General features: G+C 38.7%; 9 protein-coding genes across 17 annotated transcripts; 6 read left to right on the top strand and 3 right to left on the bottom strand.

The window, feature by feature from the left end:
- Positions 1 to 10,408: 10,408 nt before the first annotated feature.
- Positions 10,409 to 74,309, top strand: igf1rb (insulin-like growth factor 1b receptor). 5 transcript variants are annotated; one of them, XM_039613053.1, is made up of 22 exons: positions 10,409 to 10,693; positions 11,483 to 11,617; positions 21,193 to 21,759; positions 55,017 to 55,323; positions 55,673 to 55,809; positions 56,854 to 56,998; positions 58,002 to 58,210; positions 58,474 to 58,600; positions 59,145 to 59,380; positions 60,832 to 60,999; positions 61,100 to 61,304; positions 62,567 to 62,871; positions 62,977 to 63,110; positions 64,092 to 64,251; positions 64,392 to 64,491; positions 65,387 to 65,457; positions 66,095 to 66,324; positions 66,463 to 66,570; positions 66,777 to 66,939; positions 68,851 to 68,980; positions 69,115 to 69,249; positions 70,492 to 71,017. In XM_039613053.1, exons 2-22 carry the CDS (start codon positions 11,527 to 11,529, stop codon positions 71,015 to 71,017), a joined length of 4,254 nt encoding a protein of 1,417 aa, XP_039468987.1. In that variant the 5' UTR covers positions 10,409 to 10,693; positions 11,483 to 11,526. The 5 variants fall into 5 exon arrangements, with proteins under 5 accessions (XP_039468987.1, XP_039468991.1, XP_039468981.1 ...); XM_039613057.1 differs by having other exon boundaries at positions 10,409 to 10,709; XM_039613047.1 differs by having other exon boundaries at positions 10,409 to 11,262.
- A 2,235-nt stretch (positions 74,310 to 76,544) lies between these two features.
- Positions 76,545 to 82,304, top strand: lrrc28 (leucine rich repeat containing 28). 2 transcript variants are annotated; one of them, XM_031746548.2, is made up of 10 exons: positions 76,545 to 76,655; positions 77,078 to 77,318; positions 77,415 to 77,455; positions 77,682 to 77,719; positions 77,802 to 77,939; positions 79,640 to 79,846; positions 79,939 to 80,041; positions 80,437 to 80,621; positions 80,725 to 80,884; positions 80,970 to 82,304. In XM_031746548.2, the coding sequence occupies exons 2-10, from the start codon at positions 77,151 to 77,153 to the stop codon at positions 81,037 to 81,039; spliced, it is 1,110 nt and encodes a 369-aa protein (XP_031602408.1). In that variant the 5' UTR covers positions 76,545 to 76,655; positions 77,078 to 77,150; the 3' UTR covers positions 81,040 to 82,304. The 2 variants fall into 2 exon arrangements, with proteins under 2 accessions (XP_031602408.1, XP_031602407.1); XM_031746547.2 differs by having other exon boundaries at positions 76,602 to 76,788.
- A 4,802-nt stretch (positions 82,305 to 87,106) lies between these two features.
- On the top strand, positions 87,107 to 125,323 carry LOC116325501 (synaptosomal-associated protein 25-A-like). 2 transcript variants are annotated; one of them, XM_039613028.1, is made up of 8 exons: positions 87,107 to 87,233; positions 103,817 to 103,923; positions 106,016 to 106,057; positions 112,424 to 112,472; positions 118,535 to 118,652; positions 121,927 to 122,046; positions 123,198 to 123,342; positions 123,956 to 125,323. In XM_039613028.1, the coding sequence occupies exons 2-8, from the start codon at positions 103,852 to 103,854 to the stop codon at positions 124,022 to 124,024; spliced, it is 615 nt and encodes a 204-aa protein (XP_039468962.1). In that variant the 5' UTR covers positions 87,107 to 87,233; positions 103,817 to 103,851; the 3' UTR covers positions 124,025 to 125,323. The 2 variants fall into 2 exon arrangements, with proteins under 2 accessions (XP_039468962.1, XP_031602271.1); XM_031746411.2 differs by lacking the exon at positions 118,535 to 118,652 and adding an exon at positions 118,893 to 119,010 and having other exon boundaries at positions 87,111 to 87,233.
- A 1,866-nt stretch (positions 125,324 to 127,189) lies between these two features.
- LOC116325569 (cytochrome c oxidase subunit 5A, mitochondrial-like) lies at positions 127,190 to 129,839 on the top strand. Its single transcript, XM_031746504.2, has 5 exons — positions 127,190 to 127,347; positions 128,893 to 129,009; positions 129,108 to 129,229; positions 129,377 to 129,499; positions 129,710 to 129,839. Exons 1-4 carry the CDS (start codon positions 127,275 to 127,277, stop codon positions 129,488 to 129,490), a joined length of 426 nt encoding a protein of 141 aa, XP_031602364.1. The 5' UTR covers positions 127,190 to 127,274; the 3' UTR covers positions 129,491 to 129,499; positions 129,710 to 129,839.
- A 1,175-nt stretch (positions 129,840 to 131,014) lies between these two features.
- Positions 131,015 to 139,399, top strand: fam219b (family with sequence similarity 219 member B). The gene is made up of 7 exons (XM_031746514.2): positions 131,015 to 131,227; positions 133,144 to 133,252; positions 134,054 to 134,147; positions 134,265 to 134,342; positions 135,455 to 135,506; positions 136,928 to 137,078; positions 137,169 to 139,399. The coding sequence occupies exons 1-6, from the start codon at positions 131,153 to 131,155 to the stop codon at positions 137,075 to 137,077; spliced, it is 558 nt and encodes a 185-aa protein (XP_031602374.1). The 5' UTR covers positions 131,015 to 131,152; the 3' UTR covers position 137,078; positions 137,169 to 139,399.
- A 4,058-nt stretch (positions 139,400 to 143,457) lies between these two features.
- LOC116325637 (AT-rich interactive domain-containing protein 3B) lies at positions 143,458 to 201,310 on the top strand. Of its 2 annotated transcripts, none has more exons than XM_031746593.2 (9): positions 143,458 to 143,820; positions 144,845 to 145,477; positions 172,395 to 172,469; positions 173,136 to 173,208; positions 190,313 to 190,496; positions 192,483 to 192,742; positions 196,117 to 196,389; positions 197,155 to 197,244; positions 197,350 to 201,310. In XM_031746593.2, exons 1-9 carry the CDS (start codon positions 143,785 to 143,787, stop codon positions 197,550 to 197,552), a joined length of 1,827 nt encoding a protein of 608 aa, XP_031602453.1. In that variant the 5' UTR covers positions 143,458 to 143,784; the 3' UTR covers positions 197,553 to 201,310. The 2 variants fall into 2 exon arrangements, with proteins under 2 accessions (XP_031602453.1, XP_039468940.1); XM_039613006.1 differs by having other exon boundaries at positions 197,152 to 197,244.
- A 2,961-nt stretch (positions 201,311 to 204,271) lies between these two features.
- On the bottom strand, positions 204,272 to 219,352 carry LOC116325524 (semaphorin-7A-like). The gene is made up of 14 exons (XM_031746448.2): positions 219,024 to 219,352; positions 216,655 to 216,785; positions 216,505 to 216,540; positions 216,303 to 216,401; positions 215,923 to 216,016; positions 215,549 to 215,656; positions 215,307 to 215,449; positions 215,024 to 215,202; positions 214,388 to 214,493; positions 213,843 to 214,038; positions 212,995 to 213,110; positions 212,630 to 212,775; positions 209,077 to 209,132; positions 204,272 to 206,728 (listed from the first exon to the last, which is right to left on the bottom strand). Exons 1-14 carry the CDS (start codon positions 219,118 to 219,120, stop codon positions 206,361 to 206,363), a joined length of 1,875 nt encoding a protein of 624 aa, XP_031602308.2. The 5' UTR covers positions 219,121 to 219,352; the 3' UTR covers positions 204,272 to 206,360.
- Positions 219,353 to 223,533: 4,181 nt separating this feature from the next.
- Positions 223,534 to 233,527, bottom strand: LOC116325553 (semaphorin-7A-like). The gene is made up of 14 exons (XM_039612997.1): positions 233,279 to 233,527; positions 231,210 to 231,340; positions 231,050 to 231,100; positions 230,863 to 230,961; positions 230,493 to 230,601; positions 230,139 to 230,246; positions 229,897 to 230,039; positions 229,615 to 229,793; positions 229,220 to 229,325; positions 228,668 to 228,863; positions 228,250 to 228,362; positions 227,885 to 228,030; positions 227,071 to 227,132; positions 223,534 to 224,535 (listed from the first exon to the last, which is right to left on the bottom strand). Exons 1-14 carry the CDS (start codon positions 233,376 to 233,378, stop codon positions 224,213 to 224,215), a joined length of 1,866 nt encoding a protein of 621 aa, XP_039468931.1. The 5' UTR covers positions 233,379 to 233,527; the 3' UTR covers positions 223,534 to 224,212.
- Positions 233,528 to 238,248: 4,721 nt separating this feature from the next.
- On the bottom strand, positions 238,249 to 247,569 carry LOC116325525 (semaphorin-7A-like). Of its 2 annotated transcripts, XM_039612988.1 has the most exons (15): positions 247,197 to 247,569; positions 246,820 to 246,872; positions 244,940 to 245,070; positions 244,790 to 244,825; positions 244,587 to 244,685; positions 244,264 to 244,357; positions 243,897 to 244,004; positions 243,655 to 243,797; positions 243,319 to 243,497; positions 242,994 to 243,099; positions 242,250 to 242,445; positions 241,934 to 242,049; positions 241,553 to 241,698; positions 240,591 to 240,652; positions 238,249 to 240,130 (listed from the first exon to the last, which is right to left on the bottom strand). In XM_039612988.1, exons 2-15 carry the CDS (start codon positions 246,836 to 246,838, stop codon positions 239,778 to 239,780), a joined length of 1,788 nt encoding a protein of 595 aa, XP_039468922.1. In that variant the 5' UTR covers positions 246,839 to 246,872; positions 247,197 to 247,569; the 3' UTR covers positions 238,249 to 239,777. The 2 variants fall into 2 exon arrangements, with proteins under 2 accessions (XP_039468922.1, XP_031602310.1); XM_031746450.2 differs by having other exon boundaries at positions 246,820 to 247,567.
- Between the last annotated feature and the right edge of the window lie 4,173 nt (positions 247,570 to 251,742).

Raw genomic sequence — 251,742 nt, 5'->3', positions numbered from 1 at the left:
AAAACAGTAGAAGACCACACTGGGTGCCACTGACGCTATAACTGTCAGTGGCATACCATAACTGGAAAACAGAAGATTGGAAATATGTTCCCTGTTGTAATGAGTCTCAGTTTCTGTTGTGACATTTAGATAATAGGGTCAGAATTTGGTGACATGAAAGCATGACTCCATACTGGCTTGTATTAACAGTTCAGGTTAACAGTTCAGGGTGCTGGTGATGTAATGGTGTGGGAGATATTTTCCTGGCACACCTTGGTAACAAATTAACAAATGTCAAAGCCTACCTGAGTATTGTTGCTGACCTTGCCCGTTCCCTTGTGCCCACAGTTTACTCATCACCTGATAGTTACTTCCTGCAGAATAATGTGCCATATCACAAATCCTTAAATCCTTTTAAACTGGTTTCTTGAACATGATGAGATCTTATTTCAATAGAATACATTTGGGATGTGTTGGAACAAGAGATTCACATTATGTATGTGCAGCTGATAAATCTGGCATCATGTCATCATGGACCAAAATATCAGAGGAATGTTTACAGCACATTGTTGAACCTATGCCATAAAGAATTAAGGCAGTTGTAAAGGCAAATGTATGTGCACCTAATGAAGTGGCCACTGAGTGTATTTTCACTTGAATAACATTAGTAAGCCTTAGCCAAAAGTGCTTAAAAACATAAATAAAAACCTCTAAAACCCACAGAAAATCACATTTTACTTTTTTTTATTGCTTAAATATGTCTGCAGTTTTTGGCTTCAGACAGCCAAAAGTTTCTTGAGATTCAAATTTTATTGCAGTAAGCATGCCGAGTCCTCAGTCTTCACAGTGGTGGTCTATACTGTTCACTTTATGAGGCTATCCACCTGACACATTATGTAATTCTGGGGTCTTCGTGACTAATCCACCATCAGCTGAGGCACCATGTTAATTATTGGAACTTTGGGTCAGCTGCTTCACACCGCCTTGGAAACACTTTTTCCTTTGATCTACAGTGAATGGTCAGAAAACTGGATCAAGACCCAAATTATGTAATATTGTAGCAAAAGATCTCAACATTAACACATGTGTGCCAAACAGGAAAATGTAATTACCCAAATGGTAAAAGGGTGAAAGATGGCATGTTAGCATGCTTTGAAGATGTTTTTTGTTTTGTTTTTTTCTGTCCAGACAAACTAAGAAGCTGCTGAGTTTTTCTTTAGGGTATTTAAATATTTCTAGTACACTTGGAGGTTTTAATCATCTACTATAAAATATGTTTCCATAAAGAAAAGCTGTCATTGTAAGATGACATTAAGATTATATCTCAAGTTGTATCTTCAAAAAAAGTGTTTCATTTTCCATAATTTAAATCCATTGTTTACTTTTTCATTTAGTTTGACAAGGATTATGTATGGAAATTAAATTAGTTTGGGCTAGATAATGAATTGTACTGCATGACTCCATGTAACAGATGCGAGTAGACCAGGCCTGAATTTTAAAGCCATCAGCCTGCAATCTATATATTGTCCACCAGAGGGGAAACTCTGATTTCCAAAAAGAAGTCCAGTTGTACAGAAACCTTTAAATCAGGGGTCTCAAACTTAAGTGAGCTGTGTGAGCTTTCATCTCATTGGAAGGCCACTTTAGTGTTCAAGTAGTACAAAAAATGGCGCGTGCTTTGTTTTTTGGGGGGGGGGAGTTTGCTCTCGCTAAATACTTGTACTAATCCTGTTTTCTCTGTCTTCGCACTAGTGTTTTCACCGTTTCACCCTTTGTAATAAATTATTGCCATGTACATTTCGCTTCTGTGTTGGATTTGTTGGATTTGTCCAATCTGTCACAATCGCCGTGACACAAACAACCAAGGAAACACCTACAAATATTTCTGAAAATGTAGTGTTTTGTTTTGGGGTTTGTTTTTTGTTTTTTTACATTTCAAATCTTGTAAAACAAGACAAAACTGTAAACGTGCATGCAATTTTTTTCCCCCCTCACTCACTTTCTAGCCAGACACATGGCATAATTTTGTTCTTATTAACAAAAAAAATGCAGACATATGTGTGCACATTAGTTTTTGACTACTAGTGAAAATTGTTTTCTTTACAACTAACTCTCTCACTGAACTAACACAGCCAATCCCTCAACATGTTTGTACTGTGCTCATATTAAGTATTTTTTTTGCTTTTTAAAGAACTTACTTTAGCATTGCACTCAGCAGCAAACAAATCCTCCTTAAAAAAAAAAAAGTAACTTGAAGGGCCAAATTGCTATATATTTCTTCACTTCAATATACGGGCTGCAAGTTTGAGACCCCTGCTTTAAGTCCATTGATATATGATCTCAGAAAAAACTTTCCTGATAAATTTATAGACTCTAGCTAGTTTAAAATCTTACTGGATACAGCATAATATTCATTTAGCAAACTATGGTTCCTATTAGAGTAAAAACGCACAATAAAGCAGGGTAGGTAGTGTTGCTACTACAAGTCCCTCAGGTGTGCGGTGTTCTTGATAAAAAGTGAAACACAGACTGTGTTCGTGACATCCAATTTTAAAGCACCAAGAGGTATTCAAAGGAGTTTGCAAAGAAAAAAAGAAAAAAGAAAAAAGCACTTTTTTCTTTGCAAACTCCTTTGACTACGATGACCTGGATGACTGAGAATCTTCACAGACACACCAAGAGGTATATTTTCACAGAAGGATTCACAGAAGGTTTTGGGTGGCATCAAGGTGTCTATGTCCAATATACAATTTAAATACATCCCGTGCTTAATGTTAAAAAACTCTTTACTTTAGGTTTCTAAGGGCCACACTTTCAATGTATCTAAGAATGACTAAACCAACATGCATTTTACGTGCTCATACAACCACTAGAAGCTGGTTAATTTTAAAACAAACAGGTGCATGTGTTTACACTTTTATATAAAGACTTTTTTCTTGTAATATGCAGATTCTCCTTCTAGAGATATATTTAATACATTTTTATGGTCTTTCCCTATATTAACAGTGGGTAAATCTATATTTTCCAGGAATACATGCATATAGAAAATACCCCAAAAGGGCTCAAAATATTAATAGCTGCCTTTTTTCTTCTTCTTTCAGCTCTTTCTATTAAGGGTTGCCGCAGCAGATCATCTGCCTCCATCTCACCCTATCCTTATGCATAATCCTCTAACATGGCAACTCATTGCACACCAGCTCTCACTCTATAATTTGACAATGGGGAAAACCTAAAAGTCCTGACTTACTTACCAGGAAAGCACCTTAACATCCACAATCATGGACTTTGGGATTGGGCAGAATACTTACAGGTATCCTTCGCTTTGTCACCTTTCCTCCAGAATGAAATGAGCTTAATATAAAATAAAATAATTCCTTTGTTATACTTGTTAAAAAATACAAGCAAAAAGACAAGAGATGAAGTGATCAGTTTGGGAGCAACCAAAAGGTATAAATAATGATTTCTTATTTTAGTTTCAGGAAGAGACCAAATGCAATCAGTTGCTTTGTCCTCAAAATGGGAGGTTTTACATTGCTGCAACACATAAGAAAAAACAGTCCCCATAAATGTTTCAATGAGAATCACAATAGATTTCCTTAATTCTAATATTACCAATGAGAGAGAAATCATAAACCAAGGTCAAAAACACAGATCAGAAAATCCCTTGAACTACAACCTGAAACTCCAAGGCTTGTCATTTTGTTTATGCATGAGGACACTGCTGATGATGAAATACCCCTGAGACATCCTTGCAGCTGCTTCCTGAGATACTGCTCCGTCACACAAAGGTGTCCAAGTGGCAATGCTGCTGCATAATGTTTCTACTCACCAGATGCTAAACCACTTTCAAACTATCCATCTGCTCCAGCACAGATTTAACAGGTGAGGATGACAGAGGAAAAAGGATATCACAAGATTTAACATCATAAGCAGGACACGAGTAAGCCAAGCTGTGAAAAAGGACACACATAAGGAAATTATTCAGGACAGAAAGAAGACCAGGAGTGGGCGGTCCAAAGTCCAAAAAGCAAATGACAAAACCTCTTCAAAACTCACCTGTCTGCACAGTTTTCTGTGAGTCAGCTTCAGTGGGTACCAGAACTTTAGGGGAGGCATAAGTGTTTCAAGTAAGTTCAGATTTTTTGTTGCAATGTCTTTGTATAATACTATATGCTTCTGGGACTGATGCCTGTGCACTTCTCATGCTCTGATCATCTCGAGTAGCATTCTTTAAACAAGTTGCATAAAAATCTAAATTCCTTCAAAAAACAAACAACAAAAGAGAACAAAAGAGATTTTTGTTGTTGTTGAAGTTTCAATGCAGAATGTATAAATGGCAAGTGAGGCATGTATCTCAAGGTAATCCCATTTCTTTGAGTACAGCTCAATAAACCTACATGTTGTTTAGGGCGAGCAGGTGTCCTGGTTCAGGTGGGACTGCAGAGTATTTGTCTTCCCATAACACAAACTGAGATAATATCCTACATTTTAATTAGCTCTAGTTTGCAAGCATTAACAGATAAATCTCACGATAAACATGTAGCTAATCTTTAGAAGTATCTCTACTGAAAACCAAAGATGATTACCAGAGAGACAGTCGGCTGAAATAGTAGTTTTATTACAACAGGTTGCTCTGTGTGTAGTTCTTATTTATTGATCGGGTGTTTGGGGAAAATGCATAAAAATAAAATAGAGTGTATTTGTCATTTACACAATTGACCCCAGACATGTAACCTCCATAGTTCTTGTATTTACTTTTCACGTAGATATCAGTCTGAATAATAAGTAAAATATATTGAGAGGAGTGATCCTTCTGGTAAAGACTTCAACAGCAACAAAAAATTTCCTTTTTGTAGTGAAGCAGCTCGGGGAGCAGTTGAGAGGTTCTGACCTGAGGAACACAGTTAGCTGCACAGTTCATAATGTCTGATTTAATATATAATGAAAGCTTAAAATCAGCTTGATATCTAATAGATAGCCAGTGTGGTATACTGAAGAAAATTCTGGGTACTGAAATTTGAATGAACTGGAGCGGGAATTATTAGAGTCCAAATTTGATGAGATGAAAGCATGGGTGGCTTCTTTTAAGGTCAAATGAAAAAAAAAAGATCTTTTGAAACATGTCTTAACTAAAGAAATGATGACAATGTGGTAATTTGTAAGTAATTACAAAAGAGTAGTTTGAGTAGTAAAATGAGGAAAATATCACACATTGTGCAAGACAATGTCCCCACCTGTACAGTATACAGTGAAAAAGTAGTTTCTGCCTTCCTGTTTTAAAATTAGACAAAGATGACTGAAGTAAATACAAAGTGCTGTTTTAAAATAACTATTTCAATAATTTAGCGGAAAAAAAGCAATCCATACCTTCCTGGCCCTGTGTGAAAAAGTCACTGCCTCCTCAACCCAATCACTGGTTGTGCCTCCCTGGGAAGCAAGAACTGCAGTCAGCATTTACGATAACTGACAATCAGTCTTTCACATCGCCGTGGAGGACTTCTGTCCCACTCTTCTTTTCAGAATTGTTTTAATTCAGCCATATTAGAGAGTTTTCCAGATCATATGCTCATATGAAAGCCTCTCAACTCCACACTTTTACTGGGCCACTCCAAAACCTTCATTTTGGGTTCTGTTAAGCCATCAGAGATGGACTTGCTGGTGTCTTTCTGATCATTATCCTGCTTCTTAACCCAACTGCGCTTGAGCTTCAGGGCATGAACTGATGGCCGGACATTCTCATTTAGGATTTTCTGGCAGAGAGCAGAATTCCTGATTCCATCAATTATGGTAAGTCATCCAGGTCATGAAACAGCAAAGCAACCCCAGACCATCACACTACCACTTATGACATCCTGTGTTAGTTTAGCCAGATATAATAGATCTTGTCAGTCTGAATATTGTCGGAATATTTTCCCAAAAGTCTTGGGGATCATCAAGATGGTTTTGTCCAGTGTGAGACGAATCTTTGTGTTGTTTTGGTCAGCTGTGGGGTTTGCCTTGGAACTTTCTCATAGATGCCATTTTTTTTTCATCCTCATTCTTACTGCAAAATCATGAACACTGACCTAAAGAACGAAATAAAGAAATCAGCAATGGGGCAAATATTTTTTCACAGAACTTTCTTCTTGATTCTTACTGTCCATCCTTTTGAGGCTATATGACGTATAGTATGCTGGCGCTGTGGTTCCCAGAGAGTGTGTGGGTGTTTGCCTGTGAGGGTTTACAATATCTACCCACAATAAAAATGCACTGGCTCATTAGTGTATTCCATTGTGCATGCAAGTATATAATTCTGCACAGTATATTACAACTTATTTGTCACACAAACAGTCAAAGGTGCCTGACCTGCAGCTACTACTTTCACATGGGGCCAGACGCCATTCTGTACCTCAGGCCCAGACTCATCAAAATGTCACACCGCATTTCCTGTTCTGATTTCATTTCCATTAATTCTCTGTTGTACGTTTTTCATCATTAGTGCTGCAAAGCCACCCAGGCTGTTGTCTGCATATCATCTATTATTTCCCCCCTAAATTCCCTTCCTCCTGCATGAGCACAGTGGAAAACAAACAGACGCTCATTAGCATGTGTGACCCGTTGGTGGTAAACAGGCTTATTTCCACATGAGTGAAGTGCGAGAATGGATTCCACCGGGACAGTCGAGGTAGGTGGGCCCGCCGGCTGCCTTCATGGGGACTTTAATAGGGACTTAACAAATGCAAGTGGACAGGCACAACATTCTCTGGCACAGGGGGTCATGTTGGTACAGTGAGCACTTGTTAGAGGGTGACTCACTGTATTTGGACTCTTGGGTGGCCACTGATATTCACTTCATTTTTAATGTGAATTTTTTTTCTCCTCAGTGCTAATTGTTGGATTGTGACGGATGCTGAGTACTGTCTGCCAGAGCTGAGGTAATGTGTGGCTTTCAAATAATGCTTCTGTGCTCTGCTCTCGAAGTGATGAAAGCGGCCTGTAATTACAGGGATAATCAAAACTGTCAGGGGCTCTTCTATGGATGGTTTTGTTTACTGTCTGCTTCTCTCACAGCGTCACAAGCTGCTGGCCCTCCACTTCCTCCGGCTGGGCCTCAGACCTCAAAAGATCACAGCAGTTGTACCTGTCTGAGAATCAAATGTAAGTAAAAGTCAGTTTCATTAATGGGTTGTTTTAGAAACCTGTTTGGCTTTCCTGTACTCAGCTCATAGGGCTACAGTATAACAAAGATGCAGAACAAATCAGGTTGCTCTTTTATCATTTGTCCCTCACAGGGATTAATCTGTTCATATCAGTACAAAGTCCTGATGGGAGTGGTCGCTTTCAGGGTACCAATGCCCCCATGCAGAGGACACCGGAGGTCCCTAAACTATATGAAATGGATCTGAAAAACAATTATATGCTACTTTACTAATACACTGTTTGCTAGTTTTCCTTCTACTTGTCACCTGTCTACATTTTCCCTCTTAGTTATGCTGCTTTTTCAAATAGAGATCAATTTGTTGTCCAAGGAAAGGATTATAAGGATGAGAAGGTTCTACGTACACTTCAGCTTCCATGTGGCATGTAAAAAAGGCACATGTTACCTATAACTTTAAGAGGAATATGTCGGGTTCTTTTTGTTTTTGTTTTTTTTAACAAAGTGGTATAAAATTTTCCATTCAGTCTTTTTGGCCCACACTCAGTTACGTCTGTTCCCCTCAAGGTGGCAGCATTTCAGTATCTTTTCATGTGAAGGTTCCTTTGTTGTTGCAGGAGATGCTACAACAGTTTCCACAAGCCATGACAGCATGATACCTTTTAGGCACACACATTAGGCATTTAAGTGAAAGTACAGATAGGTATCCATACTATTAAAAAAAAAACCTAAACAAAACATAATTGTGTTAAAAAAAATACTCTGATAAAAGCTGAAATACTGATTCTTTATTCAAGTAAGTGTGATAAAGCACAGGTCTAAAATTGGTTTTCATTTTTTTCCTCAAGCCAAGTCATATTAATATCAAAATAAAACAATAGTAATATAACAGAAACTTCAACTTTAATTCTAATTCTAATGAATTTACCAAGCTTGAATATCCGTTACATAGAACATAATGTTACAGAATGAAATTGATTATAGTCAGTACACACCTAGAACAGAGCTAGTATAAACCACGAGTGAATCTGATCAGCATCATTAGCTTGAATTTGTGTGCTCCCTTTGATGTGATATTACACTGACTTTGAACAACACAACTGCCCTGCACAAACTTCATTATGGTATTGCAAACTAACCAGTGAAGCCTGCACTAAACTGGCCAGCATTTTGATGCAACCTCTGAATAATAACATTAGTACACTTCAGTTTGTTTAGCAGGGTGTTTCACAATATGAAAAAAAGAAAAAATAACTTGAGATATAAAGTTGTATTTTAAACAAACACTCAAATTAACAAGAACATCACATGATATAACCCTTAAATTTCCAGTTCATCAAATGTCACTGAGGAGTCCTTATATTTTTAAAATAACCTCTCTTCTTCCACTCTTGTCTTGTCTTTCATACATCTTTCTCTACCTCTGAGTGATGTTACCTCTCATTCTTTTCTCTCCCTGGGAAATGTGACAGTTGTAGCACTAGCTAGCAGACATATTTTGTGACAAACTGCACAGAAACAGCTATGTGAATGCTGATATTTGTTGAGCTGGTAGAAATGTTGCATTTTAAATTACCTGCCACTTAAAAAAAAGATGTCACTCCCTTTATGCTCAGTCCTTTTCTGGTGTGCTATTTTGTTTGGTTGTTTTTTCTTTCTCCTATCTCTTTGCACGTAATGTTCATGTTCCCTCTATTTAGGTTTAAGTAAATTTGGTATTTCAAGGTGTGAGGTGAGAGGAAATAATGATTCCCCTGAAATGTCTTAAGTCTAAAGTAATAAGCCAGTTTTGAAAATATAAGAAGTAGAAAGTCAGGATATTTGTGTTAAAATGTAGTGAGAAAGAGTAAAAAAAAAAAAAACTGTCAGAAAAATAGATATCTGAAATTCTATTTATATACAGTAACAAAGTACTTTGTTATTTATCACTATTGGTTTTAGAGGTTAATTTTCCACAAATTTTTCCACAAATCTTCTTCCATCTCTTGTTTTTAGCATTTTATTGAATAATTGGTATTAGGTATGCTAAGTAAGATCAAGTCAAGTCGATTTTAATTGTTGTAAAAAACAAAACAAAACAAATAGACAATATTATGTCAAATTAAAAAACAAACGAACACCAAAACACTAAATACCTGAGCACCATATTGCTATCTAGTAACACCTATGTTTACATAGGTTATAATCCTATAGGAAAAGACAGATGGCATTCATAGATATGTGGAAAAATTGGTCTATACAGCTGAAGATACACAGGTGAATTTGTTTTCGGGTGACCAGGTTAGTATTTTTGTTCTGTGTATTTGAACCCTCGATTCCCCTTGTGTATGTACAAGTAACTGCTAACAGTATAACCAGTAATTAACATTTCTGAAACACGACACAGCCTTTTCAGAGTAAACAGCTTGAACTCTGTGGGTTTTTTGGAACGCAAATATTATTTCCTTTGGGTACTAGTGGCAGTAAGAACATGGCAGAAAAAAGGGTATGTTTTCTTCCCTTCTGATAATTTGATTCTTAATAAGGGTCAAGTGAAGACCACAGAAACAGCATGCCGTGTTCACTGTAGATGGAAATCCTCTTTCAGGTGCAAACTTATTAAAGTGCTAGATTTATAAATCTTTTAGCAGGCTAAGCACTTTATGAGCTTATCTTTTGTTGCATCCTAACATGGGAAACATGGGAAAACGGATGCTAAATTTATCAGCCAGTTAACAAGTATCATATTTGCAGTCCGAGTCCAGCCTCCGGTAAGATACCGTTTCTGTAAATTATTACATTTGTGTCATATTGCACTGTCTTGGTCACAAATAAACGTCTGTGAGTATATTAAGTAGCAAACATCTTAAACATTAATGATGTTTATCGTCTAAAAACTCAATTCTTTAGATAAGCTTAGGCTTTAAAATCTAGTTTTTTGTTGGCACGCCACTGTTAGATCCACTGTTGCGCACCCCCTTTACAACTACACCCCTGCAATCGTGCAGACAGACATGGTCATTGTATAGGTGGCTCTCCACTGTGTTTTTTGAGCGGAAAACAATCCTGATCCTGGATCAGCATCCCTGATTTCCTTCATACCTCATCATCGTGAAAGTAGTCGCTATGGCGGTGCCCCGAGAGGTGACAAGAGGTCTCACTCTGTTTACATTTTTCCATCCGCTTTTTAAATAGAAGCTCCAACGAATAATTGCATCCCCCTGTAAAGCCATTTTTCTTCAGAGAGCCGCTATTCCTTATAATCCCTGCTGCCGTGTTTGATGAGAATGATAGCGTAGCGAACACGCCTTCTGTGGGTATTATGCACTTAAAGTAATCCGATAGGGTGTTCAGTGTATGTAGTTTTACGCTTAATTTGACCAAAGATGCTGGAAACTGTTAAAAACTGAGGATTTCTCCCAATGAGGGCCACAGCAGTCACTATGGCAACTGCTCTCCATGGTGGCTGAACTGCAGTAAGAGCGACGCCCTCTTTCACCGAGGCGGAGTGATTCATCACACGATGCATATACGATCTGTGCGCATGGCGCCGTGTTTACGGCTAACACGGCAGACTGCAGACTGACCGAAGGAGACTGTGTATGTGTGTGTACCTGTGAGTTATTCCATGTAACTGCGCGAACCGCTCACTTATCTATCGACCGAGGGCATTAGAAAACCAAAGAATTTGACCTGAACCGCAGCAAAAAGGTCAAATATTAATTTTAGCCCGCTGGTATGAAGGTGAATTACCACAACAACGCGGTGCGTGTGTGCATGATGAGCGGCTGAGGAGGAGGAGGAGGAGGAGGAGAAGAAGGAGGCTGCGGTCTGAAGCCAGATTTTATCCTGGATATTTCGAAACAAACGCCGTGTCGTTTACTTAACGGGGCACTGTACAAGTGGAATATGGTACTGTATGCCCCAGTCCGTCTCGGTCCATCCCAATTTTAGGGGAGGTTTGACCCGTTTTCTGCCTCCTGAGGATCCTCCAGCAGCAGCAGCGGGACGGTGAACGGTTTTTCCTCCAGATATGGAGTGTGAAGATGCGGATTACAGAGGAATCCCCGCCGCTAGTTTAGATACAGTGGTCTTATACTCTCCAGTGCGGCGCTATCCAAGAGAAGAATAACTATGAATACATATTTTCTGACCACGGGACTAAATCGGTGATATATATATCTAACGCTCTCTCTATATGTTTTTTTTATTTTATTTTTTTTGAGCACGACTGGACTCCCGTTAGGAAACGTGAGAGTGCAATCCTGCTAGCCTGTTTGTAGTAGCTATTAGCTCCATTAGCCGGCTAACAGCTAAAAGGTGCTGGCTGGAGCTTAAAAGGCGTTTTGATAACTCTGACTGGGTTTTCCCCACGTTTCCTCCCCACAGCATATCTATTTACAGGATTTAAAGTGTGATTCACTCATTCGGGGATGAGGTCTCGAAAGGAAAGGAGCCGCTTGACCTTGTTTTGGGGTCTGATGCTGGGTCTTTCGTCCTGCCTCCGGCCCGCCACCGCAGAGAGTAAGTAATGCCTCTCTACACTACTACACACACGGGCAAACTCTGTGTTTTTCCATGCTTCGTTAATGTTCAAACACGAGGAAAAGGGTCATTTTTGTTAACCCGAAAAACACAGTGTTTTACTGTAAATATCGCACATGTAATAGTGCACTGTGTAAGCAGAGTGTTTTCTCCGCTATTTGCACATTATTTTTATGCATTTAAAGTGAAAAACAGGTGTGTTGTTACTGGGAAACGAAAAAAATATGGACTGTCACTTATGGTTTCACTATAGTTTTGCATTTTTAGGGTCTAATAGATCATTATTTACTTTTCTACATTAAATTTGCGGTATTATTGCTTGACGATTTTACTGAAATCGCTATATATATATATTTTACGTTGTTGTATTTATTTTCATTTAAAATGGGCTTTTAAGTCACTGAGAGATTTTTGGGGGCTTTCTACATATGTAGGCTAGTTTGTTATGTCGAATTTATTTTAGAGGGGATTTCCCAACTTTGGAATAACTAAACTTTATCTTGTTCTATCCGACACTTATCTTATTGCATGGAATTTGCGCTTTACACCTTGAAATATTTTATGAGACAAAAGGAAATATAATTTTACCTCTTGGTGAAAACTTTTTTTTTTTTTTTGGTGTGATTATAATAGATCGTTTTAATATTGTACTTGGCTTTTCTAACGACATCACAAACATGAGTCAGCGTTCCGACTATTCATTTAGTTTGTTTTTAAATACATCGCTGTGACTCATAGCATGATGAATCAGAACAAACAAAGTGGAGGTATGGCAACATAACCCATTCAAACAAGTGGAATTTTAGGAATTTAAAATGTATATTTTTGAGTTCAGTTTGACCCTAAAATTGAGAAATAATATTTTCACATTCAGGTAAGAAAAACAAACAAGATCTCACCTTTATATATCTTATCATATATCAAATTTAGAAGATAAAAAGAAGAAGCACACCCAAGCATTTATTTCCTGTAAACATATTATATTTCGTTAACGTTTAACTTAGTTAAACACGGCCCTTACGTTCAGTTAGGCAATGTTTTGTGTGCATGTTATTCACAATATAGGTTGTAATTTTTAGTAATGCTCCCTTGGGGCTGAGTGAAACTAATGCAGTTTGCGTTTTTTTTTTTGTTTTTTTCCCTCTCGCTGTACAGTCATTTATTCTCCTTTGTCAAACAAACCTGGGGATACCTTGACCTTGGAAATGCTTTCATGAATACCAGACTGCTGCAGCTGCGCTGATCAGACGCAAATCATTTGAGCGAGAAGAGGCCACAGATTAGAATATTAGAGTATTGTGGGTTTTTTTTTTTTTTTTATTATAATACATTTTTTAATGAAAAGTTGATAGCACTTTAAGGAGCGCCAATCAGACTGCATGGATTTTTCGCAATAAATAAAACTTGGTGGAGCACATAAACCTTACGACTTCTGTCAGCTTGTAAACCTTTTAATCTGATGCAGTTAAATCGTCTATAAATTTATATTCCTACATTTCTTTTTATGTGTTGCTATCTGAAACGTTTCCATGTTTCCAGCTAAACTGTAAACTGGGCTTCCCGATTCATCCCATTCATGGTGACGTGCTGGGGAGGGCTGGGTTAGGTGGGTTTTTAACCAGGGTCTGGGTTTTAAAATAGAACAAGCCAAAGTACATTCACAAGCAACACAGACCAAGTTCTGTTGATTGGAAAGAGTGAGGAGCTTGTGAACTGTGTGTTATGGGGTTTTGGTTACAGGACAAACCTGAGAGCTGCAGAGAGGTTCTCCCATCGAAGTCCTGCATTTATTCTTACTCTGGTGTGGAGCTGTGTAAAGGTTCCTTGTGTGGCTTAACTTTGAGCCTTTTTACTGATTTACAGTATCAGATGGCACTGAAGTTCATCTGGCATGAAGGGTGTACTATGAAGCAAATTCTACATAGCAGGGCTTTCTTTGTGTTAGCTAGTTTGACAGAATCTAAAAACCCAGTTGGAGATAACGGGTATGACTTTTTTGGTAACCTAAACCTCCTACTTCAAACTCTGTGCATGTTCACATAAATAAGGTGCGTTCAGTGCCTTGTTCAGTCATTTAAGCCAATCAGAAATTATGAGAAAAACGTAATAAAAAAACTAAGCAGTGGGATATTTAAATAAATAGGAGGCAGATACGACATTAAGAAGAGCACAATCATAAATCTTGTGAATTTATGCATAAATATATTTATTTTTACATTCAGAGGGCTCTGGGTTCTGGATTTCAATGTCTACTGAGAAAGCTGCAGATTAGCACTCAAACTTTAAAATTGATCCAGTTAAATGACAGAGCATTCAGGTCTGAAGTGGATTTCAGGTTACTGCCTTTGCTTAGGATTTGGGCTTTTGCAATATGAAGGATTTTGGATATGGTGTGCTTGCACGCAGTCGTGCATAAAACAAAAGCACACAGCCTGATGGTGATGACACTTTAAATAGGTAGACTGCTGATCGATTGAAAAGTGGGTTTGAACAGGAAAGAGGATGAAAGCAGAGTAGAAAGAAATGCAAATAAATTAAAAAAACAAACAAACAAAAAAACATACGAAGCACCGACAGTCTGACGATGTAACCAGAAGTCAGAACTTATGCTGTAACTTGCATTGTAACTTGCGATGTAACTGGAATACTCTGTTAACCCTACGCTGTAGCCAGTCGGAGTCATTGTGGGTATTTGTCAGGTGCGTGTCAGGTTCTGTGGAAGTTTATGCATTGGGTCAAGAGGGGTTTCTGCTTTGTCGGAAGTTATGGCATAGATTTCCCAGGCATAATTCAAGCATAATGGATACGTAGAAATCACTTTAGTTGCCAAATTATTTGTGATATCCAATAAATAGATCGATTCATTATTTTTCCTGTGTTCTGTTGGCTGCAATTCCAGGTGTGTAAAACAGACTTAAGAGCAGTAGATTAATATGACACATAACAACATTTATTTTCTGTATCATCAGCTTAATGCATGTAAATTCCTATTACTGCTCCACTTTGCACTGCTGTACCTTTTCTGCAGTGCTTCTTTATGTGATATTAATTAGATACGGCTCAAAAGGTTACACGCATATGATGTATTCTTTGAATGAACAGAATAGATGATCTGTATCACACTTAGAGCATGCTAAAGATTAAAAGTAAAGGTGAAAAGGTGGTGCTTTCAGCTGATGTTAAACCAGAACTCTGAACAAGGCTATGTGCTAGGCATTAGTTACTAACCAGGTAAAAAGAGAGCCATAAAAACTAAATAAAATAAAATGCATAAAACTCTGACTTTAAGCTTGACATACCTCCGCAACACCTTAATCTTAATTGGTAGCACACCCCTCTGATTAAGTCCTGCTGCAGACGGAGCTTTCACATGAACCCAAACAAGTTTTATCTGTCACCGATCGTCTCTTTCCGAAAGCTTCCCATCACGTTTCTTCTCACCTTGCCTCTCATGTGGAAAAGTATTTATGACTACGCTTGCCCCTCAGGCAGTCTGTCACTAACAGGACGGAAACGAGGAGTAAACAGACTTGCTGCAGTCTAGTGGCAGCGTTTGAAGCACGAGCTCAGAGGCCTGTATTGCTTCCTATTTCTTGTCTCATGGAGCTTCTAGTGGATTTCCTCTGATTGTCTGTGGACAGTCTGGATGCTGCAGGCGGCTCGGAAAAGGTTATCAAAAGTAAATATGTGATCTGGAAGCTCATCAGAGCTGCAGAGATAGGCTTGTGTACTCAGCTGTTTAAAATCTGTCAGTGTGGAAGGAGAGGGAGGGGGAGTTATTAAGCTGCTACACCTGCTATTGGTATTTTCACTTAGCTGATGCACACAACATACATTTTGATCACGAGCTTTTGTTTTTTACAAGCGGGATGGGAGCAGTTCCCATGAAAGATGGCTTTGCTGGTGCTGCAGTGAGGCCACAGAGGGTGAAGTGACGAGGCCGCCCGTGGTGATGTAACGTCACCAGGCAGTGTGTCTTTTTACAGTCCTGGGTGTTGGAAGTGTATTAGCAGGTATGCGGCTCACTGAAGCCTGCTGACAAGTAGATTACAGAGAAAGACATAACGATCATGCAGCACACTTCCTGCCCTAAATCACACCAAGGGCTCTCAAGCCCTGCCTAGAGAGGTCTTAAACTGTACACACTAAGGGAAGCACAGTGTTTCCACTAAAACTGGAAGATAAAGAAAACAGTTTCTAAACTTAAAGGAAAAAGAATATCTATCAGATTGTCATAGATGGTATATGTCCGTCAAATAAGTTAACAGGGCCTTTACTGTACATTGACCAGTCTTGTGTACATGTGCAGTAAACCACCGCAGCCTAATTTTTCCAGCATTAAAAAGGAGGTTTTGACCTCAGCTCATCAACATTTTTTAAGTGGGGTTTAATTTACATAAGCTTTAATAAATTTGTATTCATCAAATGGCTGAAAATATGAAATGCAGACTCCTTGCCTTATATGTGGACCAATCATCATGACTGTGATAGATAAGGAGCTTAAAATAGGGATTGTAAAAATTAACATTGAAACTGATGAAAACCTGAACTACAACTGAAACATTTTCAAACAATAAAAAGGAAGCCAGCTACTCAAACTAGCTGAAACAGAACTAAAAATCAAAATTAAAGAAAAAAATCAAATTCAGTTCAGGTATTTACTTTAGTTCACAGAAACCTCCAGCTCCATGTGTAGTTCATGCTTTGTATCCAGGAGATGTTGGTTTCACTTGTACCCTTGTATTGGCAAGTCTTTTGTAAACGTCACGTAGGATGATGTTGTCACTAATATATTTTCCAACATATTTTGGAAAGCTTAATTATCCAAAGTGAAAAGTACTCTTTTTTTTTTTTTTTTTTTTCCATTTTCTGTCTTTTTTTTTAAGATTAGCAGAAATATTACCCTTCTTTATCAACAAGTAGTTGGCTTACAGTTGGAGGAAAGTAACGCTCTTGCTCTGGTTTTATCACTTGCCTGCAGTTTGCATTGTGATAGTGTCATACAATGATTTTAATGACCTCTGAGCAGTTGTTCAGTTGAGGAATTAAAATCCACATCCAGATTTTCTTGTATTTGATTTCATTGCAAAGTTTTTCAATTTTGGGTGCTTTCAGCTTTAAATACATGTCCTCATTCAAAGGTAAATGATTAGTTATTGTCAGAGTAAAACCTGGAACACTGTGTTATTGCAGTATTGCCAATATTACATTATGCTATGCCACTAAACTGCATTGAGTGGTTTGGGAAGACATTCTGCCAGCAGAAAGGTTCATGGTGTTCTTTTGTAAATTAAACTTTGTTCCACCTCAATAGCAACGAAGAAATACCACATATGTTTTGTAGAGTTATATATTTTGGTATCGGCGGTACTGTCTGTAACTGATCCTGTGACATTTTGCAGAGAGCCATTTGCTGGGGTTATTTATTCAGTATCACTTTGTAGCGCACCGTCTGTCTACTCTTTATGATAATCGTACATAAAACATGATTTGTTAGAAAACTGAAGGGATGTTTAAAATGAAACAATGCATTTGTTATAGCTATACCTTTGTTTTTATGGTAGATTTAAAAAAAAAAAACAGAACAACACAAAACTCTCCTTTCTAGTCTTAAGTAGCACCAGACCTAATGTTTAACCACAAAATGTATTAACTCAGAAAACAATAGTTTTTTTCTGGGAATGTACGATCTCCCTCTCTCGGTGTTGCTTTTGTACAGTAAAACTTTATAGACCAGCAGTAAAGTAAGTAGCAGTGTGACAACCTGTTAGCTGGTTGGTGTGAGTTTTCCATGACTCAGTGCCCTCCAGCTTTTTGAAGTCTAAATCCTCCTCACAGTGATGTGTGATAATGGCCTCCCCGTTTCTGTGGGTGCTGCGGGGCTTGAGGCTAAGTATTGTGCACACCTAAAGTGAGAGCAAAAGTTGGAAAGGCAAAATCAGTCTACCTATCATCATAGTTTTGCCAAACTATGCCTCATGCTGGTTCGGTTGTATTCCACATAGATTCCAGCACAGTGCCTCTTTTAAATCCTTCACTTTGTAGTTTGTTTGGTTTAGAGGTTGTCTTTGTCTAAAAAGAATCAGCCCACTGACTGCCCCACTAAATAAAATACTTCTCAAGAGGTTAAAAAGAAAACAAATGTGAACAAATCTATTTTTACACTGAACATAAAAGTACATAAATGCATGTTTTTGCAATTTGTTCTCATCAGAGGGGCTGGCAGCTGTCCTTTGTTGTCTGTGCTTTGATCAAAAGCCCAAACATTTCACTTCTGCCCTTGGCAAATACTTCTAATAGTTATAATACTTATAATGTAGTTCACTACATCTTAGTGTGTGTAGTGAATACTACAGGGCGAGACATTGATCACGGCTTTTAGGGGGTTAGAGGCATTAAGGGTTCATCTTTGGTTTAGATAAAATGACACTTGTTGGGAAACTTTTGCCACAGGCTAACAAGCTAAGGGGAACGTGCACTATTCTCTTATGTACTACAGCTCTGTGTGTTCTACTTTATCCCTCTCCCCTCTCACATATACAAGGTGAAACTACTTGAGAAACTGGTAAGGACACATATGAGTCCAAAATGCATTTAATGCTCTGACACAGCACTGAAATTAAACAAGGACACACAAATTAGGTAAAAAAAAATGGGGTGACCCAGAAGACAGTGGTGAAGGAAACTGATCACTGGATGGATTGCAATTATTGTCAGTGTGCCCTCACACGATATAACCTGTCACTCTTATCCCCTAACTTTTTCTTCAGTGCTTTCTGTTTTAAGTGAAGTGCCGTCTTTACTGTTTATACTTTCAAGTTCAATGCTCACTCCCTGTTTTGTTCAGATGACAGAATGTTTGGGTCACCAAGATGCATCTAGAAGTTGTGAAAGGTTTCTATAGGTGCACCTGAGGAAGGGTAATTAGCAGTTCCCTAAGGTCGTTGCTTTCAGCTGCTCTTGAATGAGTTGATGGTTAGTTGTCATCTTCAGCTTGTGTGGAAAATGTGCAAGTCTCACAAGAAGTTTGAGAGAGACAGCTGTACATCCCACTGACATTAATTAGTCCTTCTTCCATTGCCTTTACATAAAATATAAAAAAAATCTAGATAAATAAACCTTATATGGAGAGATACCAATACATTAAAATAAAAAAGACTGTGTGACAGGTGTGTATAGTGGGAAAGGGGCACTGTATACCCAGATGATTGCCAAGAAAAAGAACAGGACAGAAGTACAAAGGATGCCCAGTTTGTCATTAGTCACACTAACTTCACCACCTTGGCTCACCTACTTCTAGCGCCCTACTTCAAGTACTCATGGGTAGGACCACATCATCCTTGAACTCAATCTTCAAGTTTCTAGATGTACCTTCCACAACATACTCAACACACACATGTTGACCAAAGGTTTCCACAGACTGTCTTAATCCTCAGTCACATCTCATCTCAGGAAGCATCAAAGGCGGCAATAAATGCCTATAAAAGTATTCAAAACTGCCTTTGTAGTAGTTTCTTGCTACTTTAGGCTTTATTTTATTTCATTTCACTTTTATTAAACCAGGAATTCTCTTGAGATTAAAATCTCTTGGTCAAGGTACAGCTGGCCAGGAAGGAACACCATTACAAAATTATGGATTATAAAATCCAGTATAACTTGAATGCACATAAGACAAGGTAAAGGCATAATACAAAATACAAAGTCCACCTTATGAAAAGCAATTAAACTCTTTAGTTACAGAAGACTTTACAAGAGCACTGAACTCTCCCAGGAAGACAACAGCATTCAGCTTTAGTGTACTCTAAAAGGTACATTCCACAACCAATGTGCAAAATAAGATGATGGTGTTTATTAAGTTCAGAAAATATGCTGGGTACCCTAAAAAAGAGCCAATGAAAGCCAACTGCAAATCATAGCAGTTTGAATTTGTTAGGAGTTTACACAAATAAGAAGGGAGTATGACTTTAAATATAAAAAATATACCAGTGCTGTTGTCTATTTAGGCTTAATTAAGACCAAGAAACCAAATTATAAAGTACCCAGTGATCTGGACTAGACTGGACAGGTCGAAAATGATGGCATGTTGTTGCAGCTGATTAAAAAATCTTGAAAGTCATAAACATTATAACTGCTTAATACAGGTTTTTGGCATTGTCATCATGATTCTGTTGGTCTGAAGCACAGCTTCACCTCACGTAGTTCCAGACTCTTGTTTCATGAAGAGTTATGTTACTACAGTACTTGTAAAACCTTGTCATCATTAATTATGTCCTTTGTTTGACAAGTTATTTTATCACATAATGTATTTGATCAACTGACACGGTGTACATGTTTTATGTACGATGTCTTTGATAGTCGAATAGTTTCTAACCCTTTGATGTTGATGCATTATGAAAGGTTGATAAAAACATACAGCGAAACTAAATACTGTGGTTGTAATAAATGGCTGCAAGTGTAACAACAGCCTCAAAGCAGAGCAATCAAAACTTTATTGCACTGTTAACCTAAGCTTGGATCGAACGTGACTCAAGTGTTTACTTTGTCACACCATGTTAAGTTGCCATTGAAATGAGAGCTGCAAGGCAAACACGTTCTGTCAGCAACAGCACGGCTCAAATGTACTGTCAATATTTAAAAAATGTACTGGATAAACCTTTAGGTATCGCTATTGCAGAGCTGGAAACCACTGATATTCTTAACAGCTATTTATTGCTAAGGGTGGGTCAATTTGTTATGAATTCTACATCATTTTTAAACATGGTTTTGTTGTCTAGCTTCTAAAGATCAGGCAGGACCGTTTTGATTTAGCCGAGAATGCAATTGTAAAGACGAAATTGTTCTGGTTCCTGACCAGAACTTTAAATTAAAGGACACAATGCAGCTTTAGTTGCAATTGTGGCTTTGGCTAAATATTCTTATAAAAAAGAAGAAGCTGGGATAAAAGTTGCCTTTTACTTTTTTTTTTTTTTTTTTTTTTTTTTTTTTTTTTTTGCGTTGATTCTGACACAAACCTCATTTTCTTGTGGTAGGCCTACTTGTTATAATCAGATGGACCTCTTTGCATCTCTCAGCAGTGCCTTTTTGTCCTTGAAAGCCCAGGGTCACTCACGATTTTGTTCAGTCTAGTCAACTATATCTATTTGAAGACGTAAAACTCTCAGTGTTAAGTAGGTTAAGTTATGGAAAGACTTAAAGGTTGTTGAAGTTCCGTTTTTCTCTAGATGGCTCAGCTGCTCTAATTACTAATTTTACTAATTTGCATGGTTGAAAATTTTCTTTGGACTGGGACGACCACCTCACTCATGTTTTTTATAATTATATTTATCGTTCAAAGAAATTCCCTGCAATAAGATTCATATTTTTCACTAGTTTGTTATTGGCATGTTGGCAAAATAATAAATAACGAAAAATACTGGGATCATGCCTTTTGCTGCAGTTGAGTTATCCCTATTATATAGTAGTGAAATACCTGAGGTGTTACATATTTACTTTTCGATGTAACTGATACTGACCCATGATTTGTTTTGTTTTGTTTTTTTTCTCCTCCCCTGCAGTCTGTGGACCCAACATTGATATTGGCAATGACATCACTGAATTCAGGCGTCTGGAGAACTGCACAGTGGTGGAGGGCTACTTGCAGATCCTCCTCATTGGTGACAAAAACAACAACATCAACAACCAGGAAGTCTTCCGCTCCCTCAGCTTCCCCAAGCTGACCATGATCACAGACTACCTGCTGCTATTCCGGGTATCCGGCCTGGACAGTCTGAGCACGCTCTTTCCCAACCTCACTGTCATTCATGGTCGTAACCTCTTCTACAACTACGCCCTGGTGATTTTCGAGATGACCAGCCTGAAGGACATCGGCCTGTACAACCTGAGGAACATCACCCGTGGAGCCATCCGTATTGAGAAAAATCCTGAGCTCTGTTACCTGGACTCCATTGACTGGTCCCTCATCATGGATGCAGAATTCAACAATTACATTGCTGGGAACAAGCAGTCGAAGGAGTGCAGTGATGTTTGCCCAGGTATCATGGAGAACAACCCCCAGTGCAGCAAGACCATGTTCAACAACAATTATAACTACCGTTGCTGGAACTCCAATCATTGCCAAAAAGGTAAGGAAAGTGTTACAGAGAAAAGCTTATCAGGGATTTAAAATGCAAATATCATCCAGGCAGCCTTTGGTCTGATTTGTGTAGATTTGAATTTACCTATTCTACCTGAATTTACCTGTCTGTTTAACTGCTTTATTGTATTTTAACGTAAGGAAGGAGGAAAGCTGGGAGGATGTTTTTATGCAAGATTAACTTGTCTGCAGATCTTTGCATTACAATTTCCCAGATGTTTATCTGCAGAGCTCAACAGTAGCATCATTTCAGACTGCACTTTTGGCTCAGCCCATGGTTTTGTTGTGTAAGGTTTAGGAACTACTAGTCTGTCTAATGCTAACATATACTTGCTTGTTTCCAAAAAGAAACAGTAGCTCACATATCGCAGTCAGGTGTTTTGTCTAGTCCAGTAGTTTTCACCTGCCTTAAAAAAATGAAAACACTAGGTGAAGGAGTAAATGTTCCAGAGCTTAATTAAACTGCTCCGGTTACAATGAGTGCGAAGGCGGCCTTTAATTTTGTGTTTACGACTGCAGCGTTTTAGATGACTTGTTTTGCTGGTGCTTTTCAGACGATGTGTTTTGGCTGACTGTGTGCGTGTGTGTCTGTCTGAATTGTTTCCCTGGTGACTGGCGCCTTGCTGCAGACTCAGCATGTTGATGTTTTCTGCCTTGTGACATAGAACTGTCGCTGGGCTCGCTTGGACTGTAAGCATGTCTGTATACATGTAATGATCATCAAACACATTCACAGCACATACAGAGGTATAGACACATAAACAGGTAAATTAGATATGCAGATATCTCTGACAAGCACATCTACGCATGGCCTGCTTCGTGAGTTGTTGGAGTGACAGCGTGTGGGCATGATGGGAAAGAAATCAGAAGGTGAACTGAGCTGGAGGAGGATGTGTCGGATGGATGAATGGATGGATGTGGATGGAGGAGGTGTTAGGTGGATGAGAATAATGCTTACCGTTTGTCATTCCTCTTGAGAAATGGACAGTCTTTGTCTAGAGACTTTTTCTCTGCTTGCATTAGACACAAGGAGAAAGTACAAGATAATTTTAACAGTCAGTGCTTTATGAATGATGACCTAGAAAATTTACCACAAGCAATCTGTCTAAAGTTGTGTCTTGCAGGAAGGCCACGTGCCGCCCACCTGCTGCTTCATGAAGTCAGCAACTTTTTTGTCTTAGTATACCAGTTGCACAGTCAGCGAGGAGATCAAGTGTCACGCTGTACAGAAACAATAAGGTTTCTTCCGATAAAAGGCCATCTTTCTGTCTTCACTCAAGAGATAGTAATATTGTTTTTCAAGGGGCAGAGGAAGATGAAGGACAGTACATTAGGTTCACTGATGAACATTGGCACTGGGTAATATTCTATACATCAAGTCCGCTTACATTCAACAATGCCATGTTTGTTTTATTGCATCAATGTATTAGTAAATGTATTAGGAATCCAGTTTCCTAAATTTGAATGTTTTGAATTTGTGCTTAATCAGAGATGTTGTGATTAGGGGCTTGAATCCTTATTTTAAAGATTAAGTTAAAATTTTGTCTTTGTCTTCTTGGCTTAAAAGCCAGAATATATAACAAATATAAATGTCCCAGAATGTCACAATGACTGCACAAATTACATTGTATTTGTGGAGACAGTGGGAAAACTGATAATGACAATTTATAGTAATGCAGTAATCAGCTGTCTCTCAACTCAACTAAGTCCAGTGCTTTAAACTGCAGCGGTAGTCTTTGTTCTGCTCAGGCACATGAACCAGTTCTCCAACCTCTCTAGTTGAAGGAGCTATCGTCACCAGCTGCAGTGCAAATTTCTCCAGCCACTAAAAGAGGGACACTCTGGTGCTGCCTGCAAGTCAGGGAAACACGAAATGGGAAGGGCCAGATGTAGCTGGTTAACAATGATTGAACTTAAATGAAATGGCACATGATGCTCACTGTCGCTGCCCAACGGCACATGTCTAAAGTGACATTTCAACTGCTGGCAGGCACTTTGTGGTCTCTTCGGCTTGTCTTACACCACTTAAGTTTTGTAACCTGGTACATGTGGTGTCTTTAGGTGATATATCAATGGAGGACAAAGAAATTGACAGATAACAAAGAGGGAGACCCTGCAAGAGCTGGAAAAGATCAGACAAATGGTAATAACAATAATAATAATAATGATAGTAATAATTCTTTATTTAAAAGGGAGAGTGCAGTTTAACATAGTGCAAGTATAAAACATGAAACTGATGTACTGCACATAAGTTTATAGCTATTGCTTATTTCCAACCATTGTCCCTTGTTGGGCTGCCTTTATGGAAAATGCTGATTGTCCAAATTTATTATCTGCAATATGATATTTTGCAGTTATATTATATTATATTCTAGTAATGCGATTACTATCTTGTCTTTGGATGGATCTATTAAGACACTCTGGGACCAGCCTATTTATACATTTGAAGACTAATTTAACAAAATACAAATGATTGAAACTCTTAAAACTAAGTAAATTATATTTCATTAAAATGTGACAATGATGCCACCAAACAGATTTTTTTTTTTTTTATCCATTATTTTCAAAGATATTATTATAAGCATATCACATGCTGAATTGTAGATGGTGCTGCTTGAGTCCAAACTGTCATACAATATGAAAAATGAGAGAATATCATGGAATGCATAAATAACCGAGCTGCTGAAGTGGGTTATGTAATGCCGAATTCACTTAGAACAATTCCGATAAGACTAAAACTAATAAAAACTGAGCAGAAACAAAGCCTTTCCAAACAACAAAACTTAAACTAAATTACTAAATAACTAAATAAATAAAACTAAACTAAAAAATAAAAAAAAAATAAAAAAAAATAAAAATAAGAATTAATTAGAAAATGCATAACTATAATGACTCTGCCTCAGACAGAGGTATAAATGATTGGAGTGATGCATTTTCCTTAGAGTGCGGCACAGTGATGGAGTGGTTGCCTCTCAGTACGAAGGTTCCTGGTTTGAACCCTGGCTGGGCCCTTTGTTTTTGCATCTTCTCCTTCTCACAGTCCAAAGATGTGTGTGTAAACTGGCTGTGGGCAGCAAATACATAAAGTAATTAAAGTAGGGCTGGGTATCATCACTGATTTCTAGAATCGATTTGATTCCGATTCAAAAGGTCTCGATTCGTTTCGATACATGATTCGATTCAACTTTGACTCAGACAGTCAGAAATATTATAATTCTTATCATTTATCAGTACTGACACTTGTGAGACTTCATCAGAGGTGTAAGCATCATCGCAGATGTCTTTGTGCCAAAGTAATTGAGGATAAAACGCATAAAAACATGAAGGAGATTTTCCTGGCCTGGCTTTTTATAGTAGATAACCTTAAAAATACTCTGCAGTAGAACAAAAACAGCAGAAAACAAAGAGTCAACACATGAACATTACCTGATGGTGTTGAAGTGAAGCAGAGCAAAGCTACAGAGGTTTTGTTAGAGACGCAGCTAAGCGTTTTTCAATTTGGCATAATTTTAAAAAGTTTAAATTTCTTTGGTATTGAACAGCAGAAATTAGACTTTCTTGATGGAAGTCATTTAAAAAAAAGAAAAAAAGAAAAGAAAACAGCAGCCGACAGCGCTGTGAACAACGGTGGGTAATGAGCAAGCAAATAATACAGAAAACAGATTTGAGATGGGAAACTGTTCTTGAAGTACATTGAGAGAGAGCTGTGCAGGAATTGTGATTTTTATCGCAGAGGAAGCAAAGCAGCAAAAGTAAGAGGGAATTCATGACGATGTGTATGTGAAGCGTAGTTTTGATTTTCTTTTGCTGCTGGTTCAGTCAGTTTTGGTTGGAGAGTGACAAAACCTGCAGCTTCAGAATCTGTGATTTGTTGGCTTTCAGCACCGACGGCATGCCTGTGTATGTGCCATCGGGTGAGAAAGCCGACAGCTCACAGATTCTGATGCGTCGGTTCGGGTTTGTGTTTACTTCTTTTTGCAGAATCCGTTTACCTGCTCTCATTTACTGTTTTTAGCTATTTGGTGGTTGTTGAAATACACTGCTCAAAAAAATAAAGGGAACACAAAAATAAGACATCCTAGATCTGAATGAATGAAATATTCTTATTAAATACTTTACATAGTTAAATGTGCTGACAACAAAACCACACAAAAATTATCATTGGAAATAAAATTTAGCAATTCATGGAGGTCGGGATTTGGAGTCATATTCAAAATTAAAGTGGAAAAACACTACAGGCTGATCCAACTTTGATGTAATGCTCTTAAAACGAGTCAAAATGAGGCTTCGTAGTGTGTGTGGCCTCCACATGCCTGTATAACCTCCCTACAAACACCTGGGCATGCCCTTGATGAGGTGGCGGATGGCCTCCTGAGGGAGGACTTAAGGATTAAGACGTGGACTTAAGGATCAACTCCTGGACAGTCTGTGGTGCAATGCGACATTGGTGGATGGAGCGAGACATGATGTCCCAGATGTGCTCAATTGGATTGAGGTCTGGGGAATGGGTGGGCCATTCCATAGCATCAATGCCTTCGTCTTGCAGGAACTGCTGACACACTCCAGCCACATGAGGTATAGCATTGTCTTGCATTAGGAGGAACCCAGGGCCAATTGCACCAGCATAAGTGTACCTAATGGCAGTCAGGCTACCTCTGGCGAGCACATGGAAGGCTGTGCAACCCCCCCCAAAGGAATGCCACCCCACACCATAATTGACCCACTGCCAAACCGGTCATGCTGGAGGATGTTGCAGGCAGCAGAACGTTCTCCACGGTGTCTCCAGACTCTGTCACGTCTGTCACATGTGCTCAGTTTGAACCTGCTTTCGTCTGTGAAGAGCACAGGGCACCAGTGGCGAAGTTGCCCATCTTGGTGTTCTCTGGCAAATGCCAAACGTCCAGCACGGTGTTGGGCTTTAAGCACAACCCCCACCTGTGAATGTAGGGCCTTCAGGCCACCCTCATGGAGTCTGTTTCTGACCGTTTGAGCAGACACATGCACATTTGTGGCCTGTTGGAGGTCATTTTGCAGGGCTCTGGCAGTGCTCCTCCTGTACCTCTTTGCACAAAGGCAGAGGTAGCGGTACTGCAGCTGGGTTGTTGCCCTCCTACAGTCTCCTCCACGTCTCCTGATGTACTGACCTGTCTCCTGGTAGCGCCTTCATGCTCTGGACACTCCGCTGACAGACACGGCAAACCTTCTTGCCACAACTCGCATTGATGTGCCATCCTGGATCAGTTGCACTACCTGAGCCACTTGTGTGGGTTGTAGACTCCATCTCATGCTACCACTAGAGTGAAATCACCACCAGCATTCAAAAGTGACCAAAACATCAGCCAGAAAGCATAGGTACTGAGAAGTGGTCTGTGGTCACCACCTGTAGAACCACTCCTTTATTGGGGATGTCTTGCTAATTGCCATAATTTCCACCTGTTGTCTGTTCCATTTGCACAACAGCATGTTAAACTGATTGTTAATCAGTGTTGCTTCCTAAGTGGACAGTTTGATTTCACAGAAGTGTGACTGACTTGGAGTTACATTGTGTTAAGTGTTCCCTTTATCTTTTTTTAAGCAGTTTGGTTTTGTGAGGTTTAACCTGAGAGTCTGGCATCTCAATTTTATATTTAAAAATCGATTCATGATTTTAAGGAATCGATGTTAACTGATTTTATTTGGAAAATCGATTATCGAAACACACCCCTAAATTAAAGTTTAAGTTTTAAGTAAAATGCTGCAAGAGTGTGAGGTTAACATCATAGGACTAGGGCTGTTCGATATAACGATATATATCGGATGACGATATAAAAACGTCTATCGTTTCATTTTACGCTATCGTTTGTTTCGTGGTGTCGCAAAATAAACTGTTTACGGCAATATTTTTCATTATTTTGATGGTCACTGTAGTGGCTATATTAATTTCCTAAAGTTCTCTCTTTCTCTTATATTTAATATAACCACATTACAGACGGACAAGCGCTTGTTTTTATGCGTTGTCATTAGCAACAGCGACGGTAAAACCACCTCGTGTCCGCTTGTTTATTTTCCACATAAACCTTTCACAATAAAGCTGAAGATCCTGTTGAGACTTTTCAAAATAAACTGAATCACGTGAAAGATGCAGAGTATTTACGGATGAGAAGCAAAAAAGAGCCGCCAGGTGCTAAAAATAAACCTTATACTCAAACGTTAGAACAGGCTTTTCCCGCAGCACGCTTGTAATAAATACTCACAAAGAAAACGGCGGCTGTTACAACCTATGTCTAAAAATGTATCGTTTCATGCATCAGTTAAAACACTCGACTCCAGGTACGTGACGCCCAGCTGGAAACACTTCACGCAAGTCGAGCTGCCCGACATTCACAGAATTTAGAGAAAATGTTACATTTTTGTGATTTATATCGTTATCGAATGATAGATGTCTTAATATCGGGATATGAGATTTTGGTCATATCGCACAGCCCTACATAGGACTTGTAGTTTAAAGTGCTTTGAATGGTCAGTGAGACTTAAAAAAGCACTTTGTAAATGAGAGTACATTACATTATAGTTTGCGCAACCGTTAACAATAACCGTGGCATAGGAGTGCTGTGATCATTCATGGGTGCACAATAAAAGTTAAAATGTGTTGCAAAATAAACTTGGCTATTAGTAGACCTCAGCTGTAAAATGTGTGTGTGTGTGTGTGTGTGTGTGTGTGTGTGTGTGTGTGTGTGTGTGCGCGCGCGCGCGCGCTGTATCTAAAGCAAATGTATCTGGATATTTTTTTAAATTAATAATTTAATCCTGAATGCCTCAGTACTTAATTTACCAGTGCCACTGTGAAAGTTGCTTCCACTGCTACTTCAGCTGCTAAACCATCTGCTGCTACAACTAGTACTATTACTTTTGCTACTCCCACAAAGACTACAAGTTCTGCTGCTAAAACCACTGTTAACACTACTGCAAGTACTAGTACTCAGGGCCACATTCCTCTTGTTTGCAGCTGTATGAGGTCAGAGCAGAACACACAGACACAGACAGACAGAGACCTCTGCTCTGCTATACTGTTGGCTAACTGGTGCCAGCACATTTAACGCGGTGTCTGGGTGAAAAGTCTGTTGTTTTCCAATTACCGGTAATTTCACCACTCTTGTTCCAAAGCATCTAAGTTGCTGTTTACCCCCAGCAACAATATTTCAGAACCTGACTAACTGGACACTTTTAGTCATGACTTGTGTATTTTTGTTCAGCTGGCATCTTTGTGCCTTTTTGTTAACTAGACTAAAGATAGGGTGGCGAATGACCCTGCAAAGATGCGTAAGTAGTCTACCAGAGGCTCCAGAGGGAGTGTGTCAGCCAGGGCAAATGGGCCATCAGTTGCTGCCGCCGCTGCCTTAAGACAGAATTGATCTCAGACAACATGAGCACTGCTGCTCTCACTGCAGAGACTGCGTGTTGTGCTATTTATTAGGCACTTTATTGGAAAAGTCTGCTGGTAGTAAAGCTAGGCTTCATTAAGTGAGGAAGGCCAATGGCTGGAGTAGTTGAGCAGGCTGACCAAGCATGTTGTCTGGCCGCTCCACTACCTGCAGCTCAGAGGCTTTACGTGCAATCCTGTGTGTTAATAGTATGTAGCAATAAATGGAGCAAAACTTGGTTCTGTTTATGCAATTGTAGCAGCAAACATTGCGGCCACACAGGATCATACTTCATCATCATGATTTGTCTCCTGTGATAACGCCCTGTATCAAGCTTCAGTAATCTTATCTGGAAGCTATTGTTTAAATATGTGCCTGGCTCACAAGTCTTCTGTTGTGCCGGCACTTTGTATTCAAAGGCATTTTATTTCCAGACACAGTCATTCATGGGATCAATATATGACGAGAGAGAAGAGTGCTAACCCTGTTTTCAGAGAGTTTATATAAAGGACGTGCCTTTAGACTGAACTCATTCATAAAACTGTTACAGCGAAAAGAAGGTTCAAAGCCTGCTTTCTTCTCTGGGAAAGTTTGGTGGTGGTGGTGGTGGGGTGGGGGGGGCTGCATTCTCCTGTGTTTACTTCCTCATTTGTTTTTTGGAATCTGGTTTGGGTGTTTTTGTCTCCTTCATAACTCATGGGCTGCTTCTAAAGAAGAGCCATGTCCGAGCATGCTGGGAAGCAAACACGTTGTTTCAGTCGCGCTCTCAAGCATACGAATCCACACACTCTCTCACACATTGAACAGCATGGGGGATGTTTTCCGGTGCTTTGTACGGTCTGAGGAGATGAAAGCACATCATTAAAGTACAAAGTAGGACTTCTGGGATTTACTGGAAGGAATTTTTGTCTTTTGTTAACCCCTGGCTGAGGGGATTACACATTAAACTAGAAGGATTGTCTTTAGCGGTTCTGCTCATTCAGTTGCTAACTTAGTTTACCATACCTGGCGTGTCAGTGTTGGAGCGTTTATATTTATAGTCCTTAAGCTAGCATGCCCTCCTGATGAGGCAGTGTGCATTGTGCATTAATATTATTAGTATATATACACAAAGGGAATGTGCTTATGTACACATCAAGATAAAAATCAAGGATGGAAGCAATTTTCCAAACCTGTTTGTAGAGTTTGAAAGTTTCTGTCTTTGGTGACCTGTAGCAGTAGATTCAAAAATGCAGCGGCATAGACTATTTGACACAATTTCACAGACATTTTGAGAAGACTTTTTTGACTTCTTAGCATGAATGGGGAAAATAAATGATTGTGGGCTAGTAAAACCTAGAATTTGTATCACTATATTTTTTTAAACATTCTGCTGTTTTTATATGGGATCATCAAAATCAATATTTGCGCAAGTGATTCTTTATATAATTTTGCAGGCCCATTACTCTGTCAGGAATAGATAATAATTAAGAGTAAGCAAATGGTTCATTGACACTAAATGAAAATAGAACACCAACTTCCTCGCACATCTAACAAAGCAGCGGCTGCCTGATGATTCCATTGAATTTTTTTCATAATGTAACCAACTATTCACAACTAAATGATTCCCCAGAGGTTGAGGATGTGGCACGGTCACAATCACTTTTGATTGCTAGGTGATTGCAGAGGCTGCCTGACAGGAAGCAAACTTTCTGCAAAGTGTCGCAGTCTGTCGAGGGCTGGCTGCAGTCACTCTCAGAGAAATTGCCGAAGGCTGGCAATTAATTGCCGTCTAATTTATAAATGCAGACAGACTGCCAACATGTTGCTAACAGTTGAGTCTTTTAATTGGCACAACTCGAGGGCACTGCCAGGTGATGGTATTTTGGTTATATTACTTTAGAGCAGGAAGGTTGCTTAGTGCATTAATAGTTAAATGTGAATTGTCTGCAGACAGTAGAGCTGGGCGATATAAGATTTTTTCATATCACGATATGTTTTTTTCATTTCAGGCGATAACGATATATATCACGATATAAGCCAAATAACTACATTTGTAAGATTTAAATGTGCCGTTCCTCACAAGTAAAATGTGAAATAATTAGCAGCTTGTTTTAATTTAAAATATTTATTTCCCATAATAAGTTCAACAGGGTAGATGTACTTAAGGAACATGAGACTTCAGTTTCAGATAAATAAAGGCAAATATTGCAAACTACACAAAACGCAGCTGCTAAAGCGTTTAAGTTTCAAAATAGAACAAACAAAACAGACCACTAAATTGTCAATTCCACTTAGAAACAAAATTTTAATTCTAAAAATAAATCTTAGTTTGTTTTACAGAAGAACAGACAAAATTGACTAACTTTTGTCAATATCAAATAAACTGAGAACTAAAAGGAAATTCTCAATCTCTCCTTGTTGTATAGCTTAGCTTTTCAAACAGTTTTAACAGTTACTTTAGTCTGACAAAAGCCGAATGACGAATTAGCGCTTTCAGTCAGAGATTGAGCATGCACCGCTTTATTGTATGTCCAGACTTGCTTTCGGCACAATTTACAGTGCGCACTACTTTGTTTTTTGTCAGACTTGAAATAGCCGAAATACCTTCACACTACGGAACTTCTATGGCCCTTCTGTTCGACAAGCTCTCCGGCATTGGAACCATCATCGGTTTTTTTCTTCGGTAACCTTCGCTCACGCTCTCGGTTGATTTTTCTCTAGTCGGCACACTCACTTCCTTCATTACCTGGGCAGCCCGGCTGGCTGCTTCCCAAACAAATACACATGTGCGCCTTGACGCTTGTGCTGCACGTAACAAGTCACGTGACGTGACGCTGTGGCTGTGATTGGTTCGGCTCTACGCTACTTAATTTGGATTGGCTGTTCTTTTTTTTTTTTTTTCTTTTTTTTTTTTAAGAGGACAAGAGAGATGAGGTCTATCGCAGTAGTTTAATTTTTCTATCGAGAAAAAGTTATTTCGCAATACATATCGTTATCGTTCTATCGCCCAGCTCTAGCAGACAGTAATAGATATGTGATTTTTGATAATGCATCACAGTTAATTGCTGTATTATCAGAAACAAATTGCATGTAACTGCCCATTTTACCCCATTCAATCGCAGACTAATATGAGACTGATAGCAGACTGACTCCTTTATTTGGCAACATTTATTGTTTTTAAGACGTATATAAGCTGAATAAAGGTTATAAATTGGAATGTATGTTGCAATAACCGGCATGTAACAAAATGTTCAAAAGTGAGATAATATTGTATCATAAGTGAAGAATTTTGATAATATTGTATGGTTGACTACACATATTCCGTTACTGTAATTGTGCTATATTTTTAGTATTAGTATTTCATTCTAGGGCTGTTTGATATAACGATATATATCGGATGACGATATGAAAACGTCTATCGTTTCATATTATGATATCGTTTGTTTCATCGTGTCACAAAATAAACTGTTTACGGCAATATTTTTTCATTGTTTTGATGGTCACTGTAGTGGCTATATTAAATTCTTAAAGTTCTCTTTTTTTTCTTATATTTAAAATAACCACACTACGGACGGACAAGCGGCTGTTTTTACACCTTGTCGTTAGCTACAATGACTGTAAACCCAGCGTGTGGCTCCGCGTCCGCTTGTTTATTTTCTAAACCTTTCACAATAAAGCTGAAGATCCTGTTGAGATTTTTCAAAATAAACTGAAATGATGACAAACAGAAAGACCAGTCAAAACAAATCAAGTACCTTATTTCTAAACGAGGTGCTACCTCTGTAGCATGGACATGGTTTGGTTATGAAAAGTCTGGCAGAAAACTGTACCATGCAAATTATGCAGGAAACCGGTCCCCACCTCACACTCAAATATGGCAAACTTCTTCTACCACCTACGCAAGAATCACATAAAAGAGTGTGGAGAGAGTTTATGGATGAGAAGCAAAAAAGCAGTCAGGTGCTCAAAATAAACCTTAGACTCAAACGTTAGAACAGGCTTTTCCCCGCAGCACGCCATGTAATAAATACTCACAAAGGAAATGGTTACAACTTTTAACTAAAAATGTATATTTTCATGCATCGGTCGAAACGCTTGACTCCAGGTACACAACGCCCAGCTGAAAACACTTCATGCAAGTTGAGTTGCCCGAGATTCACAGAATTTACAGAAAATGTAAAATTTTTGCGATATATATCATAGTCGGGACGATAAATGTCTTATATCGGGATATGAGATTTTGGTCATATCCCACAGCCCTATTTCATTTATCTCTAGGGGGGGAAGACATAAAACAAAGCTGCTAATAGTAATTAATGTAGGCAAAGGATAGAAAGAGTAGAGAGCTCTACAACTCTGGAGGAGATATGAACATTACATTATTTATTATTCCACAGAAGAGTAAGAACTTGATAGTAAAATGCAAGTTAACCCCAGAAAACAACCAGCTGCTACTGTTACAGTATATCAGCTCTTTCCAAGCATTTCTACAGAGACAACATGCCAATCTTGTTTATACACAATCTATAATGCTAACGCAAAGTTAGCAGCAATGACTTCAGCTAAAACTGAAGGTGCTAACAGCACTGGCATGTAAATTAAAGTTTATATTAACAATGTGACGGTCCATATCAGGCTATATTGTGTCGTAATGAAGAAGCAGTGTAAGGGAATTCTTTCTACATAGAGTAAATCAGTAACTTAAATCATTATTTTTTTGACTAGTGTTCCCAACACTGCCCATCATTATCAATAAATGAGTGAAAATGGGAAGGGTATTTATTTTTGCTGCAGTGTAACTGTGTTTGAGAAGAGGTAGTAAATCTGTTTCTCTGCAATGCTGTGGAGGAGAGACTGGTGAGCCATTTTCACATCATTAAGTTTTAAAAAATTATAAAATAAGCTAAGTACATGTGATGACTAGATACCATTTCAACTGTGGAGCACATACCTGTCCACCAGTAGTAACTAATTACAATAGGCAGGAGGGCTTTCCTGCTGGTGTAGCTTGTTCATTCAGTGCATCTATTTTCTATCTCACCGGTAGCAGTAGTTGTTTGAGCCATACAGTTTGCATTATGGTAGGATAACAGAGCTAACTTAACAGAGTGCATTCTTAGCCCCCTAATGCAGTTGTTTTCAGTTACTGGCAAATTTACAGGCATTGGTCTGTTGTACTGTTGAGATTTTTTTATTTATATATTTTTAAACTGCAGATTGCAAAATGCAGATTCTGAGCACATGTCTGTAGCATCAGCAAAACTGTGCATTAATAGCTGGCATGTAGGAAACACACTATCAGCTGTCTAGCAGGAAAACGCACTTCCACTGTGTGAAAGAGCTAAAGAGAGTCCAACAGTGTGTGAGTCACTGAATCGGTGGACTCACTCCCAGCCTCTCCTTCCCTCTCCTGTTTTCTGGTTGCTTTTGGATGTTGTAGATCCAGTGTTTATTTGCCCAGTGCTTCTCTAGTGCTAAATGTGAGGCCATTTTTAAACACAGATTTCCTTAATGTGAACTAGCCTTTTTCAGTTTTTACCTCAGACATTTTGGAGTGTTCCAGTAGTAAGTTGTCCCCGTTGAACTCTGCCAGTATGATTTGTATGAATTCTGTTAAAGTCTTGATTTTATTTATTTAATTATTTGAGAAATTTACCTCAATTAGTTTGTTGCAGTGTTTGCAGAAGTCCACATTTCTTTCATGGTATGATGATTTCATTGCTTCATGATACTTCTTTCTTCCTCCCTTTTCTGCCAGTTCTTTTCAGATGCAACAAAAACCTGGTTCAGGTATCAGCATGGCTACAGCAACTCAATCTTTGTCACTTTGAGAGCACATCTGCTTTAAATGTGCGCCTTTCACTCCAGAGACAAGAGAATGATCTATTTTGACTCTTAAATTGTAAGATCAAGTAGTTACGAAAGGGAATATATTTACCCTTTTCTTTTTTTTTCTTCCTTTTTTTAATTCACGGCTTACCTTAATTAGGTTAAATTGGTCTTGTTTTGTTCTGAACATTTTTGTCATTGACTTACTCTAAAAAGAATAAAGGAAAGCGTGTGAAAATTAATTTTAACTTATTTCAACACAAAAAATAATCAAGGGCTTATAATTGTATGGATTACTTAAAATATCTTGAAAGGATACAAATGTTAAAAGATACATCAATATTTTTAAAAGAAACACAATAAAACAAGTACCAGATATGAGCTGCTATCTAAATAGGCTAATGTAAAAAAACTAACCAAACTAACAAAAAAACAGGAGCTGAATATTTAGCAATCATTATTTAAATACACCAAAGGTTACTGGAAAACTTCATTTTTAGGATGTATTGCACTGAAACTAAATGCAGTTCCTCCAAGCTCAGCATGGGCTTGAGGGACTTGCACTCATAGTTAGTTATTGGACCGAGTTTGATATAGCCTTCAGCAGTGGTTGATGGATTTGCAGCGGTATGATGCTGAAGGTGAAGCTTTATTGTTTACATAGTCTTTCGGTGTGAGAATCTTCAGAGTAAAATGACTTCTGGGTGGAGGATGAGGTTGGGCGATATGTAAAATTTTTCCAACCGACATTCATCAGTCCAATAACCGACGATAGGCGATATATTCGTGCAGGTGACTTTTTGATGGGCAGAGCAATGTGATCATGCATGGCTGATTTGCATGTTTAGAATTTAAAAGTTTTGTTTGGAGGGAATATTTTACTTTCTTTTCTTGTTCATTTCAGTATTAATATAGCTACTTTTTGGATTATTTGTTTATTTATTTATTCATTTATTTATTTGAGATGCGCCAAATCGTACAAAAGACTTAACATTGTTTGTTTTTTTTTTAATGTTCACTCAAAGAAACATTTTGATTTTTAACTTTTTGTTTAATTTTGTATTTGTTGTTTGGTCGAGTGTGTATGACAGATAAAAATTGGAACGGCCTGTAAACACGGTTATAGTGGGAAAAAGAAGCAGTTTGTCTTTGTTTTCCTGTTTTTGTTTTTGTTTTGTTTTTTTTGTTTTTTGTTTTTTTGGTTTGTTTGTTTGTTTTCATTTAAATAAAACATTTTAGGTTGGGTTTTTTTTTACGTAGTCTACTGCCTTTCTTTCTTTCTTTCTGTTATGAGTTTGAGTAAATGAATGGCTGCATTTTGCACACTCTGACGAGGGTGCATTTGCTCACAGCTGGAAGAGGGTGCCGTTAGAACAGCGCTATTATTTTGACTGCGTTTGCTTGCTTCTCTTAGCGTCAACCAACATTATTAGCAAATTAACCACAGGCAAATAAATAACTAAATTGCTCTTGTAAAAACGATTGGTTGAAGGCTCAGCCTATCGTCGATGGTCGATATATTCATCAAATCACCCAGCCTCAGTGGAGGAGGTTTTAAACCAATTCCTGCACTGCAGAAATGATTATGTTTGGATTTATGTATCTATGAAAATGTAGACAATCCATGGCATGCTCATTGGCAAACGATTTGTCAGAAATTGCTAGCCAGTGAACACTAATCAGATCCACCCAAGATGCTGACTGCAAAAACTCTCACCTGGAGACTGCATAACAAGACTTTACTAACTGATCAATAACAACATCTATCTTTTAGACATTGTATGAATTTAGCAAGTCTGGCTTTCAGCATGCATGAGTAAACCTTATTTGTGTAATACACTAGCGAGTAACACTCTCATAAAATACTACAATTTTGAAGTTTTTGCTCTATATTCCAAAAGGCACCATCGGCACAACACTCTTCTCAGTTCAGTTAGCACATGTGTCAAAGTGGCCACCCCCTGACTTTAAGCATTAATAATATCCAAATTCACACAATGTTGGTTTTTGTACATGACTGTAAATACCTTTTCCTGCAATCAGGTCAGACCCTTTAACGCAGGACAAGTGGCTGCTCCAGGAGCTACAGTTTTTGGCACTTCCACCTGAGCCTAATTTTTCAGCACCAAAGGTTGCTGCTTGCTTCGAAACCACACACATATATGACAGCAAAGCCTCTAGTATACAGCAGTAACAAAATGCATGCTGACAAACAGAATAGTGACAACATATTGTAGTAAACACATTATGTAAGATAATGGATGTTACTGTGGTATTTTTGATCACTGTAAGTAAAAGTCAGAGATGCCTGGGTCGACAGAGAGGTCATCTTATCCAGTCTGACTTGTGTGACCCAGTGCTAGTGCTTAAGGCTTAAGGAAGCCCAGTGACTATAAGTTCCTGCTGAAGTCTGCCTAATCTCTGCTATGATTAGCTCCATGCCATCATGCACAAAGTACAGACATCCACTCTCTCACTTTATACTAAGCTGGAGATGGATGAAGAAACCCTGGGACCATGTGGTTGCTTGCTTGTGGTTAAATCCCTGGCTTTAAAGTGAATGAGAGATCTTCTTCTTACTTTTCACCATACTATGAGATGTACCAATGCTACAGGCTGAATTTCAATCAGCTCATGATTTTGGGAAATCACCTTGACTTTTTCGACAAAACACCTCCTACATTACCTTCTTTGGGTCATTTGTGGGTGTGTCCTCACCATTCATAAAAGAGCTTTTGATTGTCAGTGAACACCCACTCCCATTGAAGAGCTGAGCATTTCTGTCAGCATGCAAAGCTGGATACATTTAACACACAATAGACTCTAAAAGTGCTGCACACATCTTGGACTCTTGATTAGATCTTTTGGCTTAGACCTGTGATGGCATGCTGAGATGTGTTTCTTCCACCAGAAATTCTAATCCAAGTTTACCACAGTATTTTCTCACTCATCAAAAACCAGTGAAACAGAGTGATTTTGAGTCTTACTCTGTTTTGCAACTGCAAAAGCAAAAAACCCTTGTTGGACTTTGACTCAGTTACAGAGCTTTATAAGGCAGGTAAATGGGTAGTAACACCTGTTTTGGTGTCTATCTGCTGGTTTTTTTTTTTTTTTGTTTGTTTTTTTTAATAAATATAATTTAAAAGGTATATAGGAAAATGTGGTAGTCAGGGCTTGTGCAAGGGTTTCAGAACTTTAGGTGCTCTTTGGCTTCTGGGAGACAGTAAATTTTATTATTGTTTATTTTATTTTTTTTTATCTGTTTACTTTTATATTTTTACTTTGAATTTTCCCCAACATCATATTTCAGATTTAGTGATTTACAAGACCAAAAAAAGTAATAAACAAAAAAAGAAAAACCCTGCAAAAAGTATAAAAAATCCAAACAAAAAACAACCTTTTACTGAACGTTAACTCTATCATAGGGCATGTTACTGTCTTCGCATTCAGGAAGGTGCTTATGTGGGTAAACTGTGTGAGAAATAGATTCTTGTTGGGTTAAGTGAACAGCTCTCCATTGCTTCTTCTCCACCCTCATGGGTACTATTGGGGCTGCTAGTCTGGAGCCAGTTCTGCCTTGATTTGAAAACCAGCCCGCATTTCATCAGGCTTGAGAATTGATTATTATGTAGTGTTGTTAGCAGAGGTTTGGGTAATTTCTGTTGGGGGAAAAATAGTGTACAGAATCTGTGGGCTGCATCTGCCAATCATTGAATTTCCTGCGGTAGCATCACAGCCACACATATCAGCGGGCCAGGGGTGTTGACTGCCCATTCCTTTTACTTCTCTGGCACAAAAGGGAATAAGTAGATAATAAAAATTTATTTAAAAAAAAAAAAAGCCATCGACCAAACTATTGTTTTAGACACTGATATTTGTCCCAGTTCATCAACCATAAAGTGTCGGTGCTGGCCCATGGTTTAATATGTATATTTATATGTAGTAATCCAAAGCAGAAGTAAAGCTTGCCCTCCTCTACTGTTTCATCTTTCCAAGCTTGGTCCGGACAGCAATGGCTGGTTGCCAGTTATGGGGCAGCTTAGAGTAAAGTCACTAAGCCTAGAACTAGATATCTCCCTACCACAGTTGGGAGCCGCATATCTGGAAAGGTAACCCTGGGGCTTTGTCTAGACCCTTCTTGCTGAATTTGAGCATCTGTCATATACCAGTCACACAAACCTTGATCCTGATGCTGATTGTTGATTGGCAGGTCATTCCTGTGGCCAGCCTACTTTTCAATTTCGATCAGATCACCTGTTGTTTTCCATTTTGTCAGCACATAGCAATCTTATAGTTGTCTCACATTCATTGTGATATGCTCCCTATTTATATGTATTTATATTTACTACTTTCTATGTTGTAAACGCATACTGAAGACATCTAATATATGAAGCAAGATATATAGAATAGCAAGGGGAAAAATTGATAAATAGCTCTGAATATGTCTTATTTTTTTGTATTCCTCAAAGTAGCCACCCTTTGCTTTGTTGACAGCACTGCAAACCCTTGGCCTTCTCTCAATAAGTTTATGATGTAGTCACCTGAAATAGTTTTCACTTCACGGGTGTCCCTTGTCAGGGTTCATATGTGGAATTTCTTGCTTTCTTCATGGGCTCGGACCATCTGTTGTGCTGTGCAGAAGTCAGGTTGGTACACAGCTGACAGCCCTATTTGACAACTGTTAGAATTCAAATTATGGCAAGAACCAATAAGTTAAGTCAAGAGAAACGCCAGTCCATTATTACTTTAAGAACTGAAGGTCAATCAGCTGGAAAAATTGCTAAAACTTTGTGTCTCGAAGTGCAGTCGCAAAAACCATCAAGCACTACAATGAAACTGGCTCAGATGAGGACCACCCCAAGAAAGGAAGACCAAGAGTCCCCTCTCCTGCTGAAGATAAATTCATCCGAGTCACCAGCCTCAGAACTCAAAAGTTAACAGCATCTCAGATTAGACCCCAGATAAATGCCACACAGGTTTCCAGTAGCAGACACATCTCTACATCAACTGTTCAGAGGAGACTGTGCGAATCAGGCCTTGATGGCCTATAAAGCAACAAGCAACATCAGAACAGTGGAAATCTGCGCTTTGGTCTGATGAGTTCAAATTTGAGCTCTTCAGTTCCACCTGCTGTCTCTTTGTGCGACGCAGAAAAGGTGAACAGATGGTCTCTACATGCATGGTTCCCACCGTGAAGCATGGAGGAGGACGTGTGATGGTGTCAGGGTGCTTTGCTGGTGACACTGTTGGGGATTTATTCAAAATTGAAGGCACACTGAACCAGCATGGCTACCACAATATCCTGCAGCGACATGCCATCCCATCCGCTTATTTTTCAACAGGACAATGACCCCAAACACACCTCCAGGCTGTGTAAGGGTGATTTTACCAAGAAGGTAGCGTGACGAAGTGCTGCGCCAGATGGCCTGGCCTCCACAGTCACCTGACCTAAACCCAACTGAGATGTTTTGGGATGAGATGGACTGAAGAGTGAACGCACAAGGGCCAACAAGTGCTCAGCATCTCTGGGAACTCCTTCAAGACTGTTGGAAAACCATTTCAGGTGACTACCTCATGAAGCTCATCAAGAGAATGCCAAGAGTGTGCAAAGCTGTAATAAAAGCAAAGGGCGGCTATTTTGAAGAATATAAAATATAAAACATGTTTTGAGTTATGTAAATAATCATGAAAATAAAGAAAGACCATTAAATTAGAGAGCCAGTACTACTAACTTTATTGTGTCCAGCTATAGCAGTCAGCAGTTAGAGGAGGAAAAAAGCAGTAACTGATCACCAAAACAAAAATGATGCACGACTACTTATGCACCCCTTACCCTGACCCAGAACCCGGAGGCTGTCAGGGCTGGTAATTATAGGGGCTGCTTTGTAAACCAGGCACATCCATGACTGCTTTTAGTGAACGGACACACCCATCCCTGGAATTCCTGGAAGAGAACATTGCTGGTTTGGCTGTGTTTTAGTGCCTACTGTAATTATGTGGCCTTTAATTGTGCTCTGTTAACACTGTTAGCTTTGGATGAGCAGTGTGACCAGGGTCTCAGGTCTTGTTCGTGAATTCAAAGCTGGCAAAGAACACTCGTGGGAAAAAAAAAATATAAACAATCTGTATGGTGACACTTGTGATGTGACTTGAAGCTCCTTCCTAATGCATTTTTTTATGACAGGCAAGGGGCGGGTGACCAGGTCCTATCCAGTCTAGCAAGGTATCAGTTTAAAGTAAAAAGAGCAATCAATGAAGGAGTATTAATATCAAACTACATGCCATCGTTTCTCTGATCTCAGTAGGTGTGCTTATCGGAGAAAGCTTGGCAAAAAAGCATTCTGGTTGTGATGAAACTTTTCAGCCTGTTTTAAGACTGTCGGAGAATCACTGTAGGTCCTTAGCACAGCCAAACAGACCAGGATGCCACAAGGTGAATGGGAATCTTATACTCAGCCTCCTTCATCCTTTCCATCAAATTCCAGGGATATTTCTGTCTTCCCTCGCCAAACACACAAACCCATAAACACAAAGAATCAGGAATGTGGACAACTCCTTCTGATGCTCTGTGTGTGGGGAGGGCATGCGTGCCTGGTGGTTCTTGCCAGCAGAATTAGGAATTAAGAAACTTTTCAGATTTTGAATCTCTTCTGACATGTTTGTGCATCCACTCATTAAATGGAAGTTTTTGAACTCTGCAAATTTACTATTTAGGAGGTTCAAGAACTTTGAAAAAAAGACAGACTGCTTCGCTCTGTAGGTCGAGAAATAATAAAAACAAAACAAAACAAAAACAGCAAGCTTGATGAAATAGCAAAGACGAGTCGTCGTTTGTTTTCCCTATTTTGACATTTTCCCACAATAAGGCATATTGTTCAGAGGAGAAACACTGAAATATAATGTTGAAGGTTAAAAACATTCCTGGTTTGTATAATAGTAATGGCCATGTGGACACGATACATACCAGGATATCGGCATATTTACTTATACAAACTATAGATCTTGCTGCTTCTATTATGTATTTCTGTTTGCATGTAAATAGATAGATGGACGGCATTCATGTAGTGTTTTTCCAGTTTCACTGATTGAGCGGCACTCCTACATATGGTTACATTGTTTGTAAGTGGGATGGCACTAGACCTGGAGTTAAATTCCATTTGTTTGTACATTTACTTTGCTAGTAAAGACTACATTCAGTTTTAATACAATGTGCTGGGGAACTTTGCCAAAAAATTCAACCCCAAGTATTTTTTTTTTTTTTTTTTTTTTTATGCCTTTGTGTTGGTGACAGCTGTGGCGAGAGCCATTTTATGGTTGTCTATCCACCTCATTCTTGTAAACTTGCTCAAATTTCCCCTAATATCTTCTCAGTGCATTGAATTATGAGAAGCCAAACAATTCAAAAGCTTGACCAAAACAATACTGCACTCATCCAGCTGGACTCTGCATGCAATCCAGTAAGCATACCGCAGTTTCCAAACCGGAAATACCCAGGCTTTTACTTGATCTTTTCCCTCTTGATAGCAGTCCTTAATGACATGATTCATGTGTTAGAGAATTAAATTAAACTTGGTCAAGGAGGCAAGCTGAAGAAAAAGAATATCAGAAAACGAATGACATAAAATATGAAGAGCAAACTTTGTGTATTTTTACTGCCGTAGTTCTGCAAATAACATATAAACTTTAAATATTTAACTTTAAATATACTATGTTATGTTGATCTTTTGAACTCAAGGGCACGTAGAGTTTGAATGTGTACAGCAGTCTGGCACATATCAATATCGTTGCCAAGCTTGTGAGTAGAGTGAGATAAAGTTAATTCAGTTGCGCAACATTTGTTTCTTGTATAGCATTAGGTTATGGACACTCTTGCACTGTTTTTGTAATTTAATATTTTTTTAAGCTTGTTGCTTATCAACACTTGTCACCACCCTGGGTGACTCAACATGTGACTCCACCCTTATGCAAAGTAAACCGACTTGCTGTGCAGCTAACACCTGGACAGTATGCAGTATCGTTTGTTGTCGCAGCTTGACCGGATAAGTGGTGTCTTTTTTGTGCAAGCGTTCGAATTGTTTTTGAATGTCCTCACAGCAGCCTGCAATTCAACAATTCAAACATTAATAGTAAAATTTAAAATGGCACATGCAGATACTTTTTTTTTTCCCTGTCATTTTGTTTTAAAATTGTTCTGTCTGTCCTGTTTTAAAGGCTTTTAGCTTTTCATAACATGCTTTTGAGAATTTAGGCATGACCTGCATTGATGTGATATTTTATCAGGTTTTTAGTCAGTTCTGAAATATCAACCCTCCTCACCTCTTGACTAACTGACATAACTATTTATTTGCTGATTTCTTCACATATTTTATTACACTTTTCAGTGAGATCATTTCAGTTATTATTTTGTTATTCTATGTCCTTAGTGTATTATCTTCAGTATTTACAGTGAAATTTTGAGTTAATCTTTAGTTGTTTCACAATGGGTACAAACCCTTATTCTCTTCCCTTTTCACACAGTGAATAGTTTCTTGAAAGGTTGGCATGTAGACTATGTGCCAAGGCCAAATCGTCTGAGGCTAAGGTTTCAGCAGGCTTGTTTGACCTAGACATAACTCCCAGAAGTGGCAGACTTCTGTTGTGTCAGTTGTTACTTCTGTAAAACTATTTATTCCTCTGCATCTGTAATCTGCTATATCCATCCTAATCTGAATTTATCGTGAAACTCCAGGTATCAAGAAACAACTAAAGTGTTATTGTGTGCCCTTTGGGGGACCAAAGGGGTTTGGCTTTGTGCTTCTCAGATCAGTCAACAGAGGGATGCCAGGAATTCCTTTTGTCTGTACTTGTCTTGTACTTATTTAACTTTTTTCCAACAAGAGTCACAAGGTTAACAGTTGGCTCTGTTTAGACTACCTTTAACAGACTATTTTTCTGATGTTATTTAGTAATTGCAAGAAATGTTGTTATCATTTGTTCTGCCAGCAGCCATTGTTTACGGGTTATTCTGTTGCTATGTCTTGATAGAACTTGATAATCTTAAAATTAAAAAAATATATTAAAGACATTTAAATGCTGCTTATGTGCCAATCTGCAAATGAGAACGGTGTTACACCAAAAAGCAGTGTTTCCTATGGAAAAAATGGAAAAAACCAGTCAGTTCAGCAGGTTAGTCAGGTAATATTGATGCCTGCCCAACAGAATCCGTGATGGAAAATACAAGTGGGCAGTCCCCGTGTCTTATTTTATACGATCAGTCATTTCTAACATGCTAACTCTATCCCTTCCTGTGTCATGTTTTCCGTTCCAGTTGTCTCCCTGGTCAGGTTACTGTTGTGATGTTCATTGATGTCATTTAGTTCTTGTCTGATTGTTCAATGGGCTTACCCACTTCAGTGTTGTATTAAATCTAAGTCATAGCTAAGGTGTAGCCCTAAAACCTATATAGTTTGGTATGCACTTCCTATGAAATGTAACTACACATCATATTGACACAGACCTCAACAAGCTCGAGGGGTATGTAAACACAGTATGTTTATTTACACAAGGATAACACCTCTGTGAAAAAATGTAACAGGTTGTAATTGTATGTAGCCCGTTTACTATAATAATATAAAAAGCTAGTGTTCTGTCGATGTAGACAGATGTTGGTTTTCTCGGTTTCATAGCTCAAACAGTCCATGCGTAGACTCAGAGTTGACCCTGAAATATTTTTTCCTTCCCACAAAGTTAACTGTTGATCAATATTTAGCTCCATGTCCAACATACACATCTTAGTTTCACTCATGAAGGCAGATTGCTGAACACACCCCAGCACACAAGCGTAAATGCAAATGACATTGTCCACTACAACACTGAGTCTCCAGGGATTTAAAAAAATACTCAAAATTAACTGTCTTGGACTTCACCTGGTTTGGTAGTAGGGCCACAACTGGAACCTGCAGCAGGTGGAGAACTGCCAGCTGTAGTCTAAGAGGATGAAATAAAGTTTAAGATTTACTGGAGAAGCTTCTGGTTATATTGCCCAATTATTTATTTGTTAAAACTTGCTTTGCAAAAAAAAACATTTTACCGAGAAGAACCTAGAAGAGCTAGCTTTGATAATTCGTTTAACCGACCATTTGAACATCTGTGTAGATGTGCAGTTATGTACACATGCCTGATTTTACATGCATACATGTAATACAGCTTGTGCACAAGCCTTCTAGTCTGATTCTTTAAAAACGTTCTCTCTCTCTCTAGTGACCATCACAAACAGGTTTAAAAAGAAATGGTAGTGTTCACAGGATGTGTGCATTATGATTGATGGGAGAGCTGTGTTGCGTGTGCACATTGATAGGCTAGACCTGTGGAATGGTCATTAGACACTAGAAATGTCTAGTGTCTAAAAGTAACATTCAAAACTATGGAAAATATGGAGGTAGCTGTTTTTAAAAGAGATTGGGGGGGAAAAATAAATGCTGCTGTAATCACTTTCCAGAGGTCAGCAGTCCTGCCTTGAACGAAAATAAATAGTCATCCTTGTATCTAATAAGCCTTCAAAGTGGGCCTCCTGCTTGGTATTTCATCTTCTCACCAGTGCATCTTGCAGGTGTTTTTATCATAGCTACACAAAACAAATGTTTAGCTCTTTATTTTGACCCATTTCTCTAACCTGTACCACCACCCACACGGGCAAAGTAGACACTTAATGCAATGTATTCTTCTCAGTAGAGTCTTGACAGATGTGTGTGAATCCACTCTTGTTGAGAGTGTGAATTAGAAAGAGAATCCAGTTTAGCCTTTTATCGCTAACAGGAATAATGATCTCTTAGAGTTTTGCTTTCAAACACACTGTAATTATCAACAGGAAGCTTCAGACCACACATCTCCAGTGGGGGACTCCTCTCACTAGGAGGAGCGAGGGAGGAGGAAGAAATCCAGCATGTCGTCTGATATTCCTGTTCCTGGGCAAATTAAAGCTCCTGATCTGTGTGTACTTAGAGCGAATGGTGTCGTTAAAGGAACTTGGAAATGTTATTCTTCATTTTGAGTGAATACGTTTTTCACGAAAGAGCCAACAGAGCCAAATTCTATTTAGGTTTTAAATGAATCAAATATCTGCCATTTGATTTCATGATGTCATAATACTCCATCAATTTATACATTTTATTACCATTTTACATGGTATTCTGTCAAAGTTGGTTTAGTTTTTTAAGATTTTTTTTTAAGCTTTTTTATTTTGTAATACTGCATTTTATCAACATATTCTGCTTTGTTGAAGGTATGTTTAATAGACTTTGTGACAGTAGCCAAACATTTTCCCATTTTTTGGATAAACAAAGTTCATCAGATCTTATCTTCAGCTAAAGCAATATCTCCGTTTTTGTTTAGATTTGTACAAAATTTTAATATATTTTTCTGTTTATATTTTAAGCCTTGGGTTTTTCCAAAGTCTTCCTGGTGATGTTTTGGGTAAACTTGTGTAAAAAACAAACTGATTGTATACTGTACCTTCACTTCAGCTCTCGTCTTTGTGGCAGAAATGTTCTCAAGATTGCTCTACAGAGTTGCACAACTAAAACATTTCTAGGAACTCTAACTCCATTGATGGTTAATGGATGTCGGCAGCCCAAACACAAACACAGCTGTTAAGGTCAATAGCGTGCTCTGTCTTCATTGTTTTCTCTATGGCACTAAGCACTTTTTGAACAGCCTGTTTGTCGGACTGAACTCACAGGCAGGTTGTCACATGTGTTGGAGGTCTCTTGTACTTGACCACTGGGCGGCTAGTTGTGATGTCTGTTATCTACGTGGAGACTCAAAAGATGAGCACAATAGTGGCCAGCCATGTAGAGCTGTGAATGGGCTGAATGAATCAAGACCCTTGTTCTTGCTTTTGTAGACACCGCACACAGATTTTTGACTGGCTGGTTTTCTGAATGACTGATTCACTGACTGAACCTTTACACTGACAGTCTGTCTGGCCAGTACAGAATATGCTTTGTATGAGACTGGAAACACAGCGAGATTGTTGTGTTTTCTGTACATCATCAAGTTCTTCCCAAGAAGAGCTTCCCAATTCAGCCTGAGTGCTGGAACACACTGGGAGGCCATGGAGTGTGTGAACTTGAGAAAAAGGGCGGGAATGCTTCCACGCTCACTGGATTCACACAGCTTGCACGGACACCAAAGCTAAAAAATGGGGAAAACTGTGAGTGTGGAAATATCTGTTGCCTCAGTTTCTCAGTGGCCACTTTGAAGCTGTTGTGTGTGGCTTTCAGAGTTTTGCATTTGGTTATACTTGATGTATTGGTCAAGGTGGCTTGGTAATTGTTAAATATGTATAAAGAACAAGTAACACATTCACCTAAAGCAGGAAAAACATACAGGAAAAAAAATGGTGTGTCAGATGAGGGATTTGAATAAAAGCATTTTATTTCCAGTGTAATTGTTAAAAGATATTCATTATACCATTAAGGTCATTTGCCATTGATGACAACATAACAATTTAGTTTTCAGTATTCCTAATTTAGTATTTTTCCTAATAAAAATAAACAGGTACAAGTCTGTTTTCCCAAACGAAGATAGCATAATCTACAGAACAAACCTACAAATTTTATGTTTCATCTGCATCAAGCAACTATTTTCATCAATATGTCCAAGCTGTATGAAAGTGGTTGGAATTGTGAGCAGTTGGAAAGAGGCATTGTTTGGGTTTTTTTTTTTTAGCATTTCTGTTCTGGAATCTTGATTTGAAGAATATCTTACCGAGTGCCACTTTACTAAATGAAATAGTGGTGAGTTGAGCCATACTGTATGTGTGTGCATGTAAAGACAGTTGAAATGGTCTAACAATAGCTAAGATAGTGACCTAATTCAATCAGTATCCAAATGGTGTTTGAGTCTGGTTGGTGGTTGCCAGGTTACACTGACAGATGGATTGAAATTGTCTGTAGTGTGTGGATTGTGTGTGTAGACTCTGTTTCATAGACAATCTGGCAACTTGGGTACCATTATGAACATGAGAAGCTTACTGATGCATGCATCCTTAACATTCATAATAAAGTTTGAGGTCAGATGGTCTTAAAATATTGGGAAAATCCAGGAGTGTTAGCAGGCATGCACAACAAGATATGTAAAATGAAGTACTGTTTGATCCTCTGGTTTTTACTGGTCGTGAAGTAGAGGGGTAGAGGCAAAAATCCAGACATTTTCCCGCCATTAGGGTGGTGGTGTGAGTTTCCCAGCCTGCCTTCCCACTGGGCTGGTATTTCTGTTTCCCTGGAAGCGCTGTATTGGCTTTTTGACACACAACAAGTGATCTTTCTCCCACAGCCAGAATGCTCTATAATGACGGAGTGGAAAAGGTAAACTATTTCCCCGAATGGACATTAACAACTATACAACTGCCTACAACAACTTTTGACATCCCATCACTTAACTCTCAATTACCCCCAACAAACAAGCCAAAAAACAAACTAATCCTTACTGGTTAATGGGAATATGAAGCACAACCTGTTCCCATGCAAATGCTGTGATAACAACGAGAACCACCTTTGCCAGCAATCAGCATGTTTTGATCAAACTGTTAATTCATTGTTTTTGCAGTTATATTACTTTCAGCTGCACTTCCATGATAATTTACATGATTTTATTAACCAGCTTGTTTTCTGAGGTTAGGCAAAATGCTGAGATCACTTAAATACAGCCCAGTACAGCAAGCTACACACACACACACACACACACACACACACACACACACACACACACACACACACACACACACACACACACACACACACACACACTACACGCACACACTCTCTACACACACAGACACATGCACACACACACAAAATCTGCTGTGTCTGGTAACTTTCCACAGTAAGATATATGTAGCACACACTCAGAACAGCTGGCTAATGAGGATTCAACCAGATTACCACACAGCGAACATATACTTGACTTTTCTTTATTCCTTGGTCACCAAGAACTCAAGTGCTTGTTTTAATAGTCTGCTAAATGTTTAGAGTAGATCACCAACATTGCATTCAGGTAAAAAAACAACAACAAAAAAACTAAGTAAAATCACATTTAGATCTTCTCTGGCTCATTTGACTGAAGAGCTCAGGCGACAGCAAGATATCTGTCATCTAACAGTGCACAATTCGCAAGAAAGGCTACTTGGTGTGTGGTATTTTTCTTTTTTTTTTTTTTTTGACAGTCTTGTACACAATAATCATTGGATGAACCAAAATTGAATTTTGCTCAGAGTCAAGGTCATGTTTGTTGTTCTCAGTGGATTTTAACTCTCATTAATTTGTGCAACATAACTAACCAATGACAAGAAAACTTGTCACCTTTTTTCTGTACTTCCCACCTTACAATAATTGTTTTGGCTTGTTTTGGTTCTGCATTAACTACTACATCACTGATGTTTTGGGCTGGTGTTAATGTTGTATAGAAAAAAGATAAATAAGTAAAACAAATTTTAATGCTTAAAAATGGTAAGGGATTTTTAAAGATTAATTTAATTGCTCTGGTGATCTGAAACGCAAATTGCTTCACGCAAGATAGCGGGACATTTTATTTATTTATTCAGTTATTTATTTATTTTTCCTCTCTCTCGTTTTGATTTACTGACCAACAACTTCCCTTCTCCTGTTGTTTGGGTGAGTGGGTCCCAAGAAAGCTGCCCCTCTCAGCCTGTTGTTTCTGGACAGCCACATTTAGAAAAATTGTAATACAGGTGATCCTTTTAGTTTTCAAAATGGTTGCCTGCTTGTGATGTGTTTAGAGGACATCTATAAATTGTAGCTGAAAAACTTTCATTTCCTCATCTGTTAATTTGTGGTGTGTAGATTACGCACATAATGCTGCGTGTGTATGTGTCTGTGTGTGTGGAAAAGATGCAATATACATCTTCAATTCGATCTTAAATTCCTTCCTTCTCCACTTCACCCCTTCACTTCTTCACATACTCTGTACCTGCTCCCATCTCTTCCTCCTCCTGCAGTTTGTCTTTCTCTTTCCTTTACACTTTCTCTTTTTCATTCTCTTCCTGTTTCCATTTCCTTGCCTTGTGCTGCAGCGCTGCATCAACCTGTCTCTAAAAGTGTAGTAAGGGGGATAGAAAGTGGGAAGCTTTATGTTGCAGATGTCCAGCTGAATGCTGATCTGCACTACTGTATGCACCCACTGACCTCTCCACCTCCCTCCACCCTTCACTGGTCAGTCAGGGAGTTGTGTTCAGGGGTTTGCATGCAAAGAGCTCCAGCTTGAGTCAAACTTTAAGCAGAGACTCTCTCTCCTTTTCACCCAACCCTCAGTGGACCTCAGGCTGTACATTATCGCATTTCAAAATTACACCTTTCCAGCTCACATCACCCTATTGTAAGAGGTCAGAGGGCAAGATGGAGTTTTGGGGGACTGGCAGGGGCTGTGAGCAGAGAAAGAACATTTTGTGCCTGTGAAATGCAGCACTCGTTTCCTCCTGCTGAGCACAAACAGCCTGCTGAATGGTTGGTGGGACCACACAGTCTGAAGGTTCTGATTGGCTTTTGTGTCAGTTGGGAGATGGGCTAGAAGGTCATCTCATGGTCCTGCCCAATCGGGGAAAGACAGCAGATTTCAGGAACTTCCTGTGTCACCCAGGAGTGAATGACCAAAAAGAAAAATTAGCCAGTGATACTTACTACAAATGGATTCTGTAGTTGATGTTTGATTTGAAGTTAACATTAGAATTAGGAATTTACTAGGCAAGTGTACTGGAAGGTTTCTGTATTTAGATGGTGTCAGTATTGAATATTTGGTCATGCAGGCTTTGCAAAATGTACAAAGGGTAGTAGTTTTAAGGGTGAAACTCATAATCACGAAACTGAACAACAAATAGTTGGCAGCTTTTGCAAGTTGTAGGTCAGTGTGTTGATTTTTTTTTTTTTTTTTTTTTTTTCTGTCTCTCATTTCTTATTCTGTAAACAAAAATAAATGCGATGTTCATGTTTAAACGTGTTGAAAACCAAGCAGCAACATCTGGAACTGAAAAATGAAGCAAATGCAGAATTGCAGTTCCTCCAGTGACCACTTGATGCTGGCTCCAAAAGTGAGTCACAGTCATAGACTATTACGGTAAAATATCCGACTTTCTAATAAAAATAAGCAGGTTTTCACCCTGGAACAAAACTTATTTACAGCCTGGTGATCATCTGCAGGGCCGCAACACCATGGAATACTTGTATATGCTTGGTGTAGTGATTAATGCATTTGCTTTACAAGCAAAGCAGCTCTGGTTAGATTCTGGGAGGAGAAACGAGCCTCAGGAGGTTACAAGCTAGTGTATTCCTAGTGAACGTCCCAAGCTTGGATAAATGGAAGATTTATGTCAAGAAGAGCATCATGCGTAAAGTCTGTGTCAAATCAAATATGCCGGACCATCTGCTTTAACGACCCCTACCTTTACTGTAGAAACACCTAATACTCTTTATCTAATGCATCATATTAGTCTACTGTGCCTCTTAACTGCTTTTATACATACAAATAAACAGCTTGATCTAATACGGTTTTAAATTTTCATGTGATAACCGTCCAGTTGATTAAGGAAGACTGACTCTTTTATCGTTGCATTTAAACAAGGTAATCTAAGATTCAGTGCTCTTTGCCTGTGTATGTATAAGGTACTTCTTTTCTGAACGTGGTAAACAAATTCTCCAGTGTCTCCCTCCTCTCTCCTGCTGTGTGCAGAGCTGCCGGTCTTTCAGTGCCCCCACACTTTTGGATATTTTATTATTAATCCTCTATTTATCCGGGCAAAATCTCATTGAGATTCAAATCTCTGGCAACATGGCAGTGAAAGTTAAAACACAAACAACACATAACAACATAACAATTAAAAACAAATACAATAGTCCATACAAACAAGTGAGTACAAACATGTGAAAAATATACAATAGCTGATCATTAAGAGTGACATTTTTAGTCAGTGTGACTGTTTTTAGAGTTATTCTCTCGTTCCTTTAAGATGGATAAACTCCCACATGATAACCATTTGTGAATCACTGTAACTGTCACTATAACAGGTGGATAGCAATACATGAACATACAACAATGGTGTGTAAAGTGTTTCTATACACTTTACGAAGGCACCTTATTTACCAGTGTTGGCTCTTTGGCCTAAAATGCTAACAGTTGAGGCTTTAAAACAGGACTTCACAAACCAATAGGTGGTGCCAGAGTGGATGTAATGTCACAGTTGATATCTAGTTTTGGTGCCAAACATCAGAGCAATAAAAACAAAAACAAAAAAAAAGGTAAAGTGAATTGATTGGTTGATCATCTAAAAAACAGCTATTTTGTCAATTATTATGGCACTCTGGCTTTCCTGCTTTAATATGATTAAAAACAAACTGTACCGGTTGATTTTCTCTTTCCTGAATACCTTTGCTTTTCTTTCCGCTACTTACACTTAAAGCACCAGCTGAGAAAATCAAAAGCAGATTAACAATTAATAAATACAGCTGTTTGGGTATGCTTTTCTAAGTTCCTGCTTTTTAGTGTCTTAGGGTTGTTCAGAAATCGTATGAATGCAGCATTAACCCCTGAACCAAGCGCAAACTTCCTAATCTTTATTCTTTAACCTCAAACATAAACAGATTGAACAGATGGTTTTAACTTTTCTTTTGTGTTTTAGTCTGTGCTATCGTCCGCTAACATCGGTCTTGTAATGCTTTATACTGCGTGTCCAGGTCTTTCAATATAATATAACAAGCCTCTGTGGATAAATCATTGAAATATAAATAAAGGGAAGTAGCCATACGCATCTGCTCTGGCCTGTTGTCTTTGGTTTGTTTGACAGAGTTGGTGGAGGCAGCATGTTGAAACTTGTTCCAGTGTTTTATCGCTCAGCATTCTATAAACAACACATCATTTCTTATAACTTTGTGTTGTTTGGTGCTGGTTTAAACAGCCTCTGGCTAACCTATGTGGATGACACAATCAAAATTACAGTTTCTTTGGCTTCAGAAATCACTGTCCCTTTGTTTATGCCTCAAAGGACACACAACCAAATAATTTCAAGCAGGATTTACAGTGTTTCCATAGCAGTTAGTGTTTGTTTCTGTGGCAGACACGTTACTGTTTAGAGTCAGTTTGAGCCAATCAGCTTATGTCTCTGTACTGTCATGTTGAAGCAGTGAGCTGCTGACAGTAAAGGTGGGTTAAAGGCTGCTGCTGCTCAGCTGCATGATGGTGATGGTGAAAGGTATGTGTCAGCTAGTCAAATAAGCTGCCTTGGTGTTTTGTTGTCTATCACGCTTCATTTAAATCCCCCCGCAGCAGAGACAAAGGCCATGACGAGGTGTGGCTGCTCTCTATATGTATGTCAATATGGTGTTTTTCTTCTGGAACTCCTCAGTCACTTTTTCCTGTCATCAGTTACAATATCCTCTTATTTAGAGGAACACCACAGCAACTGGACGAGTTATTTGTAGCTCTGTTGGCTGGAAAATCCGGAGTGGATCAGGGATGAAAGCACAGCTGAAAGCACCTTTTTAGAATTCTATAATTATAATTATAATTATTCTGTAATTTAAAGAATACTACTACTACCACGACTACTTCCTTTGGCTGCTCCTTAAAGGTTTGCCACAGTGGATCGTCTGTCTCAATCTTACCCTATCCCTAGCGTCCTCCTCTGTCACCCCAACTTATCTGATATGGAAATCTTGTTCTTCGTAATCTGTGTGTTTGATTTGGCAAAGATTTTACAGTAGATGCTCTTCCTCACACAACAATCCCCATTTTTCCAAGATCGAGACATGCATTAAGAGTACACTGGCTTGTGGCTCCCCATGGCTGGGTTGCCTTTTATAATAGTAAGACTAAGAAAACAAAAATTCAAATGTGGTTGGTTGGATATGAAGCAGCTTGCATGAGTACTTCATGTGTGGCTCTTGGTGTATTTAAAAGCTTTAATCTGGGCGGGTGTGCATGCATGCATTGTCAGTCATTCACTGGTAAATGCAAATCATTTGTTCAGAAACGAAGCCAGTAGTGTCATAACAGAGGCATGTTCGCACTGATGGCTGTCTGGTTATATTTATGTGTTATGGTTTTAGGTTCACTGCAAGCTCTGTTTGGTTGTTAAATATGGATTTGCATCAGTGGGACTACATCAGTGTTGTTGTTTGCTCCAAATTTTAACTTGTTTGTAGTGGTATTAAGGGCGAAATATTACATTTTGAATGGTGTGATGGTAGAATATTAAATAAAAATATTTTGAAAAGTCCAAATTAAAACATAGAGGATATTGGTCTTTTGCGGTAGCTGCTCCTAAATGGTGGAACACACTCCCCCTTCATATCTGGAGTTATTTTAGAAGTCATTTAAAAAACAATTTTTAATTTTTTACTTTTCTTCTTCTGCTTCTTCTTCTGCTGCTGCTTCTGTTTCTTCTTCTTCCTCACAATTGTTTAAGAAGTTTATGTTTGCTTGTTTGCTTCATGTTGATTAAAAGATTTATGTTGTTCTTTAAGTGTGCCAGGTAAATAATAATGGCACATGGCACTCTACGATTGTGCTAAAACCTGGAAATTTAAAAAACTTTTTTGGTCTGCCTTCAGGGTGAGATTATCTTTCCTGCTGCAGCAAACCTACATGTGCATCATAATCTTCTGTGCAAAACAATCACATAGGAAACGTATAAGGGAGCAGTTAAATCTGCAGTCATCTTTACTAAATGACCACAATAGAACATGTTATCAACTAAACTCTGGGTTGGCTGTTGGAACCTCAGCCTCTCCATAGGCCGGAGTGTCATTGAGCAAGATGATGGGATAGCCCAGCAGCACTGCCATCATGTATTTGAGTTTGTGTAGATAGGTGTATGAGAAACACTGAAAAGTGCTTTGAATTCTTGTAAAGCAGAAAATCAATTTTAAGTACAAGCCATGTACCTAAAAATTGTCATGTTCTGATGTTTTGTTTTGTTTTTTATTGTTCATTATTTTTTGGGGGAAAATTGTCTGGCTAAAATACCCCCCCTTTCTTTCTGTCTCCCCAGTGGGGTGCCCAGAGAAGTGTGCACAGCGAGCGTGCACAGCAGACGGCGAGTGCTGCCACCCTCAGTGTCTGGGCAGCTGCACAGTCCCCGATAGTGACACAGCATGTACTGCATGTGTGCATTACTATTACCAAGGCCGCTGCATGGCTGACTGCCCCCCAGGCACCTACAAGTTCGAGGGCTGGAGCTGCATCAGTGCCGAGCTTTGCTCCAAAGCCCAATTTACCGACCTTGACAGATACGTTATCCATGGAGGAGAGTGCATGCCTGAATGTCCATCTGGGTACACACGCGCTGCACCAAACAGGTGAGCTGCCGTTCAACCTGAATGTACCGTGGTTTAACACCCTACTTATTGTTGCTTTGCTAATATTGAATTTAGTTCAATTCTTACTGTTAGCTTAGAGACAGCCAGCCATCATAGTCTCTGTATGGCCTTCAAAATAGTGAAGGCCGTTAAGCATGCCGAGGAATTTCACCTAGACATGCTTTGGCTGCTTCTGTGAAATGTTGACGTCAAATCTTTCAGGGACAGAAATTTAAAAAAAAAGAAAGGGAAAAAAACAACAACGCTAAACCAGTTTGGCAAATAGATGTCTGTCAGGAATGACGCTGTACCTTCACTGTCTCCTGCCTTTCTCTCTGTCTGTCTCCAGTATGTTTTGCACAGCTTGTGATGGTCTGTGTGATAAAGTATGTGATGGGAAGGTCATCGACTCCATGACTGCTGCTCAGTCTCTCAAAGGCTGCACTGTTATCAAAGGCAACCTGCAAATCAACATCCGCAGAGGCCGTAAGTACTGCGGTGTAACACAGCAATACGACTGTTAATACTCGCATTTCTTTGTGAGGGAGGCCTGAGGAGTTTCTCAGCTGGTGTAGAACATTATAAAGATCTGTTATATTCACACTGTTAAATCAGACACAAAATGAAGTTATCACAGATTTTGCTACTTGAGAAAGTCACATGAGAACTCAACAATTTGAATATATTTCATTGTCCATTCAGGAAAGCTATCCTCATGGATTGCAACAGTTTAAAAATGGTTCTATAATAACATTATTTTACAGTAACAAGGTAATTCCCAGTTCAAAATAATCCTTATTTGTCTCCTCTTGGGCCTTTGTGCAGCCTGTGATTTAATCTACTGACTGAAACAACCTGGTTCAGTTCCCCTGTCCCTACCTTTAAACTACCTTTCCTCTTATTGGCTTCCCTTCATAAATAGAAGGTTTGTAAATAGTAGGTGGGTGAAGCTTTTGTGCTCACAGCCAGAGCTCTCAGGGTTTAACCCATATGAAAAATGCTGGCACACTCCAAAGCAGTTTTAAACTTTAAACAAAGAAAAATAGCCATGTTTGTTTTTTGTAAGCGGGGCTTAATGTTTTCAAGCTTAATGCATTTATGATTATCATATGGCCAGAAATGACAGGAAAATGTTGATACCTCTGTTAATTAGGTTCTACAGACCTTCTGCATGAAACACACTTGTTTAGTTATATGTCTGAAGGTACATTTTGTTCCAGGAATAAGTCCTGGCCATGTGCCTAAGATAAACATATTACATATATCTGCTTACTTTCACACAGTATAGAGTCAACAGTCTGAAATGGAGCATTTAGCCCATTTTAGTCTGAGTTTTCACTCATGGTGATTGCTTGTACACATGCTGAAATTTTAGCCATGTTTAAAAATTAGCATCCATCATTGTAACAGGATATATATGACAGGAAATGTGTAAAATGATAATAAGTCCTGTTTAAGCCAGCAATGAAATACTAAAGGGTAAAATGCATCAATAGATAAATGAATGTGTTTGTGACGGTCCGTCTTTAGATAACATGGTGGCAGAGCTGGAAAGTTTCACAGGTCTGATCCAAAGGGTGACTGGTTACGTACGGATCATACACTCGCACACACTGAGCTCCCTTGCATTCCTTCGGAGCCTGAGATACATCGATGGAGAAAACCTCCATGAAGAGTAAGAACGCACACACTTCTCTACATGGGTAAACATACAGCCAAGGTTTTAATCTCAATGCCTTACAGTGGAGATGGATGTTTGTGCATTGTGACACTGAGCTCATTTCTTCTCATGTACTTTTCTCAAGGATTCACCTTAATATTAATTAGTTCTATTCATTTATTCAATTCTGTTTTATTAGTTTAGTGCCATTTCACAGTAAACATCGCCTCAAGGTGCTTTATAGTGTAAGGTAAAGGTAAAAGACCCCATAGAGAAAAAACAAAGCGGTTCTCTCTCTCATTTTACTTTTGAAAACTCTAGGAACCACAAAAAATTAGTGCTCAATAAACACAACTCTTGAGTAACTACATTTTTAGCTAATATATAAGAATGATATGATCCAACATCCTCAAGAATCTTTAGTGAAAAAACTTGAACAAGTGCAGTTGTTTGTTTGTGAATGAGGTATAACCTCCAAAAGTCCCAGGAAAGGTTCTCTCAGGGTCATTGAGAGGCCTTCGTTTCCCTCCTCCATCTGTTTGTGTTCACAGGAATCTTACTGTCCCAAGGCCCACATTACAGTCATTCCTTGATGTCTGGGTGTTACCCAGAGAATCATAAAAAAATCTCCTCTCCAGCACACAAAAAAATGTCAGCCCCTGGTTAATCGGATTTGCCAGGTGATTTTTATCCTGCTGTCAAGCAGTCCCTCTGCTGTCTAACTGGGTCATTAAACCTCCAGCTAGAAGAGAGATCTACCGAGAAGAGTAAAATAGCTACATTTTGTTCAATTAGCATAGCTTCCCTTAATAGACAAGTCACTAGTGGATATGTTGTGTAGTTTTCCATTACGTGCTGAAAATAAGGCCTTAACCTTGGTGGGAAAGTTGGCTGTCAGCCTAGCATGAATCACTATACACACAATACACTCATAGATAAACATACACGAATGAATGTAGAACGAAGCAGCATATTGATGACTGTAATCCATTCATCTCCTCCTCTTTCTGCCCTCTAGCATGTATGCCTTCTCTGCATTCGACAACCAACAGTTACAGTATCTTTGGGACTGGAAGCAGCACAATCTGACCATCAAAACAGGAAAGCTGTTCTTCAGAGCCAACCCGAAGCTATGCATGTCCGAGATCCGCAAAATGTGGAACAAAACAGGCATCCAGGCCCGCTTTGATGAGAGTGATTTCCGAAACAACGGCGACAGAGCCAGCTGTAAGGGTCAAAATGAGCTTCAGTTTGAAAACCACAAACATTTAAATTGCTATGTCCAGTTCATGTGCTGGAGTTACTCTAGTTTACTAGCAGTTTGCAAACACCTCTTTTGAGCGTGATGCTGTTCTGCTTCTTATGTCAGTATTTACTGCACCACTCTGTCAACACTGCTAATTGCTGCATATTAATGCACACATACTGAAGCGCTTTTTTTTTTTTTTTTTTTTTTTTTTTTTTTTTTTAACTCCTTGCTCCCTCCATAGGTGAAAGCACTATTCTGAAATTTAAGTCTAACAGCACCAGCAGCACAAGGATCAAGCTGACATGGCAGCGCTACCGGCCCCCTGACTACAGAGACCTCATCAGCTTCATTGTCTACTACAAGGAAGCGTATGTTTTTTGTTTATTTTATCTGCAGGCTGAGTGTTACTGAGCTGAATCTTAATCCCACCACTTTATCAGCCAACATGTTTTAAGTTAACTGTCAGAGGTTAGGTTCCAGAAACATTAACAGGACTTTAAATACAGGAAATTTTTCTTTAATCAAGTTTCTATATTAACTTGGTACGTAGTTTCACAAATGTCCAGAGAATCAGCAATAGGAAATCTCACTTAATGGTTTTCCAGCCACAACTATCGGGCGAATATTAGGAGCTGAGCTTAAGTGGACATTTAAGTGTTAAATCGTTGCAGAAGAATGAGGGGAAAAACTGATGCAAAGACATGATGTATTAAAAATGGTGAGCCAGGCAACAAACAAATACAGCAAAGTAAAAACCACGATGGAAATGTGGTCTTTCTGTCTGTGTTAACTATTATTTTGAGGAAGATGAGATTTTTGTGTTTTGCTGACATTCTTCAGTTGTGTAATAAAAAAACACATGAATTAAATAGATGTACACTAATAAATTAATAATTCACCCTTTTCTTCTAGGCCCTACCAGAACATCACAGAGTTTGAGGGACAGGATGGCTGTGGCTCCAACAGCTGGAATATGGTGGATGTGGAGCTGAGGCCTGACAAGGAGTCAGATCCTGGAGTTCTTCTGTCCAACCTGAAGCCGTGGACACAGTATGCTGTCTTTGTTAAAGCTATCACACTCACAGTGGAGGATAGACACATGCCAGGAGCCAAGAGCAAGGTGGTCTACATCCGCACCAGCCCCTCAGGTAAACACCACAACAGCACAGATCAAAAGTTACAGTCTCTTACAGTCTGTACTTTCTTCTCTCTGAAAGTGGAGAAAGTACTTGTTTTTGTTCGTCAGAATAACCAGGGAGTTAAAGAGCAAAATTGTTGTTTGACTAAGCCACCACTAAATATCCCCAAGTAATTTGAAGTCTCTGCCTTTGTTTTCATTCAACATAAGCAGCTGAAATGGGAAGGAAATTGAAATAAAATTACATTTATGTAGCACTTTTCTGGTGTTACTGACTTCTCAGTTCTAGACACTGCAAACCCCATTTTCACCCACACGTTCATATACTGCTTTATTCTTCAGTATGTTATCTATTTCAAAACCATCAGTCCAGGGCAGTGTACACCCTGGACAGGTCACCAGTCCATCCCAAGGCCAGCACAGAGTGACACACAACCATTCATAGCTACGATCAATTTAGAATCGCCAATTTAACACGCACGTCTCTGGACTGTGGGCCAGAATATGCAGGGAGAACCAGCATACGCACAGGGAACACAAGCAAACAGCACAATCTAACCAGGAAGCTTCTTGCCATGAGGCAAACGTGCAAACCACAACTGTGCCGTTTAACCCAACCCAAAAATAAAGTTTCATCATTTGGTTTTAGTGCCAAAGCTAATCGTAAACTAGTCAGTCAAAAAAACAAAACAAAACATATTTACCTTATCCATATCTTTAGTTGCAGCATTGCAGGTATCCTGCTGTGGCCATGTTTTCACCACCACTGCATTGTAGCTTTGTCTGTGTTGTTCGACTCCCCTCTATCGTTCGGTCTAAACAATCCCAGAGGGGCATTACTGTATCCCCACCAATGCATAGCATTGTTTTCAGCTGGCTTTCTGGCCTTACTGTTTGGCTGTTGCCAAACTGTCACTGACCTCTGGTGGTTTGAATTAGCAACTGCATTATTTCCCTTATTAGTTTAACAAAAGTAGCTATGATTTGATTTGATTTGATATACCTTTATTAGTCCCACAAGGGGAAATTTCATGTTTCATGTTACTGAAAATCATATCCTTGGAGTATATTTTTATACTAAATGGTTTGGTATACCTTAAAACCATCGTACAGCATATGCTTAGTTGCTACTTGTTTTGCAAATAGAAGTGGGTTATTTCTCTGTCAGAATTAAAGCATTTCTGGATTTTATCCAAACATACTGTAAGGAGATGGAGAGGAAGACTGTTTGAAATAAACACAGCTGCAAGTCAAAGAGATGGAGAAAATCTGATTTAAACAAACTGTAATATACTGCAATAATTAGATGAAATGGAAGGCTGCTTTAAATAAGTCCAGCTGCAGTGTAAAGACATAGCAGCACTGTGATGTCAGAGGATCACATCTGCACTGGCAGCCTGAAGGAGAAAAGAGTTTACTCAAAAATTGTTAGAAATCAGTTTATGTCTCCGTCCTTCTCAGCACCCTCCATGCCGCAGGATGTGCGAGTGTACTCCAACTCATCCACTCAACTGGTGGTACGCTGGTCACCCCCTGTCTCAGCGAACGGGAACCACACGTACTACTTGGTAAGATGGCAGCAGCAAGCGGAAGACCGAGAGCTGTATCAGCACAATTATTGCTCCAAAGGTACACACACACACACACACAGGCACAAACTTCCATTCCCACCACTGCTGCTAATAATTAAGTCACAAACGGACTACAAATCTTTCTCTTTCTCCTGCAGAGTTGAAGATTCCCATTAGGATCGCTGCCATAGGGGTGGGAGACCAGGAAGAGGAGACAAAGCCGACTAAACTAAATCCCGATGGGGCAGGTAAAGGCTGTTGTCCCTGCCCCAAATCAGTGGAAGACCTGGAGGCTGAAGCTGCTGACGCCTCTTACCGAAAAGTCTTTGAAAACTTCCTGCACAACTCCATTTTCACACCAAGGTGAATAACCCAAGATCGTTATTTCTCCATGTGGCACAGCCGTTGTGTAGCTACGGCAACATTTAACTTGATTTTTACCCCTATGTGAACTAACCAAATATCTATGCATGCACAATTTGAGTAATTTTTCAGGTTAGCAAAACAGAGATCAGTTTCTTCCTTCGGTCTTTAGTCATTATACAATATAATTATGCATAGCAGTTACGAGAACATAGCCTAATAAGGAGTGATAATTCAGTCTTTATTTTTTTAATCTTTCTTGCAATTTCCCTACAAATGCATTTACTTTTTCTTTATTTCCCTAAATAGTGGCTCAGCTTCTGTTTGATTTGGATAGAGATAGGAAGTCACCCTGCTGCATTGGACTCCGGACATCTGCATCACATTATTTCTTTATGTCTCAACACACATGTGCAAGTCCATTGGGAATAATTAGTTCTTGGTGTGTTTTGCCAGGCCAGAATAAAGGGATTTGTGTACTTCCATCTAAAGATAAACATCAAGTGTCATCATATATTCTGCATTTACTTTTGAGCTTACCTTTAACAGATGTGTGCAAACCAACATGAATGGGACAGTATCTGTAAACTCTGCTGATGTGATCATTACACACCTACCAGAGTCTTTTACGGATTGGCTGGAACTGTTTAACTATAATTAGCCAAAGAAAACATTTCTTTCTTGGTGTTAGAAGAAATATAATTGAGGATAAATTGTCAAAAGCCCTTTAAAAGTGGTCCACATTTCATTCTGGTTGAGACAAAACCATGGCAATAACATTGTCTGGTATTCCATCCAATGAAATATTATGAAATAAAGGCACATGGGGGAAACTACTTGGTAATCTCTTGTTGCTCGGCTGTGTTAGTGGGTCTGATATATCACATTTTGGCACATACTGTGTGCTTTGATGTAAAAGTTTAGTAACTAGAAAATTAACTGAGCTGTTCAGTAATTCTGTTTACAGTGTTCCTATCATGCCTCATCCGAACTGCTGAACCAAAAGCCAAATGGCAACAAAAACAAAGCAGATCACTTAAAACGTCAAGTTTGAGCAAAGTATTCCAGTAACTCTGGAATCAGCACAAAACTAAAGAGCTAAGAAGTGAACAACAAAGGAGATAGACAGGTTTCACCGCCTTGTGGTTTACCAGTGTTTCACATCCTGCTCCAAAGTATGAAAAATTGGCTTGTTGGGCTTAATGTCACTTAAAACACACCTGTTTCACACTTATAATTTCTCCTCTGACTCTACTTTTCAGGCCAGCAGATCGTCGCCGCAGAGATCTGTTTGGCATCGCCAACTCTACTCACTCCCGCCGCAACCAGCTGCACAGCAACAGTAGCACTGCCCCTCCTCTTCAAGCCGCTGGCAACAACAGCACCCCCGAACAGGATCCGGCAGACCAAGAATTTGAATTCATTGAGCAATCAGTGACAGAACGTGAGCTGCAGATCTCTGGCTTGCAGCCTTTTACGGTTTACCGCATCGATGTTCATGCGTGCAATCGACAGGTCGTACGTTGCAGCGCAGCGGAGTTCGTCTTTTCCAGAACCAAGCCTGCAGGTCAGCAATTTGTTTTGAAACATTACAGGCAGCTGGGATACACATGACCAAGCTGTGATTTCTTTGATACCCATTGTAATTCAACTCTGGCTGTGGTTTTTCCAGAAAAGGCCGATGACATCCCGGGTCCAGTGACCTGGGAAGGCCATGAGGACTGGGTGTTTCTGCGTTGGCCCGCGCCGCCTCGTCCCAACGGACTTATCCTCATGTATGAGATCAAGTTTAAACTGGGTGCTGAGGTAGGACAAACTGCCTTTGATTTCAGTAAATTCAATAGTTTATTCAAAATTCTTTTTGCTCGTAGATCATCTTCTCCTCTGTATGAAGTGATTAATCTGAAGTAATAGTTATAATACTGATAAATTTTAAGACTGGCAGGAAGTTCAGAAAGTATATTGAATCATAAAGGACAGATGCTAATAGCAAACAAAAAACAAAAGAAAAACAAAAAAGGGATGTGACATAAAAGCAAGTCTATAAAATGAGCTTTAAAGAAGAGATTTTTATGTTACCCAGTCTGACTGTCTGCCAGTCATTTAGCTAGAGCCATTTCACATTTGCAAGTATCAAAGTCAACGCCATAATCTCTCATTTTCCCTTTAATGAAAAACAAATGATCACTATTTCCTTAGTCTTCACTGCAGAACAAGTTTAACAAGTAGGTTAAACAAAATTTCACTTTAACCTAATGCTCTGAAAATGTTGGGAAGTCAGTTCTGACACACAGAATGTGATGCAGAAGTGTGCTCATGTTAAAATGTGCTCATTTTAAATGCAGAACAGATTGAACCAACAAACAGGAGTTAAGTTTTAGAAACGCCATAAAAACAGTGGCAGCACTGGGTCTCAGAAGTACATGTTAACCAATCAAATACGCCACTGACCAGACATGAGACTTATTATTTATTCATCTTGAGGCAGAATGGGTCTGGCACCCTAAACCCTGTCCTTACTATTTATTGCACAGTACAAATTAAAAACAGCAGGCCCTTGGATGTTTGATTTGGATTTAGTAAAACTTACTCCATAATAAGCTCTCTTTTCTGTGTGTGTGTGTGTGTGTGTGTGTGTGTGTGTGTGTGTGTGTGTGTGTGTGTGTGTGTGTGTGTGTGTGTGTGTGTGTGTGTGTGTGTGTGTGTGTGTGTGTGTGTGTGTGTGTGTGTGTGTGTGTGTGTGTGTGTGTGTGTGTGTGTGTGTGTGTGTGTGTGTGTGTGTGTCAGACTGAGAAGCATGAATGTGTATCTGGTCAAATGTATCGGGCCCAGCGTGGCGTTCGGCTGTCCAACCTCAGTCCAGGAAACTACTCAGTTAGAGTGAGAGCCACGTCTCTGGCTGGCAATGGCTCCTGGACACAAACTGTGGATCTGTATGTGGCTGAACGTAAGTAAGACGCATGCTGTCATGCATCATTAGAGTTGATTGCACCATTTTTAAAAAAAAATGTTGTGCCTTTTTGTTTTCTAACAACTGAATGACGTCAAAACTACTAATGATATTAATCAAACTGTTCGACCCAGCAGGATATGAAAATATCTTCTACGCAATGATCTTTGTTCCCATCTCCATCATCATCTTCATCTGCCTTTTGATTGGAGTGATGGTTGTCCTCAACAGGAAAAGGTTTGTGCACAAGAAGTGTTTCATCACCTATGAAAGATCTATCCTGAGAAAGAGAATGCCATACTTTTCCCGAAAGAAACGCGACCCTGTATCAGGAAAAAAAACAAAATGAAAGGCATATGGGCATGTACTTTTCTTCCTTTTTCTTCCCCAAAATAAACACTTAAACAACGTACTAATGGGTGGTGTGGTCACACTGTTATCCACAGTCACTCAACCAACACACTAACCAAAGCAAAAATGCTTTTGCCAATTGTAGTCCATAAAACTAAGTGGCAAATAAAGCTAGAATTCCATCTGTTACGTGATTGGCACCCTGTTGTATGTGGGGTTGTAATATTTAGTGTTTATGTTGAAATACCAAAATTACCCTGAAGAGAACTGAAGATCATAAATTTGCATGATTTGAACTCAAAACAACCTGAAGTAATATGAAGTAATGATTCTCCAGAAGAAATTAGCAACACCTGTCATACTATAATAGGCCCTGAAGTAAAATCAATCTTTTTTCTTTTTTTCTGAGCCAGCCACAGTAGGTTTTCAAGTTGAAATACTACAACATTTGTTTTCACACATGCACTGCAACAACCTCTCTAGTCCTTATCTGACAGAGTTTGTAAATCAGTCAGTCTTTAACCTGTCCATTCCTTAGTACAAAGATCAAGTGCTAGAGAGCTGTGCATTGCTGCCTCCTGCTCTGTCCAGGCACTGCTATGCTTAACAAATGTCGAGTATATCTGGGAGTGAAAATGCATCTGAAGCAAAAGTTCACTTGTGTCAACAGCCAATGTTGCATTTTGCTAGTATTCTTTGTAAAATAAAAATTTGATGTGCATGATTATACCTTATGCACGCTCCCTGTTCTGTGTCTGTAAACCATTTTTGTTTTTGTCAGGAACAGTGATCGGCTCGGAAATGGAGTTCTGTACGCTTCAGTGAACCCAGAGTACTTCAGTGCAGCAGAAAGTGAGTGATTTCTGAATGTGAAAAAAGGAAGTAGTAAAAATCATCCATGTTGGTGCAAAGGTCTATATTTAAGAAGTAAAGTGAGGCCCTTAGTTTACAGCCCTGTTCATTTTAGGTCAGAGATCACAACAACAGTTAAGCATTCCCATCCATTCAGTGGCCTTTAGTTGAAAAACAAAACATATGATAAGTACCTGTGATCAGCACTGCTGAGATGGAAATCTTGGTTATTAATAAGACTGCCTCAGCCATCATACACCTACAGGAATTTGGGTTTAAATCACATTTATAACCTATGCACATGGATAATAATAATGTTGAATCAGGGAGCAAAGTCAGACATTGCAGCCAGTTTCTTTCTAAATTTATCGCTAATTTAATGCCATGAAAATATATTACACTTGTACAACAATCACAATCGACCAGAAAACAACTGCAGTAATAACTAATAATTTGTCAGCTGGACTCTCTCCACTAGAGTGAGGCTAGCTAATGTGTTGTTGCAAAATTAAATCTTTACATCACTATCTCTCTGTCTGCTTTGTTAAATAGCTAACACTGGATGTGGATAGGCAGCACACATCAGAAAGTAATCACGCTTCATTTTGCTAATATAGAAATGCCTTTGTCTGTGCAGTGTATGTACCAGATGAGTGGGAAGTGGCACGGGAGAAGATCACCTTGAGCCGGGAGCTTGGCCAAGGGTCATTCGGGATGGTGTACGAAGGCATAGCCAAAGGTGTGGTCAAAGACGAACCAGAGACGCGTGTTGCCATTAAGACTGTTAATGAGTCGGCCAGCATGAGAGAGCGGATCGAGTTCCTCAATGAAGCCTCCGTCATGAAGGAGTTCAATTGTCATCATGTGGTATGTGCTCACATAAATTCAGATCTTACAGAGAAATCAGGGTAGTTCATATTTTCTGTCTAGTTAAGAAGAAATGGCCACATGGTTACATCAGTTCCCTTTGTTGCCAGGGTTTGAGTCATCCTATGTTTGTTGCAGGTTCGCCTCCTGGGAGTGGTCTCTCAGGGCCAGCCCACCCTGGTTATCATGGAACTGATGACCCGAGGAGATCTAAAAAGTTACTTGCGCTCCTTGCGACCCAAAGAGGTAGTAAATTGTCGTCATACTGATGCACAGAAAATGAGTACTGAATAAAAACAAAGCTAAATATTTCATCTGTAGGGTTTTTTTGCATGATAGTAACTTAATTGTATCTCTATCAGTGTAATGCAATGTTGTAATTAAGTGCAGTGAGAGAGTATCACCTGTGGGTCAGATTATTCATGTTTGCTTGTTCGCTTTCGTGTCTCCAGCAACAGTGGTCCAGCCTATCTCTCCCTCCTCTGAAGAAGATGCTTCAAATGGCAGGGCAGATTGCTGATGGCATGGCTTACCTCAACGCCAACAAGTTTGTCCACCGAGATCTGGCAGCCAGGAACTGCATGGTAGCCGAAGACTTTACTGTTAAGATCGGAGGTAAAGGACGAGTCTGGGTTCACTGTCATGTCATTGGGAGCATGCTCACTAAGTGTAAATTCAATTACAGTATAAAGTAGAAAACACACCACTAGCATCATTAGTGATCTTCTAGACCAGTGGTTCCCAAACTTTTTTTTGCCAGGCCCCCCTTTTTTTACAAGAAAAATGTCCCGTCCCCCCCGCACAAACACATCCTCCAAACACACACACCCATATTTTCTTTACAAACTCCATTGCGGTTTATTTCACACCTCAAACATTTAGTAAACAATTAAGCAAATACAAGTAAACGGCAATAAATTACGGGTAGTAATAAAATAAACTACTAACTCGTTTACGCTACGTCCGCACCTACATGGGTATTTTTGAAAACTCAGCTGTTTCTATGCGTTTGGGCTTTTCGTCAACACGTAAACGGCGTTGCGATTCACCAAAAACGGAGATTATTTAAAACTCCTTTTTTAAGTTTGTGTGGACGAGGATTACAGAGTTCGTCACGCAACGTCAAAGGTATGTGCCTCTTTTCACGTCACGCTGTGCGCCACCTTATTGTTTACATGAGATGAATTGCAGAATGGCAGATAGAGACAAAATACTGTTACTGTTAATCTGACTATCTTCAGGTTTTACACGCTTACATATACACACGCAGTTACTGTCCCTCCATTTAGAAAGGCAGAGGCCTCATGGTGTAATTATTTTACGTGTAGTTGTTTTTTTTCCTGTGTAATAATATTCAACATTGCTGTCAATACATTTTTCAAAAAAATGCCTCTCTGTGCAAAATGGGTTCAAACACATAAACAGCTGTGGGATACTGTTTGTCCGTGATTTGGAGAGCCCAGCGCGTGCTCCCGACGCAGGGAAACTAATTTTGCAGGGGAGACCTACCTTGGCACTTGTGCAGGTGAAGCCAAAGGGAAGATATGCTTCACCATATTTTCTAGTCTTTGGCTTGAAGGAAGTTGGTTTGGAAACATATTTGGCGATGCTTCATCTCCTGCTTTGCGTTTGTGTGGGAGCCCCGTCAAAAACCTGTCCATTAGCAGTGTCCAAGCATTCTTTTTTTTTTTTTCTTTTCATACCGCGCCCCCCCTGCAATGGCTCTGCGCCCCCCCTAGGGGGCGGGCCCCACACTTTGGGAACCTCTGTTCTAGACAGTTATAGCTACAATGATGTGCCTTTTTAAAATGTCTAAGGCTCATGGGATGTGCTGTCTAAGGGTGTTGTCACATCTCCTGTGTTTAGTCAGTTTAAATTGAATTCTGTTCGTTTGTGCAGATGTTAGCACAGCAATAGCACTCGGGTGCAAACCAAAACAACCGTGCTGAAACCCTTTAGAGGAGGTGGTCTCAGTGCGGTTCCAAATGAACTCCAGAGCAAATCCTTTGGATTCTGCATTGGGCAAGGCACTGTTAACGTCTGTACGGGCTAGCTGCTAGCCATGACATGAGCTTAAATTCTTCTTCTTCTCTGATAGTCCAGAACACAGCGCTTTCGTCCTGTATTTACTTTTGTTGCTTCCATCCACAGAAACATCTGGCCAATGAGCGGACTGCGTTGTAGTTATGCATTTTGCTTTGCTTGGAGTTCACTTGGATTTTTCTCTGTGTGAAAACAAACCAAACTGCAGGAAAAAGCTACAAGTTTACAAACTGATTAACTGATTCGGACCAGAGTAAACAAACCATAGGTGTGAAAACACCCTAAGTGATGGCAGTTAATGTAATGCTGTTTTAAGAGTTATAATACCAGTAAACAGCACCACCCTATGAAATACAAACCAACTCAAATTACACCAAGAAGTCAGGAAAAATTTGAAAGCATTTCTATCGAATGAAGTGACTGTTTTTTGCTTCACTTCCTTCCTTTTGGTCTGTGTGCGCTTGTGTTTGTGTGTGTGAGTAGATTTTGGCATGACCAGAGACATCTATGAGACAGATTACTACCGCAAAGGTGGTAAAGGTTTGCTCCCCGTACGTTGGATGTCACCCGAGTCCTTGAAAGACGGAGTCTTTACCACCAACTCGGATGTCTGGTAAGCAGACGCAAGAAAACACACATGGTGACTTCATTCTGTGTGTATACTGCTTCCAAAAATATGTCATCATTGTCATAAAGATAATGGAAAACACACTTTTTTTGCCCCCCTCCCCATTTCCCACTATGCAGGTCATTTGGGGTTGTGCTGTGGGAGATTGCCACTCTGGCAGAACAGCCCTACCAAGGTCTCTCTAATGAACAAGTTCTCCGTTTTGTCATGGAGGGGGGGCTTCTGGAGAAACCTCAGAACTGTCCCGATATGCTGTAAGACACACAAACTCTACACTGCACATTCACATACAATGCTCTCATGTCTGTTTTCCTCTTCTCTGCTGGTTGATTTTAATTATCCACTCAGTGAAGCGGCACTGCTGCCCTTCAGCCTGTGGTCTGTGGATTTGCTGAACTGCAGTACTGATTGCTTTCGCAGCCCATCTATATTTCAGTGTGTGAACTTGTATTCTTTAAGATGTTTCTTCTTAATGTGAAACAGCCGCAGTATAAATCCACATCAAAAGAGTCATGAGTGTCACAGACAAATTTGGCCACCAACAAGAAAACACTGAAGGATGCATCAGATGGTGAAGTCATGCGGAGAACAAATGTGAAGTCCCAGGGTTTGCTCTCTTCCCTAACAGCAACAATTTTATAAATAATATTATTCGTTAGCATATCTGGAAAATAGGTCTTACTAGTTCACTTCCTTGGTTGATAATATGATGTGGCCTAATTGTTGGGTTTGCAGCAGACGTTATACTCGTAGCTTAGCACACTTTGTCCAAACTCAGGATTGACAGTTCAAGCAAAAATACCATCTGATATTCACTGGGAACAATCCCCCCTCCTGCACTTCAGTTAACTGTGCATAGCTGGGGCAGATTTGTGATATGTCAGCTTTACCTAGCAAATTTGCACTGCACTTGTTGATTACTGTAGAAGCCTTCAGCTTTGCACATTCTTGTTGTTTATGCATTTGGTGATTTGGTGTTCAACAAACCACTTCTAGGTGCATTACTGCCCCCTTCTGGTTGTAGTAGCACATTAGATACTACCAGGTACCAGTAAACACAAGGTTCTAAGAAGATAAATAGTGGTGTAAATTATTATTATTATTTTTTTTTTTAATAACCATTTTAAAAATAGCAGAATCCACCTTACAGCAACTCTAAAACACAAGTTAACATACTGTATCCTGCTTCTTTAATCCACTCAAACTGCAGTGTAAGTTGTGACTGCTTGAGTCATAACTTGTTTGTCAGATTCAGGTTGGCTGTAGAGCTCTCTGTGCTGGATGCATGTGAAGGCAGCATCAGCTCAGCACTTCATAAACAAGAAGCGAGTGCACGAGGGTCATACAGCCATTTTAGCAACAGAAAGCAAACATTTGGCAAAAGTAAATATTGGTTTGTTGGTAGGAAAGTACAGTTCCTCTGGATAGGGTCATTACTACAGGAGGACATGTTGTTGCTGAATACTGACCTGACCTATTTGTGTGTGTGTTTGCAGGTTTGAGCTGATGCGAATGTGTTGGCAGTACAATCCTAAGATGCGTCCATCCTTTGTTGAGATCATCAGCAGCATAAAGGATGAGCTGGACCCGTGTTTCAGAGATGTCAGTTTCTTCTATAGCGCCGATAACAAGCCGGCCGATGCGCCGCAGCTCCACCTGGAAAAGCTAGACAACATGGAAGATGTTCCTCTGGACGTTCCTTCATCGACACAACTGCAGCAGACTCCAGCTCCCCAACAGACGCCCCCTTCCCCAAGCTCAGAAGCACCACCTGGCCCGTCGCTAGCTCCCAGCTCACCTTCCTCTCCCTGCACGTCGAGAGCTGCCATGGACAAGCACCCCTCCGGCCAGCAAGCAGCTAATGGGCTGTCGGGGGCGGGGCACGCAGCGGGGTCGGGGCTCGGGACAGGCTCGAGTGTCACAATGCGGCCGTCTCTGGACGATCTGCCACCATACGCGCACATGAATGGAGGACGCAAAAATGAGCGCGCCATGCCTCTCCCGCAGTCCTCTGCCTGCTGATTGGACAACCCATCAGACTGCAAACCTTCCATCTGCTGGACATCTCAGTGGATGGAATGATTTTTTGTTTTTGTTGTTGTTGTTTTGGGGAATTTTTTTGTTTGTTTTTTTTAAATCAAATACAGCAAACCGCGTGGTCCACCAGCTGGATGTGACCATTCAGTGAGAAGACTCACAGGAAGACGGAGCAAACATGTTCTTCTTTTTCTTTTTTTTCCTTTTCATAAAGTTTTGGTTTCTACCAGCTGGCTGTCCAACGTGACATTGCCCTCGAGTGGGAAGATCAAAAACAAACAAAAACACTACAAATAAGAAAAATATCAATAATTTGGGAGATCTTTCTCTCTCTTTATGGCTGAACTTATTTTATAATTCATTGTTTGTTACTTTTTTATATGTATTTACAAATGGGAGAAGAAAAATCTGTAGACCTTTATATAAACAAGCGGCGTTTTGTTTGCTTTTGAACGGGCATTATGGTGAAAACGTTAAGCATATCTAATGAAGAAGAAACTCTTAAGAGTGGCTGGCATGTCTCCGTCGGTCGTTCAGTAGTGTGGTTGCTCTGCAGGCTGGGTGTCAGCGTAATGCCGGGTCAACAGCCAACTCGCTGAAACAAACAACCAGAGGGAGAAAGGTCAACTCTGCCAAATTTATTGCCAAATTTATACTGTTTGTCAGATTCTCTCTTCTGCAGTTTTGCCCTGTAATTCTCCAACACACTCCATTGAAAATTAAAGCAAAACAAATCTGCTACCGCACTCTCTTGAAATAAAAGGGATATTACCTTCCCTCTACAGTGCTACACTACAGTAAATCTGACATTATAGACTTTGAAATTATCTGAAATTGAGCCACATCTTTTCACAAAGTGCTGTACCATTACGGTTAAACCGCCAAATACAGTCCATAAAGAAGCAAAAAAAATTTTTTTTTTTTTTTTTAAAAAAACGTAAAAAAACAAACAAACTCAAAGCGAGGACTGCGGATGGAAAAAGTGTAAATGGGAAAAACAAACATAAACACGAGTTGTACAACGTCTCTCAGTCGGAGTTCTCCGAGTTCAGAGGCGTCTTTGTTGTTGTATTCGAACAGGTATTTTTTTAGGCTAGTCATCGGTCTCCAACATTTACAACATCTCTCTGTGGGCAGAGCATTTATGTACACACCAGTTGTTTGTGTCACTTTTCTAACTTTTCTACAGTTGGAGACATTCATCGTGTACAGAAAGAAGCTGCTATTCCTTATTTCTCTTTGTGGTTGTAATATAGTCAATATCTATATATTAAAAAGAGAAAAAAAACTCCTTCAGGTTGGATCTACGAACGTTTCAACTACAGTCCATTTTTTTTAATGCTTGTAACTGTGTAAAGTGTATCTGAGCTGGTTTCGTTTCTGTGTTTGCGTATAAGGTACGACTATTTGCCTTGTGTTTTGAAACACTTCCCCTCCCATCTGATTAGGGGACAGCGATGGGGGGCGACAACCATCGGTGTTCTTGTGCTCTCTCGGGACCCTTTTGCATCAGTCCTCTATGGTTTGGACTAAACCGCTTCTACCCATCATTATCACTCTAAGAGGCCAGGTGTCCCAACTAAATCTCAGGTCAAAGAGGAAAGTTTAATCCTGTTCTACTTTCCCGTTTGTTTTCTTCTTCTTCTTTTTTTTTTTCCTTGTGCTGTCAAACCCAGAGACATCCAGCCTGGTGTGTGTTAAACCTCGGTCTCATTCTTATTCTCTCTGACTGCTTTTCTTTTTTTAACAATACTCAAAAGCAGTGTTTTTACAACCGAATGGTTGTCAGGCTGCGTTTGATTTGGCCTTTACACTTATGTATAGAAACCTAATACTGACAAAATGTAGAAGTGAGACATTTCAAAATGTAGCATTAAACACTGATAAACAATACTGTTAGTTAAATAATTCAGAAGGCATATTAAAGGAAAGAAATATGTAATTTATGATCATCTTCTATTATACCAGCTCATCACCTTAGTTTACCCCTTTTTTTTTTGGAGGGTTTGTGCACACTTGCTGTTTGTTTAGTGCCTTTTAGCCACCTAGCAGCAAGAATACACGAAAAGGGATATGCGAGCTAATCTTAGTTATCTACCTGAGCCACCTGGTTAACCCAAGATAACTTATTATAAAACAAACTCCAGAGCAAAAAATAAGTTACTCCCATTAATTACTCCTGTATTTTTTACAAACTATACAGGTGATAAGTACAGTTTACATTTTTACCTGAAGCATTTTACCCAACAAGAAAATATTAACACATTTTCTTGCTGGCTCATGCTAGTTATACCTTCTTTTTTTTTTTCTAGTTTATTATGAAAGAAAAGTGTTCATTAACTCATATGCTGCCATAATATGCTCTAATTCATGATAAAAACAAGAGCCGAATATGAAGATAATTGTGTTAAAAATGTGGTATTTGTACCAGAAATAGTCCTCATGCTAGTTTAGTTGGGGGGAAAAAAGCTGTAGGTAAGTGGCTAGCAGCTCTGTCAGATGATCCCCACACATGTATAAAAGTCCTGAAATAGTGATTAATAACCAGTTCAACCATTAAATGTGTGCCCAAACCCTCCTAAAATCTCGGGCAATAAAAGATAGATGTATAAAGTGTTCTGTTTAGTCTGCATTGTAATCATTTAGCTAACAGTATTATGTGAACTCACATTTCTTTTTTTCTGATACTGCATTTTGTCAGTTTCGGGCTCTGTGTTAGTGCCGTGTGCAAACCTTAAGAGTACAATGCAAAACATAATTTATGTATTTCAGGCGAGTACAGAAACCTGTCTGTGGGATACTTTCACCTTCTTCTAATCAACTTCTGTCTCTTCATCAGGGGTGGTTTTCTTTAGGCTGCTAGAGTAACCCATATTATTTATCTTTTTTCAACATATAAACGTGTGTTTGTAGAAGATTGGGCTGAGACATGGGTGAAAATTAATCTTATAGCATTGAGAGGTTTTGTTTTTTTTTCCTTTGGGAACATTAAGATGTCACAGGTGACACTAAAAGGATTTATAAAAGGAACAAGTATCGAGGCCCTTCTCTTTGAGAATAAATCTAATGGTATTCTTTATGAAGATTTACTGAAGAAAAACAATAATATATGATCAGAGTGGACCACATAGAAAGATTTTTAAGGCTTATTTGCCTCTGAAAGTGGCATTTGTGTATCCCTTGCCCAAATGTTTCTTGGTTATTTATGTCCTTTTTTGTGTGAAGTGTAAATCACTGTAAAAAAAAAAAATCCCCTATTAGATATTTTTGTTCCTTCTGATATGTTGTCATTTTGTTTTGCTTTTTTTCTCTATTTTGGGGGAAGGTCTTGTTATTAATCCTTCAACCATCCATCTACCTCACTTTTTTCTTCTTTTTTTTTCCAATCTATTTACATGTACAGAACAACAAAACATCTCACCTACAGTTGACTGGCTGTAATGACGATCTCACTGCATGCTGTCAATAACATGGTCAAATCCAAACCACAAACCAAACCATCCTGGAAACATGGTAACAGTTCCAAGGGGAAAAACATGACCATCAAACATCTTGCTATTGAAGTTTGGCCCACGATGGCTTTTATTTGGGCTTTCTAAAGTCTGGAGGAGCTGCTACGAACATACAAGAATGGAGGAAGGGCAGTTCTGTCCTTTGCACCTTCTCTGCACATAATCCAACACCACGTTTTAGGGTTACGAAGTAGCATGTAGAATCCCCCCTTTTTTTTTTCTTTCGTATTTTTCGGGTTATCCTATAATCAGGTGGATGAAGTTGTGACCTAAAGTAGCCACTATATGGCAAACCCATGTATTCACATGGTAAAACACACACAATGCAAACTTTCTTTATGGTACTAGAAATTACTAACGTGTAATACGAAAAAATATAATGAAGAGTACAACTTAAAAATGTTTTATGATTGTATTGGGGCCACATTAAGAAAATACTATATATTTTTTCATTATGTTGCCCTAATATTTGTACAGTTCTGGATGCCATTGTTGCTTGGAAAAACACTGTCAAGTGGGGTTTTCAAAGAAAGAAGTAGTAAATATAGCTGTAATTTAATAGTAGTGCATGAAACTGGGTCTACCTGAAGGCCAAATTCGCACCTTTTAAATCCCACACATGACCTGTGCCATGATGTTTCTGACCTAGAAAGCCCACTGAAGATGTTAGACAATCATTCACTTTTTTTCTGGTTTATAAAGACAATGCTGCTACTATATGCTGTTTGAAAACTTGTTTAAACACATAAGGATACATATATGCAGGACTGCAGGCTGACAACCACCAGTTTCACCATTTTCAGTGTGACAGTTTAAATCCGTGAAAGCCCTCACTGCCTTTTATTACACTTTGAAGCACCGCCGAGTCTAAAACGAGCTTTCTCTGGTGATTTCTTCTAGCTGTGGACAGTATACACTGGTTTCAACAGACACACATTTTATGACCTCTTTTTGTCAATACTTGCAGCAGATATTTGGTACGTACAAAATGTTGATAAGTGAAGGTTGTGTGACTTCTGGATTTCACTATAAGTATTACTTGCTTCACTTGAGGGTCTTTTTTTTTTTTTTTTTTTTTTTTTTTACTTTTTTACTGCCATAACAGGACTTTGGAGCTGTTGCTTTTGCCTCTAGACCTGTTTCCACATCAATCAAATGCTCTCCTTCGTTTTTCTTTTCTTTTCTTTTTTTAAACCCTTCTTCCTTCCTGTCAGGGTCATAACTTCAGACTGGAGGTCTCGGTAAGCCCAGCTGCAGCAAACGAATCCATGTTGGGTGGTCAGGATGGGTTTTTTGGGGTTTGTGGTCTGAATTTTGCCTCACTTTTACCACTGGAACACCTCACAGAGCCGACATAAAATCAAATTTCTTTTTTTTTTCTTTTTTTCTCTCCTTTTTTTGTTACATTGATGGTCATTTTGTTACCTGTACTTTTGATTTGTGTAAATTATTCATAGCCTTCCAACTTTTTGCGTTTTTATTGAAATGATCTGTTAGACTGAGGTTTCATTTTGGTTTCTCTTTTGTACATGCTGTTGTAAGAATTTTTCCTGTTATTGATATATTCTGAGTTCTGGGAAAAATTATTGGCTGAAGGAAAAGAGAATGTCTGTTTCTCTGATTCTTTTTTTTCTACAGGAGATTTAAGATGAATAAAAATGTATGCAAACTGTTTTGCTGCTTGTGTTTTGTCGGAACATCAATGTTGTTTGGGATGAATTTTGTATATTTCTAGTCAAGGTTTAAGGAAATATAGGTAGAACATCTCAGTAGAACTAATTCTTGTTCAATAACATGAGCGGAGGGAACAAATGAGACTGAATTTATATAATAGGTTAACATAAATGGCTGAATCATGTTGCTTATTTTTCAAAAACAGTCTTTGGTAACAATAATCTACAAAAATGTTTATCCTGAAAGATTTACATCTTTGGACTACAGTTCCATAGAGCCCATTCTTTTTGCGTCATCTCGCGAGAAAGCGGAAATAGAAATACACGAATGACCTGATGAGGGCAGTAACGTCCCTTTGCTGGGTCTAGTCCGCCGAAAACTTCCTCACAGGAAGAAGACTAAGAAGAAGAAGGAGGTAGCTGTGACGTCTGGCCATGGTTGGTTGTTGTTGTTTAGCAACCATTTGCTAGTTAACGGGTAGTTTACTTTTGACATCATATATGGCGCATTAAGCTGGTTACGAGTATATGTGAGATTTAAAGGGGATTAAAATGGCACTGCAAAGCTGAGGTAAACTACAGTTTTCATGTTATTGGACAGTAGCAGCCTGTTAGCTGTCATGCTAATAGTTTAAAACAACAGATATTACTACTTATTGTGTTTTCTTGTGTGTCATTTGGCGTCTAATTTTGTCTAATATTAAATGAACTAACAGGTTCCTACTTTATGCAACCGTGAGCCATTAACTGTACTTGCACATAACATGAAAACCCCCTGTTAATGTGGTCTGGGTCCACCTCATGTCGCCATTGCAGCTTGAATATCTGTCAGGACGTCTGCTTATGTGTTTGTCTGTCAGGATCTAGTGATGCCATAGAGGTAGGAGGCACTGCCAGGGCCCCTCCACCGGAGGACGAGAGGTCTCCTTAGCGATGGCAACCGAACTTCATGAGACCATATTCATGGCCAAGCAGGAGCGCCACAAAAACCTGTTTCTTAATTACAAAAACCTGAACATTTTCCCCGTGGAGCTGCTGAAAGATGAAGGCCTGCAGTTTTTGGAGAGACTTTACATGAAGAGAAACTCACTCACTACACTGGTATCCACACAGTGCATGTTCATTTTACCATATGAGACACTTATGAAACCCAAACAGAATTTCTAACTACTTCTGCTTTTGCTCTGTCTTTATCAGCCTGACAATCTTGCTCAAAAACTCCCAAATCTCATTGAACTGTAAGTATTTTGCTAAACTAAGGTTTGTTGTATAAATGATGACAACAGAGAGTTGACACATGCTGTAGGACATTGATGGTGTGTTTTGTGTTATTACTAAGTTTCTAGTGAAGTTAACCACCAGATGTTGCATCACTAAATGAGATGAACTGTCTCTCACATTTAGGTGTTTTCAACAGCAAACACCATAGCTGTAATTGTCTTACTGTCTTCTTGTACATTTCAGGTATTTGCACTCAAACAACTTGGTCATTATTCCTGAGGGTAAGCCCATTGTCCTGTACAATAATGTTAATAACAGTGTTTAATTGACTTGTTTGAATATTAACATTAGTTTCATTCTCAGCTATTGGAAACTTGGCCAGACTGCAGTCGTTAGACCTGAGCAATAATGCCCTGCAGGTTCTCTGTCCAGAGATCGGCAGACTGAGGTCTTTGCGGCACCTGAGACTGTCCAATAACCAGCTGAAATGCCTTCCTCCAGGTAAGACACAACAGTTGTCTGTCTTGTTTTTAGATTTCCTTTAAGAGGCTTAAATTATTTTACATTATTTTACATTCTTTGGTACGTTTTCAACTAGTAGCCTGAGTCCTTTATTCAGGGGCATTGGTTTATGTACGGATACCTAGACCAGATGTTCCTTCTGATTTTGTGCCAGCCAGACATTATTATTGCAGCAGCACAAACCACAATGAATGAAATTTAACATTGCTAACCCCTGTGTAACAAGGGTTAGCATTGTATAGTTTATAGTGATAAAGAGAGTCTCATTTAATTACAATGGTCACAGAGACATGAAAGCTGAATTTAAGCTTTGTTTGCAAAATCTGACACAAACCAGAATTTACCCCCCCACCCCCCCCAAAAAAGGTTATACTTACACTATACCTGGGTAACATTTTTATATCATTATAACTTAATTAAATGAGATCATTGAACAAAATGTGCTTATTCACATTACAGAAAGCAAAGAAAAATACAAAAAAAACCCTAAAAAATAACTGTGCTTACCTGTGTCTTTATGAGCACAGAGAAATGTCTGCTGGAAACTGTCATAAAATTCTACTCTGTACATTTGTCAGTGCAACAACACGATTGGCTAATCTATTCATGTTTAAACTATTGATTGGCACTTGTCTTACATAAAAGCGTCAAAACAAAACTTTACTGGAATAAAATTTACTCTTGAAGCTGCATATTACAAAAAAGAGCAAAACATGTACAACATGCATGTATTGGTAATGCTTTTACCTGCTTCAGTAATTTCTCCGTAAGAGTAAGACTTATATTTCATGTTTGGCATAAAATCCCTTTGAACAGTTGCCTTTTTCCCAGCGTGTTTGGTTTCCCTACTTGTAAATATTTTAATTGCCAGCAGAGAGCAGCAGAGCTCCACTCGAGAGAAAAGTTTGGTTTTTTTAAAAACAGATTTTGGAGGAGCTTATAAGTAGTGTAGCCGAAGCTGAAAGGAGGTTTTGCAATTTCATATACTTTAAAATAAATAAAAATAGTCACCCTCTGTGGATTTTGTAAATAACTTGAAACCTTTAGATTATTATTTGTTGTGTCCATAGTAGTCAAACTCTCAGTAACATATCTGTTTGCCTGTTTTCTTTTTGCCATGGTTCTTGATTTACCAGGAATGTTTACTGAACTTAGTGACAACACCAACAATTTCTTTTTGGAGTGTCCTGATTTCTGTTGACTGAATTTCATCCTAACTGTGAGACAGTGTCTGTAAAATAAAAATAGTAGTGATGTGAAACATAGTGCTTCCAGCCTGGGTATCAAAGTATACTTAACCAAAACCAGAGAGTATATTCAGTTACAGCTGTGGTTCCAAAATAATATATTCATTTGACTGTGCTGCTGTTCTTTTTGCAGTGATGCTCTCGTTTTGTTTTAGAAATCCCACAGGCTCCTGCCTCTTTCTAAAAGGAAGGTATGATGGGCTTACATCAGCTTTAGCCAAGATGATGAAAAAAGACCTGTCAACAAAGATGTTATGTCTAGTTCAGATGTTTGGAAACCCTTTGGTTTTAAGGCATCCAACGAGGAGCAACAAATACAAATCAAATTTTTGATAAAAGTTTGACAAAATGTGATTTTTCTTTTTTTCAAATGATGAAGTTTTGCAGCTTTATCTGAGATTTACATATCTCACATATTTGTGACACCTGCAGAGATTGGTGATCTGCAGGACTTGGAGACGCTCGACGTGTCGATGAATCAGCTGATGTCTCTACCGGACCGACTGCATCGCTGTCTCTCACTACAGAATCTGACAGTGGACCACAACCTGCTGAGCCACGTTCCCCGGCAGCTCTGCTGGCTCCACCGCCTTAACCAGCTCTCTATGGCAGCTAACCGGCTGACCTTCCTACCACTGGGTTGGTGAATCCTCTTCTCTGTCCCTCCATTACTTGCTGTAGTGGTGACGATAAAATAAGCGAGGTGGTGTTGAAATCTTTGTGTGTTTCAGATCTGGGCAGATCACGGGAGATGCAGTTTGTGTTTGTGGACAACAATGTGGACCTGAAAGGACTCCCGTCCTACTTGTACAACAAAGTTATCGGCTGCAGCGGGTAATACACCATCCCAACAACTCAACAGATACAGTTTAAGACAACTGATAAAGGTCATTGCTGATAAGCAGAGTGAAAAAGAAATGCAGTTCCATGATGTTGGATATAAGTTAGCCAATAAATTAAGTGGTGTTTAGCCCACAGACTGTTGGAAAAGTGTAAATACTAAATGTATAGAGAATGTGGCTGGTTGGGACAAGAGCGAGGTGGTAAGTATTATCCTCTGCACAGTGGTGAAGCTGTCTTAAGATATCATCTTAAGATCTGCACATGTGAGGGGAGGATATTGATATACGTCTTGTATAAAATGAAGGTGGTTTGTAGCATCTTTACTAAGTACAACTGCAGACTTAATGGGCTGCATACTTGTATTTGTGTGTGTTGTTCTCCTGCAGATGTGGCTTATCTGCTCAAGCGCTGGAGGGTGGACTTGGTGAAATGTTGGGTGAAGAATTGAGTGAAGCCTTGGTCGGCCTGCCAGCTGAAGTGAAGGTGGTGGGCTCAGAGACAGAAAATGTTGTTCCCCTGGAAGAGCTGGCTATGAGGACCCTGCACCGCATCTACCACCGCCGCCCAACAGGTGAGGAGACAGTGTTCACTCTTACGTTAGAAAACACCTGCTGGTTATTAATCAAATGACTTCAAACTTTAACGGCACCGTTTTTGTTTACTGCTGTTTTTAGAGCTCAGCTTGCTGCCTCCCATCACCCTCCCAAAGAGCCTGCGGGATCTACTGCAGTTCCCCCTCGGTCACTGTCACCGATGCAGCCAAGCCATGTTCACCATCATCTACCCCAAACTCTTCCCCCTCCGTGACACCGCCCTGGCAGGAGTGCACCGCAGGTCAGGCAAACACACCATCTTTTCCAGTTTGCCCCTAAAGAAGAATTTAACATGCATACTTACGTCCTTCTTCTTTCCTATTCAGGACCACTGTGAGTTTTGTAGCCTACTGCTGCTCCAGTCACTGCCTCCGAACCTTTGACCTCCAGGGGTGATCTCATTTCCTTCTCTCTCCCCTCCCCCACTCATGCACTGACATATAACGTCAGCTGTGGATCTTGAATGTCTGTGGTTTGCTACTTGATAAAGGACCTGGCAGAAGCAGCGTATGCAGATGTTTGGTAGGTCAGATGACGGACACAAAGCTCAACATTTCAGAGCTTTGCATTCCTGTGTGTGTGGGGGAGGTCAGCAGCAGTGCACAGTAGTGCTCATTAAATGGTAACTACCCACTCATAACAGGGCACTTTTAAGAACAAACACTTTAATCTTTGTGGAATAAGATGTTTTTTTTCCACTGAAGCTTTTTGCAGCAGACTCATTGATTGCAGAGTGATCTTTGAGGTGTTAACATTTGTAGCATGCTTTGTTTTTATGATAACCGAAGAATATTTGAAGGTTTGTAAGTTCACAGAATGTTTATCAGTTTGATGTGTGTTAATTTCAGCAGAAATTAAAGTGAATGTCTAAAATAGAAAATCTATATTTGAGACAACATACTGCATGAATTCATGTTCTTAGTCAGTTTTTGTGAACTCTAAGACCTACTAAAGACAATGAGCCAAGGATTCATGTTAGGGCTGTCACGATATCAGACTTAAACTTCATGATTATAATATTGTAATATGAGTGGTTGAAAAAGAAACTACTGTACTTATGCTTTCAATCAGATTCAATAACTGTGTTTATTGGCCAATTAATTAAACTCAAAATGCAATTCATAGACATGGCGAGAGATGCTATGATGCTTAACCCTACAAAAGCATACAAAACAAAGTTTTTTTCATATTGTGCATTGACACAATATTTACATTTCATTTTTAAATATCAGGATTTTCAATACATGTTATCGTGACACCTCTAACTCGCGTTTATTTGACAGGTTATGAGAAATCACAGTTTGTTATATTCTATATCAGCTTTTAAGATTTGACCATTTTATATCTTAACAGCAATGTCTTTTTGTCATAACAAGAATTATAATAACACACTCTGTGTTTAGAAGAAAAAAAAATTACGCAAACCAAAAAGTCAGATATTCACACTTTTTAGGGTTTAAAGGCCACAGACTCATCTGTCTGCCTGAAGAGAGATACACATTCGAAGAGAGATTTAAACACAAGCAGCGCTGTGTGTTTCTCTTGTTGAACTGATATGCGTGTGTGTGTGTGTGTGTGTAATGTTTATTACCATATTGTACAGTTCTAATTTATCATTTGTTTTGTTTGGCAGTAAATATTGACTGATGTTTGACTTTGAATTTGTGTTTGTCTTACAAAAGAGAGTTCATCATAACAGTCGTCCATAAAGAAGACTGCAGAGAGGACAGAAGCATCTATTATCAGATCCATTACATAAAATTCTGAAATGTCTGAGAAAACACAGCTTTTAATGTGACTCGGGTCTGAAGCCTGTGAGAGTCATGTCAGTCTTACAATATGTTGTTAAAGCCACAACAAAAAACATGCCGTAGTCACCTTTTCACTGTATCCATGTAAGCACCAACCTCTGCACCACCATGCCGTTCTCCTTTATAACAATAACTCAAAGGTCTGGAGATCCGGGAAAAATAAATAAAAAGAAGTAGCCTTGGGTCAGCCACACGATGGGCCAGAACCCAGAACTTCTCTCCCTAAACTAATTATGTAATTTGAACTAAACTAACAAATAAAAGTGAAAAACAGATACTAGGAGAAGATCTGAGAATGAGAATTGTTGTATGTAATAAAGCAGTTCACTTAGTTTGTTTCTTAGTTTGTAGTGGAAGAGTTCAGTCTATAAAACAATATAGGTTTAGATTTTATTTATTTTTTGTTCTCTTTCATGTGACTGATGCGTTACAGATGATTGAAATTGCTGCCCAGATCGCCCAAAAAACTTTCCACTTGAGTTTTCACTTTCTTTGCATTTCACAACTAAGAGTGCATGGTTTGTTTTTTTTTGTTAGACTTAAACATCAGCTGCTTGGCTATATCACCATCTTTATAATTCTGGCATTCAGTGATGTACAGTTGTTTGTGTCAGTAGGTCAGGAGAGTCTAGCTCTTTGGCTTCCCATAATGTGGGATATAAAAAACATCCTGCCAACAGGAAGGTCTTGTGCCAGTTAGCCTTGAGCCAAGCATGCCAGGGGAGCTTTGCTTAACTCCTGAGTCAGACTTCTTTTTCTTATTTATTCCTCTAATATACCAACTATCCCCTGCTGAACATGCTAGCAGCATACCCTGCCTTTCACATTTCTTATTTTCTTTATCGTTTTGTGCAATGAGTCCTCCAAAGACATCTGTAGCTGCTGCATAATAACAGAGGGTTGTTGAGAGGAAAGCGGAGCGGCTCCATTACCTGGATCGATGGCATGTTCAGACAGATGCGATACCATGATCCTCTCTGACTGGTGCTTCAGCTTTCTGCCCTCCCTCTGGGACTATTGCATCTCAGCTGCCTGCACATATGAAATATCACTCGTCCATACTTTATGCTCACATAAAGACACAGGCAAAGCAAAGCCTCATGAATTTGTACATAAACACAGCACTGTGAGAACACATGACCAGAAAGTAATCAGTGCAAATTGAACACGTGAGCTCAGATGAATCTGAAGGAAACAAATTTAAAAGGTGAGATTAGTGTTTTTTTTCCCCAAAAGATTGCAAATCCTTGTGCAGATGGACTGGTGTTGTGAGAAGTCAAGATTTCTCAGATGGTGTTTTTAGAGCCTGGTGTGGTACGTTCACTTTCTTAACCCATATTATATTATATGCTGGCATTTTTAATGTGTCTGTTTGTCATACTTAAACAATTTACTTTATCAGTGACAGATGCTGAGAATTTCAATCATTTATGTCCAAGGTGGTGGTTGGTGGGGTGTTAGGGTTAGCCTCAGTAGACGACCTGCTCTTCCTCCTGAACTACTGTTGTTCCCAACTTCCATTTGAAGCTGATTTAGGTGAAATGAAAACTGCACTTTCCTCCCAAAGATAACATCTGTTCTTCCGCACAGAGATCAGTACCAGGACTGTAGTATTTGATAAGTCAGTGACAAACATTGTCCAAATATCACTGAAAGCAGAATGTTTGTCCACAGCCGACTTGTATGCTGTGGTTGCTCAGCTGTCAAACAGCATGTGCCTGAGGATAACTTGGAATCTTGTTCTAGGTCTATTAGGCATAATTCATGGCTCACTGTTGCAACACATGTTTGTACTTCAAAGCGAAAAGGTAGAAAAGACAACAAAAAAACATAACAATAGCACATAAACAAAGGGATTCAGACCTGATCCAAAAGTTAATGACCTGTCCCTTTGCCTCTCCTCCACCTCCTCCACCTCTGAGTTTCATTAAATTCAGCCAGTCAGTTTCAGGTACAGGTGTAGATTACTATACACCCGGAAAATGAGTTGATATCTTTGTAGCTGCGTGGGTTTTATGATTAACAATAGTGCAGTGCAGTATTCAAATGTCCCAATACCACACGTGTAGTACTCTACACATTATGCAGCATGAATCCTGTCACTGTTTTGTAAATGATAGCTAAATACTTATCAAATTATATGTATTCAATTGACGCAGCCAGTTGCCAGTTCCCAACTGTCACACATCAGAGTAATCACTTGGAAATGTCTCTTTGCTGGATGTTCTGTGCTATGCATAAATTTGCACTCTGAGCCATTTTCAAACACTTGAGGAGGACTGTTTCAGTCAGTGGCAACACAGTGTCACAGTGTTATTGGGTTCTTGACTTTATTGCTATTGGATCATCAACTGGGAGGGAGGTCTTTAATGGCTTTTTTAAATGGGTTAGTAAGAACACATGAGAAAAGCCATTCCATCACCTGCATAGATCAATTCTGCTGCTAATCAGCTGCTTTCAGGTCTCGAGGGTCAACTGGATTTCTGGAGAATGTTTTAGTGTTTTAGTAGTAAATAATGAGGAAGAAGACAGTAGGGCGATAAGGACATTAATCCATTAAACTAGGAGAGATGACAAGGACTAGTGTAGGATCACCACATGCTGCTGATGGAGCAGAGTAAGCACTTGCTTGACAAAACAACAAATTTAAAGAACAAGAACTAAGGGCTGATTGGCTCAAAGGACACTGGCTGGCAGACAATTGGAAAAGTGTAGCGACATAATTTTTTTTCATGTGTTTTTTTTGACAGTGTGGGAAAGGAGAAAGATGATATGATCTGATGACTGCTAAGCCTTTACATTAAACTTCTTTCCCCAGCTCATTAGGACCTCTCTGATGTGATCGCTCCACAGTCTCAAAAATAATCAAGGCACCATGGCTCTCACCTTTTGACCTACTTAATGTTTGTCTTGCACGTATGCTGTTTGCTTCTGCAGATGTGAGTCATCTGAGGCCACATATCTGTTAAAGTACAATAAATAAAAGCTGAAAAAAAGAGTGCACACAAGCAAATTTTCATCTTAAAAAAGAAACAACAGCTTCTAATTTCTGCAATTTCTCCAGTTAAAAAGACCTTTTGACAGAACTTTATGAATTGATTAAAACATATAAACATCTTGTTTAAAGAGTCACAATAGCTAAAAATCTGTAGTGTGATAAATTGAACTCCATTTATCACACTTGCCTTTTAAGCACCAAAAGAGGAGATATTATTTCATTGCAAAACATTGTGTTGTTTTATAATAAAATAATAAAGAAGATGTGTTGCCCTTGCAGCATGCCTTTTCAAGCATTTTAGCATTTTTGTGATTATGTAAAGTCAAGGACTCCAGGGGCAAACAGCTGAGCACACAGAGGACAATCTCAAGAGGCTTTTCGGGCTCTGTGTGCACATAAACACACATGGATGGATATTAGAGATGCTTGTGACAGGAAGTATGCTCTGTGGAGATAGGAAATGTAAGGCTGTAAGGGGACGTAAGGTTATTAAAAAAAATATTTAGGGAAGGAAATAAAATCATCATACTTGTAACCATGAAAATCTCTCTGTATACCAATTTTTTTTTAAAAGAATAGAAAAGAACTTGAACTACACGCTTTTGGATTTATGTCATTAATATGCTATAAATAAATAACATTTTCTTTGAATACTCCCTTTTCTATCCCTCAAATCACACCTGCACTGAAAAAAAAATTGGCAAAAGAGCAGAAAAACTGGGCAACAAGTTTGTAGCACTCATTTGTCTGTGTAGACAAAGACAAGGTCTAAAAGAGCAATGCACACTGACTCGCTCTGTCAGTTTTAATATGGAAAATCTGATTTTTGTCAGAATCTCGCTTTCTCACATTTAATATTCTTTTCATTTGATTTCCTTCAGCAAAAAGTTTTCTTTGTCAGTCACTCTGCTTTCTAACTCTTTCTAACATTCGGACTAAAGCACCGTGAATTTAGATCACAGACAATAATCTGCAGTTTGTGCAGATCAGCCTGCAGCTCTGCCTGATTATCAAAGGACACAGACAGCATCCTGCAGCCAACATGGCTTTGAGCAGCGCACAGCTGCCCTACCTTTTTATCCGTTACCGCTGACGTCAGAGGGCGCGGCCATTTTGTGAGAGGCATCAATGAGACAGGAAATCAGGTGACATGACTGTCAAATTTAAACCAAACCTAGTTTATTATAATTATTGTCTGAAGTAGCTATATTTTCTTGTATTTTATCTAATCTCTAATTATCTAAGGAGAGCAGGTAGCACTGCCTGGTTGACTTGTGCTTAATGCCTGACGTCCTTCTTAATGCAAACCTCAAGGAATTTGTGTCTTCCCATGGAATCAAACCGGGGATCTTTCACAAATGTTAGGCAAATGTGTATTATTCATTTATTTTTGCTTCCAATAGTTTAGAGTCCAAAAGTTTTTTGTTTAACTTCTGAGGATGTGAGGAGCTTAGCTGAGGCACACTACCTGTGTATGCACCGCCTAATAACCAAACACCAGTCAAGTTATACACAGTTTTCACTTAATGTAACTACACAGTTCCTTCGCAGGTTTTATTTTGTGAATCATTAACAGGAAGTGTGTGATGAGTAGACCTGCGGAGATTAACGCTCGCTGTGGCGGTTAGGGAGGAGGGCGGTGCTGATCCAGCGGAGGGCGTGGGGATTGGGGGGTGGGGACAGTCCCGTTGAACGGAGCGGCTGGACGGACAGACATCTTCACCCTGTACAAACATACAGCAAAAGAAAAAGAAGAGAAAGAGCTGAAGAAACTTAACCAGGTCGGTTTGATTCGATTTTCTTTAATCCTCTCATTTTGACCCACAGAATAATCAAAAGATGAGCGATAATTAAAGTTTGAATGATTTTCCAGATTTCAGGTTTTAGCAGTTTATACGTCCCAGGACGTGACAGAGCTCTCAGCTGTAGGACCGCGTCATATTTGTTGGGTTATTTTCTGTTTGTGAGACAATGATATCTGAGGGGAAACGAGGACCATGTTGCTGAGGTGTTTCTGTTGTGTTTGTAGCGACTCTGTGTCGACGCATGTGCTGAATTGTTTGAACTTTTGGCTGTTTTCTGTTTTCTGTCACAGGGGAAGAGTGGTTGTTTAATGTAAGGATTAAACAACAGGATAACACAGACTTTGTAATCTTGTTTTTCATGTTTCTGGAAGCTTGTAGCTGTAGCTGGCCATTAAACAGAAAAGCCGTGTGCAGGTTCAGGACCTTGGACAGCTCCCGGGTCTGAAACATGCTGAAAAATACTTAACGCACAAAGCGAAACGTTTGTTCTCAAAGTGTTCCCCCAAAACGAAAATCTGAAGTTAATCTATTTGTGAAACGAGGCAAACTGAAGCAGTGAGTCCTGAAAAATACCTGAATCTAGTTTCTGCGCTCTGGAAACAAGTGAGACAGCATTCGTTATCACACTTACTGTTTTTATAAAGTGGCCAGGCTGTTTGTGGTCCAGATCTGTTTTAATCCAAAGGTATGACTTTTCACGTCTCCTTCACTTCCTTTTTCGAGAGGACCGTACAGACACAGTGAACAGGGACCCGTTAATGGTAACAGATAATTTTCATGAGGGAAAGATGGATGTTCGGTTAGGAGCGTCAGGTGCAAGAAAAACAGAAGCAGAAAAAAAAGATCAGAGGTCAGCATATACGTATTGAAATAATTCTTTTAAGATGCTGGTTTTTAAGGCCCTGTCTGAGAAAACGTGTACAATAGTCACTCCTTTGACTGAAGCTGCACAATTGCAACATTAAGGTTGAATTCAGTTATGAATTTTGTTAATGAATTTAAACTCAAGTTAAAGTAGAAACTGCTCCTGTCTTTCTCCCCTTCCTGCATGTGCACCTGTGTTAATGTCAGAGAGGACAAAGAGCTCAGGCCGACTCTTAAGCAGATCAACGTGTGTGTGTGTGTGTGTGTGTGTGTGTGTGTGTGTGTGTGTGGGAGTTGTCTTTTTTTGGCAGCCTGGTGTTGTTTGTAACTCGATGTAAACAGGTGGATATTTCAATTAGGGCAGGAAATGACTGCAGAACACCCAACATGGACTAATTGAAACATATCCAACTTCCAGTCAATTCTATGCCCTATCTTGCATTTTGGTTTTCTGCTGCTTTAAATTATGCAAATGCAAATGCATTCAGCATGTAAAAAAATATAAATCTCAGTTGCAACAGGTGAACTTTACTTCTAACAAAACCATGTTATATTTATACAACTATCCAAGCAGCAAACAGATTCAGAAAGGCTGGATGTGTCCTCATTTGTTAAATTAAATGAATAATGTTTTCCTTGGACTTCCTGTGTTTCCATGTCTATCTTTTCCTCCATCACTTCCTGTTTTACTTTGGTAATATGTTTTCTTGTGTCTCTGGTTGCTTTGCTTCACTTGCTTTGCCTTTTTTTTTCTGTCTTTCTCTCTTTATGGTCTGCTCCTGTAGGATTCCTGGTTTATTTTCTGGAGTTATTCCACTGAGTTTTGGTTTTTCCTTGTACTGGATTATTGTTGGACTTATTCTGCTCTTCTTCAGTTTATTAAACTTACTTTTGTTTTGTTTTTTTCATCTTAAGAAATCTTACTTTTGTCCTACATTTGTGTCCTGATTTTGCTGAAAGCTGGTGTACAGTGAACCAAGTGTACCTGGTTTGGTTGCTGAAATGTTAATTGCAGCTGTTTGCTTGGACATTTTCTCTGTTTCTCTGGAGCTGAAATGTTATGATTAACATGAACCCAGGGTGCTCAAATAATCAGCTTCCTGGTGAGAAAGTGCTTCCTGCTTTCATTAGCACATACCTGCCCCCCACCATGATCAATCCCCCCGTCCTCCCCCACAGCACCTATCACTCACCACTCTGTCACCCTGCCCACAAAGAGGTGAGAAATTACCACCAGTCTCCCGCTACATCTGTCAAACACGCACACATACACACCATCAGCTTAGCAAACTTTTCCTCTCCTTCCTCTTCATTGGATACTTAAATGTACTCCCCTTGTTATTTATTCATTTTGCACTTTACGCCTTCCTGTTAAATTTCAGTGCAATCTTCTGTGAAATTGCCACATGATAGACAAACCCGAGTGATTATGCGCCCAGATCACAATCTTCTGTTGCTCACTTATTAGGTTTGAGCAATAAAATGAGCACAGGGATCTTCTTCTGGCAATGACTGCCTTTTTTATTTTACCCTGTGAGGTTTTTATACACAGATTGGTTTTTGACATGCACTCTTTAAACTAGTTTGGGTGGCACATCATTTATCAATCTAAGGCTGAGAGGGGCAGATGTTTTAAGAAGCCCTCCAGTATGTTTTGGTTGCACCCACAGAGTTAAATTTTTAAAGCTGAGTCAGTCAGAATAAGTGCTGCTTACAGAGTTTAGCTTTAATAGGGTGAGTTTTTATCAATTTAAGTGTTCAGTTTTAAAAGACCCCCATTCCTATAGTTTTCACCATACCAAACAATATACAGGAGGAATAGACTGATGTACACTCACTTACCAGTTTGTTGGGGACACCTGTTCAACTTCTCTTATCAAATCAGATAATCACTCTTTACTGGGTGAAAATCCCAGAGATCAAAGGAGAATAGGAAGATTATTTTGAGCTGACAGGAAGACAACGGTAACTCAAATAACCACTCATTATAACCAAGGTAGGCGCATCTACAGACACGCAGACACGCAACAGATCGAACCTTGAAGCAGATGGGCTGCTGCAGCAGAGGACCACACTGGGTGCCACAGTTGTCAGCTACGAACAGGAATACAATTCATAAAGCTACCTAAACTAGACAACATAATGGATGAGTCTTGATTCCTGCTGAAATATTCAGTTGGCATTTTCAGAATTTGGCATAAAAATATTGATTCATGGAAACATGAAAAGCATGGGTCCATCCTGCCATGGACCTACAGTTCAGGTGAGCTGGGTGGATCTATTTCAGTAAAAAAAATGTCTTTTCACAGGTAAATGTAAAAATGTATGTAAAAATGTTAAAATACATATTAAAACATTTTTGCAAATATCTACATAGGAGATGCATTTTATGCATGTGTTAGACATCAAGGATAGACAAAGAAATACTTAATGTTGTTTGTTCTGTATTTTGATCCTGGTGCTTCATCAAACTATCATTTATAAAATGTTCAAAATGGTGATACGATCCTTCTTATCGATCACAATGACATCGTCGAGCTGCAGTAACTCGATTCCTTTGATGGCTTCAGTTTTACCCTTACAGCAAGGTTAAAGTCGGTGCAACACCAAAAGTACAAATCCTTTTGCAAAGAAGCTGCGATTATCTTTTAAGGACGTTTATGTTTTTGTTGTTAGCACAAGCATGTGATAACTCTAATCCTGTTGTCCATGCAGGAGGAGAACCATGCTGTTTTTACATCCTTTTCCCCCATTTGTCACACGTACGAACAAAACAGTGTGTTTTACCTAATATATACAGCTCTATATTTGCCTGTCAACAATCTGCATGTCTAAATGAGCGCGCACAGAGACGTATACTGACAGGTGTCCATTTGAATGTATACATGTAGAGAAGAAATGGAGGAGAGGAGATTGTGTAAGTGTGTGTGTGTGTGTGTGTGTGTGTGTGTGTGTGTGTGTGTGTGTGTGTGTGTGTGTGTGTGTGTGTGTGTGTGTGTGTGTGTGTGTGTGTGCTCTAGGTTTTGTGTGTGTTTGTGAGAGCAGAAGTGAGAGAGAGGCTGTGAATGCCAAAGTGAAAGAAAAGCATGCAAAAGAGAGGAAGAGTGGTCTGTGTGTTATGTAAGTGTGTGTGTGTGTGTGTGTGTTCTGTAGGCCTGCAGATTAATCCAGTGGGTTTTATCCTCAGTGAATGGGACAGTGGGGCTTTGCAGTGATTATCCCTGGAGGCCACAGATGATTGCTTTGAATTTCTTGCATGTCCCACACTGCCAGGTTTGCCTGCCTGCCTGTGCATTGTTCTGTCTGCCGACTTTATTGCCAATACTGCGACGCTCAGTAAAAGTTAAAAGGCCATAAAATTGGAGAGTGTGGTAGATGCTTTATATATTATTCTTAATATGTAGAAGGTTTTACTGGAATAATGTGTCTTTAATTGTGCAAAGTAGTTTAACAGGCTGTGTTAATGTAAAGTTTAATGTGTACTTTCTTTCTGACCAGCTACTCCGCCTCCTCATGTCTGTCTTTCCATAAGTCTGTTTCTCTGTTAATCTGAACCGCAGCTTTCTGCCTGTCTGTCTCTACTTTGGATTATATAACAAGGAAATATCAGAATTGCAATCTGCTCCATCATCCCTGCTTGGCGGAGACAAAAATGGCTGAGTGCTGGGAACCTGCCCCCTCCATATGTTTTGGCTTTCCTAAAGGTGTCAAAATCAGAGCCTGGCATCTTAAAAGGTGCATTTTTGTATGCTTGTTGCCAGGTGGTTGACCATTTGCCTCTTATGTCATTGATGTTTGGCTGGGAAGTCATCATGTTACAGGACAGTTTATCTAGAAATATATAAATCCCTTGGGTCTTTGATTTTGAAACATAAATGGAAAATATCAGAAATGAAGCCATTTTGGTGGCTTTTTAAAAAATAACAAGTCTTAATATTTTCCTACGCTTTTCCTCAATGATTTTCCACGGCAGATTTCTCTCTGTGTGTCTATCCTGCCTCTCCACAGGGAATGTGTTAATTCGTTATAGCCATATTGTCACTGCGGGCGTTGCTTTGGGCAGGACACCAGCTTGTTCCATTCACACTCCGCAACCTGGATAGTTGTCAGGAGGCTTGATTATAAAGCTGTTCTCTCAGTAACTGACATTCATCCTGCTTTTTTGAGTCCTTTAAATTTAAAAGTAATCATTTCTTTAATTTGTAGAAGCCTTGCTTTGGGCCAACTTGACAGTTCATCTACAGGAGCTTTTGTAAGGCCCGATCTTAAATCCACTTTTCTTCGAGGAATTTCCAGTGAATTTTCCAGCGCCTCCTAACTTTTCCCACAAAGTTAGAAGCACAGAACTCTTCAAAATATCTAGTTAAGCTAAAACATTAATATTTCCTTTCACTGGAACTAAGGAGCCTAGGCCAGCCCCCGAAAAGCAACCCCAAACCATTATCCCTCCTCCACCAAACTTCCCAGCTGGCACAGTGAAGTCATGCAGGTAATGTTCTAGCTTTTGCCAAACCCAGACTCATCCATCAAACTGCCACGTAGAGGGGTGTTATTTATCAGTATGCAGAATGTGCTTCCACTGCTCCAGAGTGGGTGTGCTTTACACCACTATGAATTCAATAATTCTGCAGATATCTGGCCAGCAGATCATTGGTGACTTTTATGGTAAATGGACTGGTACTTATGCAGTGTCTTTCTACTCAATTTGAGCACTAAAGCACTTTCTACTATAAGTAGTACTACAGCGCTTTTGTTTATGCCTAAGGACTTTGACTAATATCTACATCCACACTCACACTCGAATAGTTAAGGGACTTATATAAAAATTCACACCTGTGCAGAAATTAGCTATAGAGACCTAAACTCTTTTTGTAGCAGGTTGTAAACATGCCTATTTCTGCAGTAAGGTTGCATATTTTACCAAAGGGGTCTATGGTTTTACTCACATTTGGAGACAGCCTCGAGCAACCAGCAGAGGAACTCTTTTTGCTTTGTTTTTCAGCCCCAGAGGTTGCTGCTGCCGCTGCTGCTCGGTCTATGCATTTGTGCATGTTTTGATGTTGGCCCATGTATGCAGCAGCAGCAGTCAGGCGTAAACGGGTGGGTGAACTGTCTGAATGGTTTAGCCCTCAGGCTCTCATCATGCTCTCTGTCCAGGTCACATCTTGGCACGTGTATTTATTGTTTATAGGTCAACATGATGGTACAGTGTTTATGCAGGAGTGGTTTTTATGACTGGAATTCTACAATTTTATTTTTATTTTTTTGTCAGTACCGATATAACAGACACATTGTTTCTGCATAAGCTTCAAATCCAACAAATCAGTTCGGGTCAGGTGATACTGCAAAAATCCTGATCCTTCACTGTCGTGTGGATTTACCTGATGTAATACAAAAGTTGTCTGAGAATGGATAATGTAATAAATCAAGTGTCAGTGGCCACTTTAGCTCCTGAGTCACTACAGTTACGTTTAGCTTTGCCCAGCCAGGAGAAAATCAACTTGAAAAGCCATTAGTACATACAGGGGATGAATGCAAGTGTATCTGAGCGCGCGCATGTGTGTGTGTGTGAAATGGAAAGGTATCGGCCTCTTCATCTTAACAGCAGTCTGTCTGACGCAAGATGGAAAACTATCCTTACAGGGTTACGCAGCTTTCCGTACATAGGATGGATGTTGATCTTGATAGACATTGAGATTTTATTGGTATCTTGATTTTATATTTAGTGATTATTTTATTGGTTTCTCTTTCCCTTTTCCTGAAAAAAATCTAAAAAAAAATAGGCCTGCACAGGATTTAGAACCCCTACAGTTTTATTATTCTTGAAAGTAGGAAAGTAGGCAGCATGCTTGGGATGTGTCAGACACAAAGATTTGCAGTAGATTTCAGAGGTCACAACAAGAACTGCAAGCCTAGAGGGGAGCTTAATCCCTAAACACTGTCCAGGGTTGAAGAGCTGGGGTTAATATACTGCCCGTTGGTGATCAGTTGATGCATGTCAGGTATGTGAACAAAGGAACTGGCAGGAACTGGAGAGAAGTCACATCTCAGGAATGTGCACAATGTAAGTCAGCTATATGAAGAAGGAGAGAAACCTCCACTGCATGGATTGATGTCACTGTTTTACAATGTACAACAATAAAAAAGTTATTAACTAATATTTTATTGACTAAAAAATAGCTCACCTGCATATGTAAACAGTATTTACTTACTTTACCTCCAGGATCTTTCAGGTCAGGGATGACTTGGCATAATGTAGTCACACATTATAAAAACTAAATGATATAACACATTAACTGCCAATGCCTATCATTACAGCATATACATTATAATGTTGTTTGCTGCAAAGACTTACCTGCATTTGAGTTTCAGCAGGTAAGAGGTGTAAACCAGCAAAGTGGCAATCAGGAGGTGAACTTTATTGTTTTCAGTCCCTCCCTCGTTAGGTTTGTTTGGGTTAAAATCTAAAGTAGTATTTACATGACTGTGCCTGCATCTTTTGTTTCTTATCCAGATGTTCACATGGGGGTAGCACATATGAAGTGTCAGCAGGTTAGGATTGGAAAGGAGAGCAAAAGCGCCTGTAAACACACAGTATCTGTGTGTACCACACTGCTGTTGCATTATTGACCTGGCTCCATCCAATAAATAATGAAACATAGTTATGCTTTGAAGTGGTGGATGTTGCTTCGTCCCACTCTTAACACACAAACGCAGCAGTATCTGCTCCACTGCTGCTCCCCTTCTTGTCCTTGGCCCAGTTCATCACATGTGGTTTTTTCAGTTTCTTGGGTTCTCGGTCTAGAGAAATGTTAGCCTTCTCTCACACATTTTCTTTTGTGTGATGTGTTTCTGCATTTTATTTTTTTTTGCTTAAAGAGGACAGAAAACAAAAAGGAAAAACTGATCGCGTGCCTGTTTTATAAAAACTGACTTTTGTCATTATATAGTCAATGTTATGAAGCTTTTAGTTGCAGCCTCATTTACCTACTGCTGAAGCTTCAGAGGCACTGAAGTGAAACAATATAAAAAGTAGAAGGCTGGTCAGGTTTGGTTCAAATAGAAGAGGGAGTGAGGGAACAGGAGGATGTTAAATGTCATCCCAATAGAGATTTTTTTTCTGCCTTTATTCATAATTACTAATATCACCTCTGGTACCCTCAGCGCTTCTGGTGCACTACCAGTGATTTCTGCAGTAATGAGAACAAAAGGTGTGAGAAATCTTTTCTGGCTTTTCATTTTTCTTGCTGGGCTGAACTACAACCTTTCCACAAACCCAGTGGTTCCACAGTCATCATTTCGGTACCATTATGTTCTGCACATCCAGATTTCATTGCAATTATGCAAAGAAAGGAAGATTATAGGAACAGAAGTGCTAATTTTCACTAGCAACCCAACTAACCTGAAAAATCCCCCATATGAAAGAGAAGGAAAAATGCAGCAGCTATCCTAAAAATTACAATAAATAAACATATAAATCTCAGGTTTAGGTGCTTCTATAAGCCTGTGAGAAACATACAGCCAAAGAACTGACGGGCTGATCTCGTTTCTCTTGACTCTCAGACTCAGTGCTGCCATGGTGTCCTGATGTCCTATTTTCTTCACAAACATTGTTTATCTCCAATGAACACGGCACTTGATTGATGGCAGTCTATTCGGTCTAACGCAGGCCGTTTATCACAACAGACTGACAGTCTGCTGGATGCTAAACATGAGCCTCTTCACTTTTTAAATTCTGTCCTGTGTTAATGTTGCATAGAGTGTAACTTTGCACTTATGGTTGCATGAAAATGTATCCTTCAGACAGACAGGATGTACAGCACTGTCCAAATGTGTTCCTTTACTTCAGACTAGTGCTAACATCTGCTAAAAAGAATTCTTTGCAGTTATATGTTGTTGTTTGTTAGATGTGACCCAGTTATTGTTTGTTTGGAAGCCTTTGATGTGAAGCTACGATATGATATGAAACAAGCCATCACATGATGATTTTTGTTGCTGTGTGATGAGCATGGTGAGTGACGAATCAGTGTTAAGCTGACCTCAGCATTTTTCATTTGCTCCAGTGACATGTTGAAGCAATAAGCAATTATATTTTGACATGTTCACCGACTCGCATGCCAGTGGATAATGTTGGCAAATGTTAGATGCATCTTGGGACATGCTAACTGTGCTTGGTCACTGTGTGAGTTTTTTTTTGTTTGTAGCAACAAACAAAAAAGCTTTGATAATATATATTAAATCTGACCATTTAGACAGATACGTTGGTTGAGTTCATTATTTTCATTTTATTTATGCCACTCATGTGTGATTGGGGAACTGCTGTTGCCCATGTTTCATCCACAGAGAGTATAAAACATAGACGTAGCTTCTGAGTCTGAAAAGTAAAGCCAAATGAGAACTTTCCTTCTCTCTGATGCTCAAAAAGGCTTCTGGGTCTATAGAAGTTTAAGGGAAATGGCCCTCAGCTTTAACCTCTAAAAACATTTTTCTCATGAATTTCTGGACTCAGTTGCCTATTTTAAGTCATACAAAGAAGTATAAAGTCAACTGTGTTAATTTTGGTCATTCTAACAGTCAGAATGGAGGATTATCCTGTGTGTGCAGTCTCTAAATCTGTGGTTTTAAAGTTAGACCCAAGCCTCATGTGTCACACAGGTAATTTCAAAACACGACATTGGTGAAAGTGAAAATACTAATTTAGGATTTATAACGGTGCGTGTCAAAGCAACGGTTGATGTGACGCTGCCTACATCCTACATTTATACCATCTGTAGTTTGCACACAACAAATGCTCAAGCACGCTAGCATCAGTTAAAACTAACACGAAACTTTCCTGCACATCTGTGCACTACTGTGCGTTCTGTATATCATGCATTTTGTACAGCAACTGAGAGAACAGCCTTAAATCTGAGTGTTACAGCTCATTTTCCCTGGCTCTCAGATTCAGTGCTGCATTACTCAACACCTAACACAACAGAAAGCTGGCTAACCCTCCTGCCTAGCCTAGCTCTGAAGCCAGAGGTTTTTATTTTGCTCTCCTTAAGTGGAGCGATAGTAAAAGTGACAAAACAAAAATTCAGCCCTCTTTAGTAGCTATTGAAGGCCACTCAAAAATTATGATTGAAAGTGCACCAAATAATATATATACATGGTTTTGTACCTATTGATCATTTAGTCGTATATGTTATCCCCGTTTGTTTGTTCATGTAAAGGTTGAGCCGACATTCATCTGATTGCAGATACTGATGTTTAAAAACAAAATGATCACAAATAGGTGATTTTATATTTCGTAAGCTCTCACATGAAATAAGACTTCTTTGCTCTGCCTCCATACACTGCGCACACACCTCAGCAAATATATAAATAATCACTGGTTTGTATCTTAAGTGCCTGTTTGTAATTTGTTCCAGCAACATTTTGTGTTTTAATATCAGCAAGATATGAAAATGTGCTCCACTTTACTCCAGAGAAGATGATTTGAAGATGATTCACGCACACTGTGAGAGAAACACATTATATTAAAACAATAACTCACTGAAAACATACGATACATCATGTGAATGGACTTCAATTTGCTAGTCATATCTCTGTGTTTTTATTAGACGAAAATCTTTTTATTTCCAAAGTAAATACATTTAATTTTTCATAGAGGCAGATGCTTTTAAAGCGGGGTTTTCAAAATGGGATTTGTGTTTGTGTCCTTTAACTGCATTTCTTTTTGTTGACTAAAATAACTTGTTGCTAGATTCTTCCACAATTGGAGCTCCACGTGTTAATGACAGTCCTAATCCATTTTCCTTCTGGAGCTTTGTTGCTGCTCTTTTCTCTGGACCGTCTGCATATTTATAATGAAAAATGTGAAATGTCTGATTCTGAAACACAACAACAACACTTTCTCTCATCGAGGTCATGTCCTTGTTCTTTTCAAACCTTCTCTCATCCTGTTTCCACATCTACCTTCAACAGCTTTCAGGATTAATGCTATTAATATTATCAATCAATTATTCATCGGTGACCTTTCAGTGTCTTCAATGAACTTTATGCTCACCCATTACATTTGGTTTTGATGCTCATTCTGCTAAAGATCCAGTCCTTTTTCCTGTGTGGTAAATTACACCAAATGTTCAGGTATTAAACCATTCAGCTACAGACGGTAAATACTCTAAAGTTTTTCATAAATTATGCTTCCTCTTTCCTGGACAAACACTGTAAACATCCATCGACTGAGAGGGCGTTGAAGGAAGAGGAAGCAAAACAAAGAAAGCTACAGGCAAACTGAGAGGCGAGTGTGTGTGTGTGTGAGAGAGAGAGCAGAGAAAACAGTGGAGACTAAATCCTCTTTCCCCCCTGACTTTAATCTCTCCATGGGCTGAGCCTGGCAGTTCAGGCCTTACAGCAGCTGTCAGTCAAGACGAGTGACAGGCAGCAAGGCCGTAGGTTGGGAGGGGGGGATGGGAATGACCGGAACGTGTGTTATGACAACTGTAGGTGTGTGTGTGACTTTCAAATACAGTAGGCATGTTAAAGAGGAAGCGACTGTCATAGTGGGAGGGTCATTTTTCATGCTACAATTAAAAAATTCTTTCTAAATGTGGGTTACTGTCAAATAAACAAAACAAAATTTAGCGGAGCTTGCCAAGCTAACACTGCGTACTGTATACGTCACAGTAGTTTTTGCTTTTTGACACTGGATTTTGTTTCTGGTTGAAGAACCTACTCCGTGTAGGGTGCTTTATTCTCCTATCCACGCTATGTACTTGGATTAGTTCTGTACAAAATTAAAATCACCTGGCTAATTCTGGTTCCCCTTGTCCCAGTAAAACTGGTCAGAAACACTGGACCTTTGTCTCAATGTATCTGCCACCAGAGGATTATATACTTTAAGTCACACTTGTTATGGAATTGGGCTTTTATCCTGTCATCTGGCATGGTAATAGACTCTTAAAAAGTTTTAATGCAAATTCTTTTAGTGTTCTGGCAAAAAAAAAAAGAAAAAAAAACTGCTATCGTTTAATCTTAGCATATTCCCAAGCACATAATTACTATTTCATGCTTTCCAAACATGTTCTTGAAGCTGTTTCACCAACATCCATTATTGATTTTTCTTTTTTTAACAGTTGGGTGCTGCTCCTTACTTTCTTGTAATGGATTATGAAACAGTATTTATCAACAGCATGAACAGTTCAAGCAATGAATTCAAAACAATCTCAGTTCCACATTTATAAAATTTTTTAAATGAAAACAAAAGGACCTAAAGAATTTTGCATCATTTTTGCACACTGCCGATGATCTCCGACTTGTCGCAACAGATGGCTGCCCCTCCCTGACCCTGATTTTGCCAGAGTTCTTCCTTCCCACTGTCGCCAAATGCTTGCTCATGGTTGGTCGTTTGATTGTTGATCTGGTTTTACCACATGTTGTTGACACGGCCCCATCTGACAACAGAGGCTCTCTGCAGGTTTATGGCTCACCAGTGGTGTTTTGATCTAGGAAATGAATGGTTGTATGCTGGACATGCAATACACTGTTTATACATTCACTTCAGTATCAAAAATACTGTATGATTGAACTGTATTTAAATGAAAATGTACTTTAACATTAAAAATGAATGAACAAGATGTTTTTGAATTTATAAAGTTTCAATGGCTTGAGAAGGAGGGTGAGAAAGACCTCAGTCAGTATAGGAAAGAAGTAGAAGAGGCTGTGCAATGTGTGAGTAAACAGGAAGCTCTGCCACTGCAAAGAGATAAGCAATCAACAGCTGATCAATAACACAGTGGACATTACACTGGGATAGATGTGTTGAAGAGCAGTAGGAACAGAAAACATGGAGCATGTTTGAGAGTACAAGTGAGAGTACAGGCCCGACACGACTTATAATACTGTTTAATTCAGGTACTGCTGCTGGTCAAAGGGTTTGTAAATACACTCAGACACGTTTCACTTCAGAGTATAACGATTAATGGCGTTGTATTTGATCATGGGAAGGGCCAAAACAGGACCCAAAACAAAAGGCTCAAGATACAAACCAACGTGAAAATCAAACACAAACTAAACAAACTAAGCACCAAACAGAACAAATCAAATCAAAACTTTATTTATATGACACTTTTCATACAATATGTGATGCACACATATACAACATCCAAAGTTAAAATCAAAACTCCAGGTCAAAGACCCAGAACTGTGACATTATAATGTTTTTTACAATGTCAATTTTTTATTGTTAGTGAACAGGAATTTGTTAGTAATGCATTTCAATAGGAAATAGATTTTATAGATTTTATAGATAGATATTTTCTACAGTCATTGGTAGTGACAGTGGAGAGATGTCACCATGGCAAGCAGGAATATAAAGTTTTGAAAGAAGTGGCAGCCGCTGTATTTTAACTAATATCATTGTATTTGGCATGAATGTCAAGACAAATTATTCCCCCACCACTCCAAATCCAAATCAGTAGGCTACATCCGAGCACCTGAAGACATTCATATCCCCGAATGTCTTCAGGGATATGAAATAAAACTAGGAAATTTGTGTCGAGGACCATAAAAAAAACAAACACACACACAGCAAGACCTAATTTTAGTCAGATAATCAATTAAAAAAGACACCAATAGTACACGAACAGCAAAGAAGCCCAGTTTATTGGCTCAGTGTAATGGATGACACCCAACAGATACTGATTGGGACTGCTGCCACCCCACTCACAGCTGTTATGAAGGGGAAATTAACAATACGGGGTAAAGTATTTGTTTGTCACCAGCCTGTAAATATGATTTTTAATGCAATAAAGTTTCTCTCAGGCTTGGCCTCAAGTGGCACCTAGAGGAACTGCAGGCTTTCTAATATCTGTTAGAAAAGTAAGAAAAAAACCACATAAAAGGTGACTTATAATCCTTCAACAAGGTTTTTTCATAATCTGAAAGATGTATATAACCTGTAATGCTGTTGATCTGCAAACTAACTCATTCTGCTGTTGCACTCAGTGTAGTCACATGGCTAAAATGTAAAATGTCAACATAAATATTTTAAAGCAAAATTACATACAAGGCCGAGCAGACACAACACACACACGTGCGCGCGCACAGAGCACAAATGAGCAAAAGGACTGATTTTACTATTTCTGTTTCATCTTTTTTTCCCGGCACATGTTCAATTATTAACGGCTGTGACGACTCCATCGGGATCGAGTCAGAGGCGGACAGACAGAAGGAGGGGCAAAAATAGGCAATATTTTATCAAACATCCAGCTGTGGCACTAACTGACCATGCTTGATGGATGGCAGAAAACCTCATTTGAATGTCTCAAAAACTGGTCATTTGTGCTAATTTATGAGAAGTTCAGAGTTTTACATTGTCATAGGACATGAAAATGATTAATTGTAAAGCTCTACAATTAATGTAGACAAATATAGTTCTGTAGCAGAATAATCATGAACATACATGCTATTTTGCAGTGGTATTCTAATAAAAATCCTCCACCACAAAGCTTTATAGAGTGCAGAAGCCAATGGTCTGTTGGTCCCTTTGCTATACTTTACGCTGCAGTAGATTTGATTACATAAAGCTTTAATGATCCTGAATTGAAAGCTGCTGGGTGGTTAAATATATATCAGCAACAAGCCTCATCACAGCAAAATCTCTTCAATGTGATTTGTGCAGTAGAAACAAAAATTCATTACACTTATAAATGAGATCTGCTCGAACCTGATTATTTGCCTCATTGCAGGCATAATTGAGTGAAGGAAACAAAAGAGTCTGAGCTGGTTTCTTTTGTCTCCTCAGCCCCTCATCAGTGCCGTCCCAGCCAGCAGCAGCGGGATCTTACTCTGTCAGACTGCGGAGTAACAGCCACATATATTTTTCATGAACCATACCTCTGGCTCTGCTGTGTGTGACTGTATGAAAAACTGCCTGGCAGTGCATCAGAGCAACAAAAATAGACCCCTGTCTCCTGTCCTGACTCTTTCTTCTAACTAGAATCATCATGGCACTCCTCCCTCGTTCATCTTAAATGATTACTGGTTCCAGAAGAAGAAGATCAGGGTTAGCAGGGTAGATGCTTGAACTCAAGGCATCCGTCACAGCAGTGTTTCCATGATATTTTTCTGGTTATAGCAGTTCACATATGTTGTTTTCTGCCCCTAAAATTGGATTATAGTGCAGGTGGTAAACGTTAATTTTGACAAGCTTTAACTTCAGAATTCTGAAAGTCAGTAAAAAGCACCTGTATCAGAGAGAGACCGAGGTTCCTTTCTCTCATGATTCCTATGTGGACACTGAAATATAATCCTTGGATCTCTGGAATTAAAGAGTTTCCACTCATCTTGATTGTGCACATAGTTTGATCTGATCTAGGTACATCCCAGGACAAGGGAAGCAGTGCTGCTGGCTGTATTCTTTTTTTCATTGCAGAGATTAAAGATTACTGCTAACACCTGTGCCTTTGTCTGGCTTACTTTAGTTTGGAGACAGAAGCAGAATTAGGTGACCTTTCAGCTTGTGAGACACTTGTTTTTTTTTACAAAGTGTGGTCAGTCTGTGTGTGTGTGGCTGAGATTCACACTCAGTTCTAACACGACCACCTCCACGTGTATTCTTGCGTCATCTCGGTATATTTAAATCGTGAATTCAGCTGTTTTATCAGTGCAGATGGGTTGTCTGTTTATGGGTTGCATGGTAACACTAAATGTAAATGGGATATCTTGCCTTAATTTGAATTGGATCAAATGAATTTAAGTCTGTGCTTCCCTGCCTTTGCACTGCCAGGATGGTTCTCTAGAACTGCTTTTTGGACAGAGAGCTAAGTAAATGCCTCTGGATCCCCATTCTCTCACACCTTACCTGTATGGAAAAGAAATAGAAAATACAGCACATGTTTAAGTTGTGTATTGAGCTTTACACATTTCTTTTTCCATCTGGCTTCTGGTGTTATGAAGGAGACAAGCCTTTAATCACATCCACTTCATACCTTGCAGGTCAACCATCTCTTTGTGAGAGACAATACAGAGTTTGAACTTCTCTCTATAGCTTACTTTTCTTTCTATTCCCAGTCCCAGTTTTATAAAAGAAAAATGTTGTGTCTTTGCCCTCTCAGATGGCCAGCGGTTCATGTATGCAAATGCCATTTATCAGAATCTTAAGATTTTCAACGTGGATCGATATAATTACTGAAACTCTGCAGGACCATGTGAATCAGGGGACTGCATAATTTTTTTAATCATATTATGATTATTATTATTATTATTGTTGTTGTTGTTGTTAATAGCAATAATAATAATAGTAATATTTATTTCTTTATAGTGGTGTGGGATTTTTGTTGTGTTTGATTGGCAGTAAGAATTGCATTCAGATCAGCAGGTTGAAGGTGATTCTGGTAAATGCATTGTAACATTGTGATGGATTTTAGTTTGCAGTCATACTTGTACTCAAACGTTAAATCCTATGTTAGATAATCCTTCTAACTCAGGGGTCACTCAAACTTGGGCTGACTCCTGAAGCAAAAACACTCCCACTAATGACATCATCATGTGTCTCTTTGTTTTGTTTTTTCATTTGAACAACAGCTTACTTTCAGAAATCAGATTCTTCCCTGTGATTTGTCTGCTGTTCAAAGCATCTTTTGTCCAATAGATTTTGTTGTGTTGTTGGTGCACTAACCCTGCTTCTCCCCTTCTTCTCTCTGTTTTTCCAGTTTTTCTTCTTTGAGGTCAAAGTTCAACAGTTGTCATGGCAGACGAAGCGGACATGCGCAATGAGCTGGCCGATCTGCAGATACGTGCAGACCAGATAGCTGATGAGGTACAGTAAGAGAAACATGTTTTTTAGAGGTTTTTTGTTGTTGTTGTTAAAGTGTTTTTCATTTCTGTCCTACACATTGTTGTTTTTTAAGACTCATCATAATCAGCTCAGGATCAGACAGTTTTTTTCATATTTGAGGCTCTGTATCATGCCAGTGAAAAGCAATATCCTTAATATGTATATACTAGATGTTCTCCTCTGTTTAGGAACATATAAGCCCCACCCACCTGCTGTTTAAACCATTTATAAACACAGGATAGCCAATCAGAAGAAAGCTGGAGCCTGGCTTTGAAGAGACTGGAGCTAAAACTGAGTATTAGATGCAACTGTGAATCAAATCCAAAGCTACTCTAAAAGAATAAAACTATATAAGTGGAAATGAGCAGAATAAATCCACTTTAAAGAGATGGGATTTACAGAAAAAATATTTCTTATAAGGCCGAAAATATATAGTAGTAGTATAATAGAGTATATTTTTTAAACTTAGAATATGTGACACAGTTACATTGTAATATTTCTTATACATATAAATTACTGCTTTCCTGCAATATTGAGCGCTGCCTGAATATTTATTACAATCTATTTTCTATTTTTCTGTCAGTGTGAAATGAAGATCCATTCAATTTAGCCCATTATTGGCTGACACTGGTCCTTTCTATCTAGTGTTTCTCTGTGGTCCAGATAGATTGAACAGTTAATGGTCAGACTCCAACTCCATCATCTAAACAACAACTGGCAACAGTAGCACTGCCTCTTTTTTGACTCTGCTGCAAGCACAATCTGCAATAATGAGGAACTGCAGTTAGGTCCATAATTTGTAGAACAAAGACACAGTTGGGTTTTAAATCAAACAGTGCAGACTGAAAGACGTCAGTCTTTTACTTTTTGTTGTGCAGACTCAAAGACTGCACTTTAATCACACCATGACCATTTGGTGTGATTGTGTTCAGAGGAAAAACCATAAAAAACGGTGTCTTTGTCCGATAAATTATGAACCTAAGTGTATTTCATGCGCTGTTATGTTGAAGCTAATCGAGGCTGCAGAGCAGAATAAGGACTACTGTTTCCAACTGTATCCAAGATGGTGGATCTGTAGTCCATTCACAGGATGATGAATATTATTTACAATAACTGTAAATTTTATCATGAATAATTTATTTAAGAGAACAAGCCTGTGCCCTCTGCCTCTTTACATACAAAGTAAAAACAATCCCGTTCTGTGTGAAACACTGCGATTCCAAATCATTCAGCTATTTATGAAATCTATCAGCTATTGTTTAAAAATTTACTTTGTAATTAATCACTTACATCAGCCACAAACATGCAAAACAATTTTTCAGGCAATAGCACTAAGTTTTAACTAATGATGATGTAGCTCACTGGCAAAGTTACCACAAAAACGGGGAGCAAGCATAAAAACTGAAATCTCCAGTAAAAACTGATTTTTCTGTGACATTCCAATTATAATTTGACATTTCAAAATGGACCGTTCTCATAAGGACACAAATGTATCTCCAAAGCCTGAAAGCTGACAGATACAGCTGCTCTAACGTGACCTCAGCTTGTTTCAGCATTTGGAGCTCTAAGAATCTTTCATCAAGAAAGTGCTTTTTTTGGATAAGGAAGAACTCTGCCCTTTTTTAATGAGATGAGAGGAGCTCAGGAAGAGCAGATAATTCCATGCTGCAGAATAATGGATCAGCTCAAATGGCGTTATTAAACATTCATGAGAAGATAATGCAGGGCCAGTGATGGGAATAGAGGAAAGGAAAAGAAGAGAAATGGGTGGAACATTAGATTGATAGAGCAACAGGAGGCAAAGCAAATAACAGTAGGAATCATGGTATCAGACAAGAGGAGAGGAACATTTAGGTCTAATTATATTACTGAGTGGCACTCATTCATCTTATGATATTTGTTGTCCTCCATTCTCTCTTTCCACCTGCTGACTTATGTTTTTAATACATTTTCTATGTTAACACACTGAGATGTTGTTGAGAAATTTGTTACAGGTGCCACATCGTGTGTCTGTGTTTGCTCTTCTTTGGACTCTAAGTTAATCCTTTGCTAATCTTTCTCTCCCCCCCTGCAGTCTCTGGAGAGTACTCGCCGCATGCTGGCTCTTGTGGAGGAGGTGAGTCCAGTGATTCAATGACACACATCGCATTAACAGATACAAAAAACATGAGAGAGAAAAAAAAAACGTGTGCTGAGAAGAATGGCATGCCTTGGTATTTGCATTTGTTGACATTTACCAGAACTGTGAGATCTTCTTGTTCTTGTACATGCCCCTCCCCTGTGCTTCTGCTTAATGTCTAAGGTTGAGTTTTCACATGGATTTACTTGGTTAGTCAGTCCCAAAAGATCTACACTTGGCTTATTAAACTTTCTATAACTTCCACAAAGTACTATTCTTTGACTCTGTCCTTAAAAACCTGATGGACCTCCTCCTCTTCTTTTGAGGACTTGCACTTGTGCATGTCCAGTGCATGTTAGAGCTTCTCCACTGTGTCACAATAGCAATCCTTTAACAATTCTGGGCAAAGGACAAAAGATTTGCTTAAGTTGGACAGTGACGAACACTATGTGTGCTAGTGTGGCCAGAAAATGTGTGAGTTTTCAACATGCTTTGTGACAGCTATGGCACACCTCACAGTTAAAACGGCTTGCAATAAATGTCCTCCATCAAGGTTGTAAGTCTGGAAAAACGATAACCGTGCTCCTGTTTACACTACTGACCTGATTCTGAGGCGTTGAACCGACTGATTGTTTCAATGCCGACTGCTGTTTGCCTGTGGATCAACATTTATCATAACAGATGATCCTCAACAAACAAGTTAGATGAGTTTGGTGAAGTACACTAACTTAAACAGGAGATCAATATTTGGAGAACTCTGCAGTTTGTCACAGTGAATTTAAGCTGCACCAGTGTTTTCTGTGTTTTTGTGTGATCCAGACTGACCCTATAATGTCGAGATCAGAGAAGGAATCCTTGTTCTTCTTGTTGCTGAAAATATATATATGTATTTTTCCAAATCCATACCCAGTTAGATTTCTCCCTTATGGTACAGTATCATTTGTATCACCTATGATGCCTAAAGTACTTGTCACTTGATTGAGCCAGAAAAAAACCCCAAGATATTGATGTTTTTACAGTTAGCTTACATGTCAGCAGGATGTTCTAGCTTTAAGTGCTACAAAGATGAAAGTAATAAACAGCTGTTCTTATGTCCTTTAGTTACTGTTGTATTCACAGACATGACCTCACACTAACCCCTGGACAAATTACCATGTCTAATGAGAGAAAGCCATGAGGGACAAATGGAAGTCCCTGGGGAGAGCTACTCTACATACAAAGCTTTTCATTCACAGTGAAAGATTTTTTCTGGCTTTGGAAGATAATCAGAGAGAATGCCATTTACATGTTTCAACTGTTTCTGAGTTGAAGCACAGGTTGTGTTTTCTTCTGATCATCCCAGACTATGGTCTCCACTTGAGAACAAATGAAATAAATATAGAGACAAGCAGACACTGTGTGATGCTTCTGTCTGGCTATACTCTTTATTGCTCTCACCTAGTAGACCAGTTCTCTGGCGATTTCTTAGATAATGCAGCAAATATCATTAAAGTATCTTTGGTTTTATTTGGGTTTATGGCCTAAGTGTGATCTATAAGGGACCTCAGTTAGTGATACACAAACTAATTCACTACATTTTTAAATTTTCATAGTATTTGGAGGTAAAAGTGAGGTTTCTCTCTCTGACCTCACAGTGCACCAACAGGAAATTGTAAGCACGTGCTGGTTCTCCATGACCTCTGGACTCAAAGAGCTTATAGTAAAGCTTACACTAATGGAATAAGTTGAGGTGCAGTCAGAGTCGAACCACTCTTTGTCCAAGGGTGTGTCTTAGATCTGCTTGTTCTGGTTTAAACAGGTCTCACTCTGTACCCTGAAGGGTTAGCATGCTGATACTGTACTCATTTGGGTCTACAGTGTGTGCTTCTTCTGTAAAGATGAAGTGTTATTTGTAGGGTACCTATGATTTGAAAAATGATGGATTTCGAAGGATAATCCCACTTATTGAAGTAATCCTACTTATTAAAATTATTATTTCCTTTATTATTAAAACAACAGAAACTGAAAGGTTAAAAAACAATCTTGTACAATCAATCCAAACATTCACTTTGTTTTCTTGAACCCTCCTACAGATCAATCACAGTCACTGACCTATGTGTAGCTTTAGCTCAGATAATTTATTTCTATCTCTGGTATGAGCCACATGATTATTGAAAATCATGACATATTCAAACCAAAGACCAAAAACAGGATAGATGAGTAAATCAGGCGAGTGTCTGTTGAGGCAGCGAAGAAGATATAAAATGAGAGAAGCTAATCATCAGGAAAGCAAATATGTAAAAAGTATATAATTAAATTAAACTTGCACCCATCTTCAAGATCCCGGAATAAAACCTTAGACTGCTTTTCTGATTAAGTTCCCCTTTTATGCTCAGATGTTTAATATCCAGTTGTAAAATTTTCCAGTCAATTCATCATTATTATTCTTGAGCCATTAATTTTCTGCCACTTAGAGTCGGTGATGTAATATGTCTTTGTCTCATGGAAATTGGACAGAAACAATGAGCGACATGAGCGCTGTTTTGTTTTAATGACTGATAAATGAGCAGTGAGACAGACACAATAAAATGATGGAAAGATCAGAATAAAGGTAAAAGAAAAGGTGTCTACAAAGGGAGTCAGCCAGTAGATCAGGTGAAGAAGACATAGACAGAGTGAAAACAGATGAGCAGAGGTATAAAAGCAGAAGACAAACCTCTGCACCTCTGTTATATAATTATGCAGCCACATTTGAAGCATGTGGCTTTTCAACATCTACTCTGAATTCAGGTCATCATCATTTTCAAATTGATCCTGCGTCATTATTTTTGTCTTCCTTGTTCTTTAATATTTAGGAACATAAAAACAAAACTCCACTTTTAGATGAAGGCTATTTTTATTGCTGAGACAGTAAATAACCAAACTGAGTTAATACTTGCAAGTGCAAAGTTTCCTCCATATCAGATGTAAAAGTGTGGTTAGTAAACCTGCATTAGTGCAGACTTGGAGGGTTTTTAAGCCACTTTAATTAAGTCTAGTTGGTTGGAAAGAGCTCTTAATGTGGCTGGCCCTCCATGTGAACCCACAAACTGAGTGAAAGTGTGTAAGGAGAGCTTGGCTCAGAAGGGCCAGCCAGGCAGACAGGAGTGTGGTTTGTAGCTTAAATAGGACACTGCTAATGTGAAGGACAGAAATAAACCCAGACCTGTACCATTATCTTGGTGCAAGACACATCACATTACACAATGTCATAGCAGAGTGTAGTAAGAAACCTCTAATGTGTATTGAACAACTCATGTCTGACATTGTAGAAGATTTCACTGTGCCTGGTAGTCACTGGCAGGAAAACATTACGTCATGTACTGTGATATAACATGACACTGGTAGGTGATGTGGAAATCATCTGCAAATGCTCTTTAAATAACTGAAAGCTATTAGACTTTGTGGTTTAAGAAAAGCTGAACAGGCTGTTTGTTTTCCGCTAAACTCTTAGAGTTTTACTTTTCTTTGATTTTTAAATTCACTTATTAACAGCGAAGTGGTAAATGTGTCATCTAAATAACAATAATAACAATCCTGCAGCAGAGCGATGTAGAGAGAAGAATAAACTCGTGCAGCAATTTGAAAAGGTTTCATAAACGAGGACCCGCAGATATTAAAGTCTTTATGAAAGATGTTATCTTCATGTCAGGCCTGTAGGAAGAGAAATGAAAAACTGCTCCTTGGTTTGTGATACGTGAACAAAGCAGATGAGAGCGGTGGAAGAAAGACGGAGATGAACACGAGAAGATCAGACGAGGGGAAATGTGAATGATAAACAGATAAAGAAATCTGTGAAGGACATAAAATCGGAATTCAGTGTCTCTGTGAAGCAGATAATAACACGAGAGATCCAATTTGATGAGCGGTGTCAGGCCCTAAGTCGGAGAATAAACTACACAAGATGAACATGCTATTTTATATTCATACAAGCTGTTTTTATTAGTGAAGTGATATAAATTGTAAATTATAATCTAAGCCTAAATAGAGGTATAACTAGTAGTTTTATCAATGAGGTACACTCACTGCAACTCACAAACTCACAACCCATGTTTTCCGCCGTTATTGAATCATAAGGCAAATACTTGAAATGCATCAGCGGTTTTCTGAGGGGCAGGTTTTCTCACAGAAAACAATCCCATGGCTAGTTTGAGGAAGCTTTTTAATTATGACCTTTATTAGTTAGACTAGATTAGACCAGACTAGTATCGAGGTACCTTTACAACGGTTATGTGCCATGTGAGTTGGAAGTAAAATGTGGTTACGCAAATCATGTTTTTTTCTCAACAAGTAGTTTTAGCGCCTAATGTAACCAAATTAATTTTGAAAAAATGTCGTCCAGGCTTGCTGTGTGTTTCCCTTGTGTTTGTACCCCTGTTCCCCACCCATCTCTGAACGTGGACTTTTACATAGTTTCAAAATATGCATATTTTTTATTATTTTAAAGTACTGTTACAGATTAAACTAATGACAGGGCGTTAAATACCATTGTGCACCAAGTATGCACAAAGTGTCCTTTGGCACCTGTAGAAATAGTATGCTGGATCTCTCCTTACAACTAATCTTGTGTGGATTCCAGCATAAGGACCCTTTAGCATCACATTTAAACACACCGGTAAGTCAGACAGCAAAGTACAAATGTGAATGAAAGATCAATACCAGCTGTGTTTACCTGAAGGATTGTAACTGATACAGATGCAGCACTGAGCCTCTAAGAAGCTTAAAATCAGTTCACCTTTAAGACATCATTATTTTTATTCTTCCTACCTCACGTGTTAACTTTATGTGCTTAGAAATATATTAAAAGAGGTCTGCTTCACATATTTGCAAATGGTTAGCATCAAAACAAAGTGCAAAGAAAGAATAATAAAAAGAATATTAAAATATTCATCTCAATCGTCTGGATCTGTTGAAAAGTGCCTTATCTGTTCATTGGTTAGAAATTATTATTTTTTGGGTGGGGGGTGGGGGGTGGGGTATCCTGTGACTTTATGACTCACAGTGAAGTGTGAAAAAGACCTGATAGTTTGTGAGCATGTGTGTCCTTAACTAGCCATGCAGAAAAAAGTGATGTCACCGCGTGACTCTGCCAGTTGGCGAGGTCAGATATCCTGTCCTGTAGTTCTGAGGCCATGGCTGCCCTCGCATGATTTCCCATGATCCCTCTTGGGGAAACAAGCCGCCCTCCCATAGGGTTTATGCAAGTGAATCTGCAAACATTGGCACAGCTGAATGCGATGCTAAGAATTATCAATTTTTTTTGTCAAAACTCATGTTTTTCGCCTTTTAATGTTATTTATACTGAGAAAATTTCCTCATCCACAGTTTAACTTTACTCATACAGATCCACGCAGTCTTTTTTAACACTGATATAGATGTGCATCCATTTCAGTGATACGACTGATTTGGGACTGATTTATTGTAAATGTGTAAACCTTTTTACATACATAACTAAATACACAAAAGATGGATACTTTGTACAAACATATCAGCACAGCAAACAGCCAAAACATTGTAATGGGTTTTGTTTTGCTTCCTGGCCTGTTCATGCATTGTTGTGGGACCTCTGTGGTGCCTGACAGTAGGATGTTTGTAGCAGATCCTTTAGTTCCTTCATGATTCCTGCTTTTTACACAATGTTAGACACAATTAGTTTTGGATTTTGGAAATTTGGAAGTTCAATCAGTTCCTTTACCATATTTCTCGAGCTACTACTAAAAAAAAGCACAAAACATTTTAATGTATGCTTTATTAATCCCCTGTAGGGAAATTACTCTCTGCATTTAACCCATTCACTCAGTGAAGCAGTGGGCAGCCACCAATCCAGTGCCCCGGGAGCAGTGTGTAGGGACGGTACCTTGCTCAGGGGTACCTCAGGGTGCCCTATATATGCAGTTCAGTGGGGTGCACTACTCTTTTGGGGGAGACAGCTGTACCCAGAACCCATTTGAAAGTTGCTTAAATATCTTTCATCCCATTTTAAAAAATGAACCTAAAAATATCAGGTGGCCATTTTCTTTCAGAGGTGCTTTTTTCTCACCTTTGGACAGAGCCGACTAGCCGATCATCTGCTTTAATCTTTATATTTAGCACACAGACATAGGAGCAGTTTTGTAAAGCAAGAAGCTGTCAAAACATCCCTGCTGTTTTCTACTGTGCCTCACAGGATCAGTTTCCAAAATGTGATTTCAGATTGCAATTTGACCCACTTTTGCTGCTGCTCTGATAGCTTTGCTCTGTTCTGCTCTGCTGACCTTCACTCATCTGTCAACTTTATTTCTCTTCTTCCTTTCACTTCTCTTCTCTGCTGTCGTCTTCTCACCTCTCCTTCTGTCTGTCTGTTAGAGTAAAGATGCTGGCATCAGGACTCTCGTCATGTTGGATGAACAGGGAGGTAAGTTGACAGGGAGAGATCACTTTTATCTGCTCTGCTCCTGATTCTCTCTTGCTGCAGTTTCACGGTGTACAATCGGAGAGTCGTCATCAGTACATCCAGTATAACACTTTAGATTCTCAGACCAAGTTTAAGGAAAAATAATGACATTTATGGTCCTACAGCAGACCTGCACAGGGAAAAGTGAAATGAAGGGGTTTCCACAGGTTCATCTACGGAGACCTTTTTGCAACTTTTACTTCTTCTAGATCAACCTTGGCTTCTTCTTCTTGCCTTCCTCTTTCCATAATTTTAAGCTAAACTAAACATTGATTACGTTTGTCTTTTAGGGATGTGACTTTTTAAAAATACAAACCAAAACAACAGAATCACTGTAAAACTGAATGCAGCACAACACTTTTTTATCAGTGACAGAAGCCACAATTGTAAGAAAAAGCTACATTTGATTAATGGAGTATACTGGAATGTGCTGCTGAGCTTGCCTTCTGCTTTGCCTCCCTGTATTATACTTTCATGCCCTTTTCTCAGTCACATGTTTATGGATGCACCAGTTCATCAGCTGAGCTTTGATGCAGGCTGATATTCCCCTCGTTGTTCACCATCCACTTCAGATATCATGAGATTTGTCGATGGCAGTGGTTGATAACATCATAAACAGGTATCAGCTGTTGGTCAGTTTAACATGACACATTGATGTTAGCCCACATTTCACCATCAGTGCATCCCTACACCTTATCAATTCAAAATTGTATTCTTTCTTAGCTATATGTTAAGTACATGTTTTAATTTGCTCTGTTAAACCAAGCTAACACGTTTGTGGTTCACCTGATTGTCAGGTTTAAATGTTCAGAGGTCAGCCGGTGACAGATAATTTATCTTACCAAAGTCCTTTTCGGGAGGTAAAAGAAATCTATATCACTGTTAATGGCATACACACAAACACACACACACACATAAGCACTACTTCTCTCTATATTTCTGCACATGATGTCAAATGCTGCCCTGATCGATTTAAAAGGCCACTCACCTGATTTCACAAGTCAGTGGATTTACTGTGTGACTCAAGAAGAGCCGTTTCAGGTCTGTTTTTGTCTACGTGACTTGGGAGCAAGTCAAAAAAATAATGATTTTCTATGGAGATTCTTCATTTTAAGATTTTCAGTGAGCAAAACAGCTGAGCACACTTCACAACAAAGTCAAATTTAGAGGGGAAAAAAGTATTTCTGTGTAATGTAGTATAGTATAGTATGTTTATTTCTTAATACTTGGGTGGATTACCGTTACATTTGAAAACCACTTTCTGGATGTTTACCCTCAAAGTAGGGATCATAAATCCCTTCACTGTTTGTCTGCAAACTACACACGTACATAATGCTGAAGTATTAATTAACACGTGCAGACTGTCAGAGGGTAGTAGCTCCAGCTGTTTTTAAACTCAAACATAACCTAGTTATACGTGTAACTGGAGATTTTACGCATCAGTGATTTAATACATGTTGTTGTGCCAGTTGTGCAGACACCCAGTAACCATCAAGTGTGGCTCAACTAGCTAGCTTCACTGGAAGCTCTAAACACTAGCTTTGCAAAACCTGTTTAGAATGAAGAATACGGTGAATGAAACAGTCCATGTGATAATTTATTAAGATTCACTTAAAAAAATGTGAAAACTGAGTAGAGCTGAAATTAAAGAACTAAACATTACAACAGCAAACCATTGTGTGTGTCGCTTTAGCTTCAAATGCATACAGTTAGCATGTTAGCTTTACTGCATGAATGAAACACTTTGCTTATAGATAGAAATAAGACTTCTTACTGTTTGACGTCAATGGTTATGTTAGTTCTGATTTTTTTTCCCCCAGTTTTTTTAAAGTGTATGAACACTATCATCTCTGAAAAAGTCCATGTTTGCAGAGAGTCCTCACTATTTTTAAAAAGTGTGCTAGAACTATGGAAAGGTTTTTTGCACAAACTCTGTGATGCATGCATTAGTGTGTGTGAAGAAAATTAAGTTCAGTGAAGGCTACTACCAGCATTACCAGTCAGAGGTCAGTGGTTTGAGTCCCACAGAAGTTAAAATTAATAACACACTGAAATGGACTGAATTTGTATGGTTTTCCAACCTTCATATTAATCTTTGAAGACTACTTTTCTGCCTTTAATAACCACAAAGTCTGGTGGTTCGTGGATGCATGTAGAGACACAAGGCTCATGGAGTATGCGTAAAAGAGTTTTTAGCAATAGCTCATAAGTGAAAATACAGGCAGCCAGAAATGCTATAATAACAAACAGGAGGAAGAAAGAAAGGTCTCAGTAAGTAAATATATACAGTTAATATCCTTTAAATATATCTAAACATTTAGTCATTTGCTGAAAAAGTGTGAAAAAGTGCTTGCCCTCGTCCTGATTTCGTATTTTTTGTAAGTGTCACACTTAAATGATTCAGGTCAAATATTACACAACAATAACACAAGTAAACACAAAATGCAGTCTTCCAAGTCCTGAGGTAGCAAAACAGCCCCAGACCATCGCACTACGACCACCATGTTTGACAGTTGTTATGATGCTCCTTTTCTGAAATGCTGTGTTAGTTTTCTGGCAGATGTAACGAGACTTAAACTTTCAAAATTTCAAACTTACACCTTTTGTCTTGTCAGTCCACAGAATATTTTCCCAAAAGACTTGTGGGATCATCTAGATTATTTTTAGGCAATTGTGAGACAAGCCTTTGTGGTCTATTTGGTCAGTGGTTTTCTCCTTGGACTCTTCCATGGATGCCATTTTTGCTTTCTTATTGTTGAATAATGAACTCTGACCTTAACTGAGACATGTGAAGCCTGCAGTTCTTTAACCTTGTTCTGGGTTCTTTTGTGACCTCCTGGATGAGTCAGCGATGTGGTCTTGGAGTAATTTCAGTAGGTCGGTCACTCCTGGGAAGGTTCACCACTGTTTTGAGTTTTCTCCATTTATGTACACTGTGGTTCATTGGTGTGCCAAAACCTTACATCCTTACATATGGCTTTGAACCGTTTCCAGACTCATAGGTGTCAGTGACTTTGTTTCTTAGGTGTTTCTTTAGATTGTGGTATGATGTGCTGCTTTTTGATATCTCTTAGTCTGCTTCACTTTGTCAGACAGCTTCTATTTAAGTGATTTCTTGGTTAAAGAGGTCTGCCAGTAATTAGGCCTAAGTGTGTTTAATGAAACTGAACTCAGCTTCCTAAAAAATGTGGTTAATCATAGTTAATTCATGATTTAAGAAGAGGGGCAATTACTTTTTCACACATGACCAGGTACGTTTGGATAACGTCTCTCCCTTAATCAATAAAATAATCATTTCAAAAATATTAAATATCTAATATCAAAATTTGACTAAAATTTGATGATCTGAAACATGTAAGCATGATAACTATGCAAAACACTAGGAAATCAGGAAGGGGGCAAACACTTTTTCACACCACTGTATATAAAAGGTGACATTGGTTTATGTTTTACTTTTATTTTTGCTAATGTATTTATTTAGCTTTATATTAATCCTTCTGTGCTTTAATTTAGCTCCCATTTTAATTTATCTCCCTTTATATTTATGAATCACGAATTTATTTATGAATATTATTTTTTAAATGGTTTTACATTTAATCTTACTATGTTATTCATGGCACATTCAGTTTTATTTATAGTGAGTCATTTTATTTATTTTGGTCCTCCATATAGGGAATATGTCTGTATCTTAAGCAGGCAGTTCTATGCATGAGAGAGCAGCCTACAGTAATTGGCCTGTCAAAGGAACAGATAGCCTATTTTCCTCTTCTCTCTTTCCTCACATCTACTTCCCCCCTGAGTAACTCCTGCCACAGCACACAGCTCACTGCTGTAATAACAGGACAACAATCAATGCTGAGATTTAAATTGCCTCTGCCTCTAAGCTAATGTCCTCTGTACCTGACCCTACATCTCTCTTGCTTGCACTGCCTTTCTCTTTTTTTCTGTCTATCCTTCTCTCTTGGTTACTGATGGTAATTTATTTGTGTCTCCTTCACATATAGATATTACCTCCTATATTTCTATTAAAGAAAATCACTGGGCTGGTCATGCCTGTAGTAATTAGTACACTCTTGTTGAGGTGTAAACTGGGCTGTGACTAATCCCTCTTTGCACTTTACACTAAATGACATGCACACACACTCATGCACAGGTCACACCGGAGGAGATTTGTCATTTCTTGCAGAGATGTCTTACCTGTGATGGAGGTCTTGCTGCAGCTAATGAGCCCCTCCCTACTTGGCTGTTACATGCTGTGTGACCTAAATTCAACCAGACTCAAGGCTGATGGATTATACACAACTGTTGGATGAGTTTTTAACAATTGGGACATTTTAGCAAACAGCACTAAACTTTGTTGATCACGTTTTCCATCTGGGGTTGTCATTTAAAACAAAATGCCTTTGTGTTTATCCATGAACTTAATTTTAAGATCACAAAAAGAATATAGTTATTTTTAGTTCATTAAAGAAGCTGAGTGTTAAAAAAATAGAAAACTAAACCTTTTGTGATGACCAGACGATGGCCACTAATAGAGAAGATAAAGTCTACTAAACATTGAGTTAACAAACAATGCTAAACATGTAACTTGGGAGTGTGTCGCTGCTGCGTTCAGCAAGCAGCCTTTTCACAGGCTTGGATATGTGTCAAAAATTGCAATACATAAGCAAGAAAATCACTTACATAAGTCTAGACTTTGCAAAAGGTTTTAGATATAAATAATGAAGTAGTTTTCTATTTAAATCAAGGTCAGATTTCACCCCGAGTCTGTTTTATAAATGCAGCCCCTGCAGGCTGAACATGCATAATGATTTTGGCATGATTTATGTTCATAATAACTAGTTTATTAATAAAGAGTTGAAGTTTATCCTTTCCATTTTTCTTAACTAATATTGGTTTCCGCTTAGCAATATGTCTGAGTCTCTCTGTCTGTCATTTTATTAGCAGGATTATTTAAAAGGTTATGGATTCATTTACAAGGAAATTTTTCTACAGGTGGAACTTGGGCTAACTTTGACGTGTTTAACTCTTGGAATTGATCTGGATCTGAGAATACTTTGAAGAATTCTTTTTAAGTAGACATTTTGTAGCTTTACAAAAATAGTATCACACTGACGTAAGAAAACTCGGGAGAGATTTTCTTGGTGTTCTCAATAAAATATCATAAGACTAATCTGGATCCAGATATTCCTCCTTATCCAGGGATTCAGTTCATGAATGGGGTAGAGTGAATTCTAAGCCTTGGCTGAGGTATGCAGTGTCAGACTGCTTTCATTTCTACATCATGCAGTTACAGCTAGGCTTGAGACTGAAAAATCGATACATTGTTTCCTTTTGTCTTAATAATACACTAGTGGATATTTTATTAAAATGTGCAGGCGCTATGACTGGATTATTCAATCAGTTTGAATGACCAGAGTAACTACTATGGTGGCACCTATAGATGGCATCACCTTCTCTTTCTGTGTCTTTAATACTGAAGCCTGTTTAATGCTTGCGTGCAGCATTGTTTTGTTAAACTCTCTGATGTGCTTTCACACAAGCACAGTAATAGTTCTTTTCGTTCCTTTTGGATCTCAGGCTTCTCAGCCTCCTAAGCCCTGAATGTCTGTCTTTCACTCTCTTTGTCATCTATTTCTAAGCTCACTGGCATGCAGTAATATTTAGGCAGTCAAAGTGGCAGAATAAATGTCCTCGTGTACACTTGCAGAATTGGATGAAGCATACTGCCACTGATTCTCAGCACCACTCGGATGATATACTTGCTGAGAAAAAATGATCCCATGGGGTGGAGGTAGGGAAAAAAAGGCTATCACAAGAAATCCATGCAATTAAAAGTCACATGAAAAGCTACAGATGAAGAAAAATTATAGTTCATTTGATACTTTTAATGCTTTTTGCCCGCTTTGCCTTCTGCATCTAGCAATAAACAGTCTGCCTCTTGCAGTCTAGCGTAGAGCGCCAGCCCTCGATACAAACCAGTCAACTTTATTTCAACACTCTCATGCCTTTGTCCTCACCAGAACAACTTGATCGTGTGGAAGAGGGCATGAACAAGGTGAACGCAGACCTGAAGGAGGCCGAGAAAGATTTAAAAGATATAGGACAATGCTGTGGTCTGATATGCCCATGTATTAAAAAGTAGGTACCGGCCAGGAGTCGTGCGCTCTTGCCTGTCCAGTGCTGGTGATGGTGGTGGTGGTGGTGATGGTGATGTCTGATGTCTCTCTTGTCACAGTCAATGTCTTTTTTTGTCTTCTCTCCTTTGTCCTCCTTCTCTACTCCCATCCCCTTCCTTCCACCCTGCAATTTCTTCCTCTCTTCTCTTCTCATGTGCTTACGTTCTTTTGCTGGGATAAATGACAATGTGTTGGTAATCAGAACAACTGGAGCGCATCGAGGAGGGGATGGACCAAATCAATAAGGACATGAAGGATGCAGAAAAGAATTTGAACAATCTAGGACAGTTCTGTGGTCTATGTTCATGTCCCTGTAACAAGTAGGTGCTGCCTATGTCGCCTGACTGCATGTGTTTCAGTGCCTGCCTACCTGCCTCTTTATCCATCTGCTTGCTTCTGGTGTGTAGAGCATGGTGAACTGTGGTGTGAGCAGTCAGGCCTACAGCCACAACAGCACGCTCTCTGAACAGGCACCAGCACTGCATGCACGAGTGTGAGACAGATTATTAAAATTAAGACTCTGCAGGGAGAGAATGTGTGCATGGATGAACAACATACGGATGCCACTGTATTTTCTGTCCAGCCTCAGCAGCTGTCAAAAGCCCTTCATTCCACATTGGATGAGAGATTCTCTTCCAGCAGGGAACAGCATCTGCAAGGATCTCGGCCACAGAAACCCTCCGAACCCTACCCAAACTCCCACCCTAACATCCTGCAGCATGACGCATCATGCTGTGTAAAAGTCCAACCAAAAAACAAATCAGCTAGTCGCCTCCTTACATAAAGATATATAATTGATTATGCCTCAGTGCATTCAAATGAATTCAAGCTTTTTTCTTTTTTTTTTATTACAATAGGACTCTATGAAGAAAAAGGTAACTTTGTTTTACTGGTTGCTATTGCTATCAAGTAAAAAATCTTATCCTGGATTACACAGTTACTTGATAGTCACAGCCAGGCAGTCTGATGGGTCCTCCAGTTCAGAGACATACTTTAAAGTTTTATATTTCACATTTAGCCTTTTGGAAATGTGTTTTTTTGCCTTTTTGCAGACAATGTGGTGAAAATATGCATTTTAAATACTCTATCCATTTATATACTGTCAGTTCAAGATCCTACAATATTAGAGAGAAACCCCCAGCGATCCAGGAATTTATTTGGAGGAAATTATGAATTTGGTGACAGTAGGGAGGACTCTATGCTTCTGTGGAGTATAACTACAAGTGTTATTGTATCACTTATAAACACAAATATATATTTAAGGAAGTGAAAGCTGGGAAAATATATAACCTTACCTCTGATTATAGATTGTATCCTACCTCTCTTCCCTCAACATTGCCCTGCACATTACAGTCTCATGCATGAGTTAGGCAAACTTGTTTTCTTTTTTCTGACCACCATTTCAGTATTAAAGTTCCTAAATCTGTATATTTACTTTTTAAAGTTTAGATGGATTGCTAATGTCAGTTTTGCCAAACTCCTGTGTGATCTGTTCTCTATCCTTTAGCAGCCAAACTATGGCCACTGAGTCATGTCTGAGCATACTACACTCGGGGACCAATACATTTGCTGCATATGGTTATACTATTTCAGAGCTATAGAAGATACAAGTGGCTTACAAACCAAAAGTATATATAAGTAAATTGTATTTTTATTTTCATTTGGTTTACACCCAAAGTGTTTCTCAGACATTTGCCTGGGAGTGAATAAAGCGAAGTCTTAATGTTTAGCAATATGCACATTATATGTACAATGGTACAAACCATGAATATGGGGAGTTGGGTAAAATTTGCTCTTTTGTTTTTGAGGAAAAGGTTAGGCAGAACCAAACAAATTATTTTTGTGTAATATCTGATTTTATTCCTGTATTACTTCACTATTACTTCACTGGTAATTATTTAGTATTTTTGTTTGCCTTTAGTGTGTAAAGCAACAATTTTTAGATCTAATCTGGAAATTACATTACATTTGAACAACAGATAATTATTGTCCAACACAGTGACATTGAGCACTATCCTTTTTGCTTTATTTCAACACAACAGTCATTATGTATGAGTGAAGTTTCTTTTTCCCATTTAGAGTATATTTAATATTTGGGTGTATTCAAAATCTGTCTTTATTCTGCTTCCAGAAGATTTGGATTTTGGGTTAAGAGCTTGTCTATTCTATGGCTCTTTGGTCCTCCCTTTTGTAAACCAGTTGTTATGTAATCCTGTGGTTACGTCATATGTTTCATTTGATTGAGACTGTTTGTATGGCAACCCTGGGTCAAATAGCATGAAAAAGAATTCTAGCATGTCTAGAATACCTGATGGGTGAATTTGTGTTGCCTCAAATGGGCTGTAATTGGCTGAAAACCAAACAAAATTATTTTTCTAAGTTACCTAAGTATTTTTTAATGCTTTTTCCTAAGTGGAAATCTTCACCTATCAGATATTCCTAGCATTATGAAACAAATGTTAAGAATTACATTTGCTTATTTGACTGTATGCAGTGAATCCTCCTACTGATCTATCCATCCAGATGAAATGAAGGGCTGATTTTAGCAAGTCTTCCATGCAAAATGATCACATTGTATGTTTAGGGATTTTTTTTTTAATTAATATGTTTTTTTAATCACATTGGATCTAACTGCTTTCTTTTAATAGATAGTAGAATGTATCGGATCCTTTGCCTTTTTTACATTTTCCCCTTTTCATGTCAAATATCATGTTTCTGCCTTGCATGTCTCCTCACTGCATGTTTACATCTGTGTGTTTGTGTGTCTTCTGTCTGGAGACTGCTTGTTGTGTTCAGTGTTTGTGCTTTTCTGTATGCGCTTGTGGGAGAAGTTTTGTTTTTAAACTTTTAATTCCTTTCTTGCATAAGCCACATTGAAGCTTACTGTGTCGGATTCAATTGATCTGCATGTTAGATCAATTATTTGCTAACAGACTGCAAATGCATGTATGTAACTGTATCATACGTGGCTGGTATGTGGCTTAAAACCATCTGCAGTGTCTTCTAAACATATATTCATATATATATGTTTTGATAGTAAATAGCAAGAAATAAATCCACATGGATAAAAATGCTTACTTACATTCACACTCACTGGCTGCCTCACTGGTGCCCACAAATACACACATACACAACCATTCAGTCATTAACAAACATGCATATACATGCACACACATAAACATATACATACAGAATGAAAAGCTACACTGGCTCTGACTGAACTGTATGTGTGGTAGGATTAAGGGCGGGGGCCAGGCCTGGGGAGGGAACCAGGATGGAGTGGTGAACAGCCAGCCGGGGGCACGAGTGGTGGACGAACGTGAACAGATGGCCATCAGTGGGGGCTTCATCCGCAGGTAACCATTCATGTGTGTAGGTGTTGGTTTGTGTGTGACCCAAGCTTGCTTGTTTGTGTCTGAGTCTGTGCATAAATGGTCAGGTTTGTTGTTGTGTAAAATGAGATATGTGGTAGTGTTTATGTATGTAATTATGTAATGACTGGAGGCATATCCTGGAGCCGACTGTTCATGTGACTCTTTAAGTAACTGTTTACTTTCCTTATGCACAATATGACTGGTAATCTCTCAGCTGAGTTGTGCCTCAGGAACAGATCAAATTGTATATCAGTTTAATGTTTAAAGATGTAAATACTGACGATCTGTGGAGACAGTTCAGTCTCCAGCAATATCTCTTTAATTGTGCATTAATTTGATATTCAGATAAACACAATAATAGTTCCCACAACAACATTTTGAACCTATATCAGCGTTTAACCATTTAAAGCAAAAAAGTATTTTTTATTTATGTATCACAGCTTAATTACCTGAAACCTATCTTTGGCTTACTGGAGGGATCCCAGCCCTAGTGTTGAAAGTCATTCAGTAATACCTAATGTGATTTGCTGTCTGAAAGGTGAACATTCATGGATTTGTACTGTTAAAAGTAATGTTTCTAACCCTTCATTCTCACTAGAGACAAAAACACCGTAGTATTTAGTGTTTCCTTCTTAAAGTAGATGTATTATGTGTTAACCTATTTTCTGTTATGCACATACTTCACAGTCGAAGATGGTCCCCAATAATGCTAATATTTTAAGTTACAACATGTGCAGGTATTTCCTTTGTGCCAGAACAGCAGGCTTTTCTACTTTTCTGACTATATGATTTCAGTGAGAGTGGAAATTCCTCACAGATAGAAACCTGACCACCTTCTATTTAAACCTTTGGTTTGCAAGAGGCAGTCAAACAGAACACACCAGACTTAAAGAAACCCTCCTGTAGAGGCAAATGAGTTACAATGACTCACAGACAATGGATAAACTGAGGGGCTGCATGAATAAGACCTTTAGTAAGGAATAAGGATTGGATAAGGACTTTTTAAAATTAATATTACGTGTTTTTAGGAAGCAATTTAACTCCATCAAAATGCTCTCCAGCACAATCCAACAACAGCTCCCATTAATCTTAAACCAATAAGCACTCTTACTTCAACCTTGTGCATGTTTCAGGGTAACAGATGATGCTCGGGAGAATGAGATGGATGAGAACCTGGAGCAAGTGGGCGGCATCATTGGCAACCTGCGTCACATGGCCCTGGATATGGGTCAGGAGATCGACACGCAGAACCGCCAGATTGACAGGATCATGGACAAGGTAGTGTACAGTCAGAGCTTTTTATGCCACTACCATGGACAGTATTCAGTTTATTTGATATGGGACGGTGTTTTATAGCTTGACATGGATGAAACTGATACTTCACTATTCTAAAGTGAAGTTATTGATGGAAACAAGTCAGCTTCAAAAATGACGCTTTGAAATATATCTAGACTGACGCTTTAGGTTATAATTTCTCAAAACATTTAAAGAAAATAAAATGACAGAAATCGAAAAAAGGAATTAAAATCAGAACGTGTGGTTGTACCATTCCAATGCTGCAATTTTATGTAATGTAAATAAAACACAAAAATATGTATACATGTAAATATGTGCAAAATATAACTGTGTATAGAAAAAGCTGAAGTTGGCTAATGGATTACAGGCTTGGCATCAGGGTATATAACAGCAGATATAAACCAGTTGTGCTGACTTCAATCGGATTTAGCCTGAATTTCACACACTAATGGGGAATTCCTGATTCACAAGCCATTGCATACTTTATCCATCCATTCAGTATCTTCATTTAATTTGCCCCTCTCCACTCTTTAGCACTGGTTTGACCACATTTTCCTACCTGAGCTCTATAACAGCTGGTGCTTCTTTCTTTCAGGCTGATTCCAACAAGACCAGGATTGATGAGGCCAACCAGCGTGCCACAAAGATGTTGGGCAGTGGCTAAACTACAGCGAAAAGTGCTTTCACCCTATTTAATCCTTGTCACCCTAAAAAAACAAACAAACAAACAAAAAAAGAAACCCCCAACCAAACCTATCCCTGCCCTTAACATCAACACCTGGCACCCTCTTCCTTTGCTTAGTAGCAGGCACTGCAAAATTATGCTTTTATTGTGATACTGATAGAGTTTTGCACACATGCACATATCACACGTTGCTCTGCTCGCCCCTCCAACTCCTGCATCACTTTCAGTCCTTGTTGTCAGTGTTCTGTGATGTTGATCTTCTAATTTTGTTTAAAAAAAATAGTTACACAACCGCCAGTCAAACTCTTTCCATGCTGTACATAGTGCTTCATTAATGGTTTCAGTGATTTAGATCACGTGTCCAGTTTCTTCATCATTCTTTCTTTTTTTTAAAAAGTATATGTGTAATATAAGTTGTATGTACCCCCTGTTTCAAAATGTCTTTCACTCATATCAGTATTCTGGTGTTGTCACCCAGTGTATTCATCAGTTAGGATGTTGTGACGCTACAGTACCAATAAGGCCACAGTGATTTGAAGTTACCAAACGAACATGCAGCCTTTACTGTTTATTACCAAGGCTACTGTTTAAATAGATTTAATGGCGATAGTAGACCAAGTGTCTGGTCCGTTTGGATCAAGATGTGGCTTTCTGGTCAAGACTATACACTGGTATTTTATCAACTCAATTAACAGAGCAGTCTTAAAAGAATATAATGCCATTTAAACTGTATAGAACAAGTATTTTTCCTCAGGGAGCAAAATCTGACCATTTAAAAGCAAAAGCAAAATGTTTGTTTAATGCATTGTAATTTATAAAAGCCACAGCACACAAGGCTCGGTGTGTAGGTGAACAACTGCAGTTGCTTATGGTCTGAATAGCATCATTGATAATCAGACAAATATTGGCATTAAGCACAGTGAATGTACAAGGATGTGGGGCTTTGATGGAGGTCAGAGGTCAAGCAATCAATCCAACAACTTATTCACATACCATGCTACAATTTATTCATGATCCAACCCTAGCAATATAAAGTAGTGCATTAAACGTATTATGCATGTCCATCTGCTGCTAGAAAACACAAATGAACTCATTTAAACAAGCAAAAATACCCTAACATGGAAACCGCATGCTACTATGTAGGCCACACAGAGGAGGGACCCGTATTTATCTGCAATGGTGCCACTCTTTGTTTCATGTCTCTTTACCTTTCCAAACTGTGACCATCACTGTAAAATAAAACCTTGGAAAATGCCAATAAAACTATCATAACTGTAGAATCATACTGAGCTTTCTTCCTTTTTTTGGAATAACGCTGGACAGAGTGGAGGCGGTGAGAAAACAGTTTGAAGTAATGGCGTTAAATGTCTGTAGTGTTACACTACACACAAGTTAACACCTAATCTGAGTGTGTGAGTTGGTTCACAATTGTAATAGCATTTTCAGATTCTGTATTTTTATGGGGGGTTTTTTCAGAATAAAGTACAATAATTGTTATGCAAGGAATCAGAGCCACAGTGTAATTGACATGTATGGATTTTCTCTGGAACAGTTGAGAAGTGTACTCCACCCCCTGCCCTATGAGCTGGGGTAAGCTCAAGAGATAGGCTTAAGAGAATGAATGAACTCAGAAGTTTTGGTTTCTTGGAAACATTTTGAGGTTTCATGATATCTGTATCATCTCATATTTCACTTTATGGTGAATTTTCAAATTTCTATTCTTATTCCAGATGACTTTACATAAGAACAGTAACTTAAATTGTAAAGACTCTTATAGAGTCTAATATCATTTCAAGCTCACAAGGGAACATGAATTTTCTGTGTAAATCCAGTTTAAGAAAATATGTTTTCTCTGCTGCTGTTCATGGTGAGGTCAGAGGTCAGGGAGCTTATCTAATTACATGTTTAAAGGAATTCTGAACTTGAGGCTAAATGCCTAAACATGCAAGATCAACATGGATATTTACAGAGAAAAGAAGAAAATAAAAGCTTGACTCGGATAGAGAAAGATAGAAAGAGACAGGCAGAGACAGAGAAGGAAAGATGTGCAGCAACACATTACACTAATGGACATCTACTGTGGTGCTCTGGGCTTAGGGGGGATTACAGTTCACCACGTCACTAAGAACACACACACACACACACACACACACACACAAACTTGAATCAACACATGACCGAGTAATCCACTGTACCTTAGTTACATCCACAGCAGAGGCCTGTCATGTGACTACAGACACACGAAAACCCCCCCCACATAAATCAGTATTTAAAAACTTAAAAATAAACTTGATCATTTGTGTTTTGCATTGAAATCTTCCACTTCTTTGAATTGGGCTGCACCTGCTCCCAGACTAGAAAATTACACTTGTGTTGTTGCAACCAGAGGGCTAAAGTGTATGTTTTAAAACCAACAGCTCCCTCTGCTGGTGTTATAGGCCATTACCAGTGGTGTTACATTCATTGAAATATGGATTTTAGTTTAGTAATTTACTAGTCTACTACACTATTATTTTACTAGTCCAATAAATAAAACTAGTAAACCAATTTAGCTTATGAAGCCAAACTAGTTTGCTAGCCAAACTTCTGCTTAACTGATGTAATTATGGGACGGTGGATATATCGGACAAATGATTTTGAAGATGGAGCTGCCAGGCAGGAGGAAAGAAGGAAGACCACGGAGAAGATTCGTGTTTTTAGTGAAGGAATACATGCACAGGGTTGGGCTGACAGAGGAGGATGATAGGGATATGGTGAGCATCGATACTCAGCTATGGCGACCCCTAAAGGGAGCTGCCAAAAGAAGAAAAGATAAGTGAAAGCAAAAATTCAACACAAAATAAAAATCTAATCTAATTCGAAAATTAAAAACTGTAATAACTTTTATTTCCTCATATATGACCATATTGGGCATACTACTAATTTCCCATGATTGGAAAACGAAACTAAAAATAAAATGGAAACTAAAATGAAAAAATATAGATGGGCTAGAAGAAAAAAATATATTTTTAGAGATTTTATTGTTGAATCAATATATTAATATTTTACTTTATAGTAGCAAAAAACAACAAAAAAACAAAATAAAAAAACGCTCACGTCAACGGCCTGGAGGAGGTATTCGGCTGTCTTCGTTCAGTCACGTGACCGTGTCGCCCTCGTCGTGTCCTTCCGTAGGTCCAGAGTACCCCTTTCTAACACGTACAGGACGGTTAGTATCCAGTGCGGTAACATGTTCCGGGCCGTTTTCCGACTGTCAGCCACGGGAGCGCGGAGTCTGACTCGGTCACGACCCTGCTACTCAGGTAGGACTGTCTGCTTTACAATTTACGTGAAATTAAACAAACTGTGTGATGAATTAAGTCAAATGGGCTCGTATAGCTAGCCAGCTAGCTTAGCTAACCCTATGTGCTTGTATGTAGCTAGAAGCTAACATGGGGTGACATTGAATTAAAGTTGTGACCTGCTGTGTTTAAGGGTCTGAAATTAAAATAGTCTGGTGTTTTCGCCGTTCCTTGTGTGATTTAAATATTGAGGCGCGAAGCGAATTAAAGCGTAAAAGTCACGACCTTGCGATGACCCTCCTCAGTTTGTTTGAGAGCGTCAGCGACCGCAGTTTGCACGCAGCTCATATCAACACGTTGGACTATGGTCAAAACTGAATGCAGATCTCAATCCTGCAGATTTTGATTTAAGATTTACACCGTGAGCATGTATTTGGCTTTGGCCTTTTTAATGCTGCTGTTTTCCAGAAATAACCGACCTGAGCTCACCTGTGCAGGTCATCTAATGTTAGTTGACGGTATATGGCAGACGGGTTCAGAACATTAATGAGTACTATGTAAAAAGTTAATCATTATTCAGGATTGTTGAACTAAATAAATTAAGGTATTATAGTATTTGGTAGAAGTGGTTTTCAGTATCTGTCCTTCAGTCAGTTTGAGAAGGTGCTCTGCTGCCTGTCCAGTTAGCGGTGCAGAGGGTCATCTGGATTATCCATAATGCATAACAGTTTGTTCAGTGACCTCCTCTCTACGACAAATGCTTAGTTTGCAGGCTTCCTACACTGGAAATAAAGAAACTGAAACCAAACTCGTTTACGTCTTCAAATGTACACGCACACAACAGCTACTCTGATCGAGGCGATGGAGCAATAAATTGCATGACCCTATTTTACTTTACTCCCTCAAAATGTGTAACGACTACTGTTGTGCATATTGTCACTCTTTCCGTAATGCCACTGGAATTTATAACTTTGGTACAGTACTTTGAGTTATGTTTCTTTGCATAAAATGCCATTTCATACCAGAGTAAAAATGAAAATGTGCCCTTGTTTAAAAGCCTCTGAGGTTGCATTCAGCCAGAGTGAAAAGTGATAAGAAGCAGCACTGTTAATGATAAGGCGATGAGAGGAGCAGAGGCACTGTGGGTACTGTGAAAAAAGAAATTCTGTTTAACAGTAAAATTAGCATATTGTTTTAAGAATACTTAAAAATTGATATGCATTTAAAAAGTAAATGTTTATTAATATGGTTCAGCACCAAGATGCACTTCCTGTTCCTTTGTAGATGCAGACATTGTTTTTAACTTGTGGTAGATCATTAAATGAGGAAATTTTACAGTGTGGTGTTAAAGTTTAAAATGTCACTGTGTGTATGTTTGATTAAGGACCTGGGATGTTTGATTCACTTTAAGTACAATACAGTGCTTTCTTTGTCTTGGGTAACAAAAAAAAAGTATGTTTTTTTTTTAAAAGTCTGCAATAGTTCAATTTTATGCGGTTTTTATTTATTTATTTATGTTATACAAGTATGTACTTGAAACTTATTTATTGAATCCTTTTTTTCAAGCTCCCTTGGCCTCCAGGTGCTACTCCCATGGAAAGGTGGAGACAGATGAGGAGTTTGATTCCCGTTGGGTCACTTACTTCAGCAAGCCTGACTTAGATGCCTGGGAACTCAGGAAAGGTGACTTTGAGTGGATTATTTTTGTATTGTTATAGTTCAAATGAGGGTTAACTAACTTTAAAATTACATTGCTACTTCTGTTAACTAAACACACACAGGAATGAACACCCTAATTGGATATGATTTGGTACCTGAACCCAAGATCTTGGATTCGGCATTAAGAGCTTGTCGGAGGCTGAACGACCTGGCCAGTGCCATCCGCATCCTTGAAGCTGTCAAGGTGAGTAAGACTCACTTCAGTAAAATATGTCATTAGAGGAAATGGAGTCACATAAATCGTACTCTTTGAGATTACAATTGGATATACACCTTGTTCTGATTTTTTTTTTGTGCTTTACAGCTGACCACATTTCTATCTTTATCTTAGGACAAAGCAGGTCCCCATAAAGACATCTATCCCTACCTGATCCAAGAGCTAAAGCCCACCCTCACAGAACTCGGCATTTCAACACCGGAAGAGCTGGGAATTGACAAGTTGTAGATTATCAAGGTGAGACTGCACCATACCGCAGCATGCTACCTGGATGGGCAGTGTGAATTTTGAAAAGAATTGCTTCAGGCATTAGTAACTGATGCTGCCCAGTGCTACCTCGAACTGTGAATGTGCATGCTGGTCTACTTTATTGCACAATATTATTGTAGATTATGTGGCCCGTTACATACTTTCAATTGCAAACTTGTTTTGTTTCTCTTTCCACAGGTTATTTGATGTATAAAGAGATGAGCTTTCCCGATTCTCTCCACGCTGAATTGCCTATATTGTTTAAATCCAAGCTGTCCTGTGGTGTACAAAATAATGGACCTTATAAATAAACCAGAAATTGAAGATGTTTGCTTGTTCTTTGTGTATGACTAATACATGCTTTGATGTACTTAATTATACCTGTGTAAATATTTGATGTGAAGAATAAATAAGAACCAGCTGAACTCTATCGAAAAGGATAGAAACTAGCATTTTGTTATAACGGATGGTCACGTTGAATTTGATGAACCAGTGTTTTAGATTTTAGTCAGTGCTTACGGTACCCATGTTTATTTACTATGAATTAAAAAAAAAATAAACAAAAAAACCACCCTAAAGCTTCCAGGGTCGCAAGCAAACAGGAGGCTGAAGACGATCAAAGGAGCCAAAGTGGTGTGTGAGCAAAATCCAGCGTAGTGAATCAGAAGACTCCATGATAGCTGCAGAGTTCGACTAGTAATTATAGCTCCACGAGAGCAATTAATTTGTATTTTGAACAGTTTCTCATTTTATTATTTTTACATATTATATACACAGATGAAACCCAAATGAAAATGTAATTTTTTAAAGTAATTCCCAAGCGCTGTTAAACAGAGCATAGAATTTTAAGTGCTTCCTTTTGCTCCTCCTCTTGCTTTCTAAAGAAAGCTAGTTTAGACGTGCTATGATGAAACTAAAAAAATGTATTTTAATAATGAAATATTTCTATCCAGATATTTAGACATAAATGTAACACAAATGTAGACTTTTTATTTTTTGCTTGGTCATAACCGTTTTAGACTTCTCTCTGGGCTCTTATTTTTGCCCATCAGGTGGCACTGAGAGGCTAGAAATCCTGGTTGTAACTAAATATTTGCGTGTTTTGAAGTCCTCGTTTCGCATATTTGCTATGGAAATGGTATAAAATAAGATATTTAAATTGATACTTGTATATTATTTATTATTTTGTGCTTAATATATTTATTATATTACTGTAAGTTGAAACCAAGTCGTTGCTTGAAATTGCTTGGAAAAGTTTTCTTAGTTTGATGTGAACCGGAAACATTAATTGGAAAATATGACAGTCTTGTATTATGATGGTTTAGTGACACGTTTAACACCCATTATAGATTTGTTACCCTTTTATTTTAATATTTATCTGACTGCAATTGTCTTAATAAACTAGGCCGGGGTGCTTTGTCGTACTTCATGATTTTGTAAACCATTTAAGGAACCATTCTCGAGTCAAGGAGGGTTTTATTTTGAAATTTGTGTTTCCCGGAAGTACTATGAAACCTGTCCCGCGAGAACACAGCTAGCTAACAGAAGTTCCTGTTTGCTTATGAACTAAAAGTCCCTTTCCGATGGGGCAGCTGTCAACATGGGTGTGTTGCGGCGTAAACTGTGACAACTAAAGCCAAGATGATGAACGACATTTTGGAGGAGCCGGAGAAGGACTCCCTGCTGGAGGCACAGCAGGAGTCGCAGGGTTTGTCGGTAATGTCAGCTAAACCTAGCTAACGGGGGAGGATAGCTAACTAGCTTAGCGTTTGATTTTTGACATTTCGCTAATTGGGAAATAATTTCAAAATCATTGTAAGGATGAACGAGACTTCGTTGGTAGACCTTAACAAGTGTGGAGGAAATTTATGGAGAGTGAGTGGAATGAAAAAATATAAGAAGTATAGCTGGGGGGGGGATTCAAATCGAAAGGACTAAAACTATAGATTTAAATTTTTCTAATTTTCTTTGGCTGCTGCAATGTAATAGACAGCCCTGGGGAGGACCTGGAGCTAAATGAAAAATGAATCCAAACGAGATTCGTTGCAATATTAAACATATTAACTAATTGTTTTGTTCAGTTGAGGGTATTGTTGAATCCCATTTCTGAATTCAGTTTCTATTACTGTTTTGTATATAATATCACTAGGAGAATTTTCTAAAAAGATGATTAATTACAAAAATATTTGAGTGATGTACTGTGCAATAGTCTTGGGTAGCCTCTCATTTCTGTATATTTTTCTGCAAAAATGGGAAATAGTTGTAGTGATATATGCATGAAGATAAGGCTGTTGCTTGGTCTGAAATACACTGGGAAGCCATGCTGGGAGAAAATCCTCCTGAGTTTCTCTGACAAACCTGCTACATAAAAGACAACAATGCTGTTACATTTTTGCTTCTCTTTCTTCCTGGTTGGTGTCTGGCATTCATTGCATCTTCGCTGATTTGATGAAAGTCCAACTGGGATAACCGCATATTTTAAGAGCTTTTTTTTTTTTTTTTTTTTTTTTTTTTTTTTTTTTTTTTTTTTTGTTACACGCCTGTATTCCTTTTATTTCTATAAGTGCTATAGGGTGCTGACTATCCCAAGTTTCTGTTCCAGTGGCTGGTGGGAGTCAATGAGTAGGTACTGGAATGTGTGTGTTTCCAGTAAACTTAAAGGTTAAGGCTTCCATCCTCCTCAATGATCACAGCACAGACCAGGGACAATAACCTATTATCCTTGGTATCCTCCCTGGTGAACTTTGTTTTTATCCACTGCCATTTTGTTTGGTAAAGGCTTCTACTTGGTTTGTTTTTTGACCCAGTTGTCATCCACGTATCAGTACCAGTGGCTAGGTTTTATCCCTTTGAAGAAGCCCAAAGCTTTAATTTCCACTTCTCTGTGTAAAGGTTGGGTACAATGGGTGATACTGGGGAGCCCATGGTACATCCATGCTTTTGTCTGTAGCAATCCTAATTGTTTTTGATATATGTGGTGGTAAGGCAAAGGTGTACTGCAGTGCAAATCTGATTGTAAAGCTAGTTCTGTTGTGTAAGGAACTTACTTCACTCTTACTATACTCATTTAATGACTGTCTCCAGTGCCTTAGTTATAGGTATACAAATGAAAAGGGAGATGACATCATTTGTGGACCTTGTTGGTAAAGTCAGTGCAGTTTTAGAACAAATTTGTTTTTTGTAACAGGCTACTGATAACAAATTGGTTTTCAATAGGTTTCTCTTATCTGTAGCTGCAACACTAGATTATACCTTAAGTTAAGCGTCTTTCATGGTTGAATGTTTCATAAGTCTGTGTGAAGTGGCTTTGAAAAATTTTGAAAGACCTTCAAAAGCTGGGAGAACTGTTGCTCAAGACATGTGAAAAGATTAGAATACAGCTTCTTGGAATCAAAATACTAAAAAAAAATTAAGTGGTTGTTCAAGACTTTGCACGGTGCTGTATATCTGGTTTTGTCCTTTTGTTCCACCCTGTTATTGTAACATGTAAACTATTTTATCTTTTCAGTGATTTTCACCATAAAGGACAGTCACTTCATTTCATTGTACAGTACATTGTATTTTGACAGTGAAGCTGTTGATTGAGTCATTCATTAAAGTACTGATTGTACTTTCAATTTTTAAAACTTAAGGGGCCAAGTAGTGGCACAAGACCTAAGAGCACAGATGGCAGCATCAGGCCAGTGGAAAAAAGAGGACCTTACATCATGTCCAGAGCGCCAGCCATCCATCTCAAACTACGTAAGTATTTCCTCACCTCAAACAGTTGGTGGCATAAACACTTTAATTTTATCCCTATCTGTAGGTCACCAGTCCTGCTGTGATTGTTGTTTTTATGAGTTGATTTATGCTGATGTGCATGAATAGTGTTGAATGTGCACCTAGCAGGACAACAAAGGCTGAGTCATATGACACTGTTGGGCACTCTCAGCTTAACCTAGTCACAAAATATCTTCCTCTGTTCTTGATGTCTCTTAAAAATCTTTACTGTAACAAAGAGGTGACATAAAACACTGGAGGTGATTTTTGGTGTGTGGGTGTGTGTGTCCTTGTTTTGTGTTTTTTTATGCAGCACTGCCTAGGGGCCTGAAGATCTTAGCCTTTCTTAGACTTAGACTTTCTTCTGGATTTTCTAAATCCTATAATGATACCACGTACAGTATACAATAAGACTCTCATCTTATGTTATTTTTCTTATATTTTTAGTCTTTCAGAGTGGTAAACCGCTCCCAGTCTGCCTCTCCCTGGGATGTTCTCTATATACAAAATCATGTTACTTATTAACTAAATGGATGTTAGATGTTTCACTGGATACAAAACTTTTCTAGTCAATCGTTCATACATCTCAGTTTATTTTAAAAAGTGCATAGGAGTGTCTTTAGTCTGAAAAACATGTTGAAATTCGTAGGTGTTATGAAAAATGGGTTATAGGTTATATAGGTTCAATTTTTCTGCCTGTGTAAACTGTCAGTGTTTACTTTCTCTCTCCACTCCCTCTATGGTCAGTTCTGCCCTAACAAAAATGTCTTTTGTTATCTCAAGAGAAACACAGGGAGATGGCGAGGAAAGCGCTGAAGAAGAAAGCTCTCTCACCGGGGCCTCCAGTGACGCACCAGCCCAGACAGGGAGCCAAGAGGTCAGAAGGAAAGAATACCAAAGAGGAAGCAGCTTTTTGTGATGTCAGCATAATGAACATGAAATGTGATTTATTATTTTAATGCTGTTTCTGGTTGTCTTTTGTTTGTGTTTTTAGGATGGTGAAATATAACAAGGGCTATGCTGCTTTGAGTCAGCACGCTGAGGATACTTTGGTTGCAATTGACTCAGACAGGTATGGTCAAACCTGGTATTCATGTTATTAGGTTAAAACAGTAGTACACTAAGGACTAACGGTCTGGTGTTATCATTTGTGAGGTTTTTTTCAGCCTTTTAAAAAAAAATTGAAAAGAACAAATTTTTTTTTTTTTTTTAAACTGTAAGAATTACTGTATCTCTGACCTTAAAACCACAATTTAAAATGTTTCTGTTGTATTTCTATACAACAAAGAACATGTTCCAACATAAAAATCCTTACATTCTTTGAACAGCGTGAAAGTAGATAACATGAATCAAGATCACTTAGATGATCACATGATGTCTAAACCACCATATGTCATATCTTACCAGTTCAGGTTAGGTGTCTGTAAACCCATACTTTACAATCTACAATCCAAAATGTAAACCTGTTTAAAAAAAAAAAAAAAAGTCAAAAAGCTTTTACTTGACATTTGAATTTTCCACATCAAAATGACTGAATTTATTTATGTATGTGTAAATGTATGTTTATATGTAATCACAAGTCAATGTCTCTTTCAAATCGTCAAAGAGAAAGCACACCATTTCAAATATTAAACAAACCACAACACTTGAGAAATTACAGTTGCACTGTTAGGTTTGATATTTATTTAAGGGAATTTTGAACTCTCCCAGCAAGCCCAAAACATTAACATATAGTGCATTACAATTGGTGTTTGGGTCCTTAAAAGTGGAGGACTCTACAAGAGGTAAAATCACAGCAGCTGTTTGTAAAAGATAAGCGATTACATAGAATAAGATGTGGGTATTTGTCCAGTATAGTTTTGTAAATAGAAAGTATACCAGCCAGATCATAAAGTACACCATCATGTGCGATCGATAATGAATTTGATATAAACTGTAACGCAGAATATACGAATGTAGTCCAAAGGCAACAGCATGTATGCATATAAGTAAAGTTACCATAATGAATAGCGTTTAATAACTTGGTCTGTACAAGTATTTTCCTAACTGCTAAATTAAAACAGGCCCATTTTCTGTAATTAAAATTCAGGCTAACTTTAATTTGTCGTCACTGGGTTCTCAATTTGCTCTCTAAAATTGTGCCTCCTAAGTTATGAACAGAATCTGTCCTTCATGTCTTAACAGTGATGAAGAGATTGATTTTGAGCAGTATTCCTCTGGATACTCTTCAGCTGAGGTGAGTTATTTCCACAGGACATTTTTTTTAGATTCTCTTCGAATCTGTTACCATTGTGTCAAACTGGTTGGGTGACTTTTAGCCACAGCATGCTGAACCATGGTTTATGTTCTTATCAAATCTGGCTTTTTGATTTTTGTTTCAATTTTAGCTCCTTGCCTTTGTGACTTTGGTGCTTCTTTCACAAACACATTGGATTGACTTGTCAGCACACACCACTGAAAGCAGACCACTGAAAACCCTGCCCTTTGCGGCACCAAATTACATGCAAACTTGGGAATTTTTTTTCTTGATTAGCATTCAGATCTCTCAATGAATACAAAAGACAGATTTACCACAAAGCAAGAAAGCACGAGATAAGGCCATTCAAAAAGGTATTGGCTGAAGCACATGATTATTATGCCAACCCTTTTAACAAAGATCATTCAGCAAGCAGCTCATTTACAGCTGCACCAGAAATGCATCAGACATTCACAACTGGTAGCATAGTTTTTTATTTGAATTTGTACGCATGCCAGAAACGACATGTACTGAGTACATGTGTGAATAAATGTGAGAATAAAGGATAAGTTTTACTTCTGTTATTTTTCTTTCCCAGGCACTGAGTCTCATGACTTAAGATTATTATCTAGGTTTGTACCTTGTGGCAAACTCTGTCTTGTTCTATTCTAACAAGACATACAGAGACTGAGTCATAAAATTTGGAAATAACTTGGCATGTTTCACTTCCAGTTCCTTCCTCTTGAGGTTGGTGGGTTTTTTGAAGGTTTTCTGGTGACAAAAGCTTTAGACACTTTCAAGTTTACTGTCCAACATGCAGGATGCAAGTAGATACCCCCGTCATGAAATTTGGAACCTTTTACATGTCCCAGAAGTGTTTGCTAAAGAAGACTTCAGAAGTTGTCAGCTATAATGGATACATTACAGTTGAATGACTTCCACATTGTCACCAAAAAGTTTCTAACATTAGTGTTTTAAGTTTTATCAAGGCTGCGTTGAAGTTTTACATTCCAAAAATAATATAATAAAGTAACATAAGAAAATAACATAACAAAACTTCCAAGTTGGCTTACAAAACTACGTGCTAAATGGACTGGTACTCATCCAGTACTTTTGTACTCTTACTTAAAACTTAGTGCTTTTTACACCAATTTGGGACAGTTTGGGGTTTAGTAATTTTCCCAAGGACGAGGACACCAAGAGCCAGGGAATCAAACCATATGCCTTCCGTTTAATAAATGAGCTGTTTTACCTCATGAGCACAGCCTCTCACAGAGTGCAGCAGCCCTTGATAGACTTGCCTTTAAATATGTAATTTTTCCATGTAAAAATTCATTCATTCATTAAGTAACATTATTTTTAAGTGGTTACACTAATCTGGTTGCATCACATCTCAAGTATATTCTGTCTTTGCTCTCTAGATCCATCCTGATTTGAGCAAGCAGCTGCTTCAGGATGGCTATCGCCTGGATGAGATCCCCGACGATGAGGACCTGGACCTGATTCCACCCAAAGCCATGGGCTCCTCTGTGTGCTGCTGCTCTGAGGGCCCGTCCTGCCCCATACAGTGATGTCAGTGCAGTGACTCAAATCTAACAAAGTCTTGGCTCCTGCTTCAGTTTACTTTAATGACTGGTGCCTGACGCCTTCTTTGTCACGCAGCTCCACTGCTAGAGGACTTCCAGCTCTAAAGCCAAACACCTCTTCATACAGGACTGCGTGCACTGAGATTGCTCAACCCCCTTTGAAAACGCAGGTGGACATGAGAACAAGCCTTATCCACTGTGACCCCAAAGCTTGAGCTATTTTTTTATTTATTATATTTTTTTTCGTTGTTTCTTTAAAAAAAATAGGACTGTGTGAAATGCTAACTACACTACTGCTCCTAACAGATTAATTCAACATTTAGGATGATGCACCTGTTAACCCAAGGGTGAACTGGTTACTGTCTTTTGTAATTGGGCAGTTACTTGTGCAACCCTCTAAGCATGACATGCATACAGATATGATATACAGTCTTACTGTTTCAGCTCTTTGGTGAATCTACATTACCCAGTTATCAACCAACAGCTACATGAAGTAATTGCACCTTGTTTTATCAATGACATTCCCAGATCACTGAAGTATTAACTATTTTTTTTCTTTAAAATTACATTTGAGTTTTATTCCTAAATGAAATGGCCACGACATAAATAGTCATGTCTCAACAAAAATAACTACTTACAATCTGAAAAAATATATAGTTTTTGAGTGGACTCATTAATAACACACATAATAATTACTATAAAAAGTCACTATATTTTACAAGTTGTAATTGAGAAAACTGCGACAAATCGAGGAGGACGAAGCCATCCTCTTCTTTAAAAAAAACAAAACAAAAAGGTCATTGGACAGGATTGGATAAGGAGAAAGTGAAGCATACTAGTATTCTAGTTGGCAAATGCCACACTGCTGTTTAAGGCACAGCTGTGAGCAGATGGAATGAAGTGCTTTGATAGAAGAACACGTGACATTTAACTACATTTGGACTTCATAGAAGTCATTATGTGACATTTGCATTTCAGTTTTTTTATTTGATATGCATTAAGTAACATGGTGTGGTTGAGACGAATTCAAATATAGATTCATGTTAAAGACATTTGTGTTCAAAGATGGATATGTAGCATTTTGGCCTCATTCAGGTTATGATTCAACTAAGAGTTACTTTATTTTATTTATATATATATATTTGTCATCATTTGTTGAAGACACTAATTATTGTGACACGATAACAGCAGATCACCATTAGAATCAAACTTTTAGTCCAGCCTTATGTTATTTTATTAGGCTCATACTATATGTTGGCCTCATTTTCTGTGTTATGATGTGTTGCTGATTCCTGCATAATGGACACACTTATGTACTGAAAAAATTTAAACTGGAAGACAATTTTTTTTTTTCACTTTTAAAAATGTATGTGTTCACTGACATGCTACAGCCTGGGTAATATTTTACTGTTAACTGTTTGAAACCGTAGTAAAAGGAAAAAATGTTAAATGTCAGAGTAAGTGATAGTGATCACTTCTCAGGAGATTTATTTGTGTGTATGTGTATGTGTGTGCATGCGTGAGTGATGGATGGATGGTGGGTGTATGATCATAAATAGAAATGATTTGGTTTTCCACTTACATTAAGAAATAGAAATTAGGAAACTGCACAACGAGTTAAGTGCAGGGAGGACATGTGACTGCTATTTTACTGAAATACTGGCCACTCTGTTACTTCCTTTGCTGTGATGGTAACTCTCAGTGGTGTGAATAAATGGTATAGCATACCACTTGATCAACATAACAGATTGAGGACTGGAAAAGTGACATTTTGTGCAATGACAAAGTAGGAACCTTGGTTTGTACTTTACAAAGTTGGAATCAGTCCTTTTTTTTCCCCCTCACACCTTTGCACTGTAAGGTGTTAGAAAATCTTACCTTACTAGTATTTGTCACGCACACCATCTCCTCCCAGCACTCCTTGGTTGTAATGTGGGTGTTTAAGGAATAAAAGCTGATTCTACTATAACACTTAAGTGTGAGTTACTCGATACAGGTGTGAACTAAATGCTTTAAAATGGACCAGCTGAATTTATAGTGTATTGACGCCGGCCCTGGCTCTGCACGTTCTTATGTACATACAATTTTGCACTTAACACCAGTGGTCAGTAGCAAGTACACTTGACTCACCTGTACTATGCAACTATTGGGACAATCTGTATGGTGTACATCCCTGTGATGAGATAGTGTTGTTGCGTGCAAAATGCAATAACAGGTTGTTTTTTTTATGATGGTAAATGCTAATCTTTTTATTTGAATTGTATTGTTAATTGGTTTACATTAAAAAATAAAAATCGGTTGATTATGCTTATGTGTCTTATTTTTGATTAGAATTGGAGCTGTTATTAGTGGTTTTTTGGTTAATGGGTAGTAACCACTTGCCTGATACTATGTGGATTTTCAAAATATTAACTCTTATGAACTCTTTAAAACTTCTCAAGGTTTCCTGTGATATCAGGCATGTAGACATTTGCAGCTTTAAATCCTGGAATTTTTGAGCCCTGAGCCTTTATGGATTGGACATCCCACAGATTCTCAGTCAAAATAAGATTTGGGGAATTTGTAGAACAACCTTTTGTCATGTCCCTCAAAGATTTTATGCTACTGAACCATTGTTGCTCTACCAGAATACATTTTGCTCTTTCTTTTAGTGTTTAGTTAGGCTGTATGTCAAAGTAACATTTACATGAATGTTACGTTTCATAGCAGAACATTCACCAGAATACCACAGAGTTCTTCTGTCTTTTGCTGCCATCTCTTTCAGGTAAAAAACTGCAAACACACCTGAAACTGTGTCAGTGACACCTGGAACATCTCAGAGGACGCACACATTTTGACCACATTTTTCATCATTCAGTAATTTAAAAAAAAATCCACCTTAGATGTTACTTTAATAATAATCAGCACAACAGCATCAATAGCCTCATTTGTTTGTTTTTTTCCCTAACAGCCCTCCCCATCCTTATTTATATTAGTTTCACTTCATATTTTTCACCAACTTGTCTGTGCCCCACCAGTGGGGACCCACCCAACCCCTCACAGTTTCAGAACCACTGCTGTCAGGAGATATTCAGTATTACAGACTGCATCTATCTGTGTCTTCACTGACATGGCTGATTACTGCAGTTGTAGTAGTTTTTCACTCGTATTTCATTCAGCACTTTTGTTTTCATTACTTTCCAAGGTGGATTTTCTCACTTCAGTTTAATTTTTGTTGGCAAATTTTATGGAAACACTTTATAATAACCACACACTATTAAGCATTTGTAAGATGTTAGTTAATACGTATTTCATTGTCAAAGTATTACTGCTTCTTAGTATGTCGTTTATAAACACTGATATAAATGCTTTACTGTTCCTTAACAAGCTCACCTATAACGTGTTCAACGACAGCATTTTTATATTTTATAAATGACGGATTAACAATTTCTAAATACAGTTACATAAATTACATCAAGCACAAACAAGTGTTTTATAAATACTTGTATGAAATTGTAATTCATGAATAATTAAAACAGTTACTAGTCGTTAGTAAAGCATTTTGTGTGAATCTAAAGTGAGGATAATCTGTGTCTGACAAAGCTTTACAAATGAAACTGAAAGGTCAGCAGGACCTCGAGACTCAAACAGCTATCTTCACAACAGACAAAGGAAAGACACAAAGCACAAGGGGATCCAGCAGATACAAATTTCTATTGCATGATTCAGACATAATTCACTGTTTGCTGAATAATGAAATGTATGTTGGGCCAGAGACACAGTGGTTAGCACTGTTTAATATGGTTATCAGCCCACCCTGTGCAGCTATAACAGCTTCAATTCTTCTAGGAAAGCTTTCCACAAGTTTTATGAGTGTGTTTATGGGAATTTTTGTCCATTCTTCGAGAACCGCATTTGTAAGATCAGACACTGATGCTGGGCAAGAACACCCGGCTCGCAGTCTCCACTCTGATTTATCCCAGAGGTGTTCTATTGGCACTTCTATCAGCTCTCTGTGTAGGCCAGTTAAGTTCTTCCACACCAAACTCGCTCATCCATGTCTTTATAGACCTTGGTTTGTGCACTGGTGTGCAGTCATGTTGGAACAGGAAGGAAATTGTCCAAAATGTCTTGGAATGCTATAGTATCAACAGTTCATTTCACTGGAACTAAGGGGGTGAGCCAAACTCTTTAAAATCAACCCCACACAATAATCCCCCCTCCACCAAACTTTACATTTTGCACAGTGGAGTCACACAAGTACCTTTCTCCTGCCAGCCACCAAACCCAGAGTCATTCTTTGGATTTCCAGATGATTTTCAGTCTAGAGAACAGGTTTCGACTGCTCTAGAGTCCGGTGGTGGCGTGCTTTACATAACTGCACCTGATTTTTTGGTGGTGTAAGGTTTAAACGCAGTTGTTCAGCTACAAAAACCTATTTCATTAGAATAGAATAGAATAGAATAGAATAGAATAGAATAGAATAGAATAGAATAGAATAGAATTCAACTTTATTGTCATTGCACATGTCACAGGTACAAGGCAACGAAATGCAGTTTGCATCCATCCAGAAGTGCTTTAGCCATGATATAGATATATTACAATATATATTAGCAATAATATAGATATGTAAGTATATTACACAAATGGGTCTATTATGGTATGTTATAATGTACACGGTATGAAGGTATGTTATGAATATGCTATAACTATAAGTATGTACAGGCTGTAGTGAGTACAAGCTATGTACAGGCTATGAACAGGATATAAATATGAAAAACTATACAGAATATGAAATAAAAAACTATACAGAAATATGAGATATACAGTTATACAGAAATGTGAACTATGCAAGTTTTAAACAGTTGTAGAATTAAAAATTATTGTATGTACAGAATGATTATTTACACAGAACTATACAGTAGTGCAGTTAAGATAAGTGAGATATGTGGATAATTTCTACAGAGGCTATATAAAGTGCTAGTGGTTGTGAGTGGTGGTTCAGTCCATGTTATTATTGTGTGTATGAGGGTACAGTTGTCCATTGTGTGTGTGTGTAGGTGGTTGTGGGTGTGTGTATGTTCAGTCCATGAGTTTAAAGTGGGTCAGATGTCAGGTTAAGCTCTCTACACACTGTTCTTGAGCTAATCTGAAGGCCACATGAAGTTTAGAGGTCTGTAGCGAAAGTTGGCGACCTCTGCACACTATGTGCCTCGGCGTCCGCTGACCCCCCTTTTTGACTTATTGTGGCCCACCACTTTGTGGCTGAATCGCTGTGCTACGCAGTCACTTCCACTTTGTTACAACAGTTACTACTTTGAGACTGATAAATATTTAGTAGTGAGGAAATTTCACAACTGGACTTGCTGCACAGGTGGCATCCTGTCACAGTACCACACTGAAATTCACTTAACTTATGTGTGGGTTCTCAATCACCCAATTCATTTTAGTCTAAGGGACCGCCATGGAAAGAAAGTTTTTTTAAACTTGAAGAAGTGGGTATTCGTCAGGGTTCAGAGGAATTAATGTACAACACAAACACCTAACCAACAGCCATTTACATATCTCAGTTTCAAAACACATAAGCACCAAAGCCTTGTGACCAAAATGATAAAGAATAAAAGTAATGACAATATTGTTTATATATAGTTTTTGGTTACTTTTTATAGAGTCATTTTTTTATTTCAGTTTACTATAAAATTTTCCCCAACACATTTTAGTTCTTAGTTTAGTTTTAGTTAACTGTAATATCATTGGATCAATTTATGAGCTAACCAGCATGAACCATACACTGTCTGTGGTTTCCTCAAGGGGGTAGCAGGGAGCCGCACTGCAATTTAATGATTATGCTGCGCTTCAACCTCAGCATAGCCCTGTCCATTGAGTTTTTGTAGAATTATTTTAAACCTTGCCTCATAATGGTTCATGTTTCATTTTTAAAATTAATAGAACAGGTTGTTTTCTTTAAACGGTCTGACCTATTAAATGTCTACTTATTGAGAGACCAATATCCATGTGCAGAAAGATCAATTTCAAGCTTTAAAACTATGATTTTAAAACTATCCATTTTAAACTGACAACATCCACATCTACTTATGCTTACATTTTCATATATTACACCTGCATTTGGCACTTTAAAATCAGTTTAATACCTTCTGAAAATACAACATTTTGGTTTGAGGTTTTAGTTGATCTTATGCAAAAAGTTGTGGATATTCAGACCATTTTGTGTAAAATAAAGACTCGGAAGAATCGGAATTAACACATTACAGGTAAAAAAGCTTAATAAAAGTGGTGAACTGAAAAGGGCTGATACTTGTTGCTGTCGCTGGGCGGGCCTAACGCTGTAGTGCGCCATGCTGGGGGTGTCAATTGAAGGGGAGGAAAAAAACCGACTGGGAGTTACCTCAGCGCTTTCCGAGATATGAGATCTGGCCATTTTCCAGTCGGTGCACTTTTTTATTAAAGAAGAAAACCCCGAAAATCACGGGGCAAAAAAGAAAGAAAGAAAGAGACGCACCCGCATTTGAAGAGGTCACCCAGATAAACAGCGTTCAGCGGCTTTCTGCCGGCGGATCAGTCGGAATCTGCGGTGCACGCTCGGAGTCTCTCTCCCTCAACCCCCCCGTGCGCGCGCGCGCGTGTGTGCGTGTGTTTACAAGTGTTTGAACGACTGCCAAAAGAAGAAGGAGGAAAACGCCAAGGAAGGAGGGATGGTGGACAATTCAAGCAGTAGTAAGGCACAAATGGTGAGTCGGGGTTCTGCTTCTCGCCCTTTTGTACTTTCCTAAACGGCAGCGAGCTGAAAACGCTCCGATTGCTTTTTATTTTACGGCATTGGCTCGTTCAACGTTGTAGAATTCAAAGAAAACAAACTTCTTAGGGGTAATCAGACTATTTGGTAGGTTACTTTTATTTATTTATTTTATAGTTTTCGACAACACTGTAATAACGTTATTCATTTTTTTCCTAAAGCGTTGTTGCATATTTTGCATTTGTTGGGAGTATCCTGAAATCGTGTCCAGGTTTGAGGTTGTGGCACCTCACTATCTAAACACGGAAAATGTGTTTTAACAGTTTTTCTCTTCTCTTCTCTTCTCTTCTCTTCTCTTCTCTTCTCTTCTCTTCTCTTTTCTTTTTTCACTTTGATGGTTGTTTATCTACTTTAGTTTAACTATAGTTAATCTAGTTTATCGGGATAACTACTTTTATGATTGTAGATACATGAATATCCGTTTAACTTTCTTACTAATACACACCTCTTACTGCGTTGTCGTTTTGACAAATTACTGCAATACTTTCTTAAGAACTTAGCAAAACTCAGAGTGGGTTACTGCATTTCAATTATTTCCTCTAATCTTAACAGGGATTTTTCTGTTGCTGGTTACTGTAGTGTTTACTTTCTAAACTCTTTATGTAGATTAGTCCTTTGTGTAAAAGTTTGATTTGGCTACTTTCTAGTCTAGTATTTTTTTTTCTGCTTTTATTCATGCTCAGGTTTTAAGAGCTCCAGTTACTAGCGAGATTTTTGTATTTTTTTTTCTATTTCTTTATTTAGCTTAAAATAATTTTATTTTGTTGTTGGGGTATTGTAGGTTTAAAAGTACACAAGCGTTTTACTTCTTTAATCTGATGAAAATCGTGTGGGTGAATTATCCAAATTTGTTTGAGTTAATGTTTAAATTGGGCTTCTTCGGCTCCACTGTAGCTTTCAGGAGTAATTAGGTTTCAGTATGCAGTAAGTCATCCATGACTCCTCTCTTCCTCTCACAGCCCGGAATGTCTCAGGAGCCTGGTGTGGCCTTTCCTCCAAGCACCTCTGCAGGAGGAATGAAGCTCGAAGCAGTGATGGAGCAGCTCCAACGCCAGCAGCAGGCACGATTAGAAATGGAGCGCAAGGAGAGAAAGATACGAGAAGCTCACATCATGTACGCTCAGCAGGTTGCTGCCCAACAGGCCATCTTAGCAGCTGCCCGGGCTTCTGGAGCCAGCTTCATGGGGAAAGGCCTGCCTGGAGGCATCGCTGGTGGTGGATTGCCTCCCCGGGTGTCCAATCAGAGTAGTGTAGACTCAGACAGAGAGGATGACGAGGACAGAGGTCGGGATTCTGGAGATGAGGACGATGACAATGAGATGATGGAAGGGGATGAGGGTAGCGATGATGATGAGGGAAGCGCCAGTGGTCTGGAGTTCCTCCGCAAGCAGACCCTTGCTTTACAGCAGAATGCCTCACGAATCCCAGCCCGTCCATTTGGCAGTTACTCTGCATTGGCTCCCCAGAGGGCTGCTTCCCCACCTGTTAGAGTGAAGCAGGAACCTGACGAGGGCCTGTCTCCTGCAGGGGCACACTCTGCTACTTCTCCTAATGGACAAGCTGACTGGGGCTTTGATGACCACTTTAGACAGGTTAGTACCTTGTCAGTTGTAGCCCTTCTTTCCACAGGATTTCCTTTGTAATCCATCTGATCCTATTATGTTCTTTCACAGTTATCTAATTCAAATATGAGTATAAAACTTCAGAATTCAAAATTGTCCGTCTTTCCTTAAATATTGCAAATCACGGCAGAGTTTTTGTTTTGTTTTTTAATTAATTTAAATTATCACTATAGTTTACTGAGATCCAAATGAGTATGTCCTTATACTGCTTGTCAGTTTTCCATTTAGGGTCTTGTTTGTATTCTCAGTCCAGCCCCCTGCCGTGAGAGACAACTTAATCTTAACTGTGGCTTGAACCGCTCCAGGAGTATCTTTGTGAGTCACTTCAAATCTCTGCAGAGGTTTGACCGCCGATTGGCTTTTGTGGCAAAAAAAAAAAAAAAAACTACTAAGTGAGTCCTGGCAGAGGGCCAGGCCAAGGCGCAATGTTTTCACGCTCACTAGTTCTCTCCCCACGCGCTCTCATTTTGTATGCCTCTCTCACTCTGTGTCCCTCTTGGCGCTTTGCTTGGGCTCTGGTTTGGCTCTGGTCCAGGTAGTGGAGTCAGGCGAGACATAGCTGCTGCTACTACTGTAAGGCTGTGGGAGGTTTGCTGGGTCAGTTGGAGGATTTCGGGTGGGTGGAAAGGTTGGATGTAATACACAGCAGCAGCAGTCTGTCACACCCCACTCTCGCCACCCCAAGAGTCAGGGCTCTGTGCCAAGTGCAGGCTACTTTCACTTGAAAGTAAATATTGCCTCAGCACAGTCTTACAGAACTCTGGAATGCCAACTGGGAACCCAGCCGAGCTGCATGTTTTAGCATCATGGCAGGTTAAAGAGAGTGCAGCAGGCTGCGGGTGATATAAAAAGCCCTAGCTGTGCAGTAGTTGGCAGTGTCGCAAAATATATCTGTGCTCTGTCAGTGGGCTGAGGGTGCTGGACTATCATCTGTCGGGATTTTATTACTGTCTATTTAAAGGTAAATGTCTTTGCATGGTGCTTCTCTAGTTCACATTTCCAAATTTAGCTTTAGAGCGTGTACATTTGGTAATGACACGTAGAAGTACCACAGTGTGAGATGGTGAGAGAAGCCAGTGTATAGATGTTGTGGAAGGAGGCACAACATTGTTTATATTGTTCATTTGCTAAAGTCACCGGCTTCACATGAATCTTCACACTTTATCGAAGGGATGCTGCTGGGACTATTTAAATGGAGAATAAATGAAACTGTCTTTCTTATGTTCTTCAATATTTATTATTTTAAATGCTGCTGAAATGTGCAAAACTTGGCAGTAGATGTCATTGGCAGTGTCAACACCAACAGCCTTATTTCCTTTCGGGTTAATTTCCATGTCATGCCAGCATGAGACACCAATGACTGTCATCAGATGAAGGTAGCCTGTGGGTTTAATGGCCATTGTTCTGGTATCCGGGCCAAGGGGTACATTTCCAAGAAGCTAATAGCTGATTGTTTTCAGATTGGACAATGCCTTCCTCTCTTGCTCTCCCCATGGACCGCTTGCGTGCATCGAGCCAAAAGCCTGCTCAAATGTGATTGGTCAGTGATACTTTCATTATGAAAGAAAACCAGAAAGCCTGTTTTTTTTTCTACTGCCCATTGCCTGTAGATTCTGCATATACAGAATCTGTAAGCAGAAACACACCCCTGTTCCTGTTCTTATCAGGATAATTATACCCTTACAGACACTCTCATTGATTCTACTCTGAATGAAACCAGGTATGTGTGCAATTAGTCAACTAGATAATTTTTTAAAAAGTTGGTAAAAAACTGTTTTTACTTTATTAATATACAACGACAGTTAATTGTTGGGTCTGAGATCTCATCCCCTGGAGGCGACAATGGAAATTTGTAAGCAAGCAAGGTTGAAATAACACAGTTGAACAGCCCCACAAACAGTTGCACTTCTCTTGCAGTTATTTTAGAAAACTAATGGTTATATGCAGACTTTGTCAATATCAACTGGCATAACAAGGCACAACAACTCTGGACAAGCATGTGAAGTAAATTTTTTTTAAAAGCTACTGATATAGCAAAACTAACATTAGCCAGTCTCGGCAAACTACACTGACATCTTGTGTGTACAGTGTTACTCATGGGGCTAAGTCAGCAGCATTTAAAATGTTTTAGCAGCTTCAAAAGTCTTTTAAATACTAGAGTATTTCTACGAAAGACCTTTAACCTCTATTCTTAAAAATTGTGTTTTTCAAATTTTCAAAGGTTTTCTCAGTGTTTTTGATTTTAGACTTGCCAATTTGTAAAACTTTCTACTCACATTTCATTAACAAATGAGTCACTAGGAGAATCTTTACTTAATTTGCAAGCTAATCTGCTAAGCTAAGCAGGTATGAGCTTGTTTCAGAATATGCCTCTGGCATTAAGTGCTGCATTAATCTGAACAGTTAAAAGTATTCATTACATTATGTATTTTATTAAATTAGATTAAACTACTATTTCTGGACGTGACTAACAGGCATATCAAAGTTTGATTGTCATGTGACAAATCAAACATGTGACAAATGATGACTATATAGTTTCTGTTTCTGAATATATGTATTAAATCGGGCTTTCCTGCATTGTGTGGGAGGTGTTTTAGTTCCAGATGTCAAGGTGTCAGAATGAGTGGATGAGTATTATTTGCAGGGATGAGCAGGCTTTGTCTCAGCATTGTTAGAGCTGAAGATCATAGCAGCAAAGTTGTTGCTGACCAGTGTCCTATCTGTGGCCTGGTGTCTTTTATTAGAGAGAGAAGGCTGAGCCAGGGGGTTGGGGGAGGCATTATGGGACGAGAATTGGTCTGGCCTTTTTTTTTTTTTTTTTTTTCCTCCCTTTTATCTTTCCTGTCATTATGTCAGCTCTGCAGTATTTAATGACGGCTCATCTCTTCAGGCAGTTTCAGGTTGCACCGCTGTAGGGGGAGGGGGGGCAGTAGAGGCAGAACAGTTTTTTTTTCTTTTCTTTTTCTTTCTTTTTTTTTTTGATGTCATTGTCTTGTAGAGGCCAGAGACAAGCCTGGCGGATGCCGCAAATACCAACCCGCTATAATAATGGGGGGAGCACATTTATTATGTTCTACAGTGACAGAGGAAAGATGAGACGACAGCTAAAGAGCCAATTGGATGGAAGACCATTTACATTAACATTTACATTTCATGTAAACGGTCAGACTGGACCAAGGCTTTTATCCAAAGAACTCTTTGGATGATATCTGCCATGCTTTTTGAATCATAGCAAACCACATTCAGAGAGAGACTCCGGATTTCATTCAGCACATCTCAATGAGATATGAATAAAATAATAATGCTCATGTGCTAGTTCATCAACAGTTTACTGAACTAAAAGTGTTGATTGTAACGATCTCTAAACAATAGGTAGAGTGTGTCAGATATAATAATGAGCAATCAGTGTATATATGTAACATATCGATATGAAGGGTTATTTGGGGTTTTTTTTGACTGCACACAAATGTTGATGGACTATACAGGTCAGACTGAGTGGGCAGACGTGGTAGCCAGTGTTTTCTTGTCAGTGATGTATGCATGGTGACCTCAGCCCCATCCTAAACAGCAGAGTAAATAATTGTCAAACAAGGAGATGGACAAAGGCGTCGCGTGGTGAGAGAGCTGGACCGGATAACCGACCGGCCCCAGCGCTCTGGCCTTTGGACAGAGGCTACATGACCTCTGTAATCCAGCCCCCACGCGCCCCACCTCTCCTGTCACAAACACACACATATCCAATGTCCTCCTCTTCTTGCCATAATCAGTCTGTGACTAATTGTTTTAATTGTGCCTGCAGATTGTGTACTATGTCCAACTCTATTGGCAGCGATATTGCTTTGGTTGGATTAGCTGGATGTTTAACATGTTGGGCGGTGTGTGTGTGTGTGTGTGTGTGTGTGTGTGTGTGTGTGTGTGTGTGGAAGCAGCAGCCTTCCTTTAACAAATGACCATTTTTTTAGGTTTAAGGGTTTACCAGTTTACATCCAGATTTTATTTGAGGTTTTGAGTTTTATGTACGTCACTTATGTTGTTGTAGAATACTGAGAGCAAAACAGTTTGGCTCAATCTTCCTTGTGTCACATAAACTAATGGGCATGAATATTAGCATAGGACATTTAGATTATAGGTTTGCATGGTAGTGCATTTGCACGCAGTTGATTTACATGATGCCTGAGTAATTACCCTTTGCAGCCTGATTAGATTTGTAATTTTATTTGCTTAGACTGGATGACTTTTTGTTATGGAGATGCTGAAAACAAGGAAAGGACTGAAAACCTACTTGCGTTAGCATTTCAGGCTTAAGTAAATCAGTGCAACAAATGAGGCCCAGTCCGATAAAAGGCAGAATAGGTGTTCGAGTTGGATGAAGGATGCGTAACACAGGGAAATGGTAGTGATGCACTGACTGATTACCTGATGACTGGAGTTGGGTATTTTATTTAAGTTGATCTGCCATGGCTAGCTTTTCAGCCAGAATTGAACAATCATTTTATCTGTCGCTCTCATGATAACAGTGTAGCCAGTAATGTCACTGCTGCCTTTATGGACTTCTATTCAGAAGATCACTGGTTCAATTCTAGTCGAAGACAAAAATCCTATTTGGGGTTGTGCCAGAACGGGAATCTGGCATAAAGGTAGAGGTAGAGCAGATTATCAACCAATTACAAGGTTGGTGGTTTAATCCCTGGCTGCTTCAGTCTGCATGCCAAAGTATCCCTGGGGAAGATACTGAACCCCATGTTGCTCTCCCATGCATTCATTGACGTGTGGCATAGAAAAATGTGTATAAATGGGTGAATGAAGCAAGTTGTATAAAGCACTACACCACAGAGTGCTACAGTAGAGTAGAAAAGCACTATATAAGAACAAGTCCATGTACCAAGTCTTCTGTCTTTTTTATATTGCAGCAATTTCAGTAAAAGTGATGATCATGCCACAGATGGAGCTAATGATCAACTCAGTTATGCCAACATTGTTTACATAAAGTATGCAGTTGTGGAGAAGATGTAAAACTACATCTAGAAGGGATTAAAGAAAATATGTAGCCAACCGGACCAATCTGAATCTGATGTCTTGCCAATGGTTATGAATAAGCCCTGGCATCGCTATCACTCTTAAGCCCTCTTTTTGCTATTTACTACTTCTGTTGAGGCAGCACTGTTGCATAATTTAGCTGTCGCCCCAGCAACATCAGCCAGGAAGTGGGGAGCTACACAGCTGCAGCAAGGAGATCAATAAGGATTGTGAATGAGCTTTAAGAGGCTGGAATGTTTGCCCGAATTTTCCCCTCATTTATGATAGATGAGCAGGACATCGTATTTAGCAAATGGACCTTTAGCTTGAATTTTGACAGGTTTGCAGAGACTTTGCCAGCAGGTTACTGTTTCTGTTGGGTGCATACAGCTGTTTCTCCATGTCTTATGTTGAAGTGGGGAAAAAGGCGGCTCACTGCCATTGTGCATGCCATGTGTATATGCCAATCTGACCTTGTTTGTGCTTTCTCAATGTTATGTTGTTTTCCCATATGCCATAACTGTCAGTGGGTTTTAAATGTACTGTGTATTATTCTGTTTACTGGAATTCCTGTTATGTTGATTTTCTGAGGCTGGAATTGCTGTCTGACCTCTGCTTCCACAAACTGCCTGCAAATGGAGGTCATTCAGATGAGAGACATAATGAGGAAGGCTGAGTTCCTTTAAAACATGCTGCAATGCTTGCTCAGAAGAAGAAGCTGCACGGTAATGCGTGAGAACTGCATCATTTCTGCCATGCTGTTGAGCCACACAAGGAATTGAAAGCCTCAACCCTGACCGTTCACTTATTGGTATGAGTCCTAACAACTGCTTGCATTTTCAATTAACTAATAATTAAAAAACGCTGAAAAAATCCTCTTTTACAGCCCAATGGGTAAATAAGCCAATTCCATACTTGTTATTTAGCACAGTGTAGGTGCGATATGTTCCTTTGGTTCTTTTTTAATCTTGCATATGTGTAGCACTTTCACAAGTAAAAATTCTATCTACTTCTTTTGGTTTGTGGCAAATAATTCACAGTAAATTCCATAGTGTCTTTGTTACACGCTTTACTGATTTGCACTCGAATCAAAGTCCTTCTAGATGCCACTCAGCATCTTTAGTTCCTTTTGAGCAGTCATTTTAGGATTACAGTCAGTTGCGGATTATCTCAACTGACTGTAATTTCAGTTTCACACCGACTGCATGTTTAGAAACACCAGCCAGATTTGATAACATGCTTAAAAGGTTTGGTGCCTAAAACCTAAAATAAGATTTGAAAAGCATTTCTTTTTCCCCACTGGAGCTTATGCTTGTATTACGATCTGTACATCTGTGGAGTCCTACAGATTTCAGTTTAGATTTTGTGTGTGTGTGTGTGTGTTTCTCTAATGTTGATCCTCGAGTATATTTCTTGTTCAGTCTTTCTTGTGAGCACGATTCTTTTTAAAAACCTTTTCAGCTTTTTTGTCATGTAGATAATGACTGCTTTGGACATTAAAACTATTTTACCTAATTACTAAATCTGCCACATTGATTTCAGATTAGACTGGCTAAAAGGGTCATATTTCAGCTGTGTTTTTAGCGCATTAGTGTGAGAGTCCCTTTCTTTCTACATGTCTTCATTTCATACATAAAATCAACCACAGTAGCATCATAATGAATGTGAATCTTGAACTGTTTACTGTTTAAGTTCCCATAAACGTGTTCGGGTTTGTTTCTCAAGCACTTAACTCTTAAAACTCATTTCCCACACTTTGTTTGGGGGATCTTTAAACAGTATTTATAACATAGTGAGGTTGTCTTATTTCCGTGGTTCAGTGCTGAGTGAACTTTGGTTTACCTCATTAAGGCCAGATGTAAGCTGGCTGGATTGGATGGAGATGTCTGGGCTTTTAGCCTCGTGTTTCCATCTTTAATGTCTGATTGATGCTGCTCTTAATGTAGCTTAATGTTGGTCACCGGCTATGGCTCCACTCGAATTTGTGTCAGGATGGAAACAAATAAAGGTGACGCATAATTGTGCACCCCCATTTGCTAGTCGAGATATTGTAGAAGTAATATCAGAACATCTAACTTCATTTCATCTGCCCGTTGTCTTAAATTGATACATATGGGGAAATCAAAAGAATAAAAAGCACATTATCTAAAAATTATTAGAATTAATTCATATAATAATCTCAGTGCTGTAGCACAACTGTTTGCTCAAACTTTAAGCAATAAAATACATTATTTTTTTTCTGATAAAACCAGCCAGCTTATCAAACATCTGGTTGAGAATGTTTTCTCATGCGAATCTCTGAATTAGTGTGTAAAGTGTAATTGCCCTGGTTATAAAACAAGCCTCATTTTGTGCAGAGCTCCTCTTAACAGTTAAGTGCAAAAGACACCCCCCATCTGAAATAGAGGTATTGAATTTAGTAGGGAGATGAAGGGGGAGGGAAAGGGGGAGGAGATGCTGTGGAACTAGAAGAGGGGTTAGTGGTCTGGCTCAGCACACTAAACTGCCCCACCCAGAGGAAACATTCCAGACAGAATTAAAGAGTTAACTCTTCAAACAGTGAACATTCCCACTGGGGGCTCCCATCGAGGGGTTTGATGGGGGTGGGTGGGTGCATGTCCATGTTGTAATCGTGCCTCTGATTGGTGATCTTTCTATTCATTTCACTCAGTGTCACAGGGGCTGTAAAAGAAAGAAAGCCAAAGGCTCTGAATGGGAGGAGCTGGATGGGAGGACACAGTAGTCCAGGCAGAGACAGTTTTTTATTTGTCTGAGTCCCAAAGGGCACATCTGCTGCTGACAGGGAGGAGGAAACTTCTCATAGTGAAACCAGTCACCTCTGTCACAGTGTGGCTTGGTTAAACGCAGCACTAACTACCAGTCTTGAGTCTGCCATCCACTCTCAAAACTGTAAGACTTATAGTTAAGTCTTATAGTAGTGTTTCACTTGCTGGGCACAGCAGTCATTAGCCTGTGTGTAAAAAAAAAAAAAAAAAAAAAAAAAGAAAAGAAAAAAAAAAGTTACATTTTAAAAAATGTCTTTGCACATTCAGAAGATAAAATTTTTTTATCATTTATTATCCTTTTTAAAGTTTAAATAATAGTTTGAGTTATTACAGGTACATGTCATGGTATCAGTGGCAACAGCTGTAAAAGGTGGTTGTGTGTAAGAGTGCTTTTACATCCATTTATGGACTATTGAAGCTTGTATATGTTTTCCTGTTTTCACAGTGATTTAGATCAAACTACGCCGACTTACACATAAGTCAGATATTAATTAAATACTTTATTTGAGCCTAGCAGACAAGAAGGGATGAAAAAAAGATTATTGTTACTATTCAATGAAGGTTAAAACTGATGCGGTCACAGACCACCAGATCCACAGAAATACATGTACTACCTTACATCTGATCTTAATAATCTGGCTGGTAAATTCAAGAGCTTGCACCTAAGATCAGCTAATAAACACCAGATTTATGTGGCATAAACATTTTGCAAATTGCAGTTAGCCTGTAATAGATTCTTACATGCTTAATGACATCATCACTGGCTCAACTTTGTTTCTGTAGTAATGGTCGTGTATACAGTATACCTGTTTACCGGACATGATGTCTCGTTAGATCAATTTCAAACAGGGAGACATCCATAGTGATGTGCAGCACATACATACATTCAGATAGAGGAGATAATACTGCCATTCTAAGACTGTAAAGTGCCATAAATAGTAGCTAATGAAGAAAAAAACAAAGCTTGAAAGAGAGATACAATGTCTGCCTTCTTTCTCACCTCTAATCAGCTGGCCACTCGTGGCCTGAATGTCGGTTTGTCAGGGTTGGAAAGTTACAGATAATAGGCGACACAGTCAGTGAAGTTGACTTTAGAAAAGTGTGGGCGTGAAGAGATTTCCAGTGCCACCTGACAGCCACTCAGACAGTTTGATGGATTGCTTCTGCAACATCATGCAAATTACATTTAAAAAGACCCATCTTGTCTGGCAGTGATGGCCACAGTTTTCCTTTCTGTTTAATTGAACTGAATAACAAAAATACTCTCATTTAAATGCAGATTGCGCATATCCGTTGGGGTTATTACACTCTTAAATTGACCCTGGAGGATTGACTTTCTTGCTTCTAATGGAACTCGAGTTACTGATGTATGCTGTAATTTGATCGGTTTGTAGTAAAACCACAAGCCCCCACCCTTCGCACACCATCTCTGGTTCTGTTTTTTACAAGCACTTCTATTGAACATATCTCAACACCTGCTCTTTAATGACGGCAAACATAGAAAGGGGAATAGCCAAATTAAAATGGAGAGAGACACCCACCCTCAACTTTGGCAGCTGGGGGGAAATGGAGGCAAGGTCATATGACACCTTGGAGAGAAGTCAACCTATATAAAACTCAAGGTGAGTTTTATATAGGTTGGCACCATATAACAGTATGTACAGTGCACGTGTGAATCAGTTACTGTTCACACTCGTGCAGTGACTCTTGGCACACTATGCGAGGTCATGTTTTCTCTGTGATGTGTATCCTCTTATTTGTCTATCTTGATTTGGTAAAATTAATTACATTTTAATGAATGATGTACTTTATGTGCCTAAAACAAAACAATGTTATAACTGCTTTTTTGCTAACAGCAAGTCTGTAAAGCAACTCGCATCTACCCAGCGTTGGTTTAGTAGCTCTCACATTAGCTTTCCCCCACTGTCCGCCATTTTTCTAAGCAAGTTTCTCCTTCACTGCCAGCTAATTACCATTGGTTCTTAATGATTAAGGGAGCTATACCACAAGGAGTCAGGAGTATTTTGTCCCACCCTTTTTACATATCTTTGAATCTTGATGTGAATACTTTGCATTGAGACGTGTAAACAAATGTTAGTCTTTTTGCAAGAGATGCAAAAAGAATAAAATAAGCAGGTAATGAAAACATCGTCTGCCTCGATTGTGTCCTTGCTCAGGGTGAACCTTTTGCAAGGGTGGTGTCAGGGAGTTCTATGAGGAGCTCTATTCTCAAATGAGCTCAGTCAGACATTGAAATTGAAATAGTGTATGTGAGAAAATTACTTGGAATTATTTGAATTGGAAATTGGCTTCAGTCATTTTTCATTGTCAAGTGGCTGTTTTTTTTTTTCTTTGTTTTTTTTTTTTTACATCATTCTTTGAATAAGGAAACTAAATGGCAGATTTTTTTTTCTTCTGTGTGTTCGCAATAGCGGATGGAAATGCACAAAAATGCTTAAATGATTTTCACATTCATACATTTACTTAACTAACTTAGTTGAAGGTTTTAGTGTTGTAGTCCAGATTGGATTATGGGATTATTATCCTGATACTGATAAACTAAAAATGTCCCAGCCCTGCCAAAATCACCAACAGCAGGTGTTTCAGAAACATAATGCAATTAAGGTATAGACCTTGTCATGGGAGGAACATAAAGCAGCGTGACATTTATGAGGCTGTCGGTGTTGTAGCCACAACATCCTCCAAATGGTAAATTGCAGATGGAGTCAAAAGATATGGTCTCTTTTTTGCACCTTGTAGAAAGGGAGAGGCGGTGATGAGGTGAAGGGTGAGAGTTGTCTATTGTTTTTGGCTTTCTTGGCCGTCTCGTGCTACTGGTTTGGCTCAGCTCCAGGCTAGTGTCAGGGGGCTAAAAGTGCTAACTGGACCACTATGTCAAGGCACTTGGGTAAACATTGCAGCTGACTGGGACCTGGCACAAAGCCACGCAGTGTAGAACAAGTTGAAAGAGGTTCAGAAGGGTTTCCTTTCACTGTTGCCTCTCTGCTTTTCAGTCTCCATTCTACTGGCTGCCAAAATCCCATGTAGTTTATAATAGCTTGTGGCCAGATTGTTTTTCTGCCAAGTCTTCAAACACAAGCTTAGTATAATCATGTACTTGTGAGAAGGAGAAAGGAGCAAAAAAAAAGAAAAAAGAAAAGAGAGACTCCCAGACGCTAAGAAAATGCAATGTGTTCAGAGCAATGTGTTCACAACTCCACTTCCAACATTTACATTCTACGTTCAGGGATTTACATGCCCCTAAGTTTCACAGTTCCTGAATCACAATCACCACAAGAAGTGAGCTTTAAGTGGAGTGTCTGTAAAAAAGCCACTGGCTAACCACTGGGTAAATCCTAAATGTTGTAAAGGTTTATGGAATGTTTCATATTAAAGAAAAAAGAAGCTTGTTTTTTGATTAACCAGATCAAAGTCCTCTTTGTCACAACAAGTTATTTAAATGAGTTTTGGATATATTATTTGATAGTATCTTGTACAAAACTAAATAATCAAAAAAGATAAACTGATAGTATATTTTAAGAAGCATAATGAAAGTTCAAGCTTCCATTAATGTAGAGATTGTAGATTAGTGTCAGCAGCATATATATTGTTACATTCACCAGTGAATTGCTTATAATGAACAGTGTCGGATGTCAAAAAGCCCACCAGGCTCTGACCTGCAGTTGATCTGGTTAATAGACAATCGCTCTGTGAATGGAACTATGGACCACATCAACTTCAGTCCATAATTTCAAAAGCCACGGTAGTAAATGATTAAAGAGTGGCACAGAAAATTAGAATTAGTAACAGCAGGGGCTTCACTGCACCTACATTATTATAAGAAATAAGTGTAGTGGCTTTAGGAAATGCAAGAAAACTATACCTCTATTGTTCAGTTTCTTTTTAGCCTGTAATGTATGGAGATTTTCTGTTGAGTTCAATTATTAGTCAAAATATAATGTATACTGCTGTCGGTGCCCAGGCATTGATCTTTTCCGAAGAAGCTCTTTTTCTAAAAAAGATAAGCATAAACGTGGGACTTTTTTCAGTAATGTTTGTCACAGATTTGGGATGTCCCCCCAACCCCCAGTGGAGCCAGCCTAATTAGCCAGCCATCTGGTCAAACAAAGACAACTCAGGTTTTTCCTGCCCTAAATAAATGTGATTAGAAAACCTAAAGAGGCCCTGTGCTTTCAGCAAAATAAGGATGTGTGGAGGCAGAAGTTCATAAATTCCAAAAGGATTAAAATATAAAGTGAAATGTAATATTTGGAGACAGTAATTTAAGTTTCTCATCTAGAATTCGGAAATAAGCTTTTGTGAATGCTTACTTTAAGTGGGTGGGCATAGATATAAAATGAAAGTGCAACAATGATGTTTGTGAAAGTTTAGCATGCTTTTCTTTTTCATATATTTGAGGCATTGGTAAAATGTTAATTGATTTTAATATAAAAACGACACTGTTTTTAAATTTTTTATTATATCTTTCAAGCTGTATTTAATCTGCAGTTATGTGTACTTTAAGCTGAACACCACTTTTAGTAAGTGACCAAATATTTTCCAAAGTGTCTCGAGCTTTAGGTGTTGAGGTTGAAGCTGCGAGGAGGTGGGGGTTTTCTGTTCTTAAATCGGTCAATATTAGTCATCTTTAGGTGTAAATATAATGATACATATTTGAATATTTATATATTGTTTAAGTTCAATTCAGTTTTATTTATATTGTGCCAGATCACAAGAACAGTTGCCTCAAGGCGATTATCATTACTCCCCATCAATTTGAGAGATGAAGCTGCTGCTGTCTAAATGTAGAGCAAGGTTTCAGTTCTTCATCTATACATTGCCTACCTTGATGTGGGCAGGTGGTCCTGGAGAAGGCAGAAGGCAGTGGGAGGGGAAACGCATAGTTTACAATGCACACAGGTTCCATTTTTGATTATAACTGCAAACCAAGCTAGCAGTTAGATTACATAAACGAGCTTGTTCAGCAACTACTTAAAGTTCATTTAATAAGGGACACATTTATCAACAATGGTTTTGATTACAGTAACAAGCATTTTTGCTACTGATTTGTAGTCCACTGTGGATGTTACAGAAAAAACAAGAGCCTGTGGCTGCTGTATTTATTGACACAAAGCTAATAGTTATTGTTGTGCTGTCAGTCTTTTGTTGGGGGGGAAAGGAGCAGTTTTTAACCTGAGCTGTGTAAACTTTTTATTTGCACACGTTTGCCTAAATACATCAACATCTATTTTTAGTATAAGAAGCAAATAAAAGACTTGGCATGTCAAGCCCTATACCACTCTGTGTTAGTTGTGTGGTGTGCAAATTCTCTTTTGTACATGGTGGAAAATAGTGGCATTAAATTTTAGTGGGTTGGATAAATGCTAACCTTGTTGTTCAAACATTTGCTTGTATTTGGAAATGCTACAGGTCTGTACATTGTGATGTTGTACTGTTCTATTAACAGTGAGCACAGTTTGTTTGCTGTGTTATCTATATCATATTCCCTGCTGCTATAAAACTCAATTCCCCCATGGAATTCATTATATTTTATCTAATTTTACCACATATACACTGCACTCAGTTATGCCTGTTTATGGACAAACTATGCTTCAGCACTGAGTAGTTTAAAGTATCTAATTGGATTTCTCATATTGAGAAATGTCTCAGATGTAAATATTTAGGTTGATTAAGCACAATACTTGCATGCCAAATGTAATTTCCCTTTATACCAGCCTGTGCAGAAAAAATATGAACTTGCACAGGACCTTTTCTAAACTCGGTTTTGTAAGATGTATACAGTGCTGTGAAAAAGTATTTGCCCCTTTCCTTATTTCTTAGTCTTTAACATATTTGTCGAATTGAAATGTTTCAGATCATAAAAATTTTTTAATATTAGACAAAGATGATACACATTATGTAGTAGGACAGCGATCCGAAACACACTAGCAAGCGCACCCCTGAATGGCTAAAATTAAGCTTTTCAAAGTCCAGGCTTACATCAGATTAAGATGCTTTGTCCCAACCTCAAATAGGCTGTTCATGCTCAAAAATCTTCTAATATGGATTAATTTAAAAAGTCTGCAAACAAGAATTGGCCGAAACTCCTCCACAGTGATGTGAAAAATACACTGCAAATTATTGCAGTTGCTTGATTGCGATGCTGGCTGTCATGGATGGCACAACCAATTACCGTGTTAGGGAAGTTTAGGACTAGGTGTATTATTTTCACACATGGCCCTTAATAAATGAAATTATGAAATAAAACAGCTTTTTTCAGGTTATCTGTATCTAGTATTAAAAATTTGTTTAATGATTAGAAACATGCAAGTGTAACAAATGTGCAAAAAACTAAAAGAAAATAAATCAGGAAGGTAGCAAATACTTTTTCATTGCTCTATATATTCTGGTACAAAAAAAACAAAACAAAAAAACAACAACAACAAAATTATGTAGGTCCCCTCATGCTGCCAAAACTGCTCTGACCTGTGAAGGTACAGACTCTATGTCTAGAGGTGTCCTTTGGTATCAGACATGATGACAGTCAGAGATCCTTTTAGCCCTAAGTTCGGAATTGGAGCCTCCATGGATTGAACTTGTTTTTTCAAGAGATCAAGACACCAAGTCAACACCTCTTTGTGATGTTCCCTAGTCCATTCCTGAACACAAATGTGAATGGGTGCATTATCCTGCTCAAAGTAGCCAGTGCGGTTAGAGACTAACATGTTCTTGAAGCGGTGTACGTCTTCCATTACTCCATTATCCAGTTCTGATGCCAACATGTCTATTGTGGGCACTTTTAAGTGGTGGACAGGAGATTGCGATGCAAGCTTTTTTACAGTGTTTTGACGCTCATAGCTAGTATTAAGGTTTTCATCCATGTGATCTTCTGTGGGAGTGGGCCACAAAGACCACCCATTTCACTCCGTGTTTCAAGAGGCCTAGGGCGCCGATGATGGAATCAGTTGTTGTCATTCATTTACTTGCCACTTTTGGTAGCTGCTAATTATTGCAGACAGGTAACAACATCTGTCTTTTTGGAGATGGTCTAACTTGGTTGTCAGTCCATTGCCACCCTGAGATCCATGCTCTTATTCATTTCCCTGCTGCCAATCCATCAACTTCAAGAACTGATTATTAACTTGACATTGACAGTTGTCTTAATGTTATGGCTCCTCAGTGCATATGCTAAATGTATATGGAAGCAGGTGTGGCTAAATGCAAGTTAAGCTGTTTGATCCCGATGGCCTGCCAATGGCTTGCATAGATGCTCTTCTGCTTTGGGTGTGTCTTCATGCGATTTGTTGAATAAGAAAAAGTTTCAAGTGCTTTGTAGAACCATTATTGTTATAAGTCAGTATAAGTTCAAGCCATTTCCAGTATATCTTAATGTATAACTGGTGACTGAGTAATGACAAGTAACAATCTGGTTGATCAAGAAGTGTAACAACCACGATATGGCATTTCTGGAAGAGTGTATTTTATAGTGTATAGCTTTCTCTCTATTAAACTGTCAAAAAATTTATTTTTGTAGTTTCTACAGACACTTTGATTTTTTTATTTTTGGTTTGGTAGTTTCCACAGTTACTGTGAGTTTTAGTGTTTGTTCGTTTCAAGTTTTTGGTCATTTCAGCTATTCTCTGCACCCAGTAAAGATGTAGCATATTGTCGTCCTGTGGAGATGAGCTCCAGATGCGTGACGATTGCAACATCTCAGCCCGGATCCCCAGGGGGTGCTGGCCTGTCAATGGTGGAATGCCCCTGCACACTTAACGCTAGCTGAGAGGAAACAGATCCCTTTGGTTCGGAAGAGAGTGATCACATCCTATCGATTAGACTCTACGGAAAGCTGTGAATTGTGCTTATGGTTTGAACATTTGATAGTGCAAATTCAGAGAGACAGTCATAACATTAGCGTCTCAGATAGAGCGCCTACCCCCAGCCCCTATCTGCCCCACTGTTATAAGCCTGACAAAGAAGTAATTTACCCATCTGACTGCAGGCATAGTGACCTTTGTCATTTCACATGTAATTAAATGTGATGTGAAGGTTTTTTACTTGATTGTGAATGTATCAAGTTCCTGGCACTGTCAGTGTAATGAGAATGTCTATAAAGGCCTATCAGGTGTGTGTGATGTCTCCAGCTGCCATTAACGTGGGGGTGAAGTGGATGCTTGCTCTTTGAAAGATGTGAGATATGCAAGGTATTTTTAACCAAAGCTTTTAACCTAGAAGTAATAGCTAATAGCTCCTTTAACCTCAAAGCAGTGCTATGGCTTCTTGCTTAAAGATTCACCGATGACACACGGAGTCAAAATATACTTATTATTATCCAGCTTTCAAGCTCTTTGAGAATCTTCATACTTTTGTGTCATTGTCATATAAGTTAACATCTATCAAGTATCGCAGATGAAGCAAAAGGGATTGCTTCAAATCCAACTATTAGGCGCCAAGGGGCCAATGTTTTACTCTATAGTTAAGTTTGAATTATAAACCCTATGGTAAGGAGTTAATGTATGAAGTACTGTATGTGATTGACTAAAATGTTTGCCTGTGAAAAGGTCTTTCAACCAATGAGTGTGAACTTCTGGCCACACCACCCTACAAACGTTGCATTTGTGTGAGGCAGCGAGAGGGGCCAGCTATGTAATGGGGGATGGGGCCTCTGCCTGTGGAATGTGGCGTCTTGGTGAAAGGGCTGGAGCTGAACAAATGCAGTTTATTTGGCAAACCAGACCTGCTGGTCACCAACAGACATGTTTACCCAAGGACTAAATAGGGAGATTCACCTCTCTCCTCATGTCTATCTTTTTTGGTTCGAGCACAGCCACTTTCTCACACTCTCTGGCTGTAAAATTGTACAAATGGGTTGATCCATCTGGAAGTTTTTCCCATCTGTGTGCCTGACTACCTGTCTATCTCTGTCTTTCTATCCATTACCCTTCACCCCCTCACCTTTTTTTTTTTCTCTGTTTCTCTTTTTCAGCTTTGTAATTGGAGTGATTAATGGAGGGAGGGGTGGTCTTGCCTGAAGGCCTGTTTTTCAGTGGCTTATTCAAAGGTGCAGCACTGCTGAGGCCAGGGCAGGTAGCAGCACGTTCTGCCCCTGGACGTTTAGCCCCTTGTCCCCGCCACTTTGTCTGTTCCCTTAAAAGCCAGAAATCTCTCAAACATGACTGGACACTCAGAGGCAGGCACGCCCCTGGGTCCTGTTCTCTGCTGCCGGTCTGCTCTCATGTGATTTGTGACCTTTTTTATGCTCCATAATAATTCTTAATGAGAGCACAGAGTAAGGAGTGGATCTGGCTGTAAGCAAGAATTTTACCATATGTTCCCGAGTGGCAGTGAGATTTACTTACATCTTGTCGCACATGGGATCACGATTAGCCAGAGCCTTTGTTGGCGGTGGTGTATGACCAGCTCACCATGAGATTCTTTTCAGTAATTAGGAGATAAAGGACGCCATCCGCTCAGCTCAACTTCCCATGCACCCACCACTCGCCCTCCACCCCCTCCTGATAGACAGTGCCCCTATAAATGATTCCTGGAGTCCTACAGAGGGATCAAGACCCCAATTATTTGATTAGGATTAGAGATGGCTGCCCCCCACATTGCTCGTTATTACTGCCATGCTGAGAGGAAGCACATTCACTTTCTTTGAGATCACGAAGGCAAATTGGCAGATGGGCTAATAAATGGCTAGGCTTTTGTTCTCTAGTAAATGTTGAAAACTAGGGATGCACCAATTATCAACATACTTTTTTTAGTTTGTTTGCCTTTTTTTTTTGCTTTTTGAGACATATAGAATAAATAAATCTTTCAAAAATAATTTTAAAGCTCTTCTTCAGTATTTTTTTTGGACACTGTGCAAAACAAAACTGTTGTGATGCTATAAATAGACATCAGTAATTGTCATCTTATTTAGGAGAAAATAAACAACTGTAAATGTAATCTTCTTTAATCTCATGGCCAGTTTATTACAGAAATATAAGCACTTGCTTGGAAAGTTATCTATTACTTTATTTCAGATCTGCACGTTGCATTGTTATCAGCTTTTTAATAGCAGACAATGAATAATATTACTGGCCATTTCAGTCAACTATCCAAAAAAGCAGGTTTAACAACAAAGCAAACCTGTAGCCTCTTTCGTGGGTACTTCCCATTTATCACTATTGTTGGCTGCAATCCAGATATGTGCTGGAGGCCTTGATTGTGATTAAATTACTGCTGCCGTGTCTGTTTAAAAGATTTTCTTTGCTGAACTGTTTTGACAGGCAGCAATTTGGCTAAAAAAGATTAGTCCGGGAATGAGATGTTAAGAGTACCTGTGGGATGAGAGGGGCTCTCCTGTTATTGTGAGATCCTGTTTTTGGTGTACAGGAATGTTGGTGAATTTAAAGCCACCCTCCCTCCTATCTGTTCTGGCAGAGCTCGCACTAACAGCACTGAACATTCTGTTGCCCTTCGTTTAGTGCCTGGGGTTGCTATAGGGATTTTGCTTGTATGAGCATGTATTTTGTTTTCATTGAGGTTAGGTGTGGCTGTGTTACATTGTTTATTTTAGAAAACTGCAATTTGATGAGGGTCTTCTTTGAAAACCTGTGCCGTGTCACTTAAAGTAAGATTGTGTTGATGAAGGTGCAGAGGAAGGTTAACTCTGGGAGCTGTGATCTTGCCCTCGTCTCAGTCTCTCTGGCTTGGCGGTAGATGACTAAGGATGATGAGTATTGACTTATGCTGTGAGATTGCGTCCGGAGGGGGCTGGGGACTTCCCTGTGTTTGCACATCCAGGGCTATTGATTTGGACTGCCTGTTCAATGGCTATGGCCCAGGGGACTTGGTTTGCAATGTTCAGCTGTGTAGGGTGCGACACAGGGCTGTGACGGTGCGTGGATAAGGAAGACGGGGGTTATGGGTATGTCTCAGGGCTAACAGGGTTCTAATATGGCACAGACATGCGCCTCTTGTCATTAGCCTTTGTTTAGTCTACAGGATCACTCTTGCAGTCTGCAGAACAACAACTATTTTGTACTCCATGCTTTAGATGAGCTTGCTTTTACTCCCATCCCAACAGTCATCAACCTGTTATCAATAGTATGAAAATGACCTAGTTCTCACAGGTGCAGTACTGCTTACAGACTATTCAAATGGATGCTAATCTGTTTAAAAAAACAAATGTGGAAGTTTACTTAGTCTATTTTTCCTCCCAGCTGCTTTTAATATCTTAAGACAATTCCCAACTAGTTGAAAAGTGATTATTTTCTAAGCTGAGTGGCTGGTATTTGAGTCTCCCCCATCTGCCTTCATCAGGAGTGAAGGCAAATCACATGATGCTTTTATTAAGAGCAAGCCTCTTCATCTAATAACAGCACCACTATCAAATTGGAGAAGTGCTGTCAACATCCTGAGCAATCAATGCCATCCATCCCCCACTCCCCAAGCAGCAGCCATTAACCCTTCCTGTTCCGGCATGCCTGGCCTCACTAAAATGGTGGCTCTTCCTCAGACATCTTTCTATAATGGCTGAGTAGAATTACCTCCAAGCTATTCATCGACATTCAAGTATGAGTGTGTGCTGTGTTGTTTGTCCAGTGCAGGGTGATTCAAAGAATGTCGGCTTGTTAAAGGTTGTGCACCGAAATGTGTTGCAGTAATGTTGCACAAATGCACACTGCATTTGTCTGCATTTTTTTTTTTTTTTTTGCCAAAATTTTACTCAAGGACCAGCAGATTAATGATATCTCTGTTGGTACCTACCTTTTTTTTTTCTTCTTTCTTTTAACTGAGATGATTTAACAAAAACTGGCTAATTAAATATTAACTTTAGCTTTATAGTGGAGCCTGGTTTTTATTCACCTTTGTGCTACAAAGTCTTTAAAGTCAATCTATGAAAATGTTCATCATCTCCGGGAAGCTTTGGCCCCCCATTTAGAAACAATTTCTATGGGGAGAACTTGTCCAGGCACAGAGGTGTGATCTGTATGTCAACATGTGCACAGATTTTCTTTCATCCCCCTGTGGGATGACCAACTCCTGCGCACTAATGGTCATCTACCTTATTCTTATCCCTGATTTGGCGCTGTGCCAGTCAGTCACGTATGGCCGTAATGTGATTAGGCCACCCACAGCCTGTCCAGTAAACCTGCTAAGAGCATGAGAGAAACGCGGAGAAAACACAGGCTGTTTAAACATATGAAGGCTTCTGTTTATCCTCCACCCTACGCACACACACGTATAGACATCAGCATGTGTAAGTAGTACACATGCATAGACACACACACACACACACACACACATACACGTGCCATACCTGGAAAAGATATATAATATCATTTGACCCTAATTGAAATATTAGCTCACATAAATATGCTCTGGCCATAAGTTCAAAATGTAAAAACTGTCTAGAATCTATACTGCATTAAAAAAGTTACTTGAAGTATACGTGCTAATGTAAAGACACATGCTTCCAGCAGTTCACTGAAGCAATTACAAATGATATCAAACAAGCCAGGCCTTGTACATGACTGCCATAAATATAAGCAGGGTGTGGGAATCGCTTTCTTTAAGAACTGCTTTCTGGGTGGAGCACTGAAAGTGATGTAGGGTATGAATCGACTTATCATAAGGAGTGGTTCCAACACATCACTATCCACTCTAACATTTAAAAAAAACAACAACATAGTGTTAACATTCCTCAGCTGACCAGGGTCTCAATTCAAGAGCCAACATGTCTATTCAGGGTTAATGGCTTCCATCTTACAATTACTGTGCTTTTTTTGACCCAACTAAAGAAGCAGAGGGTCTTCTATAGAGCCATCTGAACTTATTCACATTCTTACAGGTGACAGCTGAATTTACACTCTAAGACTTAATTATAGGGAATCCGTCATAGTAGAGCCTGAGCTCGGCACTCATTTTTAGGGAGTAAAATATCCAGCTATTGATATTATTTTTTACCATATACAAAAAGATAGTGTGACACTATTTTCCATCTTTTGTTATGTCATGTTTTAATACATTTTCCAACAGTGTTTAAATAAGAAATAAACATGAAAACATCACACGACTTAGTGTCACTATGTACGTTTGTGTGCTGCAGGGATCACTGAGAGTTAAAAATATTTCCAATGACTACTTTAATAGTGTATTTAAGAACCATTTCAAACCATTATTCACATTCTTCAAGAAGTAGCTTTCTTTTCCTTACTATTTTTTCTTTTTCTTTTTCTTGCTTATATGCTTGTTGACTCTGACGCTGGGTACAACAGTTCATTTTCAAAGTGCTGAAGAGCTATGCTGTTTCTATGGCTGTGAACTATCTTACTTTCCACCTTGCTTGTTTACAGCTTCCTGGCTCAGATAGAAAGGTGCTGTTCAGTGGCAAATGGCTACTTAAAATCATGTATTTCTGTTGCAAACTAGTGAGGGAAGCAACATTTAAGCTTCTGTTCCACATGCCACATTCATCCCTAGTTAAGAGTAGTTTCCTTCATTCAGTTTTCACTTCATTCATCCCTACTTCAGATTAGAGTCAAAGCTGCTCTGATGGATACATTACGTGAGAAGACAGTTTATATCATCAGTGCTCATCTTCTGTAATATAATCTGGTAACTAAATGGAAAAAATATTAATATCCAGGCATATTGGACAATATATATGGAAATGGTTATCCGTCAGCCAAAAACTGATGTCTTATTTCACCTCTACTTTGAAGTTGTTGGTTTAAAGACCAAAAAAGTATTGTAAAAACATCAACATTGATCCAGCAAAGTGGTGCAGACATTTCGTTTTAGCAGGAAGGCAGTTAGTTGTTGTGGCTTTGGTTAAGATGTCTAGTTGAAGTAACTGATAATACCTTTTAAAGTCGTTGTCTGTTTCATCACATGTTAGTTTGCAGTTAACAAGTTTGTTTTTATCTTGGCCACCATCTGCTCTTTATCACATCAGCCACTCTACTTTTCCTTTATTGCAGCTGAAGAGGAAAAACTGACGGTCGTGGTTTAGAGCAGGAAAGCACTCCACAGTTGCACTAGTCTAATGTGTGTGTTTGTGTCGGTTTTAAATGTGTGGTTGTATTGTGTGTGTTTTTAAAAAAACAACATATAAACTTTAAAGTAGTCACATTATTAAATTTCTCCTCATCTTTCCCCTTTGTTTACAACAGTGAAACTGTAATGGACCCTTTATGCTCGTTGTTCTCAGCCTCACAAAACACTCCACAAAAAGTAAAATTCACATCAACGGGCACAAGCTGCACTTTGGTGTGTTTTTGGCCACTCGTACGCGTCTCAGTTTTTCAAACCTTGCTTAAGCTGTGACTAGTTTTGCTGCCATTTTAATGATATTTCAGTAAAGAAGCTCAGATATTCACGGATTATACAGCAGTGTTTATTTAGACAGCAAATTTTAATTTAGTTTTACTCATAGTCTTTTGACTAAAATGTCATTTAGGTTTAGACATAATTTGGGAATTTATTTTGATATTTGGTCAGATTTAAGCCTAAATGTCATAAGATTATCATAGACTAAATCAAAAGTTGATTCGGTCTCAAGTGTAAAAGTTTGCCATGTTTTTTCCAGTGAAAGTTGCTCCACATGTTTTACAAAGCATCTTATATTCCTTGACATCAAATGTGGAATGTGTCCATATGTCTGCTCTTCTCTTCCTCCCAAATCTTGACATTTTGTCACGTTTTCATGAGAAACGGAGAGCATGCGAGCTCCCCCTTCGCTACCTGTTTTTTTTTTTTGGCAGCAGCTCAAATGTGTGCATCTAACCTTACTGCACAAGGAGATTACTTCTGATTGGATCACTTCCAAACTCCTCCTGCCTTTCTACACAACTTAATTAGTTCTGATTGGATCATTGGATCGTATTTTCATCTTGTTTTTATTTGCTGATGAAAATGTCAGTACATTTCATCGTATTTATCATCCTCTTGCGTTAGTTTTTATGTAGTTATTGTCTTGCTTTCGTCAGGAAAAAAAGGTATTAGATGAAAATATGCAGAAAATTATTGATCCATGAAATTAATACTGTTGTACAGAGGGAGATTTGAAAAGATGAGACTTTCTGGAAAAAATTTCTTTGTTTCGTTGTTTCTGGTTTTGACGTCTTCTCCTCCTGTACCTCTTATTGTGGAGGTTTTGATGTGGAGTTTTTGTTTTTGCTGACAACGGTTGTTCAGGAGAACACTGCAGAGAGTACTGACACCCTCAGCGCTGGTATAAATGGTACAAAGCGACACTGTTGTCACTGTTTGCACGCAACATGAACAATGCGGTGAGAATAATAGGCCTAAGGCATAGAGAAGGTATATGTGTGGGCAACTAGGTGGGAATGCTGTGAGGAACCTTGGAGTCATTTTTGACCAGGTCATGTCCTTCAATGCACATATTAAACAAATATGTAAGACTGCTTTCTTCCATTTGCGCAACATCTCTAAAATTAGAAATATCCTGTCTCAGAGTGACGCTGAAAAACTAGTTCATGCATTCATTACTTCCAGGCTGGACTACTGTAATTCTTTATTATCAGGATGTCCTAAAAACTCGCCGAAAAACCTTCAGCTAATCCAAAATGCTGCAGCAAGAGTCCTGACAGGGACTAGAAAGAGAGAGCATATTTCTCCTGTTTTGGCTTCCCTTCATCGGCTTCCTGTTAAATCCAGAATTGAATTCAAAATCCTGTTCCTCACATACAAGGTCTTAAATAATCAGGCCCCATCTTATCTTAATGACCTTGTAGTACCATATCACCCTATTAGAGCACTTCACTCTCGCTCTGCAGGCCTACTTGTTGTCCCTAGAGTATTTAAAAGTAGAATTGGAGGGAGAGCCTTCAGTTTTCAGGCCCCTCTTCTGTGGAACCAGCTTCCAGTTTGGATTCGGGAGACAGAGACTATCTCTACTTTCAAGATTAGGCTTAAAACTTTCCTTTTTGCTAAAGCATATAGTTAGGGCTGGACCAGGTGACCCTGAATCCTCCCTTAGTTATGCTGCAATAGATGTAGGCTGCCGGGGATTCCCATGATGCATTGAGTTTTTCCTTTCCAGTCACCTTTCTCACTCACTATGTGTTAATAGACCTCTCTGCATCGAATCATATCTGTTATTAATCTCTGTCTCTCTTCCACAGCATGTCTTTATCCTGTTTTCCTTCTCTCACCCCAACCGGTCGCAGCAGATGGCCGCCTCCCTGAGCCTGGTTCTGCCGGAGGTTTCTTCCTGTTAAAGGGAGTTTTCCTTCCCACTGTCGCCAAAGTGCTTGCTCATAGGGGGTCATATATGATTGTTGGGTTTTTCTCTGTATGTATTATTGTGCGATCTACTGTACAATATAAAGCGCCTTGAGGCGACTTCTGTTGTGATTTGGCGCTATATAAATAAAATTGAATTGAATTGAATTGAATTGAATGAAACGTTAATAACCACTGGTCTACAAATACATTTTTAGTAAATTCTTAGATATTAGATGTTACTCCTTTCCCTGAATGAGGAATAGATAATTAGACAAAGTAATAGAAGGTCTAGTATCTCTTGGTGTATTGCCTGAAGGATTAGGAAAAGTATATCAACTGTAGAAAGCATTTTCTTTAATATTATTATGTTAGTCTTTTAGATGTGGGACTAGATGTACTCACAAGTGAGGATATAGCAGTAAGCCTTTCATTGACTGGACACTGGTGTTCTGTCACTTTAGACCTTTGTTCCAGGCTAACATCAGGAACACCTTGACCCCTGCACTCCCATGACACAAGTGTCACTCAGGGAAGTGTGATGTTTGTATGCGTGCCTGCAACCCAGACGCTGCGGTCTGCTTCTTTTGTTTTAACATCTAACACTGATGAACTGGGAGCTAATTGTAATGTTGCAAGTCCCAAAATAATTTACTTTGAACAAGAGCACCTGTTAAATAGTAAGAATTTTTAGACGATGGATCAATAAACAAACGTAACTTTTAATTTGTGTCCTCTCAGTGCAGAAATGTAATGATCCTGATCTTGAAATGTTGAACTCTGGGTCACAGAATAGGGAACATCCTGTTTGTATAAAAGGTGCTGCCAGCATTTTTTTTCCTAACCATGTAGGACTACATATGTCTGCAATGTGAATTATCTTCCCTTATAATCATTTATAATGGTTAAAGTTTAACAGACGTGGTCAATTGTGAGCAAAGGTCTATAGATGTGCCATACCTTATGTTTACCTTTACATGATGTGTTAATCTGGATCACATATAAGAGATTATATAATATAGGAAGCTGTTTTTGATGATGAAAAAGGTTTTGTTCAAAATGTTCCAGTAGGATAACGTAGTGTTGATTTTTTTTTTTTTTTCAAACTAGATATAATGTCAATCTGTTGGTATGTCTATAAAGATTTGAACACTGAACTTTAGAACTATTAGTTTTTTACACAGGGGAAACATTTTCGAAAAAACCCTTTTATGGTTGCTCAAGGAAAAGAAAACATTTTATCACATGTCGTCATTGCCACTGTTAGAAATAACAGCATTGGATAGTTTGTGCTTGTGGTGTGGTGCAGACCATGTTTGCCCTTCTAAATAGCAGACGTCTCATTTTGTCTTCATGCTTTTGCCTTGAAACCCACCATTTGCAGTAGGTTTTCAACTTGATGGCTGATGGTATTTGTATAGGGAGCAATTGTTGACAACCGTTACACATACTGAGAGTGAGAGGGTGAAAATGACTTGCTCTCAGGGGCCTTGACAACCTTTGCCCCCCTGGCTCTTGTTTCAGGCCCTGTAATTGCCACTGACCAATGGGCTCCCGGTTGAAACTAGACTCCAGGCTGCAGCTATTAACGTCCCCCTCCAAACGGATCTTGTTTTGATTCCTGATGCTTTTATAGGTTTTGTCTTTAGGAGACATTCCTGGTCGGCACATACCGTGCACCCCTTTCTGCCCTTATTTTCCTTCCTTCCCGTCTTGTGGGGCCATTGGCCCCCCTTCCTGCACTCACAAACATACACATAGCCTTGATCAGCTTTTGTGTGTGTGTGTGTGTGTGTGTGTGTGTGTGTGTGTGTGTGTGTGTGTGTGTGTGCGCCAAGGCTACTGACCAGCCCACCCTTCTCTGGCCCCTCCTGACTGCCATCTACACTCCATGAACTTGGCCACCCGTCACAGCTGCGTTAAGATTGAAGGATGGGGGGCCCTTGTATCCAGCTGGGTCGGAAGACATTGTTGGGGGCAGGGCAGGCCCAGATGCAGATGGTTTAGGTCAAATGGAGATGTTTGAGGATGAAGGGGGAGGGGGATTTAGGAGCTCAGAGGTACCATAACTCCAGAGGTTACTACTTCAACCCCTGGACTATGCACCCTTAGTGTTTGAGTATATATTTGTTTTGATAAGTGTGTATTGCAGATTGTACTTTGTCTTATCTAGCTTAGCGAATGCGCCACTTTTAAAGCTTGTTACAAACTATTTGAAGGGAATTCAGGCTTAACTTAATAAATGTTTGGTGTAACAACAGATGAATACATTTTTTTTTCATGGAGATGAGTCAGTTTTCTAAACATAATAAATTTGTATATACATTAGTGTTGCAGTGTATGTTTTTCCTTGATTAAACAAATGTTGAACTGGAAGAATCTAGGTTCAGTGGAAAGCATTCACTTTTACGGCAAAGTTCTTCATGTTATGGACTCTGCAAGGGTTTGAGTCCAATAGAGAGAGGGTCGTCTCCTCAGCCGATTCAGCACCCACAGACTGGAGCCTTAACGTTTTGTCGAAATTTCCCAGTGGAGATGCATTTAACAGTGTGCATGTTTGGGATTGTCAAATCAGACATTACATAATTCTGCCCACCTGAAATTAGTGCAGCTAATTTGCTCTACGCAGGCAGCTTCCCAACTCACCCAAATGGAGCATTTTCAATAGTATTTTCAGTAATTTGTGTATTTTAAGTAGTTAGAATGCATCTGAAGCAGACTGTCTCCTGTTTTGTATCAAAACTGGAATTACCTAAAATTATCCAGAGCTGATGTGTGAAAACCTGCTTATGTGTTTGTTTCGTTTTTTTACTGACCTCGTCTGTATTTACTCTCATTTGTTGCAGAATGGCAGTGCAGGATGGGCAGATGAGGCTGACAGCAGCAGAGGAAGAGGAGAGGCCTCAAGAGACTTTGCTAAGGTGAAAAACAAAATCAAGGAAAAAAACAAATAAAATCCCAGAAGTTTTGTTACAAAAGAAGCAAAAGGAGTCCTTTATGACAGTTACGTGGTAACATACATTCTCATTTCAGTAGCACATATGGGACATGTATATAGGTCAACCTTTTGAAGTATTGTACAATTGCAGAACTATAAAAATACAGGATCTGTGTGTTCCTGAAACTCTAAGCCAGCTTCAAAGAACTAGAAGTCTTGAAGCCTGAAAGATTCATCTGTGCACACCTCAAAGATGAGTTAGCTGCTGACATGTATGTTTTGTGGTTAAGTGAGATGAAAGCATCTGTTCTAAAAAGAACATTTCAGGGAAAAAAAAGAACAAATGTCTTCCAGACAAACATTACGTATAGAGTATATGAGTCATAACAATGGTGCAATTACAACGTTTTGCAATGCTATTATGAACTATCATCACATAGTCTAATATTAAAAAGAGCAGTAGAGAAAAATACAGACATTCAGGATTAAGCACTAGACAATAAACGGTATATTTAAGCACTTTGAGGCGACTGTTGTTGTGATTTGGTGCTATATATAAAATTGAATTGAATAGACATTGTGGCTGAGCAGCCACACAGCTCTGCTTTTAGCAAACATTACCCTAATAACTTTCTATTTTTCTTTACAGCTGTATGAGCTTGATAATGACCCAAAAAGAAAAGAGTTTTTGGATGATCTCTTTGCCTTCATGCAAAAAAGAGGTAAGCATACAAAAATATTATTTTACTAATATCAGATCCTGTGGCTTGGCATGCACTGGATAAAGCATTGAATTGGAGGTTTATTTGGGACCTAGATAACTTTTAGACTTTAAGGAAGACTATAAATTATCATCATTATACTGCAAAGTTATAATATTTTCTGAGATGGAAAGTATTATATTGTTGCATTCCTACTCTCAACACATATAGGGTGCTTTAAACTTTAACTTTCAGTGTGAATATATGGGAATTACCACAGATGTGTCATTAAGGTTAATTTATCACCCTCTGCCTGTGTGGTCAAAGCAGATACCCCTTGACTTCCATTTTTCCTGTCTCAGTGTGAGGAAGGAGGATACTTTTTAGCAATGTCACACCTGCAGCACAAATAGATTACTTCTTCATGCAATTGCTAGAACCCATACAAAATCAACGAGGATGAAAGTACGTACAAAATGTAACTCCTTGTCTGATGCCAGTGAAACATGTTTTGCCACTGAACAACTCACACACTGGCTGAGAAATACTTCATTAATTCCCCTCTCAAGCATAAAGGCCTTAAGGTATCAGCAGGTAAGATCTGCCTCAGCTGATCCTGTGTTTCTGTAGCATCAGAGTCAAGTGGATCTGGCAGTGGCCTAACTTAGTTGGCCAGCAGGCTTCAAGGATCAGTTGACTTTGTGCTGCTTTGACACTGCTTACGAGACCTGTCTGACCAGGGCTGCTAATGCACTTAGGCTTTTATCAGACAAACCTATTGCAAAGCAAATTACACTGCTTGAGCAATACCTCCCAAGGTGAATCACAATGTTATTACAGTGGTGCATACTTCACATTATGTTTTGGCAGGCTGTGATGGGTGATAATAATCTGTGAGTGTGTGTGTGGTTCACTTCAATATGTTTTGCTACAGGCTTCAGTGGTGGGTACGGTACATGAGTGAGACTTAATTTGATGCGTAGTTTGTTTTGTCGGACTGACAGGTGATCGTTTTGTGAACATTTTTTTTTTGTAAATGGCCCCGTGTGCATCGACACCTATGTGTATGTACTTGCATATGTGTGTCTAAGGTGCTCGAGAGCAGCAGCTTCTGAGAGTCTGGTTAGGTCTTACCACCCAGAGGTCTTGTTTGGTGGGTGATGAATTAAGCCGAGTAGGAGAGGGAGGGTTGGGATCTGTCAGGGCCCTGTTAGCATCTCTGTCCAGTGGCAGACGCTGGGAGTGGCTGCCTGACCCTTTTCTCATGCTGGTCAGATGGAGAAATCCATCAAGCTGACTAAATCGCCACCTGACAGCAGATAACTAGCTGATTACAGTGTCACATTATTTTTCATGCAGTTTGAAATGAGTCAACACAAACATTGAGTGAATAATAACACTGATTTAAAACAAACAAATTAACATGTAACTTTATTATACTACCATAAAGTAAATTAGGACAAAGCGCAGTCCTGGTAAGACTTTGGTGTTTAACTTGTTTAACTGAATTACATTTCCAAAGAGAATTATCGTGAGTGTAACTGGAATCGGCTTACGCGTTTCAGGTTCCCATGTCAACATTAATACAAGTGATCAATGTTGAGTCCAAGAGTCAGTCCTAGCAGTTATCACTGAATTTCCAGAGTGCTCATCTACAAGAGAAAGATACTGCAAACGACAAAGGAAAAATATTGTGAAATTAAGAAGTATTATTTATTTGAATAGTTTTATTTTACAGTTACAAGTACAAAGGTGAAATCGGAATATCCATGGCTGCACAGTGCTTTAAATATAGATGCAGGATGTGACATTAGAGACTTGATGAAACCATTGTACAAGAGGTTAGGGTATAATTTCAGCTAGACTAGAGTGCCTTCTTCACCCCTCCCTTAAGTAAGGAGCCACTTGGCTGACCTATGTTGTCCCTCAAGCCGGAGTCTTAATCATAGGGCATTGCTTGGCTGGATTTCTTTTACACTCAGTGCCAAGAGTAAATGAGATGAAGAGCAAGCCTCACTAAGCTCTTATTCACGGTACCCTCTAATTTCTGTGCATTGGCTCCTCCCTCCATTTCATTTCATAGATATGTTGTCAAGATTATTGCAGTCCATTTTTTGTAATTAAAGAGCACTTAGGAAGCCTGTATATATTTTTTTTAAATGCAATGTCATTATTTTAGACTTTCTAAGAAGGGCGTAGCAAAGGGAAAATGCCTCTTAAATTGAATGAGATTACAAGTGGACTCTGAAAAATGAGGCAGAGTGTGAGGTTAAGTGAAATCCAGTGGAAACTCTGGCGAGAGTGAGACAAATGGTGAAGTGCTTTTCCCACCTTGGCGTGGGGCCTCTGAGCCCTGAGAGGGAAGCAAACGGCGGAAGGAAAACTTACGAGGGATTCACATTTCCTGCCTCTGCTGCTTAAAAACAGGCACATGTGTTTGTGTGTGTGCGTGTCTGTGCGTTAATGCTTGAGGAATTTTACCAGCTGTCCTAAATAGAGTCTGAGTGTAAAGGGAACCCAATGATGGGCTTTGAATCACAGAAATGACAGAAGACACATACAACCCCCCGCCTCTTTTTGTCACAGATGATCACTGTAGGATCAGAGGAATATTTGTTACATCCATTACTGAACCCAGCCAGCTTTCACCACTGACCTCTGTGCTATTTGTTGCTTGTAAGGAGCTCAGCCTCATTCAGCTGGAGACCCTCATGTATATATTAGTCATTTGCTCCAGGTAGAAACATTAGCTAATGGCCTGACATGTACATGTAAATGCACTAGGGCTGCTCACATACAAAGAGCGCTGGTGGAGGGTATTAGCCAAGATGAGTTACGGCGACATCACTGTTCATTACATCCATTACAGGTTTTCCTGTCTCACCCCCACTTGCTGCAAAGAAAAGCTTGACGGTGGCTTGATGCTTTTAACCACCTCAAAGGTTTCGATTAAGCATATGGGTGATTGTTTGTTTTGGTTTGACACTCGACCGCTTTGTCATTGGGGATGGGGGTTTGGACCAGGAGGTGGGCTTTTGAGAAGGTGGGGGAGCAGGCAGTAAATGAGGCAACAGTTGCTCGATGAAGAAAAAAAAGGGAAGAAACTCAGAGAGTGATGCAGCCAACTGCCTGTCAGTGCTGTCCACTTGAGATGATTAATGGCCACGAGCTGTGATGGACAGAGCCAGAGAGAGAGAGAGGCTCCTGTTCAGTGAAGTCACCAGTCGAGAACCCCCTCCCCGCACCACGAAGTGTTTTACTCGTGCTCCTCTCACCAGAAAACCACACACATCGTGGTCAGAGATCAAGATCCATCTCAGTGTGACACTCTTAATTGGAAGTGTAGCTTCAGCTTAAGAGGGACCACATGCTGTGCTATCACAGCTTTAGAGTTATTTTAGAGGAAAATCCCAGATTTAGCTTAATAGTAATAAAGTGGTAAGCAGGACTTGTCTGTGTGATTAAATTATAGTGCTGATGTTGGGGCTAGAGGAAGATTTATAGAATGAAATGAAGGGTTCTTATTTAGCTCCACAGTGAAATGCACGAGGAGAGCAGTGTTTGTTCCTTTGAAGCTCCCAGAATTTGCTGCAGGATACAGAAAAATGGCACTAAAGGGATTTTGATCAAAACAGAGCAAGTCAGCAATTTAGTGACATAGTAATATTTGCATATTCCTTTACACTCAAATTTTTTTTGACTAAAAAACAAATGTCAAACATGCCTTTGTATTACCTTTTACAAAGCACAGCATTTTTTCCCCCCCAAGGTTTAGATAGATTTTATTTGAAGTATTTGTGGTGTGGGAACAGTGGCCTCCCAGCAGGACATTAGAGGAAGTTCCCCAACTGTAACCCAGAGACCGAGTGCTCTGTCCATACCAATTACAGCATGAATGGGCTCTGGGGGATCCACGTATGCATTATATTACTCCCCTGGTCAGCCTCACACTGGCCCTCGTAACAGGCAGCCCCTCTGTACAAACACCACACCACAATAGGAACATTCTCTGGCTCTGTGATATGGACTCGTTTTCCTTTAGTTAACACCCCACAACTTCTGGAAAGTGGCAGCACCTGGTTGGTTTAACAACAAAGCCCAAGGTTTTGTGAGCATATTTGTCCATTTCAGATGAAGTGTTGGGTTATAGTTAAAAGGATTTTTTTTTTTCGGGTGGTGGCGGCGGTGGTGGGGTGTGGGGGCAGAACTAGAATCCTGCTAATTGGTTTGGCAGGTAAAAGGCTGTAGATGTCAGAGTTCCTCCATAATTTTGTGATAACCTTGTTTTCCTGTTATATTTATAATCTGAATCGTGACAGATCTTCCCCTAATAGATGCTGTTTTTTAAAGCCCGTGAAGCATGTTTTACACAGAATCCACCAATAAAATAGAAAGAGGAAATGACATTATGTCCTCTCTTTTCTTTCTTTTCATTCCCGTCCTCTTCCTTTGCACCCACTGAATTCTCCTCCCCCCTCTGTTTATTGTGCTACAGTTACAACCACTGAAACTTGATAACACCATGGGGGATAGGGTTGGAGGGCCGCACTGTGGCCTGCTTGCTCGGTGAGACCGGGGGAAGGAAGGACTGGCTGGATTAAGGGGCCTCCTGTCCTACGCACAATGATTAATGATCTCTAAATAAGTGGAGGCAAGTCTTTTAGATATGGTAACCCTGATAGACATCAGACATGTGACTGTCACATGTCTGTGTCTGTGAAAAGGACAAAAGAAAGGATGAGGGATGAAGGTGGCCAACGTGGAAGTAAGAGACGAGTGCAGACGGGGTGCCAGGGTTACTGAGGAGAGGTTAAAGGAGACATCAGGCAGCTTGTATGGGAGAACGCGGCGTTCTTTGATTTCCCTTTCAAAGCACTTTGCCAGTGGTCTGAAACTGACTGAGGTTACCAATCAGACTGAAAGATAATGAGGGAAATGTACAAGAAGATTAGAACTGGTAGTAAAGGGGCCCTTCTCTCAGCATAGGGTGGAAACCCAAATGATACATAGATTCCAACCACCGCTTTCTAATCATTTTCCAAAAGAAGAGATGAAACTCTTCCTTTTGGACACATCCTCCCATGCATTTTTCATCAAAGATTTGGTGGTAACTGCCCTGATACATTTGAGGGTTGAGATTGTCTTTGGTTTGGGTAAACCCCACCCATCCCCTGCCAAATTACAGCCCAGCCTTAAGGGCACAAGCATCTAGAGTGGTTATCCATTTCCTTCAAAACAAAAGGAAATAGTAGTTTTCCTGATGTTTTGCGTGTGGGGTGGTTTATTGGGGGAAGCTTAGATTAAAATCTTGTGACTTTTTTATTTTTTTTGTTTTTGCTTCTATCTTTCCAACCATGGCTACTCTTTGTGTCTTTTCCTCTCTGTGTTTCTTCATCCCAGCCCCCAATTGCTTCCATCCCCTGTTATTTCCTCTGTTCTGCAGCCACACTATTCCACAGCCCTAGATTGCCACTGTGCTGTCCATCTTTAATTACGACCATACTGTACTGGGATTTGAGACCCTAAATCGCCACGGTCATATGACCAGGCAAGAGGACAAGTGCAGGCCCTCAAACAGATTCATGCTTCCCAGTGAGGTCATCGGTCAGGGTAAAAATAATACTGGCTGGCTGCTCTGTTCATTCACCCATCTTGTTTTGCACTCACTGAAAAATACTTACAAGTGAATGCTCTTATGGGAAATGGGAAAGTAATAGGGTAGAGGATGGTATTGAATGGGAAAAATAACATGACTTGTGATGCGAGTTGGATAAAATAGTAACGGTTTGAAGAAAGAAATTCAGAAAACTGTGGCTGAAACTGAAACGGCAAGAAATCTGTTCCTCAAACAATGTATGCAATACAGGAACTTCCTAAAATGTAGTATGTATAATCCTGCTTGATGGAAGTAGGCCACAGTGTATATTGTAAATTAAGTTAAAGAAACGCAAAGTTAAAAGTAAGAGATTTCAATAATTACAAATGATTTGTGTAAGTTGATTCAGCATAAGCACATTAATAATAGGGTGCCAAATCAAGCTTTTCTGTAAATATATGTATGCTTTTAATTTTCCAATTTGAGTTAATTGGAAACTTGTTAACTTCATTGTGCTGTTTCATGTGAAATATATTTAATCTTTGGGCAATCAAAATGGGGTTTTGTGGTTCCATCGTAAAGCTTTCTGCGCACAGAATTCTCCTGTGATCAACAAATTCCCTAAGCCTCTGCTATCTGTATATCTGCGTGTCTTGCTTCTCCATCTGTGTCCTGTGTGTGCTCTTAAAGCAATGTTTCCTGGCCTCCACACCCTTGTGATGGATGGTATGAAATGCATTACAGCCCCCAGAGGAGCCCTACACCCGTACAATAGCCCTGAGCTCACTTCCACTGCAGCTTTGCTGCCTTGCTCCATAAGCCACACAGCAACAGAGGTCTGAGTGCCTAATGGAAAACAAGACATTTGATTTGAGGGAAGAAATGGACATGAAACACACAAGTGCTGTTGTCTCTTTGCCAGTGGCGCTTTAGTTGATGTGGTTTATTGTTTGGGGTACATGATTACATAAAGGCAGTGGTTACTTAACAAGTGGTGATATATGAGTGTGAGATGAGTTATCATCATTTGCAGTTAGGCTTAAAATAAAATCTTTAGCGTTGCAGTATACACTGTGTCATCATCAGTTTTCTAGTGGTTTACTTTTTTTTGTATCATTGACTCCTAAAGAAAAATGAAATTATAGAGCCCTAAATTAGCAAATAACCTTTATTATGAATTCACTAAAAGGGTTTTTTTGTACTTGTATGTTACTTACAAATTAAAGCTTTTTTTCTGATGTTGATTTCATTTCAAGTCACTTTGCATTAGCATCAGCTAAGACCCTGAAAGGTAAACATATGACCCACTCTCATGGATCTTAGAAGTCAAAAGTAATTAGCATTGACAAGAGGTAAAATTTGCAAGATGAGTGCACAACCCCCAACAATCCCCTTATGTGCGTGAACAGATTCCCCTTTCTCCTAGGCTTATAGCATTTGATGTCTCCGGTATTGATCAGTGGTGCTCGGCCTCAAATGGTGCTCATCAGCTGATGGCTTTATCTGTCAATCCGGGTGGTCATTGATTGAAGCAGTTAGCTGTGTTATAAAGCTTGCTTTAAGGGACAGAGGGCCCCCTCAGTGCATCAGTAAAGTCATCACTACCTCACGTGTACTCTTTAATCCAGCAAAAACTAGTTTGACTAGTGACCTGTCACCAATGTTGGCCAGGCGTATTTTGGTCTCAGGATATCCTGCAGAACCCAGCTGTCCATAGCCAAAAATTTTATTTATGTCCACTGTGGAATAGTCAGAAACAAGCATCTGTAGCCAACAGAGTTACAACATGTGAAATGCTGTTTTAATTCAAAAGATGCTCTTTCTTAAACCTGAAGTACTTTTGTTACTATAACTAAAGAAACAAAAATAGTCCTGTCCTGTTTGTCTTGTTTGCCTACCTCACCACTTCTTTCTCTAGAAAGGCTTTTTTTCACTCGTTTTTTTTTTTTAAAGCAGAAAGACCTGAAACCAAAATTTGCTCTATCACACTGCCTTTAGTTCTTAGAACTTATAACCCTCAACTGAAGCCATGTAGTAACGTGCAAAAATGCATGCAAAACAGTCTTTTTTTATGAAGCCTGAGGGGGGCTGTTGTACTTACTAAATAGCTGTTGTGTGTCTGTTTGCACCATGGCATTTTTCCCTCTCTCTATTTGTCTCCAGGCCTCCTTCCTCTAGTTGTTGTTTTTAAGCTTTATCTGTGTTCTTTTTATTTGGTCTAAATATTACTCCTTCCCCTCACTGTCGTACTCTTCCTGATTTGGCTTCAGTTGAATTTCAAGGATGGAAAAATTGAAGCCTCACCTCAGCAGCTTAATCAGTGAATGCTGGGTGGGGGTGCGTCGGTTAATGCCGAAACACCCCCACCCCTTTCTCCCCCCTTTCATGCGTAGAACAAGCTGTGTTCTCGTAACTGTCACATATACATTCTTTACACTTTTTACTGGAAGATCAGCGATGTTTGTTTTCAGCCAGTCTGCTCGGTCACTGTAGTCTCACTTGATTTTCAAGTTAGGCAGAGATTTAGAGCAGAAGTTATCCTTGATATATGGCCTAGTTTTAAAGTTTGACATTAGGATATAAAAAGGCAACATGGCATTTTATATGTTCTTGTTGAATACGAGTTCCAGCAATTTTGGTAAACATGGAAATAGCAATCATGCATACTAATTTTTAACCTATATTAAATTGTTTTTGAGGACTAAAAATATGTGTACAAAACAGCTTCCACTGACCTTCCACCTCCAAGTGAGAGTAACTCATAATACAGGCCTGTATCATTAGTTTTACTACATGTGTCAACAAACATTTTTCCTCCCAACACCCACACACTGCAAAACTCTTGCTGTTTTCTGCTGTTAGCCCATGTATCTGTACCATGCTCATAGATTTATTTTTGTAATCCAGTCATAGCTATAAGTCACAGAAAAGGAAACCCCACCACAAAGTTTTAATAACGTCAAGCTTTAACAGAACAAATTGTAAATACATTTCATGCATGAGTTGCGCAACAGGTTTTAGTAGTTCCTGTAGCTTGACTGGAAACATACAGCCTGTAGTGATAAATGTTAGTTGTTAGAGAACATTCAAGCACTCCAACAAGGTAAAGCATTGTTAAAAGAACCTCCTGACAATCTCTCTGATCACATAGATGTTTTCAAACGCATTCCCGTGACAATGTTTGCTTAGTTTCAATTAAAAGCTGTTGGGTGGAGTAACTTAACCAGATCTGTGATAAGTAAAAACACCCTGAAGGACTTGTAGGTGGATCCATAAACATCTGTTGACCATTGGTCAGTCAATAATCTTACCTTTTGTCAAACACTAAGCAGAGCAGAATTTAATGCATTTAATACAATTTATAGGAGACGGACAGCAAGCATCTGTCAGGATGTCCCGATCAATTAGTTACTTTAAATATATACCTAACCTTTGTCTAAATTTAATATAGCCTAATCTTATTATTTTAAACCTTGAAGGAGTTTTTCCTTTACTGGTTTGAAGGAAGCAGAAATACTACACATGGTCCTACAAAGTTTCCCATTTTATATAAATAGGTTTTCCCTTGATATACTTATCAACAAGCAAAATGTTCTCTCTCTGGACTGGGATAAATCTGCTGAATGTGTGTTTCCCTTCTCTCTCTCTGACGTACAAGACATTTTTAAAATACCAGTGACTTTGAATAACCATGCAGCATAAGACACCCCAACCACCACTTCTATCCATCCATCCACCCATCCACTCATTCATCTCTCTGATGGCTCCGGTGTTGATTGGGGTCTGGTCAGTTGATCTGCCTGGTCTCTGGGAATCTAGGGGACTTGGGTTACAAATGGAGAGGCCGTCTCATTTTTCGCACCATCCAACCTTTTCAATCCCCCTCCCCCTCTATTTCAACAGGTGACCCATCTTCATGACCCACAGAGAAGGAGTCATGTTTCTTTTCTTTTTGTCTTTCTTTCTGTACATCTATCCATCTCACCTCTGAGATACGTTACTGACAGAGCTGTCAAAAGATTAAGGAGGTCAATCCACCAATGGTACTTAAAACACCATATAAAATCTTGTCCACTTTATCATTGCAGAGATTTCTTGACAAATTGCACTTGAAAAATTGTCCAATTCAGTTTCTAATAGTGTCACTGTGTGTATTCTTGACAGACTTCCCAGTGTGTGAACAGCAGCCTTTGAGATTTACAGCTTCTGACTTTTGTTTGGAGACTTGCCAGCTTTGCAATGTTTTACACCAGCCCAGAGCAGTTGACGGTGCACAGAAGACAGCTCCTTTAATATACTGGCTGCCTGCTCACTGTAATAATTCTTACTAAGAAGCTCCTCTCCCTGTTTTCTAAGCAAATATAGCTTCAAGTGAATTATCCATCACTGAGTGTTTGCCTTTTTTCCCTTAAGTATTGTTCTTTTTATTGCGCTAGAAGGAAAACCTGGAGGAAGGAAAAGAGGGGATCTGCTGGCTTTTGAATTTTTTTTTAAAAAAAAAAAGGAATTTATTAACCTTTTATTTAATTTTTCATCAACAAAGGGACATATTAAATTTCTCATATGAGAAAAAGCTATTATTTGTGTATGTTTGTGAGCTGATGTTATATATTTCTCAGTTACTGCGCCAATGACTTAACATTACTTCCAAATGGTGCCTTATGTGGTCCTTACATTGGTTAATCTCTTTACTGTGCTGTTGTTAGTATAGTGACATCATGCAGCGGCTGGACTTGATAATGTCGTCGCACATTATCTCTGCAGATGGATGAATGTGGCTTAACTAGTTCCAGTGTAATTCATTCGACGTGGCGTCCTTTATTTTGACTTCAAGCTCACAGAGCAATAGAAAGCCTTTGTTTTTCTTGGTTTTTGTGTTCCTTATCACATCAGTGGTCAAATACAGTTGACAGAAGATAAGTCATTTCTTGGCTTTTCCTGTCTTTTCTTTTTTTTCCTTTGTCTACCTGTCAGCTCACATTAATTGCATTTTATTGACATAAAAGTAATGAAACCTCTGCAGCCAGAGATGTAGGAGTATATTGACTGACTTATATTATATAGACTTTATTAGATGACTGTCTCTCTCTTTATGTGACTCTGCCAGCTGCAGCTTTAGCTTCATGCTTAGAATAGCAATGCATCTATAGTGTAATGTTACATTTAACTTCCCTTAGGTGGAGGGCACTACATATCTTAACACTTGATATGAATTGGTCCTTCATGCGAGGGTTGGCTCTGTCTGGACTAAAGATAGCAAATTCCATGCACTCAAGGCTTTTTTACCTTTTATGTCCCTGACCGTGCATTAAAAATAAAACAAACATGCCCCAGTGAACACCAGGGTCCTGACAATATTCTGGCCCGGAGTATGAACATAAACTAAACAGCCAGGGGCTGCCTACATAAAGTAAACTCCCAGCATGTGGAGCCCAGACACTTATCTCCCTTGTCAGTGTCTCCCTGCCCCAGGTTAATGAAGGGTTTGGGCTGGTCTGTGTTGGTATTCTCTAAAAATGAAAACATATTTTTCTGTTTATAAATGCAATGTCATCAGACAAAATTCCTTCAAGATGGATGGGAACAAAGATTTTTTTTTTTTCTGTTGAGAGTAGTATCTAATATACATGCACAGAAAACATCTGAAGCAGCACATCAGGGATTCATAAATACTTCATCTCAGCACTTCAGAGTATAAAACATCATCAGTAAGACCAGTGCAGTCTCAAGGGAATAGTAATCTGATTTATAGTCCTAAATATTCTGGTATTATTGTTTAAGTAACAGTGAATGTGCTTAAATTGAAATGAGGAAACATAAGTTAAAAGAAATAAGAGATAAATTTGGTTTAGTCTGATCTGCTGTGTAGACGTGGTGTTTGAGGTAGCGAGGAGGAAGAGGAGAAAGGTCTTGGTCAGCGGCACTCTAAAAGGGCTCAGACGCTGCCACAAGGCCAGGGGCTGTTTGTGCTGGCTGACACCTTTCTTACTGCAGTAAGAATCCAGTAATCCAGTCTTTCTCCAGCTGGCTAGCTACCACACCTCCCCCTTCCTTTTCTCCTTCCTTCCATCCTTCCTTTCTTCCCTCCAAAAGGGACTTTCAAGATACTTAGCTCATATAAAAAAAAAAATAAATAAAAAAAATCTAATCATCCCTGTGAGGAATTTCTAAATTGATCAGAAGAGGTAAAGAAACCAAAAACCATGAGATGATGTGATGTGGTGTTTAATCCTGTCCCTGCTATTTTCCTGTCTTTCTTCACTGTAGATGACAGTGAAACCTCACACCAGTCAATGTTCATTCAGTAAAAAATTCATTTCCTGTGTGTTGTCCGCTGTAAGGCTGTCAGGCTGTCAGGCTGTCACTTAATTATTTAAAGAAATGCCCATCAAGTGAAGTCAGCAATATTTAATTTACCACTACTGGCGTCAGGGGCACCCAACTGATTTATTATACAGACCCTTTAATGTGAACAGCTGTTTTCTGCTAAAAATAGGTCAGAGGTCAGATAAAATGAACTTGTTCCTTTTTTTTTGGTCATTTAGATACAAAGTCATACATTTTATTCTCTCTCTAATCAATAAATATAATACACCAAAAGGGCAAAATGTGTTCTTTTTTCTTTTTAATTTATCTGGTTTATTTCTGTCATATTTCCTTATGAAGTGATCACAAGCCTCTGAAATGATTTTTAGATACTGTTTTCTTTATTACATATGATACTGTGTTATTGTGAGTGGGCATCCGTGTGATTTATTCACATTGTTTGTTAGATGAGGAGTTTATATTTCATAGTTTAAAGCACTTGAATCGTTAAAGCATCTTAGTTATAAAATATAAGAATAATGATTTGTTTTTACTCTTCAAAATATTGTTCCACGAATACATTCCTCTTGCATTTTTGTCCTTATAATCTGCATCCGTTATCATCTGAAGTCTAGTCGTTTGAAGGCTAGCCCTGTGGCTCTTGTGTACTTGGTGGAAGTTGGAAGAAAGAGTTGGGTAGTGGTTCGGGGGCCCTCAGCCACGGCACTTCCCACCAGAGCGACCTCTGACCTCTGGTGCCATTAATCACTAGGCTTCTGATGGCCGTGTCCCTGGGGGAAAATCAGTCCGGGGCAAAGGATGATGGAAGGTGAGGCCTGCAGCCAATTACAGATAGACTCAGAGCAGACGAATGGACAAATCAGGTCTTTACAGAGAGATGAAACACCCAATAGCTGTCTGCTTGAGGAAGAGATGGTCTTGTGTTGGTTGTGTTGGTAATCCTAAAGTCTCTAGTCTTCTCTAGTGGAAATTAAGCATTGAGGTTGAAGTGGGAACAGGTATTCCACCAGAGCAGAGTGCATGCGAGGCAGAGTGCCACTGTGATCAAAAGAGATGTTTGGGCCTGGTCTAATTAAGCCTGTTAGAGCTAAATGTCTCCAGGGTTGGAAAGGGAGCAGATGTTGAACACCAAAGGCTGGTGACATGCTGGTTTTTGCAAATGAGGGAACTGTCTCTGGCTAACTGCCCAAGCCTTGCTAATGTGATTTTTGGTCAATTACAGTATTATTAAAGGTGTTTTCCCACTGCTTTCACACGTGGCTAAGCAATGTTAAAATGTGAAACGGGACTGATGTCACACATGGACTAATTAATCCTTTTTTTGTTTTCTAAAACCACATCTGGTCCACTGAAGGTGTATAAATGGTTATTTGTGTTTGTTTTCTTCTTTATGGGCTATGTTCTAAAATTGTTTGTAATTAATAAAGTCTTGTTTTGACTTTATTGTACAGGAAATGATGACAAGAGTGTTGGCGTGAATAAAAATCCTAACCAGCTGCTGGCCTGTCACTATGGGGCCAGTGTTGTTGTCTCATTTGTTGTGCTGTCATTGTTCACAGCCTGGCCGGTATGAAAACATGGCTTCCTGCTGACCTGCAGTTTAATTCACACATCAATAACCCCTGGCTGATCTCTGACCCCCTTAGTTGTATTAATTGTTTAATGTAGGATTGATGTCCAGCACTGCATCAAAGAATGATGGTCGCAGCATAGCGCTGCTGGTCATTGCTTGTTAGTGGAAAATTTAGTGGAAGCTCTCCATTCTTCAACTGGTACATTTGAACATGTGAACTGGCTAATGCCAACTGTTTTGCTGGTTTTTGCTTTTTGTTGTTGTTTTTAAATATATATCTCTATATATAATAAGCTAACATGCTGCATGCCAAAATGATAACAAAACTGATTGTAAAAATTTGCGGTTTAAATCATTCTAGAAAGACTTATTCATTCATTTATTGGGCTGAATGAGCAATTTATCCAAATCTGTTTAAAAAAACAAAAACAAAACAACAGCAACAACATAAATTTAAATTTGGTGTTTCTCTTTCCACCTTACTCCCCTCTAATCCACAGCAACTAATGCACACTATTATCACTCCAGTTCTTTCCTAAGTACATCAATTCTCTCTGCTACTCATTTTAGCAGAATTTTAATTGGGGTTTTATTTACTTATTTTGATAATCAAATGATCAGAGATAGTGGCGTAACAATTGTGAAACCAAAATAAAAATGTCCCAATTCTAATTCACTAATTCTTCCTTCAATACTATGGTGAAGCTTTTAGGGTCCGGCTAGTCTGGTGCAAACAAATGGGCTGTAAATATGGCACATTAATAGTTTAACTTTTGTGATTCATGATCTTATAATGATTAAGTGGTTCAAAATACTTCCCTCTAAGTATATCCCTCAAAAGAAAAAGTGAGGTATGAGTTTTGTTCATTAGGATTATGGTTAATTTAATGTCTTGCTAAATCCAGTGGAAATGCACACCTGGTCTTAAACAGAAACCTTAAACAAATTCTTATTCCTTTAAACTACTCATCTTCTCTCTCTTACCATATGAACTCAAATAATCTATAAAAGAAGCTAGCATCTTGACAAGCTCACTCTGAAGATAGGATCCCCTTTTCCCAGAACAATTTTGTGCAGCTTTAACAAAGTACAAAAAAATCCATCAGCTATTAATACTACATTTGATGTCATCCATCAACTGTGTTATTTATTTATATGAATAAAGGTGAATTTTTAATTTACTTCATTTTACAGGTACGGTGTTCTGTTTTGTGTCTGTGTGTGTGTGCGTGTGTGTGCGTGTGGTATTCTTTTAGGTGTTTTCTGTTTTTTATGTGTTATCGTACCTACCAGCTTTCTGGACTGTCTATGCTTAACCCTTAGCAGCAGGTTCCAGAAGCCTTCAGGCTTCATTAGTGCACAGAATAATGAAAAAGTAACACTGAAGTTAGCCTGTACTTCCAAAGACCATTTAAAGAAAGATTTGTTAATAGTGACTTCTGTGTAACAGGTTAAAGGTGATTGATTTTCAGTGGATACAGTAGTAGTAAAACATTTCCTTGACCACTAACATAAAGACACCTAAAAGGTCATAGTGCTTTGCTAGTGCCATCATGGTGTCTTGATCTCTCCACTCCAAAGGTCCATGTGCTCACCAAGGACCTTTGCACATGGCTTAAAGACATGTTGCTAACTTAGGAAAATGAATCGGGGCTAATCTTCATGGCCTGATCACACTGCTATTTCACAGAGTCATTAATGAGTCCAATTCCAGGTTAAGAGCAGCCTGTGGAGGGGCTGGCGGATTGACTGGCATTAACTGTGAAGACAAATCTGTACGATTCCCCTGTACTGGGCCTGGCAGCAGTAACGCAGAGGGGTGTGGATTTGCTCAGTGCAATCCTCTAAATAAGCTTCATTATACCAGCCTATCCATGAGCCCCCCCCCCCCAACCGCTGCCCATGGATTAGCAGGTTGTCATGATCCTTCAGTCCCCTCCTCCTGCCTCATGCTTACACTATTGCACATTGCACTTTTTGATTCTGTTTCGTACAGGAACCGCCCACTTACCCTCCCTCTTCATCCACCCACCGTATCCTCCCCTCACACTCCCAGCAAGCTTCGCTGCAGATAAGCTGTTGACAAGATTAATGCATCTGTATCAAAAGTCTAGAGCAGCTTTGCTTTGTGTTGTTTGTGAATCCCCTTTTCCAGGTCAAGCTAAATTGCTTAACTGGGCTAATGTGTTTTCAAGGCAAATTTCGCAGGAAATAGCCCTTGCCACCCATGTCTGACCAGTATCCTAACAACCCTTAACAATATGTAGAGGTCACAAAAGGATATTGGGTGCTTCACCACTGAGTGATATTTTGAAGCAGAATCCAAAGTTTTTTTCTTTTCTATCAATTTTCACTGTAAAAACTTCAAATCAAAGTCATTCTTGCCTCCAGGCAGATTTGTGGTAGCAAGGCAAAGTTCCTGTTTTAATTAATTAAGAGTCATAACTTTTACTTAGGCATAGAAACTGTATGTGTATGTAAGGCTGATAAAAATGCTTAAAGTTTAGTGTTGTTGGCCCAAAATGAGCTTAAACATGTTTTCGCACAGGTTATATTTATAGTACACATGCTCAGTGTTTCATCACAATACAGCTTTTATTTCTGGCTCAATCCAGACTGCTGGCCTAATCAGCCTCACTCAACCTACCAGAGCTCTGAACAAACGCTCACATGTTTATTTGCGATCTGATTACCAGAAAGAAAAACAGTGAGGACACTTTAAAACTTTACTACTATAACAAGTAGATATGCCTGCCAACACACATTTCTATCTGTCATGGAACTCAACTGTGTAATTGCATCATTGTAGCAACATGATTGACTCATATGATTCCCCCATCTCACATTTGTTTGACTCTTTGTGGACAGTGTAGGGGGGTTAACTGCTGTCTTTGCTATTAAGATATTTCTTCAGGACTTTCTCCTCTAGTGTCTCTACAAGTCAAGATGTTTCAGCAGACATTTGAGTGTTAAATACAGGTCCTTTTCCATTGTATTAACATTTACACCTTTTTGCATGTTCCAACCACAGACCACTTTAAGGGTTGTGCTCGTAGGAGTTCACGAGTACTTCTGAGTGGCCCTGGAAAAAGAAAAACTGCTGGCTGGGCTCACTGTGACTAATTAAACTGGAAACAACTGCCATTTTTTTAACATAGCAGAGGAAAGGTTTATGGTCATTAAATTTAGCCATGCACTGTGCTTAAATAGCAACACAGCCAGTATGTTGATTCTCTCTGCTGCTTCTGTTATTGTTGCTGCTCTGCCTTGCTTTGAATTGACGTAGCAGTCAAAGTGGTTGTTCACTGCATTAAAAACAAAAAACTGGAAACGGCTGATTAGGATTGTTCCACCTTGCACCCGCCTTATGTTTTTTTTTTTTTTTTTTACCAGAGTAAAGGAGCCTATTGGTGAAAAAAGCTCTTAAAAGTATTTCATTTTAGAGGGAACTCCATTGTGTGTCAATATTTGGTTGGAAAGCCCATTCTCAGCATTAAGATTCAATGTCTGAGTATTAAAAAACTTTATCCATGTGAGACATAAATGCACTTTGAACCAAAGACATCCTTTGTAAGACATTGTTCATAATTCACTGAGCCATATTTGTTTTCTTTTCCTGTCTTCCGTAGGAACCCCAGTCAATCGTATCCCAATCATGGCCAAGCAGGTCCTAGATCTGTACATGCTGTACAAGCTGGTGACAGAAAAGGGAGGCCTCGTCGAGGTTATCAATAAGAAGATCTGGAGAGAAATCACAAAGGGACTCAACCTGCCTACCTCCATCACCAGTGCTGCTTTTACTCTGCGGACACAGTAGGTCTTTGCTATTGTGACACAAAGCTAACTAATTAAAGGTGTTGGATTGGATTAAAGAATTTCAACAGCTTTCCTCATCGTGTGGAAGCCAATAGCTTCTTCGGGCACTAAATATGTTCATTTTGGGAGCATTTCAGCCATCTTTTCCAGTTGTCCTTCTCACTCTGTCTTTTATTTTAATCATTCTAGCTGTCTAGAGAATTGTTGCGACAGCTCAAGTTTTACTTCCTAGTATACATGCGGAAACACGCCTTCCTGCGTGCACATGCAAGGATCCGCTCTGGATGCAGCTTCTAAGTAGACATGTTGTTAGAAGTGTTTGGATTTGTGTGTTGGTATGAGAATGAATGTCAATAGCTTGCGTATTTGTACACACACGTTTGTTTTCTCCACTGGCCCAACTTTTCTCTTTACCCCCAACCCCTCAGCGCATTACATCACACATGATTGATTTCCATCGATTTATTGATGTGAATTTGGTCAGAGTTCACAGTGACTAAGGTGGGGTTTGATTGACAGCTTATAATGCCGAACCCTGACTAAAACTGATCGCTCTCTGGATGGAAACCCTTTAGCAGAGGTAACACCTCTCTATCTTGTCCAGCAGTACATATCCCTAATGAGCCTTGATGTATTTTTAATGTTGCTGGACTGTTGTGTAGCATTGGTCGGCTAGCTCTGTCTAATGGATGCTGCTGCTCGTGCTTCTTATTGATCCGTGGTACTTTTATCCCACCATTATGCAGTAAGCACGCATAATGTGTATAGTGTGCTCATTTATGGCATGGAAAACATTGCAAAGCTGTGACTCCGCATACTTGCAGTGCTGCTGTGATGTCATGCAAATATAATAACCACACCGAACATGTTTTGAGCAAAGCTTTAAAACAGTCAATTCTATATAAATTCATACATTTAAGAAAGGAGGTTACTTTCAGTTTACTGAAGCGGCTTGATTTATAAATATGCAACCTAATGTCTGTTTTCAGGATCAAACATTAGAGAAATAAAGTTGCAAAAGGTTTTTAATGTGTGAATGTGCACAAAGGATTTGACACAGGGGGCAGAATCATTGTGACAGCACTGCTGGAGATGAAAGGTTAGGTCTTTATTCAAAGTGGTCTATTTTTTGTTCTAAACTAAGATACAGACAAAAAACACAAAGTCGCAGTGAAATCAAACAGAGTTCTCTCTACTATCTAAACAAATGCATTGAGCTGTATACACATTTGGATAAACAGTGCATCTCTCAGTGCACATGTCTTCTTACTGCACCTTTAAATGTCCCCATGTGTGCTTTTTTATGTTCTGTCACATATATACAGTGCTGGAAGCTCATATTTAAAAAAAAAAAAAATGCTCAGAGTGTGTTAGGATATGTGCAAGTAATCCTCGTTAGTCAATAGGTCTGAATTATTTTTTTTTTCTACTCTTAGCTCTCTGTGTGAGTGGCAAAATTGTTAATATGTTCATCTCAGGTGCTCATCTCTAACTGTGGTCAGAGAAGCCCAGCCCATTTGCTGTGCAAATATTTGTTTGCAGCCAGTCAGAAAAAAATGTCGTCTTAAAGTTAAGGGAAATGGAACTAAAGCAACTTGCTTTAGAAAATAGGGACTATTATAAACTGTAAAGTCTCCTGTAGAAGAGCCCAACAATAGGTAAGAGTAAATTACCAGAATAGGTCCACCTTAAGTCAAATAGCACTGGACAATTTTTGAAGAACCAAAATATTAAACTATTGACAGGCTAAAAATGAGACATGTTCAGTTACATATTGGAAGTAGGATGTTTTCTCTTCTTACATATTCATAAAAAGTGTCCTGAAGCCACTGTTGTACATGTTAACATATTCTCTCATTTAATATTATATATCAGCTGTAATGTTTTGAAGTAGCTATAAATTGCAATGTTATTTCTGCTATTATCCGTGCAAATCTTTCTGTGGTGATCTCACATGTTACTGTGCTTTTCTTTTTCCTTAAGGTACATGAAATACCTGTACCCGTATGAGTGTGAGAGGAAAGGCCTCAGCTCTCCAGGCGAGCTTCAGGCCGCCATTGATAGTAACCGACGCGAGGGTCGCCGTCCGTCCTACAGCAGCAGCCTCTTCCGCTTTTCTCCCTCTCCCAGCACTGCTCCCCACATCCTCTCACCCCCAAAGATGCACCTTTCCAGTCTGGGAGCGGGGGCCTCAGTAGCTATCAATGGCCTTCAGGCCTCACCGGGACCCTCTTTGAAGAAAGGTACGTGCTTGAAAGCTTGAGGTTAAAGGAAACACCAGAATCTGATCTATGCCCTTTGGTTAATAAATAGAAGTGGGGTTTACTTTCTGTTGCCTATCTGGCAGCTCTCAGATGTATATACTGTGTGTTAGTCTAAAGGTCCTTTGGATCAATTAAAGGCACAATGAACTAAGTAAATGTTTATATCAGAAACTACAACTGCTTCATACTGGTTAGTACAGCGTGGGTGCTGCTTGTTAAGACCTTGAAAGAGATTGTAGAGAAATGCTGCCCTCTGTTGGAGTTTTGAAAAACTACACCTGTGAAAACAACTGATAAACCATAAAATAAAACGTTAGCTACGGGAAAGACTGGTTTTAGTAATTTGAAGAGACTTTTTCCTACATATGGAACCTGACACTTCACAGCATTGTGGTCTGTTTTTGTCAAATATCCATGTGAATGCGAGTGTCTGCCTCTGTGTGTGTCCCTGTGTGTTTGTGCATTTTTAGTGTTCATGTCTTTGTATATGTGTGGAGTACACCCAGTTATCTGGGTGGAACCAGTTCTGCCTCAGGCTATCGAGGCCCTCACCTTTACTACGGCTTAATAACATAGTTGGGGACACTATGTGAACTTTGCCTTTAGTCCACATAGTTGGGATCTGGTTGATAACTGTCATTACACTGCTGCTATCTTTTCTGAAGTTACTTTAACTTTGTTGGTGTGTGACTCAGTTGTGAACCCCAGCAGAATCTGTGCTTCAAATTTTTTTTAAAAAAGGATTTTGACTCATATATTGGCTGTAACTACATAAACCAGTTCTACTTTGTTAGAAATCAGTGCTTTAAAACATATTTATAACAACAGAAATTAAATCAGATGGCTAAAGATCAGTTTAATCAAAATGTTTTAGAGACATGTAGAAGGCTTGCAGTTTCTTCTTTGTTTCTTTTTTTGTGTACTTGTACTGCTTTCATTACAATCTGAACCAAAGCACAGCCAAATGTATTTGTTAAGAAATGTAAAGGAGTCCAGCATAAAGTTTCAGACACAAATTTTGCTTGTCTTCTGCAAAAATCTGACATTCAGGCTGCTTTTTCTGCTGTTTAGCTAAACATTTCTCTGACAAAGTGTTACTTTGTTTAAGATTCCAAAGTGGAGATAGATATATATGCTAGTAAAGTATATCAGTAACCTATACTGAGTTTTCCACGGGTTTTTAGATGTTGTGTTTCTGGGAGGTGGTGGTGTTATTTTAAGGTTGTTTTCCCGTGTTTTTTTAATTTTATTTTATTGTATAGATCAGGGGTCTGCAACCTTTAACACCCAAAGAGCCACTTGGACCCGGTTTCCACGCAAAAGAAAACACTGGGAGCCGCAAATACTTTTTGAAATCTAAAATGAAGATAACACTGTATATATTGTTTTTTACCTTTGTGCTTTGTGTGAACAACTAAAGTAAGTAAGTAAAGTTTATTTATTAAGCGCTTTTCACAGACAGGCAGTCACAAAGCGCTGTACACAAAGATTAAAATAAACAATACAATCAATAGACATTATACACAATGTAAAAGATCAAATGTAAATAATGTAAAGAATATAAAACACGTAGATGAACAAAAGGCTTGTTTGAACAGAAAAGTTTTTAACTGCTTTTTAAAAGAATCCACAGAGCAACTAAGGTGTGTTGCTTATAAAATCCATGAAGTGCTACAGAGAAAATTACATTTTATTTATGTAATTAACACATGTTGAACTCTTAAAGAAATATAACAAAAGGAAAGACACCCAGCTGAACTAAAATGATCCATGTAGCAAACAAAAACTGTTGTGAGCCGCCACCCTCACAACAGTTTTTTTTTTCAATTAAAAAGTAATTGGAAAAAAAAGCACTATGCCGCTAAAAAAATAGATATTTGCAAAATTCTGCCTAAATATCTATTTTACCTTGTTAATGTGTGTGGCGGGGCGTGGTCTGCAGTGCCGCTGCATGGGAGTCGGACGCACCTGAGCGGCACCCGCAATCACGCCTCGCTGCCTTAAAGCCTGTGCTCTCTCTGCTGTTGTGTTGTCGGGCTGTGAGCTGAAAAGCTACAGCCGGCTTTATGCGTACAGCAACCGTGTGTGAAAAGTGGTCAATAAACGTCCCACACGTGGGAAAACAAATTTCCCACGTGTGGGACTAATAAAGGTTATCTTATCTTATCTTAAAGAGATGCTGAAAAGCGTGTTCATGGACACATCGTTGGGTCTGCCGTGATATGTTTGCAATAAGACTTCTGGTCCCGAACCTCTGCGCACAGCGTCTGCAAATCAGGGCTTTCATCTTTACGCAGGACTGTAAGCTGTCATCTGTGAGGCGTGAGCGGTTTTGTTTTTAACATAGTTCACAGTGGAGAACAGCTGCCGACATAAAGATCCATAATTGGCCTACCTAGGGTCGAAAGTCTTTCGGCGGGTATACCAGCTTCCGCGAGTGTGACGCTTATTGTGAGCGATGAAATAATAAAATATAGTTTTATTTTTATATTTCAAAATCACAATAATCTTCCAATTTAGAACTACAAGTTAAAAAAAGAACTAAACACAAATAAAATACACTTCAGCTAAATACTTTATTTTCCCAAACCACCCGGAGCCGCAGTATAAGGACAAAAGAGCCGCATGCGGCTCCGGAGCCGCGGGTTGCCGACCCCTGGTATAGACAATAACCCTTGCAGACATTTCAGTATAACAGTTACTCAGATTTTGCATACTATCTTCACTGCCCCAGAAAAGGAAATGACACACGTAACCTAAAACCAGATGTCTCCCTACTTCAGTTAGAAATTGTGGATCTTCTTGACAGATACATCTGGGGCTTGTCTAAACTCTGGTGTCTTGCAGAATTTGAGGCTCTTTCACACAGCACTCATATAAACTTTCATCCAAACATAATAATCATTTGTAATTTCATTACAATTTGTAGTTCCAGTTGCCAGCTTACCTTTTGTCTGAGAGGAAGAAACCATATATATATTTTTGTTTTGTTTTGTTTTGTTTTGCCAACACATGGACCTCACACTTTTGTTTTTACATCCATTCTGATGTATGTTGCCTAAATAGAAAATTGGAATCATTTGGCTGAGCAAAAACATTGAGGTCCTTCATATCAGCTTTTGTATAGTAGAAAAAACCCCTCAAGTTACTGGGTTTAGTACTGTACTATGGATAGTATATATACCCACTTGTCCAATCATGGTGTGGGCTTTACTTTTATAACTCCCATTAGGTAGGACTGATGACCTTTCACATTCACCTTGACAGATTCATGCATTTCAGTTTTCAAGTTACACAGAATCACGAATCACTCCTTTTGACTTATTCAGACTAAACTTCCATTTCTCCTCCAGATGACCTGACCCCACCGATTATGGCTGCAAGACCTTCCATGGCACTGGCTCTGGGTCAGCAGCAGGTTGCTGGCTTGGCCAGAGCTGCCACACTGGAGCAGCTTAGAGAAAAGCTGGAGACCGGTGGTGGAGAGGGGCCGGAGAGGAAGCTGGCTCGCCTGGCAGAAGAGCAGCAGCGCCTGATGCAGCAGGCTTTCCAACATAATCTACTGGCCATGGCTTCCCAAATGCCTATGAACCTGCGTCTGGGAGCCCCTGCTATACCCACCAGAGGTCAGTGTTGAGAAGTTTGTTGAGACTGTGTCTAAAAAAACCCTTGAAATTAAATACAGTGTTTGTTTTTCTATTGAAGTTAGAGGTATCATATCATGGAATCGCAGTTTTAGTGTGTTTTGAGACATCTGTAAACTTTGGTGAATGTTTGTGGTGAATATCCATCAATATTCTCCAAAGTCTGTGGATATCTCTAAAGAGCATGCTGCTATCATGGAGCCAAACCTACTGCTGTACATGGGATTGGTAGCAAAACATGCGTTAGCCAACAGAAAAAAAATCTTTAACACGTTAACATTAACATCTTTTTGCTGCTTAAATTTATTCTTTCTGTGGGGGAACCTGAGCTCGTTTCTTGGTCTCGTCAAACCCACCAGGCTAACCCTACGGCCAAAAACAAATGTGTTTTCTGTTGCATGCAGCTGCAACCAGTTTACCAAAGCCCATCAGTTAATGTTTTAAGCTGCTGCATGACTTTGTATAAATCTGCATACATTCTATTCTGTAATATTTTGAATAATTTCACGTATTTCATGAACAGCTGAGAGTTCTGTTCCCTTGGTTAGATGTTGTTAAGTTGTTTTTCTTGACCATGGAAATAATTCTGTCATCATGCACTGTAGTCGTGTAGTTGAGCATAACCTGTCAAGGGTCAAGAAACTGACCAAATACATATTTTATATTAATGGTGGAATTTTAAGGAAAGAAAATACACAAAAATAATCCCTTCACTGTTATTTATGTTTTGGTTTTTTTTTTCAGAAGAGAAGCAACAGGACATGTCTCTGAGTATCTCAACCAATGGAAATTCCAGCATTACTGTCTCAGTAGAGGTCAATGGCACAATCTACTCAGGTGTGTATGAGGGTGGGATTAGGTAAATTTATTTTGCTTAACCTCTGGAAGGATTCAAGCATCAATGTTCATTTTTAACTAATGATGTTTCTCCTTTTTCTTTAGGAACCCTGTTCGCCCAGAAGTCTGGTGGGGCCCCGGGGCCATCTGTGTCTGCTGCTGCTGCTACTGCTGTTTCAGCCTCCCCTGCTGGAACCAGCGCAAGCTTTGGTTTTTCCGCACCTCAGGCCCAGAGCCTCAGCCCAACATCCTCCTCCTCCTCCAAGGGTCCCGGCTCGGCTGAGCCGACCCCCACCGGGTCACCCTAACTCAGGCTGCCCTTTGTACCTTCTCCCCAGGCCTCTGCTCCTGCAGGAGGCCCAGCATGAATATACAGTACAATAAGAAACCGAAAAGAAACTGTTGCACAACAAATACCTCATCAACCTGTCTTGGCTGTCCAATCATGAACACAGAGCCTGAAAATTTAATGATGTATCCAAAATAAATTGCTATGCATTTTATTTTGATCTAACACAAACACATGCACACACATACACACACACGCACACAGGAACACAACACAACACTACAAACACATCATGCACAGACACACATCACATATATACACTTGTTAATCCTAATCGACATGCTAAACACAATCAGCTCAGCCAAAACCCACTGACAGGTGTAGTCACAACTGAACTTGAAAAGTTTTATCTTAGAACATTTTGTTTGTTTGTTGCCATTTTGTTGTCTTTTTTGATTTTGTGTTTTAGAATGATTTTTTTTTTTTAGTTTTTCTCCTTTTACATACCTCAAATCAAATAACCTGCAGTGGTGTCTTTACCTCAGGAGCTGTAGTATATTTAACCTGAATCAACTTTATTTTTATATTCTTTTTGACCTAGTTGCAATCAGGGGAAGTTGGGTAACTGTCACCAGTGGAAACCTGTGTACAGAGCACCCCCCTCACAGTGATGGGCCTCCAACTGGGGCTGCTCAGGTGTCTTCAACGTGCTGTGGCGTCAAACTGGTGATGATCTGATGCTGTAGATCAGCACATTAAATACCTCATTTCATCCTTTCAGCTGCCCTCAGTTGAGCTCTTGAGAAGTCCATTAGAAAGGTTGCAAAGCTAAAGTTTAAGTAGTTTCAGCTCCACGTGCGCGCACAAAGTTGGGTTAACAGTAAAAGGCCCGTTAGAGCCTGAGCTTTGTGTTTCACCCAGAGCGGTAATACTGAGGCATTCCTAACTCCTGCAGACCAGATTTGAGTTTGTTGTTCCCCTATTTTTATTTTTTTTGTGCATCCTTCCTCCAGCTGCAGCCACAGAGCTGAATGTCGAGTTGGGTGGCATCGTCATCTCTGACCACACATTGGCCTCTCTGCTTTGGGGGGGGGGCGTCTCTCTCAGGAAAAGCAATGTGACAACTGCAAGGAATCACTGTCAGTTTAAAGAGACACAAAAAAAGAGGATTAATACGTGAAGAATGCACAAGCCTACATGACTGTTTCAAAAATACCTCATCACACTCTCTGAAAAGGAGAGTGACACTACATACCTCAAAAGGCTGTGAAGCCATCGAGACTTGACGCCCCGAATCCTACGTGAACTGAAACTGTTATGGACGTGCTGTCACACTGCTGGTGGTTTTTGGGGACAAAGAAGTGGGACGGGCTTGATATATTTCTCCTGTATTTACTTGTAGAACGCGTTTCATGCTTGCTTCTTCTTTGTTTTTGTTTTTTTTTCCTTTTTTAGGTTCATCAGGTTGTCTGAGAAGAGTGATATATCTGAGGTGCTTTTTCAGCAGAGAGGAACAGACAAGTTATTTTTTCATTGACATGTTGATTTTCTTTCTTAAAAAAAAAAACAAACAAAAAAAACAATGGTGTTTCCATAGGGGTAAGAACAGAAAACAACCTTAAGTTTGACTGTGTATGTTGAAATTGCATCTTTTTTCTGACAATGGCAAAATCATGATATGCATTTGAACAATCACGTGACCAGTGTTTCTTTTTTTACACCTCCATCCTCTGGTTATTGCACAGCTACATACCAAAGACTAGCACAGTCAGTCCTTATGGACACTTTGTACAATCCTGCTAACAGGATGCTAATGCATAGCAAGCGGGTCTCTGTTGGACTGCAAAAGGTTTTTCACAATTAGTTAGTGGAAAGTGCATTTAAAACTGTAAAGACTGAAAACCCAATTACATGACTTGTACAGGTGGGCATATTCGACCCTTTTAACAGATTTCATTATTTAAAATGAAGGCCGGATACAGTGGCCTCATCAACAATTGCATTTAAATTGTTTGTTTAACCTGTTTGCGCAGTCCCTCACAGTCAGTGTCGACAGTAGCCTGCATTTTCTTTTATCAATTTACCCCAGGCACAGCTTGATTATGATGAACCTGTTATTGTAGGATGCTTTTCTCCCTTTAAACAATTTTTAAAAGCATTGAAACCCCACAAAAGAACAACATTTTCTAGCTTTACTTGTGTTGAATTTAAGGCATATTAACTGTTTAGACCTTTTTACGCCTAGTGTGGTCTGAGGTGGGCAGCCTTGTTGCTTTTCTTAGATTGTATTTTTAGCAATTATGTGTCAGGTTTTGCAGTGCAGATCGCAGGTCAGGGTTTAAGAACCTTTGAGAACTGCGCTGTCAGTCTGTCAGTATAGCCTTCGCAACCTTGTATGACACATAACTGTATTTTAGAAAAGGTGAGGAGTATAGATACTGCCTTAAAATTAGTTGCTGGTGAGATGTGGTCCATGCAGGTTTCCCTTTGGCTATAAAACCCCCCCCCCCAGATGTTAGACACAAGTTATCCTTCAGTTTGTTGTGTTATCAAGTGAGTTTTGATATTTATTTGTTTTTTCCTTTTCCTGGTGGACCTTGCTTTTAGTAACAATCTTTATTATTTAGGATGCCACTAAAATATTTTCTGTTTTCCAAGTCCAATCTTTCTGTTTCTTGTGCTTATTCTAAGCAATGACTGTTTGATGATGTAGCTTCACTGCCTTTGTACATTGGTGTGTTTGCGTGTGTGTGCAAGCAGGTGCAGTATAGTAATAACATTAAAGGCACTGCAGGTGGCGCCACTGCTGAATTTTTTTTAATGCTAAATTAGGAAGTGAAAAATGACTTTTAAGAAATATTTAAGTAGATAAAGGTTTATCCAACATCTTTCGGCTATATACTCGTACAGTTCCGGTTTGTTCAGAGGATGAAGGGTTTTTTTGACTGAGTAGTGGGTCACTTTTCTTCCTCAACACTTTTCTTCTTCAACCCAGCAACCACTCTGGTCACTGTCTTTCAAGGCTCCTGTCACTTGACTCATTGTATGGATAGGTGCACTATGTATAATGTGTTGTGCCTGTATACCTGCATCCATGTGGAGTGTGAGTGAGTGTGTGTGCCCCCCTCCACCTCTTCATACCACATTACCTCAGGGCAGTGAGCTGCGCTCAGTGTTGCATATGATGTTGAAGCTGCATTGAGGGATGAATGCTGATAGAAGCTGTGGTCACTTCGCAGAATGCTATTTTGGATTTGGTGTTTCTTTTCTTTTTGTTGTCAATAACTGCATTACGGCAAGGTCTCGTCACTCAGGAAGCTGTGAAGTTGGAAGTATGCGGAACCTTTTGATTTTGGAGTCAATTCAATTTTAAATTGTTTAAAAACTAACCTGATCTGTGTACAAACAGGTGCATATGCAAGTGGTTATTGAATACCTCATTTATCAATTTTATGTTGTTTTTGGCTTGTACAATGCTCCGTATATTAATTCAACTGTGGGGTTTGTGCATATTTTTGTACTGTTATTATTATTATGGACATGATAATAATGATATTACTGATATTATAGTTTTCTCTTTGATTAAAAGCAAACAAAAAAAAAATAGGACAAAACATGAATGCTTGTAAAAACTGGTTTGTGCTGATTGTATTTATGAGGAGCACTTTTCTAAAGTGGTTTTCACACATTCAGTTTTGTTCATATCAGTTAATATAAAGATATGGTTCTCAGGGCTTTTAACTTGTATGTCATGATAAAGTTTTACTTTATATCCTATGTCCCTGTGTGTTGGTTAGTTGCTTTCTTTCCCCCTTTCTCATCTGAGATCACCATATAGGAGCACACTAACATGCAACCTTATTGTACATTTTTGCCTTGAAGCTTAAATATTGAAACGTATTTTTACAATCCTTCAAGTTAATGTCCAGTAAAGCTAACTTTCTCTCCATAAACAGTCCATATTAGGTTCAGTCATTTCAATACTAATACCAAGAAGTACAGTTTTGTGCAAAAGTGTTGAGTCACCCTTTGTTTCTTTGTATTTTGTTTCTAAATGGCTAGAGTGTCTTCTTTGTTCTTGTTTTTTTCTTAGGTGATCTGCAAGATTTTGAACGACAACAGGTCATGTGGAATCAAGAACATGCAAATGTAAAATTTTGGTTTCTTGGGCCTGCATTTCAGCCAGTGGCGGTAGAGATGTCAAAAAATTCAATTATAAATGCAAAACATTGCTGTCAGACATTTCTTCACCATGCAATGTTGAAAGCATCTGACTAGCAGTGGTTTTATTTTTCAGTATGACGATAATCCCAAACACACTACCAACACAGTAAAAGCAGCCTAGTAAAATCGTGGATTGCCTCAATATTATTCAGGCACTGTGGGATGTTGATATCTTGACAGCAAATGGAATAAAAGTCAGCAGGCCTCCAAAGACGAGCGTTGAATATCCTTCGAGAAGCCTGAAGAACATTTCTGAAGACAACTTAAACAAATTATACGAAGGCTTGGTTAAGAGAATTCAGACTATGTGGAGGAATGAATGTAGTAATATCAACTATAGAATTCTACACACTCTGTTTTGTGTCTTATATATTGTATTTCCATATATGCTTACACATTTAAATAAATAGCTGCATGTGTTGTATTTCCTTTTTTTACTAGCAAAATAGAATGTACTAGCAAAATATGTGAGGTGGCTCAAGGTTTTTGCACAGTACTATGTCTCAAGACTGAAATCTTTGGGTTAGCAGTCTGAGTTGTTATTTGGTTTCTCAAGAGACTCTGAAGCCACACCACTTGCAAACCAGCAAGTTCCTGGAACATTGTGTTCAGGAAATAATGTAATACAAGCTGTAAAAATTCTTATCTTTCCATCAGCCCAGTGTGTTTTCACAGACTTAAAAAAACACGCAAAACAAGTTTATTGATTATTAACATGCAAACATGATTTTGTATTTTGAGTTGATGAACGTGGAGCTGTGGGAGCTGAGAAGGTGATGTTGTGAAGTTGGAGCCGCTATGAAGGAGCTCTCATGTTAATATCAGACAGATGCTCAGCCAGATCGTTTCTATTGATGGCCCCTTAAAATCTCTGGTGATGTTCACAGCATGCTGGGGATGATGCTGCACCATCAGATCCACAGTTTGGGGGCAGTCTGCCCTCTCCAGTCTGCATCCTTAGTTCCAGTTGCTACAGGAAGTTCTTAAACTCCTCCTGAGTCAATTTATTCAGCCCTTCAAAAGCAGCACTTTGATCTGTGCCTGATTTTTGTATAGACTTTTACACCTTATAATATGTGTCATAGACTGATATAAATAGTCAATGGTGCATACATACGGACATGTGAAAAAGTGTTTGCCACTTTCATGGTTCCTTTTTTTTTTTTTTTTTTTTTTTGCATTTTTGTCACATTTGAGATCCCCATGTCATTACTTGAAATGGCCTAGTCAAAGTCCTGACCTGAAACCGATTGAGATGCTGTGGCATGACCTTAAAAAGGCAATTCACGCTTCATAACCCTCTAATGTGACTGGATTATAACAAGTCTGCAAAGATGAGTGGCCTAAAATTCTTGACTCATTGCCAGTTATCACAAACGCTTGACTGCAGTTGTTGCTGCTAAGGGTGGCCCAACCAGTTATTAGATTTAGGAAGCAACCACTTTTTCACACAGAGCCATGTAGGTTTAAAATTTCTTTTCCTTCCCCTTAATAATAAACACTTTTTCACACCAGTGTACAGAAACATATGAACATATTTTTGAGGGCTGAAAAGCAGAAAAAAAATGTAATTATTAGTAATGCCCAGAACGAAGGAGTGACTCCTATGGTTGCAAAAAAAGTGGTTCTATAGTAATCTTAAACATGTCCACAGCTCTGTTGATTTTACTGATTACGGTCCTAATGACTTTGTCTCGGTCTCTAGTTTTAAGCCTTATTAAATATATCATGATGCTCCCTGTTACAGCATGGTAGGGGAAAACAGAGCACAACACAAATGTGGCGCCCTGCACCTCTGCACCCACAGAAGGACCAGTGTGACCACAAGATTTGCTGTCAAGATAGCTGTTTTATTTGTCTTTTTCACAATGAACAATATTAGCATGGGCACAGCTAAAACAACAACCAATATATATATATATATATATATATATATATATATATATATATTTAAAAAAAAAACAAAAGACAATGCAACACAAAAACAAAAAACAAATTAACCTAGCACTTGGCAAGGTTGTTGAAAGAAAAAGACTACACCTACCAGGACTGCTTGTAAAAAAAAATATATTTTGAATATGTACAAAATTGCCTGCACTCCTTAAGTCAGAAAACACACACACCACGATCAACACATTCACACAGCACCACCTGGCTAGAAATCAGGAAGTAGAGGGAACTGGTCTTTTTTGGTCCTCATTTAAAATTAGCACTTCAGTCTCCAATCAATGTCCAGCTGCTAAATAGAGCTCGGGAAATCTAAAACATGGAACAGAATGAACAGCACCATGTTGTACAAGGTAGAATAATATGGTGTTAAAGCAATATATAACACCATATTATATGACCTGGGTCATAATTTTGTCTTATGTAATGATAATATTTTACAGTCACTTTGTTTATCAAAGTCAGAATGTCACGTTAAGTTTCAAAGTGATGATATTGAAAACACTCAGGCGGAACCTTCAATAACTGGTGTGTAGCATTACAATAGCTACATTCAATTTTTGTATGCAACTTGTGGTATAAAAGTTGATCACTTCTAAACTGTGTGTGTGTGTGTGTGTGTGTGTGTGTGTGTGTGTGTGTGTGTGTGTGTGTGTGTGTGTTTTTTCCATACAGGTATGTTTTAAGGAAGCTAAATATCACAGTTCCTCTGAGACTGAAACATGGAAATGATTCATGGTGGCAGCTATTCTCTTTTTAAAGTTGTGATTTAGTCTGGTTTTGACAAACTAAACTCGATATAAAAAAAGGAAGGAAGCTACAGCATAAAAATAGAATTATCCTTATATGGAGATGGAAAAACTATATACAGAATATAACATTTGCTTATGTATGTTTTTAAAAATGTACAGATCAGTTCAAAAGCTCAAAGTTCAAAAGTGAAATTCTGTACTGAATAAATTACGAAAAAATTTGCATGAAAACACACACAACCACGGACACAACCACGGACACAACCATACACTGCATTCACAACCTCCATCTACACACAGCCCCACACATCCATCCACCCAGTGGTCAATTTCATTAAGGTTGGCATGTTTAAAGGTAACAAGGCCGACTGAAGTGCAGGTTTAAAATAAGCAAGATAAAACCACGGATCAAAAAAATAAATAAAAAAAAGATAAAAACAAACAAATGAAATATAATTAACTGCAAATAATGAATTTATGGCCTGCGATTACTAAATGTGGAAAAGCTTGCTTTGTTGGGCCAAATTAGAAATCAGAAAGTGAGTATTTTGGTAATTTTGCAGTACAGCATGAATTCAATAACACACTGTATTCTCTCCTGTACTTTGCTAGGTGTCACAGAACAACAGATCTAATAAAATAAATTTGGCATTTGTACTTTGCACTGTTAGCTCAACTATTTGGCAGTGCAGCAACTTATTTGCAATTTGAAACCTGAGGGCCAAAAAAAAAACATGTGTTGATGCAGAAACACCTTCAGCAACAGCTGCTATTGACAAAAAGATGTGTGAATGTTTTTACTGAAACAGTGTCTCAGTCTTCTGAAATCTAAAGCTCATTGCTTGAGGTAGCAGACGTGAAAGGAATTTTTAAAGTGCGAAACATACATTCAGATAAAATTTCACATTACAGGAAACGGATGTAACATTCAGTGCCGTGAAAAAGTATTCACTTCCATATTTCTCACACTTAAATGTTTCAGAACATCAAACAAAATTTAGACAAAAGTTCACTTAAATAGAGCCTGTCTGACAAAGTGAAGCAGGCTAACAGATCTCATAAAGCAACCCGTCATGCCACAATCTAAAGACACAGCTGAGAAACAAAATAGTGGTGGGAAGTGTGATTGTCTGGGGACCTGGATGACTAGCCGTAACAGAACCTCTCTACCAGAGGATCCTGAAGGACAATGTAAGGCCATAAATTTGTAACCTGAAGCTCAGGTGGACTTGGGTTATGCAGCAGGAGAATGATCAGAAACACACTAGCAAATTCCTCTCTGATTCGCTCAAGGCCACTCCACAAAATAATGTGTCTGATTTAAAACAATTATGCAAAAAAGAGTGGTCAAAAATATATCTGCAGTGATGTGATTGCCAATTATTGCAGTTACTTGATTTCAGTTCTTGCTGCAAAGGTTGGCACAACCAGTTACTTTTTCACAAAAACCTAAAAAAATCAGGAAGGGGCCAAATATTTTTTCACAGCACATCAATAACACTAAAGATTAGAAATAGAAAGTTTCATATTGCAAAACGTGCATGAATAAAAAATGCTCTAAAACACTGGCAGTCTTTTCAAAACAATGGCTTCTCAGCAATTTGTGAAGAAAGAGTTAAAAGAACGTTTACATTTTCATACAATTCATAAGGTCATTATTTGTTTAAAAAAACTACATATACTGCAGAGAGTATATTGCACTGGAAAAACCAAACCAAACAATGCGAATGGCTTGCATTACCCATCTGAGCCACAGCTGTTACAGATGTTTACACAGATGTCGGAAGTGCAGCTAATTGATGGAAGGAAAGAAACAATAACTGTCACTGAAAAAACATTAATTGTAACCAATTTAAGATTTTAGATTATCACAGATTCAGCCTCTAACTTACATCACTGAGGAACTAAAAGGACAAACTCTTAATCAGAACCATCATTAGACAAACCCAGATCATTGGGCTTGACTTTTGGCCCTCTGCCTTATTCGGCCACTGTTGTTTGTACTGTTGGGTCTTCGCGTTGTTCTCCACCTGTAGTTCGTACTGTACCAGGACTTTACTGTAACCCATCTCCTGTGATATACATTTGTAAGTTCCCTTGCACTCACTGTCCATGTTGTCAATCAGATAAAGGCACTGCTCTTTCCCAGAGCTACAGGATGTAGAGTTTTCATCGTGCTGCCAGCTGTACTGAGCATGACGGGATGACACTGGGCATTGAAGGAAATACTTTGAGTGATGTGGGATACTGACTCGCTGTGTATAATTTAATGCTGTGGAAACAACAGAAGAGGGACAATTTCAGTTCTGCTTGTTTTTTTGTCTGTTTACTTTTAAACCAGTCTGCTTTCTTATTTCAAATGCAGTGTAGTAAACCTAAATCAAACCGGTTTCCTTCCCTCAGGTGAATGTTCATATAAGGACCAAGGGCAATGTAGCTTTAAAGCAAACAGCAGAGAAAATGCAGTTTTACATTTTAACATTGTCTACATAGTGAATGCATTTGCATTTGACTTTTCCACTGCAGTCAGCTCAACAAATAGAATAGATAGAAAAGATATTACCTAACGGTGTGTAAGCGTTTCAGGTGTTAATTATAGAATCTAAAGCATAAGAGAACTTGTCCTATTAAAGCCTTTCAAGTTAAAAGAGGAAGTTGGTCAGGTATGGGGGTTGGAAGCATTTATAAAGAATAACAGAATAGAAGAACTATATCATATGCATATAAACATAGAAGGATTACTAAGAGATATTATTAATGTAAATTATTTAAATTTAAAAGGGTAAATCCGTGTAATGATGAAATCATAAGTTGTGGAATAAAAACTTTTTTTAGCATCTCCGATAAACATGATCTTAAGATGTAGATAAGATTAAAACTGAAGCACATTTGACCACAGAGCAAACTGGCACCACTGATGAGCATCATTGCAGAAGCGTCTGGCACACAGATGCACAGCTATAAGAAGAAACAAATCTAGTTTTTGTTCCCCTTAACGTGTGACCTATATGGCGAGACAGGAAGCTAAACTATGATGAATAAAGGTTATGCTGTCTGGGGTGCGTTTGAATCCCCCTTGCATATGGAGGAATACAATGTGCTCACTCTCACCTACGAAACTATTCAAATGAGTCTTATTCTCTGGTGGTAACTGGTTTCCCTGGTTGAAGTTCTGTCTTGAATTTGCGGTTTGCATCAATTTGCTGGAAAATTTGTGTGTTACATTACTTGTGTAGGTTTTCTGAAATATGTCACTCAAAAATGTGCTGTGAGTGTATTAATTTATCCTTTTAACACACATTTTGCCATTTGCCGTTGATATTAGTATACAGGCAGAGGTTGTGTTGCTGCTGTTGCTGCTTTTTTGTTGTTTTTGCTTTGCATATGAGGAAACAGCACCATGGGTTACTAACGGAAACCACAGAGGAAGCAAGAGCGGGGTCTTTATACTCTTGCATATGCTCATGCATCTACACAGTATATTTTGCAAAGGCTTTTATAACTTTATAAGAGATCAGTTTCCTACCTATAATTGAATTATGCAGAAGTGTATTGTGCTTTTTTCCATCCACTTATTTTTTATTGTTTTGACTCTGCTAAAGTAGCTTTACACAATTCACACCAATATAAGATAAAAAAAAATCCTTATTTTTCTTTTATGCTGTCCATTCTGCATTAAAACAATCTGGTGACTGGCATTCCCTCTGATGCCAGTCACCAGACTTTACTGCTCAACTGTAGCGACTCAGCTCTTTGTGAGAGTTTGTCAAGTTAGTTAATAATTAACCACATTTAAAATGGTTTTTTTACATGTATGTTTGATAATTACTGTTATGACACCAGGCATTTCTTTATCAGTCAGTTTTATAATAGAGGAAGAGAGAGACTGAACTGAAGGGCCTCTTCATGATCTGGTATAAGTTAAATAAAGATTATTTTGAATGGCAAACCATTCAAATCTATTGAAGTGAGCCAAAGACTGAAAATAGTAGGAAATTACTGTAATAGGTCTACAGTTTGCCCGTTCATGCAGTCTCCTGGGCTACAATTAGAAAGGCCCTTTTACTCAATCTTAGATTTTTAGACTACTTAATAAAAAATAATACATTTATATTTTATGATAAAGCCAATAGTGTCATTCTTAAATATCAGATAAATATATAAATAGTTAAGGACAGTTACTGATAACACTAACAGGCCTCGCAAACATGTGTTTAGTTTTTGTATTAGGTTTCTGAACTAGCATCACAAAAGATAAGAAAGGGAGAGGATACACCTGGATGATATGTACATCACATATATTTAAATGTTATACCTGTGCAGATTATTAACTGGATTAAAAGGGGCTTTACAGCCAAGAAAGTACCAACTACCAATGTATACAGCACTGTATTGTTTTGTGGTGCATCTAATAGCTCTTGTGTAAGAAATAGAGGAAAATAAACTTCCAAATACCCCCCAAATATTTAAACAATTCCTTCTGTGATTGTTCATAGACTATTGTTTGATCTTTGGGTTTTTCCTCTGCTATGCAGGGTCTTCACCTTAAAGTGTCCCAAGATTAGTTTTGTTGTCAATAGGCATTATGCAGTAAAGTAAAACTGAAATGAATTTAAATACCATTGTGCCCATTACAGATGGAAAGGTCCCCAGTGGCTGCATCATGCCAGCTCCCCCTGAAAAAGATAATGTATAAGTAAATTAGGCTGTATGGAACAATTATGCTTTACAATCGATTTTAAAAATTAAAATGTTACTGGAACCAGTGGAGACGGATCTGTGTATATTGTTTTCTAACTAAAACATCTTTGATTAGAAAAGAATTTTTGGTATTGTGTATGATAGTACAGTACCAACTTCAGTATTTTTCATTCACACAACACTCTTTGACTGTACTGGGATATTGAAGCAAAAGGAAATCTAAACAGATCAAAAGAAAAAAAAGTGGAATGATTCAACAATTGTAACATTACAACATATAGTACTGTCCCCACTCATAAATGTGCTGCAAGAGGGCTTCCACATCTACATGGTTTGGAGTTTTTAGGAGTTTTACTGTTACTAATATTCTGAAATTTGTTATCCCTCTTAACTGTCAAGAAAAAGGGATTTCTCTCCATCTGTGGGCAACTTAGCCTGATCTCGATGCCATTTCCTCATATGAAGTGAACCTTGACAAAATTTTATCAGAGAAAAAAATCCTTAGCGGTTAGTAATCTCCCACATAAAAAGAAAAAATCATCTGCATGTATGGAGCTGCAAAAACCCATCTGTACTTTTGCTGTACTTTTGCATGCAGTGTGGTTGTGTTTGTAAGTTTGTTGGTTGAGGTTTGAGTAGCACTAATTTTACCTCACTAGACCCTGTTCTCTTTTCACTATAATGTTTCTTCCCATTTACAGCTAAAGGTGCCTTCCCTTTTAAGAGGTAATTTTCATCTTCAAGTCAAATTTCTGTGGAACAAAACTAGAATCACAAAGTGAGAATGAAAATACCAGTGCATTGATATAGTTCAATATAGTTCCTATAAAAGTATTTACAGAAATTAACAAATTGCCATGTGAGAAGAAAAATATTGGGAAAGTTTAAGTAAACACATCTCTTTAGAATGAAAAAAATTATCGTGTTATTATCAGACTTATGTTGAAAAACGTAATTTTCTCGATAGTTTGCGTAGTATGCTTTTTTAAACCCGCATTTCCTGATAGATAACAGCTGCTGAATGTGAAAAACAAAATCACACATTTTATTACAGCAACGCAGTTTTAGGTGTACGAACCTAGTGCCATTTCTGAATTGCTTTGCTTAATAATAAGATTAACAATAGCATTACTTTCATTGAGCCATGCAAATGATCAGGATTACGCTCATGGATGGGCAGGGCCGTGGACCACAGAGAAAAGGATTTGTTACCTCGATCAATGTGACAATGTTATTAGTTCATTTGTGGAGTGATTGGCATGAAAAATGCATGACCAGAATGAGGCTTGGATCCAGGAATTTTTGGAAGGACTAACATTGCAAAACAGGGAAAAATGTAACATTTTGCATCATATCTTCACAAATACGTCTTAATCTAGTTGGAGAAAAAAAGGGGAAATTAGTGCACGCTGTCTTGATGTTCAAGAAAATGTCACGAACTAATATAGATATCCATCTGAATCCAGGTATTCATTCCTTGCAAGGTGTGCAGGGAAATATTCTTGTTTTTTTCAGTCTGAGTCTGCCTGCATGTGCACAGACAAGTCTGGAAAGTCACAACAGACTGGAGGGCCTGCAGGCATCTGGAGGGAATCTTGCAATCACCCACTAATGAAATATGCGTTACTCATACTAAAGTAGACACATGCACATTGTATACATGGAAACTCTGACATATTCTTAGAGCTCAGGTACTGTTTAGTTGCCAAAATCCTTAATGCATACATGTGACACAATATCCTGTACTCGACTAAAGCAAAATGTCTCGACACATGGCTGCATATAACTGATTTGTGGTTACTGGTCCAATTAAACTGCCTGGAGTTGGCTGTTATATTCTTTGTTGTTGTCTGTGAAGGTTCTCAGTCATCCAGGTCATTGTAGTCTAAGAAGCTTGGAAAGAAAAGCATCTGGACTTCTTTACGTTGCTTGAAGATGTTTCACCTCTCATCCGAGAAGCTTCTTCAGTTCTAGGATCAAATGGTGGAGAGTCCCAGATTTAAAACCTGTGCGAGTATCCCCCCAAGAGGGACAAAAGGACCCCCTAATGATAAAAAAAAGAGGCCATTTATGTCCACTGTGAGCGACCATCTTTGAACAGAGGCGGTGGTTTACGACACCAACTGTCTGCCATCTATAATCCAGTTTTGAGTTCCCTCCCCAGACGCCTTAACGCCCACTCACATCCTGGGCCATCTGACCTCAGGAAATCATAAGATAGGGTGGAGCTAGGTTTCACAATGAGCTCACCCGAAAACTTGGCTGATTGTGACCTACACCCGTTTTCACACCTTGGCTCATGTGATTAGGTAGAGGATCATTAGGGGGTCCTTTTGTCCCTCTTGGGGGGACACTCCCACAGGGCTTAAATCTGGGACTCTACACCATTTGACCCTAGAACTGAAGAAGCTTCTCGGATGAGAGGTGAAATGTCTTCAAGAAACTTAAAGAAGTCCAGACGCTTTTCTTTCCAAGCTCCTTAGACATTCTCTGTTGTTCTTCTATGTTTCTCTATGCTATCTCTAGTAGTATCTAAGACTATACAATATAAAATGCATTGAGATCACTATCTTTTGTGAACTGGCACTACGTAAATGAAATTTAATGCACATTATCTTGTTTTGGTATATGTGCTCTTTAATCTATGAGTAATATACAACATATACTCATGATTGTCTTGGTTATTTGTGTTAATATTTTCTCAGTTGAACAAAAGTGTAATACCTGTTGGCTGATACCTGATCGATACACAGTACACTAGCCTTTCATAAAGCAGTAGAGCTACAGTAGGACAAATTCACAAACAGCTCCAAGTGTCAATATGTGCTGAAATATTGTGACAACATGATTTACCGGACATTGTAATTCCTGAGTGTTGCTTCATCCTGGATTAAGTTTGCAGTGACTCATCTGTCAAGCTTTATCAGGTGTCACAAGACAACTGGCAAAAAGTACGCTAATGATGTTGCATAATCATTTACACACTTCAGGGCTTGCTAGCATGACTTTGTAGTATCTGAATCAAACCTGTGTATGATTCAAAAGGTACACTAATGAGTGTTTAAATACTACGGAGCATTGTTTGTATAAATATGACCATGTTTTTACATGCTCATATTTGGTATTAGTAATGTTGGTATTAATAAACAGTCCTGATTCTGCTTTCATTGCCTTTTGACTCTTGACCATCAGCAGCAGTAGTAATGGGCAAAGAAACATACCAGCATAGGCAAAGAAAATTAAGGTGACTAAACATGAATATAAAAAATGAACATATTTCATATTTCTGTTTAGGGAAGGAAAAGCATTCAACACAACTGTGAAGCTGACTTGTTGTTCGCTTGGATGACTTACCTCAAATAAGGTAAACACTTTTATTTTACTGTTGGAAACATTTAATGTAATTGTTGGCTGTGAAGAATTATTCTTCATATTTCATAGATATGAGTTCCATAAAGCTCTGAGGTCTTACTTTGTCTCACGTATGCACTTTGTGCCATCCCAGCCACAGTAAGGATCTCTGGATAACATACAGTCCTGGCAGGTTTCTCCATACTGGGAACAGTTTGCTACATCAAGTTGGACCAGTTGACTTCCATTGTTCACATACAGCTTTTTCTGTAATGATGGACAAGTTTTCTTAATGTACTGGGCTTTTTAGTAAAATCCAATGGAAAAAAAGACTGAAATGATTTTAAAGTTATTAATTAGATGATATAGTAGATTCTTTAGGAGGTAAAATTCTTTTCCTTTTGTTCACAAAAACCATTTGTTCCATATGAGTAATCTTTGTGGTTTGATTGGGACATTGGTTACACAGTGATCATTGTTACTCACAAAGGTAGACTGAAGGATGATGCTGAGAATGTGTGCTTCTTGTTTGAATGGTTGATACTCAGCAATTACAAAGGTGTGACTTTCATTGTGCAGCACCTTATGAATCCCTCCATTATCTGTGGAAAGACACAATGGGGGTGAGGGGTGAGGGAGGAAATGACTAACAGTTAAAAACTGTCTAAACACTCTAACCTACCTCAGCCATCCCACTCACTCTCTGGTTCTGTATAAACTCATCAAACAAATTTGTTAACCAGTGACTAACTGTGATCTCAGCACCACAATCTACTCTGTATAGTAGCCTGTGGGGGAGTCATTTAACAGTCACATCTGACTCATCACATACTTTAATACTCTTCTGATCATATTTAGAAAAGGCTGCACTGAGGTCAAAGTAAAAACAGCGTGGATTGACTCAGCATACTGTTTTAAGGGGAACTGCAGTAAAATAAAAACCAAAAGCCTGTTGATGTCAACAACAAAAAAAGAGGAAGCTTAAATCTGGGAGTTTTTATATTACATTCAAATTGTGCCACACCTGTTCTTCTACTAAAAAAGTCAGCTTTGTGTGAAGACCCCAGCAGGTGTGATCATACAGGAAACTTTCGGTTTCTGGTTTTGGGGGTCACACCACCCACCTACATTCGCCCTTTAGTAAATAATTCCTCTTCATTACAACCCAGTCCCACTCAGTCTGTTCCAATGTGTGCCTTATTTTTCTGGACATATACTAGTAATGACTACTTTAATATTATGTTCTGTTTCCACTCACCTTCCAGTGTAGACAAACACACAGAACATTCTTCTTAACACTTAGTATTTTATCATTTAGATTTTTTTTTACTCACTTAAAGATAGGAAGATGACGTTCTGATTTCTACTTCTGTTGTTTGGTTTACTGTCAACTTGGATGTGGGTATACTTGTGATGATTAAAGAGAAGAACGCCAGAGTTGCCCACAGGATGAACCAATTGCTCCATCTCTGACGACTTGTCAATCTTCTTCAGGGTTTCCACTGGAAGCTTGGTGCTATCATTAACACACTGAAGAAAAAAAGTGCTCAATTTAATAGAGCTTCATACCAGGTGTGGCCCCATTTACCCCGTGAAGATGTCAAGCCTTTTTTTTTCTCTTGCTGCATATGAATACTTTACTTTGATAATGCTGGCAGATTAACCATTTAAAATTCAAAAGCTGTTATAGGATCAGTGAATTATGAGAAAATCATGTCTCTAATTTCCAAGTTACTTGTTTCAAACAAGCTTAATACACTTGATTTATGTGGCATTTTAATGAGGCCTGTGTTTACCAAAAGATATAGCTATAGCTATATGGCACTGTTTGTTACACTTTTCTCTTCAGAACAGTTTAAATGTCTCATATGTCTCATACCATCCTTGGTCTGTCCATTTGGTCTTTTGTGTAGCCTTTGAAAGGAGAGTTTTGGAAGATGTTATTGATGGCTTCAATCGTGTAGACACAGACAGCACTCATCCCCCTGCAGGGAGACACATAGTCAGCAGGTTTGTCTGACACATTTAAAGGAAAATGGCTGAACTGAACTAAGTGTGGAAAAAAACAGCTGACCATACAGACTGACAAAAAAGAAAAATGAACAGAACGTGGCTTAAAACTACAGAGGACATAAAGTGTCACCTGACCAAATAAATCTAAGTCAAATCATAAAAGCACTATGAAGACAGCCATTTTTTTAAATTCCAATTTTCCCAATTTCCTGTGATTTACTTCTGTGTAAAAATTCCAAATCAAGCAGCCAAGTCATTCTGGTTTAAACCTTTGGTTACTGTGACTTTATTCATGTGATGTTAAACCAGTCATGATCATACTTTGAAAAACAGCACATGACTCAGTTACACAAACACTGAGTCATAAAAACAGACAATAACTGTATTATAACTATTATTTAATGTTAAATCAAATGTAATAATGTGAATAATATTACCATAATAATGACATATAGTAACTATGATACAGTAGAAGCATCAAAATCAATGATAATAGTCCTACCATTCATTTCTAAAGAGTGCATAGATCTTTGTATCCTGCCATCGGTCTGCATCCACAGTGGAAACATCAACCAGCTCAGAGAAATGCTGTTTTCTCTCAGGATCTCCACAGAAGAGCCTGGCATTCATCTGGGATGTCCAGGTATACTGCAAGTTGTTCTTAGGACCACCAACATCTGTCTAGAAGCAATGGACAGTCAACCTATCATTATGTATTTATTTTTATTTATTTATTTTAATGTTGGTGGCACTTAATACAAATTTTCTAACTATTTTGGTCTTACCATGCAAACCTGGGTCACAAAGGGGAGCCACATTTCACTGAACAGTCCAGTGTCTTTGCTTTTCTCCCTATAGAAGCCATAAACTCTGTTCTGGGAGGGATCCTCTTTGCGTTTGCTGAGCACCAATCCTACATAATGCTGCTCTAAACATTGAAAGACCAAATAATTATCTAAATCCAAACATTTATAGTGATGTGATTTCACTAAATAAGGTCTCTCTGGCTCCAACTTTATGAAAATACCTTTATGGTGGGTCTTTGGCCGCACTGTTGCTTTACCAAATTTGTGAATGCCATCAGGTTCATCAGTTCCAGAGTGTGTTAGGTAGAGATCTGTACTTGTTTCAGATTCTGGAACAAACAGTGGCAAATTGAGTTTTTATAGTGATGTACAAACAGGGAGAAACTAGTTGAATATCACAGTAATAGGGAGAAGAAGCAACCGTTAAAAGGGACTGATTTAAATAAAAGATGTTAGTAGTTTTGACAGAAGTACAGACTTTCTGTAAACACACAAGAAGGATTAAAATGACAGAATCATAGAAAAAAGGTGAATGAGGAAGCAGGGATTCATCAGCAGATTTATTAAAAAGCATCTTGTATGTAAAAAAACTCACCTGCAAGGGCCGACAGGTCACCCTCCTTTATGTTAAATCTGCTTATATCTTTTATTAAACTCTCTTTGCATATCGGTGGCTGCTCTGTGAAATTCTATTAAAAAGAAAGAACAGTTTATCTTAATGTATCCCAACTAATGTACATCACAGATGGCAAACATGTATAGCCAACACCCTGTATCTAACAGATAGTTCAAAAAATAATAAAGCAAAAACAAATATGGCTAAACAGGAAGTGCTGTGATGTATTTGCTTTGTTTGCGGAAGAGGGTTGTTTCAATTAAACTAAAGTAGAAGTAGCTTATCAACCCTGAGCAGAAACAACACAACTACCAGTTCCCAGTATTATATCAGTTCTCTGTCACAGTAGTCTGGCCTACCGAGTTACAGCAAACTGTTTCATCGTTACTCCTTTCACACACAAACAACTGGTTAGCATCTTTCTTCAGGTGGACCAAAGTGATGTTATAGCTGCAATCCTAAATGACAAGATGAAAATTGTTTGTTAGATTTCTTGAGTGTTCAAAGAATAAAATTTAACAAATTATTTCATTTTGCTCTGTTTATCTGTTCACTGCTTACACTCTTGCAATTCTCCAACTGCATACGTATATGATTCTGTGAAAATACATAATGCAGAACTATTACTTTCCCATGATATTAATATGAAGATCCATTTATTTCAGAGCATTCAATACAGTAATTTACTGCGATTATACAGCTATGTTCTACCTTGTTCTGGTTTTGAAAGTTGTAGGTATTCAGGTATGTTTTTCCAACAGCTAAGACAGTGTCCGGCTGCTCTTCTAGAAGAATCTGCACAGGTGGATCACGAGGAAGATTTAACCGATTCATTGCAGCTTCTAGAATTAAGAATAAAAAACAAATAAATATATATTAAAGGATAAACACAGCCAATGATGTAAAATTGCCAAGCACAGCACAAGGACAAAATGTTACTGTGCACATGTTTATACAGTACACATGTATAACCTGTTTGTCCTGCCTGGAGCATCTCTCAATATAGCATGTACCACAATGAGGCTCAACAGTTAACCCCTTTATATAGTATAGTGCTGCCACTAAAGTTATATATCTGTTGTTTTTAATTATTTTTTCCTGTCGTCCTCAGAATGAATCCTAAACACTTTGGGGATCCATTTTTGTTACTTTGTTACGCTCTCACTCACATTACAGAAATCAGAATGTGAGAGCTTTAGACTTTTACTGTAATAAACTTGCTAATATGAGCTTTTAGTTATAAATATTAAGTTTATTCTGTGTTTAAAGGTGAAGGTTTTCTTTTTGTTTTAAACAATTACTTTTGTAATCTGAGAAGAAAAGTACACATCAGCAGATATTAGTGCTTACTGAAAGTACAGGGTGTTGACCTGATGTTAATCCACTGAATGAAGCAATTTTTTGGTTTGCACACTTTTAGTGTAAAAGTCAGTGTGCTTTATAAGCGAAATTACTTCTTCTAACTGCAGCAATTACAGGGCTTTCTGAAAAATGTAATCAAAGAGAAAAAAAAATAAAATAAAAAAAACCCTTTCCTCTACATTTCTCAGATTTCTTGTTACAGCAAAAAAGAGCAATGGTCTCATATGATATACAATTATATGAATATTAATGTTAATATTATATAATACATTAATTAGCTAAACCCAGTATGAACTTTATCAAACCCCTGAAAATGGAGAAGCTAAATGGAATTCAGTGTAAGTGTCAAAACATGGTGAAAAACTCAATAATTAAACTTCCACTAATTGAAACCCTAACGTCTTTATTCTTTTACATGCATTCCTTTGTACAAAGAACCTTTTAAACATTTCTTTAAATGGATGCAACTCTTTATTTCATGGGAAACTTGACCAGGAAACAATGTTATGAAAATATAAATTAAAGCAACAACACATAAATATAGAAATTAGAACAAACAAAGAACATTATCAAAGTCCAGCTTAGTAACACAATTTGCACTCTGCAGCTACAGAATTCTTTATAAGTGCTTTGGGCTCAAACACACTTGTCCCATGAACAGGAAGCAAATAAGACTTTGATGTCCGACCAAGTTGTAGAATTTGGGCACCCAGCATAAGCAGCTGTGCATAAGTGATAGCAACTTACATAGATAAGAAGCAAATGTATCAACATGGCTTTGGTTTTCTTACCACGATCGAGCAACTTCGTGGCATACAATGATGTCTGCAGCTGTTCAAAAACAGCCAGACATTCCTCAAGTTTGACTCAGAAGAGCCTAAAACATCTGTGTAAAGAATCTCTTTACATGTAAACATAGCATTCCCAGTGTTATTTGCAAGTATAGAAGAAAAAAACTAATGAAAAGGGGGCTTAAAACTGAACAGCGTGAGACTCTGAGACTGAGAAAACCACGAAACTTAACGTCTGTCCATCCACAGCCACGTGTAGACCCTTTTTTAGGGGTGCACAACCACCCCCTAAATTTCATCATAGCGTCCCTAAAGATAACTATAGCAATGGTAGTAATAATAATGCAGTTTTAGTATTATATTCTGACATTGTATTCTAATGTTATGTTAACAGTGTGCCTTATCATTAATAAATAAGACTTTTGTTGCAACGGCTGGAGAGACGAACATGAAGCTATTTCATGACAAGTGTCAGTGTAGGAGATTTAAAACACACTTTACCTGAAACATACCAAAGGTGCAAACTATTCTCATAATGCGGAGACATTGCTGGGGGCGCTGTCATCAAGTGTTTATTTATGTAGACCCCGCCAAAATGTAGAAATATAAATTTATGTACATTTGTTTCCATATAGCGTCAGAGATTATTAGGCAATGATGATCTTCTGAGCCATATGTATGGTGGAAACACACTTTAACGGGATTGAACAATATCCACTGTACGTTTGAAAGAAATACGTCGTGTTTTTGTCCTGAATCACAATGATTCATATTGATTATAGTCATAGACTATAGACTTTAATAGACGTAAAGTATGCAAGGGAGTCACTTAAGATGATGAAGAAGATTTTCCCGATTTTTGGCTTTACGACTCATGTTTACACTGTTTATTATCTCAGTTAAAAAAAAGAAAAAAACATTTCCTACCTTTCTGTGTGAATATCATCCTCGGAGAACGATCGTTTCCCACAGCCAGACAACAGATGTGTAAAAAAAATAGACATGCCACTAATGAGAACCTCATTTTCCTGATCTTCGGGCACAATATTATAAGATAGATCCAATAGTTCAAAAAATTATTTTCCTAATTACTTGTTCTTGATCTCGATAGAAAATAGCTTTGAAAGAGAAGTGTGTTCAAGACTAGAGGAACTACACGGCTGCACCGCCCATGTATGAGAAATCTACGTAATATTTTTGTTATAGGCTATCACGACTACGGCTACATTTTATGATCTGCAGCGTCACAGTGCTCATGACGTTTCATGAGGGCGCAAAGTCACAACAAGTCGTACCTTTTTCTAAGCACGTAAACAGGGAAGAGCAGAAAGTGTGATCATCAATAAATAAATAAATAAATAAATAAACAAAGGAGGAAATGTTCGAAGAGTCCACCTTTCTCCTTTGGATAGTCCAGCTCTTCCTAGACGCTGAAGTTAAGTAAAAAGCACTTGTGCTCTTGCAAGTCTCCTTTCTCCTCTTTCCTCCTGGAAATTAAGGAATTAGGAATTGAGAAACTCTTTAGTGTGATGTACTGAGATTAATTTCTGCGTCACAGTTAGTATGAATGAGAAAAGTAAACACACCGTATCCGTATTTGCTTTTCCAGTTTGGGACTTGTGTCAAGCCAGACACCAGTTTTTTTTTGGAAGGAGCGATATGGAACGAAGCACGGCTGGGTCCTGTACCTGGATGGATGCGGTCAAAAAGACAACGATGTTAGTTTTTTACTCTTTATTTGTATGTCAAGAGTGAATGTGATGTTTCTAAGAGTGAGCTTCGAACTTAAAATAAATACTCAGGTTGCAAAACGTGAAAATACTAAAGTCTGGGAGTGCACATGTGATGACTGATAAAACATTAAAGGGAAATCTTAACAAAAAGATGCATGAATGTGACAGGTGAGACCTGGGTCTGGGAACCGCCCCTGGTAGGCGGGGCTGGGTTTTTCCTTTTATGAGCACAGGTGCAGGTAGCCTATCTCTTGTGTGAACCTGGAGCTGTGCGAGTGCATGGTGTAATCTGTGCTATTTGGCATTTTTTAACTTTTCTATGATAGCTTGATGTGGGTCCCATAGCCTTCTATTGGAATGGTAGGTCACAAAAAATGTTCCACTTAAGTTTTGGTAGTTTGGTAGAGGGTTAAAGTTATTTGTACCCCTGTAGGAAGAAAACTTGTAGTGGACACCGCCACCTCTTAGTGAAGGGGTAAATAAGCAGTGAAGTAAGGAATGCATTACCATATTGGAAAGCCAGTCTGATTAGACTGAATGCAAAGTGGAAATGCCTTAAACAACTGTTTTTTCGCATGGCCTGCTTATGGCCTCAGTTAGTCCAAAAAGACGATGAAGCGGGGACCTTCTTATGGTTGTCAGGTCTCCTTGGTTTTTCAGTCTGATCTGTCCCTGTTTTGCAATGTTCTGCTTGAGAACAACAAGATGATGGACTTCTTACAGACCTCAGTAACTGATGAGTGACTGATAGGAAAGATTACCTATCAGTTTCCTATCGTGGTGGCTATGCCCAAATATTATATGTATAGCAAATCCATCTTCCCTACACGAAACATATTTTTTCATTAACTAGTGTTAAAGTAATATTCTGTTGTCAGAATCAGCATACTTTATGAATCCCTCGGGAAATTATGTGGGTTACAGTTGCTCCAATACAGTAACAGAAACAGACTAGACTATTTAACAATACAATATGTTACAGATTTACAAATGTAAGAAATAGCACAACATATACAAATCACTCAATAATAAATATCAATGATTTATTGAGGTAATTATGAATTAATATCAAGAATATTCACAGCAACATTACTGAATAGAAAAGAGCGTGTGTAAAAAGGGTGTAACTATTGCAGTGTTTACAGTGTATTAGATGGAGGAGTTGTACAGGGAGATGGCTACGGGCATTACTGAACTGTGTCGTTCAGTGGTGCTTTTTGGTAATCTCAATCTCTCACTGAACAGCTCCTGTGGCTAGCCAGCATGTCATGGAGTGGGTGGGAGGTATTATCCAGCATTGTCTTTATCTTGGACAACATCTGCCTCTCGGACACCACCCTAAGCGAGTCCAGCTCCATCCCCACAACATTACTGGCCTTGCGGATCAGTTTATTTAGTCTCTTGGGAACTGTCACCCTCAACCTGCTCCCCCAGCATGCAACAGCATAGAGGATCGCACTGGTCACAACAGACTCATAAAAAAATCTTTATTTTTCTTAATGTAACAGTGCCATCCACAGCCTGGTTTGTGAAAGGAAGTGTTAGTGTTCGCACACTTACTGCACAACCTCATTAACAGTTTAATGTTTCTATCTGTATATACTAAGAGCACTATATGCAGTTTACTTAAGTGGATTTCTGCTTTTGCTGGCATTATAAAAAAATAAATAAAAAAATTGTAAACCAATTAGTGTTCTGATTTTTTTTTTTCCCCCAAGTAGCTTCGGCTAAAACTTTCTCTGGGAAAGTTCTGCTGTAATCCAACTTCTTCCATTAATTCCAGTAACTGAAAGTTCATTTCACAAACACTAATGTACATCTCCAGATAGCGCAGTGGAGTAAAGAACCCAAATGCAAAAACACTGAGGCAAAGTTCTGGAGAACAAATGGCTGATTATAATCCATTGAACAAAAAAAGAGTCACAGTAACACAACATACAAGAGACAGCTCATTGTCAACAAAAAGTATCTGGTGGGGGGGATAAAAAGAAGAAGAACACTGTAGTAAGGCAGGTGGATACAGAAATTGCTCTGCTGGCATTACTGATTCGCTTCCTGTGTAACAATGACATATCTCCTGTTTTGACATTTCACCTTGGAGAGTGATGATATTCCTTCCTGCTATCTATTTCAGTGTAACAGTTGAAATGTTTATTTTCCATGTTTCTACCATAAATTGATATTTGGAGATCATACAGTCTTTGAAAAATATGATTACAATGTATTACAAATCAGATGTTAAAAATTCACCTGTCATGGCCAGTTTTGAGTTTTGAGAATGTTTAGGGGGGTTTGTAGTTTTGTTTAATTTTCTACTATAGTTCTGTATTTTGCATCTATTTCAGGTTTTTGTTGTGGTGCTAAGTTTATGGGAAGCTGTTTATTCCCTCTTTTGTATCCCTATTCTGTTCCCTCAGTCTTGTCTCCGTGTTTTGGCTTCTCTTTCTGTGTCAAGCTCGTGTCTCTTAGTCTTGGTCTTTGTGTTCATTACTTCCCGTTTTGCTTTGACAGTCTCTTGTCCTGTGTGTGTTGTGTTCAGTCTTCCTTCCTCTAACTCTTTAGGTTGGTTTTCCCAACATTATAAGAACTATGTCTGCATATTGAATGAAACTAGCAGTACTCATTAACAATGGGCTGTGAGGTCAGTTGCAGGATCACAAATATGCATATTGTCATGCCCGTTGATCAGTAGCCATGACTACCATTCCCAGTGACTTGGGTGGAAGATGTACCCTTAGGCCCTCTCTGTGATTCAGAGATTGTCTTTCCCTTTTCACGTAAATTACCTCCTTGACTCCCCGCTCAAACCAGCGTTCCTCCCTGTCCAGGATGTCTATGTCTTCATCATATCAGAAAGGCCCTGAGTTAATGTGATTATCCCAGCTGGACATTTGTCAAAGCTGCGAAGGCACCAAAAGAATGAGTGATGAAATGTTTCTCCCACTGAAAATGTTATGTGCAGATGAACAGAATCAATGTTTTGGGACATATTGTCTGAGTTTCTCCATCACATTATCGCGTCCTCCATTTAGCTGTGTGCTCCGTGTGTCCTGTGCTTTTTCAATAAACCCTAGTTAGTTCCTAGTTTCTCCTGAATGAGTCCTAATGTGCCTGGCACATGTGCTCCATAACAACACCATGCTAAAGGTTTGTCTAAAATACACCACTATATATATAAAAAAAAGGGTTTGCTATCATTGTGGATGAGCACTAGCATGAATGCAGATGAAAGACGTGAGGTGCCAAAATAACCTTTTTCTTTATGGATGTTATCCAGGAGGTGCACATGGTGATGGTCTTTGTTTATATTGTGAGAGGTGTTTATTTACTTTATAGAGAATGAGACCCATCAGTGCATTTGTTGTGGTAACATGTTTGGAGTTGTTTATCATCAGACACTAACATGAGAGACTTTGAAAAAGACAGACGTATGTTGTAAACATTTGCAGTTTATTTCTTTTAGTTTATATGTTGAAAAGATGGTTGAAATGTTTAGATGTGGTATTTTTTTGGACTCACGTAACTGCAAAAATGTGATAATTTAAATCTTTTTTTGTTTTGTTTGTAGCTTCATTTGTACTGTCAGGTAAAGGATTTGGAAAAGCAGCAACTTGCTTGCTATCCTACAGCACTGTGAGGTCAAATGTCTTACCTTTCTACTTGGAATTTATGATCAGGTTTCACTCAAAAATAGGGGAAAAGTGTCTGAATGTTTCTTCCATTTATTAACCGAACTCTGAACAAACAGAAACTGGGTCAGTCTTTGGAAATCTACATGATCTAAGAGCGTTGGCTGGAAATTTATAACGTGCACTGTGTACATTCTGACAGAATTTCAAATTACAGGAAACAGATGCAAGAGAGTTACAGGAAAGAATAAAAAAAAAAGAATTAATCAATATTATTTTCTCTTCTCCCTCTATGAATGCATGTGTGCATGTACTGCATGCAAACACTGCAATTAATTTCTAAAAATTACAACAGACAGCATTTTATACCACTGAACTTCAGCTTTTAATACACAGACTGTCAACAAGCCTGATTCCAACTGATATTCAATATATTTTTTCCATAAGAAGAAGAAAATGAATGAATTTGCCCCTCAAAAAAAAGCTTTTGAGCGTGGCTGTGAATAACTGTAGTTTGTTTTTTAATCTCTCTCTCTCACACACACTAATGAATGCATTGGTGGCAATTTATCTCATCCAAGGACATTTGCGAAACCAGATATCAAAACTCTGCAATAATGGCTTCTCTACATCCTGAGCCGCAGCTCAAAGTATTAGAAGTAATAGAGTTTTATTTCAGTAAAAAAATAAATTAAAGAATAATGAATTGTATGTGTAAAAATTTTTACAGTATCACAACTCTGAGGAACTAACATCACAATATCTGAATCAGAACCACCATGAGACAAACCCAGATCATTGGCTTTGACTGTAAACCAACCACCTTGTTCCCCAGCTGTAGTTGGTACTGCGCCAGGATTTTCCTGTAACCCATTTCCTCTGATACACAGGTGTGAGTTCCTTCCTGCTCAGGTCCCATGCTGTTGATCAAATAAAGGCAATGATCTGGCTTCCCGATGCAAGATGAGGAGTTTTGAAGGTGCTGCCAACTGTACTGAGCGTGACGGGATGATACTGGGCATTGCAGAAAATGCTTTGTGTGAAATCTGACAACATCTTTTTTTGGATTTGGAAATTCTGTGGAAAAAAACACAAGAACGCCCATTTAGCTTAGCCATATTTTTGTTTTGCATCTTTTTTTTTTTTAAATTTCTGATTTCTTCTCACAAATCCAGTGCAGTAAGCTCTTTGGAAAAATGGTTGAAACCTTTTTTTAGGAAGCAATAGATAAGCCATCAGATTGAAAATGTATCAGTAAAAAGCTTTCAAATGTCTCATTAAAAGTTTTGATAATGTCAGAAATTTAAGATAACCATGTGACTGCTGCTAAAACCCACATCTACATTCCAACCAATAGGAAAACAACATGAAAGAGAGCATATTGTGAGAAGACAAACCAAGATTTCTTCCAGTTGCTGGAAATACTCTGCACAGGCATGAATGCGTTTAAGAGAAGTTGCAGCTATGCACCACAGCTTCATCGTAGAGATTACTTATGGCAAATGCATTGGATTTATTTTACATTGCATTATATTTCCATTATTTTCTCACAGTCTGCAGATGTCTCAAAGTGAAACATTTTTAACAAAATGCACCACAATGACCTTTATATCACAGAGCAGAACATGGACATGGGCATGTACTAGCTAATGTAAAATATGAAATATGTGATGAAGTATATGTGGGTAATCATAAAATCTTTTTCCAAGATACGAATGTGCATAAAGATTATGTTGTTTTATGGACCTATCTCCTATGATATAAAACTAGTCATATCCCTGGTGGTGTATATGGGTTATATTCGCATAGCCCTGTTGCCTCCAGTGAGAGTCCTGATACCCCTCCCCCATGCATCACTTTCACTCTAGACCAGGTTCAGAGGCAAATGAGGAGACTCCACTCAGGCAAGGCTGCTGGACCAGATGGACTGAGTCCCCGTGTCCTCAAGGCCTGTGCCCCCCAGCTTTGTGGAGTCTTTCATAAACTGTTCATGTTGAGTCTGAGTGTGCAGAGGGTCCCAGTGCTGTGGAAGACATCATGCCTTGTCCCTGTACCAAAGACGCCACATCCCGGTGACCCCCAGGATTACAGGCCTGTGGCACTGACCTACCACATCATGAAGACCCTGGAAAGACTCATCCTGGACCAACTCCGACCCATAGTCAGACCACATCAGGATCCCCTTCAATTTGCTTACCAGTCCTTACTCGGAAATGAGGACGCCATCATCTCTACCTGCTCAGTCGTGTCTACACCCATTTGGATCAGCCAGCGAGTGCTGCATAGGTCATGTTTTTTGACTTTTCCAGTGCATTCAACACCATCAGGCCGACCTTCCTGGGTGATAAACTAACAGCAATGCAGGTGGATGCTTCTCTGGTGTCCTGGATTGTTGATTACCTGACAGGAAGACCACAATATGTGTGTCTTCCACATTGCGTGTCTGACAAGGTAATCAGCAACACAGGGGAAACAAAAGGGACTGTCCTCTCCCCCTTCCTCTTCACCCTCTACACCACAGACTTCAGCCACCGCACAGAGACCTGCTATCTCCAGAAGTTTTCTGATGACTCTGCAGTGGTTGGATGCATCAGCAGGGGTGATGAGTCAGAGTACTGCGCTGTGGTCGACTCCTTTGTCATGTGGTGTGAGCAGAAACAGCTGCAGCTCAACGTGGGAAAGACCAAGGAATTGACTGTTGATTTTAGGAAGACCAGAAAACCCTTGACCCCTGTTTCAATCCACGGGGTCAACGTGGACATATAAATACCTTGGTGTAAACATAGACAATAAACTGGACTGGGTTAAAAACACTACTGCAATTTACAGGAAGGGCCAGAGTCATCTCTATTTTCTGAGGCGGCTGAAGTCCTTCAACATCTGTCGGACAATGCTCAGGATTTTCTACGAGTCTGTTGTGGCCAGTGCTATCCTCTATGCTGCTGCATGCTGGGGGAGCAGGTTAAGGGTTGCTGATGACAACAGACTCAATAAAGTTATCTGCAGGGCCAGTAATGTTGTGGATATGGAGCTGGACTCTCTTAAGGTGGTGTCAGAGGGGCGAATGTTTTCCAAGATAAAGACATTGCTGGATAATACCTCCCACCCACTCCATGACATGCTGGCTAGCCACAGGAGCACGTTCAGTGAGAGACTGAGATTACCAAAAAGCACCACTGAACGACACAGTTCAGTAATGCCTGTGGCCATCTCCCTGTACAACTCCTCTATCTAATACAATGTAATCACTGCAATAGTTACATCCTTTTTGCACACACTCTTTTCTTACTCAGTAATGTTGCTGTGAATAATCTTGATAGTTATTTAGAATTGCATCTGTCAACCCTGGATATTTATTATTTGGTGATTTGTATATATTGTGCTATTCCTTGTATGTTAACATATTGTATTGTTAAATAGTTTAGTCTGTTTTTGTTAATGTTACTGTACTGGAGCAACTGTAACCCACATAATTTCCCTAGGGATTAATAAAGTATGCTGATTCTGATTCTGATATATCTATGCAGATAGTTTGGGGCTCTGTCCAAATTTTGCAGTTTGTGTAAACATTTATGTGTTAAATTACTTATGCAGGTGCCTGAATTTAAATACCTTTTGCAGCGTGTTCTTGACAGATGGCTAGGTTCCCAGTGGCTGCATCATGCCATATCCCACTGCAAAACATAGTGTATGTTTACATTAGACAGTATGTAACCAACATCCTGGCAGTGGATAGGAAACTAACATTTACAGCAACCCACAGGAACTTTACTCCTCCCAAGTATATCCCTTTAAATTAATTGAAATTATGCTGAAGTATCTTGACTTGAATCAGCTTCAGTTAGTTGAACAAAAAAGCCCAACATCTGGTTGTTACACAGTACACTAGCCTTTCATAAAGCAGTAGAGCTGTACTACAGTAGGACAAATTCATAAACAAAAGCTCCAATGAGTGTCAATGAGTGTTGAAATATTGTGGTAACATGATTTACGGGACATTGTAATTCCTAAGGGCTGCTTCATCCTGGGTGAAGTGTGCAGTGATTCATCTGTCAAGCTTTGTCAGGTGGTGCAACACCACTGGCAAAAAGTAAGCTAATGATGATGCATAATTATGTACAGATTTCAGGGTGTGCTAGCATGACCTTATAGGATGTGAATCACACCTGTGTATGAATCAAAAAGTACACCGAGGAGTGTTTGAAGGAACATTGTTTTTATAAATATGACCATGTTTTACAATGTACATGATCTTGCAACTTATGGTGGTAATATTGGTAGGCTGTTAATAATGTTTGTATTAGCAAGCATTTTTATTTCAACTTACTGTTAGAAAAATGTAAGGCTACTTTATGTAATCTTTGGTTGTGAAGAATTATTCTGCATAGTCTGCAGATATGAGTTCCATAAAGCTCTGAGGTCTTACTTTGTCTCATGTATGCACTTTGTGCCATCCCAGCCACAGTAAGGATCTCTGGATAACATACAGTCCTGGCAGGTGTCTCCATACTGTGAACAGTTTGCTACATCAAGTTGGACCAGTTGACTTCCACTGTTCACATACAGCTTTTTCTGTAATGATGGACAAGTTTTCTTAATGTACTGGGCTTTTTGTACAATTGATTGGAGAAAAAAAGGAAAACAAAACAAACAAACAAAAAACTCCACTGGAGTTCATTTACAGATGTAAGTTTGATGTTTCTTTTCAGGAGCATCTAAGTTGTTTTCCATACTTGCACACGTATATGGCTTGGTGGAGGATATACTTCTGTAGGAAACACTGGTACTCACAGAAGATGGGTGAAGGATGAAACTGATCTGTTCTGTGTAGTTGAATGGTCGAAACTCAGCAATGAGAAAGGTATCATTTTTATTGTGCAATACTTTATGAATTCCTCCATTGTCTGCAGAAAAGCATAAAAAGAAATATTAAAACCCATCTAAATGCACAAACGTACCTCAGCCACCCCACTCTCTATTTCTCAGGTTCTGCTACTTCATACGAAACAATTTTTGGTCTTCAAAGTCAGCTAATCCCATTGAATAATATTATATTCTTTTCATACATTCATAATTACATGGCTGTAATCACAGCACCTCCCACATCAATCCAGGAGATTTGGTTACTGCACTATTTTCGCCCTGAGGTATGAGCTCAGATATACACAAACATACATTATAGCATATTCTTCTTAGCATTTTTACTCACTTAAAGATAAGAAGATAACTGTGTGGTGACTGCTTCCCTTGTTTGGTGAGCCGTCAACATGGATGTGAGTATAGGTCTGGTGATTGAAGAGAAGAAGGCCAGAGTTGCCCACAGGATGAACCAACTGCTCCATCTCTGAAGTCTTTTCAGTCTTCTTCAGGGTTTCCACTGGAAGCTTGGTGCTATCATCAACGCACTGAAGAAATGAAGTGCTTAACTTAGAATAGATGAACACCAGATGACTGGTCAACAAGCCTGTAAACCTGTCTCTGGTTTACTTTTTCAGTTTCCAAATGACTGTTTTAAAAACACATTTAAAACCTTTTAATTTAGTCTTTTAATGAGTCCAGTGTTTATCTTAAAGCTGAAAGAAAATATTTAAAAGCCTATGCAATGCTTTACTCTGTGACTACACTTAACCACTTGGTTTAAATTATAATAAAGGGCTATTCTATTCTTGTCTATATACTCCCTCCAAAAAAGGTTGGAATGTTTTTGTGATGGTACCAGTTATTACATTTTTCACTTCAGACCAATTTGAATATTCCATACCATCCTTGGCCTGTCCATTTGGTCTTTTGTGTAGCCTTTGAATGGGGAGTTTGTGAAGATTTTCTCAATGTCTCCTATTGTGTAGATGCAGACAGCACTCATTCCCCTGCAGGGAGACACATTGTAGGTTTGTCTGAGACATTTGCAGCAAAATGAGTAGACTGGACCAAGGTGAAAAAAAAAGAGAGTTGAAAAAGCAGCTGACCACACAGAATCAGAAATAAGAAACCGGTAGGGAACTTGGCTTAAAAAGAACACAGGGTGACAGCAATGTATGTTCGGAAGTTTTTAAGCAAATGATTCAATTACACAAATAGCTAGTAACAGAAAAAGAGTAAATTATAACTATATTATTATTATTATTAGCATCAAAATAAATATCATCAGAGTCCTACCATTCATTTCTAAAGAGTGCATAGATCTTAGTATCCTGCCATCGGTCTGCATCCACAGTGGAAACATCCACCAGCTCAGAGAAATGCTGTTTTCTCTCAGGGTCTCCACAGAAGAGCCTGGCATTCATCTGGGATGTCCAGGTAAACTGCAAGTTGTTCTTAGGACCACCAACATCTGTCTACAAGCAATGGACAGTCAACCTATCATTATGCATTTAATTTTAGTTAATTTTTTAATGTTGGTGGCACTTAATACAAATTTTCTAACTATTTTGGTCTTACCATGCAAACCTGGGTCACAAAGGGGATCCACATTTCACTGAACAGTCCAGTTTCTTTGTTTTTCTCCCTATAGAAGCCATAAACTCTGCTCTGGGAGGGATCCTCTTTGTGTCTGCTGAGCACTAATCCTACATAATGCTGCTCTAAACATTGAAAGACAAAATATTTATTTGAATCCAAACATTTATAGTGATGTGATTTCACTAAATAAGGTCTCTCTGGCTCTAACTTTATGAAAATACCTTTATGGTGGTTCTTTGGCCGCACTCTTGCTTTACCAAACTTGTGAATGCCAACAGATTCATCATATCCAGAGTGTGTTATGTAGAGAGCTGCACTCTGTTCAGAATCTGGAAAAAACAGCTGCAAATTGAGGTTTTATAGGGATGTACAAATAGACAGAAACTAGCTGAATATCATAGGAATAAGAAAAAGAAGCAACCTTTAGAATCGATTGAGTTGATTAAAAGATGTTAGTAGTTTTGACAAGAGCACAGACATTCTGCAAATTACACAATAATTGAAAACAAATGAATGACATAGCAGGGATTCATCAGGAGATTTATTATAGAGCATTCTCATGTAGAAAAACTCACCTATAAAAATTGATGGTTCACCCTCCTTTATGTTAAATCTTTCTATACCTTCTATTAAGTTTGCGATATTTTCAGAGGAAAGGCACATGGGGGCCTCCATTGTTAAATCCTATAAAAAAAAGCAAAGCACATCTTAATGTATGCTCCCCAATGCACATCACATATAGTATACATGTATACCCAACACTCATTTTCTATACCTACACACATGTAGGTAAGCAGGAACTGCTGTGATGCATTTTCTTTATTGCATAACCTAAAATTTTTGATTTAAATACGTAAAAGTACAAGCAGCTACTCAACGGCACCACTAACAGTATTTGTGGTGATATTATAACAGTTCTCAATGACAACAATACCAGTGTCCTACCGTGTTACAGCAAACCCTTTCATTGCCATCTGTTCCACACACAAACAACTGGTTAGCGTCTTTCTTCCGGTGGACCAAAGTGATGTTATAGCTGCAATCCTTAAAGACAAGACAAATATTGTTTGTTATATTTCTTCAGTGGTCAAACAATCAAATCTGACCAACTAAATTTGTTTGTTTTACTTACATGTTCACTGCTTATGCTGTTGCATCTCTCCCACCGCATAAACTTGTGGCTCTATGTAGATATATGATGCAGGACTATTATTTTCCCATGATATTATTATGAATATTATTTCAGTGCTCTCAGTATAATTATTTACTGTGGTTATACAAATTTCTACTACCGTCTTATGGTTTTGAAAGTTGTAGGTATTCAGGTATGATTGTCCAGCAGCTAAAACAGTGTCTGATTGATCTTCTAAGAGAATCTGTACAGGTGGGTCATGGGGAAGACTGAACCGTGTCATTGCTTTTTCTAAAAACAAACCCAGCAAAAACAAGAAAAGAAAGATAAAATGTATTATGAGATTCATCAGGTAAACCCATCATGTAGTATCATAAACAACAAGAATGATTTTTCGCCCCTGGAAGGGAAGGAGTATGTCATCAGTTCATTTTGTTTATCTGTTTGTTAGTAGTCCAAGATCCACATACCCATAACAGTTTGAGCTGATTAAATTTTGTTGAAAACCAGGTCAAGATCACACCAAACGTGAAAATCAGTAAATCTTTATATTACGCACAATTTTTTTTATGGATCCTCTCCAAACTTCACAACAATATACTAGGCTTGGGGGACATGAGTATCCAGGTTGAATAAGCGTTTGGCCTTGAACTTCATTGTTAGTACCAAGTATATACATATATTTGAAATGCTTGATGTGTGTTAGTACAGGTCTTCTAAGAATGAAACTCAAACACTTTGGTGATCCTTTTCCTGCGGTCCCTCTTGCACTGTAACGACAAAAACCATTGGCCTTGTCTTACAGTGAGAATAATAATGATAATCTTATGGTTTTCTTGCATTTTTAAAGGAACATTCTTAACTCTTTCCCACATAAAGATGGCATTTGTAAACAACAGATGTCCAAAGATATATTGCGTCTACTTAAAGTAGACAGGGTACCTAGTTTTATTAAGTAAGATGTAAAAAAGCTGAACAAAGTTTTTTCCCACACTACTGTTAATATGAAAGTGACACTGCTTTACAGGTCCAGTTACTTCTTCAAAAAGAGGTTTCATTGTTGGTGCTGTTTTGAAAACTTAGTTGGAGGGAGAAAATGAAACCTATCCTCTGCAGTTGTCAGAAGAGTTTACCACTCCTTACATTAAAAAAAATAACAAGTGCAAAAAGTTTCTTTGAAAATGTGGTGAAAAAAATGAGTCAATGATGAAGTCACAGCTTCATCTAACTGACACTCTACTAAAATATCACGTTGTTCTGTTAATGTTCTACAGATATAACCTTTTGAAATCTTTATTTAATCATTGAGTCCCTTAGCATTAAAATCGTGGGAGACCTGCCCAAGAAAGCACGTCATGAAAAAATTTCAGAAATATAACACACGGCAAATAGACTAAAATAAAGTAGAACAAACAAAAACATTTTTTAGAAATAAAAATTGCACTCCACTGAATTCTTCAACTGTTTAACTTTTGAACTCTATCAGGGAGACAAAACCAATGAGACTGCGTCTTGTAAATGTTACGAAGTTGTGTAAAAGGGCACCCACCATAAGCAGCTGTCTGTGCACGATAAGAAATTACATAGACAAGCAGTTTATCCACTTTGTAAATAACAATATGCTAATGCGTTTAGCTAAACGAAGTCAGTGACGTGCACTGGAGGGTGAAGTAGAGTTTTGTTATTATTGTTACAACTTAAAGAACTGTGACACAAGGACAACGTGTAGAACAGGGAACAACCTGTATAAACATAGTCTTCACAGGCATTTCTGTCTAGAAGAGAGTGTGTAAAAGTTCTCTTTGCCTTTATACGTATCATTCCTAATTTCTTTTGTAAATATAGGAAAAAAAGAAAAGAAAAAACATCTAAATCTAAACCATCATCCTGCCAGTGAGTCCTAACCTACTCAATGCTGAAAAATATGTCAACAGACAAACAAAGCAACATTGTATGGCACAAAGCTGCCTTCTGTCCAACACATCGCCTTGTGGTTAACATGGGCATGTCGTCCTCCTCTGACTATAATGGAACTGAATAATACGGACTGTACGTTTGAAAGAAAGACTTGATGTTTTTTTCCTGAACCACAATGACCAAGTCATGTAATACATATTCATTCACCTCACTGCATACTTTAAAGCGCTGATAAAAATCCCTTCCCAGCCCCTTTTAACTTTTTAGCATTTGATATCTCATAAATGAAGAAAAAACATTTCCTTTTTCTACCTTTTTCTGTGAATATCATCCTCGGAGAAGGATCAACGTTCCCCATAGCCAAATTACAGAGATGTAAAAATAATAAATATGTCGCTAATGAGAGCGTCATCTTCGTCGTTACTGTCCAAAACAGTATTTCCGTCCCTAATTACTTGCCCTTCACCTCGATGGAACACATTGTCTGGAAGAAATGCACTCAGGACTTTAGAGAAGCGCATGACAGCTGGGGTGTAGTTTACAGTCAGAGTCTCTTCGCCCGCCCACGGGCAGAGCAGGACACGAGGAAGAGAGGAGTGGATAAACCAATGAGCAATCATTTTGTCAGTTGCATAATAAAGTTGACATAGCTGACACAGCTGCTTTATTAATCATTTAGCCCGCCCACGGCTGCATTTCATGATGTACAGTGTAACAGTGCTCATGATATTTAGGGCGAATTTTAATTATGAAATTCATAACTTGAATGTGAAGAGATTTCTTACCTTATTTTCGAACAAGTAAACAATGGAGGGCAAACAGTTTGATCATTTCAAATAACTGAAACATCATATGAGTATAGAGAAGTTGTTTGAGGAGTTCTCCTTCTATGTTCCAGCTGTGTGCCACACTTTCTAGACTATAACACACACATCCTCTGATATGTCTCCACTGTCCTCTTTACTCCAGAATAATTTCAGAAATTGAGAGACCCTTCAGCTGACACTGATTTCTAGGTCAAATGGGGGACGGTGGTGGAGAAAGGAGACAAAAAAAGAGGCACAAATTGAAGAAGCACAGGTGTATCCACTATTAGGTTTGATCCTATTTTCACTTTTTCTCCTTTAACATTACTCGTTTTTCATTACCTTTACCTGTATGATTGAAGTTAAGCTAAAGCTCACTCCCCCCTCCTTTATTTATGCTGTAAAACAGCTTAAACAAGATTATAATATCAACATCATAAGGACAGATAAGTAAAAATGGTAAACACGAGTCATCTTCCATAATTGTCCCGTGGTCACATGCTATAGATCAGCTGCTCTCGACATGATATAATGCTTTCTTTTGTCATGTCCTGTTGTGCATCACAATTACTACTTAGCTGCCCCCCCCCCCCCCTTTTTAATAAGAGGTTGAGTTTTTAGAACGGATGCTCTTGCTTAATAAACTCATACGTGAATAATGATACTGTGTGTTAAATTTAGTGGTACATTATCAGCATGGCTAACAGTTTCTATCTTCAGCCCTTTTTTTTTTTGTAAATTTGCATATTTTGTAAAAATAAGTGGATTTAAAATGGTTTTGTTTGTTTTTTTAATTTGTTTGTTTGCAGCCATAACTCATAATTCGTTTTCAGAATTAACACCTGCAGTTGCTCTAACATGTATTGTGTTATTGTGTCAAAACACTTTGGATGTCAGACTTCAGTGACACAAACCTTGTGGCAAAAAAGCATATGACAAGATTACATACACTGCATACAAGTGCTGGCCAAATGGAAACCTACAAATTCGCTTCCCCTTCATGACACGCACTCAGCTACCAGGAAAATAAGCAGGTGGTTTTGGTGTAGCTCAAGCAACTAAAAGGGAAACTAGAGGAAAATCTCAAATTCAAGAAGGACTATGTAAGGTTTTTGGAAAACGTCATCAAAGAACGATCGACTCAAAAGAATCAGAGAATCAGCTGATGCAGCACAGCGGTACTAGATCGATATTAATCAAGCAACTCTAGAAGCCTCATTGTTACAGAGCTGTTCTGTTCAAACTGGCTTTCGGGACCCGAGTTTCAGTGGGACAAAGAGTCTGGGAGTCAAATAATCAAAGTCAACTCCAAAGCATCTAGTGGGCGATTCTGAGGTCAGAATGAGACAAGAACTACGAATAAAAGCAGTGAAAAGCCTTAAAGGATTCTTAAAATAGCATGCATAAAAGTAGATTCAACAACTTGCCAAAATAGCAAAATAACGTGTCAAAGACAGGAAAAACGGAAGTCGAATGCTTGTAAAATTGGCACAAAGGGCTAGCGTAAAAAGGAAGTAAAAATACTGAATCATGGCAAACTGTCAGGAAGCAAGATGTTGTTCTAGGGTCGAGAGGGCAGTTACGGAAGGTTTTCTTATCTCTGAAAACCTTGAAGCATCTAGTAATTCTATCAAAGTGTGGCATAGTTACACATTTGATTTTAGATAACTGCCATGGAAAGACTCAGCATCAAGGCAAAGGACAACCCGTGAACCAAATGAGAGAAGAAAATTCATGGATAACATAAAAACACGACACAAAACCAGAAGGTGGAATCAATCATTTCTCTGTTCGGTTTCACTTGTTCTCTCAAGATCCTACCATGACCCATGGAAAAACCTACTGTCCATCCACGTTCCAGTAAATGAAGTCGATTAACACTGTGAGGAGAGTTACAGATGATTTGATGATGATTATGATGATCAGTGGCGGTCCTAGCCTGTTTGGCGCCCTGGGCGAACACTCCCTCTGGCGCCCCCACACACAAAACATGTTAAGGATTGTACATTAACATAAAACTGTTGTCCACACACACATATGAAGAGAGAGAGAGAGTATGCATAGTATGCAAAAGGCTACCAAACAGCCATCATAATTCGTCATACAATGAGAACAGGACAAATCAACAATTGACAATGACTAATTAATATTAACATCTGTAACATAATGTATTGTTTGGAGTTTAGTCTGTTATTGTTACTATTTTTACCATTTCTTCTTGGGGCAACTGTAACCCACATTATTTCCTTAGGGATTAATAAAGTATTCTGATTCTGATTGTTTCAGGATGACCTGCCATTATCCAATGACACATCTGTTTACCTGTATCATTTGTTCGTTTCTTCTCCTCTTCTTTCTCTTTTTTCTAAACTGAGCACCTGATGGCTTTGAACTTTTCTTGTCCATCTTCCATTGGTTTTAATTTTGCACTCCAGTATGAACACCCATCCCTCAACCAGAGGATCACCACAACATAACCTAATAGACCTACACCTTAGTTCACAGATTAACTTTGTCTAGGGTGTATTTCTGGGATTTCACACAACCCAGGATTCAAATCATGAATACATAATGGGCTTGGATTTACAACATTATGAATGAAATGTGCTCTATTTGGAACAGCAGGTCTCCTCCCTTCCGACGGGTTATGTGTGAGACTTTAAATCATCAAACTGTAAATTATAAATTTTAAATTTTTATTGATCCCTTTACCCCGAGTCCTAAAGTGTATATTTATTTTCTTACTCTACTATATTTATTGTTCGTTTATTTGCACTGCTGTAACTGGAGCCTCGTCGTCTCGTCTCTCTATATACTGGACTGTATGTAGCGGAGATGACAAAGTTTACTTTGACTTCAGCAGCGCGCAGGCGCACCGAGGGCTCTCGCGCTCAGTTTTCGTGTATAGAATTTCGAAAAAACATCGGTGCAAATTATAAGTCTGTATCATAATGTCTGGTGTTTTCGTGTTTGTTGTTTTGTTTTTATTTTGTTTTATTTTGCGAGTTGGTTATTAGATGCTGCTCCAGCCAGCCAGAGAATCCCCCACCGCCCCGCCCTCTCCTCCCTGTGCCGCAAGCAGCAGGCGCACCTCGCAAACGGAGGGCGCCCTTACTCCCAGCAAATGGGCGATAGAAAACCGATCGGTGCCTATGACATTCCCAATATGCGCTGGCTGCCGTCGGGGCAGCATGAGTACGAGCATTTTTTTTTTTTTTTTTTTTTTTGCCGATGCCCGTGATGCCGCCCCCCATCACGATGCCGCCCCGGGCAACCGCCCGTGTCGCCCGTATCTAAAACCGCTACTGATGATGATGATGAAGGGCAAAGTTCCCTTAGGGGTGAGAAGATCCAGCAGGGGTCAACGTGGAACATCAGTATCTGAATACATCCTCAACCACGAAATCAAACAAACAAAACTGCAAAATATGTACAGAGAACATTTTTAGTCGTCCAGTTCAGTTAGTACTTTAACAATATAGCTGTTTAACAATGTCCTCATATTTGTCATTTCATGCTTAAACTGCTAACCCTAAAAAGGTCCAAAAAGCATCACTTTCAAAACTGAATTAGCCTCATTCTGAACACAGCCCCTGTCCAAAAAGAAGGGTAAATTGGAAATCTGTGTAAAATGTACAAAAAAAGCAATTAATTGCATATCTCATAATGCCCTAGTTTATTTACAATAAAACATATTTTTAAACGGAGACATTTTACCATTTCTTAAAAAATATTTTAATTTGATCCTAGGAACACAAAGTATAAAATTAGTTTTTCTCCACACAAGAGCTGTGGCTAAAGTGTTGCCAGCACGTAGGCTCAGTCTCCGAACAAAAACACTTATCGTCAAGTCTAAAACCACTTCCTCAAGCTTGCCAGTAGGGAGCGCAAAAGACCACAGACCAGGGTTTAACTAACGCATGTCTGACAGGTGACCTGAGGCTCATAATGAGGCTCATATTAGCTGAGTGTTTGGAATTGTTCATTGCTGGGTACTAGCATGAGAGACGTTTACATGTGGTTTACATATCACACATATTACAGGATATATTACAGTAAACTGTATGTCCTTAGCTGTAATTTTTCACAATGTCTGCTGAAGAGAGAGTTAAAATTCAAAAATTTAAAATACCACCGTGGATCAATAGGCTATGATTAGTGGTTGTTGAGCAATGGTGATGACAATTTGCATATTAATGATCAAAGAACTGACCTCACAGTCCATTGTTAATTCATTGGGCTAATTTCAGTTATGGTTCAAATGTACTGTTTATAAGGTTGGGAAAACTGCAGCCAGCAGAGACTGAAGGAGTCACTTGGATAAGTGACAAAATGTTTCTCCCACTGACAAAGCAACATCCAGATGAACAGAATCAACCTTTTAGGATTTACTTACCTGGATGATTGAGCATGCATGAAGACAAAAAATTTAAAAAGAGATAAAAATGAGATAAAAATCTTCACAGACATCTGATGTACATGTTTGTCATTATTTTAGTGGACATTTAAAGTGTTAAAGTGATGTAAAGATAATTTCTTCCTTCACTATCTGAGGTTCCCAAATCAAACCAAAACAGATTTTTGTGTCCAGCAAAAAGTTTCTAACATTCTTTGGAGACCACTGGAGAACTCATACATAATGTCTCTTATGCAATTCAAGATGATTTACCAAATACATGTTTTCATGTAAATTTTAACATGGCTGAGAAGAAATCGTATTGTGACTTTGGTAATATATAGTTATTCTTTTAAATAAACACATTTGTTTGCAATGTTTGCAGTTTCACAGTTAAGTCAAATTCTGTACTGAATTGTAAAGTAATATAATGTTGTATTGAAAACAAATGTGCTTTAAAGAGCACAAAGTGCTTATGTCATCCAATGACTGATCTGTTGCTTTAAATATCTATTGCTATTTATGGCTTTAAAGTTTGAAGAATGATCCAATGGAAACTAAGGCTATTTCCTAATTCATATGACCCTGACCTTTGACCTTGAGGCACCACATAATATAAATTGCTGTACTATATCTTATTTATCTTTACCCATATGACTGGATGATAATTGGCCAAAATCTGTGGCTTCTACAAACCGTATAAACTTCAGATTTTAACATATATTATAATTCCCTCGAAGCACAGGCAGACCCATGTGGGTTTCCGTCACTGGTTTATTTGAAGACTTCTCTCCAAAGCCACCGTGCAAACTATACAGCATTAACAAAATAAACACACACACACACACACACACACACACACATATACACACACACACACACACAGGAAGCAGAGAGAGGAGAGAATAAACAAGAAAGCTAGGCCTCCACCCTGGTGGAAGGTAGAAATTATATGATACAAATTGATAAGCACGCATGTAGGAGTTAGATAAACTATTACATAGAGCACAGTTACTGTATTCTCATGTGGAGTAGAATAATAGGCACCTAAGGATGTGTGATTAAGAGTAGAGACGTGACAGGATGAGAGTTTATCTGTGAGGTTAGAAAGACGTGAGTGTACATCGCAGTTTCTGCATAACAGGAAAGAACGGGGAGTGAGCAGGTGGTTTGAGATCGGGGCATCCTGACATTTGCAGCAGGCATAGGAGGTTGTTTTGGTAAGATTGTTATTGTTTTATGTTAATGATTAGCCGTTAAGGAGGAAACGTGATTGACTTGTTTTGGGTGAGGTCTTTACATCTACATCTGTACATCTACAGTGGTTTGTATTTATCTCACACTTTCTGACTGATGACTGGTGGGAATTTGGGGAGCAATGTCTTTCCCAAGGACATTGTGAACTGAAGAAACTGAACATCCAATCTCCACAGTGAATAGCCTTCTTTACCTTCTGAACCCCAGCTGCTGTAGATGCTCAAACATGTATCAGAAATGTAGAGATTTAATTTTTTTAGTAAAAACAGGAAACAATAGGGACTTATGGTCCTTCATTTGCAAATTTAAGATTTTATAATATTTAACAATATAATACATCAAATCTGAGGCTTTAACATGAGAAACTCTGAATCAGAACCACACTTAGACAACACCAGATGATTGGGTTTAACTGTTGGCCCACCGCTTTGCTCTCCTGTAGTTCCTGGAGCTGTAGTTGGTACTGTGCCAAGACTTTCCTGTAACCCATTTCCTCTGATACACAGGTGTGGGTTCCTTCCTGCTCAGGTCCCATGCTGTTGATAAAATAAAGGCACTGATCTGCCTTCCAGATGCAAGATGAGGAGTTTTGAAGGTGCTGCCAACTGTACTGAGCATGACGAGATGACATTGAGCACCGCAGAAAATGCTTTGCATGAAGTCTGACTTCATTCTTTTCTGGATTTGGAATGGGACTTGTAAATTCTGTGGAAAGAACACAAGAACGTCCCTTTAGCTTTTTTTTCTCCTTCTTTCTAGTCACAAGTGGAATGTAGTAAGATCCTCAGAAAAATGACTGGAACTGCTTTTAGGAGGCAATGGGCACGCTATCAGATTTTGTAGACCTAAAAAAGAAATTGCTCAAATGTGTAATGAAAACATTTTGGTTTTCAGTTTGGAATAAAATGAGGGACTGCAGAACCAGAAATATTTTAGCATCTAAGTAAAATATGCATTTTAGCTGTTGATAAAATATTAACATGAAAAGAAAAACATTTTACCAGAGAGTAGGCACGGCACTGACAGATATTATATAATTCTCAGAAGACTCAAATCTTGCTTTCAAGTAGATAGCTTGGGGTACTGTACAGATTTTGCAGTTTTCATCAATTTGCTGGAGCTTTTAGGTGTTCGATTACTTGTGCATGTGCCTGAATTTAAATACCTTGCGTAGTGTCGTCTCCACAGATGCCAAGGTTCCCAGTTGCTGCATCATGCCACCTCCCACTGTAAAGGCGATGCATGTTTAAATAAGGCAATAAGCAACCATGATCCTTAACACGGATTTAAGAAATAAACAAATTATTGAAACTCAAAAACTCTATTCCATTAATTTAAAAATTAAATTATCTTTATAAAGTATCTTGACAACACATCTTCAATGAAAAGCTATTGAACATGAAAATAAAAATAAAGAAATAAAACAAACTAACACAGTACCAAACTTTTAGATACTGCAGCCAATTTAGAATCACAAATTAACTTAACATGCACCTAACACTGTGAACTGCTGGGAAGAAGCTGGATTATGCAGAGAGAACCAATGTAGGCAGTGGGACAACATGCACTGGATTCAAACCCAGGACCATTATGCTGTAAGACAACAGTGCTAACCACTGCAACACTGTATCATCAAAAAGATGATGGAAAAAAGGATGTGCAAAGGGTGTAAATGAGGCCATGACAGCACTCTACTTTCTTCTTAATGTATAGTTTATTAGCTACATTTTATTATTCATACTAATTCAAATAGACATTTCTGCCAGTGATTTCAAGTTATTTTGGCTGTTAATCAACAGCAGCAATTCACATGTTGGTAATTATGTTAAGTTAAATCTGACCAATACTTCAGAGGCAGTAGTAAATCTTGTGAATTATAGCGTAAGCTCTTCAATATCAGTCCTTTGGCTGGAGGCCCTAAGAAATTAACAATTTAATATTTCTGTTGATGTATAAGGATGAATAGCATTTAATACAACTGTTAGACCTTGAATGTGGTGAGGGACAACAACTATACATAGCTTGGGTTTGTTTGGATTTAGATAAAACTTAAGGGTGTGTCGTTTAATTGTTGGGTCAACAGTTATTGTTCACAGGTCACAGGTCTGCAGGTACATAAAGTCTTACTTTGAATCAGGGGTGCAGTGGGTGCCATCCCAGCCACAGTAGGGATCTCTGGATAGCATACAGTCCTGGCAGGTGTCTCCATACTGGGAACAGTTTGCTATATCAAGTTGGACCAGTTCACTTGCAATATTCACATACAGCTTTTTCTGCAATTATAAAAAAAAGTTTTCTTATTGTTAAAGGTCTACTAGTAAAAATGGAAAAAAAAAAAAAAAAAGCTAATATAAGCATGTAACTTACATATAAAGATGTAAGTAAATGCTTGTCTCTATGATGTTTATAATTTTCCTTTAGTTGACTAAAACAATTATTTAAAGCATCAACAATTTCACCTTCATGGTTGGTGGGGACAAAAGTTTTGTAGGCATCATTGTTACTCACAGAAGTTTGGTGAAGGATGAGGCTGAAGATGTGTGCTTCGTGGCTGAACGGTCGATACTCAGCGATGACAAAGGTGTGACTTTCATTGTGCAGCACTTTTTGAATGCCTCCATTGTCTATGGAAAACCACAAAAAAGAGGAGGGATGATACTAAATATGATGACTTTTCTAAACACACTACCTGTTGTTTTTCCAGTCATATATTAGTACAGTGTACTTAAAAGTTACCTTCTGTTACAGAAACACATTAAAACATTAAAGTACATTCTTTGTAACATTTAGTGTGTCCTACTTCAAATTATTTTTTTTTACTCACTTAAAGATAGGAAGATGACGTTCTGATTTCTACTTCTGCTGTTTGGTTTACTGTCAACTTGGATGTGGGTATACTTGTGATGATTAAAGAGAAGAACGCCAGAGTTGCCCACAGGATGAACCAACTGCTCCATCTCTGAAGTCTTGTCAATCTTCTTCAGGGTGTCCACTTGAAGCTTGGTGCTATCATTAACACACTGAAGAAAAAAAGTGCTCAATTTAATAGAGCTTCATACCAGGTGTGGCCCTATTTTACGCCGTGAAGATGTCAAGCCTTTTTTTCCCTCTTGCTGCATATGAATACTTTACTCTGATAATGCTGGCAGATTAACCATTTAAAATTCAAAACCTGTTATAGGATCAGTGAATTAGGAGAAAATCATGTCTCTAATTTCCAAGTTACTTGTATTAAACAAGCTTAATACACTTGATTTATTTGGCATTTTAATGAGGCCTGTGTTTACCAAAAGATATAGCTAAAACGATAAGGCCAAGCAGTTTGTGCTTTGTAAGTATAATTACGTAGTTGGTTGGTCACACAGTCTAGTTCTTAAACCTGAAAGAAAATATTTAAAAGTGTAAGCAATATTTTACTCAGTGACTACACTTAACCACTTGGTTTAAATTATAATAAAGGGCTATTCTATTCTTGTCTATATACTCCCTCCAAAACAGGTTGGAATGTTTTTGTTATGGGACCAGTTATTACATTTTTCACATCAGACCAATTATCAATATTCAATACCGTCCTTGGCCTGTCCATTTGGTCTTTTGTGTAACCTTTGAAAGGGGAGTTTTTGAAGATGTTATTGATGGCTTCAATCGTGTAGACACAGACAGCACTCATTCCCCTGCAGGGAGACACATTGTCAACAGTTTAGTCTGAGACATTTGCAGCAATATTGCTATTATTTGCAGTAAGTGGCAGCATTAAAAAAATCAAAAAATACATAATATGAGTGAAAAAGAACAAATACACACACAAGACAAAGAAGGTTGCACTCTGAGAGTAAATTATAACTATATTATTAATATTATTAGCATCAAAATAAATATCATCAGAGTCCTACCATTGATTTCTAAAGAGTGCATAGATCTTTGTATCCTGCCATCGGTCTGCATCCACAGTGGAAACATCCACCAGCTCAGAGAAATGCTGTTTTCTCTCAGGGTCTCCACAGAAGAGCCTGGCATTCATTTGGGATGTCCAGGTAAACTGCAGGTTGTTCCTAGGACCACCAACATCTGTCTAGAAGAAATGCAATTGATTAATAATTGGAAGAATATTTATGCAAATATAAATCTTGTTTTGTAAAGTGGTTCTGATGCTGTTAATTTTTTTCTTTTTTGGAAAAATGTAGGCATTATCTATTTAACTCAAACTTCCCCATTCATTCTGCTCTTACCATGCAAACCTGGGTCACAAAGGGGAGCCACATTTCACTGAACAGTCCAGTGTCTTTGTTTTTCTCCCTATAGAAGCCATAAACTCTGCTCTGGGAGGGATCCTCTTCGCGTTTGCTGAGCACCAAACCTACATAATACTGCTCTAAACATTGAAAGACCAAATAATTATCTAAATCCAAACATTTATAGTGATGTGATTTCACTAAATAAGGTCTCTCTGGCTCTAACTTTATGAAAATACCTTTATGGTGGTTCTTTGGCCGCACTCTTGCTTTACCAAATTTGTGAATGCCAACAGATTCATCATATCCAGAGCGTGTTAGGTAGAGATCTGTACTTTGCTCAGATTCTGGAATAAACAGTTGCAAATTGAGGTTTTATAGGGATGTACAAACAGGGAGAAACTAGTTCAATATCACAGTAATAGGGAGAAGAAGCAACCGTTAAAAGGGACTGATTTAAATAAAAGATGTTAGTAGTTTTGACAAAAGTACAGACTTTCTGTAAACACACAAGGATTAAAATTACAGAATCATAGAAAAAAGGTGAATGAGGAAGCAGGGATTCATCAGCAGATTTATTAAAAAGCATCTTGTAAAAAAACTCACCTGCAAGGGCCGACAGGTCACCCTCCTTTATCTTAAATGTGCTTATATCTTTTATTAAACTCTCCTTGCATATCGATGGCTGCTCTGTGAAATTCTATTAAAAAGAAAGAACAGTTTATCTTAATGTATCCCAACTAATGTACATCACAGATAGCACGCATATATACCCAACACCCTGTATCCGTGATGTATTTGCTTTCTTTTCAGAAGAGGGCTGTTTCAATTAAACCAAAGTAGAAGTAACTTATCAACCCTGAGCAGAAACACCACAACTACCAGTTCCCAGTATTATATCAGTTCTCTGTCACAGTAGTCTGTCCTACCGAGTTACAGCAAACTGTTTCATCATCAGTGGCTCCACACACAAACAACTGGTTCGCATCTTCCATCAGGTGGACCAAAGTGATGTTATAGCTGCAATCCTAAATGACCAGATGAAAATTGTTTGTTAGATTTCTTGAGTGTTCAAACAATACAATTTGACAAACTACTTCATTTTTTTTGTGTTTATCTGTTCACTGCTTACACTGTTGCAATTCTCCAACCGCATCGATTTATGACTCTGTGGAAATACATAATGCAGGACTATTACTTTCCCATGATATTAATATAAAGATTGATTTATTTCAGAGTATTCAGTACAGTAATTTACTGTGATTATACAGCTATGTTCTACCTTCTTCTGGTTTTGAAAGTTGTAGGTATTCAGGTATGTTTTTCCAACAGCTAAGGCAGTGTCCGGCTGCTCTTCTAGAAGAATCTGTACTGGTGGATCTTGGGGAAGACTGAATCTTTTCATTGCAGTTTCTAAAACAAATTTTAATTTTTATTTATAATGTGTGTGTGTGTGTGCGTAATATATATTGAAACTGGACAACATGCTCAGATGCTCAGAGATTTCTGGAAACCAAAATAAATTTGGTTTTGGTTTAAGAACCAACTTTAAACCAGTTCATCATATTTGCAGTCAGGAGGTCCTAATGAGAAAAATGCTCTTTAGACAAAGTCCTCCTGAGGTCATGTAAAGGGTATAAAATATCATTTTAACAGCGGTTCTTTCTTAGCAAATACTTTGGACAGATGAACAAATGAAGCAACATTGTGTAGCACAATACTTCATTTCAATTCATAACATTAATATTACCATTGTCACCATTTTCGATCACATTACTCAGACTTAATGGATTAAATGATATCGACTATATCTTTATGTGTTTGCATTTAATTTACACCTTCTTTCCTGTAGAGCTGCCTTTTAACTATTTAAAGAATCACAACATCACTGCAAACAAAAGTTGAAGCCAGTATGTTAAATCAACATCGCAGTCTAAATCTAGATTCATTAGCTTTCATTTAATCAATCTTGAAAACTAGTGGTCATTTTTTAATCACTTTTGCATCCTTGATTAACAATGAAAAACCACTTAAATCACAACAAAAAATCAACGGTGCTTTAATATAACTAAACACAGCAACTTACTAACAACTAACATCGCTGAGTATCGACCATTCAGCCACAAACTAAGAACTTACATATTATTGTATTTCTTTATCTAAAGCAGTGACGTTCCTTAAAGAAAATCAAAGTAAGTAGTTCTTGTAAAGTGAAATCTACAATTCAATTAGACCAAAGTCAAAGCGTGTCTCTCTGTACCTCAAACAGCTTTCTGTCTCATTGGCTGCTTACACAATCTGTTAAAATACTGACATCTTGTGGCCACAGTTGGCGATTGTATCTGGAAGAAGGCTTGACTTTTCATTTAAAAGCCACAAATCTAGAGTTTTGAAATTATGCTACATAAATATATAAATAGCATTATTAAACATTAGGCATTGAAATAAATTAAGATGTTTAAAAAAATTTTTTTATTCAATTTAATTTCTGATGAATTCACTTATTGCATGATGTCCTACAGAAGAGGATTAGGGTCACTGAAAAAAAAAAGAGTGGGCACGTGTTTTTTTTCTCCTTTTCCAGAATTCTGACAAAAAAAGTCAGAATTCTGAGAAAAAAGTCAGAATTCGGAGATTTAAGTCAGAATTCTGAATATAAGACGTGCCCACTTTTTTTTCAGTGGCCCTAATCCTCTTCCATAATGTCCTGCCTGGAGTCTACCTATTAAAAGAAAAATTTCATGCTGTCGCTATCCCTTTGCTGAGTTCGAGTATGTACAAAATAAAACACAACAGCAAAACGTTGTAAGGTGCAGTCATGTCCTCTACTACAGGATCGTCTCCGGTCAACCAAAAATCAGTAATCATAAAATATCATCACCCGTCAGCTTTAAATCAATAACTTTTCAACGTCATTACTGCAACCTGTTCAATTATACACAGGTGATCACTATCTATAAACCAGTTTTATTCCAATGTCACTGTTTAAAAATTTTTTTTTTTATATTTTTATTTGTTCCCATGAACAAAAATTCAAGTGCACACATTCTTTCTATACTTCAAAATTAAGATATTTCCCTTTCTTTTGTGTTTCTGGGTTTATAACTTTAACCTGACATTTAAAGTATCGATGTAGAACTGAAGAAAACAAATATTCCCTACCTTTTTCTGTGAATATCATCCTTGGTGAAGACGCAAAGTTTGCCTCAATCCGACTACAGAGGAGTAAAAATAATAAATATGCCGCTAGACTCATCTTTTTGACCGTCAAGCACGGTTGTCTGAAGATTTGAATACGATTTTGTGAAGAACCCCCCCACAAAACAACACAAAAAAACCACGTTCGGATTGTCCAAAAAGTCCTGTTTTTTCTTGTTAATAGCAGGGCCTACGCTGGGGCAAGAGGGGGCAACGCCCCTTAAATCAAACTTTTAGAAGCTGAGAAAGAAAATAATAGATTACCCACAAACTGAATATGGACAAGATTTAGCAGATGAAAAATCCACTGGAAAAGGCACAGATGAGATGATAGCTTTCACCTCTTGTTCGCTGTTTCCACTCCGTGGTCTGTTTGTGCTCTGTTGTGCACAGGCTTAAACAGCACTTGGCAGAGATCTCTCCCCCTGGGTAAACATCCAGTCACGTCTGCAAATGGCCCGGTGTCAGGCAGGGCGGAGCAAAAGGAGCAAATCTCTGTCGCCAAAATAATAGCGACTCGTGAAAAAAATTAACAAGTAAAAAACAAACAAAACAAAACTTCTATATTTGTACAGTCAATGGGGTACTAGTCCATTGTTCTTCTCACACTTTCAGTCTGGTAGAGAAGTTTTTTCTTCTCGATCCAACAAGCACTGTCAGCCTGTCTGCTGAGCCAACTCGACTGGGGGACCTGTGTTTGTCAGACCCCGGCACAAAGCCCCGCCTCAACTTTCAACTCTGAGCAAACTTTAAAATCGCTGTGATTACATCAGTATATATGAAACGAGAAAACTGTTGAGTGCACTTTCCACCCCAGCTTCCAGCAGCTCACAAATTGAAAGTCAATGCTGTGAGATGCATCCTTTTTTCTAAGCTTTTGAAAAGTGTGTTGCTCCTCCTACCTGTACCAATAGCAGTAGCTATGATGCTGCAGTTGGTACATCAGAGACAGCAGCTTGCGTGTCTACTCCTGTGGCATCAACAGGCACTGCTTCTTCTGTACCTCTGCCAACAATTGCTGCCCCAAAGCAACCCGCGCAGCTACCCAGTGATTTAGATGGCAATACACCATCCCAGCCAAGGGTAGTTACCCCAAACGTGTATTTGTTGGTGCAACATTAAGATCATTCAATTCTGCCTGGTACCGCACACGACCATGGCTGGAGTATTCTGTTGTGCGGGACGCATGCTTCTGTTTCCCCTGTCGGAAATATGGCAGCACTGTTAAAGGGAGGGATTTAGTTTTCACCACTAGTTTTAACCACTGGAAAGCAGCACTTGATCGAGACAAGGGGCATGTGTCTAGCCAAAGCCATGTGCATGATTCAATCATCTGAACTGGGCATAAGGGGGGGTGGACTGTGGATTCAATGTTGGTTGGTACAGCACAACTTGGAAAAAAAAAAGGTTACTATGTCAAGATTATTGGTAGTGCTATAAGGTTTCTTAACGTAAATGAGTTGGGGCTCTGTGAGATTGCAGAAACCTTGAGAATGATGCAGCGAGTAATGATGATGACATTGCTTCAGGTAGTTTTCTAAAACTGATGAGAGAAGGATGAGAAGCTAGTAAGCATTGCTAAGGGTATCCCAATAGATGCAAAATACACATCTAAGGATATCCAAAATGAAATTATCCCAACACTGGTTGAGCTGCGGGTAATTGGTGTGTCTTCAGCATTGTGTGAGAGCAGTTCTGTTCCAAACAGAGTTCAGTTCCTTGTAAAATAAGCAACCTTAAAATAAGAAAAAAAGGAGAAAAAAGTTCGAATGTTCCGTTCTAAATCTGTTGTGTTGTACAAATTAGTAGACATAGTGAATTGTTTTTGTTTTTTAAAATTACTATGCCAACCCTTTTTTGTTTTGTAAATCTGGCTATAATGAGAGGTCTTATTTTATTCCTACTTTAATTTGCAAATTTATTTGAGAATTAGGCCATCCAATTAAGATAAATATTATTTTGTTGGTTGCAAAGATCTGGATGGATCATTTATTTCATTCTTTATTGTATTTATTTTTTTATTGTATTTTTATTTTTTATTTTTCTTGACTTGGTGAATTTACCTTTTTTAAATAACTTGGCTCACCCTTTTTAGTTTTGTTAATATTGGCAATAGTGAGAAGTGTTATTGTTGGGTTTGAATATATTTGATATAGGTCATCCAGTTGAGGTAAATGTCATGTTTTTAGTTGTTATAATCTCATGAGGGGAAAACCCCTGAGGGTTTGCCTCCTTAACGTGGTCATGGGGTTTGCTGTGTCAGTGACCCTAAGAGATAGATCAGCAGAAGCATAGTCTTCAGGTGGGACACCCAAGTTGGACAGGTCTTAGGGTAGCGGCTTGACAAAGTGCAATCCAATTACAAAAACAGTTATCCAGAGCCAGTCTGCAAGAGTGTAAAAAAGGTCAGGAGGCTTTCAACAAACCCACTTCACTAAAAGACTATAATACACACAATGTGGAAATTGTCTTAAACATGCATTCGTTATAACTTGCAGGAGGTGACTCCTTGTCTTGAAAAGAACTCCAGTTGCTCAAGTACTCACTTGGTATATGATTGTTATGTGTTGCATCCTCCTCCCATATGCACTTCTAGTATTGCTCCTTCTACAGCTTTGATGGGGATGTTCTCAAATTGTTCCCACTGAGAGTACACCTTGAATGGTTCAGTGGAATTATCTGTTTTATTCTTCTGGTTTCTCTCTCTTCTATCTCTCTTAAAGTGGCTAGCCAAGACTTTAAGTCTTCACTTCACAGCTTCCAAGGCCTCAGATATGGATAGCTTGCGGTACTTCTTACACATCCCTTTCTTCATCACACCTGATGTGTGTATTTTTTTTCTTTGTGGCATTAAATATTTGAATATTTCAGTCCTCTTCGTTTCTGAGACAGGTGTTATAGACAATATTGTATACCAATATGAATGTTACCATCTATCATGTAGAGAACATAAATCTCCAGCAGATGGCAGTGAATGATCATGTGATTATTCATCTGCAATTCAAATTAAACACTTTCTAGACTTTAGATAAAAAAAAATAGCTGCACCAGTTACGTTATTTTTATTCAGGTGAGTTATAAGAGCGTTATAAGAGAGCACGTGAGTTGAGACAGCCATAACATCCAAAAAGACAAAATCTCATTTACATTAGTTTTATTGTCTCAGTATGAAAACTGACCACCAACTTTCAACATAGTAGTGAAAGCAAAAATACTGGATACAGTGATTAAAAATACATTATAATAATGTCACTAATTTTCTAAGTAAATATATTTCTAAGGGTGCTATTGACATGAAATTACCACCCATCTAACCCGAACATTCCAAGAAATCAAACCATAGATGTTCATAAATTAAGTTAGTCGTAAAAATAAGAAATGACACAGGGAAAAAAGGAAAGGGAGACCCAAAAAGTCATCGGAAATCATGACACCAGCTCAAATCTATCAGTGATTAGAAAGAAATCCTGCCACTTAGTGCAAATTAATATCAAACTTGGTAACGTATCTCATTACCTCATTACCCAGGTGTCACAAAAAACATCTTGACAATGAGCTCTCACAGGAACTTTGTAATCTTTTGTTGCAAAAATAGTGATGGAATTGGTTACAGAAGAATTTCTAAAATAGTAAATTGCCTGTATTTCTATAGCGCTTTACACAACCAGTAATCCACCCATTCAGATGATGGCAAGCTACATTGTAGCCACAGCCACCCTGAGGCGCGGCTGCCGGACACTGGCGCCACCAGGTACTCTGACCACCACCAGTAGGCAATGGGTGAAGTGTCTTGCCCAAGGACGCAACGACTGAGACTGTCCAAGCCAGGGCTCGAACCGGCAACCTTCCGATTACAAGGCGAGCTCCCAACTCTTGAGCCACAATCACCTTGTGCTGAAGGTTCCAGTGAGATCTGCTGGGGCCATAATCTAGAATTGGAAAGAACATAATTTCACCAAACTGGCAATGACAGGGTGCTCCTGCAAGATTTCAGACAGAGGAGTGAAAAGAATGATCAGAAAAGGTGTTCAAGAGCCAAGGGTAACAGAAAGACCTGGAGTCAGCAGTTGCAGTTGTTTCACAGAAAGTAAGCAATGCCCTCAAACTTTAAATGCATGCACCATGGCCTGTTTGCACGCTCAACATGCAAGACTCCATTGCTAAAGAAAAAGCATGTTTATCTGTGTTTAAAGTTTACTGAACAACATTTGGACAAGCCTTTGAAACACTGGGAGAATATAGTCTGGAGACATGAGACCAGAATTCAACTCTTTGGATGCCATAATGCACACCATGTTTGGAGGTCAAACATATTGGTATGGTATTTTGTGGGGTGATGTGCACATCATGGTGTGAGGATCTCGATAAAGATATGCTACGACGTACCAGGATGTTGAAGATGAAAGTGAGGGTGGACATTTCAGCAAGACAATGATCCCAAACGCACAGCCAAAGAAACTCTCAACTGGTTTCAGAGAAATAAAATATACCTGCTAGAATGGCCCAGCCTGAATCCAACTGAAATGGGCTGAAAAAACAAAAGTCTAGAGTTCATAGAAGGGGCCCATGAAACCTTCAGGATTCGAAGACTGATTGATTTATTTGCATATCTCTTTTCAGGTGAGAATTTCCTGTCAATAGCACCTTTGGAAATGTTGACAAATATACTTCAATTTTAAGTTGAAAATTTGTGATGTGTTCAGTACTTATTTTACCTCCTGTATATGGTAACCAGTTATCCAGCCCTTATTTATTCCATACTTTATCCCAACACCTTTGCACTCTGCACAACTGCACATATAAATATAAATACAAAAATGCTATATATGTTATTTTCTGAGTTGCTATCTTATATGTTGTATGTTTGTCTATCCTGTTTAGTACATC

The sequence above is a fragment of the Oreochromis aureus genome, linkage group 1 (assembly GCF_013358895.1).
Source record: "Oreochromis aureus strain Israel breed Guangdong linkage group 1, ZZ_aureus, whole genome shotgun sequence".
Lineage (NCBI taxonomy): Eukaryota > Metazoa > Chordata > Actinopteri > Cichliformes > Cichlidae > Oreochromis > Oreochromis aureus.
This window is presented reverse-complemented; position numbering and strand designations above follow the sequence as displayed.

Excerpts from the sequence above, each read along its gene's own strand:
- lrrc28 (XM_031746548.2), top strand. The coding sequence starts at position 77,151 with ATGGCAACCGAACTTCATGAGACCATATTCATGGCCAAGCAGGAGCGC. Across the intron at positions 77,456-77,681 it reads CTCCCAAATCTCATTGAACT|GTATTTGCACTCAAACAACT; the intron begins GTAAGTATTTTG and ends TGTACATTTCAG. Across the intron at positions 79,847-79,938 it reads GCTGACCTTCCTACCACTGG|ATCTGGGCAGATCACGGGAG; the intron begins GTTGGTGAATCC and ends TGTGTGTTTCAG.
- LOC116325501 (XM_039613028.1), top strand. The coding sequence starts at position 103,852 with ATGGCAGACGAAGCGGACATGCGCAATGAGCTGGCCGATCTGCAGATA. Across the intron at positions 118,653-121,926 it reads ATATGCCCATGTATTAAAAA|GATTAAGGGCGGGGGCCAGG; the intron begins GTAGGTACCGGC and ends TATGTGTGGTAG. Across the intron at positions 122,047-123,197 it reads AGTGGGGGCTTCATCCGCAG|GGTAACAGATGATGCTCGGG; the intron begins GTAACCATTCAT and ends TGCATGTTTCAG.
- fam219b (XM_031746514.2), top strand. The coding sequence starts at position 131,153 with ATGATGAACGACATTTTGGAGGAGCCGGAGAAGGACTCCCTGCTGGAG. Across the intron at positions 134,343-135,454 it reads GTTGCAATTGACTCAGACAG|TGATGAAGAGATTGATTTTG; the intron begins GTATGGTCAAAC and ends ATGTCTTAACAG. Across the intron at positions 135,507-136,927 it reads CTGGATACTCTTCAGCTGAG|ATCCATCCTGATTTGAGCAA; the intron begins GTGAGTTATTTC and ends TTTGCTCTCTAG.
- LOC116325524 (XM_031746448.2), bottom strand. The coding sequence starts at position 219,120 with ATGAGGTTCTCATTAGTGGCATGTCTATTTTTTTTACACATCTGTTGT. Across the intron at positions 215,657-215,922 it reads TGACCTGTCGGCCCTTGCAG|AATCTGAAACAAGTACAGAT; the intron begins GTGAGTTTTTTT and ends TGTTTGTTCCAG. Across the intron at positions 215,450-215,548 it reads GCCAAAGACCCACCATAAAG|AGCAGCATTATGTAGGATTG; the intron begins GTATTTTCATAA and ends TTCAATGTTTAG.
- LOC116325569 (XM_031746504.2), top strand. The coding sequence starts at position 127,275 with ATGTTCCGGGCCGTTTTCCGACTGTCAGCCACGGGAGCGCGGAGTCTG. Across the intron at positions 127,348-128,892 it reads GTCACGACCCTGCTACTCAG|CTCCCTTGGCCTCCAGGTGC; the intron begins GTAGGACTGTCT and ends CTTTTTTTCAAG. Across the intron at positions 129,230-129,376 it reads GCATCCTTGAAGCTGTCAAG|GACAAAGCAGGTCCCCATAA; the intron begins GTGAGTAAGACT and ends TCTTTATCTTAG.
- LOC116325637 (XM_039613006.1), top strand. The coding sequence starts at position 143,785 with ATGGTGGACAATTCAAGCAGTAGTAAGGCACAAATG. Across the intron at positions 190,497-192,482 it reads GCTTTTACTCTGCGGACACA|GTACATGAAATACCTGTACC; the intron begins GTAGGTCTTTGC and ends TTTTTCCTTAAG. Across the intron at positions 192,743-196,116 it reads GGGACCCTCTTTGAAGAAAG|ATGACCTGACCCCACCGATT; the intron begins GTACGTGCTTGA and ends TTTCTCCTCCAG.
- igf1rb (XM_039613060.1), top strand. The coding sequence starts at position 11,527 with ATGAGGTCTCGAAAGGAAAGGAGCCGCTTGACCTTGTTTTGGGGTCTG. Across the intron at positions 56,999-58,001 it reads GGAGAAAACCTCCATGAAGA|CATGTATGCCTTCTCTGCAT; the intron begins GTAAGAACGCAC and ends TCTGCCCTCTAG. Across the intron at positions 68,981-69,114 it reads ACCACCAACTCGGATGTCTG|GTCATTTGGGGTTGTGCTGT; the intron begins GTAAGCAGACGC and ends CCCACTATGCAG.
- LOC116325525 (XM_031746450.2), bottom strand. The coding sequence starts at position 246,913 with ATGAGTCTAGCGGCATATTTATTATTTTTACTCCTCTGTAGTCGGATT. Across the intron at positions 244,826-244,939 it reads ACTTTCAAAACCAGAAGAAG|AGTCATAAATCGATGCGGTT; the intron begins GTAGAACATAGC and ends GTATTTCCACAG. Across the intron at positions 242,050-242,249 it reads CGTCATCTTCCTATCTTTAA|ACAATGGAGGCATTCAAAAA; the intron begins GTGAGTAAAAAA and ends GGTTTTCCATAG.
- LOC116325553 (XM_039612997.1), bottom strand. The coding sequence starts at position 233,378 with ATGACGCTCTCATTAGCGACATATTTATTATTTTTACATCTCTGTAAT. Across the intron at positions 230,602-230,862 it reads AAAGGGTTTGCTGTAACACG|GATTTAACAATGGAGGCCCC; the intron begins GTAGGACACTGG and ends TTTTTTTTATAG. Across the intron at positions 230,040-230,138 it reads GCCAAAGAACCACCATAAAG|AGCAGCATTATGTAGGATTA; the intron begins GTATTTTCATAA and ends TTCAATGTTTAG.